Source organism: Pipistrellus kuhlii, unplaced genomic scaffold, assembly GCF_014108245.1.
Source record: "Pipistrellus kuhlii isolate mPipKuh1 unplaced genomic scaffold, mPipKuh1.p scaffold_m20_p_96, whole genome shotgun sequence".
Taxonomy (NCBI): domain Eukaryota; kingdom Metazoa; phylum Chordata; class Mammalia; order Chiroptera; family Vespertilionidae; genus Pipistrellus; species Pipistrellus kuhlii.
In genome coordinates, this window is record NW_023425602.1 from 441,593 (window position 1) to 667,746 (window position 226,154).

Genomic DNA, 226,154 nt, shown 5'->3' on the forward strand with positions numbered 1-226,154 from the left:
AGCTCCTGTTTCTTCCTGGCTTCTGGGGGTGCCAGAAAGCCTTTGTATTCTAGACTTGCAGGTGCATCATTTAATCCCTGCCTCCATCTTCACACAGACTTCTAGTTGTCATTCCTGACTGGTTCTCCTTTATGGTTTCCATGCCCTTTTTATGCAGTTGAAGTTCTAAGTTCATTGAGCATCCTTATAACCAATGTTTTAAACTCTGCATCTGGTAAATTGGTTGTCCCCATTTTGTTTAGCTCTTTTTCTGGAGTTTCAGGGAATTACAAGGGCAGGACTAATCATGTTAGCCAGGTTGATGGAGCTCACCTAACAGGTCTGTGGGAGGAGGACTCAAAAAAGGAACAATGGCCAAAACCGATTTGGCTCAGTGGATAGAGCGTTGGCCTGAGGACTGAGGGCTCCCAGGTTTGATTCCGGTCAAGGGCATGTACCTTGGTTGCGGGCATGTCCCCAGTTGGGGGTGCACAAGAGGCAGCTGGTCGATGATTCTCTCTCATCCACATTTCTAACTCTATCCCTCTCTCTTCCTCTCTGTAAAAAAATCAATAACATATATTAGAAAGAAAGAAAGAAGAAAGAAAGAAAGGAAGGAAGGAAGGAAGGAAGGAAGGAAGGAAGGAAGGAAGGAAGGAAGGAAGGAAAGGAGGGAGGGAGGGAGGGAGGGAGGGAGGGAGGGAGGGAGGGAGGGAGGGGGAGGGGAAGGGGAAGGGGAAGGGGAAGAGGGAGGGAGGGAGGGAGGGAGGGAGAGAGAGAAAGAAAGAAAGAAAGAAAAGGAACAATGGCCTCTTCTAGCACCTGTGTCTGGAAAGAAGCTGCCCCTTCAGCTCTCGCCCTGATGCCAAACACTTCAGTTCCTCCCCCTCTGTCCCTGATTGAACCGCATCCAGCAAGGCGAACCTGAGGAGGGGAGGAGTGGTGAAGGATTAAAACAGACAAGAGAATATAGTTTGGGTCAGGTGATCACTGCGCCTGGATGAGGACAAAGCCTGTAAGCAGAAGCTTTATTTTATAGTCAGATCATACAAAGCAAAACAAAGGAGTGGTCAAGATATTTCCAATGTTCTTGCAAGTTTCAAATCTGCTTCTTTCCTGTTGCAATTCTCTGAACTCTATCAAGCTTTGTTTTGGTAGCACTTGCTGTACCTCCTGCAGCCAACATCCCTCAGCTTCCTCAGACTACAAGGTTGGACTATAAGGTCAAGCTTACATACAACCATAGCCTTTGGCTATAATTGTGCTGGGAGGGCTTTGCCCTCCAAGTGGGACTTGTAAGTGGCTTTGCCACAGAGGACCTTGCCCTCTCATCAGTCTGAGACTTGATCTGTCCAAACGCTGTAGCCGCTCTCCACACCTGATGACTTTCAAGCTGCTGCCCCAGTGCTGGAACTCAGAGCTAGTGAGTCTGAATAAATCTGTGCATGGGCCCTTTAAGAGGAACACCTGGGACTCCAGCATTCCATCTCATTCATCCATAACCCCTGCTGGTTTTTACAGCCAGAAGTTCCTCCTGGCATTGGAACCCTGTGTTGAGGAGCCTGTTGTGAGGCTGAGACCCCTCAGGGGGGACCTCCACAGCCAAGCTATCCCTCCCTGTTTTTATCTGCCACGTGGTGTGTCACCATCCTGTCTGCATCTCTACCTCACCTCCAGTCTTTTTATATAAATATAATATATTTTATTGATTTTTTACAGAGAGGAAGGGAGAGGGATAGAGAGCTAGAAACATCGATGAGAGAGAAACATTGAACAGCTGCCTCCTGCACACCCCCTACCAGGGATGTGCCCACAACCAATGTATATGCCCTCTACTGGAATCGAACCTGGGACCCCTCAGTCCGCAGACCGGTGCTCTATCCACTGAACCAAACCAGTTTCTATCACCTCCAATCTTGATGTGGCTTCTTCTTTATATCCTTAGTTATAGGACTTTTGTTCAGCCAGAATTCCATTGGTTCTGAATATTGGTTCTTCTATAGTTTTGTTGTAATTTTTATGTTATTGTGGAAGGATGTGAGTACTGCATTTACTCTTGCCACCATTTTCATCATTGGTATTTTTATAGGAATTGCATTGAATTTGTAGATTGCTTTGGGTAGTATGGAAACTTTAACTGTATTAATTCTTCCCACCCATGAGTACAGTATATCCTTCCATTTTTTTGTATCTTCTTACATTTCTTTCTTTGATGTCTTACAATTTTCATAGTACAGGTCTTTTATCTCCTTGATTAAATAAATTCCTATATATTTTATTTGATACATTGTAAATGGGATTGCTTTCTGAGTTTTCCTTTCTTACAGTTTATTATCAGAATACAAAATACATTTGATTCCTGAATATTAATTTTGCTTTCTGCTACCTTTCTCAATTTGCTTCCTGCTACCTTTCTACCTTTTTAGTTCTAATAGCTTTTGGTGGAATCTTTAGGGTTTTCTCTCCATAATATATATTATTATATATTACTATGTCATCTGCAAATATTTACAATTTTGTTTCTCCCTTTCAAATTTGGATGATTTTTTTCTTGTCTGATTGCTATGTCTATGTTGGATATGAGGAGTCAAAGTAGACATCCTTGTCTACTGATCTTAAGGAAAACGCTTTTAGTTTTTCCCTATTTTGTATGATGTTAACTGTGAGTTTGTCATATAAGGCCTTTATTATGGTAAGGTATACTCCCTGTATTCCCACTTTGCTGAGAGTTTTATCATAAATAAATGCTGGATTTTATCAAATCTGTTCTTTTATCAATAAACTAGGCGAGCAATATTGGGAAGGGGGAAAAAGAAGCTGTGAGGGATGATAGTGGTTTGGACCAGGATGTCAGCAGTGAAATGAAGGGAAATGTTCAGATTTAATTATAGTTTGAAATTGGGACCCATAAATTTCCCAAGACTAGCAGTGGGATATGGGAGGGGTGGGGGGAGGATAAACAATTCCACAACTAAAGTTTAAATTTCTTGATATGTACTGTAATATAGTCAAAATAGAATATTGGTCTGTACTTTAAAAATATCCTTTGAAAGAGATACTTTCTGAATTCCTGTTTGATCAGAATGGAGACACCATGAAGTGTATCTCTCATCCTGATGTATGAGAAGATGTGCATTAATTTCCTAAATAACAAAATACCACAAAATGGGTGGCTCAAAACAACAGACATGGCCGTCCCGGTGTGGCTCAGCCTATGAGCCAGGGGGTCACAGTTAAATGCTCAGTCAGGGCACATATGTTCTTGCAATCCAGCCGGTGTTTCAGGCTCAATTCCCCTTCCTCTCTGAAATAAACAAAAATACATATTTTAAAAAACCAGAAATGTAAGGGTGGGGGATTCAATTGGGGAAAAAGGAGACATATGTAAAACTTTAGACAATTAAAAAAAACACCAGAAATGTATTCTCCCTCAGTTCTTGAGGCAGAAATCAAGCCATCAGCAGAGCTTCTTCTCTGAAAGCTGTAGGGGAGGACAGGTCCTTGCCTCTTGCCAGCGTCTGGGGGCTACCACCAATACTTGGCAATCCTTAGTTTGTCAACACAGCATTTCAGTGTCTGCCATTATCATCAGGTGGCATTTTCCCTGTGTGTGTCTGTCTCTGTCCAAATTGTATTTTAAGGACAACAGTCTGGCATATGACCCATCCTGATCCAATATGACCTCAACTTGATTACAACTGCAAAAACACTATTTCCAAATAAGATAAATTCACCGTTTCTGGAAAAAACTTTTGGACAAAAGTTTTGCCCTAGCTGGTTTGGCTCAATGAATAGAATGTCAGCCTACAGACTGAAGGGTCCCAGGTTCGATTCCAGCCAAGGGCACATGCCTGGGCTGCAGGCTCGATCCCCAGGAGGGGGTGTGCAGGAGGCAGCCAGTCAATGATTCTCTCTCATCATCGATGTTTCTCTCTCTCTCTCCCTCTCCCTTTCTCTCTGAAATTAATAAAATATATTTAAACAAAAGTTTTGAGGGTTGGGTTTTGAATGTAATCCTGTCATTCCGAGGGCTGATGCAGAGTATACTGTGAAGCTGTTTAGAATGGAGAGACATCCTGTCATGTCTCTAACTCTCTCTGATCCTTTCTGTAGTGTTAGTGCTATATGGGTTCTTAGCATATATTCTTTCTTTATAGCGATAAAGAAAAGTTAAATGATCTACCAAGCTCACTGCAAAGCTAGGACTAGAGCCCAAGCTTGCTTATTCTAAGGAATATTTTTTTAAATATATTTTATTGATTTTTTACAGAGAGGAAGGGAGAGGGATAGAGAGCTAGAAACATAGATGAAAGAGAAACATCGACCAGCTGCCTCCTGCAACGGCCCACTGGGGATGTGCCCACAACCGAGGTACATGCCCTTGACCAGAATCGAACCTGGGACCTTTCAGTCTGCAGGCCGACGCTCTATCAACTGAGCAAACCAGTTTCGGCTCTAAGGAATATATTCTTTTCTTTTTTTTTAATCAATCTTTATTGTCCATATTTAAGGAATATATTCTTTAAATATACTTTTATTTATTTCAGAGAGGAACAGAGAGAAAGATAGTAACATCAATGATGAGACAATCGTTGATCGACTGCCTCCTGCAAGCCCCCTACTGGGGATTGAGCCCACAACCTGGGCATGTGCCCTGACCAGGAATCAAACTGCAACCTCCTGCTTCAGATGTCAGCACTGCACCATTGAGCCACACCGACTGGACACTAAGGAATATTTTTTTTATAATTAAAAAAACTTTATTTAAACACATTTCTAAATCAGTTACAGATAAAATAATAAATGTATATAAAATCATAAAATACTATAAATATGAAATAATAAAAAATTATATTCATAGTAGCTGCTGTGGGTGCCCCAACCATATTTCTTTTTTTTTAATTATTATTTTAATCTTTATTGCTCAGATTATTACAATTGTTTCTCCTCCCCCTCTCCCCCCATAGTTCCCTTCCACCAGGTTCCCGCCCCACCCTCTGCCCTTACCGCCCCCACCCCCGCCATTGTCCTCATCCATAGGTTATACGATTTTAATCCAGTCTCTTTCTGCACCCCCACACCACTTTCCCCCTGATAATTATCAATCCACTCCCTTTTTTTGCCCCTGATTCTATTATATTCACCAGTTTATTCTGGTCTTCAGATTTTTTTTGGTTGTTTTTTTTTTTTGCCAATGCAAAAACTAAACCACATACATGTTATTTTCAAAACTTGAATGTCAAGAGCAAAACTCTGGCTATTAAATAATAACAATGTCAATGCAAAACAACAAAATGAGAAATCAGAATTATGGACATATTAATATTTTTAGCTACTAAATGAGTCTCTTTTGTTGCTGGTGTAGATTAACTCAGAGTCCTTGGACTTGCTGCACAAGACTTTGCAGAACTGGAAGCTAAAAGATGCTAGCTTGAGCAGGAACATGATTAAAGAAGTAGCTTCCACTTCAGTCTTTAATTTCTTCAGATGACTCCATGCTGGCACCTCAGTCCCTTGCGTAGCCTTCAGTTTTCTTCTCCCACTTTGCTGTTGTCTGGGCAACTCTCAGTCCCTTTGGGTAAAGGGACACAGAAGCTTCTCTGAGTCCTTTGTGATGACGGACCTAACACTCTGGCACTCGAATTGGCTGCATTGCTCCTTCTTTCCTTTCATTTTGAACCCAGGGTTCAACCCCACAACACTCCGAGCCTGGCTGCTCCGGGTCTGGCTACTGCTGTTCTGGGCCTGGCTGCTGCTGCTCTGGGCCTAGCTGCTCAGGGCCTGGCTTCTCGGGGCCTGGCTGCTGCTGCTCCGGGCCTGGCTGCTCTGGGCCTGGCTGCTCCGGGCCTGGTTACTCCAAGCCTAGATGCTGCTCCGGGCCTGGCTGCTGCTGCTCTGGGCCTAGCTGCTCAGGGCCTGGCTTCTCGGGGCCTGGCTGCTGCTGCTCCAGGCCTGGCTACTGCTGTTCTGGGCCTGGCTGCTCAGGGCCTGGCTGCTCTGGGCCTGGTTACTCCAAGCCTAGATGCTGCTCCGGGCCTGGATGCTGCTGCTCAGGGCCTGGCTACTCCGGGCCTAGATGCTGCTCCGGGCCTGGATGCTGCTGCTCGGGGCCTGGCTGCTCCGGGCCTGGCTACTCTGGGTCTGGCTGCTGCTGCTCTGGGCCTGGCTGCTCCAGGCCTGGCTGCTCTGGGCCTGGCTGCTGCTGCTCCGGGCCTGGCTGCTCCGGGCCTGGCTGCTGCTGCTCCGGGTCTGGCTGCTCCGGGCCTGGCTGCTGCTGCTCCGGGCCCACCACTCCTCCACTTCTCCAGCTGGTCACACTCCAAGAGCCCCATCAGTCCCTCACTGCTCTCATTATCATGTTAATTGTTGACTATTAACTATCCAGTACCTCCTTCCCATGGTCTTGGACATATCAGTTTCAACTTTTAAATTGTTGTGGGAGCGGCAGACCAGACGCTCACCTACGCCGCCATCTTGGTTTCTCCTCCAATCGGTACTCTCGTTTGTGATCTATTTCCTTTGTCTCGGCATTTTCGCAGCTTCCCTGAGTTGGTAGCCTTCAAAATCTCTGTGTTCTCAACACTAAGGAATATTTTCATGGTCACAGTGGCTAAAAAGAAGGTGAGATCCTCCCGGCTAATTCCAAACTAATAAATAAAGCAACCTTGTTTTATAGATTTCTTCACATTAACCAGGATACTTTACCTATGTTCTACTGAGTGACCCTGCTCCCAGGAAGGTGGGGACCAGGCAGATGAGTCTCAGGCTTCAGTTTATATCACAAATGAATAAACTGAATTTGAGGATACTGTTCTGGCTTACTAGAAAATTAAAGATTAATCATCTGTTTGTTGCTAGAGCTGCCATAACACAATGCCATGTGTTAATGCGGGCAGCTTAAACAACACAGAGCTATTGTGTCACAGTTCTGGAGGCTAGAAGTTCATACTCGGCGGGCCATGAGTGAAGGGTCTGTCCCTGGTCACTGTCCTTGGCTCGTAGGAGACCCTGTTATCCCTGTATCTCACATCATCTTCTGTATGTATGTGGTGCAAATTTCCCCTTTTTATCAGCACCAGGGCCCACCCTAACGAGCTCATTTTAACATGCTTTCCTTTGTAAAGATCCCATCTCCAAAAGAGTTCACATTCTGAGGGTGAGGGCTTCAAGGTGGATTTGGGGTGGGGCAGTTCCCTCTTTATGGGGCATTTGTGGAGTGCTAGCCTGTGGTCTACCACAGACGAATATACGCCATAGCTTTACCCAGGGTTGTAAACAACTCTCCGTCATTCATAACAGGATAATCAATGTGCATTCGCTTACTGGATGGCCATTTTCCTAATACAGAGTCTTTAAACACCATAACCAGTCCTCCCACTGCTGCCATCGGGCACCAGTAATTCATCGTGGCTGGTCTGTTATAGGTACACATTTAATTTTGGATTCTTGAAGATGTGATTGAACTTTCCAGAGCCTTATGACTCTCAGATACCTGATGCCCTGCAGCCAGTGACCCCAGCAAGCTTCAGGCACAGGTCTTTGTAAAGACTGGCATTTTATTTCTTCAGTTTTGCCAATTTTATTGAACCAATAAAAGTCCTACTAGTAACAATGAAATAATTTTTTGCAAGTAAAATGTTTAACAAAACTGTTGTTCTGTACCTATAAATAGATTTTCAAAATGTTATAAAACATGCAGTTATGAATTGTTAACATGTTAATACACAGTTCCTTTATTTAAAACTAGAGGCCTTGCCAAAACCAGTTTGGCTCAGTGAATAGATAGAGTGTCGGTCTGCAGACTGAGAGGTCCCAGGTTTGATTCTAGTCAAGGGCATGTACCTTGGTTGCGGGCATATCCCCAGTAGGGGTGTGCAGGAGGCAGCTGTTGGATGTTTCTCTCTCATCAATGTTTCTACCTCGTTGTTGTTTTTTTGTTTGTTTGTTTTTTAATTGAGTTTTTTACAGAGCGGAAGAGAGGGATAGAGAGTTAGAAACATTGATGAGAGAGAGAATCATTGGTCAGCTGCCTCCGGCACACCCTCTACTGGGGATTTGCCCACAACCAAGGTACATGCCCTTGACCGGAATCGAGCCCAGGACCCTTCAGACCACAGGCCGACGCTCTATCCACTGAACCAAACCAGTTTCGGCTCTACTTCTTTATCTCTCTCCCTTCCTCTCTGTAAAAAAATCAATAAAATATATTTTAATAATAATAATAAAACTTATTTTAATAATAATAATAATAAATAAATAAAACTAGAGGCCTGATGCATGACATTCGTGCACTGGGGGTAGGGGATCCCTCAGTCTGGGACCCCTTGGCACTGCTCCAGAGGTGGGAGAGGCCCCTGCCACTGCTGCCGCACTCTCCAGCTGTGAGCCTCCTGTGGGAGTGCACTGCATTGAGCGCCTGCCCCCTGGTGGTCAGTGCACAATAGCAACCGTTGTTCTGCCGTTGGGTCTATTTGCCTTTTATTATATAGGATGTGTTTGTCTTGACTCACTAATAATACCTTCTGCATCTGTTCAAATAACATTACCTACCCCTCCAGGAAAAAAGGCACTAAAGCACTAGAATATTACAAATACATTGATCCATCTCAGCTTTAGTCAGAGTTATAAAATCAGCAGCGTAAGAAAAATAAAGTCTAGTTTCACATACAAAAAGCTTGCATGGGTTCTATAATCTCCTTTACTATTGACTCATATGGAGAGGGCTCATATGGGTCACTACCTCAGACTGCAGCTACAGAGGGTCTCATTTGCCAAAACACATTGAAAGTGGCTGTTGCTGAAACCAGTTTGGCTCAGCAGATACAGTGTCAGTCTGCGGACTGAAAGGTTCCAGATTCGATTCCGGTCATAGGCATGTACATTTGGTTGCAGGCATATCCCCTGCAAGGGTGTGCAGGAGGCAGCAGGTCGATGTTTTTAGCCCTCTATCCCTCTCCCTTCCTCTCTATAAAAAATCAATAAAATATTTTTTTAAGTGGCTGTTTATCAAGTTTGCTATTTTTGAAGTTGAAACTATAAAAGTGCCATTGACAGTGCAAATTGTGTAAATCCTAAACTGCATCAATGATCTATTTGATAAAAGCTTATTCTAATGGAAACCTTATCCTATATAATAAAACCCTAATATGCAAATTGACTGAACAGCAGAACAACCAGTTGGTATGATATGCACTGACCACCAGGGAGATAACGCTCAATGCAAGAGCTGCCCCCAGTCGGGACCAGCGAACGGGCAGTGCCAGGCTGACAGTCAAGGTGGGTGCCAGTTGGGTGGGGGGAGGCCAATTGCCCTGCCCACTGGTCGCCCCACAGATCGGCCCTGATCGCTGGCCAGGCCTAGGGACCCCACCCTATGCATTGGGAACTGTCCCTTAGATTTAAAAATTAGACCCGGCAAGGCTACTCCAACAGTGGAAAAAACAGGATGATGTGGCGATGGCTGCATGGATTCAGTTTGCGCATTTTGTGGTCAGCCTGATTCTGACACTACAACTGCATGACAAAGCCAATCACTTCACTTCTCTCTGCTTCAGTGTTTCCACCCAAAAGATAGGGAAACTGTACTACTGCCTCAGAAGGATCATGTTATGTACTTTTTATAACCAGGGCAAAAAATGTAACTGCCTACACAACAGCAAGATGCCGTTCACATGCAGGAAAAGCATGGTTACTGGTGCATGCAGCGTCCCGGATTGCAAGAGGGTGCAGGCCGAGCTGAGGGACCCCCACACACACACATGTGCACAAATTTGGGCACCGGGCCTCTAGTTTAGTGAGAGTGATATATATATATATATTTCAGCCTTAAGATCATCCACTTCACATTAGTCCAAAGGCATGTGCTTCATAAAAAACAACAACACATTACAGTAACAAAGCACAGGACTACAAAGGCAAAACATCAGCTTCTGATTGCATTGGATAAAAACAACCAAGGAACACAAAAGATATCCTCTATTAATACTGTGAATTAAAGAACTGTAAGAGACATTTCACAGCATGCTACATATATTGCTTATCACTTAGGGATAAATGAAGTCTAAATTTGAAAGTCAAGAAGTTGGCAATCTGATTTCATGTGCAATTCAGCTACAAAGTTAATATATACATTTCATCACGTAGCTACCCTGCAAAATCAGGATTAAAAAAAGATTTCAAGTTCAAATCCTGTTTCATAAGCTAAAGGATACATCCAGTTCTTCCGTGACCAGAAAAGGTGTTTCCAGGTTGGAAGGAGCTAATCCAATAGCAAGGACATGTTCCACGCCGACCTGACGGGTCCTGTGGACCTTGCTCAGACTGTGCCTGTGAAGCCACTCTGCTAGTAGCACAAAGACGCCAGACCGGCTGTGGCTTGCTTTTTCTGACTATCCTATACTAGGTTGGAAAGAGGAAATGTGAAGAGAAAGAGGAAGGGGAAAATTTATTTTCTTTTATGGAAGATATGTGAATGCAAAGGAAATATCTGCATTAGGTAGAGTTCTCATAACTTTCCTTCAGGCACAAGGGTACCATTTACCTCTTACATTTTGTTTTATTTATTTTTTAAAAATATATTTTTTATTCATTTCAGGGAGGAAGGAAGAAACGTCAATGATGAGAGAATCATGGATCGGCTGCATCCTGCACTCCCCTTACTGGGGATTGAACCCACAACCTGGGCATGTGCCAGAATCAAACCCAGGGCCCTTCAGTCCCCAGGCTCATGCTCTATCCACCAAGCCAAACCAGACAGGGCACATTTTGTTTTAGAGAAGCAGTAAACTTCAGACAGGAGAAAACAGCCTCCAGGAAAGCACTTGCTACCCAGTCTATGTATTTCCTTTAGCCTACATTTTCATCCTTCTTTGTAAGATTTAGAAGCCAGTTGCAAATTTGTGGAGACTGGTTAAGAAAGAGGTGCATGGTCCGTTTCATTCGGTGTCATGATGCATGCATCTAGCTAACCAGGGCACATTTGCTTCTAAGAGGTTAAATGGAGGGGTGGAAGAAAAGAGAAGTTTAATCTGACACATTAAACTTCTGTTTGACACTGTCCTATGAGCTATAAAATGGGATGTTTGTTCTAAAGACTTTTTTATAGTATGCATTTCATTATTCCAGAAATTTCCACAAGCACTGCAGAGAAGCAGATATTCTTCCTCCCCCCACCCCCCCTTCTACCCCCTTTCTCAATTCTGTACTTCATGGTGGTGCAGCCATGATGAATGTAAAGCTAGGACAAATACTTCTTGACATGTGATTGAATAAAAAGCATTCCTTCAGTCTCCATTATTGTCTCGTTCCTTAGTGAGGCATTGCTCCATTCCTGGGCCCGTAGAGGCATTTATTAGACTCTGCTGTCAGGTTGGGTTGCTCATGAATGGGAGTGGAAAATATCCAGGTGCCACCACTGATCATAACAATCGATCCTTCAGACAGGTGGTTCAAACAGGATGTCCTCGGTCAGACAGCCATCCATAGACAAACCCGCCCTAAGTGAGAACCTGACAGATCTCCGCGCGACCCCGAGCACACGGGCAGGAAAGGAGGAGCTGCTGTGCCTCATGCTCCTCACAGACACTGGGTGGGCCGGAGCACAGCCAGAAAACACGACCAAGCCCTGCATTCCCTTTCCGTCCCTGGGATGTTTTCCCCAAAAGAACAGGGTAGGCCTGGGGTCAGAAGCTTAGTCTTCATCAAACTCTCACACAGCTACTTTGTGGTATTTTAAACATTATAATCAAGTGGGCATCTGTGATCCAAATATGATAACCATCTTTTATCATATAATGAAGGCCCGGTGCATGAAATTCATGGGGGGGGGGCCCTCAACCCAGCCTGCACCCTCTCCAATCTGGGACCCCTCAAGGGATGTCTGCCTGCCTGCTTGGGATTGGGCCTAAACGGACAGTTGGACATCCCTCTCACAATCCAGGGCTGCTGGCTCCCAACTGCTCGCCTGCCTGCCTTCCTAATTGCCCCTAACCGCTTCTGCCTGCCAGCCTGATCACCCCCAACCACTCCCCTGCCAACCTGATTGATGCCTAACTGCTCTCCTACCAGCCTGTTTGCCCCTAAGAGCCCTGCCCTGCAGGCCTGGTCACCTCTAACTGCCCTCCCCTGCAGCCTGGTCACCCCTAACTGCCTTCACTAGCAGTCTTGATTGCCCCCAACTGCCCTCCTTTGCAAGCCTGGTCCCTCCCAAGTGCCCTCCCCTGCTGGCCTGATCACCCACAACTGCCCTCCTTTTCAGACCTGGGCCCTCCCAATTGCCCTCCCCTGCTGGCCATCTTGTCCACATGTGGGCAGCCATCTTGTGTGTTGGAGTGAAGGTCAATTTGCATATTATTATTTTATTAGATAGGATAGACATCTGGTGTATGGGTGGGGGCTGGCTGATTTGCCCTGAGGGATGTCCCAGATCAGGATGAGGGTTCCCTTGGGGCATGGGGCGGCCTGGGTGAGGGACCTGTGGTGTTTTGCAGGCCAGCCATGCTCCTTGGCTACCCAAGTAGAGGCCCTGATAAATGGGATTTATTTATCTTCTATAATTGAAACATTTTAGCCTTCAGCAGAGGCCAGGGCAGGTCAGGGTAGCTGGAAGGCTTGGCTTCCTCCATTGCCAGGAAACCCAAGCTTCCTGCTCGCTCTGTGGCTGCAGCCATTTTGTTGGGATCTATCTTCTATATTTTTTTAAAATATATTTTATTGATTTTTTTTACAGAGAGGAAGAGAGAGGGATAGAGAGTTAGAAACATCGATGAGAGAGAAACATTGATCAGCTGCCTCCTGCACACCCCTTACTGAGAATGTGCCCACAACCAAGGTACATGCCCTGGACCAGAAACAAACCTGGGACCTTTCAGTCCACAGACCGACCCTCATCTCCGTGCACAAATTTCATGCACTGGGCCTCTAGTACGTCTAATAGAAAAATCCTATCTAATAAAATAGTGATATGCAAATTGACCAGACCTCTGCTACACCCAAAGCCATGCCCACCAGCCAGTCAATAGCAAGTATGCAAATTAACCCCAACCAAGATGTCTGGCTGCAGCCACGGAGAGAGCAGGAGGCTTGGGTTTCCCTGGCAATGGAGGAAGCCAAGCTTCCTACATACCCTGGCCTGCCTTGGCCTCTGCTCAAGGCTACAAAGTTTCAATTATAGAAGGCAGGCAGGCGAGCAGTTGGGAGCCAGCAGCCCTGGATTGTGAGAGGGATGTCCAACTGTCCGTTTAGGCCCAATCCCAAGCAGGCAGGCAGACATCCCTTGAGGGGTCCCAGATTGGAGAGGGTGCAGGCTGGGTTGAGGGACCCCCCCCCCATGAATTTCATGCACCGGGCCTTCATTATATGATAAAAGATGGTTATCATATTTGGATCACAGATGCCCACTTGATTATAATGTTTAAAATACCACAAAGTAGCTGTGTGAGAGTTTGATGAAGACTAAGCTTCTGACCCCAGGCCTACCCTGTTCTTTTGGGGAAAACATCCCAGGGACGGAAAGAAAATGCAGGGCTTGGTCGTGTTTTCTGGCTGCGCTCCGGCGCTTCCCAACTGAGGAGGCAGAAAAGTGCAGACACTGCCAATAGCAGCTCGGGCAGCGCAGGGTCACTGCGGGCTGACTGCCCTGAGACTGGGACATAAATGCAGCACTCGCCCGGCTGGTGCTCAGGGTTTAAGCATCGGCCCTGGGGCGGAAGGGTCCTGGTTTGATTCCGGTCAATGGCATTATCTTGGTTGCAGGATGGATCCCCATCCTACTTGGGGACCAGGTGCGAGGCGACCAATCGATGTGTCTCTACATTGATGTTTCTCTCCCTCCCTCTTTTCCTCCCTCCCGCTCTCACTAAACATCAATGGAGAAGTCTTCTGGCGTCTCAGCTGGATACCTGGGGTTTGCAGCAAGGTCCACACCCTGGGGCTGGAGCGGCAGTCCCTGCTGGGCCCTGGGCAGCTCCCACACAGTACTTACCTTCCTCCCCCGGCAGGGGGCAGGGGTGGGGGCTGAGGGCCATGGCAGGCTGGTCCTGCCTCCTGGTCGAGGGACAATTAACATGTTAGAGGGGACAATTAGCATATTACTCTTTTATTATCTAGAAAGGATACAGAAATTAAACTATTTCTACCATGCATAATTTTAGCATTTAACAAGGTTTTATTTATTTATTTATTTATTTATTTATTTATATATTTTTATATATTTTATTGATTTTTTCACAGAGAGGAAGAGAGAGGGATAGAGAGCCAGAAACATCGATGAGAGAGAAAATTGATCAGCCCCCTCCAGAACATCCCCCACCAAGGTTCATGCCCTTGACTGGAATCGAGCCCAGGACCTTTCAGTCCGCAGGCCGACGCTCTATTCACTGAGCCAAACCAGTTTTGGCAACAGGGTTTTAAAGTGATTGAATTGCCATTCTAACTTGGATCTGTATTAGGTAGTAAGTACTGGTATTAGTCCGAGTATTGGAAGGTGAAGTTAAAGTTCCCCAGGGTCCAGACAGATCCATAACCCTTCAGTGGAATAGGGCGCTTCTGGCACTAAACAAGCAGTGTTTCAGGTCATTTGTTTCATTTGGTGGTACCTAGGCCTTGAAACATCTATATATATAAAAGCCCAAGTGACCATTGCAACCAAAACAACCAAATGGACGACTGCACAGGCTGCTTGGGGCGACCAGGCTGGCAGGGGGGTAGTGAGGGACCAAATGACTGAACAGAGGGCTGCATGGGGCAACCAGGCTTGCAGGGGGAGCTTTTGGGGTGACCAGGCCATGGGGGGGTAGTTAGGGGTGATCAGGCAGGCAGGTGAGCAGTTAGGAGCCAGTGGTCCCAGATTGTGAGAGATATCCAACTGCAGGATTGGGCCTAAACCAGCAGTTGGATATCTCTGAGGGGTCCTGGATTGAAGAGGGTGCAGGCTGGGTTGAGGGCGCCCCCCCTCCTCATCTCCGCCCGGTTTGTTTCTGGTCCAGGGCATGTACCTTGGTTGTGGGCACATTCTCAGTAAGGGGTGTGCAGGAGGCAGCTGATCAATGTTTCTCTCTCATCGATGTTTCTACCTCTCTATCCCTCTCTCTTCCTCTCTGTAAAAAAATCAATGAAATATATTTTAAAAAATTATAGAAGATAAATCCCAACAAAATGGCTGCAGCCACAGAGCGAGCAGGAAGCTTGGGTTTCCTGGCAATGGAGGAAGCCAAGCCTTCCAGCTACCCTGACCTGCCCTGGCCTCTGCTGAAGGCTAAAATGTTTCAATTATAGAAGATAAATAAATCCCATTTATCAGGGCCTCTACTTGGGTAGCCAAGGAGCATGGCTGGCCTGCAAAACACCACAGGTCTCTCACCCAGGCCGCCCCATGCCCCAAGGGAACCCTCATCCTGATCTGGGACATCCCTCAGGGCAAATCAGCCAGCCCCCACCCATACACCAGATGTCTATCCTATCTAATAAAATAATAATATGCAAATTGACCTTCACTCCAACACACAAGATGGCTGCCCACATGTGGACAAGATGGCCAGCAGGGGAGGGCAATTGGGAGGGCCCAGGTCTGAAAAGGAGGGCAGTTGCGGGTGATCAGGCCAGCAGGAGAGGGCACTTGGGAGGGACCAGGCTTGCAAGGGAGGGCAGTTGGGGGCAATCAAGATTGCTGGTGAAGGCAGTTAGGGGTGACCAGGCTGCAGGGGAGGGCAGTTAGGGGTGACCAGGCCTGCAGGGGAGGGCTCTTAGGGGCAAACAGGCTGGTAGGGGAGCAGTTAGGCATCAATCAGGTTGGCAGGGGAGTGGTTGGGGGGTGATCAGGCTGGCAGGCAGAAGCGGTTAGGGGCAATCAGGAAGGCATGGCTTTGGGTGTAGCAGAGGTATGGTCAATTTGCATATTACTATTTTATTAGATAGGATTTTTCTATTAGACGTACTATAGGCCCAGTGCATGAAATTTGTGCACGGAGATGGGGAGCGGGGGCGCCCTTAACCCAGCCTGCACCCTCTTCAATCCAGGACCCCTCAGAGATATCCAACTGCTGGTTTAGGCCCAATCCTGCAGTTGGATATCTCTCACAATCTGGGACCACTGGCTCCTAACTGCTCACCTGCCTGCCTGATCACCCCTAACTGCCCCCCCCATGGCCTGGTCACCCCCAAAAGCTCCCCCTGCAAGCCTGGTTGCCCCATGCAGCCCTCTGTTCAGTCATTTGGTCCCTCACTACCCCCCTGCCAGCCTGGTCGCCCCAAGCAGCCTGTGCAGTCGTCCATTTGGTTGTTTTGGTTGCAATGGTCACTTGGGCTTTTATATATATAGATGTTTCAAGGCCTAGGTACCACCAAATGAAACAAATGACCTGAAACACTGCTTGTTTAGTGCCAGAAGCGCCCTATTCCACTGAAGGGTTATGGATCTGTCTGGACCCTGGGGAACTTTAACTTCACCTTCCAATACTCGGACTAATACCAGTACTTACTACCTAATACAGATCCAAGTTAGAATGGCAATTCAATCACTTTAAAACCCTGTTGCCAAAACTGGTTTGGCTCAGTGAATAGAGCGTCGGCCTGCGGACTGAAAGGTCCTGGGCTCGATTCCAGTCAAGGGCATGAACCTTGGTGGGGGATGTTCTGGAGGGGGCTGATCAATTTTCTCTCTCATCGATGTTTCTGGCTCTCTATCCCTCTCTCTTCCTCTCTGTGAAAAAATCAATAAAATATATAAAAATAAATAAATAAATAAATAAATAAATAAAACCTTGTTAAATGCTAAAATTATGCATGGTAGAAATAGTTTAATTTCTGTATCCTTTCTAGATAATAAAAGAGTAATATGCTAATTGTCCCCTCTAACATGCTAATTGTCCCTCGACCAGGAGGCAGGACCAGCCTGCCATGGCCCCCAACCCCCACCCCTGCCCCCTGCCGGGGGAGGAAGGTAAGTACTGTGTGGGAGCTGCCCAGGGCCCAGCAGGGACTGCCGCTCCAGCCCCAGGGTGTGGACCTTGCTGCAAACCCCAGGTATCCAGCTGAGACGCCAGAAGACTTCTCCATTGATGTTTAGTGAGAGCGGGAGGGAGGAAAAGAGGGAGGGAGAGAAACATCAATGTAGAGACACATCGATTGGTCGCCTCCCACCTGGTCCCCAAGTAGGATGGGGATCCATCCTGCAACCAAGGTAATGCCATTGACCGGAATCAAACCAGGACCCTTCCGCCCCAGGGCCGGCGCTTAAACCCTGAGCACCAGCGGGGCGAGTGCTGCATTTATGTCCCAGTCTCAGGGCAGTCAGCCCGCAGTGACCCTGCGCTGCCCCAGCTGCTGTTGGCAGTGTCTGCACTTTTCTGCCTCCTCAGTTGGGAAGCGCCGTTCACTGGGACTCACTCCAAACCTGAGTCTAGAGGCGGGCGAGTAGCCAGGCCCCTGTGGTCAGAGCTCAGCACCCTGACTCCTCCGGGGGTGGCTCCTGAAGGCGGTGGCAGTGCCGCCGCAGACCGAGGAGCCCGGGGACAACGGGAAGCGGTGTGACGGCCCCACAGAGCAAGGACGAACCGCACGTGGACTCCCCGCAGCCCGCCGCCGTGGGACGCAGCCGGCGCAGGGCGCCCGGGGCACGGTGGCCTTGTGCTCCAGGGATGGGGAGTCAGAAAAGCAGGTTCTGGCTTCTGTTGGAGGAAGGGGGAGGGCTAGCCACATGGGAACCCCAGCGAGGAAGGCTGATGCAGACCCCAGGCAGCCACAAGGCCGCATATGTGCTGTCCAGCGGTTGTTGACGTGACGTCCCAGACCACCAGGGTCTGCCAAATCGTATGTCCAAATTTATACTAAGACTTATTTTATTTACGTTTGCCATTTACCCTGTGTTGTCGTGCCCCATGGTGGATAACTGGTACCTTAGGATGGATCCAGACAGTGGCAGCGATCTGACGCCTCACTGCCACACACCAGGCAGGGCAGGCATGGGTAAGCAAGTTCCACGTAAGAATCCAGTTCCTCTAAAAAGCAGTAAAATTCTGCCGAAACAGGTTTGGCTCAGCGGATAGGGCGCTGGCCTGCAGACTGAAAAGTCCTGGGTTCGATTCCGATCAAGGGCATCTACCTTGGTTGCGGGCACATCCCCAGTGGGGGGTGTGCAGGAGGCAGCTGATTGATGTTTCTAACTTTCTATCCCTCTCCCCTCCTCTCTGTAAAAAATCAATAAAATATATATATTTTTTCAATCTTCAGGTGAGGATTAACAAACGAACAAACAAAAAGTCAGGCACCAAGCGTCAGTTCAGGAGTTTTGAGACAGCACAATGCAAGTATTCTGCATTATTGAAAAGAACCCCAAATTAAGATTTTCTACTTTATTTTCTTTCTTTTTTTCTACTATATTTCCAAGAGTACTACCTAGCCACGTTCGCTGAGTGATATTTATCAAAAATGCTGTAACGGAACTATAAAATCGGCAGTGGGTGTTCTGTTGAAACGTGAGTTGCTGGAATGCAGTCCTGCATGCACCATGTCACGCACACAGAGCGCAGCTGCCTGCCGCTGAGCACAGAGCTGTTTGCGGCGAAGACGGCAGCTGGCAGCCGCCTCCGTGGGTTCGCACGCGGAATTTTCTTAGCAAATCCTGGCGTGGAAAACAACACGTGATAAAAATACATACAATTAGAGAATCCAAGATGGCTGCTCAGGTAGACACCTAGCCGCAGCCGCACATAACAATTTCAATAAAATACAACTAAAATATAAAATGGAGCCGAGACTGGTTTGGCTCAATGGATAGAGCGTCGGCTTGGGGACTGAAGGGTCCCGGGTTCGATTCCGGTCAAGGGCATGTACCTTGGTTGCGGGCATATCACCAGTAGGGGGTGTGCAAGAGGCAGCTGATCAATGACTCTCATCGATGTTTCTAACTCTCTATCTCTCTCCCTTCCTCTCTGTACAAAATCAATAAAATATATTTTAAAAAAATAATAAAAAATAAAATAAAATAAAATATAAAATGGACATTACCCAGAACTACAGGAAAGTCGACTGACTGGAAATTCTACAATGAGAAGCAAGGAGAAAACCAGAAGGAAGCGCGGAGGAGCTGTAAAAGCCCAAGGTACGGAGACAGGAGGCGGGCGGAGAGGACTGAGCCAGAGAGGAGGGAGGCCGAGTGCCTGGCGGGCGTTTCCTAGCAGGAAGGAGATAAAACTCCGACTGTGCTGGGCCCCACTTCCGACTGCTCTGAACCCGAGTTTTAGGCCAGACCCCTAGGACCCAGGCTCATCCATAGGGAGCTGGGCTGCGAGGTGGAACCCCGGGGAGCGGCGAAAGGAGGTCCCGGCGGCGCGCACACTGTGCGCAGAGAAGGGACGGTCAGCTGTGCTGCGGGATTGCCCTGACGGGAAGGAGACAGGGGCTCCACACTGCTCTGAACGCCACCTCCAACTCCACTTCCAACTGAACTGAACCCCAATACCGGGCTCATTGGGGGAGAGCATAGACTGTTTGGCAGCAGGCGAAAATCGAGGGCACCTTTCTCTCAGAGGCGCTTTGCAGCGAGCACTGAAGGACCCTGGGGATTACTGAGACCGCATAGGGCAGGGCTGACGGAAGCCAAGGCTGTAGGCTCCACCCTGAAACCCCACCCCATCTGTAGCTGCGAAATGCGACAACGAAACAGATCACAACCGAAAGAAATGGAGGACAAAAAGCGACTGGATATACAGTTCAAATCTATGCTTATAAAGTTTTTCAAGAATTTCCTAGAAAAGATAGATAAGACCTATGAGGATATGAAAAGAGATCAACTAGAATTAATAAGGAATCAACAAGAAATGATAAGGGATCAACAAGAAATGATAAGGGATCAACAAGAAATAAAGAATACATTGTCTGAAATAAAAAATATTATACAGAGTCCTAAAAACAGAATGGAAGATTGCAAGAATCAAGTCAAAGAGTTGGAACATATAGAGCCAGATGACACTCCTCCACAGAAGCTAGAAGGCAAGAGAATCCAGAAAGATGAAGATAATGTAAGAAACCTCTGGGACAACTTCAAGCGAACCAACATCAGAATTATGGGGGTCCCAGAAGATGAGAGAGAGCAAGATATCGAAAACATACTGAAAGAAATAGTGACAAACTTCCCCCACCTGGTGAAAGAATTAGACTTACAAGTCCAGGAAGCACACAGAACTCCAAACAAAAGGAATCCAAAGAGGACCACACCAAGACAAATCATAATTAAAATTCCAAGAGCAAAAGACAAAGAGAGAATATTAAAAGCAGCAAGAGCAAAGAAGGTAGTTACCTATACGATTGTCAGCTGATTTCTCAACAGAAACCATGCAGGCCAGACGGGAATGGCAAGAAATATTCAAGGTGATGAATAGTAAGAACCTACAGCCAAAGACAATCTACCCAGCAAAGCTATCACTCAGAATCGAAGGTCAGATAAAGAGCTTCACTAATAAACAAAAGCTAAAGGAGTTCATCAACACCAAACCAGAATTATATGAATTGCTGAAGGGGGTTCTTTCAGAAGAGAAAGTAAATAAAGATAAAAATTATGAACAACAAATACGTAACTATCAACAAGTGAATCTAAAAACCAAGGAAATTAAAAAAAAAATCTGATGAACAATATTAACTGTTGAATATAATAGAATCAGAGGTATGGAAGGGGAGTGAACTGACGATTCTCGGGGAAAAGGGGAGAGGGGGATGTGGGAAGAGACTGAACATAAACTGTGCACCTATGGATGAGGACAATGGGGGGTGGGGAAAGGGCAGAGGGTGGGGTGGGAACCTGGTGGAGGAGAGCAATGGTGGGGGGGGGGAGGAACATTTGTAATAATATGAATAAAAATTTATTTAAAAAAAATACATGCAATTAGTTTCTGTTTCTCGAAGGTAATGAGGTTCGATATTTGCCAAACTTTTACTTTTCAATAAATACAGGAGCTGACGCGCCTGGGCCGCCGCCGCAGAGAGCGCTGGGCCGCGGTGGTGAGCGGCAGCCTGTGGGGCATCACCTCGCCGCGCCCGTGGGAGGCAGCTCAGGCCGCGCGGCCCGCCCTGTGGCCGCAGCGCTCGGAGGCACGTGCGTCTGCGAAGCGAAGGCCCAATGGGGATGGGGCGGCGTCAGGTGCAGCCAGGCAGCCCGGCCCCGATGGGGATGGGGCGGCGTCAGGTGCAGCCAGGCAGCCTCGGCCGGGGCGGTGGAGGGCGCGCACTGTGCAGGGCGCACCCACCCGCCCCGAAGCCCGCATCCCGCCCGAAGCCCGCATCCCGCCCGAAGCCCGCATCCCGCCCGAAGCCCGCATCCCGCCCGAAGCCCGCATCCCGCCCGAAGCCCGCATCCCGCCCGAAGCCCGCAGTGTGCAGCTCCTGCCGGAGAAGCTGGGCGTGAGCCGCGGGCGCGGGAACACCGTCCTCAGCCGCAGCCCGAACCGCCATCCCGCAGAGCCGGGAGGTCCCGCAGCATCTCTGCTGCCGGAACCCCGAGCGGCTGTTCCGAACCCACCAGGACACCAAGGTGGACCTCCATCCCTCCTCCAAACCACACGCCGCGGTGAGGGGCCGGCCGGGGCCGCGGGGGACGTGGGCGGCGTGCGGGACGCACGGGGCGGGAGCGCGGTGCCGGCGCCGCGAGGCCGCCTCACGTCTCCTGGCAGATCCATGAACCTCACGTACCTGCGGGCCGGGAGGTGGGTATGAGGTGTAGCTCCTGGGAAGGGGAATGTGTGTGTGTGTGTGTGTAGGGGGGTGGGGGTGGGGAGAGAAACACCTACGTGCCGAACCTCCTGGCCCTGCAGAACCACACCTTCACCGCCTTCAGGGGTCCTCAGACTTTTTAAAGTGGGGGCCAGATCACGGTCCCTCAGAGAGCTGGAGGGCCGGACTATATGAACCACTAATTCCTACTGCCACACCTCGGCTGCGCTCACTGCCCAAAAAACCTGGCGGGCCGATCAGACTCCTCTGCGGGCCGCAGTTTGAAGACGCCTGTGTCCGCTGTATCTTCCACCAGCTCCTCCTCGGACCCTTTGCAGACGTGCTGGTGTGCAGCACGGAGCGAGTGTGCCGAGGCGGCCCCTCCAGCGCAGTGTCCCTGCGCTCACCCCGTGGCGGCTTCGGGGATTGCGTGTTTACTTATTGAGCAGGCCTGCCCTGGGCCTGTGCCCCTGTCTTCGCACTGCCTCTGGGGTGTGGGGTTCCAGCACTCCTCTGTGCCCTGCTGTGTGGGATACCCCTCCTTCCCCGCCTTCTCCCTGAGCATCCATTCCCCAGAGGTCCTTAGGGAAAGAGAAGGAAGGTAAGAATCCCCAGGAACCTCTTTGGCTGAGGGATCATGCTGTTCCTTACTGAGTTTTTCTGGTTGGTACCCAGGTTTCTGGAAATGGCAAGTAATCAATCACGGTGGTTTGGGCAAGTGGTTCATCAGCTTCCATCACTGTAAAATCCACCTGCATCCATTAAATGATTATTAACACCTTAAAAATAAATAAATACAGGAGAGAAGTGCTTGATGAAAACAAAACCTTGAGTTAAAAAGCATTTCTCTCACCTTGGCCAGTGGCTCAGTGGGTTGAGCAGCGTCCTGTGCATAGGAAGGTCCAGGGTCTTGTTTCTAGTCAGGACACACACCCAGGTTTCAGGTTCAATCCCTAGTCAGAGTGCATATGGAGACAACTTTTTTTTTAATTTATTAAATATTTGCCTTCTTGCAAAGCCACGAAAAGAACCAGAAGCATAATGCATATTTGTGGGACAAAGACTCCAGAAAGATATAAAAGAGAAGCCCCCACATGTTACTTTACTCAGATTTGGGAAGTTATTCCACTGAGTCCGCTGGCATATTAAACAATAGAACTCCTTTTCTATAAAAGCATTGCTTGGTTTTTCTTTAGTCTTCTCCAACAGTTTATTCCAAAATGTTGCCCGGTAACATTTTCTCCATGTTAAGTGCCATAGATATATGACCGCCCACCTCGCGCTCTCCTGCTTCACAAAGCACAGGAGAGAGCACCTAACTGCAAGGCTGTGCAGGTGAGACCCCAGGAGATGTCCTGTGGCTTGCAGTTTAGCGAGCTCCTCCAAGTCCCATCCCAGAGCCAGTGTGCAGAGCCATTACAGTGCCAGTTGTCCCGGCCAGCACCCTAAAGCATCAGGTCCCAAGTCAAGGATTAAGTTGCTAACACTTGCTGGGCAGGAAGCAGCCAGTGTTGATGTTTCTTTCTCATTGATGTTTCTATCTCCCTTACATCTCTCCCTCCCTCTCTCTTCCTCTAAAACCAATTAAAAAAATAGATAGATAAGCCCTTCCCACCCTGAACTGGTAATCCAATTCCAGCCAGCAGCTATCTTTAAACAATGTGTTCATTTACATTTGAATGGCTTTGCCTTTTGATAGCCTAAGGGCAAGTGTACATGTAAACAAGTTTGCTTCTCAGTCCCAAGGCAGAAAAAACAAGGTTTAAAATTATTAGATATTAAAATTTATTCTTAAAAATATAAAAGTTTATTAATAAAAAAAAACAAGGAAATAAAAAAAAGATAGATAGATAGATAGATAGATAGATAGAATTAGGTTGCTAAAGGAGAAATCCATGAGGCCAGAATGGTGAGGAATGAGAGAAACCAAGATGGTGGCAACAACTGAACTGCTGCCTCGCACAACCACTTCAAAACTACAACTAAAAGACAAAACAGACATCATCCAGAACCAGGTTGGCTGAGTGGAAATTCAACAACTAGACAGGAAGAGAAAAGCACACTGAGACTCAGAGGAGCTGCAGAAGTAAAGGCAGAGGTACGGATGCGTGCACCCGAGAGGTCTGGCAACGAAGTATGCAGCTGTCTTTTTCAAGTAGGAGAGAGACACAAGCTACTGACTGCTCTGAACTCCAGTTCCAGGTGAGACTCTGGAGACCCAGACTCATAAGGGGAGAAGCAGGTGGAAACCGAGGAAGTCAGAGGTGCTTGCAGCAATTACCACAGGACACTGAGACCCAGGGGCCTCTTAAGGCAGGGCTGACAGGAAGAGATTGCTGTTTGCTCCTCCCTGAGACCCCACCCCAGCCAATCTGTACACAAAGGCTTTTGCATATGAATGACTTTGTCCTTTGAAATCTAAACTTACCTAACAAAGCTGCAGCTGAGTCAGAGAGACCCAGAACATCCAAAAGAAGGCTCAAGGCCCCACAGCAGCTTGCATTGCTTCACAGCTAGGCCTCATCTGGGCACCTCCAAACCCCAAACAAAGAAGAGGAATCTGCACATCTCTCTGTAGCTGGGAGGCATCAGGCAGAGGTAAATTAGGACCTCCTTGGAGATCCAAGAGCCAGTGTACCCAGGGGTCAGAGTGGGACCATCCAGATCAGAACTCTTCAGATCCATAAGGTACACACTCAGGGGGCAGACTCAGTGAGCACCAAAGCCCCACTGAGGCAAGTCTTGCCTCATAAGGGTGTCTCCAGCACAGAAGTTCTCTCATCGTAGATACAGCTGATCCTCACAACCAATTGGCCTGGAGGTCAATTCCTCCCAGTGATACCAACAACAATGAAGGCTTAACTACAAGACTGTGCACACAGTCCACAAAGAGGAACACCAAGAGTGTCCACCTCAGGTAACTGGGGAGGCTGAGCCACTGGCCCTATAGGACACCTAGCACACAAAGCCACTCTATCAACTTAGGGAAGCAGCCAAAATGCAGAGACAAAGAAACAGGTCACAAATGAAAGAATGGAGTAAAGCAAACAACTGGATATAGAGTTCAAAACCATGGTTACAGGTTTTTCAAGAATTTTCTAGAAAAAAGCTGGTAAATGTAGTGAGTCTCTTGAGGATATAAAAAAGACCAACTAGAAATTAAGCGTACACTGACTGAAATAAAAAATAATATATTGAGATCCAACAGCAGACTAGAGGATCACAAGAATTAAGTCAAAGATTTGAAATACAAAAAGCAAAAGATAGTGTAAGGAGGCTCTGGGACAACTTCAAGTGTACCAACATCTGAATTATGGGGGTGTCAGAAGAAGAGAGAGCAACATACTGAAAACCTATTTGAAGAAATAATGACAGAAAACTTCCCCCATCTGATGAAGGAAATAGATTTACAAGTCCAGGAAGTGCAGAGTACCCTGAACAAAAGGAATTCAAAGAGGATCACATCAAGACACGTCATAATTAAAATGCCAAGGGCAAAAGACAGAGAGAGAATATTAAAAGCAGCAAGAAAAAAACAGTTAGTTACCTACAAGGGAGCACCCACACCAATGTCAGCAGATTTCTCATCAGAAACTATGCAGGTCAGACGGGAGTGACAAGAGATATTCAGTGATGAATAATAGCAAGAACCTACAACCAAGATTACTCTACCCAGGATTAAAGAGCTTCACAGATAAGAAAAAGCTAAAGGAGTTCATCACTGCCAAACAAGTATTATATGAAATGCTGAAAGGTATTTTTTAAGAAGAGGAGGAAGAATAAAAAAGTAAAGATAAAAATTATGAACAACAAATACATATCTAAAAATCAAGTGAATAAAAAATCTGATGAACAGAATAATCTGGTGAATATAATAGAATCTGGGGCACAGAAAGGGAGTGGACTGACTATCCTTGGGGGAAAAGGGTGTGGGAGGTGCGGGAAGAGCCTGGACAAAAATCAGACACCTATGAATAAGGACAGTGAGGGGCGTGATGGCAGAGGGGAGCTAAAAGAAGAACAACTGTAATAATCTGAACAATAAAGATTTATCTAAAAAACAAAAACAAAATGGTGAGGGATTATGAATTTTTTAAAATATATTTTATTGATTTTTTACAGAGAGAAAAGGAGAAGGATAGAGAGTTAAAAACATCTATGAGAGAGAGACATCAATCAGCTTCCTTCTGCACACCCCCCACTGGGGATGTGCCCGCAACCAAGGTACATGCCCTTGACTGGAATCAAACCTGGGACCCTTCAGTCCACAGACTGATGCTCTATCCACTGAGCCAAACCAGTTTCAGATTATGAATTTATTTGATCATCCGCACACCAGGTGACTGAGCCTGGATGTCTTCAACCCCCAGTGAGGGTAGTGGGCAGTTTTAAAGGACTCTGGGCGGGCTTGTTCTGGTGGAGAACTCTCTTTGCAGGTCTGGATTCTGGGTGGTCTGGATGGGAGGGAAAGTGGTTTTAGCAAGTTGATTGTTGTCTAGGCAAGTGGAATGTCCACTGTGAAGTGGGAGGGCTCATTGATTCAATTCTTTGATCAGACCTAAAATTCCAACCTTTTTGTTTTATGAATAGGGGCCAAGGTCGTATCTTCTGTAATTACTTCCTGCTGAGGGGGGATGTTGAGATCACAGAGGAATGGACTTTGATAGTAGCAGGCTGGACCAGGGTTGCAGCAGCATGATTTCTCCAAGAGACTGGTTGGTGAAGACTTGAAAGCAGTCCTGTTGAGTGACTTGGGAGGTAAAAATCTGGCTCTAAGGCTGCCACAGCATCACTTGTCTGGTTTGCTGCTTTTCTAGGCCTGGAGCTGAAGTACGCCTGAGGCCTCGATGTCATCTTGAGTGGGAAAGGTTTGGGTCTCAGTTGCCTGACTAGTGATGTGAAAGGGGAGGAGAGGTTACCCTGGGGCTGAGGTTCTTGTTTTCCCAGTTTTGCTCCACTGTGTTGAGCGCCCCCTGCTGGTTCTGAGAAGGTGTCCACAAAGGTTAAGAGACATTTGGTCCTTCTAATAGGGGGCATGTGAGCACAGTCAGTCTGCTGGTCCAGGGTTGGCCCCTTGCCTGAAGAGTGAGGAAAGAAGAGGTCTACCCTGTGCTTGGGGAGATGCTGAGTACCAAGTGGAACAGGTTTGGGGGACATCTCGCAGTAGGGAGGCTAGGCCAGGACATGTGATGGGTTAGGAGTTGTAGAAGCGGTCTGTACCCTCTCCGTAGCGAATGGTGAATAGCCCGTAAGGTATTGTGAGCCTGTCCCTGGGGAAGTATATATTTCCCCTGAAATGTTAACCATGGACCTTCCTGAGTGGCCCCACTAATTAATAGGACTGAATTCCTCTGGAGTGTATTAGGGTGTTATATGGGTTAGCTGAGAGCTGGGAGATGGGGCTGCCTCTGAGCTGCTGCCTTGGCCTCCTGGTCTGCTTTGTTATCTCCCTGTGTTAACTCATGTCTGACTCAGTGTCCTTTGCAGTGAATGACCTCTAAGAAGACTAGAAAAGAGGAGAGAGGTTCCTAAATGCCACCAGGAAGACCTCTGAGGCTCTCAATGATAGTGTCAAGGACTAGGAATGAGCAGTGGAAATAGAGAAAGTCTAGGCTTCAACTTAAGGACGAAAGCAACAGCAGAGCTGGGGTGGGGCTGCTGTAGCTCACTAGGAGAGAAGGGGTCCCTTCAGATGTCAGGGTGATCAGGCCCTGACTCACTGACAACACCAACCTTCTACCCACTCACAACAACCACTTCCGCCAAAAAGTAAACAGCCAGCAGTTCTTAGATTGACATTTATGAACACACTTTAACCATGCTCCTACTTTCAAGAAAATATATCTTCAACCAAGTACAAGAGACCTTCTGTAATAAAATAGACGAGCAGGCAAATTAAAACTTGTCTAGCAATCAATATTTCAGTATTTTATGGTATTGTGAAATATTTCAATGTTTACCATTTAACCAAGCAATGCTCCAAAGCCTTTAAGTTACTAAAGATTTTGGGAAGTTATGCAGACATATGAGGCTGGAGAAAAGTCAGGGAGGAAGGAGAAGGCCCAGCAGCCTGTTCCCAGGCCTCTAGCTGCTTGGATTCAAATCTGCCAGGTTTTCCCTCAGAGATAACATGCTGGGGTTTGGGTGATAATGAGTTCAGCTTCTGATAGTAGCAGGACTGGTAAGTAAGTTTTCAGTTTTGCATAAAGAAAAGTGTTCTTTGGGAAGGGGGTGAGAAAGTGCTGAGGTGAGAGCTGGTTTCAGAGCACGAAAGGGGTGAGAATGTGTCCTTAGGATCCTAAGGCTCTGTGAGGGGTCCCTTCACCTCATCATAGAGGGGCTTTGTGAGGAGACTAAAGTTGGAAACTCAGCCGAAACCACTTTAGCTCAATGGATAGAGCATCGGCTTGGGGATTGAAGGGACCCGGGTTCGATTCCAGTCAAGGGCATATACCTTGGTTGCAGGCATATCCCCAGTAAGGGGGTGTGCAAGAGGCAGCTGATCGATGATTCTCTCTCATCGATGTTTCTAACTCTCTCTCTCCCTTCCTCTCTGTACAAAATCAATAAAATATATTTAAAAATAAATAAATAAATAAATAAATAAATAATAAAGTTGGAAACTCAGAGGCGCGAGTATCCAGTGAGTCTGAAAAAGGATGAGGACAGTGGGGGTGAGGGGGTAAGGGAAGAGGGAGCTATGGGGGGAATAAAGAGGAACAATTGTAATAATCTGAACAATAAAGATTTATTTTTTTAAAAATATATAAGGATTCTGGTATGTGACTTTCTTCCCAAAATGAATAAAGTAATTCTCTATGTTAGCATAGGTGTCCCAGCTCCTACTCAGCAAACGTCACGGTCAGTTCTGCAGGCTCCTCCACTGCCAGCCTCAGAGCAGGTGGAGCGGTGAGAAGCATGTCTAGGGTCCCGTCCATTCCTCCTCTGGTTGGCCCATCGTCCTTGCTCTGCTCACGTCTGTCTAACTGCCTGCCACATCCTCTCAGGGTCTGGCTCTGAATCCTTCAGAGAAAAGGGACAGGTTCTCTCCTGTAAGTGCTTCCTGCTGAGGAGCCAAGAGATCCTCGCTCTCCGTCAGGGGGTCAGTGAGGCCTGGGCACAGAAAGAGGTGGCAGTGGAGCCGAAACCGGTTTGGCTCAGTGGATAGAGTGTCGGCCTGAGAACTAAAGGGTCTCAGGTTGGATTCCGGTCAGGGGCATGTGCCTTGGTTGCGGGCACATCCCCAGTGGGGGGGTGTAAGAGGCAGCTGATCGATGATTCTCTCCCATTGATATTTCTAACTCTCTATCCCTCTCTCTTCCACTCTGTAAAAAATCAATAAAATATATTTTTTAAAAGAAAAGAAAAGACAGAGGTGGCAATGGTACCTCGAGATGATATTCCCTGGGTCTGAGTAGGGTTTGTAACCTGGTGGAGACAAACTGTGGAGTAAAAGCTAGAGACAGTCTGATATCCACAACCATACACTCTAGAATCTACTGAAACACAATTTCCCCGAAAATCACCTTCATTTTGTTAAAAAGCCAAAGTAATACCAACTTTTTTTTTTTTTTAGAAAATCAATTCTTTTTTCTTTTTAAAAAAATATATTTTATTGATTTTGTACAGAGTGGAAGGGAGAGAGATAGAGAGTTAGAAACATCAATGAGAGAGAGAGTCATCGATCAGCTGTCTCTTGCACACCCCCTACTGGGGATATGCCCGCAACCAAGGTACATGCCCCTGACCAGAATCAAACCCAGGACCCTTCAGTCCCCAAGCCGACGCTCTATCCATTGAGCCAAACTGGTCGTGGCAAGTAATACCAATTTATTTGCTGTATTAAGTATAGTTACAATATGGCCTGATGGTTCGTATGAACACAAGAATAGCAACTCTCGCGGAGACCGGTTTGGCTCAATGGATAGAGTGTCGGCTTGGGGACTGGAGGGACCCGGGTTCGATTCCTGTCAAGGGCATATCCCCAGTAGGGGGTGTGCAAGAGGTAGCTGATCGATGACTCTCTCTCATCGATGTTTCTAGCTCTCTATCTCTCTCCCTTCCTCTCTGTACAAAATCAATAAAATATATTTAAAAAAGAAAAAAAGAATAGCAACTCTCTATATAAAAGGTTATTATGCAAAGAATTTTCCTGGGAGACTGGGAGTTCCCTCACTCGCCATGATGTGTGCTGACCACCAGGTGAGGGCATGGAACATGGTGGGTGACTAGTGGCAGTGGTGGGGTGCTGAGAGAGCAAGGGAAGGAGGAGGCAGGGAAGCGGGGGTGGGGGTGGAACCATGTGGTGGCTGTGCATGGGTGGGCAATGAGGGGAAAAGGAGGTGTGGAATCTGATCTGCCCAGATCGCTGGCCAGGCCTAGGGATGAATTTCTTGCACTGGGCCTTCCCTTGGATCCCTCAGAAGATGTAATGCAGGGAGAGGCTATGGGGCCAAGCCTCAGACTGACCTCTGGCAGAGTCACAAACAAGTACCAGCTTGGAGGGCAGAGCCCTCTTAGCACAATTAAACTTGACCTTATAGTCCTCCCTTGTTCCTTCCTAGGTAGCCAATAGTCTGTGGGAGGTGCAGCAATTGCTTCCAAAACTAGGTGAAACTTGCAAGAACATTGTAACCATGTTAACCACTTCCCTTGTTTTGCTTTGTGTGCTCTGACTATACTAGTAAAATAAAGCTTCAGCTTGCAGGCTGGGTCTCTCTGTGTCCTCATCCAGGCACAGGAGATCCACCTAGTCCCAGCTATATACTCTCTTGTCTGTCTTCTTTGATCCTTCACTGCCTCTCTTCAGATTCAATGTAACATTTTTCCAGATGCATTATGAAAAAAACAGTGACTGTCTTTAAATGACAAGATATTTTAAATGACATAACTATGGATTTGATTATAATGCAAATGACATGGAATCTTGTCCTTTCTGCAAAACACAATAATCCAAAATAACAATTAGAGTTATATTTTTAAATATATTTTATTGATTTTTCTTACAGAGAGGAAGGGAGAGAGATAGAGAGCTAGAAACGTCGATGAGAGAGAAACATCGACCAGCTGCCTCTTACACACCCCCTACCGGGGTTGTACCCGCAACCAATGTACATGCCCTTGACCGGAATCGAACCTGGGACCTTTCAGTCCGCAGACTGAACCAAATCGGTTTCGGCAACAATTAGAGTTATAAATGAAAGCATAATATAGTTATTTATTTATTTTTATTTAGTTTTTAACATGCTTTTATTGATTTTATGGAGAGAGAGAGAGAGAGAGAGAGAGAGAGAGAGAGAGAGAGAGAGAGAAACACCAATGATGAGAATCACCGATTGGCTGCCTTCTGCATGTCCCCAAATAGAGATTGAGCCTGAAACCTGGGCATGTGCCCTTGACAAGAATCAAACCTGGGATCCTTCAGTCCACAGGCTGATGCTCTATCCACTGAGCCAAATTGGCCAGAGCAGTCATTTCTTTGTTTGACAAGGCTTCCCCTGCACTTGAAGCAGAGACTTTTCCTCACGAGAGAAAACAGATCCTTGAGGCACCCAGGCCTGTGGGGTGGCCTGACGCCAATTCTAGCCAAGAAGAAGTTTCTTAGAGTTCAAACACTGGGAAGGCTGTCAAACTTATTTCACCAAAATATCATACTAGTATATCATTATTATGCATTAAAAGTGAAAAAGAGTATCAAAAATAAACATAGGCTTTCAACCTTCAACTCCCATGGCTAAGAAGATGGCTTTTATTTTTAATAATCAAACTCCTGACTAATATGACATATAACCATTTTATTTTATTTTTCATATAACCGTTTTAACAACTTATAGAACTTATGTTTCTTGGGCAAAAACAGTAAAGACCTTTCCCCTTTTAACAGACTAGAAAAAAAACAAACAAAATGAGGTTTATTCTCTAACTTCATTTGTCCTTGGGTGTGGTCAGCAAATGGCACTAGTTGGATTTCTGCTGTCTCCTGAGTAAGTTGATATAAGCTATTTACCCTCTGGTTAGGGAGGCAAAATGCAAATCATTTACTCTTAAGTGTCCTTGGTTTAGGGAAGATAGGGTTAACTAGGAGGCTCCAAATTGCCCTTTAACCATCTCAGTTTCCCTATTCTACTTGGGTTTCCCCGGCAATGGAGGAAGCCAAGCTTTCCACCGCCCTGTCTTGACTTGGCCTCCCATGAAGGCTACAAAGTTTCAATTGTAGAAGATAAATATATCCCAGATACCAGGGCCTCTGCTTGGGTTCTGGGAGTGTAGCCAGCCTGCAAACCACGACAGGCCCTTCACCTAGGCCGCCCCATGCCCCAAGGGAACCCCTCCCTGATCCGGGACACCCTGCAGGTAAAACCAGCCTACCCATGCACGAGGCCTCAATCCTATATAATAAAAGGGTAATATGCAAATTGACCATCACTCCAACACACAAGGTGGCTGTCCCATGTGGACACAAAATGGCTGCCACAAGATGGCCAGCAGGGGATGGCAGTTAGGAAGGACCAGGCCTGCAAGGGAGGGCAGTTGGGGCTGATCAAGCCTGCAGGGGAGATTAGTTCAGGCTGACAAAGGAGAGATGTTGGGGGCGACCAGATCTGCAGGGAAGGGCAGTTGGGAGGAACCCAGGCCTGCAGGGGAGAGCAGTTGGGGGTACCAGGCCTGCAGGAGAGGAGAGTTAGGGGTACCAGGCTTTCAGGGGAGGGCAGTTAGAGGTGACTGGCAGGGGAGGGAAGTTAGGGGCAATCAGGCTGGCAGGCAGAAGAGCAGTTGGGAGCCAGTAGTTCTGGATTGTGAGAGGGATGTGCAACTGCCCATTTAGGCCCAATACTATTGGTATCAGGCCTAAATGGGCAGTGGGACATCCCTCGAGGGGTCCCAGATCGGAGGCTGGGCTGAGGGACACTCTCCCCCCCGCCCCACCCATGCACGAATTTCATGCACTGGGCCAAACCCTAATATGCAAATAGACTGAACAGCAGAACAACTGAACCGGTCACTATGACGAGCACTGACCACCAGGGGCATTTGTGGAACATGGCAGGCATCGGCTGTGGTGGGATGGTGGAGCAGGAAGCAGAGGTGCCAGACCAAGGAGGGCACCACTTGCTGTCACCGGACGAGCCTATGGTGTTACTGAAAGTTTTTTATCCTGCACACTGCGGTCTCTCTGGGTGCTCACATCTGCTGCCAGCACCAGAGCCACCATTCAACCCACTCACTGCTGGCACCCAGTGCTGATCCCGATCGCTCAGCACTGATGCGGGTGGGGGCGGCTGCTGCTGGCCCCAATCACCCTTGAGCGCTTAACCTCCCCCTGCTCCAGAGGAGCTCTCAGGGTGGCAGCTGCTGCTTGCACCCACTGATGGTGCCATCTCTGCTGGCACCCACTGATGGTTCCGCCCCAATCGCTCCATGCCATCAGTGGATGCAAGCTGGGCTGGTACCATCAGCATGTGGAAGCAGCAGCAGCAGGAGCAGGGCTGCCTGCAGACAGGGGACCAGGAGCTGCAGTGGGATGGACTGGGCAGGGCATGGATGATGGCCAAAACCCACCCCCGTGCCTACCACAGCCTCTCAGCACACAGCTCCTTTCAAGTTCTACAAATTCGTGCAGTGGGCCCCTAGTAAAATAATAAAAATAAAATTTCTTCTAATTGTTATTAGTGTATGGAAATGTGATGGACTTCTGTATATTAATTTTGTATCCTGATACTTTAGGGAACTTTCAATTACTTTTTTGGTGGATTCTTTAGGGTTTTCTATATATAACTATAGGCCCAATGCATGGGTATATGCACCATTGGGGCCCCCTCATCCTGGCCTGCAGGGATAGGCCGAAACCAGCTCTTTGATATCCCCCAAAGGGCCCTGGATTGTGAGAGGTCACAGGCCAGGGAGAGACCCCACTGGTGCACAAGTGGGGCACAGGAGGGCTCCAGGGCGTTTCTGGCCCATCTTGCCCAGTCCAGATCAGACAGACCACAGCAGCAAACTAACCTACTGGTCAGAGTGTCTGCCTCCTGGTGGTCAGGGTGCATCACAGCAACAGGTTGAAAGGTCAAACGGTCGGACACTTAGCATATTAGTTTTTATTATATAGGACTAGAGGCCCGGTGCATCAAGATTCATGCACTGGAGGGGGGGTCCTTCAGCCCGCCTGCCTCCTCTCAGTCCAGGAGCCCTCGGGGGCAGGTGACACCCCCATCACACCTCTGCTGGCCCTGGTTACCTGAGCCTTGGATGGCTCTGGGCGGCTGGGCAACCACCATCTGAGACTTGCCTGTGCCTCATGCTGGCCCTGGGTGGCTGGGGGAGGGGGGACATACTGAGGGGACTGGGCAGCACCATCTGTGGCAGTCAATTAGTGTATTTCCTCCTTATTGGCTGTGGGTGCCGCCATATTTGTGATGGTGTGAATGTCAATTAGCATATTCTTCTTTATTAGATAGGATACCATGTCATTTGCAAATAGTGAGTTTTACTTCTTCCTTTCCTATTTGGATGCCTTTCTTTCTTTTTCTTGACTGATTGCTGGGGCTAGAACTTGTAGCACTGTATTGAATAACAATGGTGAGAGTGGGCATCCTCATCTTGTTCCTAATCCTAGAGGAAAAGTTTTAAGCTTTCCACCATTAAGTTTGATGTTAGCTGTGGATGTATCTTATAAAGCCTTTATCAAATTATAAGCTCTGGCCGAAACCGGTTTGGCTCAGTGGATAGAGCACCGGCCTGCAGACTGAAGGGTCCCGGGTTCGATTCCGGTCAAGGGCATGTACCTTAGTTGTGGGCACATCCCCAGTAGGGGGTGTGCAAGAGGCAGCTGATTGATGTCTCTCTCTCACAGATGTTTCTCTTTTCCTCTGTAAAAAATCAATAAAATATTTTTAAAAAGTTGTAAGCTCTTTCTCAACCCATTTTGAGGTGTGGTGAGTTTATTTTTCCCCCCATCATAAATGAATATTGAATTTTGTCAAGTGCTTTTATGCCTCTATTGAGATAATTATGTTTTATCCTTGGTTCGGTTGATGGGATAATCACATTGGTTTGTTAATGCTGAACCACCATTGCATCCCTGGTATAAATTCCATTTGATCGTGGTGTAAGATCCTTTTGATGTGCTATCAAATTTAGTTTGCTAGTATTTTGTTGAGAATTTTGGTATCTATGTTCAGCAGAAATATTGGCCTGCAACTCTCTTTTATTGCAATGTCTTTGTCCGGTTTTGGGATCAGAGTAATGTTGGCCATATAGAAGGAGTTTGGAAGCATACCTTCCTCGATTTTTTGGAATAAAAATTGTTCAAGGATAAGTACTGATTTATCTTTAGTACTAATTTTTTTAATGTTTGGTAGAATTTATCTGTGAAGCAGATAAATTTATCTGGTCCTGGGCTTTTGTTTGTTGGAAGTTTGTTAAAACACTCAAAAGTTCATATATAAAAAATTAATTCCTCAATTCCATATGGGTTCTCCATTTTTCTTTTATTGCAAACATAGCCAAACTGGAAAGCTAACATTTCCTCCTCTATCTCCACTCCTTTTACCCATATTTCTCAGTCCCCCAGCATTTAGGGTTTCTGATCGATTTGTCCAATTCAACTGCTCCCACCAGATCACGAGGGCTCACTGTTGCCAAATCCATGGACAAGCACGCCGCTGCTCCTCAGCAGGCCTCTTTCCTGCTCCCTGCTCCCCCTGCACTAGGTTTGTCCCGTCTGCCGGCTCCTTCCTTGTCCTTCCTGTGTTCTCCGCTTTCTTCCTCGGCTCGTCTCATGTTACACACTCGTGACGTTCCTCTACAGCTACCTGTGCGTTAATGACCCACACCTGTCCTCAGTCCCCAACCTCTACTTGCACAGGCCACCTCAGGAGATGGCCCACCGTCCACCCTGTGGCATAGTTGGAAAAATGGGGTGCACACTTGACTTGCTCCTCTCCCTCAACCACAGCAATGTTCAATGTCCTGGCCAGTTTTCTCAGTAGTTAGAGCATCAGCCCTCAGACCAAAGGGTGGAAGGTTCGATTCCCAGTCAAGGGCATGTACATTGGTTGCGGGTGCATCCCCAGCAGGGGGTGTGCAGGAGGCAGCTGGTTGTTTTTCTCTCATGGATGTTTCTAGCTTTCTCTCCCCCCCCTTCCTCTATGTAAAAAATCAATGAAATATAATTTTTTAAAATTATTGCATTACATTATCATTACTAGTGTCTGGCTATTCCAATCCGTGAGGTATATGCCTTATTTAAGTTTTTTACCCCAGAACTTGACATTTCTGCCATATATTGTTTTCAGCCTTTTTTTTTTTTTTTTTTTTTTTTTCCAGAGAGGGATGGAGAGGGAGAGATAGAAACATCAGTGATGATAATCATTGGTCACCTGCCTCTTGCATGCCCCCAACTGGGGATCAAGCCTGCAACCCGGACACGTGCTCTGACTGGGAATCAAACCTGGGACTCTCAGTACTATGTTCTATCCAATGAGCCAAACCAGCTAGGGCTCAACCAGTTTTGTTGTTTGTATCAATGATGTTAAATGAGGAACTACCCTGGACCACACGTCCACTTTGTCCCAGCAGCAGGGCTAGAGCTGCGTCTGGAGAGAAGTTTGGAAGGAACTCGCTCCAAGTCCAAATGGAATCCCAGCATAAACCAGACGGCCTGGCCTCCCTCCGAAAGTGGTCAGAGGCTGTGGAAGCACCTCCCGGTCAAGTCGCCCCGTGGGGTGACCCAGGCAGAGTGGGTCCGGGGCAGGCTCTGGGCGCTCAGAGGAGCGCAAGGCCCCCACGCCCTTGTCCCTTGCAGTGCGTTTCCACTTGAACCTCAGACGCTGCTATAGGTGCGACTTACACACACACACACACACACACACACACACACACACCCAGGGGCGGCGCCGTGGCGGCTCTCTTCCCAGGTCTGAGCAGGACGAACCACGCAGCCAGGCCCGCAGGGGGGTCAGTGCCCGCTTCCAGGTTTCACCCTAAATACCCCTCCTCAGCTCCCCTTCAGCGCCAGCCTGAGCTCCGTCCCGCCCGGCTCTCGGGGTCTGCTGTGCGGCCGCTGGACACCTCCCCGCGTTCCGAGGAGCTCCAGCCGCAGAGACCGGGGGAAGCGGAGCTGGGCCCGCTGTCCCGTCCACGGCCCCGCTCTGAGGGTGAGGAGCCCACATGGAAGCCACAGAGGTTTCCTCTCAACCTGGATCCTCCTCTGCCAGCATGTGGGCAGCCTCCAAGCCCGATCACACGCTCGGCTCTTCAGCACCAACTCCAGGCTTATGCGGGATGGGACCAATGAAGGGCGGAGCTTGAAGGGCTGTGTGGCCCCAACACCTCAGCCTCTTTTGCTCCACTGCTGCCCAGTGACCCAGACCCTGAATGGGGTGCCAGAATGGAACAGGGAACCTGGCACTGCCCTTACCCACACCCCTCCCTAGTGGCTGGCCTGGCAAACAGCCCTTTTGCTACAACCCAACTGAGACAACACTAGGTCACCAATAAAACAAGCCATTCGCCCTTTTCCAGAGTGAAACCCAGAAGTCCGGCTGTCTGCTTGACAAGGGAGACGCAGAGCGAAGCCGTCGGCCCGGACTCAGGAGAGCGGCCGCTGCTGGAGCACAGGCCGTCAGACACACACCCCAACCAGGGAGCTGGGACTCAGGAGGCCCGTCTGGGGCCTGGCTCTCTGAGCCCCATTCATCCTTAGTGCCTACGGGCTCCTGAAAAATGAAACTTAAACACTGTACTCAGAGGTGGGTCTGCTCAAATCACAAATGTGCACGCTATTTGTTTTCCAGTAATTAAGACTCTACTTGGACACATTTAATCAACATTTTCACAAGCATTTAGTCTTAACTAAGTATTTTCATCAACAGGAAGTTCTAGAATTGAACCCCAAGAATTTGGAGAACACTACACACCCTTCTTAATCCAGAAACGTGGACGCCTGAGCGTGGTCTTGCCCCGGCCAGGCTGCAAATCCCAGGCAGGCCAGCCTGTGCGTGACACCTGGTGCTGAGGCCAGCCGGACACACCCGCGCTCCGGTGGACACGTCTTCCTGCTTCTCTCCCAGAAGCTCCGGGTAGAGCTCAGGTCTGGCAGCAGGGCGCTCAGGCTGCGGCTCACCCCCGAGGGGGTGACACGCTCCGGGGGCCTGCGCTCCCCGGGGCCATGCATTCCTGAGGTGCTGGCAGTGGCCTCAGACGCCCTGACCCCTACGAGAACTTTACCTTCGTGGAGAGAAGCCTCCCCCCGCTGTCCTGAGGCCGTCTGGGGAAAGGGCTACAAAGCAGACAATCTTTATTCACAGCTGGGGTGGCAGAGGGGACACCCCGGGTCAGTCCAAAAGCAGACACTGAGAGGGAGACGCACGCCTGGCTCAGCACTCGTCCTCCCCCAGCATGGTGTAAGGGTTTCGAGAGGCCAGGCTGGACACTGGAGCTGAGGTTGGGGTGTCCTCATCCCCTTCCCCCTCCTCATCCGCATCCCGGTCCTCCTCTCCCTCCTCCTCACAGGAGCTGCTCAGCTCTTCCTCCTCCTCCTCTTCCTCCTCGTCACCTGCTGGCCCCACCCTACCCTGCAAAGCCACCAGCTCCGCGGTCTCTGGATGGGACTCCCAGGTGCCTGCGGACCAGACAAGAAAGAACAGGGGAGTTTTCAACAAGGGCTAACGCCAGAGGATGGGGGGAAGAGGCAGAGACCAACAACATTGTAGCTGCTGGCGGCATGCCTCCATCCATCCCACCTCCCACTGCTGGGCACTGCACAGCTCTGCGCGTTAGTTAATTCCCGTTTTGGGCACCACTGTGCGGGGGGCAACTGGCGCCCTGGTTTTGCAGATGGGAGAATGGCCTCAGAGACAGTAACGCAGAGTTGGCTGCCAGGTGCAGACCCAGGTTTGCCTGGTGTGTGCCACCAGCCCCCGGTGCCTACACTAGCGGGCAGGGCACCAGCAGCGACCTTTCTGCTCCAGGTAGCCAGGCGGGTGGAAGCACAGGCTGAGGCGGCCGTCCAGCGCCAGCCTCAGGAGACTGTTGGCCGCTCTGTACACATCGTTCCGCGCCGCCTTTGCCGTCTTGTAACCGCGTTTCTCTGCCCAGGCTGAAGGGAGAAGAGTGGTGGGAGGGAAGCTCATGAACCCAGCTGCCTAACCCATCTTTCCAGTTTTCCCCAGAACATGCCACGGCAGAGACCGAGCTGCCCCTGTGACACCGATCTGGGTGGCCAGTAGCTGGGTGGGTGGCAGAACCCCTGAGGAGTGGGGACAGGGCAGGGCAGAAGGCCGGGGAGCCAGGCCCTGGCACCCACCTTCACAGATGTCCCAGGCACACCAGGGGTGCTCGGCCGCGGGGTCCTCGGCCTCCGGGTGGCGCAGGTGGAGCAGGGCCTGCACAGGGACCCGGGCGGCCAGGTAGCCCACGGCGGTGTACGGCTCCTGGATCTGGGCGATGGGGTAGATCCCTGCCAGAACCTGTGGGAGCAGGAGCCTCAGCACCGGCCTGGACCTCCGCCCCCCGCGCCCCTCTGCCCACGTACCTGCAGCTGCCTGGGCAGAAGGGAGGGGAAGATGAGGCCGGGGCAGTCACAGAGCTTCACGGAGGGAGTCAGAAAGTAGGTCTGAAAGTACCGCGTGTGGCCCGGGGTTCTGGAGACACTCACGACCTTCCGCCCCACCAGCCCATTGATCAGGGAGGACTTTCCCACGTTGGGGAAACCTAGGAAAGCAAGGCAAGGTCGCACCGGCAGCTCCTCCTCTGGCTTCGTGACCGCCAGGCCACCCGCACCTCAGGGTGGTCAGGGCTGCAGTGAGCGAGCAGGAGGGCGCCGGGTGCCGCGGCCCATCGGCTCCCCGGCCACCTCAGTGCCTGCGCAGCCCTGCTCGGCTCGCTGGTCAGTGCCATGTCCCTTCCGGAGGCCGTTCCTACACCCCCTCAGCCTCCAGCCCCGTGGACAGCCTGGAGCCGGTCACTGTAAGCTCCCAGCGGCCAGCCCCCGCTCCAGCCTGACCCCATCTTTCCAGATCACCCATCCTGGCTCCTCCATCTCATTCTCACCCGACTCGAGCGCGGGAAACGTTCCACTGCACTCAGGTCCTCGTGTCCTCTTGCCCAACTCCGACTCGGTGATCCCACTCACCGCCTGTCCCTGTCCAGACCCTGATCCCTGGTCCCGCTCTCCCTCCACCTCACTCACGGGCAAAACCCAGTCCCGTCAAACGCACTGTCCACTCAGCACTGCCACCGCCGCCGCCGGCGCCGCCAGTGGGCGCTCCTTTCCGAGGGAGGGAGGCACACACCGCCCCCGGCCAGCACCACAGCCGTTTCTCTGCCCTTTACGGTGAGACGCCTTCACAGACTGGTCTCCTCTGGTCACGTCCTCATGACTGTAAACTGTACCACACGCTCGTCTGTCTCTCTGTCTGTCTGTCTGTCTCTGCCCCCCACCCCTGAGCCCCAAGGCCCTTCATTTGCTTCTGTAACTTGTTTCCTGAGCCCATTTCTTCTACGGCTCCTCCTTCTATCTCTGTCTTTCTCAGTGAACTTCCTCTTATACTTTAAAAACAACTATAACAGCCAAGCTGGTTTGGTTCAGTGGATAGAGTGCTGGCCTGTGGACTGAGGGTCCTGGGTTCGATTTTGGTCAAGGGCACATGCCCGGGTTGTAGGCTTGATCCCCACTAGGGGGTGTGTAGGGAGAGGCCGATCAATGATTCTGTCTCATTATTGATGTTCCCCTCTCTCTCTCTCTCTCTCTCTCTCTCTCTCTCTCCCCCTCTCTTTGAAATCAATAAAAAAATATTTTTAAAAAAGAGAAAAGCTGTAACATACACAAAAATGTGTAAAATATAAATGTGCCAGATGAACCCACCACCCTTTGGGCCCAGTGTATGGCGCTCCCTGGATCCCAGCCCCTCCTGACCGCAGCCTGTGCCCTGCGTGAGCCAGACCTGTATGTAAGGGACTCCCTGCCCGCCTTCCTGTCAGTGCCACACCGTGTGCCCCTGAACCATGCAGTTCAGTAAAATATGAATGGCACAAATAGACGCCTGAACAGAGACTGCCTGGGCCCTGGCTCACAGCAGGCTGCGCCAGGCCGCTCACCACCGCTCACGCGCCAGGCCACTGAGCAGCCTCTGCTCTCCGCTCACTTCACTCAGCACCATGTGGCACAGGGAGCCCTCCTTTCCTCTCCAGCACACGGCTCATCGGACAGGCCCCTCCACATCCGTCTGCTCCCACAGCTCGAAGCACAGGCGTACCCACCGTGGCTCCCAAACTTAAATCTCTCCCAAATGCTAACCTCGTCCTCTTCCCTACACTCCATGCTCACGCACCCACTGCCCATTCAGTATCTCCGCTAGGGATACATTTTTAATCTCAAAATCAGTGTCTGAATCGCCTCTGCAGCCCCTCCAGTCTGCTCCTCTCCCACCTGCCCGTCTCAGTATTTGGTACTCGGTACTCTCGGCACTACCGGTGGCTCAGGACAGCACCTGGAGCCCAGGACGCCACCTCGCGGTGCTCTGGGCCTGCTGGTCTGCCCGCACGTTGACACAGGCAGCTCCTGCGCACAGCATTCTGGGAATAACCCCAGTGCCTTCTCTTAGCCAGTCCTTCCTGGCTTCACGGCTCAGCCCCTGGCTGGCCCCAAGTCAGCAAGCTCATTCCCACCGCAGGGCCCGGCCTGGAAGGCCCCTCCCACTCCACAGCCGCTCCATCACCCTGGGCTCTCCTGGGACCACCTCTTTCAGCCGCACTCTCTCCCTTTCATTGTCCCTAAATGACACCGCTCAGGCGACTGCTCCGTGAAGGCAGGGCCTTTCTGCCATTTCCACGCAGCACCCCGGCACCAGCCCTTGGCACCTCCTGCTCAGGAGCGGACGAATGAACAGAGCTGACGAGAACCCAAACTCAGGGCTGCTTGTGTCCCAGCAGCTGCTCGCCCTGCTACCCCTCCAATACAGGCAAGTCTGTGCCCAGGCCCAAGAGAGGGCACAGGGCCGGTGGGGGAGTGCCAGGGCAGCGCCTGGAAAGGAGCCATCTGTTGGAGGCGGCAGGCCGTCAGCAGTGGGGAAGCTTCCCCTGCACAAACCGAAGACTAACAGGAAGGTGGGGGCACTGCATGGACCCAACCACTGGGCAACGTGACTTGTAGGCCAGGTTCTTTTGGTCCTAATAACACAACTCTGCCAAAGTCACTTCCCCCTCTCCCAGCAGAATTAAAGGCCTGGGCCTGCTCAGACACTGCTGTCCGCACAGGAGCGGACACACCTCTGCACTCCAGGGAATCTCCCTGGAAACAGACTCGCGGCTGAAGATGCAGGAAGGAACCGACATTTGCTAAGCTCCTACTAGGGACTAGTTAACCACAACTGAACCAGGCCACACGTAAGTCACTCAGAACAGTGCATGGTGGCAGTAAGACCGGACACATGCCACATTTTAACAATTCTCTTATCACCACCATCTGCTCGGCTCTCTCTGGACTTCTCCCGCACCCCTCACATCGGTTCTGACTTGGCTACCACTGTCATCGTCTGAAAAGCCAAAGCTCCTCAGCCGCGGGGCGAGGGAATACTCGCTGGAGACCCGTGCCCGCCACCGCCACTGCCGCCGCCAGTCCTCACCCACGCAGCCGATGGTCACCACCCCGTCCTTGTAGCGCTCCTGGGTGGGGCCGGCTGGCTCCATCGCCGAGTCAGTCTGCTGCTCCACCAGGACCGCGGGCCCGTCGTCCTCTTCCTCCTCCTCCCCCGAGGCACTGCCCCAGGCGGCCCCCGCCACGTCGCGGGCAATCTTCTCCCTCCAGCTGCTCAAGTCCACTGCTCAGGAAGAAGACGAAGAGGCTCTCCCTAGAGCTGCCATCCACGATGGCACGGCGAGGCGCAGCCGGGTAACATGCCCTCGAGCTGGACAGTGACAGGCTGCACAGCCCGGCCCTCCCTGACCTCCCCCGGAGGCACGGGCTCCTGCCTACCGCTGCCTCTCTGGCCCTCCCCGCCCCCGTCCACATACAGGGCTGGCTTCAGGAAAGGTGAGCCGAGGGTCTCCACAAACCTTTCCCCGCAGTGATGGCTTCACAGGCTCTCAGCAGCTGCTCCGGCCCCAGGGCCCGCGCCCATCCTCTCCCCCGCCTCCGACTCTTCTTCAGCACTGAGATCGAGGCAGAGAAGGGTTGGCACATGCCACCTCTGCCACCATCCTCAGTCCCCTTGTCAACAGGCTTCCCTGCTCTCCTCCGTCCCCTGCCACCCACCTTCCCCGCTGCCTCCTCACTGCCACTCACCGCCACTGGGATCCTGCGGGACGCGAGGGTCCCGAGGGAAGGAGGTGAAGAGGACAATGTGGAGCTGGGGGAAGTGCTGGTGGAAATAATGCTTCCAGGCCACCACCAGCGCCGGCGGGGCCAGGTCCACCTTGTTCAGCACCAGCACCAGGGCCAGCCCGAGCTCTCCGGTCACATACTCACACAGTGCCGGCGGGAAATTCACCACCTGGAGGGGGGGGGGGGTCGGCAATGAGAGGTCAGCCCAAAGCTCTCTGCCTCCAGCAGACACAGCTTGAGGCAAGACCCTGGTGGTAGCAGATTCTGGGACAAAGGGTAAATCAGCCAAACCGAACTATGAAGACAAAACAGGGGAAGTGCTAGCCCTGACCGGTTTGGCTCAGTGGATAGAGCGTCGGCCTACGGACTGAAGGGTCTCAGGTTGGATTCCAAGGGCATGTACCTTGGTTGTGGGCACATCCCCAGTATGGGGTGTGCAGGAGGCAGCTGATTGGTGTTTCTCTCTCATCGATGTTTCTAACTCTCTATCCCTCTCCCTTCCTCTCTGTAAAAAATCAATAAAATATTTAAACACACACAAAATCAAAACGAAACAGAACAAAACACAGGGGAAGTGCTGCCTGTGCACCTACCTGTGTGGGAGTGCGTGTACAGGCCACTACAGACCTCCACCCTAAGTTCCCTCCCGCCTCCCTCTCCACTGCAGGGCCAGTGAGGTGGCAGCACAGGCGTCCAGCAGAGCGAGGGCCTTAGCCACCACCCAGCATTCCAGGTGAGTCCTGCGCTCACTGAGGGGCAGGCCCGGAGCCCCCCAGCTGCCTCATGGCACTGGGGTCTCCACACTGGCTTAGCTGCTGGGCTGGGAAACGGGGCATACAGGTTTTCATCAAAGATGACGGAGAGGAGAGTCAGCTGGCCAGGGAGGAGGGACAGGCTGTGGCCTGGTGAATAAGGAACTGAGTCCCTGACACGAGGCAGGAGACTGCAAAGGAAGGGCACCGGTCTCCAGTGCTGCTCTGCCGGCCCCCGAGCTCCTCCCCCTTCACGCTTGCCCAGCTCATGCAGGACTCACTGGGTGCCGGACGTCCGTGATGAGCAGGACGATGTCAGACATCTCTAACACTCGCCACAGCTGCCTCCACGTCTGAAAAGGAAAGTCAGCGGGAAAGAATCTGAGCCGAGAGTCCCTCTCCTGCCTGACCCCTAACCAATCCACGCTTCGTCGCTGCGCCCCGCTCCTGTCACACCTCCAGATTGTGCTCAAAGTAGCTGAGCTTCTCGGAGGTGTAAGCCCCATGAATCTTCCCAAGATACTCCTGGAAGCTCCGTTCCTCCTGGCTCATTAGCTGCTCCTTGGACATCTCATAGCGCCAAGGGGGGCGCCGCGGGAAGTCCAGTACTGCAAAATCAAGAAAAATCCAAGCAAGTGTGAGGAGTTCCAGGTGTGTCCCAGACCCCCTTCCTCAGTCAGCTCCAGCTTCCGCTCCCCAGCCCAGGCCTGCCCACAGCAGCCTGCAGGGCTCCCCGCACCGGAACCAGGCTGGTAGACCTCCTGGATGTCCAGCTCCAGCATCTCAGCGCTGACGGGCTGGAGCACTTGCTCCCGGGCTGCTCTCTTTCTCTTCTCCACCTCCTCCCGGCTGTCCCGTTCAAAATGCAGTCGGTATCTATGACAGAAACCATGGCAGCTATTCCAACCCTCCACTCCAGTGCAGACGACTTCGCTAAGCTCTCCCAAGGCTGTCTGCCTCCTCCCAGAGTGGGCCTTCCCCAGGTCCCTCTTTCCCGCAACAGCCTCACCCTCTAAGCGCGCCTGACTCCCCAGCCCCACCACCTCGTTTCAAGCCTCCACGCAGCCAGCTCGCCCAGCGGTAAGGCCCACGCTCACCGGTTTGGGTCAAAGCCTCGCGTGCCCAGCCCCTGGGGAGGCTGCTGGTTGAGCCTCCGGATCTGATGGGTCACAGACTCGCCGTCCGAAGTGTCGGTCTGCTCCTCCCGCCGCTCGCGGCTGCCGCTGCGGCTGTTGGAACTGGACCGAAGCCCATCTTGAAGCCCTGCGGGAGGAGCTGGTGACGCGGGGGCCAAACGGTGCCCTCCCTGGTCGTGCCGGCTCCCATCACCCCCCTCTCGTCTTTGGCGGCCCGATCCCCCAGCCACCCAGCTCAGGACCCTCCGGAGGAGCAGGGGAGGCCCTCCTCCAGGGTCGCCGAGGCCGGCGCCCGTCCTCCGCCCACGCTCCCTCCTTCCCCGCCCTCCTCAGGGAGGGAGCTGGGCGAAGGCGCCCGCTCCGCAGCCTCCCGCGCGGCGTGCGCCCACCACGCTCCCGCGCCCCGCGGTGCGGCCGGCAGCCGTCCTTGCAGAGCGCCCGCCCCGCCTCCGCTCCGCGCTGACCTCGCTTCCGCTCCCGCTTGTCCTGCAGCTGCTTCTTCTTCTGCTTCACGCTGAAGGGCTTCTTCCTCGGCATGGCCGGCCGCCCTCCGCCCAGCTCCCGCCGCCTCAACCGACGCCCGTCCCGGGGCGGCCAGGCCGCGGCCCGGGGCCCGGGGGCGGGGCCGGGTGACGTCGGCGGGCCCGCAGCCGGGCTGGCGGGGGCGAGGCGCGGAGGCCGGGGTCCCCGCACGTGGGCGGCCGCGCGCCGGGTTGCGGCGGCGGCGGGCAGGCGGCGCGCGTGGGAGGCTCGCTCCCCGCGCACGGCGCTTCCCCTCGCGCGCGGAGGGGACGCGCTCCGCACCAGCCGCGCCGGGGAGGCCGGGCGCACTGGGGGCGGCGGGAGCCCAGCGGCCCGGTCCGGTGGAGGGTGAGGAGCGGCCGGCCCACGGGCCTCAGCGCGGCGCGGAGGGAAACCCGGTGACCAGCTAGGGAGGGAGGTCAGAGGTCACGCGCTGGTGCCTCGGGCGTTACCATAGTAACCGGGGCCGGATGTGGCGAGCTTCGGGTGCGACAGCCCCGGCCGGCGCCGAAGCCCGCGCCGCGGAGGAGCGGTGCGCGTCCCGGGGGCGGCGGCCGGCCTTCCGGGCGGCGGCGCGGGGAGGGTGACGTGAGACACCGCACAAAGCCTCCCGCAGCTCCCGGAAACTCAACGGGCGGCTCTGCCCCGCCGCCGCCGCCCCGGAAGCGGAAGCAGAAGCACGCGCTCCCGGCCCGCCGCCGCCACGGTGCCGAAACGGAAGAGGCAGCAGCCGCCGCCCCAGGTGCCCGAGCGCCAGGAGGCCGGGGCCGGCGGCGCCGGGCGGCCTGCGGGTGAGGAGCGGAGCGGGCCGGCGGCGCGGGGCCGCGGGCGCAGGGAGGGCGCGGGCCGGCGCAGGCCGCGGGCGGAGCCTGAGGAGAGCTCTGCCCGGACCTCGGCCTCCGCCCTCCCCCGGCGGGAGCGGCCAGCGCCGCGGCGCGAGGGGCCCGGAGGGGCGGGCTGCCTGGACCCGGGGTGTGGGGGAGCCGCCCGGGCGGCAGCCGGAGGGGGGCGAGGTTAGCTCTGGGCGTGTTGTCCCCTTGAACCAGTCTCCCCTTCTTGTGAATCCTGGAAACTTTCGCAGAGGAAAGAGCAAATAGATGGGTGAAAACTCGTAACTCTGCTACAATTACCTGGTTTTACCGATTGGATTAAAAAAAGAGTAATAGCCGAAACCGGTTTGGCTCAGCGGTAGAGCGTCGGTCTGCGGACTGAAAGGTCCCAGGTTCGATTCCGGTCAAGGACATGTATCTTGGTTGTGGGCACATCCCTGGTAGGGGGTGTGCAGGAGGCAGTTGGTCGACGTTTCTCTCATCGACGTTTCTAGCTCTCTATCCCTCTTCCTTCCTCTCTGTAAAAAATCAATAAAATATAGTTTTTAAAAAAATGAGTAATACAACCAAAACATAAGAACAGGATTATCAGTCCCTTAGTTCATTGTAATGACCATATTTTTGTGTCTACTCTTAGGACCGCCCAGCCTTCTGGGCCCTCCCCCCATGGCCAATGGAAAGCCTGGTGACCCCAAGTCAGGTGAGGAAGGGGCCCCAATCCTTTGATTGGGTTCTGGAGAAGGGAACAAGGGAGGGACTAAAACCCAGGAAGGTTTTTAAATCAAAAGATCGGGATTTGGTACCTAAGTGAAGAGATTTTGTGTATTCACGGATAGGAAAACTCAAATATTATAGATTCCATGCATTCCTAGTTATAATAGCTTTTTTAAAAAAAAAAAAAGAATCTGCATTATTGTATGGAAATGCAAAGGATCAAGGTAGAGATTGCAAAGCCAATCGTGAAGCGGGAGGTCTCACATTGCACAGCAAGGCTTGCTCTGCAGCTCGTTGTGCTGTAGTGTTGGTGCAAGAACAGGCGTGTAAGTCAGCAGAACAGCATTGGGTCCCCTATCGGCCCACGCATATTTGGACACTTCCTTTATGATGAAGATGAACTGAAATAGGGGTCTTTTAAGCAAATGATGCTGGATTAATTGGATATTCTTGGGGAAGATTAAATTTGACCTGTTCATATCACATACAAAGCATCAATTCCAAGTGGAATCTCGATCTAAGTGTAAAAGGTAAATAATCCTAGAAAATAAATCTATCTCATGGTCTTAGAGTAGATAAGCATGTTTACACAGAAAACTCACTTTAACCATAAGGAGAGCTCTGTAAACTACCTCATTAGCAAATATAAACTTTTGTTAATGAAAAGACACCATTAAGAAATTAGAATAGGCCCTCCCCGGCTTGGCTCAGTGGATGGAGCATCAGCCTGCGGAGTGAAGGGTCCCAGGTTCGATTCTGGACAAGGGCATATGCCTAGGTTGCTGGCTTGATCCCCGGTAGAGGGTGTGCAGGAGGCAGCCGATCAGTTATTCTCATCATTGATGTTTCTCTCTCTCTCCTCCCTTCCTCTCTGAAGTCAATAAAGAACTACTGAATGCTCAAAGGGAAGCGTCATCTGATAACGAGGAGCAACAATCAATCAACCAATCCCAACTGCTGACATCAAGAACATCCTGGTCAAATGGAAAGCAGTTCAGGAGTTTACCAATGCCCACTATCCGGATTCAGCTGAAGCAAACAGGATCAACGATCTTTACTCCGATACTCTTGTCCGTTATTTCCGGCAGATGTTGGAGAAAAGAGAAAAACAAACGACTTTGGACAGGTTTTTCATGAAACCATCGGCCAAAAAGCAGAAGATGAAGATGTGCAAGATTCGGTAGACTCTACTTAGTCTGTCTTAAAATTAAAAAAATGTGTGTTTTTTTAAAAAAAAAAATTATGTTTTTAGATGTATCTAAATAAAAATAACAAAAAATTTATCTTTTTTTATGTCATCTTAGCATATTTTATGCTACAGAACGAATTATTTTTTTTAACATGTATTGTTATGGGAAAACGCGTTTCACATAACGAACTTTTCGCATAACAAACTTGCTCCTGGAACGAATTAAGTTCGTTGTGTGAGGCACCACTGTATATTTAAAACTTAGAACAGAAGATGCTTACAATAAATGTAACCAGTAAAGAGCTCATATCCAGAATATAGAAAGAACTCTTCGGGACAGCCTGTTAGAAAAGTGGGCAAAGACTGAATAGACACCTCATTAAAACCAAAATCTAATTGGCCAAGAATATGTGCACAATACCATCATTAGTTGACAAGTAAATGCAAGATAAAAACATGCCACTTTGAAATTGAAATGTTAGAGCGCTGTTCGTGGGATTGTAAAATGGTGTAGCCACTATGGAAAACAGTATGGAGATTGCTCAAAAAACTAAAAATATGCCCACTGGCGTGGCTCGATGGTTGAGCCTTGACCTGTGAACGAGGAGGTATGATTCCATTCCTGGTCAGGTACATGCCTGCGTTGCAGCTTGATCCCCCAGTTGTGGGAGGTGCAGAAGGCAGCCAATCGATGATTCTTTCATCATTGATGTTTCTATCTCTCCCTTCATCTCTGAATTTGATAAATATTTTTAAAACAAATTTAAAAATAGAGCTACCAATGATCCAGCAATTCTACTTCTGGAAAGCAGGATCCTGAAGAGAGATTTGCACACCCATGTTCATAGCAGCACCATCCACAACAGCCAAGAGATGGAAGCAACCCAAATGTCTTCTGACAGCTGACTAATAAATATGGTGTACTCACAGTGGAATGTTACTCAGCCCCCAAAAGTGAAAATCCTGTAAGAGGCGAGCGGGGATGAATCTTGAGACCATTATGCTAAATGTAATAAGCCACTCACAAAAATACAAATACTATATTATTGCTCTGACATAAGGTTATCTGAAGCAGTTAAGTTTATAGACTCAAAGTAGAAAGGTGGTTGCCAGTTTAGTAGCTGTAGAGTTTCAGTTTTGCAAGGTGAAAAAAAGTTGTGGAGATCTGTTTCACAATCGTCAATTTATATAACACTACTGAGATGTACTGTACATTTAAAACCAGCTAAAATGGCAGGTTTTATGTTAGATGTTTTACCATGAAAAACTTGTCACCTCAGCAAATGCAAAAATGAAAAAGACTGATAATACCTGGTGTTGTCAAGAACTGCTGATGAGGGTTGAACTGGTACAGCCACTTTGGAGAAAGTTTGGCATTATTAAGCTTGAGCATACATATCTTCTAGGACCCAGTAATACCTCCGCTAGGCATATACTCAAAGAAATGCATACATGTTAAAGATGTGTAAGAATGCACATAGAGCAATTTTAGTTCTAGTCCAAATTGGAACCCACCCCCCTGTCCACCATCAATAGAATGGACGAAAGAGGTGTGTGTGCATGCAGTGGGACACTGCAGAAACCAGCCAACTGCTCAGGCAGCCTGGACGACTCTCAGACGTGATGTTGAGCACAGGGGCCAGACACAAGATGACAAAACTATGCTATGGTGCTAGAAGTCAGGAGTCCCTTGGGGGGGAGGTGGAATAGTGGGGTAGAAGTCACGGAGGGAGGGGTGACTTCTGGAATGTTAGGGTCCTATGCTTCACCTGGGTTGTGGAAACACAAAAGTGTTTGGTCTTTGGTGGTAATTGAGTCGTGCGCTTGGAATTGGTGAGGAGAGTGTGTGTGTGTAATGGACTTTAAAGATCAGGCTTTCTGCGGATTGAGTTGGCCACTGATCACCTGTCCGTGGTTCTCTCTCTGTCCAGCTCTGCGCAGAGGTCCCCCGGGACCAAGGGGACTGATGATTCCGCCGCTGCTGAGCCTCCCGCCTCCTCCCCGAGGCAGAGGCCCAGTGTGGGGAGGCTTAGGCCCCAGGTCTCGCCCATATGGTCGAGGTTGGGGGGTCAGTGCTGAGCCTCCTTTTCCTGAGCCAGACCAAGGTAGTCTCCCCAGGGAAGGCTTTCACAAACAACAGAGACATCCTAGAAGGCTCAAAAGCTGGTCGCTTGTCAAGAATACCTGCCCCCTCGAGGATGAGCCCCAGGTTATGGAAGGTGAGGTCACTTGCTTATGCCTATATACATTGAATCCCCATCACTCTCAGGGTGACCAGGACTCTCCCCGTGTCCTTTTGAAGCGGGAGTAGCTCTTCAAGTTTTCCTCCCAGGAGAAAGACGACCCTTCCAGCGGCCGGGAAAGGGCGGGGAGCGAAGTCTGACCGCCCTCCGCTTCCCGTCACAGGTGTTTGCTTCCTCACTCACATTTCACATTGCCGTTTTCACTTGTTCACAGACAAATCTGACCGCCCAGTCTGCCGACACTTTGCCAAAAAAGGCCACTGTCGATATGAGGACCTCTGTGCCTTCTACCACCCAGGCGTCAACGGACCTCCTCTGTGAGACTGCCTTCCCTGCGCACTAGAGGGAGCCCGTCACCTCGCAGCCATGCATCTCCCACCCATCTCTCACCTCCCCGATCGATCGATCGATCGGGGTCAGAGTTGTGTTTCATCACTGGGGTACGAGGGCACTCTTTCTGCCTATCCGGCCTCCGGAACCTCGCCCTCAGGCCCCCATCTAGGCTCCTCGGCTGCCTCCTGGGTCCTCTCACCTCGCCACTGACTGCCGAGCAGGAGACAGACTAAGGGCCGCCTCTCATGTGTCTGTCCACCAGCCGCATTGCTGCCCTCCAGTCCTGAGCTGGGAGCAGTGTCCTCCCACTCCTGCTGCTTGTTTCCAGTCCCCCTGTGCGAGCCCTGCCCCAGCGCCGGGCTGTCTGGCCTGGGGTCCAGCTTGGATGATGCCGGGCCCTTCCCGAAAGGCCGCTCTCCTGCTCTGGGATCCCGTGTCGCCGCCGAGGGCGGGACTGGAGAGCACTGTGCGGGGTGAACGCACACCGGAGCCTGTCTCGATGTCCGTGGCTCTCTGTGGCTTCTCCGCACTATGGTGTTTCTGCCCAAATGAGTGAGGCTGGGGTGCCTCTGGGCTCTCCCCACCCCAACGAGGGAGCACTAGGACCTTCCTGCAAGGCTGCCACCCTGGCCCCCCATTCTCTGGTGCCACTTTTTTGGGTTTGACATGGGCCCATGAGGTGTGCTCTAAGCCTCTGGTGGGCCTACCCCATTTCGTCCACAGCCGTGTTCTTAGCCTAGTCCCGGGGAGGCCCCAGGCCTTCCGTGTGAATTCTGTGAATCTCCACAGAACGTCTTGCCGCCCGCTCCCACCTCCGTTGCTGCTGGTGGTTGTTTTCTGTGAAAACGGCAATGAGCAGACACAGTCTGGAACTGGCCCTGAGGACATGGTCAGGAGTTGTGTGGACAAGAGGGAGGGTGAAAGCCGTTGGAGAACTGAAAGTGAATTTTGTTTCTTTTTAATGTTTTTTATATTAATAATAAATGCAGTGGGAACAAGCCCCTTTAACCCTGTGCTGTGGCATCCCGAGGTGCAGAGAGTGTTCTTGAGACCTGCGTCCGCTTGGTTCACCTGCAGTGGGTGGCTCCTTCCAGGCCGGAGGGGCCCTCAGACAGACCAGCCACATTAGTCCAAGGGGAAGGTTTTGTGGGAGAAAGGCAAAGCCAGGTGGCGGATAATTTTAGCCGTTTGCTCTACCTGCAGGTTGGGTGTTTGCAAGTGATAGTGACAGTAGCTTCCAGTGTCCAGAGTGCCTCTGGGCCAGGCAGTGAGCAGAAACCAATGAATTGGAAACCCACGGGGAGAGACATGTCCAAAAAGTCACAACGACGTGTAAGTTAGACCTGCTGATAGTGCTGTAAAGCAAGACATGCCCGGCTAGTGTGACTCAGTGGTTGAGTATCGACATATGAACTAGGAGGTCACCCATGGTTCGATTCCTGGTCAGGGTGCATGCCCTGGTTGAGAGTTCAGTCCCCAGTGTGGGGCATGCAGGAGGCAGCTGGCCAGTTATTCTCATCATTGGTGTCTATCTCTCCCATTCCTTTCCTACCTGAAATTAATAAAATATTTGCCGAAACTGGTTTGGCTCAGTGGATAGAGCGTTAGCCTGCGGGCTGAAAAGTCCCAGGTTCGATTCCAGTCAGGGCATGTACCTTGGTTGTGGGCACATCCCCAGTAGGGGGTGTGCAGGAGGCGGCTGGTTGATGTTTCTCTCTCATCGATGTTTCGAACTCTCTATCCCTCTCTTTCTCTCTGTAAAAAATCAATAAAATATATATTTTTTAAGAACATTTTGCAGGGGAAAAGACATGAAGAAAGGGGGAGTATGTGATAACTAGGGCCAGCTTGGAAGGACAGTCAGGTGAGGTGGGAGAGCAGTCCAGGCGAAGTTTCAAGAAAAGACAGAAGCTTTAGGAGACTTTCAGGCAGGTCAGAATCACAGATTAAACTGGTGTTTGAAAAAGATCAACTTGGGCCAAAATCGGTTTGGCTCAGTGGATAGAGCGTCAACCTGTGGACTGAAGGGTCCCAGATTCGATTCTGGTCAAGGGCATGTACCTTGGTTGCAGGCACATCCCCAGTAGGGGGTATGCAAGAGGCAGCTGATGGATGATTCTCTCTCATCGATATTTCTAACTCTCTGTCCCTCTCTCCTCCTCTCTGTAAAAAATCAATAAAATATATTAAAAAAAAAAAAAAAAAAAAGATCGACTTGGTGTGCGGACCTGTCCATGCTGGAGGCTGAGGTGATAGCTGTTCAGTCACCCGGTAGGTCGCAGTGGCAGCATGGGCTGGGAGTGGAGTGGAGTGGAGTGGAGAAGAGGACTCGGAACAAGGTCATGATACCAGTTTTGAGGTTTCTCAGGGTAGCTGTGTTTGCATGACTAAGTGCCATGTTAAAAGAAAGATATTGAAAGCGGCAGGATGCCACTCACTCTTGAAATGGTTGTGTTTGAACTGCCTTTTTAAAGGGGAGATCTCAAATAGATGGTTGAATATCCAGTCTGGTATTCAGATTAAAATGAGGCATAAACCTTTTATCTGCGTATAGGTGGTGACTGAAGCCCTGAGCACAGCTAACACTATTCACTCTGTAAACATTAAGCACCTATTATGGCTCAGTATATCAGCTTCAAGTTCATTTGTAACAGAAACCAAATTAGAGTAGACAGTCCATAGCATGTGTGGCAGTCATGCCACCACAAGTTCCCTGAGAGTTACTCCCCCAGATCTCAGCTCCACAATCGGGTCAGTCCAAAGTGGAGCCCCATAGTGCTCATGCCTGCTGCAGGCCTCAGGCTGCAGGCAGGGCTGCGCACACCAGCTGTCAGGGATTTCCAACAACTGACAGCACATGCCACTGGTTGTGAGTCCGGGGCCAGTACCTGCTCCAGAAAGCCGTGTGCTGAGCGGAACATTGGGTTTGAGCAGGTGACCGCGGGGCAGGATCCTCCCTGCTCCGTCTCCGCTTGTGGTGGAAAATGGAGTAAAACCCTGCAGCTTCCAATCATTGGCAGTGCCCTTCCAGCAAAGACCACCAGGGACGTCCTGTCAAAGGAGGTTATTCATTACAGAGGGTTAGGAATGACAGGACTGGGGCGGGTTAGGGGAAGGGGAAGCTTCCGGGAAGCCGGGGTTTGTGGATTGGGAGCTGCGGGGAAGTAAGGGCAATTCTATGATTGCACATCTTAATCTCCTCTTGGAAGGAAGGAGGAATGAAACGTGAATAAAGCTGTTACGGTAAAAGAGTAAAATTTAAAAATGGCCGTCACTCGCTGTAGCCGAGAGGGGGCTGTTGAGTATGGTTTGGTGGTCACGGCTCACGCTGTGACAAGGTTTTTGTCCATGCTTAAGCAGCTCACCAGCGTTGGTCGTCACCACTGTGGCAGAATGACCTTGTCTGCCCTTGGTGCTCTGTGAGGTTTCCCCAGGCCAGCAATGAGCACCAGGCTATTTTCCAGCTGCCAGGGCCTGTTTTTCTCAAAAGTAAACATTGATTAATGACATAAAGGATACAAATGGGGGATTAGAGGATAATGAGACATGGTTGACAGACCTGTCTGAAGGATTTGTGGCTGGAGTCACCTGGGAGGAGAATGTCAGGTGGAAAGAAGAGGGCCCAGAATTCAGCTTGCGGAAAGCTGACTAATGGCCAAGGCCGAGCCAGACAGGAGGGACGGGGGAGAGGCATCTGCTAGGCACGGCTGAGTTCTTATGTATGGTCTTACTTAAGCCTCACCCGTGCAGGGAATCCTTGAGTGCCTTCTCTGAGCCAGCCCCATTTTTGGAGCTGGGGGTATACCAGTGAAAAAGACAAAACCCTGGCCCACACGGCACTCAGTTATTGAGGATGACCAATAGTAAGACATGGAATATCATCTCAAGTATTATAATAAGTGCTCTGAAGAAGAGTGAAGGCAGAGTTTGGAGGTAATGTGTGAAGAGAGGAATAAAGCCCGAAAATAAATGAAGCAACCACACGAATATTGGGGGGAAATGAATTCCCAGCAGAGGAAGCACACAGGCAAAGGCCCTGAGGTGGAAATGAGTCTCTGGTGGAAGACCAACGAGGCCAGCCTGGGGGATGAGACCAGGAACCCCGGCTGGCCAGGCCATACAGAGCATTTGGGTTTTCTTCTGAGTGAGTGAGCAAACGGTGTACATTTTAAAACTTCTACTGACCCTGGCTGGGTGGCTTAGTGGCTAGGAGCTTCGTCCAGTACACAGGAAGGTCATAAGGGGCTCAAATACTGGTCGGGGCACATACCCAGGTTGTGGGTTCAGGCCCCAGTCAGTATGTGTACGGGAGGCAACTGATCCATGTTTCTTTCACATAGATATTTCTCTCCCTCTCCCTCTAAAGTCAATTAAAACAGAAATAGTAAAACTTACACTGTCTGAAGGACAGACTCAAGGAGAATAAGAGCAGGGAGAGGAGTTAGGAGGCCACTCCTGTAGGCACGGGAAAGAGGTGGCTTGCTCAGGAGTAGAGGTGGAGAGAAGTAGAAAGATTTAGGATGTGCTTTAAAATCTCAATTGATGACAGCTCATCTTTCCAAATGCTCAATTTAGAATCCTCAGAGTCATCTTTAATTTGTAATATCTGACAGCCAACTCATTAATCAAACCCACTGGCTCTTTTTTTTTTTTTTCAAATACTAGTGGCCCTGAGCATGAAATTAGTGCACATTAAATTTAGAGGAAATAGCTGAGACCGGTTTGGCTCAATGGATAGAGCATCGGCTTGGGGACTGAAAGGTCCCGGGTTCGATTTCGGTCAAGGGCATGTTCCTTGGTTGCGGGCATATCCCCAGTAGGGGGTGTGCAAGAGGCGGCTGATCGATGACACTCTCTCATCGATGTTTCTAGCTCGCTCTCTCTCCCTTCCTCTCTGTACAAAATCAATAAAATATATTAAAAATAAATAAGTAAATAAAATTAGAGGAAATAGGAGAAAAACCAAGATGGCGGCATAGGGCAGACACCCGAGTGCAGCCTACCACAACAAGTTTGAGTTTGGAACTGAAAAATGGGAAACATCACCCTGAGGCGTCAGATAGCTGGTTGATGGGAGGCTGTACATCTAGGAAGGAGAGAGAAGGCGCGCTGAACCTCAGGAACTGTGAAAGTACGGAGAACTGCGTGCGCGAAAAGGCAGAAAAGGCAGCCACAGAGTTCGCTGTCAGCTTGCTCCCTGCGCGGAGAGGGCGGACAGCTAATGCACGGCTGGCTTTCTTGTTCAGGAGGAAAACAGAACCACCCTATGCGCTGATAGACAGCCCCAGACAGGGAGAGGCCAGACTGTCAGGCAGTGGGCCAGGATCTCTTGGAGGTGTGTGAAGCCAGCGGCCATTGATGCGGGACTCAGAAACCAGACCCTCATAGGGAGGGGCTGAATAAAGCTTGTCTGCACCACCCGAGACTCCGCCCCATCCAAGCAGAGCACAGAGGCCCTTCCAGTGGCCAGCTTCCTCGTTCGCTGCCAATAGGACTCTCCTAGGGAGGGGCAGACAGGAATCTAAAGCTTGTCTGCGCCTATACCAAAGAGGTGCAGCCGACTGTGCGGGATTCAACAAAGCTTGTCTGTGGCACACCGAGACTCCACCCCATTCAAGCGGAATACAGAAACCCTCCTAGCTGAGATACTTCTGATCCTCATAGCCAATTGGCTTGGAGATCAACGCTTCCCAGTGATACCAACAACGCAAGGCTTAACAACAAGTCTTGTGGGCTACCCCACAAAGGGCTACACCAAGACTATCTACCTCAGGTAACTGGGAGGCTGACTCACTGAACCATATAGGACACCTTAGCACACAAAGCCACCCTACCAACTCAGGGAAGCTGTGAAAATGTCGAGACAAGGAAATAGATCACAAACAAAAGAAATGGAGGAAAAGCAGAGACTAGATATAAAGTTCAAAACCACGTTTATAAGGTTTTTCAAGAATTTCCTAGAAAAGGTCGATAAGACCTATGAGGAGATGAAAAGGGATCAACAAGAACTAATAAGGGATCAACAAGAAATAAAGAATACATTGTCTGAAATAAAAAATATTATACAGAGTCCTTAAAACAGAATGGAAGATCGCAAGAATCAAGTAAAAAATTTGGAACATAAAGCCAAGACTGGTTTGGCTCGGTGGATAGAGTGTCATCCTGCGGACTGAAGGGTCCCAGGTTCAATTCCGGTCAAGGGCATGTACCTTGGTTGTAGGCACATCCCCAGTGGTGCAAGAGGCAGCTGATCGATGATTATCTCTCATCGATGTTTCTGGCTCTCTATTTCTCTCTCTTCCTCTCTGTAAAAAATCAATAAAATATATTAAATAAAAAAAAAAAGATTTGGAACATAAAGAGCTAGAAGACATTTCTCCACAGAAGCAAGAAGATAAGAGAATCCAGAAAGTTGAAGATAATGTAAGAAACCTCTGGGACAACTTCAAGTGAACCAACATCAGAATTATGGGGATCCCAGAAGATGAGAGAGCAAGATATCGAAAATATACTGAAAGAAATACTGACAGAAAACTTCCCCCACCTGGTGAAAGAATTAGACTTAAAAGTCCAGGAAGCGCACAGAACTCCAAACAAAAGGAATCCAAAGAGGTCCACACCAAGACAAATCATAATTAAAATTCCAAGAGCAAAAGACAGAGAATATTAAAAGCAGCAGGAACAAAGCAGGTAGTTACCTATAAAGGAGCACCCATACGATTGTCAGCTGATTTCTCAACAGAAACCGTACAGGCCAGATGGGAATGGCAAGAAATATTCAAGGTGATGAATAGCAAGAACCTACAGCCAAAAATACTCTACCCAGCAAAGATATCACTCAGAATTGAAGGCCAGATAAAGAGTTTCACTAATAAAAAAAGGCTAAAGGAGTTCATCACCGCCAAACCAGAATTATATGACTTGCTGAAGGGGGTTCTTTCGGAAGAGAAAGTAAATAAAGATAAAAACTATGAACAACAAATACGTAACTATCAACATTTGAATCTAAAAATCAAGGGAATTAAAAAAAAATCTGATGAACAATATTAACTGGTGAATATAACAGAATCAGAGGTATGGAAGGGGAGTGAACTGATGATTCTCAGGGAAAAGGGGAGAGGGGGGTGTGGGAAGAGACTGAACATAAACTGTGCACCTATGGATGAGGACAATGGGAGGTGAGGAAAGGGCAGAGGGTGGGATGGGATCCTGGTGGAGGGGAGCAATGGAGGGGAGGGGAAATGAGGAACATTTGTAATAATATGAACAATAAAGATTTATTTTAAAAAATTAGAAGAAATATATTAATATTGCTATTTGCCCTTTCTCTGTAATAGAAGTGTCAATGATGAAAGAAAATTAGTAAAATTATATGAAAACCTTCCTCCATCAGAGCCCGGGGTGAAGAGCGCAGCCTGAGGTCCCCCAGCCTGGCACTGGGGTGGGGAGCACACCATGAGGTCCCCCGTCAAACCCCACTGGGTGGGGGGCTTGGCCTGAGGTTCCCTAGCCTGGTGCCAGGGTAGGGGGTGGGGCCTGAGGTCCCCAGTCAAGCCCTGCTCAGGTCTCCCACCATACCTGGCTCCATGCAGTCTGAGGTCCCTGCTAATCGCTCATTATGGGAACCCCACCTCCACTGTAGGTGCAGTCATTTTGTAATGGTGTGATGGTTAATTTGCATAATACCTCTTTATTATTATATAAAGTATATCCAGAAATCAGCCCTGCCCTCACCTCCACTATTATGTTCCTGGTCCGAGTGATTCTAACTCCTGCAGGTTAATTCCAGCATGTCATAAATGCAAGAAATTGCATCAAAAGGTTGATGGAGCCAAAACTGGTTTGGCTCAGTGGTAGAGCGTCGATCTGTGGACTGAAAGGTCCCAGGTTTGATTCCGATCAAGGGCATGTACATTGGTTGCGGGCACATCCCCAGTAGGGGGTGTGCAAGAGGAAGCTGGTCGATGTTTCTCATCGACGTTTCTAGCTCTCTGTCTCTCTCCCTTCCTCTCTGTAAAAAATCAATAAAATATATATATATATATATTTAAAAAAAAAAGTGCACTTAAAAAAAAAAAAAAAGGGTTGATGGAACCTGGAGGCTTAATCAGGGATGAAGATAAATATTATTGCCTGCTGTAATGGCCGAAGGCATTGCCCCAAACCTGAATTTACATAAATGATTGCCTGTTGCCAGAAAGTTGAGGGTATTTCTATTTACATGTTATTGCCTCCTGCTGGCCAAACAGCAGAACAGCCAAAAGCAGTTCCCCCAAATCTGACAATGCCTACTGTATATCAAACCTTACCTTTTGATATGTATATCTGCTTTGCTTAAGGGCAATTTGTGCTAATAAAAGGTCTAGGGTCCGGAGACTCAGAGAACTTGGTTACTGAAGCTAAGCCCTCCTCGGGCTCCCCCATAGATTACAAACTTATGTTATATTTCTAGTCTCTCTATCATAGCACCTTTAGTGCCTTATCTGAGCCGGACCCCGTTTTAACAATACACACAGCGCCTTCTCTAGATTCCTGAACCCTTCCATATGCTGGATATCATCCCAGCTTACCGAACAGGTCTCCCTGTTCCTGCCATTCTGCCTACCCCATACCCTCAGTCTATTCTAAGCACAACACCCAGTCATCCTTTTATTTTGTTTTGTTTTTTTATTCTTACTGGAAGATATTTTTCTATTGATTTTTAGAGAGAGAGGAACAGAGAGGGAAAAGCACAGAAAAACATCCATGTGAGAGAAACACATCGGTGGATTGCCTCCTGCATGCACCCTGACCAGGGCCTGGGCCAGGGAGGACCCTGCAACCAAGGTACATGTCCTTGACCGGAATTGACCCGGGATTCTTTGGTCCGCAGACTGATGCTGTCCACTGAGCCCAACTGGCCAGGGCCAAAGTCATCCTTTTAAAATGTAGGCCAGGTCAGGTGACTTCTCAGCTCAAAACCTTGTAATGACTTCCATTTTAGTCAAGAGTAGAAGCCAGTTCCTTAAGATGACCTGAAAGCCCCTTCCCAATGCAGACCCCCTGTGCTTCCCTGCTCACCTCTCCAGCCCTGGCTGCCTCCTGCAGCGCTGGCCTTGCTCTGTACTCCTCAGGGAGGCCCAACCTGTCCCTTGTGCCGGGAGAGTTCTGGAACTCCTTGAGGCCAAAACCACCCCTTCTGCAGGGCTTCACCTTACTTCCTCTCCCCAAGGCCGTGAACAGTCTCTTTAGAACTGTGACCTGCTCTCCTGATAATTTTTACCTTAGTCTCTATTTTCTTTTTTCCGTAGCATTATCTGCTCTGCTACCAATATAAGCAGAGATCCTTGCTTTACTTGGTTATGTCCCAAGATACTAAGTACAAGGGTACCTTGCACATCCTACTCAATAAATACTTTAAAAAAATAAAATAAAACTAGGTCTCGCTAAAACCGGCTTGGCTCAGTGATAGAGCATCAACCTGGGGACTGAAGGGTCCTGGGTTTGATTCTGGTCAAGGGCATGTACCTTGGTTGCTCCAGTGGGGAGTGTGCAAGAAGCAGCTGATGTTTCTCTCTCATCAATGCTTCTGACTCTCTGTCCCTCTCTCTTCCTCTCTGAAAAATCAATAAAAATCTATTTTAAAAACAATAATAATAAAATAAAACTAGGTCTGGTGCACAAAATTCTTACACTGGCGGTGGGGTCCCTCAGCTCGGCCTGTAACCTCTGACAGTCTGGGGCCACCACACTCGCCAGGCTTCTGGCTGAGTGGTGCTCCCCCTGTGGGAGTGGGCTGACCACCAGGGAGCAGCTCCTGCATTGACTGTCTGCCCCCTAATGGTCAATGTGTGTCATAGTGACTGGTCATTCCACCGTTGGGTCGATTTGCCTGTTAGGCTTTTATAAGATGAGTGAATAAGTAAGTAAACAAATGAGTGAAACAAGACTTGCTGAGGAGGAGGACGGATGGAGAGAAGCTCTCAGTTTTAGCCCAAGAATAAAAAGATTTCAATTTTAGCTATTATTTTTATTTGATAATTTAAACTTATTTTAAACTAGAGGCCTGGTGCATGAAACTCGTGTACGGAATGGGGGGTGTTTCTCAGCCCAGCTTGCACCCTCTCCAATCTGGGAACTCTTGAGGGATGTCTGACTGCCTGCATAGGCCCTGTGGGATCAGGCCTAAATGGCAGTCAGACATTTCTCACAACCAGGACTGCTGGCTCCTGACTGCTCGCCTGCCTACCTTTCTGATTGCCCCTAATCATTTCTGCCTGCCAGCCTGATCACCCCCTAACCACTCCCCTGCCAACCTGACTGATGCCTAACTGCTCCCCTGCCAGCCTGTTTGCCCCTAACTTCCGTCCCCTGCAGCCTGGTCACCCCTAACTGCTCTCCTCTGCAGGCCTGGTCCCCCCCAACTGCTCTCCACTGCAGACTTGGGTCCTCCCCAACTGCCCTTCCCTGCAGGCCTGGTCACCCCCAACTTCCCTCCTCTGCTGGCATGGTCCCTCCCAACTGCCGTCCCCTACTGGCCATCTTATGGTGGCCACCTTGTGTCCACCTGGGGGCAGGATCTTTGACCACATGGGGGCGGCCATCTTATGTGTTGGAGTGATGGTCAATCTGCATATTACTCTTTTATTAAATAGAATAGAGGCCTGGTGCATGGGTGGGGCTGGCTGGTTTGCCCTGAAGGGTGTCCCGGATCAGGGTGGGGGGTTCTTTTGGGGTATGAAGTGGCCTGGGCATGGGGTCTGTGGTAGTTTGCAGGCTGGCCACACCCCCTGGTGACCCAAGTGGAGGCTCTGGCATCTGTGGTTTATTTATCTCCTACAATTGAAACTTTGTAGCTTGGAGCAGAGCCAAGCCTTCTCCTTGCTCTGTGGCCACAGCCATTTCTGTTAGGGTTTATGTATCTTCTTTTTTTTTTTTTTTTTTTTTTTTTTTTTTTTTTAATATATTTTATTGATTTTGCATAGAGAGGAAGGGAGAGAGACAGAGAGTTAGAAACATCGATGAGAGAGAGTCATCGATCAGCTGCCTCTTGCACACCCCCCACTGGGGATATGCCCGCAACCAAGGTACATGCCCTTGACCGGAATCGAACCCGGGCCCTTCAGTCCCCAAGCCGACGCTCTATCCATTGAGCCAAACCGGTCTCGGCCGGGTTTATGTATCTTCTATAATTGAAACTTTGTAGCCTTGCGTGGAGACCTGGGCCGGCCAGGGCAGGCGGAAAGCTTGGCTTCCTCCATTGCCTGGGAAACTCAAGCCTCCCTCCTGCTCTCTGTGGCTGTAGCCATCTTGATTGGGGTTAATTTGCATACATGCTCTGATTGGCTGGTGGGCGTGGCATGCGGGTGCAGCAGTGATGGTTAATTTGCATATTACTCTTTTATTAGGTAGGATTATTGTTGACATACAATAACATTAGTTTCAGACATAGTGATTAGACATTTATATACCTCAAATTACCACCACAAGTCTAGTACACACCTGACACCACAGAGTTATCATATTGACTATGTTCCTCATGTTACACTTTATATTTTATTGCATTTAACAAAATATATATTTGTATTGATTTCAGAGAGGAAGAGAGAGATAGAAACATCAATGATGAGAGAGAATTGTAGATCAGCTGTCTCTTCCATGCCCCCTCACAGGGATCTAGCCCGCAACCTGGGCATATATATTTTTTAATTATTATTTTTTTTAAAAAATTTATTTTTTATTTTTTTTTAATAAATATTTATTGTTCAGATTATTATAGGTGTTCCTCTCCCCCTACCCCTTAGCTCCCCTCCATCTGATTCCCAACCCCAACCCACGCCCTTACCCCTGTCACTGTCTTCATCCATAGGTGTAAGATTTTTGTCCAATCTTTTCCCACACCCTTCAGACCCCTTCTCCCCTGTGAATTGTTAGTCCAATCCCTTTCTATGTCCCTGATTCTATTATATTCACCAGTCCGTTTTGTTCTTCAGATTTTTTTTATTCTCTTGATTTTTATTTTATTTTTTAAATTTTTTAAATATATATTTTATTGATTTTTTACAGAGAGGAAGAGAGAGGGATAGAGAGTTAGAAACATTGATGAGAGGGAATCATCAATCAGCTGCCTCCTGCACACCCCCTACTGGGGATGTGCCTGCAACCAAGTTACATGCCCTTGACTGGAATCGAACCTGGGACCCTTCAGTCCGCAGGTTGACGCTTTATCCACTGAGCCAAATTGGTTTTGGCTATTCTCTTGATTTTTATTTTATTTTATTTTATTTTATTTTATTTTATTTATTTTTTTAATATATTTTATTGATTTTGTACAGAGAGAAAGGGAGAGAGATAGAGAGTTAGAAACATCGATGAGAGAGAGTCATCGATTAGCCGCCTCTTGCACACCCCCTACTGGGGATATGCCCACAACCAAGGTACATGCCCTTGACCAGAATCGAACCCGGGACCCTTCAGTCCCCAAGCCGATGCTCTATCCATTGAGCCAAACCAGTCTCGGCTATTCTCTTGATTTTTAGATTCACTTGTTGGTAGGTATGTATTTGATGCCTTTTTGTTGTTCGTATTTTTCTACCTTTACCTTTTTCTTCTTCCTCTTCTTAAAGAGTACCTTTCAACATTTCATGTAATCCTGGTTTGGTGTTAATGAACTCCTTTAACTTTTTCTTATCTGTGAAGCTCTTTATCTGACCTTCAATTCTGAATGATAGCTTTGCTGGGTAATCTTGGTTGTAGGTTCTTGTTGTTCATCATTTTGAATATTTCTTGCCACTCCCTTCTGGCCTGCATAGTTTCTGTTGAGAAATCAGCTGACAGTCTTATGGGTACTCACTTATAGGTAACTAGTTGTTTTTCTCTTGCTGCTTGTAAGATTTTCTCTTTGTCTTTTGCTCTTGGCATTTTAATTATGATGTGTCTTGGTGTGTTCCTCTTTGAATTTCTCCTATTTGGGGTTCTGTGCGCTTCCTGAACTTGTAGGTCTTTTTCTTTCACCAGGTAGGGAAAGTTTTCTGTCATTATTTCTTCCATTAATCCTTCAATATTTTGCTCTCTCTCTTCTTCTGGCACCCCAAAAATCCAGATGTTGGTATACTTTAAGCCGTCCCAGATGCTCCTTACCCTATCCTCACACTTTTGGATTCTTCTTTCTTTTTGCCTCTCTGGTTGAGTGATTTTTGCTTTCTTATATTCCAGATCTTTGGTTTGATTCTTGGGGCATGTTGATCTATAGTTGAGTTTCTGTATATTCTTTATTTCAGACTTTGTATGCTTAAGTTATGGCTGGTCCTTATCCATTTTTTTTTAGTATTCTCATTAAGGTCCTTAAATGTCGCACCAAACTTCTTGGAGGTCTCCTCAAGTTTCTCAAAGGTTTTTAGAAGATTCTTGAGTAACCTTATAAATGTGATTCTGAACTTTGTGTCATCCAGTAGTTTACTTTCCTCCATCTCTCCCAATCGTGACATGCTTCTGTGTCTCCTTATTTTGGCTGCCTCCCTGTGTTGATGGAGTGGCTTTGTGTGGTCGGTGACCTATAGGGGTCAGTAGCTCAGCTTCCCCAATCACCTGAGGTGGTCGCTTTTGCTATATCCCTTTGTGGGCTTAGTGCACAGTCTTGGTGTAGTTAAGCCTTGATTGCTGTTGGTACACTGGGAGGAATTGACCTCCAGGCCAATTGTCTGTGAGGACCTGCTGTGAATATAAAGGAAGAACAGCAGTGGAGACACACCTTGTTTCAGTGGGGCTTTGGTAAGACAGTCTCCCGAATGTGTCACTTATGGGTGTGAGGGATTGAAACTGAGCACTAGAACTCTGGTTTCTGGGTCTCAATGAGGTGCAGTTCAGCTACTGTCTGAGGCCAGTACTGTTGCAGAAGCTACAGCTTGAACCAGGGTCCTGTCCTCCGTGGATCTGTTTGCCCCAGGTTGCAATTTTGCTAAACTGCAACAGAGAGGGCCATTCATATGCAAAGTCTTCTGCTTGGAGCTTGGATGTGCTGTGAGGGGCGGAATCTCAGGGCATCACTAGGCTGGGGCGTGGCCAACAGCAATGGCTTCCGTCTGCTGCCTCTTCGGTAGTGTCCCTGTGTCTCCCCACAACTCGCACCACAGCAAAGCAAACAAACTCAGCTCTGCAAGCCAGCCAGCCTCACTTTCTGACCGATGGCAGACAGTCTAGCCCAGGCGTCCTCAAACTTTTTAAAGTGGGGGCCAGATCACGGTCCCTCAGAGAGCTGGAGGGCCGGACTATATGAACTACTAATTCCTACTGTAACACCTCGGCTGCGCTCACTGCCCAAAAAACCTGGCGGGCCAGATCAGACTCCTCTGCGGGCTGCATGTGGCCCGCGGGCCGTAGTTTGAAGACGCCTGATAGCCTCTCCCCAGAAACTGGATTTCAGAGAGATTGGATGCTTGTCTCTCTTCCGGTTTGAAGAAAGCACTGCCCTCTGCCAGCCTTTGTAGCGTCCCCGCCCCCCACCTCAGTTTTTCAGCGCTTGTGCCCTAGATTCTCCTCTTTCTCTTTCAATTTCTCTTTCTCTTTCTCTTTCTCTTTCAGTCTAGAATCTTAGGGGTGTCGAACTCAATCAGAGAAGGGGCCAAAATCTAAAATCCAGCCTAAATCGCGGGCCGAATGGTTTACTGAACAGTCATAAACTGTCATTGTGATGGAAACGCAGCGGAGTGCAGTGATGACAGCGTGGTGCGGGCCACATTGCAAGGCCTGGCGGGATGGATTTGGCCCGTGGGCCTTGTGTTTGACACATGTGGTCTAGATGTAGGGCTTCCTCTCAGCCAGCTTTGGTTTGGTTTTTGGGAGATAGACGTTTGTTTTACAGGGTGTTTTGTTTTGTTTTGTTTTTAACTTGTTGTGCCGGCAGCTGTTTAGGAGTGTTTATGTACACCGCCATCTTCATTCCTCTGTTCCGGGCATGTATTCTTGACTGGAATCGAACCTGGGACCCTTCAGTCTGCAGGCCGACGCTCTATCCACTGAGCCAAAACAGTGAGGGCAATTTTTGTACATATTAATTTGATATATTTGTTGTGTTGTGCAGCACAGCCAAGGGTTTGGCGATCCTGAGGGAGTGCCGGTGAAGGATGAAGAAAAGACAAAGAGAGTAAGTTGGGTCTAGGTGGAACTTTGTGCCTGGCTGAGACCACAGAACAGATCCAGACTGCAAACTGAGCCTTTATTTTTTAGTCAGAGGTAAACAAGGTAATTTATAATTGTCTTGTGAGTTTCATTTGTTAGCACTTGCTGCAACCTCCCACAGCCCATTCATTGGTTACCCAGGAAGGTTCTAGGGTAATCACAAGATCAAGCTTAATTATGCTAAGAGGGCTGTGCCCTGAAGCCGGGACTTGTTTCTGGCTTTGCCAGCAGGTAAGTCTAAGGCTTAACACTATAACCACTCCCAACATCTCACCCTTCTTTTCATTTTAAGCTACTAATAATGGAAGTAAAAAACATCAAGAACAAAGTTCTGACTATTAAAACATTAATAAAACAATGCCAATGTGACACTACAATAATAGAGAAATCAAACCACAGTAACGTTTTCCTACTAAATCAAAGTTTCTTTTGCTGATTTACTCAAGAGTCCTCAGACTTGGCTGCACAAGAGTTTGCAGAAGACATGGCCCGAAACATGATTGAGGGCACAGCTTCCACTTCTTGCTTTTCTGCCATCTGCTGGGCTTCAGTTGTTAACTTCTTCAGCTGACCCCATGTTGGCACCTAGGTCTTTTGTATAGGTGCCTTTTGTAAAGGTCATCTTCCTTTTCTGCTTTGCTGTCATCAGGGCAACTCTCAGTTTTTTTAACGATAGGATAAGGAGCTTCTCTGGTCCATTGTGGTAAGGTACATAATGCTCTGGCACCCAAAATGGCTGCAATGCCTTCTGGAAAGATACAAACACAACCTCTTTCCCACATCATTACTGGGTCTGGTCTAAACCATTGTCCAGTTTGTGCATCCTTCCATCAGGTTAACTCCTCAGAGGTTACTGTACCGGAGGCCCAGTGCCTTTCGGCTGCTGTGTGACCCTCTGCCACACAATTCAAAAAATTTAAAGCATCAAGAACATGACTGAGTTTGTTTTGAGGTGACACATAACATCTGTCTCCCCCTTTCTGTTTTAGTAGCTGCATTTTAAGATTACGATTGACTCTTTCCACTACTGCTTGACCTTGAGGATTGTAAGGAATACCAGTTTTATGAAAAATTTGATATTGCTGACAAAAATGTTGAAAAGCAGAACTAGTGTATGCTGGTCCATTGTCTGTCTTTAGCTCTAAGGGAGGACCTAGTACTACAAAGGCAGCTAGGAAATGATTAATTACATGCTTGGCACTCTCTCCCATTTGGGGAGTGGCAAAGATAAAGCGGGAGCAGGTATCTACATTAACATGTACCCATCTATGCTTACCAAATTCCGATTTGTGGGTGACATCCATTTGCCAGATTTGATTAGGTTTAAGACCCCTAGGATTAACCCCCAACAATTGCACAGGGCAATTAATTACACATTGAGGGCACTGCTTAACAATTTGACGAGCTTGCTCCTTAGAAATATGGAATTGTTTGTATCAGGCACCAGCATTTTGATGATGCAAAGCATGGGAGGATTGGGCAAGAGAAAATGGGGTAGGTTCTTGCATTATAGCAAGGAGGCGATCAATAGCATCATTGCCTATAGCTAATAGACCAGGGAGACCTGAATGAGATCGGATATGACCAATAAAGCAGGGAAATTAGCCCTAATTAGCAGGATGTTTCTCTCATCGATGTTTCTAGCTCTCTATCCCTTTCCCTTCCTCTCTGTAAAAAAAAACAATAAAATATAGTTTAAAAAATAAAGCAGGGAAATTGTCATTCTCTAATTACTTCTTGATGGTTGAAAAATAAATGAAAGAGTTCCTCTGAATTAGTGTGCCCTATAGTAGCCGTTTCAATTAGTTTGGCCATATTTGCCACATAGGCACTATCACTATATAGGTTAATGGGCTGCATAGCAAAGTCTGTCAATGCATAGATAAGAGCTTGTATTTCTACCCGTTGTGCTGAAATATAAGGGGTCTGAAGGACATTTGCACCTCTGTTGCAGTAGAACTAGCCTTTCCAGAACTGGATTCATCTGTAAAAATGGTTAGTGCCGCCAAAACCAGTTTGGCTCAGCAGATAGAGCGTCGGTCTGTGGACTGAAAGGTCCCAGGTTCGATTCCGGTCAAGGCATGTACCTTGGCTGCAGCCACATCCCCAGTAGGAGGTGTGCAGGAGGCAGCTGATCAATGTTTCTCTCTCATCGATGTTTTTAACTCTCTATCCCTCTTCCTTCCTCTCTGTAAAAATCAATAAAATATATATATTTTTAAATGTAATGCCTGAGGTATAAGTTGTGACTTCACTATCTTTGAGAAGGTAAAGGTAGTGACTGAGATAAATTGTAAATCCTTATTTGCTGGGTGATGGTTACCAACCAGTTCGGAGAAATTAGCAAGTGCAACTTGCCAACTTGTTGATTGTTGCCAGAGCCAGTCTTGCTGAAAAGCAGTAAATGGCACCACAAGGTCAGGGCCTTGCCCACTAATTGGCCTGTTCCAAAGGCGGGCTCGAGCTATTAGCTGGGAAACAGAATCATAAAAAGGAGTTAATACCTTAGTTGGAGAATGAGCCAAACATAGCCAACAACTCCAGGAGCTGGCCAAATGACCCCAGTGGGTGTATGTGAAGTAAGGAAAATTAAAATCTGTAAGGGAAGGGAGTAATCAATTCTAGTAAGCTGTGCTGAACTTAAAGCATCCTCAACTTAAAGCTTCCTCTGTCAAGCAGCGTGGGGATGACGGAGCTGAATCTCCCCTTAGTTTATTAAATAAAGGGCTTAAGTCAGCAGTGGTTAATTTTTTTTAATATATATATTTTATTGATTTTTTACAGAGAGGAAGAGAGAGGGATAGAGAGTTAGAAACATCGATGAGAGAGAATCATCGATCAACTGCCTCTTGCGCCCGCGCGCACACACACACACACCCCGGGAATGTGCCCGCAACCAAGGCACATGCCCCTGACCGAAATCGAACCTGGGACCCTTCAGTCCGCAGGCCAACGCTCTATCCACTGAGCCAAACCGGTTTCAGCAACAGTGGTTAATTTTAAAGCAGGTTGAACCCAGTTAATATCTCCTAATAATTTTTGGAAGTCATTTAATGTAAGTAAAGGGTCAGTTCGAATTTGAATTTTCTCAGGTTTTATTGTTTTCCCCCCAATAATGCTGCCAAGATAAGAACCTTTTTGGGTTCTTTGCATAATCCAGCACAATGCAGGGAATCCTGTAAAATCTAATAGATATTATTTGGATGTGTTTCACTTTCATGAGCTAAGAGAATGTCATCCATATAATGAATAATATAAGCCTCGGGATATTTTTTCCTTTTAGGATGTATGGCTGCAGCCACAAAATCCTTACATAAAGTAGGACTATTGGCCATTCCCTGTGGCAAGCAATACGTTAGCATATCTCCACCCCATCATCCTAAACCCAACAGCGCTGTTCCCTTGCTTCCTCCAATCCTCACTCATATTTGGGAGGAAGTGCATCATCCAGAGAGTTTTCTCCCACAGGAGCTGTAGCCCCAGGGACTGGAGGGGGCAGCGGAGGTGCCGATGGTGGAGTTGGAAGTCTCTGGCAGCCTTCCCCCATCTGTCTCGATTCCCCTGACACATTCACCCACTCCCCTTCTAGAGTGGGCTCTAGGTAGTCCCAAATCAGGGACCAGAGACTGAAAGTAGAGGCAGGCATTTCCTCCGGACCTTCAGCTATATAATGATCGCAAAGTTGTTTCCTACCTTCTCCCATGCCTCTATATTTACCTTTTCTTCCTCAGAAAATCATGGGCAGGTTTTACTCACAAAATCCAAAAAATTGAAAAGCTGTTCATACCACACAGTACAGCCCCTTGCTTGGAGCATAGCCTTAAGCATAGATACGCATACATTCTTTCCCTGTGATCCTGAATTTCCCATGCTTTACACGAAGCCACTACACCCCTACCTTACTGTGTGGGCAGCCTTAGGGCCTCCTTTCACCTGACAATTGCAGTTCCCTCACACTCAGGTCTGCATTGAGTCCACTTGGGTGGAACTCAGCCCCACATTGGGCACCATTTGTGCTGTGCCAGCACAGCCAAGGGTTTGGTGAGCCTGAGGGAGGTCCGGTGAAGGATGAAGAAAAGACAAAGAGAATAAGCTGGGTCTAGGTGGATCTTCTGTGCCTGGCTGAGGCCTCAGAACAGATCCAGACTGCAAGCTGATGCTTATTTTATAACCATAGGTAAACAAAGTAATTTACAATGTTGTTGTAAGTTTCACTCCTTTTGGCAGCACTTACTGCCCCTCCCACAGCCCATTAGCTACCCAGGAAAGAGCTAGGCAGAAGTCACAGATCAAGCTTAATTATGCTGAGGGGTGTGCCCTCTAAGCTGGGACCTGTCTGTGGTTTTGCCAGCATGACACTTCGAGGCTTAACCCTATAATTGCTTCCTATAGTTTATCAGATCTCAGGATGTCCAATAAGCAATTGGATCCCTGAGTCTGAAGCTTAAGGCAGAAGTTGAGAGCAACAGGAGACATGTGGGGATCTTCATCACTTATGGATGACATTTAAAATTATTAAACAGCCTGGCTGGTGTTGGTCAGTAGTTGAGCATGGACAGGAGGTCATGGTTGGATTCCCTGTCAGGGCAGGAGCTGGGGTTGCAGGCTGAATGCCCCGTAGGGGACATGCAGGAGGCAGCCATCAATGTTTGTTTCATTGATGTTTCTATTTCTCCCTCTTCCCCCCCCCTCGCTGAAATAAATAAAAAGAAATAAAAATTTAAGAATATAAAAAAATAAAGACATGAGGTAATAGATTCACATAAAGAAGAGTGTCCAGCCGAAACTGGTTTGGCTCAGCGGTAGAGCCTCGGTCTGTGGACTGAAAGGTCCCAGGTTCGATTCCGGTCAAGGGCATGTACATTGGTTGTAGGCACATCCCCGGTAGAGGGTGTGCAAGAGGCAGCAGGTCGATGTTTCTCTCTCATCGACATTCTAGCTCTCTATCTCTCTCCCTTCCTCTCTGTAAAAAATCAATAAAATATGTTTTTAAAAAGTGTCCAATAATGGGCCCCAAAATATTTCAACATCTAGACTTCAGGAGGAGGCACCAGGAAGAGGGGAAAGGGGCAGACATGGAGATGGAAAGAAAACCCGGAGAGCAGTGTCCCAAAAGAAAGCAAAGGCAAGAGGGGGTGACCATTTGTATCACAGGCTGCTAGGAGAGAGAAGGGAAAGGACTGAGTACTGACCCTAATCTGTTGACCCTTAGCAAGGGCGACTTCAGGCCACGGTGGGGACAAAGGCATGACCTAGTGGCTTAAGGAGAGAATGGGAGCAGACAGGGCTGACAGGCACGTGCTGCCACACCTGCTAAGTGGTAGTGTTAGAAGTGAACCCAAAGCTTGGTTGTGGGTGTATATAGGCCAGAACGTACCAACGTGTACGTTTTGCAGTCTGCCTGCCAATTCATTGTATGTGCATGCTATTGTATACTACAGCTAGGAAAGCTTTTCCCAAAACGCTCCACAGCACCATGGGAGGTCTGGAGTGGACACCTCAACACCAGACCGACAAGTCCTCTGGAGGCACTGCGACTTTCGGTCCCTCACGCGGACGTAGGGGGCTGGTCGGAAGTAGCAACCACTTAAAAAGAGAAGCTGCGTCCAGGCCTTCCTACTCGTCAGGAATTAGTGATGCGACGTCAGGGATCCCCAGCATGGCTGCCCAGACCTTCAAAAACGCTCTTCTGAGGTCGGGAGCCCGCAGACGCCCGCCCAGCACGCCCCTCCGCCGCGGACACGCCCCTCCGCCGCGGACACGCCCCCTCCGCCGCGGACACGCCCCCTCCGCCGCGGACACGCCCCCAAAGATGACGCTAAGTCGCGTTACGTTGACCGCCCGGGGGCGGGGACAGTGTGGAGGTGCGGCCCAGTTCCGAGACCCACGCTACCGGAAGCGGAAATAGCACCCGGCGCCGCCAGAGTAACCGTGCCTGCCGCCGCGATGCCGAAAGGTCCCAAGCAGCAGCCGCCGGAGCCCGAGTGGGTCGGGGACGGAGAGAGCACGAGCGCCGCAGGTGAGGCTCGTGGCCGGGGCGCCGAGGGGAGAGGGAGGGTCGGCTTTAGAGGGTCGCGGCCGCGCCGGCCCCGCGGGCTCCTGCGCATGCGTGCACGGGCGGAGCCTTCGCCGGCCGCGGCGGGCCGGGTGGAGGCGAAGGGAAAGGTGACACGTGTGGCGCACGAGCTTCAGAGCGCCGGGGAGAGAGGGGAGGCGCCGGGGAGAGACGGGAGGCGCCTGGGAGAGACGGGAGGCGCCTGGAGCCGGGAGAGAGGGGAGGCAGCAAGAGCGCGCACCCCCTGCTCTTCGCCCCCAGAAAGAAGCCCGCCCGGCCTCCCGGCGGCACGCAGACGCCGCCCTCGGAGCCAGGACCCCACCTCCTCCTCCAGCGGGTGGCTCCTTCTTGGCTCTTTCTTCTTTAAAAAAGGAAGGCCCTAGGACCTGGTGCTGGCCCAGGGTCTCCGGAAGAGGGCGGGCTGTAAAACGAGGCCGAACTCCACGTGACACACCTCAAGTTAAACCCAGCCTCTGACGTCAGCCAGCATTGCTCTACAAAGCCTCGTCTGGCCGGTTGGCTTTTTAAGATCACACTTTTTAAAAGCTCTCCCGTGCTTGAAAGCTGCCCTGAGGAGGCGGGTGTCAGCTGGCAGGTCCCGGGGCTGCCTGCCCGGCTCTCAGTCCTGGTGAACAGCAGCCAGGGTGCCCAGTTCACTTTGAGTTTCAGGTAAACGATGTCATTTTTAGTAGACGTATATCCACGAAATGGAGAGGTTTTTGGAATTCTGATCTGGGGCCCAAATCCCCAGAGGTTCTGATTTCATGGGTGTGGGTGTGGCCCAGGCTTCTGGAAGGTGCAAAATTCCCCCAGTGACTGTGAATTGCCTGGGTGGCCTGTGTGGGTTTTGGTTTTGGTTTTTGCTAAACCCAGGTAGGGACCAGCAGCACCCAGAGCAGCGGTCGCCAACCTTTCCGACCTCGCGGACCACCGGTTGGCGACCACTGCCCTAGGGGGGCTTCCGCATGACACTGGCCTGTCCTTGCCTCAGCTCAAAGCCAGACGGAGCTCGCCGAGCCGGCACATGAGTTTTAGCCACAGAAGCTAATGGGAAGGTATAAGAAATAAAGTTCTAGTAAAAAAAAATAAGAATTTTGGCACGGCCAGAGTTCGACAAGACGTTTTCTTTTAAACGTGTTAGATTCTCGCTGAATTGTAAGAGGGGCATTTCTTTTTTTTCTTTTTCTTTTTTTTAAATATAATTGATTCTGTACAGAGAGGAAGGGAGAGAGATAGAGAGCTAGAAACATCGATGAGAGAAAGAGTCATGAGAGAGAGAGTCATCGACCAGCTGCCTCTTGCACACCCCCTACTGGGGATGTGCCCGCAACCAAGGTACATGCCCTTGACCGGAATCGAACCCGCGACCTTTCAGTCCCCAAGCCGACGCTCTATCCATTGAGCCAAACCGGTCTCGGCAAGAGGGGCATTTCTTTAGCGTGACCTGACTTCTGACCTATTAAGAACACAGCTCGAGAGCCTTCCCAAGCCCTTGGACCTGACAGGGTGGTTCTCAGCCCGGGAGATTTAAAAAATTCTCTTGACGGGCTGACAGCACCCTCCCCCCTTTCCACGTTGGGGTTTAACTGCCTCGGGGTGGCCAGGCTTCCAGACGCCGGAGGTGCGCCCAGGTTTGCTAATGTGCAGCCGGGGCTGGGCCTGGCAGCCAGGCAGGAAGTGGCCGTCGGGCTTGCTAACCCAGGTGCTGGGTACCAGGGCGGGCTGCTGGGCGGCTGGTGGGTTTTCCCTAGGGGATGGCCTCCCCGCCGCCCTGAGCAAGTCCCGCCCTCCCCGGACCCTGGCACCTCTGGGTCCTGCCCTCCTGCTCTGTGTGCATGAGCGGGCGGGAGCAGGCGGCCAGCACCGTGGCTGCTCCCAGGAAAAATAGACTACCTCCTAGAAAGTTGTTTCTGAAAGCGTAAACCCTGGTGGAGCTTGATGGCCATGACTTTGTTGCTCTGACCTTGTGCTTCTCTTCCCATTGGGACTGTAACCGGGGGATGCCTGCCCCAAGCCCCCCAGGAGGGGTGGCTGGGAGTGACACCCGGTCCCCCTGCAGGACCTGAGTGCTCTTGTCCCAGGAGCCCGAGCCCGGGACCCGCTGTTCGTGCTGCCCAGGCTGCCTTCTTCCGCGTGGTTTGGGGTCATCGTCCTTGTGCCTTTTTCTTCCCTGTCACCCTGTGCGGGGCTCCCCACTGCCCCCTTTTCTACGCCCTCCCGTCCCCGGCCTTCCCGAGCTGTAAACGTGTACGTGGTGCTGCACACGTGTCCGCGTACCTCGCCACGTCCGGCCCGCTTTCCTGGGTCCCAGCACACACTTTTCCACTTCGGTCTTAAGCTTGGGGGTCCCTCGTCTAGCCTGCAGCAGAAAGGGTGGCTTTGTGGAACCTCTCCGGTGTCGGTGTCAATCGGGCCCATTCGAGAGGCCCCCCCCCCCCCCCCCCCCCGCCCTGGTGTCCAGAACGGCTGCGGACAGGTGGGCAGAGGAAGAGGCTTCTCGCTGCCCCGCCTGCAGGTAACAACTGCCAAGCTCTCCCTCATCTGCTGCCGGTGCTCAGCCCCGGGTGCCACTGGTGCCATTAAATCCCCCACTGCTGTGGGGACCGAGGCCACACCGGGCGTGGCTGCAGAGGCCCTCGCAGCCTGCTGGCTCCCTTCATCCCAGCTCTCACCAGCTCTCAGCGGGGTCTCCTGGGGGAGGGGCTGGGGAAGGGGTCCCACTGGAATAAGCTGCACATGTGGCCTCAGGTCCAAGGGGTGGTGGACGGCTTCGACTCGGGTCCCACCTGAGTCTTTTTTTTTTTCTTTCTTTTCTTTTTAAAAAAAATATATTTTATTGATATTTTACAGAGAGGAGGAAGGGAGAGGGATAGAGAGCTAGAAACGGCGATGAGAGAGAAACATCGACCAGCTGCCTCCTGCACACCCCCTACTGGGGATGTGCCCGCAACCAACGTACATGCCCTTGACCAGAATCGAACCCGGGACCTTTCAGTCCGCAGACCAACGCTCCGCCACTGAGCCAGACCAGTTTCGGCCCACCTGAGTCTTTAGCCCCCAGGAGCCTCCATCTGGAAGCCGGCTTAGCTCTCAGCCCTCAGGCTCAGGGGAGATCTCCGCCTCCAGGCCCCAGGGGAGGAGAGTGGGTGAGGCCCCAAGGCTGTGAGCCGAAAAGAAACAGGCTCTCAGAGGCAGGCCCCTCAGGAACTCGTGTACAGACCGAGGTATAAATAAACAGTTTGCTTTTCTTGCAAAAAAAAAAAAAATTACATATATATATATATATATATATATGTAATTTTTTTTTTTGCAAGAAAATATATATATATGTATTTTATTGATTTTTTACAGAGAGGAAGGGAGAGGGATAGAAAGTCAGAAACATCAATGAGAAACATCGATCAGCCACCTCCTGCACACCCCCCACCGGGGACGTGTTCGCAACCAAGGCACATGCCCTTGACCGTAATAGAACCTGGGACCCTTCAGTTCGCAGGTCGAAGCTCCATCCACTGAGCCAAACTGGTTTAGGGCCTGACCAATGTGTTTCAGTGATTAGAGCATCAGCCTGTCAATAGAAAGGTTGTGGGTTCGATTCCCAACCAGATTGGGACACCTGTGGGAGGCAACCAGTCAATGTCTGCTTCTCTCTCCCCCTCCCTACCTCCTTTCCACTTTTAAAAAATCAATGGGAAAATATTCTTGGATGAGGATTAACAACAACAAAAAAGACAAGCTAGTGAGGCCTGGGGGCAGGGTGGGAGGGAGGGAAAGGATGGAGATATCTAATGCTACCAATGATAAAAATATTAATAATTTTTAAAAAAGAAAGAAGCCTTGCTTTGAAGGGGCACCAGTCCAGTGGAGGGGACAGAGTGGTCATCAGACAGTGGTTGGCAGTGTTTTATGAGGAGCTTGGGAACGCTGCAGAGCTGGGGAGGGGAGAAGAGGCAGCTACTCAGACAGGCATGGGAGTGTCAGCAAACGCCCCAGGATGTGTGAGCTAAGTTCCATTCTTTTTAAAAAAATATATTCTATTGGTTGTTGACAGAGAGGAAGGGAGAGGGATAGAGTTAGAAACATTGATGAGAGAAACATCAATCAGCTGCCTCTTGCACACCCTCTAATGGGGAGGTGCCTGCAACCAAGGAATATGCCCTTGACCGGAATCGAACCGGGGACCTTTCAGTCCGCAGGCGACGCTCTATCCACTGAGCCAAACTGGTTTCAGCTGGGTTCCATTATTAGAGGATCAGTCCAAGTTTGTCAGGGGAAGAGTATTCCAAGCAAAGGAAGCTGTGTGTGCCAAGTTGGAAAGATGTGGATACAGATAACGAAAGGCTTTGTACACTGTTATGAGGAGTTTAATCCTAAAGCATTAAGACCTATTGAGGTGCATAAGGGAAGATACAGTTAGTTCACCCCGACAACACTGAGCAGTGGCGAACAGCTTGAACAGGTAGCGAGCAGAGGCAGGGAGACATGCAGCGTCTCGCCATGACCCAGATGAGGCAGCAAGCGGGGGGGGCCCTGTTCCCAGGCCTTTGCTGCCACTCCCACTGCCTGCGTGTGAAGACTCACCAGCGATCACGGAAACGGCGTTGGCCAGAACTGGATTCTGGTGACGGAAGAGAGAGGAATTAGGGCTGACACTAGCTTAAGGAACTCAGCGTGTAATACAGTATTAATTAAAAGTAGTATGTGTTGCCGAAACCGTTTGGCTCAGTGGTAGAGCGTCGGTCTGCAGACTGGAAGGTCCCAGGTTCGATGATTCTCTCTCATGGATGTTTCTAACTCTCTCTCCCTCTCTCTTCCTCTCTGTAAAAAAACAATAAAATATATATATATTTTTTAAAAAGTAGTATGTGCTATAGGGTGGGGAGTGGTATGAGGTAAGTTTTTAATCCTGAATTGGAACTTTCTGTGGAATTTCTAAGAGGAAATGGCAGGGGAGAGCCTGTTTAATGGCTGTAGAGAGAGAGATCTATACTAAAAGGGAAGTTGCGACCTGGCAGGTTTGGCTCAGTGGATAGAGCGTCGGCCTTCGGACTCAAGGGTCCCGTCAAAGACATGTCCCTTGGTTGCGGGCACATGCCCAGTAGCGGGTGTGCAGGAGGCAGCCGATAGATGTTTGTTTCTCATCGATGTTTCTAACTCTATCCCTCTCCCTCCCTCTCTGTAGAAAATCAATAACATCTTTTAAAAATAAATAAAAGGGAAGATACAGTTGAGTGTGGGTGAAGTGTTGGGTATGGATGCAGATTGAAGTAAAAGGGGGCAGGAGATGAAGATCCAAAATAGTCTCAACAGTGAAGGGAAATAGAGAGAGGAGGTGGGGAGAGAACTGAGAGGCAAACCAGGAGCAAGAAGGGTTCCTGTCGTTAAATGAGGAGGGGAGAGAAGTAAAAGGTACGTAGCATGGAATGCTGCAGAGAAGTCGAGCAAATACAGACTATAATAAAAATGTACTTTTTAGGCTGAACAGTTAAGGAGACAGCAGCAACTTTGTCAAAAGTATCATTAGGAGGTAATTTCCAAAGCAGATTGTAGGATGTTTGAAAAGGAGTAGGAGACAAGGAGATGGTATGGACTGTGCTTTTCAGAAGACAGGATAGAAAACAGTGACTGAAGGAGAATTGTAAGGTTAAGTAAAGCTTTATTGGTGAAGCTAGGAGCAGTTTGAGTGATGTGTAAGGGGGAGGAGATAACAGCTTTAGCCACCCTCAGCCTTATCTTGTTCCTTGGTGTGTTTGCTTTCTCACCATTGATCCTGTGCAAGGCTTTCCTCCCTGTAGCCGGGAGGGTCAGAGTGGTGTTTACAAGAGATTTAAAAGGAGAGATGGGACTGTTGGGTTTGTCCTTGGGGAGAAAATAGCATCTGGGCTTTGTCATTCCTAGATACTAGCAGGATGAGCTGATCATGTCTTTCCTTCTTGTGTACCTCAATGGATCCTACATAATATCTTTATAGGATTAGATTCCTTGGAATCCTATGTAATAAAAGCCTAATATGCCAAGTGTCCAGTCGTCTGTTCAACCAATCAAAGTGTAACATGCTAATGATATGTTAAGGCTACTCAACCGCTTGCCATGATGTGCACTGACCGCCAGGGGGCAGATGCTCCAATTGGTAGGATAGCTTGCTGCTGGGGTCTGGCCCATTGGGACTGAGCGAGACGGGCCGGACACGCCCTGGAGTCCTCCTGAGGCCTCCCCAGCTGGACAACCTCCCATTTCCCTCCCCAGCTTTGATTGTGCACCAGTGGCCTGGCCTGCGCCCTCTTGAAATCCTGGGCCCCTCAGGGGATGTCAGAGAGCCAGTTTCGGTAGGAGAGCTGGTTTTGGCCTGATCTCTCAGGCCAGGTTGAGGGACCTCACGAATTCGTGTACCGGGCCTCTAGTAGCATACAAAGCCTTTCGTTATTTCTCCTGCACATCTTTGCCACTCTATCACACTAGTCACCCAGTGCAGAGACCAAATTGTGAAACGTGTTCTGGATGGAGGGCTTCAGCATGCCTGGGGCTAAATCGAGGAGCCAGGAGAAGCCACTGTCTAGGCTGGGGAAACAGCTATAGCAGAGAGGGTGGGATGGGGCCCTTTTAGTCGGAAGGGATTGTCCTCATCAGTCATCAGTTTTGGGCGTAGTAGATGCACATTAAAATTTCCCTAGTAGATAGAGAGAAAAAAGACAAAATAAAATTTCCTAGATAAATGATAGCTGTGGGTTACATGGAATTCTGGTCTGAGCAGTACTTACTGTGATAGCAGAAAGCCATTAGCTTTTTTGTTTGTTGTTGGTGGCTTTTATTTTTTAAAGCTAAGTGATTACAGGAGTGCTTTTGGATTGGATGGCATGGTTTGGAGGGAATGTGATGGCAGACAGACCTAGATGTGAAGAGAAGTCTCAAAGCTGCTGGTTGCCTTCCAGTCTGATGGTAGACGTAGTTCACTGCCTTCAGGGGAACTGGATAGACCGAGTGGAAGACTGGAATTCGTTCAGTCAGAAAACTCCTACCGATTTCCCTTCCGTGCCCGGAGCGCTGCGGGCGGCTGCGATGGCAGCCTGTGCCCCGGTAACCGGTGTGACGTGGGCTGAGCGCTGAGCGAGCAGAGACGTGGGGCGTAGACCCGGTGTCGGTGTCCTCCAGACCCTCTGTGGCTGTGGTTTCACAGACACCGTGTCCCAGCAGAATGCATAGCTCTTGGCTCTGCCTCGGGCTGCAGGACCTCAAGTTAATGAGTGGTGCTGGTCGCCCAGTTTCGCTAGCTACGAATACTGGAGTCATTCAAACTGCTCTGTCTCCATTCCCATCTCAACCTTCACTCTCAGAATTCTGCTTTCTCCCTCCCGACTGCCGCCTAGACCAGCCACCTCTGTCTGTCGTGTGCGACAGTGCACATGTGTAAAGAATGACAATTGAAGGAGAAAAAACAGTAAAAACGGGTCAGGGCCATTTGAGGTCTTTGCAGGGGAGATCAGGCTGCTTCGAATTTGCAGGGGAACATTCACAATGTCTGCTTCGCCTTCTAGACAGAGTGGTGAAGAAAGGGAAGAAGGACAAGAAGAACAAGAAGACGGTGAGGAAATGAGGGTTGAGGATGAACTTGATCCAGGGTTTCTATGTGAAGGAATTGGAAGGTCTGGGGAGGAAGCTTGTCAAGAGGAAGCAGGCGTGGACGGGAGGGAGGGCTCGGCCATCAGCCCGGCTGACCTGTGCCTGAACTCTTGCCAGTTCTTTGAAGAGCTGGCGGTAGAAGATAAACAGGCTGGGGAAGAAGAGAAAGCGCGCAAGGAGAAGGAGCAGCAGCAGCAGCAGCAGCAGGTACAAGTGTTGATCCTGCCAGGCCTTGCCACCACGTGGGTGCAGCTGAGAGGAGCGCTCTGAGGCAGAGGGGCAAGGGGGACCTGCGCCTCCGACTCAGTCTCTGCTTTCAGCAGCAGAGAAAGAAACGAGACACCCGGAAAGGCCGGAGGAAGAAGGATGTGGATGATGATGGCGAGGAGCAGGAACTCCTGGAGCGCCTGCAGAAGCTCTCGGTGCCCGCCAGTGACGACGAGGGAGACGGTAATGGTGGGGGAGGGGCCTACAGCCCGGAGCCAGGGGGAGGGGCGCCTCATTCCTCCATCCAGGAGTCGTCATTCTCTTCCTGCCTCATCTTATTGCTCTGTCATTTCAGTTCCTGCCCTGAAATCCCGAGGAGGGAAGAAAGCCAAGGTAAGCCATCTCAGTAAAAGGCCTCCTGTGTGCAATCCTGATCATCCAGTGACTTCTGCCCTTTCATTCCCCAGGGAGGCAACGCGTTTGCAGCCCTGATTCAGGATCAGAGTGATGAGGAGGAGGAGGAAGAAAAGCAGCCTCCTAAGCCTGCCAAGCCGGAGAAGAACCGCATCAATAAGGTGACAGCGATGGCCTGTGAGGGGCGCCCACCAGGAGCGCCTCTGGCCGTGGTGTGCCAATCGCTGGTGCGAGTTCCTGCTCCGGGTGGGCTCCTCTAGTCTGTCTTGCTGTAACTATCGAGATCAGCTTTTTAGAATACTTTCTGTAGCTTGGAAATCTAGTGGTTCTATTGCTTTCAAAGTCAAGATCTAAAACAAAGGCCATCAAGTCTTTGCTCTTCCACTTGGAGTGTCCCGTGTGCATGCCTTTCAGAGGGCCTGACCCCTCGGCCCCCGGCCGCCTGTGCAGCCTTTGCTCTTTGTCCTCCGTCTTCCCCGACGCCTCCCCCAGCCCCTCCGCCCCTCCCGGCTTTGCCCTCTCGAGGATCCTCCAGCGCTGCGGCCATGTAGCTCACGCTCTCGCTTCCTCTTTGCTCTCTAGTCTCTCGGAGGAGGCGAGGGTGGTCCTGGTCTCACTTTCTCCCTAGTCCCACTCAGCGCAGTGAACTCCTCATCCTAGACCCGGAGGAAGACTTGTTAACAAATTAGCGTGTGTGTCTGTCTCATGTCCTCCCCAGGCTGTATCTGAGGAACAGCCAGGACTCAAGGGCACCAGGGGGCAGGAAGAGGAGTCAGCAGGGAAAGCCAAGGTGAGCGAGGGAGGCGCAGGGGAGGGGCTGGTCTCAGAGCGTGAGCATTTCCTCAGCCTGCTCTCTCCGTTACCCTCAGAGTAAGTTTTCCGCTCTGGACAACGAAGGAGAAGAGGACGGAGAAGATCGAACAAAAGAGGAGCCGTCCAAGCAAGGGAAGGTGACGTCCAAGAGGGCAGAGCAGGTGTGTGTCGGTGTGGAGGCTCGGGGTCTGCGCCCCACGGAGTGGGCAGACTTCTCTGTAAGGGAGTGGGCTTTGTAGGCCACCTGCCTCTCTGATGTATATTCTTCTTCCTTTTTTACTTTACTTTTTAAATTTTTGTTTCTTCTTTTAGAATAGAGAAAAGGGTCATAACACACTGTGGCAGGTACCAGCTCCCTAATGAGTGTGAGGAAAGGTGGCAGGCAACCCGCTCCATCTGGGTAGGAGCTGGCAGCCTCGGTTTCTGATCTGGGCACCCCAGGGGCACCTGCTGCCTCCCACTGAGCCAAGACCAGCAGGTTTTCCGAGAACTCGAGCACACCAGGACACAGCTGTCAGGATGGGACTCTGGCCTCGGTTCCTCCTTTTTTTTAAAAAACAACTCTTTGAACATGTAAAAACCATTCTTTTTTTAAAAAAATACGTTTTTACTGATTTTCAGAGTGACAGGAAGAGAGAGAGAAACATTGACCAGTCCCCTGCACAGTTGCCACCAGGATCGAGCCCTCAAGCTGGGCATGTGCCTGACTGGGAATCGAACCAGTGACCTGGTTCGTAGGTTGATGCTCAACCAGTGAGCCACACCACTCTGGCCAAACCATTCTTAACTCGGGGCCATAGAAAAACAGGCCATGGGTTGCAGCCCCTGATCCAGAGAGGAGAGACCTGGCATTGGACTCGGGCAGTCTGTGTGGCCTGGAGTATGTCTTCCTCCTCCTCGTTCTGTTACCTCGTCCGCGGGGCCCTCTGCAGTCCGTGTGCCCAGTGCTGCCCGTCCTGGCGTGCTGCACCCGCAGCACCTTGGCAGGGCTTCCAGACCCTTCTCTGCAGGTCCCGGTGTGCACTGCAGTGACACCTGGTGCATGGCGCTGGCAGCTCTGGGTGCAGGAGCGTCCCCCTCAGGGTGGCAGACGGACGAGGGAGATGTGGTGGGTGCAGAGGAGGAGCTGGCGGGGATGGCGCAGGGGCCTGGTCTCACACTCCCTGGTTCTCACAGGGCTCAGAGGAGGAAGGGGAGGAGGACGAAGGGGAGCTGAAGGCCGATGATCCCTATGCCCACCTTAGCAAAAAAGAGAAGAAAAAGCTGAAGAAGCAGGTAAGTGCTTGGATTCCGAGTGGGTAAAGGAGGAAAATTGGATGTTTTTAAGCTCAGCCAGAGGACCTGTGAGCGTGGGGACAGGAAGGGGAGCTTGGCGTGCCGCCTCAGGCGGAACAAGCAGATGAGCGCGGTGCCACGGTGGGGCCGCCGTGACCAGCTGGCGGGGCCATGGCGGGGCCGCCGTGACCAGCTGGCGGGGCCGCCGTGACCAGCTGGCGGGGCCGCGGTGACCAGCTGGCGGGGCCGCGGTGACCAGCTGGCGGGGCCGCGGTGACCAGCTGGCGGAGCCGTGGTGACCAGCTGGCGGGGCCGCGGTGACCAGCTGGCGGAGCCGTGGTGACCAGCTGGCGGGGCCGCGGTGACCAGCTGGCGGGGCCGCCGTGACCAGCTGGCGGGGCCATGGCGGGGCCGCCGTGACCAGCTGGCGGGGCCATGGCGGGGCCGCCGTGACCAGCTGGCGGGGCCATGGCGGGGCCGCCGTGGCCAGCTGGCGGGGCCATGGCGGGGCCGCCGTGACCAGCGGGCGGGGCCATGGCGGGGCCGCCGTGACCAGCTGGCGGGGCCATGGCGGGGCCGCCGTGACCAGCTGGCGGGGGTCTCCTCCTCAGCTGGAGTACGAGCGCCAGGTGGCCTCGCTGAAGGCAGCCCACGCCGCGGAGAACGACTTCTCCGTGTCCCAGGCGGAGGTGTCCTCCCGCCAGGCCATGCTGGAGAACGCGTCCGACATCAAGGTGAGCGCCTCCCTGTGGGCAGGCGGCCCGAGTCCTCCATCTTGAGCAAGAAGCTAGAAAAACCAGTAGCAGCAGAGTAGCCTGGGAGGGAAGCGGGAGGGGCAGGCTGGGGAGGGCCTGGAGGAGGAGGGGCTGTGCTGGAGGGGGGTCCCCTGCAGGGGAGGCTGTGCCGCTCGTCCCCCCATCCCTTCCCTCCCATCGCTCCCCTGGTGGCCGCAGCTGGAGAAGTTCAGCATCTCCGCCCACGGCAAGGAGCTGTTCGTGAACGCGGACCTGTACGTCGTGGCCGGCCGCCGCTACGGGCTGGTGGGGCCCAACGGGTGAGGCAGGGGCTGGGGCCGGGCGAGGCCGGAGGAAGAGAGGACTTCCTCGGTGCGGCCGGTCCTGATACTCTCGTTCCCAGCAAGGGCAAGACCACCCTCCTCAAGCACATCGCGAACCGGGCCCTGAGCATCCCCCCCAACATCGACGTGCTGCTGTGTGAGCAGGGTGAGGCTGGCCGGGCGCCGGCCGCTGACGGGCTGCAAGGGATGCTCAGCGGGCGGAGTGCGGGGCGCGGCGTCGCTTTCGGAACGGGCTGGGCAGGGGCAGGCCAACCAGCCATGGTACTGAAGGGCCGGGTGGCTGACTGCCCTCCCGCCCCCAGAGGTGGCAGCGGACGACACGCCGGCGGTACAGGCTGTTCTTCGCGCCGACACCAAGCGATTGAAGCTGCTGGAGGAGGAGCGGCGGCTGCAGGGGCAGCTGGAGCAGGGCGACGACACGGCGGCCGAGCGGCTGGAGAAGGTAGAGGACTCGCAGGCTCACCGCTGAGCCTCGGTTCCCGTGACCGCGGCCTGTGACCTCCTCTTCCTCTCCCAGGTGTACGAGGAGCTGCGGGCTACCGGCGCGGCAGCCGCAGAGGCCAAAGCCCGGCGGATCCTGGCCGGACTGGGCTTCGACCCTGAGATGCAGAACCGGCCCACACAGAAGTTCTCGGGAGGCTGGCGCATGCGTGTCTCCCTGGCCAGGTGGGGCTGCCCCCGCCCGCCCGCCCCAAACCGCCAGCCCTCTCCCTTCTCCACCCTGCCGAGGCGCTCCCGCCCTGGGTGTTGTCGGCCCAGGCTCCTCCCTTCTCTCCGGGCTGTGGCTGATGCCCTCTGCACAGGAGCTCCGCTGAGGAGAGCCTGGGAGGATGTTCCGGTCTCGGGCTCCGCCTCCTGGGGCTGCTTGGTCCTGTGGACAAGGGCTCCCGCTGACCCTGCCCTGACTGCCCCTCCCTCCCCAGGGCACTGTTCATGGAGCCCACGCTGCTGCTGCTGGACGAGCCCACCAACCACCTGGACCTCAATGCCGTCATCTGGCTCAACAAGTGCGTCCCTCGCCCTGGCCTTCGGCCTGCCTCGGCACTGCCGTGCACCGCTGCCTCCAGCGCCCCCACCTGTCTGCTGCCCAGTGAGCCCTAAGGTGACCATTGTGACCTTTCCACACTCTGCTCTAAAACCCAGCTACCTGCAGGGCTGGCGGAAGACGCTGCTCATCGTCTCCCACGACCAGGGCTTCCTGGATGACGTCTGCACCGACATCATCCACCTCGACGCCCAGCGGCTCCACTACTACAGGGGCAACTACAGTGAGTGGGCCCGTCCTCACGCCCCACCCCACCCGCCCTCAGTCCTGACCGCCCTCCACCGCTGGGAGAGGGCACTCACTGATGTGCATCCTCTTCCGTCCAGTGACCTTCAAGAAGATGTACCAGCAGAAGCAGAAGGAGCTGCTGAAGCAGTATGAGAAGCAGGAGAAGAAGCTGAAGGAGCTGAAGGCGGGCGGCAAGTCCACCAAGCAGGCGGTGAGGCGGGGTCTGCTGAGCTGGGCTCTTCAGGAGAGGAGGCAGAGCCGCTCGACACCAGCCTGCCTTTCGGGGGCCACTGTGCAGTGAGTGTTCCACCCTCCCCCTTTCTCCGCAGGAAAAGCAAACGAAGGAAGCCTTGACTCGGAAGCAGCAGAAATGCCGACGGAAAAACCAGGACGAGGAGTCGCAGGAGGCCCCTGAGCTCCTGAAGCGCCCCAAGGAGTACACTGTGCGCTTCACGTTCCCGAACCCCCCGCCGCTCAGCCCTCCTGTGCTGGGCCTGCACGGTGAGCCCAGGCCCGCAGTGGGGCGGGACGGCGCTGGAGGGGAGCGGGGAGAGATGGAGCCGCCTCCTCTCCTGCCTCAGGTGTGACGTTTGGCTACGAGGGGCAGAAACCACTCTTCAAGAACCTGGATTTTGGCATTGACATGGACTCAAGAAGTGAGTTGGTGTTGGGTGGCCAGAGGAGGCAGGTGGGGCCGCAGGGAGGGTGTGGGGCCTCTCTGACCACCTGCCTTGCTCCCGGCAGTCTGCATCGTGGGCCCTAACGGTGTGGGGAAGAGCACCCTGCTCCTGCTGCTGACGGGCAAGCTGACGCCGGTGGGTCCTGTGGCACCGCAGGGGGCGGTGGGAGCACTGAGGGCAGCGGCTCCCAAGGCTGGCCTGGGGCCTGTGCGGCAGAGGGACACAGCTGCAGGGGGCTCCTGTCCCTGAGGGCTGCAGGGGGCAGGCTAGGTCCGTTCCGGGCGGAGAGCCAGGAGGGTGGGGGCTCACAGGAAACACGTGACGTGCAGAATGGTGTGGATGGCACGAGTCAGAGTCTAGAGAAGAATTTTGGTAGACAGCTTTCTCCTTTTTACCTTTGCAAATGTGCACCACCTTCATGCTTCGTTCTTGTTTTTTTTAATGATAAGGTTTTCTAGGGAGGCGCTGTTGACATCAGATGTCATGTTTTAAAGAAACATATTGACTTTTTACAGAGAGGAAGGAAGGATAGAGCTAGAAACGTCATAAGAGAGAAACATCGACCAGCTGCCTCCTGCACACTCCCTACCGGGTTCCTTGACCGGAATTGAACCTGGGACCGTTGAGTCTGCAGGCTGACGGTCTGTCCACTGAGCTAAACTGGTTTCAGCTGTTTTTGTTTTTTTTTAACATAAGTGAACTATCACATGAATTGTTTTAAGCCAGCTCATTTATTTATTTATTTATATTTTAAAGAACAGCTTATTGCCTAGCTGGTTTGGCTCAATGGATAGAGGATTGGCCTGCAGAGTCAGGGGTCCCAGCTTTCCTTCCAGGCAAGGGCATGTGCCCAGGCTGCAGGCTCAATCCCTAGTAGGGGACATACAGGTGGCAGCTGATCAGTGATTCTCTTTCATCATTGATGTTTGTTTTTTTTTAAATATATTTATAATCTTTTATTATCTGTTTCTATAAAAGCCTAAGCAATTTTACCTGATGGGTCAACTAGTTACTGTGACATACACTGGCCACCAGGGGGCAGACTCTCAATGAGGAGCTGCCCCCTGGTGGTCAGTGTGCTGCTCCTATGGCCCCTCTCCCCAGCCCACCGTTCTCATGTAGCCCCATTCCCTGGGCTCCAATTGGGGGGAGGGGAGACAGCTCAGGTCAACCTCTCGCAATCCCCCCAGGCAGCTGGCCTCCCAATAGGCATTGAGAGCTGACCAGGCCAAGGGACCCCCACCCATGCATGAATTTGTGCGCTGGGCCTCTAGTTTTTAATATATTTGTATTGATTTCGAGAGGAAGGAAGAGGGAGGGAGAGATAGAAATGTCATTGATGACAAAGAATCACTGTTTGGCTGCCTCCTGCACAGGTCCTACTGGGGGGTCAAGCCTGCAACCCAGGCATGCGCCCTTGACCGGAATCAAACCTGGTACCATAGGCTGACACACTGTCCACTGAGCCAAATGAGCTAGGGCTCATCATTGATGTTTCTACCGCTCTGCTCCTCACTTCCTCTCTGAAATCAACAGGAATGTACATAAACTTTTAAAATGCTAGCTCATTGGTTTTAGAGAGAGGAGGAGAGAGAAAAGAGACATCGATGTGAGAGCACACGTAGGGGCTGCCTTCTGCATGTCCCCCACTCCCCATCAGGCCTTCAGCCCGGCACACATGTGCCCGGGAGTCAGCCGGGCCACCTCCGGGCGGAGCCACCCCCGCGCCGGCCGGACGCTACACACCGAGAGCGCCTCCTGGCTCGTAGTGGCCGGCGCCCGCCGCGCCTGGGCCAGAGGGCAGGCCCTCCTCAGCGTCCCGGCCGCAGCACGGTTTGAGCTCAGGCAGGCTGTTCAGCTCCCGCTGAGGGCCGGTGCTGTGCCTCTGAGAAGTTTTCCCCAGCGCATTGCCCTTGGGACCTGGCAGGGTGCTGCCCTGTGGAACTTCAGATGGGTGATGGCATGTCCTTCCTCCAGGAGAGTGTTGGAAGGGCCCTCTCCCCTCGGGTCTCCCCTTCCCCCTCTGACCTGTCCTTCCCCCCCTCTGACTGTCCTTCCCCCTCTCTGACTGTGCTTCCCCCTCTGACTGTCCTTCCCCCTCTCTGACTGTCCTTCCCCCCCTCTGACTGTGCTTCCCCCTCTGACCTGTCCTTCCCCCTCTGACTGTCCTTCCCCCCCTCTGACTGTCCTTCCCCCTCTCTGACTCTGCTTCCCCCTCTCTGACTGTCCTTCCCCCTCTGACCTGTCCTTCCCCCTCTGACTGTCCTTCCCCCTCTGACCTGTCCTTCCCCCCCTCTGACTGTCCTTCCCCCTCTGACCTGTCCTTCCCCCTCTGACTGTCCTTCCCCCTCTCTGACTGTGCTTCCCCCTCTCTGACTGTCCTTCCCCCTCTCTGACTGTCCTTCCCCCTCTCTGACTGTCCTTCCCTCTCTCTGACCTGTCCTTCCCCCTCTCTGACTGTCCTTCCCCATCTCTGACTGTCCTTCCCCCTCTGACCTGTCCTTCCCCCTCTCTGACTGTCCTTCCCCCTCTGACTGTCCTTCCCCCTCTGACCTGTCCTTCCCCCTCTCTGACCTGTCCTTCCCCCTCTGACTGTCCTTCCCCCTCTGACTGTCCTTCCCCCTCTGACCTGTCCTTCCCCCTCTGACTGTCCTTCCCCCTCTGACCTGTCCTTCCCCCTCTCTGACTGTCCTTCCCCCTCTGACCTGTCCTTCCCCCTCTAACTGTCCTTCCCTCTCTCTGACCTGTCCTTCCCCCTCTCTGACCTGTCCTTCCCACCCTCTAACTGTCCTTCCCCCTCTGACTGTCCTTCCCTCTCTGACCTGTCCTTCCCCCTCTCTGACCTGTCCTTCCCCCTCTGACTGTCCTTCCCCCTCTGACCTGTCCTTCCCTCTCTCTGACTGTCCTTCCCCCTCTGACTGTCCTTCCCCCTCTGACCTGTCCTTCCCCCTCTCTGACTGTCCTTCCCCCTCTGACTGTCCTTCCCTCTCTGACCTGTCCTTCCCTCTCTGACCTGTCCTTCCCCCTCTCTGACCTGTCCTTCCCCCTCTGACTGTCCTTCCCCCTCTGACCTGTCCTTCCCCCTCTCTGACTGTCCTTCCCCCTCTGACTGTCCTTCCCTCTCTAACCTGTCCTTCCCCCTCTCTGACTGTCCTTCCCCCTCTCTGACTGTCCTTCCCCCTCTGACCTGTCCTTCCCCCTCTCTGACTGTCCTTCCCCCTCTGACCTGTCCTTCCCCCTCTGACTGTCCTTCCCCCTCTGACCTGTCCTTCCCCCTCTCTGACCTGTCCTTCCCCCTCTGACTGTCCTTCCCCCTCTGACCTGTCCTTCCCCCTCTCTGACTGTCCTTCCCTCTCTCTGACTGTCCTTCCCCCTCTGACTGTCCTTCCCCCTCTGACTGTCCTTCCCCCTCTGACCTGGGGCCCTGAGAAGGGGCTCTGGCGCCCCCCTGGGAGGGAAGAGGACTTGGCTGTTGCTGGCCCCGGGCCTGAGTGCGGTGCCGGCGTCACCCGGGGAGGACAGCCTGGCCCCCGGCCCCGGCCCCGGCTTGTATTTGTCTGCCCTTCAGAGGGTCAGGCTGTGGGCCTGTCACGCTCTCTCCTCCCATCTCACCCCTTGCTCTTTCCTTGCAGACTCGGGGGGAAATGAGAAAGAACCACCGGCTGGTAAGTTGTCTTGGGGAATTGGGGAATGAGAGTCCGATAGAGGAAGCAGGACCTTCCCTGACCCCTTCCCTCTCCTTGGGGGCAGAAAATTGGCTTCTTCAACCAGCAGTATGCAGAGCAGCTGCACATGGAGGAGACGCCCACGGAGTACCTGCAGCAGGCCTTCAACCTGCCCTACCAGGATGCCCGCAAGTGCCTGGGCCGCTTCGGCCTGGAGAGCCATGCGCACACCATCCAGATCTGCAAACTCTCCGGTATGCCGAGCGGCCGGGGCCTCCTCGGCACCGGCCCGGCTGTCGATGAGGCGGGGAGGGGCCGGGGCCGGGGCCGGGGCCGGGGCCCACGTCCGCTCGGCCTGCGGGAGGGGAGGCGCTCAGAGGCGTGATGGTGTCCTTTCTCTGCTGTAGGCGGGCAGAAGGCCCGAGTGGTGTTTGCAGAGCTGGCCTGTCGGGAGCCTGACGTCCTCATCTTGGTGAGTGAGCGGGATGTGGGGGGCACGCTGTGGGGGGGACACCGCCGCTCATGTGGGAACGCCTCCACAGGACGAGCCCACCAACAACCTGGACATCGAGTCCATCGACGCTCTGGGGGAGGCCATCAACGAGTACAAGGGAGGTGAGTCCCGCGCCCCTTCCCGGCGGCTCCCCGGCGGCTCCCCCGCCCGCCCCGCCCCGCCCCTGACTGCCGCTCCTCCCTCCAGCGGTGATTGTCGTCAGCCACGACGCCCGGCTCATCACCGAGACGGGCTGCCAGCTGTGGGTGGTGGAGGAGCAGAGTGTCGGCCAGATCGACGGTGACTTCGAGGACTACAAGCGGGAGGTGCTGGAGGCCCTGGGGGAAGTCATGGTCAACCGCCCCCGAGAGTGACCTCCTTCCCCCAGTGGGCTCCGCGGGCCACGGCCGCCGTCCGGAAAGACTGGTCCGCGCGCTTTCGGTCGACCGAGGGCCTGTGCCCACACCTGCGCCCGCAGAGGGCCGTGACCCTGTTACCGTGGTCGTCCGGCCAGACTGCTGTGCCCGAGGCCCCACCTTCCTCGCCGGCCTCTGCCCACCTGGGGGGCCCGGGCCTGGGCTGAGCGGCGGCTTTTCCGTGGATCCACGCTGTGGCCACTCTGCGGGGAGGGGGTGTCCCTGTGCCCGGAGGAATAAAGGAGGCGCTGCGACTATGCGCCTTGCTTTGCTGTTTGTTTCCTCGCTTCCCACCAGGGCGAAGGCTCCTGCAGCCTCACTGCCCCGGGTGGTGCTGCCCCGGGGGGTGCTGCCCCGGGGGGTGCTGCCCCGGTGGTGCTGCCCCGGGGGGTGCTGCCCTGGGGGGTGCTGCCCGGGGGGTGCTGCCCCCGGTGGTGCTGCCCCGGGGGGTGCTGCCCCGGGTGGTGCTGCCCCGGGGGGTGCTGCCCTGGGGGGTGCTGCCCGGGGGGTGCTGCCCCCGGTGGTGCTGCCCCGGGGGGTGCTGCCCCCGGTGGTGCTGCCCCCGGTGGAGCTGCCCCAGGTGGTGCTGCCCCCGGTGGTGCTGCCCCGGTGGTGCTGCCCCCGGGGGTGCTGGCTGGTGAGGAGCTCCCTCCTCCCCCCCAGACGCTCAGACCTCGCTGCCCAAGGCCCCGAGAGGGAGCGTGCAGGCCTGCCGCTGGGAAGGGAGACGGGAGGAAGCGAGCACACGAGATGGCTGGGTGCTGGCAGGTGGCTCTTGGTTCGGCGGCTGCTCGCTCCTAGAAGGAAAGGCTGTCCGGAGCATGGTTATTGGCAGGGTCCCTTGGAGTGACCTTGAAGAAGAAGAAGGGTTTGCATAAGGAGGGAACAGCCCTTTTTGGAACCTAGGGCCAAGGCATAGCTCAGGCTTGGAAGGAAGAAAACCAAAGCAGAGTTAATGAGAGAAAGGGGCTAGAGTGGCTTCTCCTGTTAGAGTGGAGAGGTAGGCGGGGGAGTAAAATGCAAATGCAGTGGTGGGTGTGGTCTTAGGTGCTGAGAGAATCCCTGATGGGCCACCTACCAAACGGCCCCCGGGGGGGGGGGGGGGGGTCAGGCCTGCAACCTAGGTATGTGCCCTGACTGGGAACTAAACTGTGACTGGTCCAACCGCTGAGCCACATCCACCAGGTCATTTGAAGTGTTTGATCACCGATTTCAGATGTTCCAAAATAACTAATGGACAAGAGCATAAATTTTATTTCTCTCATCATAGAGTATCTAAAATATATAAAAGGCTAAGTGTCCATCTGTCCATGGACAATAGCTATGAGCCAGACCTGCTAGGGCTGCAGTGGAGTGCTGTCTTGTGTACTGAGGTTGAGAGTTTGATTCCTGGTCAAGGCACATACTGAGCTGTAGGCTCAATCTCCAGTCAGGAGCATGTGGGGGCAGCCGGTCAGTATTTCTCACATGGAAGTCGGTCTCCCTCTCCCGTCCTCTGGGTGTGTGTGTGGGAGGGGCGGGGGGGGCAATGGGGCGGTAAGGACACACGTAATACCTTAAGAAAAAAATTCCAAGAGAATTAAAAAAGGATGACGGCCTGGCTGGTGTGGCTCTGTAGGTAGAACTGAAGGGCCACGGGTTCCTTTTCCAGTTGAGAGCTCGTCCCTGGGCTGCAGGTTCAGTTCCCAGCCTGGCCGGGGGATGTGCAGGAGGGAACCAGCTGGTGTGCCTCTCGCAGCAATGTCGTCCCCCCATTCACACGAAAAGTCAGGAAAAAGTGCTCCTTAGGTGACAACAGGCGGGGAGTGGGGAGGGATGAGGGCATGCACAGCGGGTAGGGGAGGCTGGGGGAAGGTCTGGGGGGAGAGAGATACATGTAATACTTTAAACAATAAAAGATAAAAAATATGATGGAAGGGTAAATCCTAGGTTGGAGTGACAGCCAGGATAGGACTGTTTTAGGAACACACGAGGCATTTTAGGGGTCTTGTCAGTGCTGCCAGGGAACAGGAGAGCCCGTGGCCGGGAAGAGTCAAAGGGGGCAGGAGTGGGGGCTGCGCTGTGGCCAGGGCCGGAGCTCAGCTGCCCCAGGGCAGAGGCTCCTGTCTCAGCAGCGGCAGCTGCAGTCCGTCCGCTGTGCCACTGGGAAGGGGGCGGCTGAGCACCCCCTGGAGGCAAGGGGAGGGACCTGGCGTGGCATGAGGAGGCACCGCAGAGGAAGGGAGGTGGAAGCCGAGGCTGGAGCAGGCGAAGCAGCGAACCAGAGGAGTGGGGAGAAGAGCCTGCCCTCAGGGATGCACCAGGGTGGGTGGCATGGACCTGTAGGATGTTCCCAACCAGTGTCACCTGATGCATAAGTAACAAATGAGAACTAGCTGGAGCCGTGGCTGGTGTGGCTCAGGTGGGTGGGGTCAGCCTGTGCAGCAGGAGGTTGCCAGTTCATGTGCCCCGACTGCGCTTGAAACCTGGTGGGGGAATGCAGGACTCTCTCATAGTTGATGCTTCTTATTTTTCATTTTTGATGCTTTTTATAAATGTTTTTAATTGATTTTACAGGAAGGAAGAGAAAGACATAGTGTTAGAAATATCCTTTAGAGAGAGAAATTCAATATGCTATCTCCTGCATGCTACAACCAAGGTACATGCTCTTGACCAGAATCGAACCCAGGATGCTTCAGTCTGTGGGTTGATGCTCTAGCCACTGAGCCAAACCGGTTAGGGCCATTGTTGATGTTTCTCTCTCTCCCTCTCCCTTCTTCTCTGAAATCAATATATACATATGAAAGCAGGAAAGAACTTGATATAGTCAGAAGACATGGCTTGAGCTTAGAGTGTGAGTTAGGCCAGGACACATGCTCAGAGTCTTAGGAACCTTGCCAGTGAGTGGGAATGTGGTCCTAGAAGCAATGGAAGCCGCTGGTAGTCCTTGGACAGGGTGCCAGTTGATCTGGTTTCATCTGTACAGAACTGCTCTGGCCGCTGTGGGGAACTGTGTGTGTGTGTGTCGGGGGGGCCCAGGTGGGGGAGGAGAGGCCAGAAGCGACACACTGCCTTGGAAGGAGATATTCTTCCTCTAAGAAAATGTAGGCTCGGATATTTTCAGGGGAAGAGAATGGGAAACAGGGCTCGCCTTGTGAGTTTTGGTGTCAGAGAATCAAGAAGAGTTAGGGAGTGCCCTACCCAGTCTGTCTCAGTGGGTATAACATCAACCTGTGGGCCTAAGCGTCCAGTCAATGGCACATATCTCAGTTGAAGGTAGGAGGCAACCATTCCATGTTTCTCTCACACTGATATTTCTCTCACTCTAAATATCAGTGGAAAAATATTCTCGGATAAGGACTAAAAAAAAGGGGTAGACACATCTGATCCTCACAGCCAACTGGCCCGGAGGTCAATTCCTCTCAGTGATACCAACAACAATCAAGACTTAACTACAACAAGACTGTACACAGTCCACAAAGGGGGCACCAAGAGTGTCCACCTCAGGTAACTGGGAGGCTGACCCACTGAACCATATAGGACACCTTAGGACACAAAGCCAACTCGGAAGCTGCAAAAATGCCGAGATAAGGAAACAGATCACAAACGGAAGAACTGGAGGACAAAAAGCGACTGGATATAGAGTTCAAAACCACGCTTATAAGGTTTTTCAAGAATTTCCCAGAAAAGGCCGATAAATGAGACCTATGAAGATATGATAAGGGGTCAACTAGAAATAAAGAATACATTGTCTGAAATAAAATATACTATACAGAGTCCTAAAAACAGAATGGAAGATTGCAAGAATCAGGTCAAAGATTTGGAACATAAAGAGCCAGAAGACACTCCTCCGCAGAAGCAAGAAGACAAGAGAATCCAGAAAGTTGAAGATAATGTAAGAAACCTCTGGGACAACTTCAAACAAACCAACATCAGAATTATGGGGTTCCAGAAGAAGAGAGAGCAAGATACCGAAAACATACTGGAAGAAATAGTGACAGAAAACTTCCCCCACCTGGTGAAAGAATTAGACTTACAAGTCCAGAAAGCGCACAGAACTCCAAACAAAAGGAATCCAAAGAGGACCACACCAAGACACATCATAATTAAAATTCCAAGAGCAAAGGACAAAGAATATTAAAAGCAGCAAGAGCAAAGCAGGTAGTTTCCTATAAAGGAGCACCCATACGACTGTCAACTGATTTCTCACCAGAAATCATGCAGGCCAGATGGGAATAGCAAATATTCAAGGTGATGAATAGCAAAAATCTACAGCCAAAAATAATCTACCCAGCAAAGCTATCACTCAGAATCGAAGGCCAGATAAAGAGCTTCACAAATAAAAAGCTAAAGGAATTCATCACTGCCAAACCAGAATTATATGAATTGCTGAAGGGGTTCTCTAGGAAGAGGAAGAAAATAAAGATAAAAATTATGAACAACAAATACGTAACTATCAACAAGTGAATCTAAAAACCAGGGGAATTTTAAAAATGTGATGAACAATATTAACTATTGAATATAATAGAATCAGAGGTATGGAAGGGGAGTGAACTGATGATTCTTGGGGAAAGGGGGAGATGGGGGTGTGGGAAGAGACTGAACATAAACTTTGCACCTATGGATGAGGACAATGGGGGGTGGGGAAAGGGCAGAGGGTGGGGTGGGAACCTGGTGGAGGGGAGCAATGGAGGGGGAAAAAACGAACATTTGTAATAATATGAACAATAAAGATTTATAAAAATAAAAGCAGCATGTATACAACATGCATATAAGTACAACCAATGGACATAAAACTCTGGGGAGGGAGGGGATATGTGGGAGGGAGGGAGGAGGGCAAAAAAAATCATTAAAATATGTAAAAAAAATTAAAAATAAATAAAACAATAAAAAAAAATAAAAGCAGCAAGAGAAAAACAGTTACCTACAAGGGAGCACTCTTACGATTGTCAGCTGATGTCTCAACAAAAACTATGCAGGCCAGACGGGAGTGGCAAGAAATGTAATGCTGATAACTCAGAATTGGAGATGGAAGGGTTGAGAGACATCAGAAGTTGAATAGAACTTGAGGGGTGGGAAGCAGAAAGGAACAGAAAAACCTAAAGGGGAGAGAAGTGCCTGCAGGGCTTGATGGGTCCATGGGTTTGGTGAAATGGATGAGACATTCAGCCTCTCCCTGCCCCCATTATTTTTCAGTATTTTTAGAAAGTGTGAAAGGGGCCGAAACCGGTTTGGCTCGGTAGAGCGTCCGTCTGCGGACTGAAAGGTCCCAGGTTCGATTCCAGTCGGGCATGTACGTTGGTGGCCGCCACATCCGCAGTAGCTGGCGTGCAAGAGGCAGCTGGTGGTTGTTTCTCATCGACGTTTCTAGCTCTCTCTCTCCCTACCGCTCTGTAAAAAATCAATAAAATATATTTTTTTTAAAAGTGTGAAAGGGAAGTGGGGGGTGGAGAGATAAACATTGATGTGAAAGAGACACATCCACCGGTTATTTCCCACACACACCCTGACCAGGCCCGGGGATCGAACCTGCAACCCTTAACTGGAAATCAAGTCCACAACCCTGCGTTCGCATGGGCTAACACTGGCCAGGGCAGGAAAAATTTTTGTGGAGAATTTGAAAGGAAAATGACGGACTCATCTTTAAATAACAACGGAAAAACTTGAAGCTCTCTTTAAAGGCCTATTGCAGTATACACAAGGAGGTGAGAGACAGGCACTTGGAGCCAGAAGGAAAGAAAATCAAGTTAAAGTGTGCCCCGTAGATTGACATGCTCTTTGCTTTTTCTCTTGAACGTGTTCACCTTTAGATTAAGTCCTCCTCGCAGGTCCTCCCCTGAGTGCACAGAGCAGCAGTAGGCTGCCTGCCTGAGCGTCACTCCTGAGACTGGGCAAGGGAGGGAAAAGGCCCCGCTGGCCTCGCAGGATGTGAATGAGGCCTGTGACAGTGGCCGATCTTGAAAATAACAGCCAAGAACTTTGTAGGGCAGGGACTTCCTTTTCCAGATGAGCAACACCAGGAGCTCAGGAACACAGAACGTCGGGATCTACCCTAGATCTGGAGTCTAAAGATTTGCTGTCCCCTCCACTTTTATTTTTCATGTCTTTAAAATTTTATTTTAGAGAGGGAGAGAAACATCAGTTCGCTGCCCCCATGCATCCTGGGATTGAACCCACAACCTAGGTATATGCCCTGACTGGGAATCCATGGGATGACACTCAGCTAAGCCAGGGCTCCAATCTCTCTCTCTCTCTCTCTCTCTCTCTCTCATATATATATATATATGTGTGTGTGTGTGTGTGTGTGTGTGTGTGTATTAATTGATTTTTTACAAAGAGGAAGAGAGAGGGATAGAGTTAGAAACATCGATGAGAATCATTGATCAGCTGCCCCTTGCAAACTCCCCCCCCCCCCCCCCCCCACTGGAGATGTGCCCACAAGCAAGGTACATGCCTTTGTCTGGAATTGAACCTGGGACCTTTCAGTCCGCAGGCCGATGCTCTATCCACTGAGCCAAACCGGTTTTGGCTCCAATCTCTTATCAGGCCCTTCAGACATTCTGGTGAACTAACACTAAAAGGTTGAAATCCACTCTCTTCTCTCCCAATGTAATATTCCCCTAATTTCTAGTTCCAATAGCATATTTAGCCCAGCCAGCATGGTAAAGTGGGTTAAGGAGTTCATAGGTTATGGTTCACTTCCCGTTGGTCAGGGCACGGGCCTGGCTGTGGGCTCGTTCCCCAGTAGGGGGAGAATGTAAGCGGCAGCCAATCAAGGACTCTCATCGATGTTTCTCTCTCTGAAATCAATAAAAATATATTTTAAAAAAATGGCAGATTTAAGTAACTTCCTACTCCCAAGTTAATTCTATCCCTCTAAGTTCTGGTCTCCCAAACCTCCTGTGTTCCCAGGAATCTTATTCCATCACCTAGGCCAGTGGTCGGCAAACCGTGGCTCGAGAGCCACATGCGGCTCTTTAGACCCTTGAGTGTGGCTCTTCCACAAAATATTGCACACGGATAGTGAGATTGAAACTTCGTGGCCCATGCGCAGAAGTCGGTTTTCGGCCTGAGTGAGTCTATTATTTTAAAAAAATTATTTATTTTTAAAATATATATATTTTTTATTGCTTTTTTACAGAGAGGGAGAGCTAGAAACGATGAGAAACATCGACCAGCTGCCTCTTGCACACCCCCTACTGGGGATGTGCCCGCAACCAAGGTACATGCCCTTAGACCGGAATCGAACCTGGGACCTTTCAGTCCGCAGGCCAAGGCTCTATCCACTGAGCCACACCGGTTTCAGCTGGGTGAGTCTATTTTGAAGAAGTGGTTCTAATGCCCAGCCACACTCAAGAGGCCAAAGAGCCGTGGTTTGCTGACCTAAGCCTTGATTTCACACCTCCCCTCAATGAGTGAGCTGGGTCTGAGATCTCCCTCCCTCACAGCAGGCCATTTTCTCCAGCTCCGCACTCTTTCCTTTCTCCCCTGTTCTCAAAACACCGCTCATGGATTTCTCCTGCAGCCACTCCTGCTCCTCCTCCCGTCCCCTGCACTCCCTCCGAGCACCCCACCGCTGGCAGCACCAGGCTGTCTGGCTGCGCTGCCTTCTCCAGGATGCTGGTCCTGGGCTCTGCTATGCAGGGCGCGTCACATCAGCACCCTCACTGCATCAGCTGTGACTTGGAGAACTTGCTAGCTCCTCAGGTCTGAAAACAAGACTCCTACAAGCTGGTAATGGCTGGGTTTTTGTTTTGTTTTTAAAAATAAAAATATATTTTGATTTTTTTTACAGAGAGGGAGGGGGATAGTTAGAAACATCATGAAACATCAGCTCCCTCCTGCACACCCCCCACTGGGAATGTGCCTGCAACCAAGGTACATGGTCTTGACTGGAATCGAACCCAGGACCTTTCAGTCCGCAGGCCGACACTCTTATCCACTGAGCCAAACTGGTTTCGGCTGGGTTTTGTTTTTAAGGAGTCCAAACACACCAGGGGTTAAATAAGCTGCTTCTCTCTCCACTGTTTATTATTAATGTACAAAATATACAAAACCAAAAAAAAAATACTCATCCTCAAATCCATCGTGGTTCTAACCCAAGACCTTGCACAAAACCCAATCAATCCACTGTTTTCATAGAAAACAACTGATATGGGACGGTGAAAGAGGGCTGCATAAGGGCCAGAGCTGTCGAATGCGCCCAGGACGCGCCCGATGGGGACTCGGGTGGCCTCGCTCCAAAGTTCCAGGTGGGGGCAGGAAGCGTGCCAACTCCCAGGCGGTGCATGTAGTGTGCCCGTCAGGCTGGCGTGCTGGCTTCATTCAGTTCATGCACAGCTCGTCTCCCCGAAGTGTCTGCTTCCAGCATGAGCTGTGTGCAGGGCAGACCGCCACCGCGTTCCCAAAAGGCTGCTCGTCTGCCCTTGGAGAGAAGGGCTCAGCGTGTGTCCAGCGCAGTGCAGGGAGCCCTCAGTGTAGTGGGGTGTCCAGTATCCCTACCCAGCCCCACCCCGAGGAACGGCGGTCTGGGCTCGGACGGTTGGGAGGGCGGCTGATCCCACACGAGCTCCGTGCCGGGAGCCTGGCACAGGCGGTGCCCTCAGCGTCGGCGGTCACACCGGGAAGGAGCTCGCGTTCCAGGGCAGTCTCCTCCGAAAGCGAAGCCGGCCGAGCCGCCTCGCCCGCCAGGGGAGCTGGACGTGGGGCGCCCGTGATCAGAAGCCCCAGGACAGAGGGTGGGGCGGCGGCGGCGGCTCCTCCTCAGCTGGGGAAGGGACAAACGGGCCTCACAGAAGCCATAACAGGGTGGGGGCAGGCAGGGTCCTCAGGGCAGGGGGGGCCCATTGACCCCCGGGTGGTAGAAGGCACAGCTGTCCTCATAGCGGCAGTTGCCCTTCATCATAAAGTGTCGGCAGACGGGGCGGTTGGACATGTCTGGAAGAGAGGGTGGATGGTTAGGGAGGAGATGCTGGGTCACCCCCCCTCCAGGGCCTTTCAGAGAGCCTGGGGGAGGGCAGGGCGGGGACAGCACAATCAGCAGCGCAGGGGCAGGGACTCACCTCCCCCGTGGCTGTGGCCTCCATCGTGCCCTCGGTGGCCCCCGCCTCCGTGGCCAGGGCCATTGTGGCCCCGGTGCTCATGAGGAGGTGGTCCTCGATGGTCATGGCCGCGGTGACCGGGGACATCATGAGGCCGGTGGCCATGGGGTCCGCCATGTCCAGGACCTTCATGGGGGCGATGTCCACCATTTCCACCCATGCTCCCACCAGGACCTTCATGAGGACGATGGCCAGTGCCACTGCCCATGCCCCCGCCAGGGCCTTCGTGGGGACGGTGTCCTCCACCCATGCCCCCACCGGGGCCCCCTCGTCCGTTTGGGGGTCCTCCAGAGCGACCTCCTCTGGCCCCTCGAAATGGAGGAGGAGGGGGAGGAGGTTCATTGCCCCCTCGACCACCACGGCCTCTGTGGTATGGCCCAGGCCCAGGCCCAGGCCCAGGCCCAGGCCCAGGCCCGCCCCGCATCGGGCCACCCCGCATGGGGTCAGCAGGGCCATCCCAGAAGGGATCACCACCCCGGGGAGGGGGGGGTGGGCCTAGGAGACGTGGACCCACTGGCCCCCCAGGGCCTCCAGGGCCTCCATGGGGACCTGTTAGGAAAAAAAGGGAGACCAAGTTACACTCAAGAGACTGCTCCCTCTCACCCTAAACCACCTCCCCCTCCTGGTCAGTCCCACACTATCACAGACCACAGGTGAGCAGGTAAGCCCATTACTCCAGCACCCCAGGCCCCGCCTACCTGGCATAGGTCCCCCGGGGCCAGGGGGGAAGTGCTGCATTCCCTTGGGGACCCCAGGGCCTCCTTGTGGGAAACCATTGGCCATCGGGCTGGGGCCTAAGAGGCCATGTGGTGCTGTTAATGAAGAAAGAGTCAAACAGTCAGAAGAGTGATATCCTTCTCCCTTAGGCGGGGCCCACGAACCCTTGAAGACCAAGCTGGCAGAGTCCAATCTCCATCCCACCCCCAGGTCTGGCCACTGCCCGGCAATCCCCCTGCATCCCCAGCCCTGGCTGCCATGACCTTACCCAGCATCTGCTTGATCTTGTCTGAGTAGTCTGGTTGCTTCAGCAGCTCCTCTGAGGGGTGACTATTTGGGCTACCCTAGAGAGCAACAGTCCTCATCAGCAGAGAAAGGGTGAGCCCCGAGGAGGGATGCAGGAAGAGGAGGCCTGGGGTAAGGGGAGGGGCAGAACCGAGGACAAGGCTCATACCATGATAGAGGTGAGGATCTCCTGGACATTGATGCCTCCTCCTCCGGGACCCTGGGGGCTCTTCCCAGCACCCATGCTTCCCATGAGATTGGCCAGAACAGGAGGCAACTTGGAGCCACCTGCCCCATCAGGTGAGCCACCGGCCTCCCCAGGCTCCAGGATCTCGACATATGGAGTCTCATCCATAGAACATTCCTGAAAGAACAGAGCAGTGAGGACAACCACAGAATGAAGGAGTCACGCACGAGAGCTGCACTAGCATCCGTCACAGCCCCGCCAGCCACTTCACACTCACCTCGTCCAAGGGGATGAGCTTCGGGGGCACAGGCTCGTAGGGCTCAGGGTCTGGCTCGTGAGGGCTAGCACAGGAGCGGGGGGCACAAAACAAGAACGGTGGTCAAATACTGACCCAGGCCCTCTCCATGATCAACCCGGCCGGCGGCCCATTCTGCTCACCTTTCCTTGTTCAGGAAGAGCTCCTGAAGGATTCCCTTCTCCCGCTCGGCCTGGATGTACCGCTCCTGGCTGTTGCTTCCAGGGGTGACGAGCGGTGAGGGCAGAACCAGGGGCCGAGGGCACACCCACGGCACCTTCTCCTCCATGTTGTCATGGCTCAGACGCCGGGCCGTCTCAAATGCATGTCTGTCTGACAGTATCTCTCGCTTAGCAGCCTCGCCAAAGTCCTTGATCTTATTCACATTTACTGTTGGCAAGAAGAAAGAAAAGTAAGCACCACCAGCGGTTTTAAACGCTCCGTACCCGCCTATCAGATAGAAACCTGGACTTCTAACCTCGTTCAGTTTCATCCAGTTCAAAATAGAAGTATTCTCTCAGCTTGCCCTCCTCAGGCCACGTCACCGTCTTCCTCTTCCTGCCTTTCCGCGTCAGCTGGCCGGCATCGCCAGGACTCTCCACTGGTTTTGTATCCAGAGCGCCTGGCTCCAAAGAGGCTGTACACAGGAGAGGTTTCAGACACAGGCCCTTCCCCTGGGGACCCCCCGCCCGGCCGCCTCTGCGCTGACCTGCATCCAGGAGCTCTGGGACCTCCACAGGGGGCACGGGGGTCCCCGGACGGTCTGTGTCCATCGCCTCAGGAGGTGCAGGCTCTGGGGAAGAAGGTCTGGCGGTGCCTGGCTCTGTGCTTGTTTTCCCTTCAAATGGGCTTGGCTATTGTGAAAGGAGAAGAAGTTAATGAGCTGACAGAAAAACCAAGGTCAAGGCAAGGCAGTTAGTGCAGAGTCCGGGGCAGGATCCCTCAACAGTTTATATAAACGAGGCTCCATGTCAAACACTGGCCACTGTCACAGTCGGCATCGGAGACAAACTCCTCTTGCCCTCCTCAACGCTGAGCTGCTGGGCCCTTCTTCTTCTTCTTCTTTTTTTATTTTTATGTTTTGATTGATTTTAGAGAGAAACATCAATCAGCTTCCTGCACACCCACCCTCACAGGGCCCACACCAAGGGCATGTTCCTGATCAGGAATCGAACCAGCCACCACTGGGTGTATGGGACTATGAACTGAGCCACACTGGCCAGGACTCTGGGCCCTTCCTTTGACTTTACCTTCACACCCCGCCACACCTACCACCCAAGGCCCATACCTTGGCAGCTGTAGGTGACAGCACCTTCTTCTTCTTCTTAATTTTGATGCCTGGGACAGGGGCTGAGTTGAGCGCATCCAGGAAGCCAAGGCCCTCCATAGCTATAAAAGGAAGCACCCTCCTTCATAATCCTATTTTCTTTTTAACATATTTGTTTATTTTTTAAATAGATTTTTAACGGAGAGGAAGAGAGAGGGATAGAGAGCTAGAAACCGATGAGAGAGATATATTGACCAGCTGCCTCTTGTACACCTACTGGGGTTGTGCCTGCAACCAAGGTACATGCCCTTGACCAGACTTGAACCCGGGACCTTTCAGTCCACAGGCCGAACCGGTTTCAGTTATAATCCTTATTTCTATAGAACCAGTCTTGGCAGAAAAATGGCTCAGTGCAGACCCTGCCTCAACCTGGGACACAGTAAGCTCAAGGTGGCCAGGGAGCATATGGACAGTAAATACCTGACATTATTCTCTATTTTAAAAAAATATATATCTTTATTACTCATTTCAGAGAGGAAAGAGAGATGGAAACATCAATGATGAGAGAGAATCACTGATCAACTGCCTCCTGCACGCCCCTCACTGGGAATTGAACCACGACTTCCTGCTTCATAGGTTGATGCTCAACCATTGAGCCACACCAGCTGGGCTGTTATCTTCCTATAGAGGCCCGAGGCGGGTAGGGGTGTCCCTCAGCCCAGCCTGCATCCCCTCAAATCTTGGACCTCTGAGGGATGTCAGACTGCCCATTTAGGCCCAATCCCACCTGGCTCCCAACCACTCTTCTGCCTGCCTGCCTGATTGCCCCTAACAAATCCCCTGCCAGCCTGATCAACGCCTAACTGCTCCCCTGCTAGCCAGATTGCCCCCAACTGCCCTCCCCTGCAGGCCTGGTCTCCCCTTCAACTGCCCTCCCCTGCTGCCATCTTGTGTCCACATGTGGGCAGTCATCTTTGAACACATGGGGAGCAGCCATCTTGTTGTGCCAGTTGATGGTCAATTTGCATATTACCTCTTTCTTATATAGGATTAAAGGCAGGCAAGCCATGGTTTTCGATATGAACTTGAGTTCCGGCACCTGACAAAGCCAGCCATAGGACATGACAGATCACCCTGCAAGCTGGGAGTGTCCCTAACCAGTCAGTGAAGAGTCCACCTCCACCTCATCTCAGGTCACTCCTAAGTAACACTATGAAACAAGCTTCAGAGGTGAAAAAACTAAAGGACACCAAGAAGTCAAAGGAAAATGGAGGAGAACATTAAAGAGAAGGACCCCTCCCCCGCCCCCATACATCCCCTGAAGAGTTTGCTCCCCAATTCAATCCAGCCTGACTCACGCTGTGGTGGGATGATCTTCACTTTGATCTCTTTGGTGGCATTGGGTGTGGTGTTGAGTGGCTTGTACTTCTTCTCTGCATGGGGCGCAGGGTCTGCTGGGGCAGCTGCGGAGCTGTTGGGAGAAGAGCTGTCAAAAACACGGCCCTGCTTTCTCGTGGCCTCAGACCCAGCCCCCTCAGAAGTTCAGCACAGAGTCCCTACCTCTGACGCTTGAGGGGAATAGGCTTAAGGTTGTATTTGTCAGAAACCATCACTGCACTGGCGTTCTTCTTCACAGGCACCAAAGACGGAGTCTCCAGCTCTAATCCTGGGGAAGAGACAGGAGGTGGGGTTGAATTCGCACCCTCCTTCTTGACTTTTTTTGTTGTTAAAGATTTTTAATTGATTTTTAGAGAGAGAGTAAGGGAGAGGAAAAGAGAGAAACATCAATGTGAGAGCAAAACATTGATGTTGTTCCCTCCTGGGGATCCAGCCCACAACCTGGGCATGTGCCCGGACAGGAATGAAGCCAGTGACCTTTTGGTGCACAGGACAATATCCAACCGAGCACGCTGGCCAGGGCGCCTTCCTGACCTTTCCTCTCGGTTATTTGGCCTTGAGTAATCCTGCGCTTCCCCCGCTAGTCTTTTTGCATATCACAGTCCAGCAATTCCACCACAGGCCCTGGGCGCGCACATGCCCACAGCCTCCCCGGCCTGCCAGCAGCCTCACCAGTGGAGCGGAACTTGGCGTGACTGGGTGCTGTGGTTCGCAGAGACTTAGGCTTCTCCTTCTTCTTCTCGGGGGCTTCCTCAGCCCGGGGCTCAGCCTTCACCTCGGTTAAAGGTCGGTCAGGGGGGGTGGCCCGGCCCTTTCCCTCTTCTTTTCGCTTTTTCTTATCTTTCTCTGTGGTGGAAATACAAAGTAGAAAAAGATTTTATTGAGATAAAGAGAAAGACTGCCCGTAGCCTTGAAGCAGGCTGAAGGCACTGGGAGATAAATCAGTACGGGGACAAAGGACCTGGGAGCTCACCAGCAGGCTGGGCACTGCTCTGGGAGCGGATGACAGCCATCCAGTCGCTGACAAGGACGGAGGCCAACTTCCGGAGCTCTGAGGGGACAAAAAGAGGAAAAGCATAAATAACATAAATAACAGAAAATAGAGATGTTTGAACATTTATTACAGAACACATTATAAAAACTGCTTCACTGATTCATATATACAGGGTGGGTTTATAGTTGTGAGTCCATGAAACAGTTTCCTCTTTATTTTTATTTTATTTTTTAAAAATAACATTTTATTGATTGTTTACAGAGAGGAAGGGAGAAGGATAGAGAGTTAGAAACATCGATGAGCCGGGACCGGTTTAGCTCAATGGATAGAGCGTCGGCTTGGGGACTGAAGGGACCCGGGTTCGATTCTGGTCGGGGGCATATGCCTTGGTTGCGGGCATGTCCCCAGTAGGGGGTGTGCAAGAGGCAACTGATCGATGATTCTCTCTCATCGATGTTTCTGACTCTCTATCTCTCTCCCTTCCTCTCTGTACAAAATCAATAAAATATATTAAAAAAAAAAAGAAAAAAAGAAACATCGATGAGAAAGAATCATCGATCAGCTGCCTCTGCACAGCCTCCACTGGGGATGTGCCCGCAACCAAGGTACATGCCCTTGATCGGAATTGAAACTGGGACCTTTCAGTCTGCAGGCCGATGCTCTATCCACTGAGCCAAACCGGTTTCAGCACATCGTTACTTTTAAAAATATATTTTTATTGATTACAGAGAGGAAGGGAGACAAGGGAAATACTGATGTGAGATTATAACATCGACTCATACCACATAAAAGCATAGAGATTAGTCACAAAATTAGAAAGGCAGAATGAACCAAATATCTATGCTCTCCCCTTTCTGTTAAAAGAGAAACTAGCCCTAGCAGTTTGGCACAGTGGATAAAGAGTTGGCCTTGTACTGAAGGGTTGCAGGTTCGATTCCAGTCAAGGGCACATACCTCAGTTGCAGGCTCAATCCCCAGCCCTGGTCAGAGAGTTTGTAGGAGGCAACCAATTGATGTCTCTCTCTCACATCGATATTTCTCTGTCCTCCCTCCCTTCTACTTTCTAAAAAAAGTTCAATGGAAAAAATATCCTCAAGTGAAGATTAAAAAAATACCAGAAACTAAAATCATGAGAAAGATAGCAGAGTTCAAGATCTGAAGGACTACTAGCTTCTAAAATGAACAGCATTATTCTGTGTTGTCCTAAAGGCAAACGATACAAAGAAAGCTAACTTAGATTCATTTTACAAAAGACTTTCTAGGCAATCTTTTTAGAAAATCAATTAAGTATGTCAAGGATAAAAAAAGAGCTGAAAAACAGACCAATTTAGAGTTGTGGTTTATTTAAAGAAAAAAGAGGTCAGAGAATTTAAAAAAATAAAATTCGTTTGTTGCTCTTTCTTTTTGTAGTCAGCAAATAACATCTCTTATCTATGGCATCTCTCTTCCTGACATTTCCACTTTCAGACTCATATAATGAGCTTGTCATATTAAAATTAAAACTTAACTTTTCAAAATAGTCACAAACTGGAAATTTCTGTACCTAAGGAAAGATGAATCCCAATGTATCTATCCCCAATGTCATAAAACCTTTCAGAGCAATTGATAGTATGGTCCAGTGAGATTCCAAAGAAAGTATAATAATTAAATCTATATTCAAAGAAGGCAGAAAAATTGAGCCAGCCAGAAAACAGGAACAACATATCTGATAAAGAAGGAACAACAGATGTGCAATGACTTAAGGGCTTTCTGGGATATATATTATACTATAAATTACTATTACTACAGATTAGAGGCCTGGTGCGTGACATTCATGCACTCGAGGGGGAGTGAGGGGGCGGACTCAGCCTGGCCTGCACCCTCTCGCTGTCCGGGATCCCTAGGGGATGTCTGATTGCCGGCTTAGGTCCTGGACCAGCAGTTGGACATCCTTAGCACTACCATGGAGGCGGGAGAGGCTCCCACCCAGCTCAGGGCTTCTGGCTGAGCACTGGCCATCAGGGGGCCACTCCTGCATTGAGCGTCTGCTCCCAGGTGGCCAGCGTGCATCACATCAACTGGTTGTTCTGCCGTTCGGTCAATTTGCATATTAGCCTTTTATTATATAGGATACTCTGAGATGTCACAAAGATACTGAAGTGCTTTGTATCTAAAAGGACCTAAAAACTGGGAATTGAAAGGTAGAGGCCCTGGCCAGCCTGGGTCAGTTGGTTGAGCATAGAAAAGTCACCAGCTCGATTACGGGTCAGAGCACATGCCTGTGCTATGGGCTAGATCCCCAGTAGGGGGTGTGCAATAGGCAACTGATCAATGTTTATCACTCTCTCCTTTCTTCTCTCTCTCTAGTTAATAAAAACTTATTTTTAAAAGAAGAGAGCCCAGCCGGCATGGCTCCATGGTTGACCATTGACCTATGAACCAGGAAGTCATGGTTCAATTTCGGTCAGGGCAATATCTACCCAGCCCCGGCCCTACCCCCAGCCTTCAACACACTATTGTCTGTATCCCTGACCTGCCCTAACTGTTCATATCCTCCTATATAATAAAAGGCTAATGCACAATTTGCCCCCTCAACCGAGAGTTTGACCAGAGAGCACAATCAGCCAACTGTCCTGCAGTCCCACTCCCTGGCCAGCCCTGGCCCCGCCCCTGATTACCCCCAAGGCTGAACTATCTGGCCTGGGTGCACCAAGAATTCTTAAGAATCAGCTTCTAGCCGAAACCGGTTTGGCTCAGTGGATAGAGCGTTGGTCTGTGGACTGAAAGGTCCCGGATTCGATTCTGGTCAAGGGCATGTACATTGGTTGCGGGCACATCCCCGGTAGGGGGTGTGCAGGAGGCAGCTGGTCGATGTTTCTCTCTCATTGACGTTTCTAGCTCTCTATCCCTCTCCCTTCCTCTGTGGAAAATCAATAAAATATATTTAAAAAAAGAAAAGAAAAAAGAATCAGCTTCCAGCCCTGGCTCAATTGGTTAGAGCATCATCCTGGTACACCAAGGTTGCTGGTTCTATCCCTAGTCAGGACACAATGAATGCATAAATAAGTGAAACAGCACAATATCTTTCTGTCTTTAAAATAAATAAATAAATAAATAAATAAATAAATAAATAGAAAGAATCAGCTCTGGTTAAAGCATGGTACCTTATCTTATCCTCAATAATAGAGAAATGAACAAATCCCATTCGAAATTGAGATCAGGAGACAGGGGACAGGTTAGAGGAACTGAATTTTCAAAAGACAGAGGAAAGCAACGGGAAGTACGAAGAGTAAGGAAGGAAGGGTGTTAAGTATAAGTAGTGGAGGAAGGCCCAGAGAGGAAGAACTGGCTCCTACCTTCATCCTCACTTGACTTGCTCAGTTGCTTCACCAGTTTGGCTGTGTTGTTCTGTGGGAGACGGGGAACAGCAGAAAGATAAATGCCAGGACAGAAAGGCCACTCAGCTCACAAGCCCCCAAACTCACTCCCCATCTCCTTACAGCCCCTTAACAGTGACTATGTGGAGACAGTCTAATGTAAAATCCTTTGTGGAAAAGAAAAAAAAATCTTGTGGGGCCCTAGCTGGTTTGGCTCAGGAGACAGAGCAGTCAGCCTGCGGAACAAAAGGGTCCCAGGTATATTCCGGTCAAGGGCATGTATCTTGGTTGCAGGCTCTACCCTGGCCCGGGCCTAGGTCAGGTGCATGCAGAAGGCAACCAATCCATGTGTTTCTCTCACACTGATATTTCTCTGTATTCCATTGTCTCTAAAAATCAATAGAAAAATATCCTTGGGCGAGGATTAACAAAAAAACACACAAAACCCCCAAACCACAAAAACTTTGTGGACAAGTTTATTTTAAAAAAAATATATTTTATTGATTGTTTTACAGAGAGGAAGAGAAAGGGATAGACAGTTAAAAACATCGATGAGAGAGAATCATCGATCAACTGCCTCTTGCACACCCCCTACTGGGGATATGCCCGCAACCAAGGTATAATACATGCCCTTGACCGGAATCGAACCTGGGACCTTTCAGTCCGCAGGCCAACGCTCTATCCACTGAGCCAAACCGGTCTCGGCTGTGGGCATAGTTTAATCCTTAAAATAATCCAATTAGGTAGATACAATTATTCCCATTTTATAGATGAAAAAGACTGAGGCTCAGAAATATGCAGTGCCCTACCAAAACCGATTTGGCTCAGTGGACAGTGTCGGTTTGCAGACTAAAAAGTCCCAGGCTCGATTCTGGTCAGGGGCATGTACATTGTTTGAAGCACATCCCCAGTAGGTCAATGTTTCTCTCTCATCGACGTTTCTAGCTCTCTATCCCTCTCTGTGGAAAATCAATGAAAAAAATTTTTTTTTAAATTAAGAAAAAAAAAAAAGGAAATATGAAGTGTCCCAAGGACACCTATTGAAGGAGATAAATTTGAACCAAGTCTACCAATTCCTATTTTTCCTACCATTTCCCCTCACAGGCCCAAGGATCACAGTCTCCTCAGAGTCAGTGTAAGTTTCTCAGGTCAGGCTCAACCAAAGAAGCGGCACTGAGGTAGGAAAGACGGAAGGTACCTGCTTGAGATGGTCCACGGTGAGTGGCAGGTGCTGTAAGGTCAACAGAATTTGCTGCAACAGGGGAATGTTGTTGGTTGTCTTTGAATATGTCAGCCAATTGTTAAGGAGCTTGTAGCCACCAACATCAATAAACCTGCAGGCAGGTGGGAGGAGAAGCTGATGCCCTTCCTGGACTTCGGAAGGACCACATCCCACACTCCTTGTTCCCCACCAACAACCCAGGACCCCCATTGCAGTCACCCAGATCCCCACTTACTTGACCAATACTTCTGATGACTGGGTCTGCAGGAGAATGTTCAAGTAAGTGCACCGACTCACCATCTTCCGTGCCTCCTTCATCAGGCTGTAGGAGAGGGACAGGTTAGGAATCGAGCAGCCACAGAGCGCCTCTTCTTCCCTCAGCAGAGCCTCTAGCCCAAGAGCACCTGCACAGCCCTGGTCACTTGGGACTTTGCTAGGGGGAAGGTCACATGGCCTCTAGGTGGATGGGATGGATCCACAGTGAAATGAAGATCCACGGGAGGATGGAAGAGAACTTGATCTTGGCGGGTGGGGGCGCGGAGATGACCATTGCTGCTCCCCTAACACACAGGCTACATCAGATTCTGCTCACAGGTAAAGCGTCCCAACCGCCAACACCCAGCCTTTACTCCAGGATGGGCTTAGCCATTTGCCCCCCCTGGGAAACTTAGGATCCCTGAAGGAAATGACAGTTTGGGGATGTGAAACATGACCAACCCAAAACAGCACCACGACTCCCTTGTGACTGTGGATATCCAAATATCTAACTCCATTATAGTCAGGAACCAAGGGATCACCTTTCCCTAGCACTTATTCTAAAATTACTGGGTTTCAATCCCACTTTCCCTTTCCTCTCCAGAACACCTAGCCTGTCTGCCCTATTATAACACACAATATCCTCCACCCGCAGCACATGGAAATAGGACTCACCTGAAGATCTTGGAAATCCCGTCCGCACTCTTGACTTCCCCATCTCGGTTAAGGAAGCTGTCCAGGCCCTTGAGAAGCTCTTTGGGGTCTATGGGACCTGAACCCATGGTCCAAGTTCCTAAGATGAGAGGACAAAACAAACCAACAGAATAAGCAGGGGGCAAGGACACTGCCAGTGTACCCTCTAAAAATCCCATTTATACATTTGACAAAACAAATTATTCAATTTATGTTCAACTACACTCATTCTTTTCAAGAAAAGAAAACTCAAGAGAGACCATTGGCAGCACTGAGCACACAGCCTGGCAAGTTAAGCATGGCTACATGACTAAAGGGAAGACAATTTAGCGGCAGGAGTGGGCAGCACAGCCCTCTCGCCTCCAGGTACAGCCTTCCTAGGACAGCTGAACTCCATTAGATAGCACAGAGCTAACGTTCACACTCCTCTAACAAAATGCTGAATTCTCAGAGGTATTTTTTACTTATTAAGTCCTGGCTCTCTTTCTTTGCTGGTAAATCTGGTTTGAAAACAAACAAAACTGTGACTTGGTAATAACTGGGCCAATCTTGGGTGTTGGGCTAAATGTCTGCTAAGAGTAGCTGATTCTTTATCTTAGTCCAAAAGTGGCAGAATATGTGCTGCTTGCACCAGTCAGCAATCTTAGGTAAAATGATAGGTGACAGAGAACAAAACTTGAAAACAGGATCTTCCCCCAGGGGACATGTGGGGAGCTCCCAGAAATGGAGACAAATGGATGCAAAAGAAATCAAGCAGGTCCTCCTAAGTCTTAAGTAGAATGTCACTTGTTAACAAACACTGCACAGGTTTTTATTGGTTCAGAGAGCAAGGTTTGTGGTTTCAATGGCGAAGATGCAAATCTGACCCCCTATTTCTAACCACCTTAAAATCTTATCATTATTCAAGATCTCTAAGAAAGGCCTGAAATTAGAAACCATGGAGCCAAAAAGAATAAAGGTAGAAGCTGGGAAACGCCATTACATTTTAAGTAGCTAGTTTAGACCAGTTTAGAAGAGGAATTAAACTGCTGATGTGGGACAGAGAATTGTGAAGCAATTTCTAGGCTAAAAACCAAGTTCCAGAGAGGAAGTTGAGAATCAATATGGTTCTGATTGGTATTTTTATCCACAAAGCCTCGAAACACCTCTAAGAACAGAAAAAAGGAAAGCCATCTCAGTAATAATTGCATCTGGGAAATGAACACGGGGGCAGGAAGATGGCAAGGAGAAACCCACCTCATGCAGTGCTTCTAGAACAGTTAACAGGCAAGGTCCCTGCAGAAGTGTGGGGAAATCAAGGTTTACAAAGCTAACTATATTTTGTGCAGAAAGAGAAATTTTCTTATAATGTAATTCGCAGACTTATTAGTTGGCAGACAAAAAAACAAACACAACAATCTTAACCTTTAAGTCCTTCCAACAAAAAGGCCACTAAATTTTGAAATGCATAGGCCCTAACAACCTAGGTAAGAAAAGGCAGAAGCAGGGAGGAGACTGGTTCTTGAGGTCACAAACTGTGAGCTGCAGAGGAGGGAGGTAAATGCTGTGGGAGCAAATTTGGGCTAATTGTGCTGTGACTGCCACCTGCCTCCACAGGCCAGTGGTACCTGAAGTCAGAGGAAAACATCACTGAAGTAGCTAACCAGGCCAAACCGCTGAGCCATGTGATTCTTAGAGACAAACAGGGATAGAGGGATTTTTCCACGTAGTAACATACGTAAGATACTTGCCCTATAAAGATATATAGATACAATAAAGGGAAATATAAAACAGATTTCCCATCTATTGGAGACTGAAAAGACAATGAACAAACCTAAATAACATATTATCAACAACCAAGATAAATACAATTTTGACAAAAAACATTCAATTAAACTAACATCACTTCAAACCAGTCCTTCCTGAATACAGCTGATCCCACTTATTTGAGTCAAACCCAGAGGTGAATATTATCTCACCATGATCCAATTCATTCATAATAGAACTCCCTTGCCCTAGCTGGTCTGGCTCAGTGGATAGAGCGTGGGCCTGTGAAGTGAAAGGTCCCAGGTTCAATTCCGGTCAAGGGCACATGCCTTGGTTGTGGGCTCAATCCCCAGTGGGCATTTGCAGGAGGCAGCCCATCAATGATTCTCTCTCATCATAGATGTCTCTCTCTTTCCCTTCTCTGAAATCAACAAAAATATATTTTAAAAAAAATAGAACTCCCTTTTACATATTCAATTATCAGTTAAGCCAATTGACCTGTTACTCTACTTCCTTCAGGAACTATAAACAAATTATCCTGAGCTAAAATGATCTTTCACATGAGAGAGCTGGAGACAAAAGAGATCAATTAGTACAGCGCTAAATTCTACCTATGCCTTCTGTTGGAATGGGATCCAGTAATTTTCCCATTCCCATTCATAAAAAGCAAGAATAGTCAAGAGAAGCTAGGAGGCAAAGAGGAGGAAATGTTAAAATATTCACTTTTCCATTATTATCCTCTTTTGTATTTGGAAATACAATAAATTAAATCTTGTATCACAAGCACCCATGTTATGATTAAAAGGTGAGTTTTCTCATTAACTTTCCTACAGGAAGATCAGCTTTCACTCGCTTAATATTTAGGATCCTAAGTGTCTGGCAACCCAATTTCCCTCTTTTGAAGTCAGTAAAATTTGAGATAAGTCCAAGGTATTCAAGTGGAAAGGAATAAAGAGCCTACATTCTTGGCACAGGCCTCCAGCAGAAAAGGCAATTAGCTGATCAGGGGAGAAGCGGTGACCAAGTGCCATACATTACCTAGTCACATGGAGACTGCACTGGAAGCTTGATTTCTGGAACCAGAAATAATCCAGCACCGGGTCTACTTTAATTTCCTTGAAGGCAGTACAAAAAAGTGGTGGGGGCACTAGCCAATCTCCACCAGGTCCTCTGTGGGGCTTTCCTCATGGAGGAACTGCAGGCTGAGACCGCCACACTGATACAGGCACTGGCGAGATTTCTAGTGTCTTACCAGAGATACAGTTTGAAAGTAGGGACACCAACTCCTGCCTCCAAAATGAAATATACTTGCGGGTTATTTTATTACATAGGGTGGAAAGTATTTAACTTGGCTGAAGTTATGCCATTCCTATCACCAAAACAGAACTTGATTGGCTCAGGACAAAAATTCTATACAACTCCTTTTAAAAATAATGACAATACTCTTTCTAGCAAAGAAAGGCCTTTACCTTAACTTAAAGGCTTGAGCATTTCTGGAAATGAAAATAATTTGTACTTAATCCTTTACATTCCCTTTCCTTTCTTCGGTGTTTGAGGCCTTGCAGCATGACTCAACAGTGGCATGAATTAGGTCTGGCGATTCCGATGTTGTTTCTTTCTTCTAAGTAGTAAGCCTCAGTCCCTCCCTCATTTTGAAAACCTGGCACATGAGCTCACCAGAAGCTTATTCATAAAAGCACCACCCCTACCCCATCCCCATCCCCACAGGAAAGGATTCCAGAATAGAACTCTGGCCACAATCTACAAGGATCAGGTGCTCTGGAAAAATTTGGCTCTAGAGGACTTTGCTTCCCATCTCCCGTGTTAGTAAGATTTTATTAATCTCCTGCTCACTAGAGATCAGGAGCCCCAGAGGGCAAATGTTCAGCTCCCAAGGAAAGTATGCTGCAGAGGCATAAGGCAAACTGCTTAAAAGATTAAAAACTTAAAAAAAAAAAACCAAAAAAAACTTGTGGTCAAGACATGTCCCTCCCATCCAATCCATAATAATTTGAGAATTCACACTAGTAGAAAATTAGCCCTGAGGTTTCACCCAAGTCACCATGGCAGTTGTACAAAATGACTTTCCAGTTCTGCCTAGAACCATGATTCAATGTAGGACTTTAAAAAAGTACAAGTATATGGAGAGACTGATAAAGATTTGACTTTGAAAAAGTAGAAGGGACAGGACATCAATTACCAACCTCAGAGAGGGCCTGGTCTTTCAATATGCACCAACTGCTATAGCACTGCATGAGTTGAAAATGAAGACAGTATCCTCCCATTGTTAAGGAATTTTACAAAGTAGGGAAAGAAACTCAAAAAAGGTGGCTCTTGGGATAAAAGAAACGAGGCTGTGAAAATGTAATACCAGAAAGGTTTTGCTTACCAGAAACCGAGGCTTGAATCCCCCTGCCTTGAGTTTACAACTGCCGCCTCCTTTCCTAAGATTCACTTCTCATCCCAGTACCATGTACAGGAGCTAAGCAACAGGGAACCTGATACAGCACTGAACAGTTTAGCCCCAAACGGAGTGGGAAGAGAAGAAATTCCTAAAATACCCTTCTCCCCCCATTCTCATTATACAAAGCAACATAACACAGGAGGCCCAAGGACAGGTTCCTGAGCAGAAATGACATTTGTCTCGTTACTTTCACAAGCCCTTGTCTGCCTCCAGTATGCAACCCCCCCCCCCCCCCCCGAAGTTCACACTCCCTCAAAGGCTCTGTCTTATAATTTTCCCACCCCTGGCAACTTAGGTGAGGAATACTTCCAAGCAGTAGTGATGAGTAAAAGGTGAAAAGGATCAGGCTGTCATTGTTAAAAAACTAGAGCTGCCCAAGGAAATGAACAGCTTGAAGACGTAATTTGTTTTTCCTTTTCAAATAACGGCTTTAAAATATTCTAAAGATCTTTTCTTGGCTACCTGCACTGGGAGGCCAGAAGGCATGAGCTCAGGGGTGGGGTTTCCAGAGGGAGGAGAGGAAGCAAGATTACATCACCTTTCAAGGAAGCTCCTCCCCCAGACCAAGTTTCTAGGGCGGCCCTAGGCTCTGGATTGCAAACCGGGAGAAAAACAAAGAGGGAGGGACGCCATCTTGTAATGGAGAAAATTTAAAAGGCCACTCCTGCTCTGCCGGTAGTTACATTAAAAAACGCTTTCTGGGGAGGGGTGGGGGGTGAAAAAAAAATAAATCTATCCCAGTCCCCCATCCTGAAGTCTTGGACCTATTTTGAGTAAGAGCGTTGTGAAAGTAAAAGCAATTAAAATATTAACAATTTATGCGGGGAAGAATTGAATTTGCAATTGAGGTTTAACCTACCATCGACCACCCCCATCCTCCAAACAAAAGGAAGCGGAGGGACTTGGACCCCCCCAACCCCCTTAATAGGGTTGAGGTAGGACCAAAATGGGAGACAACCTGCAACACTGCTTGGAAGACAAAAGGACAAGGAAAGTCGCCATATTGAAGCAGGGAAGGAAAAAAAATCCTTTAACGACACAAATCTAGAAAGCTAGCATTTAAGCGCACTAAATGGCTTTAAAAATTAATACTCCTGAATTCCACATTTCCCAACCTTTCCACCCTCTATACCCACCAATAGTATCAAGTTAAAATGTTAATCTTTTGCTTTTAAATAACTTATGCAATCTCCAACAATTACAAGACATTTACTTTTAACTATCTTGTATGTACTGGCACTAAGATTATATTTTGTCCTGAATTAAGTGTCTTGCAATCTTTATTTCTAGATTGCCACCTATTTTAACCACAAATACACCCCAAGCATATTACATTAAATTGAGAGGATTTAGCAATCTTAAGTCATAGCCAGCTAGTATTTCTGTGCCCATCTCCTTACCCTGCAATCTTTATGTACAGATTGCTTATTAATCTGGCAAATTGAAAGGCGCCCTGCTCGTCTCACACACAAAGAAGTGGGCCTCCGGAGCCACAAGACCCACCATCTTTTGTATGTGAGCTCATTAACCCTTTTGAAGACTGCTGCTCAAGCGAGGAAGGTAACCGTCCTCCTTATAAAAAGCAAACTTAGCGCTTTGGCAGTCTGGCAATTGGCTGGATTACCAAGGGTTAACCATCAAATCCTCCCTTGCTGGCCTCCCTTCGCGCTCCTGGCCTGCGGCGGGGCAGGGCAGAGGCAGGTGGCGGAGAGAACTACTCAGAACCAAAGGCCCTTTCATTGGAGATGAAGGGACCGGCTCGGTCCTTCCTCCAGTTCGCTACTTTGTTCTATGGTCTCATTTCTTCCTCTCATTATTTTTGGTTTCACCAAGGGAAACGTTGATTTCTCGTTGCAAGGCTCGTTTTTCAAAAGTCGACACTTACTATCCAATTTTTTTGCGACGTCAGCACCTCGGGCTCAGGGGGGAAGGGGGTTAAAATTTTGGAGAAAAAAAATAAAACCACCAACCAGAACCCAAAACTCTATTTGGGGGGGCTCATTGGATCAAAAAGTCTCTTAAAAAAAACAAGGGCCAACTCAGCAGTCATCCCCCCCCCACCCAACTCCATTTAGGGAGGGGGGGTCGTAAAAAAAAGTTCTGAGTTGATTAAAAAAATAGATAAGCGCTGGACAAGTGGACTTGGGTGGGTTTGGAAGGGAGGGTGGTTGATTATTTTTGAAGTTATGTGGTGACGGTCCTTCGGCCACAGATTTCAAGTCCCAGGCAGCGTGGGCTGGCGGGGCGGGCAAAGATGGTGGGAAAGGGCAGAAGACACAAGTGGTTGGGCTGGTGGCTGCTGTTTCCCTTTCCCCCCGCTCAGGATCCTTTCAAGGGCTTAGATGTTGATGCGGCTCGTTTCTGTTTTCCTGGTGGCCGGCCTGTCTTTCTCCGAGAAAATTCAAACCTGGGATAGAAAGAACACAAGGGGAGGAAGATGTCATCAGTTCGGGCTGCTTTTTAAACACACCCCAGGCGACCGCTTTTGCCGTCTCAAACACCTCCACGTCCAGTCCGGAAGCTTATAGAAGCCGTGACTCTCAAATAAATCCATGCCAAGTCCGCTTCCCAGGCCAACGCTCTAGTAAAATCTTAACCCCCAACCGACAAAACATAAGAACTTACCTCTAAACGAACCCCAGAATGGCGGCTGTCCGCGCGGGCGGAGCCTTTTATACTCGGACACCACCCAATGCGCCCAAATGTGTTAGTGCGTTTCCCTTGTCGCGAGACATTGTGCGCGAGGCGTAAATTCATTGGTTGACCCGAAAGACAACGCGCTAGCTGATTGGCTATCCTTCCTTCACCTTCGCTCATCCACTACCCGCTTCCGGTCGCTCTGGGCACATTTTCCGCCTCCTTGCTGAGGAGGCGGGACGCGCGTGCGCATGACCGGAGAGACTAGCACCTCCCATTCCTTCGCCTTCATCACTTCCGCCCCCGAAAACATTTCTCATCCTGGATTGGCCGAACGGGGCCGGCGCATGCGTACTGTGGGAACCTCGGCCAAAATCGCTTTCAAAATTGTTTAAAAGGTAAACTATAAGGATACGATTTAAGAATTATAGTGACTGGTTCTTCGAAAACTCAGTTTTGAGGCCGAATTCCACTGTGACGCAGTTGAAATTAGCTTCTCCATGACCCGCCCCTTTCTCGCTTCCGTCCTGACGCAAGTGCGTGGCCGCGGACGCACCGCGCTGGTCTTTGCCCCGTCCTAGGCGGTTTCCGGGAGCATGCGCAGTTGCCTTGCCGGCCATTCCTGCTTTGGGCGTGCGTCAAGATGGCGGCCCCCGTGGTGAATAAACTGCTGAGGCGCCTTCCTAATCTTTCGTCCTTCAGGAGTGCCTACGGAGTTCAGGTAACTCCTTGGAGCAGATTTTGTACAACTTGTAGGCCGTCGCTCCGCTTCTGGGAATCCGGGAGCGGAGACTTCCCCTAGTGCTTATACCTTCGCTGTCTAGGCAACACTTTGCTTCCACCACCCTCCCCAGCCCTTCCTTAAATCTCCGTGCATTAAAAAAAAAAAGTTTTATCGATCTTTTACAGAGAGGAAGGGAAAGGACAGAGAGTCAGAAACATCGGTGAGAGAGGAACATCCATCAGCTGCCTCCTGCACATCCCCAGTCCACAACCAAGGTCCATGCCCTTGACCGGAATCGAACCTGGGACCCTTAAGTCCGGAGGCCTCGCTCTAGCCACTGAGCCAAACCGGTTTCTGCTCTCCGTGCATTTTTAAAAAATGCTCACCGGAGGATAAGTTTATTTATTTATTTTTTTTGGAGGAAAGGAGAGAGAAAAACATCCATCAGTTGCCTCCCGTGCGCACCCCGCACCAGGGATCGAATTGCCAACCTAGGTATGTGCCCTGACAGGGAATCCAAAGTGTATGTTGTATGGAGGACGCTCCAATCCATTGAGCCATCCCGGCCAGGGCTCCGTGCAGTTTTTAATCTCCAGCCAGGGCAAAAAGCCAGGTTTAGATCCCATCATCTTCCCAAATTGGCATCTTGGCTAAGTAACTAGGTGAGGAATGGCCCCTCCAGACCCTGTCTTGGGCAACCAGCCCAAATCTACAGATGGTGTCTGAATCTGTGACACCCTGGAGTGTCCTTGGGTTCCCGGCACGCACCTCTATCAGCCATGCTGTCTCTCAGTGAAGCCAGGACACATTATCTCCACCTGGTGACCGGCGTCTCGGCCCTCCATCTCACTAAATCCGATTATCAGAGTATATGAGAAAGTTTAACTCAGTCCTTTGGATTGAGGTTTCCCTCCAACCTCATGTACTCACCATTCTGGTGGTTCTTGGTGGGGCAGGGCACGGATTTGGTGGGGCCTGGAGATATTGGAAGGCTTGCCCAGCTGCCACTCCCTAAGGGGACTGCAGAGTGGTGACAGGGGTCACAACGGAGCTAATGACAGGCCTGGTAGCTTTAAAGCTGGCGTTAGGACTCGTTTGTTCTTCCCTATGGAATGATGACCTTCAGCTTTTATAAAGCTGGGGTACGCAGTGATCCTTGAGCGGACTGAGCTGGAGGTGCCCCTGTGCTGCACATCCCTTCCGCGCCATCTCACTGCCAAGGAGCTTACGCCCCACTTTTCCTTCCTTCGCCTTCTCCACCCAATGGACTCAATTCATCCCAAAAAACAGGAATACCTTATATGTGCCTGGTTTTTAAGTTGCCCTCTCTACCCCAATAAGATGGCCTCTCGGTCTCATGTACTAGTTATCCTCTGATATAAGCATCTTTCAGGACCCAGGTGGAGATTGGGAGAGTGATTGTTGATAATGTCAGTTTAACCCCAACAAATATGCTATCTTCCACGTGTGTGCGTGTGTGTGTATCATATAATGCTATATCCCATTAACACAATGGATGTGTGTTCCCCTTCTCCCTGAAGTATTGGGAGCAAAACAGTAGAATTTTTTTTTTTAATATTTTTTATTGGTTTTTTACAGAGAGGAAGGGAGAAAAATAGAGACTTAGAAATATCAATGAGAGAGAAACATCGATCAGCTGCCTCCAGCACCCCCCCCACTACGGATGTGCCCACAACCAAGGTACATGCCCTTCACCGGAATCAAACCTGGGACCTTTCAGTCCGCAGGCCGATGCTCCATCCACCGAGCCAAACCAGTTAGGGCTGGATTTCTTATTTGCGTTCACTTTTTATTATCACCCTTTTATAGGTTCCCTTCCAAACTCTTAGCACTGAAGCCCCCCTTGAGGAAGATTCTTTGCCCATTTCCCCTTATGAGAATGAACCCTGGAAATACCTGGACTCAGAAGGTAACTCTAAGGGGGGAGAGGGTTCTGTAGAGTGTGAAGTAAATGGACAGAGACAGCCCCTTCACCCTAGCATTTGTGGTCTCTCAATTCAGAATACCAGACCCGCTATGGTTCTCGCCCTGTCTGGGCTGACTACCGCCGCAACCACAAAGGCGGAGTGCCCCCACAGAAGACTCGGAAGACCTGCATTGTGAGTGTCTGAGAGTGGCACACGGAGGGGATGTGCAGTGGGGTGGGACCACAGTGACAGCGGCAGTGCATGCATTCTGGCAGGGCTTTCCTCTCTCTGCAGCGCAAAGATAAAGTCGCTGGGAATCCCTGCCCCATCTGCCGGGATCACAAGTTGCACGTCGACTTTAGGGTAAGGAGTTCTTGTTTCCCGGAGAGGGTCTGGAGCCTGTGTGTTGCTGAGGAGATTGCCTGGCACTCCTGCACCCCATTTTGCACTGCTTCCTGGAACTATAAAAACATCCTCCCTCTAGTCATTTGCCCTCCACTGTGGAATGTACTAAACCTTGTCCCTATGGAATTGACAGTTGGAATCGGCAGGCAAGAAAAGGGCTTGTTCCTAATGGGAATACAACGTCCAAAGATTAGTTTTATCCGTCGTGATTATTAGCAAGGAGATCGGACTGGTTTTTCCTGAGGTTTTATTCCTTGTCATGTTGCTGTTTGGTGGCAGGCTGAGGCTTGCAACTGGAGAGCAGGTACACACAGCTCTCTGAGGAGGACAGGACTGGCTCCTGACGGAATTAAACGTACAAACCTACCATGGGAGCATGCTCTCCTGCGCGCAGTGACGTGGCAGACCAGGAGCTGGGGCTGGTTGCTGTGGGAGCTGCATGGCCTCTGTCAGCGGGGGAGGGCGTGTGCCATTCTCAGCCCCTTTCTGACGCAGGGTGTAGAGGAGTCCAATAGGGAACTTCTCAATTTCCACTGTGTACAACCTAGAATAATAAAAGCCGTAACATGCCAACTAGACGGACGGTCTGCCAGACGAAGCCGGGCTGTGCGGGAAGCCCCGGTCTGGTGCCAGAGGGAGCCGGCGCTGGCACAGGGGGAAGGCAGGCCCGCTCCTGCACGGATTTTATCATCCGGCTTCTAGTTGGTTAATAAAAGGGTATTGTCACTAATTTTATACAGTTAGTAATCACATCACAAGGGAGAGAGGAAAATTACAGATTAATGGTGTGGATGACTCTGCCTTCCATTCCAGTTCCACAAACGGACCTGTGTACTCCTCGGGCCTCGTTTCCTTTGGTTAACTTGCTAGCTGAGAGTCATTCTATATCGTCAACTTTAAGATTGATTGGAGTCATCCATACATGCACAATACAACACAGACTATTTTTCCGGGTGATTTCAGAGAATACCGCTGTCCCCGGTTTTTGCATGAGGGCTGGTTTTAGAGCCTAAGCCCTGGAGAGGAGCATTCTGTCTAAGTCTCAGTGACAGTGTGGGGGTGCATGTGAAGTGGGTGAAAGACCAGGAAAGGGGAGCTGTTTGCTGGAGTTTTCATGACTGTGTCCAGTCAAGTGATGGGACTAAAACTGGGACGTGGAGGAGGTCAGCAGCGAGAGGCTCCGAGGGATTCAGTCATGTGTGGTGTGCAGGGATTGTGCACTGCTAGTCTCTCAGGGTTCTCCTGCGCTCCCCCACTCCCTTCTCCACCCTTTCTCACAGAACGTGAAGCTCTTGCAGCAGTTTGTCTGTGCTCACACGGGCATCATCTTCCATGCGCCATACACAGGTGAGCCGCTCATCCTTGTCTCCACCCTAATAGCTCTTCCGGAGTACTTCATTCGGCCCACAGCAGGTATGATGGCTCCTGCCATGGCATAAAAGGTGCAATCGGATCTTTTGGAAATCGTGGCTTACTGGGGATACTCACATGCTAAAAACATGTGGACAAAAGATGCAGGCTAGTGTCATTGTAAGCAAAACTAAAGATAGATCTTGAAACATAAATGGAGGTGATTTTCTTTAGGACTCAGCTTTTTTTTTTTTTTTTTTTTTTTTTCCCTTTTAAGAGAGAGAGAGGAAGGAAGAGGAGGGTATAGAGAACTGTTCACAAGAGAGTGAAACAATCAGCTGCCTCCCACACGCTCCATCCTGGGGATTGAGCCCAGAACCTGTGCATATGCCTTGACCAGGAATCAAACCAGCACCAGCCGCAATGGCAAGGGCAGGGCTCTTCACTTCTACAGAAAGCTCAGTGGATGGAGCGTCGGCCTATGGACTGAAGGGTCCCAGGTTTGATTCTGGTCAAGGACACATGCCTAGGTTGCGGGCTTAATTCCCAAATAGGGGGCGTGCAGGAGGCAGCTGATCCATGACACTCATCATTGATGTTTCTGTCTCTCCTCCCTTTCTCTCTGAAGCTTTCTTATAAATTTACTATTGACAATTCAATTCGATTTCCCAAATTTGGAGTTGCAAATTTAACAATTCAAGATTACATCTAGCCCTAACCGATTTGGCTTAGTGGCTAGAGGTCGTCCTTTCGACTGAAGGGTTCCTGATTTGATTCCCGTCAAGGGCACATCTCCAGTAGGGAGTGTACAGGAGGCAGCTTATAGATGTTTCTCTCATTGATGTTTGTAGCTCTCTATCCATCTCTCTTCCTCTCTGTAAAAAAACAATTTAAAAAAAAATTTTTTTTTTTTTTTTAAAGATTACATCTATTAACGAACTTCAACCATGGCTAATGCTGACTTACTGCAGCGTACATTGGTTTTCAGTGTTTATAACTGCTTGCAAGCTACAGTGGCAAAACTGAGTAGTTGAGACAAAGACTCTAGGACCTACAACGCCTAAAACATATACATTTTGCCAGGCCTGCTAACAAGATAAATTCGCAAAATATTAATCTCAATTTATCATTTTGGAGATGGCAGCATGAGTGGTGGAATTCGGTTTGTCGGGGAGTTTTAAAAAGTAGTTTGAAGCTCCTGTCAAACTGTAAGACTGAAGACTCTTTTGCTACTCTCTCAGATCGCCTTCCCTGAACCTGAAATCCTTCCTTCTTTCACTGAACTCTCCCAGTTAAGCACACTTGCCTTTAAACATATATATATATATATATATATATATATATATATATATATATATATATACTTATTTTATTGATTTTTTTACAGAGAGGGAGAGAGAGAAACATCGATGAGAGAGAGTCATCGATCAGCTGCCTCTTGCTCGCCCCCTACTGGGGATGTGGCCACAACCAATCTATAAGCCTTTGACCGGAATCAAACCTGAGACCTTTCAGTCCGCAAGCCGATGCTCTATCCACTGAGCCAAACCAGTTAGGGTCACACTTGCCTTTTGAATTATGTTCTGTTCCCTGTTTTCAGCCTTTGCCGTTAAATGGCTTCTCTAGTAGCTGGCACTTCTTTCCTGAGTGCTGACCCCAGCTCTCAGCGGGAGGGAGGGTTTCTCCCCATCAGGCATGAAGGGCCGGGAGAAGGGTAGCCAGCCCTCACCTTTGGAAGTGCTCCCCGTGCCTGGCAGGCTGAGCAGTCACCTTTCTGTTCTCAGGAGTCTGCATGAAGCAGCACAAGAAGCTGACTCAGGCCATCCAGAAAGCCAGGGACCATGGTGAGTGGAGGAGGGCCCAGAGATGTTAGACACCAAGAAGGTGGCTGAGGGCTAGAGAATAGACACAAATGCTCCCGCCTATCTGAGAAGTTAGCACCCATCATGTGCTTCCAATCTCTGTCACTCCCTGTCCCTTAGGCCCTCTCCTGAGTCTGTTACCTTGTCATCGTCCCCTGTTCCTCCTTTGTCCTTTTTCTTCCCTCTTTTTAAGTCCCAGTGCCATAAGAGGGTCTTTGTATAAATTTCTAGCCCTGGCTCCATAATTCTTTCCTATAACGTAGAGAAAGGGACCCCTCCATGATGGCAGATGCAGCATCATAGCCTGGTGCGGGGCTGCACAGCTTGTGGGCAAGAGCTCAGCCTGGTTCCCACTTTCCCTCTCCGCCACTCGGCCTTGGGCAGTGTACCCAGTGGCTGTGACTGCGTCCTTCTTTCCTTTATAGATTATTTCCCTTCCTGGCTCTCTTAGCCTGGACAACCCCCCCCCCCCCCCCTGCTCCCTTCCCTCACTGCCTCTCTTTTTTAAATCCCCTAGGTCTCCTTAGTTACCACATCCCCCAGGTTGAACCTCGGGACCTTGACTTCAGTAACTCACACGGAGCTGTGAATGCGACTCCCCCGGCTCCCACTCTGGTTTCAGGGGACCCCTGGTACCCCTGGTACAGCTGGAAGCAGCCGCCGGAGAGAGAGCTGTCCCGCCTTCGTCGACTGTACCACGGCCATCTCCTAGAAGAGAGTGGCCCCCCACCGGAGTCCATGCCGGAGGCGGCGCTCGCCGCAGGAGCCGACACCTCCTCTGAGCCGCTGTAGCGCTGTGGACTGGAGGGGCGCAGGGCTCGGGGGATGATGCCTGGGAGTTAGGTGACGGTGCACCTTGAAGCACCGGGTCGGTTGTGTGGCCACGGCCGGCCCAGCCTCAGTGAGAGGAAGTGATTGAGGCTGGGGGAGCGGCAGGATGCCCGCGGGAAACCCTGCTCCCCACGCCTGCAGCCGGCCGGCTCAGCCTGTGCGCCGCCGGCGTGGCTTTCCACAATAAAGCGCTGTGTGCGGATGGTCTGCGGATGGTGCTGCTGTGGGGGGGCGGCCCGCCCCGCCAGGCCCTCGGAGGGCCACAGCCCTGGGGTGGGCGCTGGGGCCCCTCTGCCCGGACCAGTTGGTGGGCCCCCAGGCCTGAGGCTGGGCGGGGCCGGGCTGGCGGAGCGCCCTGAGGGAGACGCACCGCACTGCCGGGCCCTGTGCAGGGGGCTGCGGGCCGGGCGGCGTGGCGGGGAGGCGGAGGGCTGGCTTGGGGGTTGGGCCCCGCCCGGCAGGAGGAAGTAGAGCCCCAGGGGCGGGGCGGGCGGAAGTGACGCCGGGAGGGCGGGGTTGGCCGTGCACAATGGGCCATGGAGTTCCCGTTTGATGTGGACGCGCTGCTTCCAGAGCGGATCACGGTGCTGGACCAGCACCTGCGGCCCCCGGCCCGCCGACCCGGAACCACTACGCCAGCCCGGTGACATCTCAAACCCACCCGAGGCCCTGTCCCCGCTCCCCTGGAAACCCGCCCAGGCACCACGCCCCCTTCTCACTGACAACGGCCCTCCTTTTGACGTCCTGGCTCGACCTGTTGGTGACTTTTCACCCCCACTTAGTGGGCTTGATCTGACTTGGCTGTATGACAGGCCACCCCTCGGCCAAATGTGTGGTCCCAGCCGAAGGACGTGGCTGACCGGCCTCCCTGCTCCCCGCGGTGACCTCAGGGCGGGGGGCGTGGCCGAAGTTGAGGTCCCAGAGGGTGGGATGGAAGGCAGCCAGGCCCGGGCATGGCCTAGGTGCTGAGCCTGGGTGGCAGAGCCCCCGGTCAGTGACTCCCTGTCCTCTGCCCACAGCGTGGATGTGCAGCAGCAGCTTATGACCATTGTAGATGAACTGGGCAAGGCTTCCGCCAAGGTACTGGGGACACCTGGGACAGCAGCTAGGGAGCCTGGGTCCCTTTGGAAGGGACTTGCAAAATGTCTGTCGTCTCCCTGGCAGGCCCAGCACCTTCCTGTACCCATCACCAGCGCCTCGAGGATGCAGAGTAACCGCCACGTTATGTATGTGCTCAAAGACAGCTCGGCGCGACCGTGAGTCCCCAGCGTCTCCATGGCCAGCCCAGCCCCAGCCCCAGCCCCTTGCCTTTGCTCTCAGAGCAGCCCCTGTGTGCTCACTATCCCCTTCCCACAGGGCTGGAAAAGGAGCTATCATTGGCTTCCTCAAAGTTGGATACAAGAAACTTTTTGTGCTGGTGAGTGCTGGTGGAGGCTGCGAGTCCGGAGGCCTGGATTCCTGAGAACAACAGTTCCCAAGCTTGGGAGGTCCTAACCAGGTATTTGTTGTTTACTCAGGATGATCGCGAGGCTCACAATGAGGTGGAACCACTTTGCATCCTGGACTTTTACATCCATGAGACACTTCAGCGCCACGGCCACGGGCGAGAACTCTTTCAGTATATGTTGCAGGTATCACTTCTCTCCTCCCCGTCTGTCCAAAGGGAGAAAAAGGCCCTTTGTGTGAGCCCTGCTGGCGCCTCTGCCTCCCCTTCCCCAGTGGCCCCGTGGCCTCCTATTCCCCCCCCAGGCTCCCGCGTCCCCTCGGCATGTTCTCCCCACACCTCTCCTGTTCCCTGCAGAAGGAGCGAGTCGAACCACACCAACTAGCCATTGACCGGCCCTCACAGAAGCTGCTGAAGTTCCTAAACAAACACTACAATCTGGAGACCACAGTGCCACAGGTCAGAGGGTTCAGAGGGTGCATCCTGAGCGTTCACATCGAATTTGTTATTTGGGGGCGAGGAACTGGCACCTTCCCGGCACATTCCCCTCATAAAGGATTCATTTTATACAACTAAGTGTTGCTGGTTGTTTTTTACCATGTCTCATTTTGCAGTCATTTTACTCTCATCTATTTTGATTCTTCATCATTGCTGTTTTGTATACCTAATAATATGTTTGTGCCCCCCAAATAGCCAGCTCATTTTCACCTCCTTGTTTTTGCAAAGGCCATTACTTATTAAATCAGCATTTATTAAGGGCTGATGATAATGTACAGTTTCTGTCTTCGGGAGCTCGGTTTAACTAAAGCTTTAGATCTCTGTATATTATTTTGCCTTTCCGAAGGTGGTTGGTTTATAAATAAATGCAATATAATGTTGGTAATACTATCCATTCACTTAACAAATATTTATTGAGCATTTGACACTAGGAATATTTTACTCAACAAAACAGATAAAAGTTTCTGCCCTTATGGAGCTCATATTTTATTGTATTATTATTTTTCATATGATTTTATTTTTTTCTTAAGAACAGGAATTTATTCCATACCATTGAGACTCCAAAAGTCATTATTGGCTTTTACCTGAGTGGGTTTCATTTTTTTTTTTCTTTAAACTTTTTTTTTAAATTTAATCTTTATTGTTTAAAGTATTACATATTCCCCCTCCTCTCATTGACCACTCCCACCCAGGCCTTCACCACCCTATTGTCTGTGTCCTTGGGCTACCCATCTGTGCACCAACTAAGGTCTTTGGTTGATTAGTTCCCACCCACCCACCCTTCCCCACCTTCCGTCTGAGATTCTGCACTCTGTTCCAGGCTTCCATGTCTCTGGATCCACTTTGTTCGTTATTTTATTTTGTTAGATTCCACCATATGAGTGAGATCATGTGATACTTGTCTTTCTTTGAGTGACTTCTTTCACTTAGCATGAGACTCTCCAGGCCCCTCCATGCTGTCTCACAGGGTAAGAGACCCTTCTTTGTCACAGCTGCAGAGTGTTCCTGGTGTAAATGTCCCACAGCTTTCTATCCACTCCACTGATGGGCACGTGGGCTGTTCCCAGATCTTAGCTATTGTGAATTGTGCTATGAACACAGGGTGCATACATTCTTTCAGATTGGTGCTTTTGGTTTCTTAGGACATATTCCTAGAAGTGGAATCACTGGGTCAAACGGCAGTTCCATATTTATATTTAATTTTTAAAAATATATTTCTTGCCGAAACCGGTTTGGCTCAGTGAATAGAGCGTCAGCCTGCGGACCGAAAGGTCCCAGGTTCAATTCCGGTCAAGGGCATGTACCTTAGTTGCGGGCACATCCCCAGTAGGGGGTGTGCAAGAGGCAGCTGATGGATGATTTTCTCTCATCGATGTTTCTAACTATCCCTCTCTCTTCCTCTCTGTAAAAAATAAATAAAATATATATTTTTAAAATAAGTAAAAAAAAATTTTCCCCTATTTTTTTTTAATTAATTATCTGTGTACATATTTTAACATTGCCCCCCCCCCCATACATACCCTCCCTTCCCCCCCAGAGTTTTGTGTCCATTGGTTGTACTTATATGCATGTATACAAGTCCTTCGGTTGATCTCTTATCTCCCCCAGATCTCCCTACCCTCCCTGCTGTAATTTTACAGTCTGCTTGTTGCTTTACTGTCTTTATATCTATCTTTTGGTTTGTCAGTTTATAATGTTTTTTAATATCCATAAATGAGTGAGGCCATGTGGTGTTTCTCTTTCATTGACTGGCTTATTTCACTCAGCATGATGTTCTCTAGTTCTATCCAGGTTGCTGCAAATGATGAGAATTCCTTCTTTTTATGGCAGCATATATTCCATTGTGTAGATGTACCACAGTTTTTTGATCCAATCATCTGCTGACGGGCACCTAGGCTGTTTCCAGATTCTAGCTATTGTAGATTGTGCTGCTATGAACATAGGGATGCACATATCCTTTCTGATTGGTGTTTCTATTAACAGTTTCTTGGGATATATTCCTAGAAGTGGGATAACTGGGTCAAATGGGAGTTCCATTTTCAGTTTTTTGAGGAAACTCCACACTGTTCTCCACAGTGGTTGCACCAGCCTGCATTCCCACCAGCAGTGCATGAGGGTTCCTTTTTCTCCACAACCTCGCCAACACTTGTCGTTTGTTGATTTGTTGATGTTGGCCATTCTGACAGGTGTGAGATGGTACCGCATTGTTGTTTTGATTTGCATCTCTTGGATAATTAGTGACTTTGAGCATGTTTTCATGTGCCTTTTGGCTTTCCTTCTGTCTTCTTTTGAAAATATTCTATTTAGGTCCATTGCCCATTTTTTAATTGGATCATTCACCTTCCTTTTATTTAGTTGTATAAGCTGTTTGTAGATGTTGGAGATTAAATTTTTATCAGTGGTAACATTTGCAAATATGTTCTCCCACACAGTGGGCTTTCTTGTTGTTTTGTTGATGGTTTCTTTTGCTGTAAAAAAGCTTTTTATTTTGATGTAGTCCCACTTGTTTATTTTCTCTTTAGCTTCCATTACCCTAGGGGCACTATCAGTGAAGAAGTTCTTTTGGCATATGTCTGAGATTTTGCTGCCTGTGGATGCTTCTAGTATTTTTATGGTTTCCCGTTTGATGTTTAAGTCCTGTATCCATTTTGAGTTTATTTTTGTGTATGGTGTAAGTTGGTGATCTATCGGGTCTAGTAATAATTAATGTCGTTTTTAAACATTCGTTTAAAATCTTGCTTGGCGTTGACTTGTATTGACATAACCTTCAAACACGTGGTATCTACAGAACCTGTGAAGTGCAATTAACAAGTTTTGCTTGAAAAAGTTTGTATTTGGTTTGGTTTTTGTTGCAAAACTAGGGCTAAGAAGATGGCGGATGAAGAGCATATTCGGCATTGCATGCTTTACGAGTTCCAATTAGGAAGAAAAGCAAGTGAGGCTGCAAAAAACATCTGTAGTGCTCTTGGTCAAGATGCAGTTAGCGCCAGAAAATGCCAGCGTTGGTTTGAGAAATTTCGCGAGGGAAATTTTTCGTTAGATGACAAGAGTGGTCGAGGCCGTGTGTCCAATTTTGATTAAGAAGCTCTTCAAGCTCTTTTGGTGCAAAATCCTCAAATTACCCAACAAGAGCTTGTGACAACTTTAAATTGTTCACAAAAAACAATTTCCAATCAATTGTGTGCACTTAGCAAAGTCCAAAAGTTTGAAAAATGGGTTCCTCATGAGTTGACCGACAACAACCGTAATCAAAGAGTCACAATTTGCAGTTTGCTCCTCTCTCGTCAAAACCGTTTGCCGTTTTTAGAGCAAATTGTTACCAAAGATGAAAAATGGGTGCTGTATGTTAATTTGAAAAGGCGGCCTCAATGGTTGGACAAAAATGAGGCTCCGCAGCCCACGCCAAAACCTGACTTGCATGCGAAAAAAATGATGTTGTGTGTTTGGTGGAATTTTAAAGGAATTCTTCATTATGAACTTTTACCATCTAACCAAACCATTACAAGTGCAGTGTATAGTGCCCAATTGGAAAGGTTAGCCCAAGCTTTAAGAGAAAAAGAACCCGCGCTGATTAATCGGAAGGGCATAATTCTTCACCACGATAATGCACAACCGCATACTGCAAGAATCACTGCTGAAAAACTGCGCCAGTTGGATTGGGAAGTTCTCCCTCAACCTGCATATTCTCCTGATATTGCCCCTTCCGATTACCATTTGTTTCGTTCTTTGCAAAACTTTCTTCTTGGAAAAAAATTTAATAATGAAGAATGCCTCAAAAATGCATTGACCGAATTTTTTGCATCAAAATCACAAGAATTTTACAACAGAGGGATTAAAATGCTTCCTGAGCGTTGGGCACAAGTAGTAGAAAACAACGGCAACTATATTGTTGATTAAATTTTGTTGTATTGTTTAAATTCGATTTTAAAAAGTATTAGAAAACGACATTAATTATTACTAGACCTAATAGTTTCATTCTTTTGCCTGTATCTGTCCAATTTTCCCAACACCATTTATTGAAGAGACTGTCTTGACTCCATTGTATATTTGTGCTTCCTTTGTCAAATATTAATTGAGCATAGTGATTTGGGTTGATATCTGGGTTCTCAATTCGATTCCATTGATCTATATGTCTGTTTTTGTGCCAGTACCAGGCTGTTTTGAGAACAGTGGCTTTGTAATACAGTTTGAAGTCTGGTATTGAGATCCCTCCTACTTTACTCTTCTTTCTCAGGATTGCTGTGGCTATTCGGGGTCTTTTATTGTTCCAAATGAACTTTTGGAGAGTTCTTTCTAGGTCAGTGAAATATGCCGTTGGTATTTTAATGGGGAGTGCATTGAACCTATAGATTGCTTTAGGAAGTATGGACATTTTGATGATGTTGATTCTACCAATCCATGAACATGGTATGTTCTTCCATCTGTTTACATCTTCCTCTATCTCTTTTTTCAGTGTCATGTAGTTTTCCGCGTATAGGTCTTTTACCTCCTTAGTTTATTCCTAGGTATCTAAATTTTTTTGGTGCGATGGTAAATGGAATTGCTTTTTTAGTCTCTGTTTCTATAAATTCGCTGTTGGTGTATAGAAATGCCATAGATTTCTTGGCGTTAATTTTGTATCCTGCTACATTGCCAAATTCATTTAGTAAGCCAATTAGTTTTTTAATGGAGTCTTTTGGGGTTTTTATATACAATATCATGTCGTCTGCAAATAAGGATAACTTTACTTCTTCTTTTCCAATTTGGATGCCTTTTATTTCCTCCTCTTGTCTAATTGCAATGGCTAGTACTTCCAGTACTATGTCAAAGAGGAGTGGCAATAGTGGGCATCCCTGTCTTGTTCCTGTTCTTAGAGGGAATGGTTTTAGTTTTTGCCCATTGAGTATGATGTTGGCTGTGGGTTTATCATATATAGCTTTTATTATGTTGAGGTATGATCCTTGTACTCCCACCTTGTTGAGAGTTTTTATCAGGAAAGGGTGTTGGATTTTATCAAATGCTTTTTCTGCATCAATTGATATGACTATATGATTTTTATCTTTCAACTTGTTTATGTGATGTATCACGTTTATTGATTTGCGGATATTGTATCAACCTTGCATTCCTGGAATAAATCCTACTTGGTCATGGTGTATGATCTTTGTGATGCTCTGCTGGAGCCGATTTGCTAGAATTTTGTTGAGGATTTTGGCATCTATGTTCATGAGGGATATTAGCCTGAGTTCTCTTTCATTGAGTTGTCTTTATCTGGTTTTGGTATTAGAGTGATGCTGGCTTCATAGAAGAAGTTTGGAAGTGTTCCTTCCTCTTGAATTTTTTGGAATAGTCTGAGGAGGATAAGTTTTAGTTCTTCCTTGAATGTTTGGTAAAACTCTCCTGTGAAGCCATCTGGCCCTGGGCTTTTGTTTGCTGGAAGCTTTTTGATGACTGTTTCAATTTCATCCCAAGTCACTGCTCTATTGAGATTTTTAGATTCTTCCTGATTGAGTTTTGGAAGTTTGTATTTTTCTAGGAATATGTCCATTTCCTCCAGGTTGTTCAGTTTGTTGGAATAGAGTTGTTCTTAGTATTTTGTAACAATCCTTTGTATTTCGGCGGGGTCTGTTGTTATTTCACCTCTTTCGTTTCTGATTTTGTTTATTTGGGTTCTCTTTTTTTCTTGTTTAGTCTGGCAAGAGGTTCATCTATCTTGTTTATTCTTTCAAAGAACCAACTCTTGGTTTTGTTGATCTTATGTATTGTTTCTTTGGTCTCTATGTTGTTTATCTCCGCTCTGATTTTTGTTATTTCCTTCCTTCTGCTTACACTGGGCTTTTCTTGTTGCTCTTTTTCTAACTCTTTGAGTTGTAGAGTTAGATCATTTGTTATCATTTTTTCTAGTTTTTTGCAATAGGCTTTTAAGGATATGAACTTCCCTCTCAAAACTGCTTTTACTGTGTCCCATAGATTTTGGATAGTTGTGTTTTCATTGTCATTTGTTTCCAGGATGTTTTTAATTTCTTCCTTGATTTCTTTGGTAACCCAGTCCTTGTTTAATAGCATGCTGTTCAGTCTCCATGTGTTTGATTTCTTTGGATTTTTTTTATTGTAGTTAATTTCCAGTTTTATGCCACTATGATCTGAGAAGATGCTTGATATGATTTCTATCTTCTTGAATTTGAAGAGACTTTGCCTATGTCCCAAAATGTGGTCTATCTTTGAGAATGTCCCATGTGCGCTTGAGAAGAATGTATATTCTGTGGCTTTGGGGTGGAATGTTCTGAAGATGTCGATTAATTCCATCTGGTCTAGCAAGTCATTTAGGATTGATATTTCTTTGCTGATTTTTTATTTAGATGATTTGTCAAAGGGGTATTAAGTGGGGTATTAAAATCTCCTACTATGATTGTATTGCTATTAATCTCTCCCTTAATGTCCTCCAGCAGTTTTTTTATATATTGGGGTGCTCCCGTATTGGGTGCATATATATTTACCAGGGTTATTTCTTCTTGTTGGATTGCTCCCTTTAGTATTATGAAGTGGCCTTCATTATCTCTTGTTATGTCCTTCACTCTGAGATCTAATTTGTCAGATATAAGTATTGCTACCCCAGCTTTTTTTTCATTTCCATTCGCCTGGATAATCTTTTTCCATCCCTTCACCCTCAGTCTGTGTGCATCTTTTTTTCTGAGGTGGGTTTCTTGTAGACAACAGATATATGGGTCTTGTTTTCTTATCCAATCTGACACCCTACGTCTTTTGATTGGAGCATTTAGTCCATTTACATTTAAAGTTATTATTGATGGATACTTATTTGACGCCATTTAATTTTTAAAAATATATTTCTTGCCGAAACCAGTTTGGCTCAGTGGATAGAGTGTCGGCCTGTGGTCCGAAAGGTCCCAGGTTCAATTCCGGTCAAGGGCATGTACCTTAGTTGCGGGCACATCCCCAGTAGGGGGTGTGCAAGAGGCAGCTGATGGATGATTTTCTCTCATCGATGTTTCTAACTCTCTATCCCTCTCTCTTCCTCTCTGTAAAAAATCAATAAAATATATTTTAAAAAAATAAGTAAAAGATATTTTAAAAAAAATTCTTATTCCCGCCGAAACTGGTTTGGCTCAGTGGATAGAGCGTCGGCCTGCAGACCTAAGAGTCCCGGGTTCGATTCCGGTCAAGATCATGTACCTTGGTTGCGGGCACATCCCTAGTGGGGGGTGTGCAAGAGGCAGCTGGTCGATGATTCTCTCTCATCGATGTTTCTGGCTCTATGCCTCTCTTTACCTCTCTGTAAAAAAATCAATAAAATATATTAAAAAAATGTTTATTCCTAAATATCTTAATATTGTTGTTGCAATGGTAAATGGACTGTTTGTGTAGTTTCTCTTTCTTGGAATTCACTATCGGTGCATAAAAAAGCCATTGATTTTTGGGTGCTGATTTTGTATTCTGCTACATTGCCAAATTCATTGATTAAATCTAGTAGTTTTTTTATGGAGTCTTTAGGCTTTTTTATGCGCAGTATCATGTCAGCTGTAAATAATGAGAGTTTTACTTCCTCCTTTCCAATTTGGATGCCTTTTATTTCTTTTCTGATCTCCGTGGCTAGCACTTCAGTATTATGTTGAATAAGAGCAGTGAAAGTGGGCATCCCTGCCTTGTTCCTGTTCTTAGGAAAAATGGTTTTAGTTTTTGCGCATTGAATATGATGTTGGCTGTAGGTTTGTCATACATGGCCTTTATCATGTTGAGATGTGCTCTTTCTATTCCCACGTTGCTGAGAGTTTTTATAAAAAATGGGTGTTGGGATTTTGTCAAAAGCTTTTTTCTCCTTTTTTTATTTTATTGTGGCATGCATTTAATTAACTTATAAAATGTTAAAGAGAAATATGTCACATGAGTAACTTTTATAAAGTTTTATTATGGTATAGCTTGTGAAAATAAAAATAAATTACAAAAGGAAAAAAAGTAATCATTTCTGGAAAATATACCAAGTTGTAAAAATCTGTATCAAAAGCATAAATTTAAGTTCCAATCAATTTCCCAATAACTTAGATCCTGTCACTAGTTCTTGTTTGTTTTTAAATATTTGTATTGATTTTTTTGAGAGAGAGGAAGGGAGACGGAGAAAGAGAAACATGATGCCCCAGGGCAGAACATCAATCAGCTGCCTCATGCATGCCCCTTACTGGGGATAAGCCATAACCAAGGTAGATGCCCTTGACTGGAATTGGACCCAGGATCCTCCAGTCCATGACCAATACTGTATCCACTGAGCCAAGCCAGTTCGGTTGACATCTACTTCTTAAGTCATTTAAAACACTGAGAAGGCAATATATTAAACTTTTCATTATCATTAAATATTCAGAATAAACTTTGATTAAATAAGTTTGCATTTAACAGTTAAATATTTATGGGCTAAATAAGTTTTACTTTATTAATTATGCAAATAATAGGAATATTTAAGAGTGTTGGTGGGTTTCCCAGTAAATGTGAAAGATGAATGAACAGGAACTTAAGCAGAGTATAATTAGTTGTGGAGAATCTTTCCCCCACACAAAGTATCGCTGCACATTAATGAGTTCATCCAGCGACTGGCATATGGGCTACCGCTGGCCAACAGCCCAGAGGATGGTAACTTCCTGCCACACCAGCAAAGACCCTCCGGACACAAGCGCTCCCGCCCAGCTGAGATCCACTCTGGGAAATAAGGTGAACAGACATGAAGGCGCTGGGCCAGCCTGGCCCATGCCCAGGTGTCCACGCTGAGTGCCGCAGCACTTGTAGAAGCTGTCATTGGCTGAAGCGGCATGGAATGGGCACAGAATGTTCACATTTGGGACGTGGCTCTGCAGTCGAGAACACATTCTCCCAGCAGCTGCTCCACCAAGCACATCATCCACTTCCTTCACCTTTCGATTTGTTATCTTATAAGTGATGTCATGCACGTAGGGGCAGCACTGGCCGACTTCCATGATGAGCCCATTCTCCCAGCCCATAGCGCTGGACAGCGCCCCCTCAGGCTCCTGCTGGTTCCTCAGCTCCAGTGGCCACCTCTCCAATGCGTATTCTGCAACTATTGATCATGTGATTTTTATCTTTCAATTTGTTTCTGTCATGTTATCACTTTCGTTTGTTTATTTATTTTGTATTTATTTTTTTAAATCTTTATTGGTCAGATTATTACAGTTGTTCCTCATTCTCCCCCCCATAGCTCCCTTCCACCTGGGTCCCACCCAACCTCATGCCCTTACCCACCCCCCACGTCCTCATTCATAGGTGTATGATTTTTGTCAGGTCTCTTTCCTTACCCCTCACACCGACTTCCCCCCTGAGAATTGTCTATGCCTCTGATTCTATTATTCTGTTCATCAGATTTTTTTATTCACTTGATTTTTAGATTCACTTGTTGATAGATATGTATTTGTTGTCACTTTGTTGCTCATAATTTTTATCTTTACCATTTTATTCTTCTTCCTCTTCTTAGAGAATAGCCTTCAGCATTTCATATAATACTGGTTTGGTGGTGATGAACTCCTTTAGCTTTTATTTATCTGTGAAGCTCTTTATCTAACCTTCAATTCTAAATGATAGCTAATCTTGGTTGTAGGTTCTTGCTAATCATTACTTAGAATATTTCTTGCCACTCCCATCTGGCCTGCATGGTTTCCATTCAGAAATCAGCTTACAGTCATATGGGTACTCCCTTGTAGATAACTGTTTTTCTCTTGCTGCTTTTAATATTCTCTTTGTCTTTTCCCCTTGGCATTTTAATTATGATGTGTCTTTGGATTAATCTTATTTGGAGTTCTTTGTGCTTCTTGGACTTGTAAGTCTATTTCTTTCACCAGGTGGGGGAAGTTTTCAGTCATTATTTCTCTCTCTTTTCTGGCACCCCCATAATTCAGATGTTGGTATACTTGAGGTTGTCCCAGAGGCTCCTTACACTATCTTCATATTCTTGGATTCTTTCTCTTTTTTCTTTTCGGTTGGGTGGTGGTGTTTGTTTGTTTGTTTGTTTTGTTTTTCTTCTTGTATTTCATATCTTTGACTTGATTCTTTTTTAAAAAATATATTTCATTAATTTTTTTATAGAAAGGAAAGGAGAAAGGATAGAGAGTTAGAAACATTGATGAGAGAGAAACATTGGTCAGCTGCCTCCTACACACTCCATACTGGGTATGTGCCCGCAACCAAGGTACATGCCCTTGACTGGAATCGAACCTGGGACCCTTCAGTCCGTAGGCTGATGCTCTATTCACTGAGCCAAACTGGTCACGACCCACAGGTTGAGAACCACTATCATCGGAAAACACAGATATTTGAAGTAGCAACGAAAATAATTTTATGGTTGGGGGTCACCACAACATGAGGAACTATATTAAAGCGTTGTGGCATTAGAAAGGTTGAGAATCACTGCTCTAGTCTGCTGTTGGATCTCTGTATATTATTTTTTATTTCAGTCAATATATGCTTAATTTCTAGTTGGTCCTTTTTTATATCCTTAAGGGTCTCACTAAATTTATCAGCCTTTTCTAGAAAATTCTTGAAAAACTTTATAACCGTGACTCTATATCCAGTCATTTGCTCTCCTCCATTTATTTCATTTGTAACCTGTTTCATTATCTCCACATTTTGGCTGCTTCCCTGAGTTGATAGAGTGGCTTTGTGTGCCAGGTGCCTTTAGGGTCTAGTGGCTCAGCCTTCCCAGTTACCTGAGGTGGACACTCTTGGTGCATCCTTTTGTGGGCTGTATGCACAGTATTGTAGTTAAGCCTTGATGTTGTTGGTATCACTGGGAGCAATTGACCTCTAGGCCAATTGGCTGTGAGAATCAGCTGTGTCTGTGCTGGAGACACCCTTATGAAGGCAAGACTTGCCTCAGTGGGCCTTTGGTGCTCACTGTGTCTGCCCCCTGAGTGTGTCCCTTAGGGATCTAAGGAGTTGTAATTTGGATGGTCCCACTCTGACCCCTGGGTACACTGTTGGATCTCCAAAGAGATGCTAACTTAGCCTCTGCCTAAGGCCACCCAGCTGAAATTACAGAGAGATGTACAGATTCCTCTTCTTTGTTTGGGTTTGAAGATGCCCAGATGAGACCCAGCTGTGAAGCAATGCAAGCTGCTGTGGGGCCTTGAGCCTTTTTTTGGATGTTCTGGGTCTCTCTAACTCAGGTGCAGTTTGATAGGTAAGTTTAGATTTCAAAGGTCCAGGCCATTAATACACAAAAGCCTCTGTGCAAAGCTTGGATGGGGTGGAGTCTCAGGGTGGAGCAAACAGCAATGGCTTCCTGTCAGCCCTGCCCCAAGAGGCCCCCGATCTCAATGTCCCTCGGTAATCGCTGCAAGCACCTCTGAAAGCCAACCTTGAGTTCCACCCACTGCCAAACAGTCCAGTTTCTCCCTGTATGAGTCTGGGTTCCCAGAGTCTCGCCCGGAACTGGAGTTCAGAGCAGTCGGCATCTTGTGTCTTTCTGTGGATTAAAAAGCCAGCCGTGTATTCAGCCCTTTCCATGCGTGTGCCTCTGTACCGCTGCCTTTACTTTCGCAGCTCCTCTGAGTCTCAGTGTGCTTTTCTCTTTCCTTCTAGTAGAATTTCCACTTAGCTAGCCCTCCTGTGGTTCTAGATGATGTTCGTTTTGTCTTTTAGCTGTAGTTTTGAAGTTTTGCAAGGCAGCAATTTCAGGTGTTTACCTATGCCGCAATCTTGGTTTCTCCGTTGAAGGTTTCTTTTGCTGTGCAGAACACTTTTATTTTTATGTAGTCCCAATGTGTTTATTTTCTCCTTAGTCTCTCTTGCCCTAGGATCTGTGTCTGTATAGATATTGCTACGACATGTCGGCAATTTTGTTGCCTATGGAGTCTTGTAGGATCTTTATGGTTTCCCATCTTACATTCAAGTCCTTTAGCCATTTTGAGTTTGTTTTTATGTATGGTATAAGTTGGTGGTCTAGTTTTATTTTTTTTGCATGTATCTGTCCAATTTCCCCACCATTTATTTTATTTTTTATTTTTAAAAAATATATTTTATTGATTTTTTTTTTTTTTTTACAGAGAGGAAGGGAGATAGAGAGCTAGAAACATCAATGAGAGAGAAACATCGGCCAGCTGCCTCTTGCACACCCCCTACTGGGGATGTGCCCGCAACCAATGTACATGCCCTTGACCGGAATCGAACCTGGGACCCTTCAGTCCGCAGACCGACGCTCTACCGCTGAGCCAAACCGGTTTTGGCTCCCCACCATTTATTAAAGAGACTATTGTGACTCCATTGTATGCTCTTGCCTCCTTTGTCAAATATTGAGCATAATGGCTTGGGTCAATTTCTGGGTCCTCTATTCTGTTCCATTGGTCTAAATGCCTGTTCTTGTGTCAGTACCAGGCAGTTTTAAAAAACGTGGCTTTGTAGTATAGCTTGATATCTGGTCTTGTGATCCCTTCAACATTGTTCTTCTTTCTCAGGATTCCTGTGGCTATTCGGGGTCTCCCTCTCTCTTTTTAAAAAAAATATATCTTTTATTGATTTCAGAGAGGAAGGGGGAGGGAGAGATAGAAACATCAATGATGAGAGAAAATCATTGATTGGGTGCCTCCTGCATGTCCCCTACTGGGGATCAAGCCCACAACACAGGCATGTGCCCTTGATCAGAATTGAACCTGGGACCCTTCAGTTCGCAGGCTGACACTACCCACTGAGCCAAGCCAGCCAGGGTCAGGGTCTCTATTCCAGATGTATTTTTCGAGTTTGTTTTAGATCTTTGAAATATGCCATTGGTATTTTAATAGATATTGCAGCGAATATATAGATTACTTTAGGTAGTATGGACATTTTAATGATGTTGATTCTATTGATCCATGAATATGGTATGTTCTTCCATCTGTTTACTTCTTCCTCTATCTCTGTTTTCAATGTCCTGTAGTTTTCCATGGATAGGTCTTTTACCTCCTTAGTTAAGTTTATTCCTAGATATCTTAATTTTTTCGGTGCAATGGTAAATGGGATTGTTTTTTGTTTTGTTTTTATTTCTCTTTCTTTGAGTTCATTATTGGTGTATAAAAAGGCCATAGATTTCTGGTTGTTAATTTTTTATCCTGCTACGTTGCCAAATTCATTTATTAGTTTTTTTTATGGTGTCTTTGGGGTTTTCTTTAGATAGTATCATGTCATCTGCTAATAAGAAGTTTTGCTTCTTTCCAATTTGAATGTTTTTTATTTCTTCTTGTCTGATCACTATGGCTACTACTTCTAGCCATAGTATGCAGAGCAGGAGTGGTGAAAGTGGGCATCCTTGTCTTTTTTTCTTTTCTTAGGGGAAATGGGTTTAGTTTTTGCCTATTGAGTATGATGTTGGCTGTAGGTTTGTCATATAGGGCTTTTATTATGTTGAGGTCTGATCCCTCTATTTCCACTTTGCTGAGTTTTTATCAAGAAAGGGTGTTGGATTTTATCAAATGCTTTTTCTGCATCAATTTTGATTATGTGAATTTTGTGTCTCATTTTGTGTGAATATCACATTTATTGATTTGTGAATATGGTACAATCCTTGCATCCCCGAAATAAATGCCACTTGGTCATGATGTATGATCTTTCTAATATATTGCTGAATCTGATTTGTTAGAATTTTGTTGAGGATTTTAGCATCTATGTTCATGAGGGATATTGGCCTGTAATTCTCTTTCATTGTGGTGTCTTTATCTGGTTTTGGGATTAGGGTAATGCTGGCTTCATAGAAAGCTTAGAAGTGTGCCTTCCTCTTGGATTTTTTAGAATAATCTGAGGAAGATAGGTTTTTGTTCTTCTTTGAATGTTTTATAAAACACCCATCTGAAGTCGTCCGGACCAGGATTTTTGTTTTCTGGAAGATTTTTTTTTTTTTTAATCTGTTTCAATTTCTGCAGTAATCAGCCTATTCATATTTTTTTATTCTTCTTGGTTAAGTTTTGGGAGCTTATATTTTTCTAACAATATGTCCATTTTATCTCGGTTTTCCATTTTGTTGGAATAGAGTTGTTGACAGTATATATACTTATTTTTTATAATTGTATTTCTGTGGAATGGTTGTTACTTGACCTCTTTCATTTCTGATTTTCCTTATTTGGGTCCCCTCTCTCTTTGCTTCTTGGTGAGCCTGGCTACCAGCTCTTGGTTTTGTTGAACTTTTGTATTACTTTTTGTCTCTATGTCACTTATTTATACTCTGATCTTTATTATTTCCTTCCTTCTGCTTATGCTGGGCTTTTCTTGTTGCTCTCTTTCTAACCCTTTGAGGTGAAGGATTAGATAACTTATTACCATTGTTGCTTGTTTTTTGAGGTACCGTAAGCCTGTAGAGCTATGAACTTCCCTCTCAAGACTGCTTTCTCTGTGTCCCATAGATTTCGGATTGTTGTGTTTTCATTGTCATTTCTTGCCATGATGCTTTTTATTTCTTCTTTGATTTCTCTGGTAACCCAGTCATTGTTTAGTAGCATGCTATTTAGCCTTCAGGTGTTTTATTTATTTTTTTTGTAGTTGATTTCTAGTTTTATGCCATTGTGATGAGAAGATGCTTGGTATGTTTTCTATCTTCTTGTATTTGAAGAGACCCTGCCTGTGTCCCAATGGTCTATCTTTGAAAATGACCCATGTACACTTGAGAAGAATATATATTCTGTGGCTTTGGGGTGAAATGTTCTGAAGATGTCTATTAATTCCATCTGGTGTCAGTCTTTTGGGTTTCATTTTGTTTGCGACTCTGTGGGCTTCTTGCACTTGTGTGAGTTTTTTTTCCTTATATCAGGGAAGTTTTCTGTCATTATTTCTTCAATCAGGTTTTTATTTTTTTATTTAAAAAAAATATATATATTTTATTGATTTTGTACAGAGAGGAAGGGAGAGAGATAGCCAGAAACGTCAATGAGAGAGAAACATCAACCAGCTGCCTCCTGCACACCCCCCATTGGGGACGTGCCCGCAACCAGGGCACATGTCCTTGACTGGAATTGAACCCGGGACCCTTCAGTCCCCAAGCCGACGCTCTATCCCTTGAGCCAAACTGATCCTGGCTTCAATCAGGTTTTTTATTCCTTGCTCACTTTCCTCCTTCTGGCAAACCTATTGTGTGGATGTTGTTTCATTTCGTGGTGTCTCAAAGTTCCCTTAGCCTCTCCTCCTGTGTTTTAATTTTTTTTTTTTTCCTAGAAGCTGCTCTGCTTGGGTATTTTTTCCTACCTTGTCTTCTAGCTCACTGATGCTATCCTCTGCTTCTTCTAGTCTACTGTTGATGCTTTCTATTGAGTTCTTTATTGAAGTGATGTCATTTTTCATTTCTTCATTATTTCCTCTTCGTTCTTACACATATTGTTGAATTTGTCTTCCAACCTTCTCAGTGACCTTATGACCATTTCTTTCAATTCTTTCTCTGACATATTGCTTGCCTCCATTTTGTTTACTTCTTTTTCTGTTGATGCCTCCTTTTCTTTCAAATGTGGACTGTTTGTCTCCCCATGATCTCTCCTCTCCAGGTGTCTGGTTGTGTAGCTCTCTCTCTCTCTCCTGCATTGACTTAAAGGCACAAAATACAACACAGAAGGCACCGAACACAAATGTATTCACAACACTAATAACCCCAAATATAGATGCCATCAGAAAAGAGAATTAGGGGATTAAGAAAAAAAAAGAGTGCAAAAATGATATTGAGAAAAGGAAAAAGAAAAGAAAAGAGAATAACAAAGGGGGAAAAGCCTATTTATATGGGGAGAAAACTTCAATAGAACAACTAATCCCAAAATATGCAAACAGCTAACACCCAGATATGAATGCAGACTACAAACAACAACTAATAACAATTGAGGAGAGAAAAAACAGAAGCAAAGAGAAACAATCACAGAAACAAACCAAAAAACCTAATCTAATTAATAATCACAACTATAGGATGGAGAGAAAGAAGGGCAAAACAAAATAAAACAAAAACATAAAAAAACAACAAAATAAAAACAATCCAACAAAAAGGGGGAAGAGAGAAAAAATTTGGATAGTGAACAAAGAAAAGAGAGAGGTGTGTATGGACTTAGAGCAGGGGGTCGGAAATTAGATATATAAGTAGAATGAATTTTTAACGGGGTAAAAAGAAGGCATAGGGAAAATCTAAAGCAGGAATAGTCTAAGAGAAACAGGAGAACGAAAGGGGAAAAGTGAGGAAGAGTACTTTTGATGAATGTTATTTGTGCTTTTTATGTCATATTTAAGAAATTGTCCAATCCAAGGTGATAATTTTCCTCAGTGTTTCTTTGTAAGGTTTTCATAGTTTTCTCTCTTAGATCCATGTTTATTTGTGTGTCTGTGTGTTTGGCTATGGTGTGAAATAGAGGTCCAAATTCACTAACTTGCATGCGGAGTTTCAGTTGTCTAAATGCCATTTGTTGGAGAGACTGCTCTTCCCCCGTGGAATGGCGCCTGGCACCTTTGTAGAAAGTCGGCTGACCACAAACACATGCTCGTATTCTGGGACTCTGTCACTGTCTGTTCTTCGGCTTCCACCGCATCGCTTCGATGACCGTGACTTTGTGGCACTGAAACCAGGAAGTGTGATTCCTCTAACTTCGCTCTCCTTTCTCAAGATGTTTCTGGCTCTTTGCGGTCTTGTGCCTTCCTTGCCAATGTGGGTTCACTTGACGCAGGCTTTTCCTCTCCCCCCCGGCTTTCTAGCGTTTGAGAGGCTGAACGGACGACCCCATTTTGCCTGTTTTGTCTTATAGGTGAACAACTTCGTGATCTTTGAAGGCTTCTTTGCCCACCAGCATCGTAAGTGTTCTCCCCTTGTGTGTGTGGGTCCAATAGTTGGCGAGGGAAAGAAAAGAGGTGGATTCCTGGTCCCCCTGGTCCCCTCACTGAGGGGCACCTCCACTTCCTTTCTCACAGGGCCCCCTGCTCCCTCTCTGAGGGCAATTCGACACTCGCGCGCTGCGGGGGACCCTGCGCCGGCCGGTAACTGCACTGCCAGGCGGGCTGTGGCTGGGAGAGCGGGGGTCTGTGGGAGCGGTGACAGGCTGAGCAGCCCGCCTCCAGCCATCTCACCTGCCTCTCCCATCGCGGCGTGTGGGGTGTGTAGCTAGGCTAGCTCTTGGAGCCTGTTGGACCGTTAATGCCCATGAACTTCTGGTTGCTTCAGGTCCTCAAAAGTAGGCGAGTCCGTTCCTTTGTAAATCCCGCACTCCTTCCGTTGGTGAGGGACAGGCATGTGCAGCTAGCCCCCCCATGTGCAGTTAGAGAATGTTGGCACAAATGGTACAAAGTGCAAACATTAGTTTTAGAAGATAACACTCAGAATTTATAACATTCCAACCAAATAATGAAATGGATCTGGAGACACCAGACCTCGGAGGTACTGAAATGCTGCCCCTTTGCCCAGGCCCTCCTCACGCTCCCTGTCAGCCCCACTCCACCCTGCTGCCTGGTGCTGGCTGAGTGAGCACACCGCAAAGAGGGGCCCTCCCGGGCGGGCGGCTGTGACCAGCACCGCCTCGTCCTTGGCCAGGGAGGGCGGTAACTATCCCTCAGAGGACAGGCTGGCACAGTTCTCGGCGTCAGCCAGTGTCTGGCCTCAGGAGGGACTCCTGTCCATGCCTGGCTGCGGGCGCCAAGGCTTCCCGCGCCCGCCCTGCTGGGCATGGCTGCCAGGGGGGAGCCCCTGAGCCCACAGCAGCAGGAGAAAGCCCAAGGACATTTGCCCGGAAGCTGCTCCTGGTCTCCTGCGGGAGACCCTCCTGAGGGAGAGGGCGGAGGCAGAGCCTCCCAGCATGCCAGCCTCCCCTCGGCCGGCCAGGTGCTCTCTTCAGCCTTCTTCCCAATAAGACTTAGCCTGCGGGGGAGGCCCTGCTGCCTCTCCTGAGCAATCCCTGCTCGCCTAGTAGAGGGCCCGGTCCTCGCTGGCCCGACTGGGACCACCTCTTTGCCCAGAACCCCAGGGCTGACAGCACCCAGGGCAGTAAGAGCTCACCTCCCTGGCTGCCCTCCTGTGCCCCCTCCCTCACGCTGCGTTCCCTCCCCTCCCGGCTTCCTCCTGTGGGGGCGCCGTGGTGTCCCGGAGCAGTGGTGTCCCGGAGCAGAGGTCTGGGTCGCGGGTCGTGGCCGGGGGAAGGTACCAAGTGTGTCTCTTGGTGTTCCCCGTACCTGTGTCTTCTCACCGCCAGCTCCAGCGAGGAAGCTGCCTCCCAAGAGAACAGAGGGAGACATTAAGCCATACTCCTCGAGCGACCGAGAATGTAAGGGCAGGGTGTGCGGGGGTGGTGCCCACCGCAGGGAGGGAGGACCCGTTCTCGTGCGGGCTCTGACCTCCCCTCCCCTCCCCATCTCTCTGTGCTCCTCCCAGTCCTGAAGGTCGCTGTGGAGCCTCCTTGGCCCCTGAACAGAGCCCCTCGCCGGGCCACTCCTCCAGCCCACCCGCCGCGCTCCAGCAGCCTGGGCAACTCGCCGGAGCGAGGGCCCCTCCGCCCCTTCGTGCCAGAGCAGGAGCTGCTGCGCTCCCTGCGCCTCTGCCCCCCTCACCCTACCGCCCGGCTCCTGCTGGCCACCGACCCCGCGGCCAGCCCGGCCCAGCGCCGGCGCACCAGGTACGGCGGTGCGCGGTGCGCGGTGGAGGGGAGGCGCGAGCTGTGCGTGGGCTGGGGTGAGGGAGCAGAGCGGAGCAGGCCTGCAGGGGGGAAGGAGCCAGCTCCGTGGGCTGAGCTGGGGGGAGGGTGTAGTCCCTGCGGGAAGGAGAGTGCCTGCCTGACACAGGCAGGAGCCATCCCACGGCCGAGTGGGCATCTCGTTTCTCTCCCAGCTTCCTCTTCACCTGACTTCCGTTTTTTCTCTTCCCCCTTCCCCTCTCCCTACCTCCTGCCCTCCCACCCTCCCACAGCTCCCTTCCCCGCTCTGAGGACAGTCGCTACTGACAGTTAACCCTCTGCCCCCTGGGAGCCTCGATGGCCGAGACCCGTCCCCCAGAAACCCACCCCTTCCCTTCCAGTGTGTCCCCCAGGGCCCGTGGAGCCCGACAGCCCAGACTCCCTCTTCTCTCTGGGACAGTGGCCACGACCTTGTAGCTCTCCTTGCCCTAGAAGCACCCCCAGCCCCAGCGCTGCCTCTGCGCAGCCCCTCCTGCGGTCCACAGCACCCTGGCCGCTGTCCGACTCCAGACCACCATGGCGGCCCCAGGCCTCCGCAGCAACTGGTCCCTGGAATCAGTGTCTCCCACTCTAGTGCCCCTGAAGGCCCCTGTACTGCTGTGTGCCGCCCTCACTGCCCTCAGCGCCACAGCAGCCTGTGAGGTTGCCTCGGAGCAGTCCAGGCGGATAGGACAGGGACTTACAGCTCCTTCAGGGACCCCACCATGGCTGAGCTCTTCATTGCCTGTGTGTCAGGGAGCCCTGAGCTGAAGTCTGCTTTGGGCTAGACTCGCACTTCTGAAGACAGCACTACCCCAGGCCATTCTGAGGGACTTCGTTTCTCCGCAGCAGATCTCAGCGAGAACCTGGGTCCGAGAGGGGTCATCTTAGCCGGTTTCACTCGAGAAGCCTGAGTCTCCAGGGCCTGTTAGCTCCCGGATCCGTCCTCCCCCAGTAGCTAGACACTGACATATTCCTTGTTGTGAGATTGTTGGACTTCCTCTCTTCTTTCCTCCATAGCAAGAGCCGTTTTCCCTGCTGCACACCCAGGCGTCAAACCTCCTTCCTCTGAATGTGCGGTCCATTAGGTGCCCCCACTGTGTTCCCCCAAATCCGCGGGAGCAGGATCTCCCTTTCTCCCTCCTCATTCCTCCTTTTCTTCTTCCTCTCAGTGTTGTTTGAATAAAGTGTGAATTCCTTTGTGTTTTTTAAATGGACATTTTCAATGAAAAAAAGCACACCCCAAAAAGCAACTTAAGGTCTCGACCTCCTGATTTTCCTGGGACCTGGCACCTCTGTCCTGCTGGTCTCCCTCGCTGCTGAGGTCTACCTTCCCCATTGCACTGCTGGGTCTCCTGCCCAGATCCTGGCTCCCCTCCTGCAGCTGCTGGGTCCCTCTGCGGAGGCTTCTGTTACTTCCCCATTCCCCCCAAGCCCGGGCTCTCCTGCCTGACCCGACCCTCTGACCCAGGCAGCCCTTGCAGAGATGTCGAGGTTTACCATTGTTCCTGGGACCTACTTGTTGCATCCCTGTAATGGTCTCCTGGGTTCCTCTTTCCATTCTGGTTCCTTCTCCCCCACCAAACCCTGGCACCTCTCCCGATAGTCCCTTACCTCTGTTAGGGCCCAACAGTCTGTCACTCTCTTCAAAGGCTTGCTCCCTTTCTTCCTGAATCAGCTTTGCCACTCCCTTAATTAAGGCAACCGTTTTCCAAACCAAACATCTGGGCACCTGGTCCAACAGATTGGCTTACCTGTGTGTAAGTCTGTTTCTTGAGATGATTTGCATCACTTTATTAACACCTTACTCCAACTAGAAATAGTAAAGCAATGAATCAAGGTTGCTCCAGAAAGTCTTTGGGTATAAAATGAGCTCCCTCCCCCTTTCGGGGCTGCTTAAAGTGAACGTCCCTTCACTCGTTCACTCATTCAACAGGCCTCTGGGCAGTGCCAAACCACTCCTCTTGACCTAGAAGTCTAACTGCCCCCTCTGTACGCCATGCTATTCTGTTTACTCCTCTCCTGGTTCTTTCACACCCCCTTCCCCTCTCTCCCCCTCCAGCAGCCCCTTCCCCATCACCTCCCATTTCTCCCACAGGGGGGCTCCCCCAGGGCTGGGAGCCCAGAGCCGCTGCTACAGCCGCTATGGCGGGCTGAATTCCTCATCCCCCAACGCAGGTAAGTATTCTTCCCTCCTTGCCCTCAAATCAAGCAGGTCATGCTCCCTGCCCGCTCCAGCCTTCCCATGCACATGCCTGGTATTTCCACAGACAGCCAAGAATGGAAGCAGGGGGAACAGGAAACAGAGACTAGGTGAGGCCTGATCCCCTTCTCTCCTGGTCTCCCGCACCTCTGCCTCTGCCTCTTTTCCGAATGTCTCTCTCAGCTCCTGAAATCTTATCCTTCCAACTGCCCCCCCCCAAAAAAAAAAAAAAAAATCCTTCTACCGAACATCCTACAAGCCTGTTTCCCTATAAATTCAACCCTGGCACTTCCTCGGGCACTTTTTGGACATAGCACCAGTGCTTCCATCACTGTCCTCCTCTACCTAAGAGCCAGGAAGACCCTGAGTGTGATCTTAATGCCCCCCGGGGCCTCTAACCGCCTCTCACCTCCCCCACCCCAGGGCCGCCGCCGAGGAGACCTTGTCACAGGATGGGTGTGGGGAGGCCCCCACGCACACGGCGCCTCCACAGGCCCCGGCCCCCCCAGCCCAGCACTGCACCGTGCCGGCGGACGTGTTCAACGCCAGGGTCATCCGGAACTTGCAGGAACGCCGCAGCACCAGGCCCTGGTGATGCAGCGCCGCGCGCAGTCGCCGCCTCCCGCCGAGCAGCACGGCCGCCTGCCGGGGGCGTCCTTCACTCGTTCACTCATTCAACAGGCCTGTGGGCCGCCGAAGCACTCCTCCGGCCAGAGCAATAAAGCCTCGCTCTCAGGGCGCTGCCGGGGAGCTTGACTCGCTACTTCCCTCAGCCTCTGCGCCCGGCGTCTTGCGCTAGCGCCCGGGGTGGCGCGAAGCGCGCGGCCGCGGGCTTTCTGCGCAGGCGCGCTAAGGCGGGCTCGGCCGCTGGCGCAGGCGCAGGCGCACTAACAGCAGACCGCCGCCTCGCCCGGCCCGCCGCAGTGCGCAGGCGCGCACCGTCTCCGTTTCCCTCCTCGCAGCCCGGGCCCCCTCCTCTCCCCTTCAAGGAGCCGGCTGCGGGGCGCGCTCACCCCGCCAGGAGGGGCAGCCGCACTCGGAGGCGCGCTCCCCGCTCCCGGAACACCATGTACCAACCCAGCAGGGGGGCGGCCCGGCGCCTGGGCCCGTGCCTCCGCGCCTACCAGGCTGGGCCCCAGGTGAGGAGGGGGCGCCCGGCAGGGAGGCGGGGCGGGGGACCCTCCAGCCGCGCGAGGGCGGGGCGCGCGGTCTGCGCAGGCGCAGGGACGCCCACCGCACTCCCCGTGCCGGCCGTGCCGGAGGCCGGAGTGGCGGGCGCGGGAGGGGCGCTGCCGGCCCTGGTCGTTGCTCCGGGTCTTGTGGGGGGGGGGACGCCCACGTCTCCGCCGCGGTCTGTGCCTGGAGGTGATCTGAAGGGCGGGGGGCGGATAGGTTCGCACGCACCGCACCCGGCGCGGCGCCGCCCGGAGACCTTGCATCCGGATAGCGGTCCCGGCAGGAAGGCGGCCTCGGACCCCTGGGCGGCTCGGGCCCTGCGCCCAGGTGGGCAGGATGGCCACGCCCCCGGAGTGATGGAGTGACGCGGGGACTTGGTCAGCCAGACTTGGGGTGACCTCCCTCCTCCGCATCAGTTTCAAGGTCATTAAGCAGGAGTGAAGTGCAGCCTTTGCTAGGCTCCTGGGCCGTGTCGTCAGCGGGGCCCGAAGTGATAGCGTACCTTGAGCCGCTTTAGAAGTCCAGGGCTGTCCAGCGTGATGGTAGAGCCCTTGCCGTAAGCGGTGGCTTCCTCCGCCGCCGCCATAAGAGGGTTCGCAGGGAACGGGAGTGCGGAAGGCTTGGCGCTCACACGGCTCCGGTTCCGGCTCCGGTTCCGGCTCCGGTTCCGTTGGATCTCCGCCTCCGCCTCACCTCGTGCAGCCTGCGGGCCACGCCTCCCCGCGGCGCAATGGCACGCGGTTCCTCCTGTCCGCTCCTCACACGCCGAGTGATTCTCGCTCCTGGAGCGCTGGAACTGCCCCCCAAAGTATTGGAATCTTAAATGAAAAGGCATTCGCTAACCGTTTGGGGGAGGTGCTTGTCTTTTCGTAGGAAACTTTCCTTTTGAAGAGGGAGGTGAATCCAGCCCCTTTTCCTTGAGCAATTCCCGGCCCGAGGAGGGGTGGACGTGAAGCGTTAATGCGAGTTTGGGCGAAGGCCATCAGGCAGCGGGGTTATCGTTTTTCCTTTCGTTCTTCCTCCTTAGGACCAGCTTTCTCCACGGGCTCTGCCATTCCCACCCCTGTGGCCCCACTCCACGACTTCCACTTCTCCCTCTTCTCTGCTGTGGTCTCCCGCACTCTCATGGCCGCCTGCTGGGCTGCTTCCCCGAGCTCCCCCGCTACCTCTCCCTCAGGTCCACGCCCTCAGCTCACCCTGGGCCAGTCTCCCTCCAGGAAAGGGGGAGGAGGGGCCAGGCCCTGAGTTGCATAGTGGCTGTCTGGATGGGCTTCGGAGCCTACTTGAGGGACCTTCGTGCCCCTACCTTGGGGCTGTGCTGTCTTTCCAAGCCCCTGTGACTGCCCGCCCTTCCCCTGCCACTCCATCAGGAGACCCCAGTATGGAGGAGCACCTGGCTGTCATGTATGAGAGACTGAGGCAAGAGGTAAGTCAATTCAGAAGTGACCTTCATCCACCTGGTGGGACTGCAGGTAACCTTGGAGTTAGAGGGTTAGTCAACTGGATTCTTTCTTGGAACCACAGGCGAGCATAGAAACATTTCCAAACATTTCCCAGAGAGAGGAGTCCTCATGTGGGTTAAGGGCGTTATACATGGCTTGAAAATGACCTCCCATGCAGAGGGAAGGAGGCACTAAGAATAGAAAGCTGAGAAATGGGATCATCTTTCCTTTCCCACTGGGTGATGCCTTCCTCTTGCACCTAGCTTCCCACTCTCTTCCTTCACTCCCATGACTACACCCTCTACTCCTCCGACGTGGAGTTCATCAACGAGATCCTGCACATACGCACCAAGTGAGTCCCGGGCAGGCTGTGGGCAGGGGGAGGGAGGAGCCCCTGCTGTGTGCTTTCTAGGGAAGGTGCTAGGCCGCTTCCCATTTCTTATGTGGCTCTGTCTTCTGGCTCTGCGTGAGCTTTCTTTCCCATCCCTTCTTCTCAGGGGCCTGACGTGGTATATCCTGTCGCTGACCCTCTGCCGCTTCCTGGCCTGGAACTATTTTGCACAAGTTCAGTTGGAGGTGCTGCAGTTGACCCGCCACCCTGAGAACTGGACCCTGCAAGCCCGCTGGCGGCTGGTGGGGCTACCCATCCACATGCTCTTTCTGCGTTTCTACAAGCGCGACAAGGAAGAGCTCTACCGGTAAGGGGCTGAGGAAGACCCCCCCCAGCGTCCCCACACGTTCCGTTCGGGACTGTTAGTCTCCTCGATAACTAACCTTCATCTACCCGTCTTCACTGAGGATCCTTGAGGGCAGGGGTCTTGGTTTAGTCTCCTTTTTTGGAACAAAAATGGGACTTTGAGTACATGAGAGGACCTCTGAACTCTGCTTGTTTGTGCCTATCACCTGGCACATAGGTAGGAATTCAAATATTTACTGAACAAATGAAAATTTCTGCCTCACACCCTTAGGTAAAGTACTTGGTAAATTTCTGGCAAAGTAGGCTCCCAAGAAATTGTTAGGCTCACCCCGAATCAGCAGTTCGTGGACTGCGGCACAGTGGAATCATCTTGGTGCCAGCCGTTCTGTTTTATTGTGACGGGGTGCAACCTGGCCATCAGGATGCTTCAGTCCCCAGGTGATCTGACACTAGAACGTAGCAGTTAAAGAACTAGGCGTTTAAGCAAATGCTTGAGTTAATCTTTGGGATCAGTCACCTTCCCTTCAGCTTCTCTTCCTTCACCAGGACCTACGATGCCTATTCCACTTTCTACCTGAATTCCAGCGGCCTCATTTATCGCCACCGCCTAGACAAAGTGAGTCCCAGGGGGGACGGGGAGGGGGGACGGGGGAGGGGCAGCACCCTGCTAATGCAGTCACTTCCTCCGGGCAGTTGATGCCCTCACACTCACCCCCAATGCCTGTGAAGAAGCTGCTTGTGGGAGCCCTGGTGATGCTGGGGCTGTCAGAGCCAGAAGCCAACTTACACCTGTGACCCAAGGCCTCATCCAGGAACGGGTGGGGCAGCACTGAAAACTGCTGCATACGAGAGGTGGGCTGGCCAGTTTCTTCCTGCTCCTCCCTCCCTCCTCGCCATCTCCTGCTGTGGAAAGCTGCTGTGTAATTTAACTTGTAAATAATAAAGTCTAAAGTGAAAGTATGAGATCACTTTCTCTAGCTTACAAAAGTTCCCACAAGCTTTATTCCAAAATTACCTTTATTAATGGACGTTAAATAACATGGAGCTGGTGTTGTGTTCTGTTTAGCTTTTCTTTACCCTAGCTCTTCACGGGTCTTGCCTGTTTTTTTGGGCATTTTCTTAGCATGGGGATCTTCTAGCTCCTTGGCTTTATAATAGTGAGGTGCCACCTCCAGAAGCCAACTGCTCTCAATTTCCAATACCTAGAAGGGGAGAGAAACCAGGAGTGATCCTGTCTTTCCAACCTAGATTCTTGTGTGAGAGCTCAAAGAGGCCTGTTTGGCTCAGTAGATAGAGCCTCGGGCTAGACTGAAGGGTCCCGGGTTCAATTCCGGTCAAGGGTACTTGCCTGGGTTGCAGGCTTGCTCCCCTGTAGGGGGCGTGCAGGAGGCAGCTGTACAGTGATTCTCAAGGTTTCTCTCCCTCCCTTCCTCTCTGAAATCAATAAAAATATATTTATAAAGGTTCAGAGCTCTGCACCATCTGCCCCAGAGGCTGGCATGCCCCCACGTGTTCCTCAGGTTCCCGAGAGGCTCCCCCTCAGGCCCGCATGAAAACTGTAAAGCACACTCGGGCAGAGGCCACATCTGCTTTGTTCACCATCACCCCCAGCTCCGAGTCCGAGGCGACAGCCTTTCAAATGCTCATGGTGGATGGTCAGATCTGACACCCAGTCAGCTGTTAGGAAGGGTGTCTTTGGAGCGTATCCTTCCTTAAACCAGTCTGTTTGCTGTCCCTCTGCCAGGCCAGCGACTTGAACCTGGTTGAGCTGGCCAGAGCACCCCTCGTCTCTGCTGCGGCCCCCGGCCAGGGCAGGGTGGAACCCTCACCTGCCGCATGAACTCCTTGGTGGTCAAAACAAGTTCGTGGTAGAGCAGCCAGCGAGGCTGTTCCTCAAAGAGGGAGGAGTTGGGGTGAATGAACACGGTCTGCTGCTGCTTCACCGTGCGGTAGCCGCTGCGCGTCAGCCGTGCCGTGTGGTAGAAGTAGCCGGCGGTGACGGCCTAGGGAGCAGGCAGGAGAGCCTCGATGGGAGGGCAGGCCAGGCGGCAGGGCCCTCAGCCCTCGCCACCTTTTCGGTCTTAGTTCAGGCTCCTGGAGAACCAGGAAGGGGAGGTGTGTGAAGAGCCCCGGGGAGCGGGCCTGCCCCAGCGCAGGCGGGAGGGCTGCCCGCCCGGGGGCTGCGGGAGGGGCGCTGACCTTGCGGACACGGATATAGTCCCCCTGGCAGGAGCTGAGGCCAACTTCCACCCGCTCCAGGAGCCCCTCCAGCTGCTCCCGCACGTCGCGGGCTCGGCGCATCGATCTGAACTGGACAAAGTTCTCGTAACACCATTGGGAAGAGTAACCACTCTCGGCCCACTGTGAGGAGGGCAGAGGGGTGAGTGTATTGGACCAGGGTCCCCTGCGGCCCCCGCCTTCGCACTCTCCCGAGCCCAGCGACCTGTGTGTACACGTTGAGCAGGACCAGGTGGTCGCCCCCAGGCAGGAAGAAGTTGACTCGGGCGTTGTCCGCATGGACCACTTTGTCCTTGGGCCGGTAGAAGATGGAGTTGTTGACGGACAGCATGGCGGCCACTGTCAGGATCTCCTCTGAGCAGCTGTACCTGGGCAGGAAGGGAAAAAGCTTGAGCGCTCAAAGCGAGACGGAGGGACAGACACCTGGGGGGAGAGACCACGGTGTGGCTGTCCTCACAGGGGGACCGCCCGGCAGGACAGGGCGGGGCACTTAGAGTAGCTAGATTTGGGGGCGGTGCCAGCAGCTCAGGGCTGTGCTGACAAGGACAGATGGACACTGCAGAGGAAAGGACGGGCCGCTGAGGAGCCAGAGGCAAGGGGGGCAGTGTGCATCGGGGAAAGACTGCTTCCTTTAAGCTCATGTGATGACCTCTGACCCCAGCCACGGCATTTAAAGGTGGTCCCTCCACAGCCACAGCTAAATGCTCCAGTCTGAGCCTTAGGATGAGCCGGTCCCCAAACCGGCCCTCACTCAGCACTCCTCAGAGATGAAAAGCCTTCCACTTCCCTCATGCCCCCAATTTCCTGTGTGTTTGCCCATCTTACCCATTTCACGTCACTGTCAAGGACAGTGTCTGCTGGCCCTTGTGGGCCTCAAAGGGGGCAGTAAGCGTTCTCTAGCAACTTGTTATTTGTTAAAGAAGTTGGCAGAGAGAAAAGGAACAAAGATGGCCCCAGAGACTGCAGGAGGCCTGGCTGGATGGGGGGACTCACTTCTCAGAAGCCAGGATCATTTTAGAGAGCATGGGGTCCACGGGCAGCTCTGCCATCTTCCTACCAGACTAAGGGGAGGAGAGAGAGGGTTGAGCTGGTTCTCGGCAGGTGTCGGTCCTCCCGCCCAGCCCGCAGCCTCTACCTCACCGTGGTGAGCTCCCCAAGGTGGTTGAGGGCTCCCAGAGCATACAGCTGCTCCAACGCCAGCAGCAGGGTCTCATACGGGGGAGGGTCCAGGAAGTCAAAGTGCATGAGGTCGTGGATCCCTGCAGAGAAGCGCGGGTAGAATGGAGCCCCTTTCCTAGGACCAGTGGCTCCAGCCCGGCCTCCGGGGGCCCAGACAACCCCAATCACCTAAGCTCTTGAGCAGCAACACCACGTTGCCCAGGCTGGTCCTCTGGATCTCGGGCACCGTGGTCTCCTCCAGCTCATGCTGATAGGCCCAGGCGGTGTACAGGCGGAAGCACTTCCCGGCCGCCACCCGGCCAGCCCGACCCGCTCGCTGATTGGCTGAGGCCTGGAAAGGAAGGAAAGACAGGCCAGCTGACAACTGGGTGGGGGTGAGAAAGGCAGTGTTTATGCAAGAACTCTAGGAGGCTGTGGTTCCGGCCTCTAGAAGGGGCCTGCCTGTGGTCCATCCTGCCTCCCGCCCCCCGTGGAGAGGCACGGAAGCAGGGCTGACCTTGCTGCAGGGAGTGACCGTGAGCGACTCCATGCCTGTGCGAGGGTTGTAGCTCTTCTGCTTACAGAACCCTGGGTCCAGCACGTAAATGATGCCCTCGATGGTGAGGGAAGTCTCGGCGATGTTGGTTGCCACAACCACCTGAGTGAGAGGCTGTCAGTCACTCAGAGACCCCAACCCCTCAGCGATGTAGGAAGAGGAGTCCTGGGAGATTTGGAGCAGACAGCAGGGGCAGATAAGGGCAGGAGATGAGGAAATTCGTGTCTAGTCCCAGGAGGACAGGCTGGGAGGAGGGTGAGGGGCAGTGGGGTTCAGCCAGGGCATGACGTGGGAAGGAAATAGAGAAGAGGTTGAGGTTTCAGAGATGGGAGGTATGTGGCATCCGAATGGTCCTTTTAAAACACACCTCTCCTCACCTCCCTCCCTGCCGCTTCCCATCCTGCTGGAGTGATAGCCACGCCCACGCGGTGTGAGCCCTCCTGACCTGTCTGTCTGCCTGGTTCCCTCCTCATCCAGTTCAAGCCTCTGTCTCGCTTCCACTTGACTGGGGAGGGAGGGCCTCACCCACACTCCCAGGAAAGTCCCACCAGGCCTCACGCCTCCTCCCGGCACCGTCTGCCTGACCCCCCTGGAGGCCAGGAACTGCCTCCACCTAGCCCCTCCCCGGAGAAGAGCCTGTAAGAACCCGTTCGATATTTGATCAAAGTCGCACTTTGCTCAAAATCCTGCGATTGCCATTCAGTCTGAAGTCCAAACTTGGGCACCTGCCACCCGAGGCCCTCCCTAACCTGGTCCAGATGTGGTTTTGCCTTGTCTCCCACTGCTTCTCACGAACCTGCCACTGAGCCGTGCACTCTGACCTCAGTCACACCATAAGCCTTCCTCTGACATCCCTGCCACTTTCTTTTCTTTTTTTAAATATATTTTATTGATTTTTTACAGAGAGGAAGAGAGAGGGATAGAGAGTTAGAAACACCGATCAGCTGCCTCCTGCATACCCCCTTCTGGGGATGTGCCCGCAACCAAGGTACATGCCCTTGACCGAAATCAAACCTGGGACCTTTCATTTTTTTTTTTTTTTTTTAATATATTTTATTGATATTTCACAGAGAGGAGGAAGGGAGAGAGATAGAGAGCTAGAAACGTCGATGAGAGAGAAACATCGACCAGCTGCCTCTTGCACACCCCCTACCGGGGATGTGCCCGCAACCAATGTACATGCCCTTGACCGGAATCGAACCTGGGACCTTTCAGTCCTCAGGCTAATGCTCTACCACTGAGCCAAACTGGCTTCGGCGAACCTGGGACCTTTCAGTCCGCAGGCCAACGCTCTATCCACTGAGCCAAACCGGTTCCGGACCCTGAAACTTTGTTATGGGTGCAGATAAACCCCCTCCCGCACCCCGGGTCTCACCACTCCTCACGTGCTCACCGCCTGCTCCTGCTAACAAAAGGCCTGCATCTGTGCGTCCTCTCCAGAGCAGGCACAGACGCGCCCGCGCCAGCCCACCCCAGCACCAGGGCGGCGCTCGCTCACCTTGCGTGCCCCCGGGGGCGTGGGCTGGAAGATGCGAGCCTGCATGTCGGAGGGCAGGTTGGCGTAGATGGGCAGCACCAGCAGCTCCCGGATCTTGGAGCCCAGGCGGCGGCAGCGGTCCTGGAGCATCTCGCAGGCGGCCTCGATCTCCTCCTGGGTTTGGGGAGAGCAGCAGGGCCCGGTCACAGAGGCCGCCCTGACCCTCCGGCCTGCCTCCCCTGGAGCCCCCGCACCTGTCCCGTCAGGAACACCAGCACGTCCCCGGGAGGCTGGGTCACGTGGATCTGCAGCACAGACACCACACAGGCTTCCAGGTAGTCGGCCTCTGGAGCCTGGCGAGGAGAGGGCACAGGGAGGCATGTGCTCAGGCAGCCCGTCCTCCCCGCCCGCTCCGACCCAGGCCCTCTGTGGACAGCTCCCCGCCGCAGGCCTCACCCGCAGGCCCATCCGTGGGGAGCACCTTGGTATAGAAGATGTCCACCGGAAACCTGCGCCCGGGGATCCGGAAGACGGGGGCGTCGTCAAAGAAGGCGGAGAAGCGGGCAGTGTCCAGCGTGGCTGAAGCCACCAGCACCTTGAGCTCCGGTCGGAAGCGAGCCACATCTTTGATCAACCCAAAGAGGATGTCTGTGTGCAAGGTCCGCTCATGAGCCTCGTCCACCATCACCACGCTGCGGGGACAGGGCGCAGTGAGCGACCGGAGCGGCCGTCGGCCTGCTCTCCCGTGGGAGGGACTGGGTCTACCTGTAACTCGCAAGGTCAGGCTCCGAGAGGAACTCGCGGAGCAGCATCCCGTCGGTCATGTAGCGGAGGACGGTCCGCTCCGACGTGCAGTCCTCAAAGCGGATGCTGTAGCCAACCTGCCGGGGCCACCAGCGCGGAGTGGGCTGGAGTGCTCTGAAGGGCGTGTCGGGCCCGTGTGGGGCGAACCCCAATCCCTCCAGAGCTCACCTCATTCCCCAGCTTCACGCCCATCTCCCGGGCAACTCGGGCGGCCACGCTCATGGCGGCCACTCTCCTGGGCTGGGTGCAGGCGATCCTCAGACCCTTCTTTGTATAACCCTGAGTGACAGAGAAGGGTGAGGTCCTGTCCTGGCCAGCAGCTCACCTGGTTGGAGTATTGCTCTGATACACCAAAGTCAGGGTACATACAGAACCACCAATGAATGAATCAATAAGTGAAGCAACAAGTCAATGTTTCTTTCTCCTCCTCTCTCTCAGCAATAAATAAACAAAAAAGGAGGAAGAAGAGGCATTCCCTTTGTTAAATATGGCACTGTTACCTAAGACAATTCAGAGAAAACAGTCATAAATGCGGTGGGGAGGGAGGAAGGTGGGGAGGAGGGAGCAGACAGACAGAAGCTAAAGCCCAGACAAGAAGGACAAACAAATGGAATGGCAAACCCAGGCCCTCCAGGGTCCTCAGCCAGCCCTGGCAATCCCAGCCCTTTGCGGATCAAGTTCTGAGTTCAGTGGACTGAGTGTCGACCCATGCACCAAGACGTCACCAGCTCGATTCCTGGGTTGCGGGCTTGATCCCCAGTAGAAGGTGTGCAGAAGGCAACTGATCAATGTTTCTATCACTCTCTCCCTCCCTCTAAAAAACTCATTAAAATCATTAAGAAGTAGTCCTGGGCTCAGTGAGATTTGCGCTGGGAAAGGACAGAGCAGGGGGCAGACTCTGGAGGGGGCGAGTAGGCAGGGAGCAGGGACGCGTCTCTCTGCCCGTGGAGGAGCAGAGGCCTCCTGGACTGGAGTGAGGGCCCTCACGCCCACCGCACCGCACACGCTCCCAGCCAGGCACGTGGCAGGGAGTGCGAGCGGAGACAGACCTCCCCTCTGAGTGACGTGGGGAGTGAGCAGCTACGAAAAGGTCAGGTAAAGGGCTGTGACTGGCCCGGGCTCAGCGGGCCGGCCCCTGGCGTGGGGATGCCGTACCTCCTCGAAGAGATACTGCGGGATCTGGGTGGTCTTCCCCGAGCCCGTCTCGCCCTCGATGATGAGGACCTGGTGAGTGGCGATGGCGGCCAGGAGCTCCTCACGGAAGGGGAACACAGGGAGGCTGCGGCGCACGGCCTGGATGCACTCCTGCTGCTGGGCCTGGGTCGGAGGGGGCGGAGCAGCCGGCTCCTGGGGAGGAGAGAGGGCGTGAGCGCCCAGCCGCTCCCCATGCTCCCCCCGGGCCCAGGGCTCTCCTCACCTCATCGCCTTGCAGCTGAGTGGCCCGGACAAACTCGATGGTCTCCTCTTCCTCCAGCACCAGCTGGTACTTGGGCTCCTGGGAGGCAGCATCTCGGGCGCCAAATTTCAGGGCGGCGGCCCCCAGCCGGGCCTCCTCCCAGCGCCGCTGCTCCTCCCCGGGGGCACCCGATTCCTCCTCCACCAGATCCACAGCTCTCGATGGCTGCAGGCGGGCACAGCGGGCGGTGAGCAGGCGGGCACAGTGGGCGGCGAACAGGCCTGTCCTCCCCCAGCTCCCTGCTCCGGTCCCCACCGGGCCTGCTGGGAAGGGAGACGCTGAGGCAGCGCCCCGCCCTGCCTCCGCCTCACCTGTCCGCGGGTCTCCTCGGGCATGTGGTAGCGATTGGTGGCCTCCAGCTTCTCCTGCTCGCCGGCCGCCCGGTACTCCCGGGCCAGGTCCCGCACTCGCCGCTTGTACTTGAGCTCCCGCTGCTCGTGCTGGCTCAGCTCCACGTCCCCAAAGAGGAACTCCTCGTCCGCCAGCTCGGCCTCCAGGTCCTCCAGCTTCTCTCGCTCCCGCTTGGCCAGGTACTCGCGGCGGGACTTCTTCCGCAGCTCGGGCACCTGGGCCAGCAGCACAGGGCGGTCAAGGCTCCTTCTGCGCACGGCAGCCCGCCCCCTTGCTACCACACACAGGACGAGAGCGCCTGAAGGTGAGCTCCCTTCGTGAGCACTGCGAGCGCAGCGCCCCGGCAGCCATGGCCACTACGAAGGCATCGCGGTTATGAGAACGAATGCTAGTCTGCTCCCCTGGTTCCGATCCGAGCCGTGAAGAGGGGAGCAGAGGGCCGACACCAGCTCTGGGAAGCAGCTCCACCTGACAGCGGAGACAGGCCCCCTGCGTGCCACAGGGCCGGCCCGGCTGGTGCCCCGGGGGCGGAAACACAGCAGGCGGAGGCCGCACCAGGGCGCCCTGGGGACAATCCTGCACACCTGTCACCGGGCTTCTACATTTTCCTCAGACACACGCTTTCAGGACACACTGAAGGAGACAGAAGGCTGGCCACCTCCTTCAGCCTTCCTGCGGCCCAGACCACCTCCTCCGCGCAGTGGCAGCCTGGGGGCTCTGATTCTATTTATATATGTGTGTGTGTATATATATTTTTTAATATAAATATATTTTATTGATTTTACATGGAGAGGAATTGAGAGGGATAGAGTTAGAAACGTCGATGAGAGAAATATCGACCAGCTGCCTCTTGTATACCCCCTACTGGGGATATGCCCACAACCAAGGTACATGCCCTTGACTGGGATCGAACCTGGGACCCTCAAGTCCGCATGCAGACGCTCTATCCACTAAGCCAAACTGGTTAGGGCATCCAATTCTATTTAATTGCTTGGCTTTCCTTATTTGTTCTGTGAATACTTCAAAGGGAGTTTATGCTGATGACTTAATCCTGATGGAGGCAGATGTATGGTTGAGTGTGGACCTAAGAACCAGGATGTAACAGTTCAATTCTGGTCAGGGCACATGCCCATGTTGTGTGCTCTATTCTGTGTGGGGTATGCAGGAGGCAGCCCATCAATGATTCTCTCTCACCATTGATGTTTCTATCTCTCTCTCCCTCTCCTGTCCTCTCTGAATTCAATAAACACATATATAGAGAGAAGAAACTCATGAGTACAGTGTAACACACATTCATACACACAAAGGACAGAAAAACAGTCACCAGAGAGTTTAGGCCATCACACCTAACTTCCTAGTTTGAACATTAGTAGTTAAAAGGAAACACTCTAAAAAGGAACTGCAGCTCACGTCTAGTTGTTGAGAAAAAGCTCTTCTTTATATAAAAAGGACTCCAAGATCAAGAAACCAAGATGGCGGCATAGGGCAGACACCCGAATGCAGCCTACCACAACAAATTTGAATTTAGAACTGAAAAACAGGGGAAACATCACCCTGAAGCACCGGACGGCTGGCTGAGAGGACGCTGTACCATCTGGGAAGGAGAGAGAAGGCACGCTGACCCTCAGGAACTGTGAAGGTGCGGATAACTGTGCGCGCGAAAAGGCGGCCGCAGTTTACTGCCAGCTTGCTTGCGGAGCACCGAGAGGGCGGGCCGAGTTCGCTGCCGGCTCACTCCCTGCGCACAGAGAGGGCGACAGCTAAGGCGTGGCTGGCTTTCTTGTTCGGGAGGAAAACAGAACCACCCTATTGCGCTGATAGACGGCCCCATACAGGGAGAGGCCAGACTGTCAGGCAGTGGGCGGGGATCTCTCGGAGGTGTGTGAAGCCAGCGGCCATTACTGCGGGACTCAGAAACCAGGCCCTCGTAAGGAGGGGCTGAATAAAGCTTGTCTGCACCATTGGAGATTCCGTCCCACCCAAGCGGAGCACAGAAGTCCTTCCAGTGGCTAGCTGGCGAATGGGACTCTCCTAGGGAGTGACAGACAGGAATCTAAGCTTGTCTGCACCTATACCAAAGAGGTGCACGTCTGCAACCAATTGTGTGGGATTCAACAAAGCTTGTCTGTGCAACCCCAAGACTCCGCCCCATTCAAGCAGAATACAGAAACCCTCCTAGCTGAGATACTTCTGATCCTCATAGCCAATTGGCATGGAGATCAACGCTTCCCAGTGATACCAACAACAAGCAAGGCTTAACAACAAGATTGTACACACAGCCCACAAAGGGCTACACCAAGACTGTCCACCTCAGGTAACTGGGAGGCTGACTCACTGAACCATATAGGACACCGTAGCACACAAAGCCGCCCTACCAACTCAGGGAAGCTGTGAAAATGCCAATGCCAATACAAGGAAACAGATCACAAACAAAAGAAATGGAGGACAAGAAGCGACTGGATATAGAGTTCAAAACCACGCTTATAAAGTTTTTCAAGAATTTCCCAGAAAAGGTCGATAAGACCTATTAGGATATGAAAAGGGATCAACAAGAACTAATAAGGGATCAACAAGAAATAAAGAATACATTGTCTGAAATAAAAAAAATATTATATAGAGTCCTAAAAACAGAATGGAAGATTGCAAGAATCAAGTCAAAGATTTGGAACATAAAGAGCCAGAAGACACTCCTCCGCAGAAGCAAGAAGACAAGAGAATCCAGAAAGTTGAAGATAATGTAAGAAACCTCTGGGACTTCAAGTGAACCAACATCAGAATTATGGGGGTCCCAGAAGAAGAGAGAGAACAAGATATAGAAAACATACTGAAAGAAATTGTGACAGAAAACTTCCCCCACCTGGTGAAAGAATTAAACTTAAAAGTCCAGGAAGAGCACAGAACTCCAAACAAAAGGAATCCAAAGAGGACTACACCAAGACTCATCATAATTAAAATTCCAAGAGCAAAAGACAAAGAGAGAATATTAAAAGCAGCAAGAGAAAAGCAGGTAGTTACCTATAAAAGAGCACACATACTATTGTCAGCTGATTTCTCAACAGAAACCATGCAGGCCAGATGGGAATGGCAAGAAATATTCAAGGTGATGAATAGCAAGAGCCTACAGCCAAAGATAATCTATCCAGCAAAGCTATCACTCAGAATCGAAGGCCAGATAAAGAGCTTCACTAATTAAAAAAAAAGCTAAAGGAGTTCATCACCACCAAACAGAATTATATGAATTGCTGAAGGGGGTTCTTTCAGAAGAGAAAGTAAATAAAGATAAAAACTATGGAACAACAAATACGTAACTATCAACAAGTGAATCTAAAAACCAAGGGAATTAAAAAACCTGATGAACAATATTAACTGTTGAATATAATAGAATCAGAGGTATGGAAGGGGAGTGAACTGATGATTCTCGGGGAAAAGGGGAGTGGGGGGTGCGGGAAGAGACTAGACATAAACTGTGCACCTATGGATGAGGACAATGGGGGGTGGGGAAAGTGCAGACGGTGGGATGGGAACCTGGTGGAGGGGAGCAATGGAGGGGAGGGGGAAAATGAGGAACATTTGTAATAATATGAACAATAAAGATTTATTTTTAAAAAATAATAAAATTTAAAAATTAAAAAGTGTGTGTGTGTGTGGGGGGAGATCCCAAGATCAGCATTGCAAACCCCATGAAATCACTGATTCCGGAAAGGCTCAGAATGGGCTGGGCCGTGAGAGGAACACTGCTGAGAAAGGATGGCACCGCGAGCAGGGTGAGGCTGGCAAGGGCAGGGCCGCAGGTGCTGCTGCCACTGCTCACCTCCAAGTCTGGGCACACTTTACACCAAACTTCCACTTACAGAAGGCGCAGGGCACACAGAGCTGAACTCCACAGAGGAGGAGATGACCCAGATCACAGCACATGGCACAAGGGGAGACAGAGGAAACGAACCAACCCTCAGAGGCCTAACCACCACATGCCACCATGCCCTCACTGGGTTCCGGTTTAGAAACAGCGGCGGTTCAAGCCGTTTCAGCTCTGGTGGGGTAGCTGTTAGTCAGAGCGACATCCGGACACACCGGGGTGGGTTCGATCCCCAGTCAAGGCACACGCGTGAGAGGACAACAGGTCAGAGCTCTCTGAAACCAGCACATACAAATCAGACACTTTTATAAAGACATTTGGGGTAAGCAGGGGACTCTGCAGAGGTTCTTGGATGACAATGAGAAGCGCTGTTCACCTTCTCGGGGGCAACGGCACCCACTCCAGGGAGAACACCTGAATTCCTAAGAGGCACATGACGATGGGAAAAAGTGCTGATGTCTTAAACGCTTTTATTGTTTAAAAATATATGTTCTGATTTTGTGAGAGAGGGGGATAGAAGAGGAACAGAAAAATAGAAACATCGAGGAGAGAGAATCATCAATCGGCTGCCTCCTACATGCCCCCAACAGGGGACTGAGCCCGCAACCTAAGCATGTGCCCTGACAGGGAATTGAACCCATGACCTCTTGGTTCCTGGCTTGACACTCAACCTTTGAGATACACTGGCCAGTAAATGATTTTAAATGATTCAAAAAGAAAAAAAGGCCACGTTTACACAGACATTGCAATTTTTGAACCCAAATAATCTGTATGACTGTCCATTATACTATTCATTCAACTTTCCTATTTGTTCAAAAGTTTTCACAATTGAAAAAACAAAACACTAAACACTAAACAAATTCAGGCAAATAAAAACACTGAGAGACGCCTGAGTCCTTAGTGAGGAGACACGACAGGGACGGCCAGGAGAGGCCTGAGGCTGCCAGGCTCTTCGACACCCAGTCACTTTGGGGAAATCTAAGTGTAGCTTCACTTGGGAAGACCAGGCCTTTAGAAAAACTGTCTCCCCTAGAACAAGTCCAGCTCATCAACCAACCAACCAACCAACCAACCACCAACACTCTGCCCCAGGCAGGGAGCAGACCAACAGGAGAGCAGCGGGAGGCCCAGCCTCGGGGGAGGAAGTGCTAGACATGGTGTGCTCAATGGTCAGCACATCTCTGGGCGGGATGGCGGGCCTGCCCCTACCTTCCAGCTGCCTCTTGATTCCGTGGGAAGCCACATGTTTCTCATTAACATGGTGTGATCTGGTCCAAAGGAGGCAGGGAGGGTTTCTGGGCAGCTTCCTTCCCTCTACAACTAAGCCCACCCTCAGCAGGCATTCCCACTGCCCTGCCTCTGTGGCTTCCTGGGCACTGGACTCACCATGGCCTTCCGGTCTTCCTCAGCCATCTTGAGGCGCTTCTGAGCCTCTTCATAAGCCTAGGAGAAACCAGAGTGAAGGGTGTGAGGCTCAAAGTCCCCATAGCCACGGCGCGGCCACGGCCACGGCCACGGCCACGGCCATTCCTCCCTCGGAATCACAAGGACAAGCTCCAGCACAGGGAAATGTCCTGCTCACTGAGGAATCGACCACCAGTGTCAGCCAGACAGACCAGGAGGTTCCTCCAGAGGGAGCACCCCACTACAGGCCCCTCTTGTCTTCCCAGCGATCCCTACCTCGCCACCCTCGGTCTGCCCCCCGCACCTTCTTGTCGGACCGCTCCAGGACGTTACGGGTCCGGTCCTTGTCCCGCTGCCGCACCCGCTCAGCAAAGGCATCCCTCTCCTCCAGGTCCTGGAGGCGCTCCCGCTCCGTCCGCTCCCACTCATCCTCCGACTCCGGCTTCTCTGGCTGCTGTCTCTCTGCCTGCTGTCGGCTCCGCCTGCAGCCGGGCCCAGAGGTTACAGAGGGCACTATCCTCCCTGCCCATCCTCTCCCATCCTCCTTCTGACTCACCCTGTCTTCTTCCCTTTCTCAGAATCCTCTTCCTCCCCCTCTTCCTCCTCCTCCTGGCGCTTCTTCCGGAGGTGTTTCCGCCGCTTCCGCTTCTTCTGGAGCCCGGCCCCAGCCGCACCCACACTCTCCGCACCGCTGCCCTCACTGTCTTCCAGCAGCTGGTAGGATCGGTTCTTCTCCAGCAGGGCGCGGGCCTCCCGCTCGGCGGCCCGGCCCGGCTTTTCCACCGCCGCCTCCCGGGGGACCTGTCGCAGAAGAGCCGAGGGTGAGCAGCCCTGGTCCTGCCGTAGGAAAGGCCTTCCTCCACTCGCGTTCATCAGCCTCAGCTGCTCCTCTCCTTCAGCAGCCCGTGTGCAACGAGCATTTACTGAAGCTGTTCCGGGCACGGGGATAGGAGTAAACGAGGGAGAAAACCACCTGTGCCAGTTCTCAATCGCTCAGCCTGTGATGCCTGAGGACCGACCGGACAAGACCTGCCATGCAGAGCCTGAGACAGGCTGGCCCTCAGCTCCAGGCGCACTGGTGAGCGGCCTGACGCCTGTCACTCTCCAGCCTCACCTCTCGCCGAGCACCAGTGGGACAGCCACAGGCCCCTGGCCCTGTCCGCACACGCTGACCCTTGCAGTCTCACTGTGCGCTTTCCGAGCCCTGTTCTGTGAGGTGCTTCACTAGGAGGTAGGAGTGCCTTTTATTTTATTGATCTTTTTTGTTAATCCGCACCCAAAGATTTTTTTTTCCATTTAGAGAGTGCAAGGGAGGGAGAGGGGGACAGAGAAAAACTTTGATTTGAGAGAGAAATATTGATTGGTTGCCTCCTGCACGGGGCTCCAACCTGGGATGGAACCTGCAATCCAGATTCACCCCCTTGACTGGGAATTGAATCCGAGACCCTCTGGTGCAGAGGCCAAACCTCTATCTACTGAGCCACCAGCCAGGGCTTTTGTTTTATTTTTTTATTGATTGATTAGACTCTAACACCGATTTGTTGTTCCACTTATTTATGCATCATTGGTTGGCTCTTGTACGTGCCCTGACTGGAGATGGAACCAACAAGCTTGGTGTATGGGGACGGTGCTCCAGCCAGCCGGCCAGGGCTAGCAGGGCTCGCCTTTCATACCTTTACTCCTTCCCCCTTCTCTACCCGACAACTGCAGGGACTCTGGCCCCGCTTCGCCTGGCCACTGCTCCACAGCACTGCCCGCACCTGTCTCCGCGGCCTCGGGGACACTTGTTAGATGTGTCAGAAATGCGGAAATGGAGACCCCAACCCAGACCTCCGGAATCGGAATCTACATTTTAACTGGGGCTGGATGGATGCATGCAAGTTCACGTTCGAGAAGCACTGCCATGCAAGACTTAACCCACACACTTGACCTTCCTGATCTTCACGGAGCAGGACGTGCAGTACCCAGCACAGCCCGGGCGGCCGCGGACAGACCAGCGACTGCGAACTGAGCTCGTTAATTCGCGGCCACACCGCCAGTTAGCCGGCCCCGCCCGCCGCGCGGCCACACCTTGCTCCAGAGCCTCAGCGCGAAGTCCCGCGCAGGCCCGCCGAGGTCCAGCGTGTCGGTGTCTCGCAGGCGCTGCAGGAACTCCTCGGCCGAGCCGCAGCGCCGCGCGGTGCCGATCAGGAACTGCGCCACGTGCCGCTCGCTCAGCCCCAGCACCGCGTGCAGCTCGTCCTGCACCCAGCGCTCCAGCGCCGCCGGCGTCGCCATGGCGACCGCTCCCGGCCGCGCGGCGCCGGGCGGTCGGAGGCCTGGGGCCGGGCCGGGCCCAGGAGCCGCGCGGCGCCGGGCGGTCGGAGGCCTGGAGGCCGGAGGGGGCCAGCGGCCGCGCAGGGACCGCCAGAGGCCCCGAGGCTTCGGTTTCCAACAGCCCAGAGCCGCCTTCCCGGACCGTGGAGCTTCCGGCAGTGCTTTTCCGGTCTGAGCGCGACGGTGGCCGATAGAGTCCAAGTCTCGCGGAACGTACGGTAGTTCGCGTGAATCCTCCTTTCCCGCCCCACAGAGTCTCTGTCGCCCCCAGATGGTCAGCCCGCGGATGCTCCACTCACCCGTTCATTCAACAAACGCGGACGCCTAAGGTGCTGGACACAATTTTAGTCGCTGGGGATACAGCAAAGAACTAGTCAGGCCAAAATACCTTACCGAATTTACATTTGCGAGGAAGATAAAATACATAATAAATAAAGCCTGTAAGTTCTGTGGAGCCCCTCCCTCCCCCAAAGAAAATGCAAGGTGTATTTGGGATTCCATTTCAAATCAGCCCATACTGATTAGAAGTGAGCTTGCTCGTACCCCTGTCTGCAGCAGCAGTGAGGCCTGAGCGGGACCTCCGGGCCAGAAGGAAGCTGGGCCCAGGGGGAACGGTGCTTTGCTTTTCTTGCCGCTGTCTCTGGGAGCACTTTTAAAAGCCTCCGAACTAGTCTGGCTGAGTGTCAGCCTGTGAACCAGGAGGTCAGGATTCGATTCCCAGTTGTGGGCTTGACCTCCAGTAGTGGGGCCTGCAGGAGGCAGTCAACCAATGATTCCTCTCATCATCGATTTTTCCCCCTCTCTCTTCCTCTCTGAAGTCAGTAAAAATAAAAGACCTCCGAATAAGGCATGGCCGAGCTGTGCTCTGCATGTGTGCTAGCAGCTTGAGAAGTGCACTGGCGGCTGCATATTTACCAGTGAGCAGACCTGGTTAGTTGACTCTGCTGTCTGACCTCTGTTTGACACTGCTTCATACTTTGATTAATTGGACTTATCAGACACTACTGTTGAGAAATGAAACATTGTTATTCCAATTAATAGCCACTGGTAATTCCATATCATTGACTACTTGGATGCATTGTTTTTGGTTGCATTATTTTTTATTTCTGAGGTGGACTGTGGGCACCCTGGCATCTCTCGGCCTCCTGCTTCTACTTTCTTTCTTTTTTAATATTTGTTTTTTACAGAGAGAAAGGGGATGTGCCGGAAACCAAGGCACATGTCCCTGACGGGAATCGAACCTGGGACCTTTTAGTCCGCAGGCCGACGCTCTGTCTACTGAGCCACACCGATTTCAGCATGCCTCTACTTTCTTGGGTTAAAACAGATTAGGATCTTTACCTAATGAGCTAGTAACTTAAGGATTCTGTTACCCTCCGTACCCACAGCCTCTCTGAACTGGCTAATTCTTTTGACACTTTGTCCCACTGCTGGTAAATTAAAGGCTGGTGGAGTGTTTAGATCAATTTGTCTAATAAATCCTATTTTTAGGGGAGTCCCTCTGACTGGACTGAGAGAAGCACCCTCTATGGACAGAACCATACCTACTAAGCATGTCTTTCTGACCCGAGAACTAAAGCACTGACCCTGTAAGTGAAGTGTAACCGCCCACATTTGTGGAAGATAGAGTTCTTTGAAATGGGAAAGCCTCCCAGTACATACTTGGGCGGCAAAGCCATAAAATAGCAATGGATTTTTTTAAAATCCTCACCTGTGGACATGTTATTGATTTTAGAGAGGAAAGAAGGGGGAGAAAGAGAAAAACCGATGTGAGAAACACCTACCAGTTGCCTCCCAGACATACCGACGGGGGATCTAACCAGAGCCCCCAGGTGCTCGGGATGGAGCGCCAACGAGCCACCGGCCAGGGTGGCCGGACACCGCTGGCCCTGAGCCTGCAGGACGAGGAAGGCCTCAGGGTTGGCAGGGGCACACGGCCCGCCCTCGAGTTGCCGTTGGCCTCTGGATGCTGGACCCTCCAGTACCTTAGCTCTTCTCATCTTCTGATTTGTTTACGGAATCCTTCCTTCTAGAAATAACTTTTTGTCTGTGAGGTGCCAGGCGTGGGGTTGAACCTAACAGGGTAGTCTGCCCTCATTGCACTGGCCGCGTCTGGCAGACACTTCAACTGACCTTCCTCAGACCAGCCTGAGAAGCCCCTGGGGCTCCCCAGCCGCCCACAGCCACAGCACCCCACTTCCTGTCCTTGGCCCGTGGGAAGATGGCAGAGGCTTGGAAGAGCCAGAACCACCACATACACTTTTTTTTCCTAAAGAAGGAGAAGCAACAAGAGAGTTGGAAAGAACTCCACTTTATTATGAAAAATTGTTTTTGTCTTTTTAAAAACAAACAGGCAGTTGGTAAGGAAGGAGTAGCGGGGGAGAATTGAGGTGCTTCCTTAGTCACACCAAACCCTTGCAATTCAATTCACTTGTGCGCCATGAGGAGGACAGAATTAAATAACCAGATGGGGCACTGAGCTAAGGTTCCCAGCTTCCCTCTGGGAAACGAAGGCCGAGTAATACTGAGCAAACGTGGAGGAAGCCACACCCCGGGTCATTCCCAACGAGGTGACTTCGGGGCCACGGAAGAGGGCCACAGGACGTGGGAAATGGGTGTGGCTTGTAAACCTGGGACCTTGTGGGAGGGGAACTGGGGGATTTGTAAACCAGGTTATGGTCAAGAGAGGAGGCAAGAGCCCAGCTAGTGTGGCTCAGTGGTTGAGCATCAACCTATGAACCAGGAGGTCATGGTTCGATTCCCAGTCAGGGCACAGGCCCTGGTTGCAGGCTTGATCCCCAGTGGGGGCATGCAGGAGGCAACCAATTGATGGTTCTCTCTCATCCTTGATGTTTCTATCTCTCTCCCTCTGAAATCAATAAAAAAATATTTTTAAAAAGAGAGAGGAAGCAGGAGCTGCAAACGAAGAGCAGTGCCTAAGGAACAGGATAAAGGAGCCTGTAAGGACTGGGCCGTAGGGCGGAGTACGGTGCCCACGGAGCTGGAGGGCTCTCCTCCCCACCATCCTGTGAGCTCCGCCTGGGCACTGGGGTCACCGAGGGAGTATGCCCACATGTGACACTCACTGGGGACTTTGGGTGAGTGGCATTCGGGCTCTGTCCTCAGAAACAGGGTGAGGAGAGCTGGCTGGAGGACGTTGGCTGTCCTTCCCTGCCAGGCTCATTTTCAGGGGCATCTGTTCTGAATCGTCTGGGGTCCAGGATCTTCAGTTCTGGGAAGGAGGAAGGTGTGTCCCTGTGCTGGAAGAGGGCCACCGCCGGCAGGACTCGTCTGTGGGAGAGGAGGCGATAACCTGAATGAGTGCCAGCCTCCGCCTCGGGCCTCCCCCATCTCCCCCGCCTGCGGGGCCAACGGCACCAGGCAGTGTCTGATATTGTCCACATTTTGAGTGCTTCTTACTACCAGGAAACTTCATAAAAATTACTTAACCCTCTCAGCAACTCCAGGAGACAGTCATTTTTAACACCATCTTAATAATAAATTGAGCTCTGGCCAGTGTGCTCAGTGGAGGGGTCCTCAAACTTTTTAAAGTGGGGGCCAGATCACGGTCCCTCAGAGAGCTGGAGGGCCGGACTATATGAACTACTAATTCCTACTGTAACACCTCGGCTGCGCTCACTGCCCAAAAAACCTGGCGGGCCGGATCAGACTCCTCTGCGGGCCGCATGTGGCCCGCGGGCCGTAGTTTGAAGACGCCTGCTAGAGTGTCGGCCTACAAATTGAACGGTCTTGGGTTCAATTCTGGTTAAGGATATGTACCTGTGTTGCAGGCTCAATCCCTGATTGTAGTCAGGGCACGTGTTGGAAGCAACCAATCAATGTGTCTCTCTCACATCACTCTCTCATTCTCTTTCCCTTCCACTCTCTCTAAAATAAAATACTAAAAAATTGTCCTTGCTGGTTTGGCTCAGTGGATAAACAGTCGGCCTATGGACTGAAGGGTCCTGGGTTTGATTCTGTTCAAGGGCACATGCCTGGGTTGAGGGTTCGATCAATGACTGTCATTGATGTTTGTATGTCTCTCTCCCTTTCCCTTCCTCTCTGAAATAAAAAAAAAAAAAAAATTAAAAATTAAAATAATAAATTGAGGCCAATCAGCCATTATTTCCCTGAGGCCACAACCATAAGAGAATATAAAATTCAAACTCAGGCCTGACTGCCCACCCGGTGCTGTCACCCACACCGGGGCTCAGGAAACCTGGTTCTGAGCTGCTGACCAACCCGGGCCCACCCCGCAGCCCCTCTTCCTCCGGGACCGCAGTGCCCGCTCTGGACGCCAGGCGGCGCCGCACTCACCCACTAGCAGCGCCTTGGAGCGCAGCCCGCCCGGGGGCTCCGCCTGCAGCTCCTCCTCCTCGTCATCGTCGTCGTCGGGCTGGGGCGCGGGGGCGCTGGGAGCGCTGGGGGCCTCGGGCTCGGGGCCCAGCTCCCGCAGCACCGAGCTCTCGGAGGGGTACTGGTACGTGGTCTCCAGGGCCGTCTCGCTGAAGGAGATCTTGAGCTGAGGGGGGAGGGGGAGGAGGCGAAGGATGCAGGTCAGCGCCGGGCAAGGTGGGCGAGGGGCTGGACTGGGCGCCCGCCGCCTTTGCCCTCCCCCCGCATCTGGGACGTTTTCCTCCGTCAGTTTCAAAACCAGGAGACTGAGTGCGGCAGGGCAGAGGGGAGGGCCCAGGTCCCCGCTCTGCAGCGGCGGGCAGAGGGTAAGTACACGGTAACACGTGGAAGGAAGTCCTCTGTCAGACTTGAGCGGCTGGGGGGGGGGCGGGTCCGGGGAACAAACCAGGCAGACTCCGCAGCACAGGGGAAGACAAGACCGAGTCCCCAAAGGTGCAGCCGGAAGGGGACCCCAGAGGAAAGTCCAGGCAAACCAGGGGGGTGGAGAGCACCAGGCCAGCGGACCGGACAGAACCCAGTCGGAGACGCAGGGAGACTCCAGAATAGCCCAGCTGTTCCCCCAGCCTCTCCCCCCGCAGCCCGGCCCCTCAGAAGCTCAGGGGAGAGGGGCAGCGAGGGATTCACTCGGAGCGGAAAACCAGGATCCCTGCGAACTGCTTCGAAAGGGCCACACCTGTCAGGCCTTCCAGCCCCCGTGGTGAGACACGGCCGTCCCCCCATCCCCGCCTCTGCAGATGGCTGCAAGCAGAGGAGCCTGGAGGTGCTGGACAGGAAGTTGCTAACAGCCTGAAACTCAGGGACAGTCACTCTTGCAGTGGCTCCCCATCTCACTGGGGACAAAAGCCAGAGCCTGACCAAAGTCTAGCAGTGTTCCCCAAACTTCTGACATTCGGGCACCCCTTCTATAATTTTCATAACGCTGAGTACCCCTCGTACTCATGAGAACGTAGAATTAGGCGAGGTAAGCACGGTGCAGTGCATATCCCCACCAAACTCCGGTGCAACGCGTACCCCACCAGACTCTTCCTGACCCCTGGGGGGACGAGGACCACACTTTGGGAAGCACTGGAGGATGCTGCCCAGGCCACGCCCTCACCTCTTGGGCATCCTCCCTCCCGCACACAGGCCTTGGCACTGGCTGTCTCCCCCACCCCTGCCTGGAACACCCCTCCCCAAACATACCCAGTGCTCCCCTGCCCCCAACCACCACGACAGTCACGCCCAGCCCCATCCAGCCCCGCTCCTCCTGGCCCTGTAGCTTCCACCACCTGGTTTTGTCAACAGGAGAACGGGAGGTGCTTTGCTGGGAAAAGCTCTGAGGGGCCACGCAGACCCGAGGAGGTCCCGGCAGAGGACCAAGGCCGGGGGAGCCCAGCCTGTGGAATGGCTGACAGAATTGGTGACAGCAACCAGACCCCTTCCATCCAGACTTCTTAAAGGGGCATCTCTGCTCTGTTGCTGACAGATGTACCCACACTGGGGAACCCATTTCTCTTTTTTCATTTCCCCTTTCGGGAAAACAAGCTCTGCCGTTTATTAAGCAGCTGAGAAGGACCCGTTCCCTTTGCTTTCAGTCCATGTCGGACTCTCCCCACACGCTGCTTCCCTCCCCCAACCCCAGCATCTGACTGACTTCCCAGGAATGCACAGCCTGCGGGAGGGGGCGCGGGGTGACTCACTGGCTCACCAGCTATATAAGGTCCCGAGGGGCTGGAGGGAGGGGCTCTGGGCCCGGGGGCAAGAATAGGCTGATGGAATTAGCCCACAGATGTTACCTGGGGGGGGGCAGGCAGAGGCGGTGCTCCATCCCTGAGCTAGGGGCAGAGCTGGATCAGGGCACCGAGCCCCCAGCAGCCTGACAGAGCGAAGGGCATGTGGGCCCAGAGCCTGCTCCGCCCCACCCCCAGCAGCTCTGCTTCCTCCTCTCACCACATCCTGAGCGTGCTGGCAGGCAGGTCCGGTCCCCACTCGCCCACCGCCTTCCGGCCCCCACCCCAGGCTTCCTGTTTGGGCGATCTGCTTCCGGCTCCCCAGATCCCTGACCCAGGTATGGTCACCACCACAGGTCCTGCCCTGCACCCGATGGCCCTGGACTTTGGGTTCAAACTTCACGATCCCTCTGCTCTTTCCACCCCAAAGCAAAGCCAGCTAACTCCGCAGGAAGTGACTTTTCTGAACACTGGCCTTGCCTTCCTGACCCCTCGCTGCAGGCTCAGGCTCGGGTGGGCGCTTAGGCTCCTTGCGATGGTGACGGGGGACAGAGCACCCCAAGCTGCATCTGGCCTGTGGTCCCTGAGGACGGCCCATGTGGGATGAGGACTAGACGCCAGGAAGGGCTTCCGTCTCGGGAACATGTATGAGCTGGAAGGGACTGCGGAAGGGGTTGGACCAGGGCCAGGCCAGGGGAGCCCTCAGCCTGCTTCTCCCACTTTCCTGCACCCCCGATTCCAGTCTAACCTCTGACCCTCCGCTGGCCTTGGCCCCACCCCTGTCCTCAACTCCCGTGGGACTCCCTGCTCTCAGCACTGCCTCCAAGTTCACTTCTCTTTTTCCACCCCAAGGGGAGGGAGAGGCCAGGGAGAGGGGAACCCCAGTGTGAGCCATTCCTGAGAGGGGGGCAAGGCCGGGAGGAAGGTGAAGGCAGGGAGGCTGAGAGGTCTTTGGCAGAGGAGAGAGGGAGGGAGGGGCGGGCTGTGGCCCAGCTGGGTGCAGCCTGAGGTCACCCACTCTGAAGGCCTCAGTGTGCGTCTCCCAGGGGCAGACTCCTGTGCCAGCCCCACTGCCCCCAGCCCAGGCCGCGCCCTCCAGCGCGCTCTCTTCCTTGGGACTCTCCGGCCTCCCTCCCCTCCTTCATTTCTCCCTAGAACCCCAAAGCCACCCCCCCGCCCCACTTCTCCCCGGCGAGGGCTCCTCATCCTGTGACCCTGCTTGACACAATCAAGGTTGCTGGCCTGTCTCCCACCAGAGGGGCTGGCTGGCTCAGACTCAGAGGAAAGGAAAGAAAGAAACGGGGGCCTCAGAGCCCGAGGGAGCAGCCGGGGCACACCTTGAGACGCCCCAGGGACAGCGTGGCCGTGGGCAGACACCCAGGGCGGCCGGACCAGGGCTGTGTGCGGAGGGGCGGAGGCTGCCACCGCAAAGGCCCAGGAGGCAGGGGCCCGAGACAGCCAGAGCGGGGCGGCGTGGAAGCCTGCGTGCTGCTCCCTACCTGTTTGTGGTGCCTTTCCGGGGACCCCTTCACCAGGCAGCTGCGGCTGAGGCGGAGGTAGCCCCCCAGGACCGCGATCTCCTCGGCGGTGGGGTACCGCTTCTTCCCGGCCGCCGGGGCCGCGTCGGCGGGGGCGGGAGCGGCCGGGGCCGCGTGCGGCGCAGACCGCCTGGGGTTGACGGTGAAGGTGTGTCCGCTGCGGCGGGGCGCCCCCAGCCCCGGCCCTGCCTTCACCCCATAGAACAGCCGGCTCATGAGGGAGTCCCCGGGGGGCTGGGGGGCCGGCGGCGGGGGAGACAGAGGCGCGGGCGCGGGCCGGGGCCGCGGCACCTCGGCTTCCTCTTCCTGCTGCCCCGCGTCCCGGGGCGGGAGGGGGCAGGGCCCGGCGCAGCGGCTCCGCAGCGGCCCCGGAGCCCCCGCCTCCTCCGCAGCCTCCACCCCGGGAGGCCCGGGGAGCTGGCCGGCGGGCTCCGCAGGGGCTGGCTTCCGAGGGGCGGGCTCCGCGTCCCTGGCTGTCCGTTCTCGAGCCCTCCCAGAGTGCAGGGTCCATTTCCACCCTTCGGCCGGCCCGGGGTCCCCCTCCGCAGCCTCGGCGGGGCTGGGGCTCCGCTCGGCGGGCTGCCCGCCGTCAGGGCCGCCCGCAGCCTCGCGCGTCAGGGCCCCGGGCGGCCCTGGGGGCTCCTGCGGGGCCGGCCGGGGAGCCCGCGCGTCCTCGGGGCGCCCCCTGTCCGCGGAGCTGCCCGTCCCTCCTCCGGGGCTCAGGCTCCGCTCCGACGGCTCCAGCGGCCTCGCACTCAGCTCCAGGGCCTCCGCGCAGCCAGGCCTCCATGGCGGGGCCGCAGCCTCGCTCCCGCTCCCGGGGCTTTGTTCTCGAGGCTCCGCCGGGTCCGCTTCGCCCGGGCTCGGCCGCCAGCGCCGCGCCTCCGGCAGCCCCGAGGCCCGGTCCCCAGCCTCGCCCTGGCGCGGCCGGCCCGGGTGCCCCGCAGGCTTGGGGCTTGGCTCTCGGGCTCCCCCTGTCCCCGGCCTCCCGTCGCCGGCTTCCCGGGGGCTGAGCCGCTCTTCCCCGGACGCCCTCTCCCCGGGGCCGAGCTCCTGCATCTCCCCAGGGCTGGGCCTCCACTCCCGGGCCTCCGAAGGCCCCAGCCTCCTTTCCGCCGGCAGCTCGTCACTCCGCCGCTGCTGCTGCTGCTGCTGGCGCTCCTGCCGGATGAATCGGTTCTGGTGCACCGGGCCGATGGCCTCCCGCAGGACCGCAGACTGGTCTGGGTCTGGAGGCCCGGCCTCTGGAGGCCCGGACGCAGCGCTGGGCTCCCCGGGGCACAGACCCAGCTTGGCCCGGCGGCGCTCCAGGAGCCCCCGCTTCCAAGCTGGCATCTGGGACAGGCGCTCCCGCTCCGCCTTCTCGCGGCCCCGCGCGGCCGCCTCCTCCTGCCGGCGCCGGGCCAGCAGCTGGAGCTTCCAGTCCGGGATGGTGGCCATGGCCCGAGGTGCAGGTGAGGGGCACTGGAGGCAGAGGCAGGGAGAGGCTGCTGAGGCGGGTGAGCCTGGACGGCGGGCGGGAGAGCCGGCACTGAGGCAGGGGACGGAGACCAGGAGGTGAAGGAAAGGCCAGCAGATGCGAGGGACGCGGCAGCGGAGGGGAGATTCAGATTTGGCAGCTCAGGGTTCAGGGTGCCAGCGACGTGAGGAGAGAAGTTGGTGCGAGGTGGGAGGGGAGAGGCTGGAGGCGGGGGCGGGGAGGGCGGAGGTCAGGGGGCGAGGGGCGGAGAGCGGGGAGGGCCAGGGCCAGGGGGCCCGGGGGCCCGGGCGACCAGCGGGCACAGCCGGGCGCCGCCGCGGCCCGAGGTCCAGGCTCCCCGTGCAGCTGTGCTGGGCGCCTCCCGCCGCCTCCGCCCCGGAGCCCGGGACTTCCCACCGCGGGGACTTCCCACCCGGCGCCCGCCCCCGTCCCCCCCCCTCCCCGCGGTGCCCGGACCCGGGAGCGCGGACCGGCTCCGCCTCTGCCCCGACCGGGCATCGCACCGGCAGACGCCGCCCGCCCGCGGAGGCCCCTCGCTGCACTCACGCTGCGCCCGGAGGGGAGGGTCGGCGGCCCGGTCCGGAGGAGAGGGGAGGCGCGGAGGCCGGAGGGACGCAGAGCGAACGGCCAGCGACCACTCGTCAGAGGACAATGGGGAGAGGATGGGGGCGCGGGGCGGGGCCGAGGAGGGGCGGGACCTGCTCCCGCCAACCCCGGGGAGCGGTCTCCGCCGCCGCCGCCGCCGCCGCCCCGGCCCTCCGTCCGGCCCCCCAGCCGCTCCCGCGGTCCGGAGCCAGCGCCGTGACTCAGGCCCCTCGGGGGACGGGGAGGAAGCGGCCCGCCTCCCGCCTCCCCCTCCCGCCCCGCCTTTGTCCTGCTCCGAGCACCGGGCCGGGGTCGGGGCGGCGGGAGGCGCAGCTCTGGGCTCGCCCCTCGTGGCCAGGGCGGCCAGGGCCCGGGAGGGGAGGAGGGCCGGGTCCTCCGGAAGGCGGGGCGGGTCCGAGGGCGCCGCCGCCGCCCAGCGGTGCCGGGGCGAGGCGCGGTTTGGGCCGCGGCTCCCACAAACAGCGCGCCAAGTGCAGAGAAAGGGCTGCGATTTATTTTCCCGCCACGCGTGCTCCTCGGAGGGCGGGCTTAGTCACCGAATGAAGGCACAGTCCGCCCGGCTCAGCTGCAGGACGGAACCAGGGCCTCGAGGTGCGGTCGTGCGAGGCGGAGGGGGCGCAAGGGGACGAAGGGGACCCCGAGATGCAGGGCGAGTGCCCGGGAGTAGCCAGGCGGGACCCTCTCCCTGAGGAGGCTGGGGAGGAGGGTCACGCCCACAGCTGTGAGACCTGCAAGCCCCCCCCTTCCTGGCTGGCGAGGAGCGGGCCTGGAGTGCTGACACTCGGGACTGAGGGCGTGGGATGGACTGGGGATTGAGGGCGTGGAGTGCATGGGAGGGCGCCTCTGGTCTGAGCGAGTCCAGGAGTTTGAATCCCAAGGGCAGAGGCGAGCAGGGCTGACACCAGGCTCCTCCTCACTCGGGCCCGCCCTCCTGGGGCCGGGAGAGCAGGTGCAGTTTTCTTTGCAGCTGGGCCCGGAGGTAGCAGAGGTCTTGCTGGTCAAGTCCATGGGCCAGGCCCAGGTACAGAGTGAGGAGGAGGGCGAGGAGGAGCCGGTCGGTGCCCAGGGTGGGCACCACCCACAGCACCGTCAGCAGCTCCACGCACACGGGGTGGCGCAGGTGGGAGAAGAGCCTCAGAGCGCGGGGGGACTTCAGGGCGAGGGGCTCGCCCAGCCCTCGCACGTGGTAGTACACCTAGGAGAGGAGCCGTCAGCCAGGCTCTCACCCGCCCCCCTCCCCCCTGCAGGTGCCCCACCACGATGGCTCCCCTTCCAGGTCTTGGGCCCTGACCCTCACCTCCCTGCCGGGACCCTCCCACGGGCCCAGGTTTCTGGCCTGAGGCGAGCCGGGGAGTCTGGCACACAGGCGAGGCGGGTGAAGGCGGCGGAGGGGGCCGCCGTGGAGGGGGAGCCTGGGCCGGCCAGGATGGAGAGCCCGGGCGGCAGGGACGGAGCGCACCTGCTTGAGGCCCATGAGCTCCGCGTAGTCGAAGACGAGGAGGATGCTGAAGATGAGCAGCCAGGACACCGCGTGCAGCACGAAGCACAGCAGGGGCACCCAGGTCGCCCAGGGCTCGGCCTGAGCGGCCCACAGCACAGGGCCTCTGGGGACGGGCTCCCAGCATCGCATCACCAGCTGGGGAGGACGAGGGGCTGGGAGACCTGGACAGGCTGTCCCACCCGGGGCCTGCAGCTCGCTCCCCATCTTTACCAAGAGCATCACCAACACTCAGCTCGAGGAGGTGCTGGGTGGGTTCCAAGGATATAAGGATGACCCAATCTTCCAGAGGTCTTACATGAGGTGAGCCTATGCCAGCACCCCGAGAAGACAAGCGAGTACTAACTAGGAAGCCTGGCTCGAGACGGTCTGGCTCAATGGATAGAGCCTTGGCCTGCAGACCAAAGGGTCCCGGGTTCAGTTCCCGTCGAGGGCAAGTACCTCAGTTCCAGGCTCCTCCCCTGGTACAGGCCCTGGTCGGGGCAAGTGCAGGAGGCAACCAATGGATGTTTCTCTCACATCGATATTTCTCTCTTCCACTTATCTGAAAATCAGTGGAAAAATATACTCCGGTGAGGATTAAAAAGAAAACCTTTAGCCGAAACCGGTTTTGCTCAGTGGATAGAGCGTCAGCCTGCTGACAGAGAGTCCGGTCAAGGGCATGTACCTTGGTTGCCAGCACGTACCCAGTAGGGGGTGTGCAGGAAGCAGCTGATCGATGTTTCTCTCTCGATGTTTCTAGTTCTCTTCCTCTCTGTAAAAAAATCAATAAAATATATATATTTTTAAAAAGAATAAAAAGATGCCAAAACCGGTTTGGCTCAGTAGATAGAGCATCGGCCTGCGGACTGAAGGGTCCCGGGTTCAATTCCAGTCAAGGGCATGTACCTTGGTTGCGGGCACATTCCCAGTAGGGAGTGTGCAGGAGGCAGCTGATGGGTGTTTCTCTATCATCGATGTTTCTAACTTTCTTTCCCTCTCCCTCTCTGTAAAAAAAAATAAAAATCAATAAAATGTATTTTTAAAAATAAATAAATAAATAAGAATAAAAAGAAAACTTCCGAAACTGGTTTGGCTCAGTGAATAGAGCGTCAGCTTGCGGACTGAAAGGTCCCAGGTTCGATTCCGGTCAGGGGCATGTACGTTGGTTGCGGGCACGGCCCCAGTAGGGGGCGTGCAAGAGGCAGCTGATGGATGACTCTCATCGATGTTTCTAACTCTATCCCTCTCCCTTGCTCTCTGTAAGAAGTCAATAAAAATATATTTTAAAAAAAGAAAAGAAAACCTATAATAAAAGTGTAATATGCTAATTTGACCGGACATCCTTTTGGACGAAGCTGCGGGAGACGGGGAGGGAGGCGCGGGCCTTTGGTAAATAAAAGACTGACCCTGGAGCCTGCTCCTGTAGGTGGGGAGAGCGCGAGGGCAGCCTGACATTGTGGGGGGCAGTGCGCATGGCACTGGTGCTTGGGGGAGGACACGGTGCACCTTCTTGTTTATCCTCACGAGCACATTTTTAGAGAGTGGAACGGAGGGCGAGACAGAGAGAAACAACGATAGAGAAACATCAATTGGTTGCCTCCCAGACTCTGTATCGAGGTACATGCCCTTGACCCTCCAGTCCTCGGGCAGACGTTCTACCCCCTGAGCCAAACGGGCTGGGCAGTGCACCCTTCCGGATGTAAAGTAAGGTGTGTGCTGTGGGAACAGCTGAGATCAGAGTCCTGAGCACCCTGCGTTCTCTAACCCACACTTCCCTGCCCACCCCCAATCCAGGGCCTCCTTCCCAGACTCTCCCTTAGGGACTCAGCTTCCAGCCGCATACCTGCAAGGCCAGCGCAGTGCAGGCCACGTACAGAGACCTCTGCAGAACCCCAAAGTGCCGAGACAGCCACACCTTCACCGGCTCAGTCGCCATGAGGCTGTGCTGCCCCACAAACAGCAGCAGGAGCCCCAGATCCCACGCCAGGGGAGCCAGGACGCCGCGGTCCTGAAAGGCGGCCAGCCAGCCCCGGGGCGCCTCTGGGGGACGGGGGGGGGGGGGGGGGGGGGGTAGAGCAGGAACACGGTGCGGACACCCAGGCCGGCCCCCCGCCCCCCGCCCCGCCCAGGCAGGCCCCGCCCCGCCCCTCCGCCCCGCCTCTCCGGGTCCCAGGCCGGGTGTCCGCACCGTCTGTACCAGCCCAGAGCCTCACTGCTGCATCTGCAGCCCCGCCTCGTTCCCCCTCGCCGTCCTCCCCTTCCCGCCTGCTTCCGAGCCCGGAGGTTCCCGGGGGCAGGCGCCGGGCGCGCGGGGGGCCCCGGCCCGCCCCTCGCCGCCCAGAGGCCCCTAAGCCGCCCCGCGCCCGCCGCCCGAACCGCGGTCGGACTGCTAACGGAGCGCGGGCTGCAGCCCCGCCCCGGGCCGCCGCCAGGCCCCGCCCGCTCCCGCCTCCCGCCCACCTCCCGGCGCAGGGCCGCCCCCGCTCACCGGCACCCGCGGGCTCCGGCGCCCGGCCGAGCAGAGGCCGGAGGGAGGCGAAGCGCACGAACTCCACGCCGGTGCCGAAGGCCAGCAGGAAGGACGCGAGCGCGGCCGGGACCAGCAGCAGCGCGGGGGCCATGGCGGAGCGCGGGCAGCGCGGGCTGGGGTTCCCGCGCCGCAGGCCCCGCCCCTCCGGGCCCGCCCAGGCAGGCCCCGCCCCTCCGGGCCCGCCCAGGCAGGCCCCGCCCCGCCCCCCCGGGCCCGCCCAGGCAGGCTCCGCCCCGCCCCTCCGGGCCCGCCCAGGCCGGCCCCCCGTCCCCCGCCCCGCCCAGGCAGGCCCCGCCCCGCCCCTCCGGCCCCGCCCCTCCGGGCCCGCCCAGGCAGGCCCCGCCCCGTCCCCGCCCCGCCCCTCCGGGCCCGCCCAGGCAGGCCCCGCCCCGCCCCTCCGGGCCCGCCCAGGCCGGCCCCCCGTCCCCCGCCCCGCCCAGGCAGGCCCCGCCCCGCCCCTCCGCCCCGCCCCTCCGGGCCCGCCCCTCCGGGCCCGCCCAGGCCGGCCCCCCCGTCCCCCGCCCCGCCCAGGCAGGCCCCGCCCCGCCCCTCCGCCCCGCCCCTCCGGCCCCGCCCCTCCGGGTCCGCCCAGGCCGGCCCCCCCGCCCTCCGCCGCGCCCCTCCGGCCCCGCCCGCCCCGAGCGGCTCCCCTCCCCTCGCCACGCCCGGAGCCACCGCCCAGTCCCGCCGGGAAGCGGGGGTTCCCGGGGGGAGAGGGGGCGGCCCCGCGGCCCCTCGGGGCTCGGTTCCGCGTGGCTGTCCCCCGGTGAGGCCGGCCTCTGCCCGGTGCTGGCGGAGCGGCCGCCCAGCCGGTCCGCCGCCCCGCGAACCCCGCAGGCCCAGGAGGCGGAGCGGGCGCGCCGGTGTCCCAGGCTGAGGCCGGGGCTTCTGGCGGGACAGACACGTGCGCGTGTTGGGGTGGAAAGCTTACCCACCGCAGCTGTAAACGGCGGCCTGCTGACTTTATCCGAGCTTCATGCGCTGGAACTGGCCTCTGCAACCCACTCATTGAACACCACTTACTAATCGGAAACCTCCAGGATCTTTTGTGTTAATCCATTCCCTTACAGACCTGTTTATAAGGCAGGCTACAATGTGAAAGCAAAATTTTCTCTGCCAGAGTTAAAAATCCGGTTTGGCGCAGTGGATAGAGCTTTGGCCTGTAAACTGAAGGGAGGGAATATATATATATATATCTCCTATCTAATAAACGGGGGATATGCTAATTGACTATCACTCCGTCACAAAGATGGCTGCACACACAACTGAGGACAAGTTCCCATAAGGAGCCTTAATGAGCAATCATCAGGGACCTCCCTCCCCCGCCCCCATGGGCTTGACAGGGAACCTTCCCTCCCGCCCCCCCCCCCCATGGGCTTGACACCCTCCCCCGGCCCCCATGGGCTTGACAGGGAACCTCAGGCTGCGCCCCTGCCCTAGCACCAGGCCAGGGAACCTCAGATCGCACCCCACCCCAGCACCAGGCCAGGGTACCTGAGGCTGAGCCCCCTGCCTGGCTGGGCTTGATGGGACCTCAGGTGGTGCCCCCCACCCAGCAGAGCTTCACAGGGGACCTCAAGGTGCACCCCCAGTCCTGGGTTGGGGGGACTCAGGCCGTGCCCCCACTCCAGCACTATAGGGGACCTCAGAATATACGTTTGACAGGGGACCTCAGGCCTCGCCCCCTGTTCTGGCACCAGGCCAGGGGGCCTGAGGCCACGCCCTGCACCCAGTGGGGCTTGATGGGGGACCTCAAGGTGCACTTCCCAACCTGGTCCTGGGCTAGAAGACCTCAGGCCTCGCCCCCCGCCCTAGCACCAGGCCAGGGGACCTGAGGCTGCACCCCCTGCCAGTGGGGCTTGTTGGGGGACCTGAGGCAGTGACAGGGTTAGACAAGGGTGGGAGTAGCCAGATCTAGCCCAATGGGGGCAGGGGCCAGCTGGGTCTGGGCCTCACGCGATTTTGAGGTGCATGTGGGTGGGCAGGGACTTGACTCTGGATCTTGTGATTTGCCCCAGACTCTGAAGGAGGAAGGTTTTCATATACATTTTACTAATTTTCTTTCCTCTCTGACACTGCTACTATAGAGAAAGGGCAAAAAGCAATATTAAATTATTTCCTCTAATTGCCTTTTTCTGTGCATGAATTTTGTGCATCAGGCCACTAGTGTGTGTGTGTGTGTGTGTGTGTGTGTGTGTGTGTAAATCCTCACCAAAAGATATTTTTACACTGATTTTTTAGAGAGAGGGAAAGACAGAAACACATCCATTGGTTTTCTCCTGCACTAACCCTGATCAGGCCCCGGGCTGAGGAGGAGCCTGCAACCGATATGTCCATATGTCATGCCCTTGACTGGAATTGAATCTGGGACCCTTTGGTCACAGGCAGACACTCTACTGAGCCAAACCAGCTAGGGGTAAAAATATATATTTTTTAAAAGATTAAAAAAAAAAAAAAAAGAAGAAGAACCTACTGCCGAAGCTGGTGTGGCTCAGTGGATAGAGCGTCGGTCTGTGGACTGAAAGGTCCCAGATTTGATTCCGGTCAAGGGCGTGCACCTTGGTTGCGGGCACATCCCCAGTGGGGGGTGTGCAGGAGGCGGCTGGTCGATGTTTCTCTCTCATCGATGTTTCTAGCTCTCTGTCCTCCCTTCCTCTCTGAGGAAAATCAATAAAATATATTAATAAATAAATAAATAAATAAATAAGAACCTACCCACAGCCTCTGCCTTTGTGAGCAGCACCATGGTGGTGGGCAAGAGCAAGTGCTCACAGAAGGTGGCACAAAGGAACCAAGAAGAAAGTGTGTGATCCGTTCTCTAAGAAAAAGCGGCCTGCGCGAGAGTGCCAGCTCTGTGCACGGTAAGGAAGATTGGGAAAACGCTAGTCACAAGGACTCAGGAACCGAAGTCCCATCTGAGGGCCTCAGGGGTCATGTCTTTCGAGTGAGCTTTGCTGGCCTGCAGAACGATGAAACTGCAGCTAGAAACCCAAATTACCAATTGTTCAGGGCCTGAGCTGCCTAACTCCCATGGCATGGATCTTACCCGTGTCAGACAAAGTGTGCTCCATGGTAAAAACGTGGCCAACCATGATTGAAGCTCATGTTGATGTCAAGACTGCCAATGTTATTTGCCTCATCTGTTTTGTGTTGGTTTTAATTTTAAAAAATTAAAAACAATCAGATCCAGAAGACCTCTTACCTCATAATCAGGTCTGTCAAATCCAGAAGATGATGGAAATCATGACCTAAGGGTGCAAATGACTTGAAAGATGTCAATAAGCTGATTCCAGGTAGCATTGGAAAAGACACGGAAAAGATTTGCCAATCTATTTGCCCACTCCGCGATTACTTTGTTAGAAAAGTCAAATGAGCATGGAGGTCACGGTTCGATTCTTGGTCAGGGCACATGCCCAGGTTGTGGGCTTGATTCCCAGTAGGGGATGTGCAGAAAGCAGCCAATCAATAGTTCTCTCTTTCTCCCTTTCTCTCTTGGAAATCAATTAAGACATATTTAAAAAAGAAAAAGAAAACGAAAGAAAGAAAAGTCAAATGCTGAAGGAGCCCAAGTTTGAACGGGGGAAACTCACAGAGCTTCACAGTGAAGGGCGCAGCTCTGGAAAGCCGAGTGGGAATGAGACAGCACTCAAGTGAATGGGCAGATGGACATGAGCCCAGGCCAACACTCTGCTTACTCAGACTTCAGAGTGACAAATAACAAATCTTATCCTATCGAATAAAAGAGTAATATGCAAATTGACCATCACTCCAACACAAATTGACCATCACTCCATGTGGACAAAAGATGGCCACCACAAGATGGCCAGTAGGGGAGGACAATTGGGAGGGCAGTTGGGGACGAACAAGCCTTCAGGGGAGGGCAGTTAGGGATGATCAGGATGACAGAGGAGGGAAGTTGGGGGCAACCGGGCCTGCAGGGAAGGGAAGTTGAGGGGGGACCAGGCCTGCAGGGAAGAGCAGTTGAGGGGGGACCAGGCCTGCATGGGAGGGCAGTTAGGGGCAAACAGTCTGGCAGGGGAACAGTTAGGCATCAATCAGGTTGTCAGGTGAGTGGTTAGGGGGTGATCAGGCTGGCAGGCTGAAGTGGTTAGGGGCAATCAGGAAAGCAGGCAGGCAAGCAATTGGGAGCCACCAGTCCTGGATTATGAGCGGTATGTCTGACTGATCCCTACCAGGATCGGGCCTATTTGGGCAGGCAGACATCCCTTGAGGGGGTCCCAGATTGGATAGGGTACAGACTGGGCTGAGGGACAACCCCCCATGCATGAATTTTGTGCACCAGACCTCTAGTTTGTGATAAAAACAAAACAAAAAGAACCTACTCACAGCAGCTACCAACATGCATACGAGAGCTCCCCTTTGTACATTTGGTATTAACAGGCTCTCTAGTTTTAGACAGTCCAATGACTGTCAGATCCCTCTGTGTTTTCTTATTGTAAACGTTAATTATAGAAAAGTCTTAAATTTACAGAGAAATTGAGAAGATAGTACAGAATTCCCTTACATCCTTCACTACTTCATTATTAATATATTAATTATATCCTACAATAATGAACTAATATTGATACCTTATTGTTAACCGAGAGTCCAAATTCATTCAGTTCATTGAGATGTTTTTAGTATTTTATATATATATATATATATATATATATATAATTTGTGTAATTGGTACAAAATATTATATTAGTTTCAGGTGTTCAAACTATATATATATATATATATATATATATATATATATATATATATATATTTATATACCTTAAATATATATTTATATACCTTACATTGGGATCACCCTATTAATCCTAGTTGTCATCTGTGGCCATGCAAACCTATCACAATCTTATCTATATATATATAATCTATACTAATAAAAGGATAATGTGCTAATTAGACAGGGACACCTTCCAGGACACCTTTTGAACGACCTTCCAGGAAAAAGCCATGGTAACAGGATTGAGGCACAGGTGGTTAGGGGCAATCAGGCCAGCGGCGGGGGCAGGGGGGCACAGTTGGGGATGAGAAGGCGGTGGGGGGGCACAGTTGGAGGGGAGCATGTTGGCAGGCAGAATGATTAGGGGCGATCAGGCAGGCAGCCAGGTGAGCAGTTAGGAGCCAGTTGTCCCAGATTGTGAGAGGGATATCTGACTGCCGGTTTAGGCCCAAACCCCAGGAAGGTGCAGGCTGGGCTGAATTTTGTGCACCAGGCCACTAGTGTGTATGTGTGTGTGTGTGTGTGTGTGTGTGTGTGTGTGTGTGTATATATATATATATATATATATATATATATATATATATATAGAAGCCTAATATGCAAATTGCCCCCTTGGGAGTTCGACCAGGAGACTGGGAGTTCGATCACTTGCTATGATGTGCACTGACCACCAGGGGCAGTGCGGAATGAAGGAAGTCCCTGGCCGGCAGCCAGAAGGCCCCAGTTGGCCCTAATCGCCCACCAGGCCTAGGGACCCTAACGGTGCTTGAATTTCACACACCGGGCCTTTAGTCTATATATACATATAAAAGCCTAAGCAGCCGAAACCGGTTTGGCTCAATGGATAGAGCGTCAGCTTGGGGACTGAAGGGTCCCGGGTTTGATTCCAGTCGGGGGCATGTACCTTGGTTGCGGGCACATCCCCAATAGGGGTGTGCAGGAGGCAGCTGATCGATGACTCTCTCTCATCGATGTTTTTAACTCTCTATCCCTCTCTCTTCCTCTCTGTAAAAGAATCAATAAAATATATAAAAAATAAAAAATAAATAAATAAATAAATAAAATAAAATAAAAGCCTAAGCAATCATTTGACCATTTAGTCACTATGACACGCACTGACCATCAGGGGGCAGATGCTCAAAGCAGAAGCTTCCCCATGGTGGTCAGTGCGCTCCCACAGCTGACTGATGGGCACCAGATGCAAGGCTGGCGAGTGCAGCTGCTGCAGCTTGAGCCTCTCCCCTGAAACCCCCCCTGTATGCCCCTCCCCCATCTGGACCTGGACCCGGACCCAGACCGGGACTGGCATTGGGAGAGACACAGCGAGTTCGAGGCTGCTTCTCAGTCATGGGAGCGCCAATATCGCACTAGGACAAGCGCGCAGAGCCTGCAGGGGACCGGCAGCGAGCCTACGGAGTGGCAGCAGGCCCAGCGGGGCTGGATGAGCAGGAGCGCCTCGCCAGGCTTGGGCTCCTCTGGGCCGCCTGCTGCTTCGCGCACCACTACTCTCAGGGGATGTTGGGCTGCCAGTTTCAGCCATCTCCGCAGGCCACGCTGAGGGACCCCACCGGTGCATGAATCCATGCACCAAGGCCTGCTTTCCAAGCCCCAGACCCATAATGAGATAAGGCAGAGACTCAAAGCCTTCAGAGATCTGCCTTACTGTTATCCACCTGGATTGGCCTTAGGCCAGTGGTTGCCAATGAGTGGTCCATGAGGTCTGAAAGGTTGGCGACTACTGGCTTAGGCTATGGGCCACGAGATGTGTCAAGAGTTCTTTCAACAGTGTGTGGCAACTGCATTTCCCCCAGGCCAAAAATACCTGATCGCCAATGTCAGAGACATTTCTTCTCTGCAGCACAAGGGAATGACTCAGCACAGAAAACCAAGCTTCAATCCCAGAGCACCCAGCCCTGAACTGTCCTCACATAGCTCTAGCTTGGCCCTGGGAGCAGGTCAGTGTAGCTTCCATTTTTAATTTCAACACCTGTCTTTTGTTGACTTTTCCCCCCATTTAAAAAAAAATAAATGTTATTGTTCATATTATTACAAATGTTCCTTTCCACCCCCCTCCATTGCTCCCCTGCACCAGGTTCCCATCCCACCCTCTGCCCTTTCCCCATCCCCCATTGTCCTCATCCATAGGTGCACAGTTTATGTTCAGTCTCTTCCCGCACCCCCCACTCACCTTTTCCCCGAGAATCTTCAGTTCACTCCCCTTCCATACCTCTGATTCTATTATATTCAACAGTTAATATTGTTCATCGGGTTTTTTTAATTCCCTTGGTTTTTAGATTCACTTGTTAATAGTTACGAATTTGTTGTTCATAATTTTTATCTTTATTTTCTTCCTCTTCCTAAAGAACCCCTTTCAGCAATTCATATAATTCTGGTTTGGCGGTGATAACTCCTTTAGCTTTTTTTTATTTGTGAAGCTCTTTATCTGGCCTTCGATTCTGAGTGATATCTTTGCTGGGTAGAGTATTTTTGGCTGTAGGTTCTTGCTAGTCATCACCTTGAATATTTCTTGCCATTCCCGTCTGGCCTGCATGGTTTCTGTTGAGAAATCAGCTGACAATTGTAGGGGTGCTCCTTTATATTATAGGTAACTCCCTGCTTTTCTCTTGCTGCTTTTAATATTCTCCTTGTCTTTTGCTCTTGGAATTTTAATTATGATATGTCTTAGTGTGGTCCTCTTTGGGTTCCTTTTGTTTGGGATTCTCTGTGCTTCCTGGACTTGTAAGTCTAATTCTTTCACCAGGTGGGGGAAGTTTTCTGTCACAATTTCTTTCAGTATGTTTTCGATATCTTGCTCTCTGTCATCTTCTGGGACCCCCATAATTCTGATGTTGGTTCGCTTGAAGTTGTCCCAGAGGTTTCTTACACTATCTTTAACTTTCTGGATTCTCTTGTCTTCTTGCTTCTGCAGAGGAGTGTCCTCTGACTCTTTGTGTTCCAAATCTTTGACTTGATTCCTGCAATCTTCCATTCTGTTTTTAGGACTCTGTATATTTTTTATTTCAGAAAATGTATTCTTTATTTCTAGTTGATCCCTTTTCATATCCTCATAGGTCTCATTTATTTTATCGGCCTTTTCTAGGAAATTCTTGAAAAACCTTATAAGCGTGGTTTTGAACTGTATATCCAGTCGCTTTTTGTCCTCCATTTCTTTCGTTTGTGATCTGTTTCCTTGTCTAGGCATTTTCACTGCTTCCCTGAGTTGGTAGGGTGGCTTTGTGTGCTAAGGTGTCCTATATGGTTCAGTGAATCAGCCTCCCAGTTATCTGAGGTGGACAGTCTTGGTGCACCCCTTTGTGGACTATGTGTACAGCCTATTGTAGTTAAGTTTTGGTTGTTGTTGGTATCACTGGGAGGAACTAACCTCCAGGCCAATTGGCTGTGAGGTTCAGCTGTGTCTATGCCGGGAGATAGCCTTATTCAACTAGACTTGGAAAATTGAAAAATCTTCTGTGCTCAGCTTGGATGGGGTGGAGTTTCAGGGTGGAGCTTACAGCCTTGGTGGAGTTTCAGGGTCGAGCTTACAGCCTTGGCTTCCGTCAGCCCCGCCCTATGAGGTTCCTGAGTTTCAGTGTTCCTCAGTGTCCTTCGGTACTCACTGCAAGCACCTCTGAGAGAAAGGTGCCCTCGAGTTTCACCTGCTACCAGACAGTCTAGTCTCTCCCCCAACGAGCCTGCAACTGGGTTCAGTGCAGTTGGAAGTAAGGTTAAGAGCAGTCTGGAGCTTATGTCTCCTTCCCGCTAGGGCAATCCAGTGGCACAGTCAACAGTCTGTCCTCTGCGCGCAATTTGTGTGCCTCCAGGGCTCTGCCTTTCACCGCTCCCCTGAGTTTCCGCCTTACAGCCCAGATTCCCTCTGTATGAGCCTGGGTCCTCAGGGTCTGGCCTAGAACTAGGGTTCAGTGCAGTCGGAACTGGGGCTCAGCACAGTCTGTAGCTTTTGTCTCCTTCCTGCTAGGGAACGCCAGCCAGGCACTCAGCTGCCCCTCCTCTGTGGCTCTGTCCTCTCTGTGTGTGTGCGCGTGCAACGTGTCTCTGTACCTTGGGCCTTTACAGCTCCTCCGCGCTTCCTTCTGGTTTTCTCTTTCCTTCTAGTTGTAGAATTTCCAGTCAGTCAACTTTCCTGTAGTTCTGGATAATGTCCATTTTTTTATTTTTATTTTTATTTTTTAAAGTATATATTTTATCATTTTTCCACAGAGAGGAAGGGAGAAGAACAGAGAGCTAGAAACATCAATCAGATGCCTCTTGCACACCCCCCACTGGGGACGTGCCCGCAACCAAGGTACATGCCCTTGACCGGAATCGAACCCAGGACCTTTCAGTCCGCAGGCCGACACTCTATCCACTGAGCTAAACCGGTTTTGGCTGGATAATTTCCATTTTATATTTTAGTTGTATTTTTTGAAATTGTTGTGTGAGGCTGCAGTTAGGTGTTTACCTATGCCGCCATCTTGGTTTCTCCCTAAGCTCCCTTTGGTTGACTTTTTTTTATAATAACCATTCTCATTAGTGTAAGATGGTATCTCATGATTTTGATTTGCATTTCCCTGACTATTAGTGGGTGTTGAACATATTTCCTTTTTAAATATTTTTTTAAAATATATTTTATTGATTTTGTACAGAGAGGAAGGGAGAGAGATAGAGAGTTAGAAACATCGATGAGAGTCATCAATCAGCTGCCTCTTGCACACCTCCTACTGGGGATGTGCTCGCAACCAAGGTACATGCCCTTGACCGGAATCGAACCTGGGTCCCTTCATTCCCCAAACCGATGCTCTATCCATTGAGCCAAACCGGTTCCGGCTTAAATTTTTTTAAAAAAATTGATTTGAGCTCTGGCCAGTTTGGCTCAGTGGATAGAGTGTCAGCCTGTGGACTGAAGAGTCCTGGGTTTGATTCTGGTCAAGGGCACGTACCTTGGTTGCAGGCTCTGAGCCTTGGTCAGGGGTATGTGGGAGGCAACCAATCCATGTGTGTCTGTCACATCAGTGTTTCTTTTTCTCTCTCTTTTCCACTCTCCTTAAAAATCAATGGAAAAAATATTCTCAGGTGAGGATTAAAAATAAATTTGATGGGGGGAGGGAAGAGAGAGAGAGAGAGAGAGAGAGAGGAAGAAACATTAATTGGTTGCCTTCCATACACACCCCAGCTGGGGATCAAACCTGCAACCTATATAGGTGCCCTGACTGGGAATTGATCCCACTACACCTTGGTGCACAGATGGTGCTCCAAGCAACTGACACACATCAGGGCTGAACATCTCTTGTTTGTTGTTGTTAATTTTTTATTTATTTATTTTATTTTTTTCCATTGATTTGAGAGAAAGAGTGGATGGGAGGGGGAGAGACAGAGAGACAGAAATATCAATGTGCGAGACGATTGGTTGCCTTCCATACACCAGGACCAGGGCCAGGACCAAGTTTGCAACCAAGGCATGTGCCCTTAACTAGAATCAAACCCAGGACAACAGCTCGTTGACCAATGCTCCATCCACTGAGCCGAACCGGCTAGGGCTGAACATCTTTCTGTGTGACTATTGGCCATCTGTATATCTCCTTTAGAGAAATGTCTCTTCATGTCCTCTGCCCATTTTTTGGTCATATTTTTTCTTACACCTTATTCAAAAATAGACTCCAAATGGACTGAACATTTAAATGTAAGACATGAGCTGAGACGGGTTTGGCTCAATGGATAGAGCGTCGGCTTGGGGACTGAAGGGACCTGGGTTCGGTTCCGGTCAAGGGCATGTACCTTGGTTGTGGGCATATCCCCAGTAGGGGGTGTGCAAGAAGCAGCTGATTGATGACTCTCTCTCATCGATGTTTCTAACTCTCTATCTCTCTCCCTTCCTCTCTGTACAAAATCAATAAAATATATTTTTTAAAAAATAAAAATAAATGTAAGGCATGAAACCATAAAACTCCTGGAAGAAAACAGGTAATAACTATTTGACATCAGTCTTAGTAATATCTTTTTGATATGTCCTCTTTTTAAAAATATATTTTATTGGTTTTTTACAGAGAGGAAGGGAGAGAGATAGAGAGTTAGAAAAATCGATGAGAGAGAAACATTGACCAATGTGCCTGCAACCAAGGTACATGCCCTTGACCAGAATCGAACCTGGGACCTTTCAGTCTGCAGGCCGACGCTCTATCAACTGAGCCAAACCGGTTTTGGCTGATATGTCCTCTTGAGTAAAAGGAAAAAAAAAAAAAAAAAAAGAGAATTCATCAAACTGAAAGTGAAGGAAACAATGAAATGAAAAGACAATCTACTAAATGGGAGAATATATTCTTAAATGATATAGCCAATAAGAGTTTGATCTCCGCCGGGACTGGTTTGGCTCAGTGGATAGAATGTCGGCTTGGGGACTGAAAGGTCCCAGGTTCGATTCCGGTCAAGGGCATGTACCTTGGTTGCGGGCACATCCCCAGGAGGGTGTGTGCAAGAGGCAGCTGGTCGTTGTTTCTCTCTCATCGACATTTCTAACTCTGTCCCTCTCAATTCCTCTCTATGCAAAATCAATAAAATATATTAAAAAAATAAAGAGTTTGATCTCCAAAATCTATCAGAAATTCATTCAAAGCCTGGCCAGCTTGGCTCAGTAGTTTAGCACCAACCTATGAACCAGGAGGTCGAGGTTTGATTCCAGGTCAGGGCACAGGCCCGGGCTGCAGGCTCGATCCCCAGTGTGGGGCACAGGAGGCAGCCAATCAATGATTTTCTCTCATCATTGATGTTTCTAACTCTCTCCCCCTCTCTCTTTATCTCTGAAATAAATTAAAAAACATATTTTTTAAAAAAGAAATTCATTCAGCTCAATAATAAAAACTTTTCCTTAGTTTTAATTGTCTTTTTCTGTTCTTGAACAGCACATTCCATTTACTTACCATGTTTCCTTTGGCTCTTCTTGGTTGTAACATAACTTCCGATATTCATCAGTTTTTTCTTGTTCTTGACAGTTTTGAGGAGCTAAAATTAGGTATTTGGAAAATGCCCCTCTATAGAAATATTATGATGTTTTATCATGATAATACTCATTGCCAAACTCTCCTATGTTTTTAAAAAATCTATATATTTTATTGACTTAATAATTTCAGCATCATACTGAATCCTGAAGTCAGATAGTGTTAGTTCATAACATTTTTCTTCTCTTTTAGTATCGTAATGGCTCTTGTGGGTCTTTTATCTTCTCATTCAAACTTTAGAATCAGTTTGTGTATTTTACAAAATATGGTTGGAATTTTTATTGTGGTCATGTTGATAAAGTTGAGAAGAATTGATATCTTAACATATTGATTCTTCCAACTTGTGAACGTGGAGCAGCCCTCTACTTATTTAGATATTGTTGTTTTATCAGGAATTTGTAGTTTTCTATATAAGAACCTAGGACATATTTTGTTAGATTTATACCTAAGTATTCCATTTTTTTTATGCATTTGTAACTAATATTGTGTTTTTTCATTTCAAATTCTAATTTCTCTTTGCTGGTATTAGGAGGGCAATTAAATTTGTATATTAATCTTATGTGACCTTGCTATAATTACCTTTTGGTTCTGTAGAAAATCATGTAATCTTTAACAAAAAACAGTTTTCTTCTTTCAAATCTATATATATGTTCTTTCTTTTAAAACTTTTTTTTTTTTTTTTTTTAGTTAATCCTCACTCAAGGATATTTTCCCATTGATATTTAGATAGAGTGGAAGAAAGGGGGAGCGACAGAGAGAGAAACATATGAGAGAGACACATTGACTGATTTCCTCCCACACACCAGAATTTAACCAGGACCCTTCAATCAGTGGGTTGACACTCTATCCACTGAGCCAAACAGGCGAGGGCTATATTTTCCTAATTTACCAGCTACGACTTTTGTATAATGTTAAATAACAGTGGAGAGAGATATATCCTTACTTTACTCTTGATATTATGGGGAAAGCATCTAGTATCTCTACATTAGGTATGTTAGCTGTAAGGATTTTTTAAAAGTATATATTTTTTATAGATTGCAGAGAGGAAGAGGGAGTGATAGAAACATCAATGATGAGAAAGAATCATTGATTGACTGCTTCCTGGATGCCTTACACTGGGGATTGAGCCTGCAACCTGGGATATTCTGACTGGGATATGAACCATGCTTTCCTGGTTCATAGATAAATGCTCAACCACTGAACCATCTGGTGAGGCTATCAGGTGTTTTTTTTTAAAAAAATACATATCTTTATCAAATTAAGTTCCCCTCTATATAGTATAGGCTTCCTAATAGTATTATCTCACTAATGTCCATTTTATGTTTACCGTGAAGGTATTTTTTTGCAGTTTACTTTCTATTAAGTATATTACCCTGTAAGCCATTTTTTCTGCTCAGGGATGCTATAACAAAGTACAGTATGCTGGGTGACTTAAGCAATACATTTATTTCTCACAATTCTGAGTCCAAGATCTAGCTGGGCTCAGATGTTGACTCTCTTTGCTTATTTATAGATCATTACCTCTGAAATGCTATCACTGGCTAACCATTCTGGAAATGGATTTCAAGAAAAATCCTACAGATAGGAAACCAATATGGCAGCCTAGGTTAAGCGCCTAAACTGCTGCCTCGCACAACAATCTCAAAACAACAACTAACAGACAGAACGAACATCATCTAAAACCACAGGAAAGCTGGCGGAGTGTGAAATCTACAACTAGAAAGGAGAGAGCCTCATGGATCAGGGGAGCTGAATAGCGCTGAGGTAGGGAGACATTCGCAGAGAAAAAGGGCAGCCGAGTGCCTGGCTGGCGGGAGGGGAAAGGAAGCCCCTGACTGCACTGAAGCCCAGCCCCGGCCGAAACCCCGTGGGCCCAGGCTCATACCGGTGGAGTCTGGACAGTAGAGAAAGGCACCCGGAGGCTCAGAGACTGGGAGACCGGGGGAGCGGGAGCCACAGTGGGCAGAGGGGTCTGACCACGGAAGTTGCCATAGGGGAAGGAGTCGGAAGCTCCTCACTGCACTGAGACTGAAACCCAGTTCAGGGTGAGCCCCTAGGGCACCCACGCTCTTACAGGGGGAATCTGGACTGTCAGGCGGAAACTCAGGGGATCCGTGAAAGGCAGAGGTCTGAGGCACATGCACAAGGGCAGGGCTGATGGGAAGCCACGACTGTTAGCTCAGCCCTGAGACTCCACCCCATCCAAGCTGAGCACAGAGGCTTCTGCAAGTCTGATCCTATAAGACTGTCTCCAATACAGAAGGTACCTCAGAGTAGACATAGCTGACACTCACATCTAATTGGCCTGGAGGTCAATTCTTCCCAGGGATACCAACAACAATCAAGTCTTAACTACAACAAGGCTGTTCACGCAGTCCACAAAGGGGAGCACCAAGAGTGTCTACCTCAGGTAACGGGGGAGGCTGACCCACTGGGCCATATAGGACACCTAGCACACAAAGCCACCCTACCAACTCAGGGAAGCAGCGAAAATGAGGAGACAAGGAAACAGATCACAAATGAAAGAAATGGAGGAGAACAAAGGACTGGACATAGAGTTCAAAACTATGGTTATAAGGTTTTTCAAGAATTTCCTAGAAAAAGCTGATAAATTAATGAGACCCTTGAGGATATGAAAAAGGACCAACTAGAAATCATACACTGACTGAAGTAAAAAATATTATACAGAGACCCAAGAGCAGACTAGAGGAACGCAAGAATCTAGTCAAAGATTTGGAATACAAAGGGGCAAAGGAAACTCCTCTGGAGAAGCAAGAAGAGAAGAGAATCCAGAAAGTTGAAGATAGTGTAAGGAGCCTTTGGGACAACTTCAAGTGTACCAACATCAGAATTATGGGGGTGCCAGAAGAAGAGAGAGAGCAAGATACTGAAAACCTATTTGAAGAAATAATGACAGAAAACTTCCCCCACTTGGTGAAAGAAATAGACTTACAAGTCCAGGAAGCTCACAGGCTTTTGCAATTTTGTAAGTCTGATCCTATAAGACTTACAAATACAGAAGGTATCACAGAACCCCAAACTAAAAGAATCCAAAGAGGACCATACCAAGACACATCATAATTAAAATGCCAAGGGCAAAAGACAGAGAGAATCTTACAAGCAGCAAGAGAAAAAACAATTAGTTACCTATAAGGGATCACCCATACAATTATCAGCTGATTTTTCAACAGAAACTATGCAGGCCAGACAGGAGTGGCAAGAAATATTCAAAGTGATGAATAGCAAGAATCTACAACCAAGATTACTTTACCAAGAAAAGTAATCATTCAGAATTGAAGGTCAGATAAAGAGCTTCACACATAAGAAAAAGCTGAAGGAGTTCATTGCTGCCAAACCAGTATTATATGAAATGCTGAAAGGTATTATTTAAGAAGAGGAAGAAGAAAAAAGTAAAGATAAAAATTATGATCAACAAATATATATATATATAAAGTGAATCTAAAAATCAATAAATAAAAAATCTGATGAACAGAATAAACTGGTGAATATAATAGAATCAGGGACAAAGAAAGGGAGTGGATTGATAATTATCAGGGGGAAAGGGATGTAAGGGTGCAGAAAGAGACTGGACTAAAATTGTACACCTATGGATAAGGACATTGGGGGGGGGGGAGATAAGGGCAGAGGGTGGCATGGGAATCTGCTGGCAGGAGCAATGGGGGGGGAAAAGGAGAAACAATTGTAATAATCTGAACAATAAAGATTTATTAAATTAAAAAATAAAATACATCTTAAAAAAAACAACAAGCAATCCAACTGAGAAAATAGAAGCATTAATAATAATAATAATAATAATAATAATAATAATAAAAATAAAAGAACTCTCAGCAAACAAAAGCCCAGGTCCAGATGGCTTCACAGGGGAATTTTATCAAACATTCAAATAAGAACTAACACTTGTGGAGAGAAACCAAGATGGTGGCATAGGTAAACACCTGACCTGATGCCTTGCACAATTTCAAAAATACAACTAAAAGACAAACGAACATCATCCAGAATCACAGGAAGGCTGGCTGAGTGGAAATTCTACAACTAGACAGGAAGAAAAAAGCACACTGAGACTCAGAGAAGCTGTGGAAGTAAAGGCAGAAGTACGGAGGCACATGCTCAGAGAGGGCTGGCAACTGAGGACCCAGCTATGTTTTTCAGCAGGGAGGGAGATAAAAACTCCCGACTGCACTGAACTTCAGTTCCGGGTGAGACTTTGTGGACATGGACTCATACGTGGAGAGTTTGGACTGTCTGGCAACAGGCGAAACTTGAGGGCAGCTTTCTCTCAGTGCTTGAAGCAATTACCGAGGGACATGAGACACAGGGACCTCTTAGGGGAGGGCATTGCTGTTTTCTCTGCCCTGAGACTCCGCCCCATCCAAGGGGAGCACAGAGGCTTTTTTTTTTGAGCACAGAGACTTTTGCTTATGAATGGCCTGGTTCTTTGAAATCTAAACTTACCTATCAAATGCAGCTGAGTCAGAGAGACCTAGAACATCCAATAGAAGGCCCAAGGCCCCACAGCAGCTTGCATTGCTTCACAGCTGGGCCTCATCTGGGCACCTCCAAACCCCAAACAAAGAAGAGGAATCTGCACATCTCTCGGTAGCTCATGCTGGGAGGCATCAGGCAGAGGGTAAATTAGCACTTCCTTGGAGATCGAACAGCCAGTGTACCCAGGGGACAGAGTAGGACCACCCAGATTACAACTCCTCAAATCCATAAGGGACACACTCAGGGGGCAGACACAGTGAGCACCAAAGCCCCACTGAAGCAAGTCTTGCCTCATAAGCGTGTCTCCAGCATGAAGTTCTCACATCTTAGACACAGCTTATCCTCACTGCCAATTAGCCTGGAGGTCAATTCCTCCCAGTGATACCAACAACATCAAGACTTAACTACAATAAGACTGTGCACACAGCCCACAAAGGGTTGCACCAAGAGTGTCCATCTCAGGTAACTGTGGAGGCTTAGCCACTGGGCCCTATAGGATACCCCACACAAAAAGCCACTCTATTAACTCAGAAAAACAGCCAAAATGTGGAGACAAAGAAATAGGTCACAAATGAAAGAAATGGAAGAAAGCAAACAACTGGAAATAGAGTTCAAAAGCACAGTTATAAGGTTTTCCAAGTATTTTCTAGAAAAGGCTGATAAATTTAGTGAGACCCTTGAGGATATGAAAAAAGACCAACTAGAAATTAAACATACACTGACTGAAATAAAAAATAATATACAGAGATCCAATAGCAGACTAAAGGATCGCAAGAATCAAGCCAAAGATTTTAAATACAAAGAAGTAAAAGAACACCCAACCAGAAAGCAAAAAGAAAAAAAGAATTAAAAAATATGAAGATAGTGTATGGAGGCTCTGGGACAACTTCAAGAGTACCAACATCAGAATTATGGGGGTGCCTGAAGAAGAGAGAGAGTAAGATACTGAAAACCTATTTGAAGAAATAATGACAGAAAACTCCCCCCACTTGGTAAAAGAAATAGATTTACAAATCCAGGAAGCACAGAGAACCCCAAACAAAAGGAATCCAAAAAGGACCACACCAAGACACATCATAATTAAAATGACAAGAGCAAAAGACAAAGAGAGAATATTAAAAGCAGCAAGAGAAAAACAGTTAATTACCTACAAGGGAGCACCCATATGATTGTCAGCTGATTTCTCAACAGAAATTATGCAGGCCAGAAGGGAGTGGCAAGAAATATTGAAAATGGTGAGTAACAAGGGCCTACAACCAAGATTAGTCTACCCAGCAAAGCTATCATTCAAGAATTGAAGGCCAGATAAAGAGCTTCACAGATAAGAAAAAGCTAGAGGAGTTCATCACCGCCAAACCAGTATTATATGAAATGCTGAAAGGTATTCTTTAAGAAGAGGAAGAGCTGAAACTGGTTTGGCTCAGTGGATAGAGCATCAGCCTATGGACTGAAAGGTCCCGGGTTCAATTCCAGTCAAGGGTATGTACCTTGGTTGTGGACACATCCCCAATAGGGGTGTGCAGGAGGCAGCTGATCGATGTTTCTCTCTCATTGATGTTTCTAATTCTCTATCCCTCTCTCTTCCTCTCTGTAAAAAATCAATAAAAACATATTTAAAAAAAAGAAGAGGAAGAAGAAGAAAAAGGTACAGATAAAAATTATGATCAACAAATACATATCTATTAACAAGTGAATCTAAAAATCAATCAATAAAAAATCTGATGAACAGAATAAACTGGTGAATATAATACAATCCGGGGCATAGAAAGGGAATGGACTGATTAATTCTTGGGGGAAAAGGGGTCGGAGGTGCAGGAAGAGACTGGACAAAAATCATACACCTATGGATGAGGACAGTGGGGGGGAGGGGAGTAAGGGCAGAGGGTTGGGTGGGAGCTGGGTAGATGGGAGCTATGGGGAGGAAAAAGGAACAATTGTAATAATCTGAACAATAAAGATTTATTGAAATGGAAAAAAAAGAACTAACACTTGTCCTAACTGGTTTGGCTCAGTGGATAGAGCATTGGCCTGTGGACTGAGGGGTCCCAGGTTCGATTCCGGTGAAGGGCATGTACCTTGGTTGTGGGCACATCCCCGGTGGGATGGGGGCAGCTGGTCAATGTTTCTCTCTCATCAATGTTTCTATCTCTCTATCCCTCTCCTTTCCTCTCTGTAAAAAATCAATAAAATATATTTAAAAAAATATATATATATTATTGATTTTTTACAGAGAGAAAGGGAGAGGGACAGAGAGTTAGAAACATCGATGAGAGAAAACATCGATCAGCTGCCTCCTGCACACCTCCCACCGGGGATGTGCCCACAACCAAGGTACATGCCCTTCACCGGAATCGAACCTGAGACCCCTCAGTCCACAGACCGACGCTCTACCCACTGAGCCAAACCAGTCATGGCAATAAAATATACATTAAAAAAAAATAACATTTTTTTTTTTTTTAAAAAGAACTAACTCCTGTCCTCCTCAAACTATTTCAAAAACATCCAAGAGGGAGGAACACTTCCAAGCTCTTTTTATGAGGCCAGCATTAGCCTAATTTACCAGGTAAAGATATTACAAAGAAAGAGAATAAAAGGCCCTGATGAACATAGATGCTAAAATTATCAACAAAATCTTAGCAAATCATATCCAGCAATATATTAAAAAGATCATATAGCATGAACAAGTGAGACTTATTCCAGGGATGCAAGGCTGGTACAATATTCATAAATCAATAAACATGATACATCACATAAACAAATTGAGACAAAATTACATGGTCATATCAATAGACACAGAAAAAGCATTCAGCCGGGACTGGTTTGGCTCAGTGGATAGAGCGTCGGCCTGTGGACTGAAAGGTCCCGGGTTCGATTCCGGGCAAGGGCATGAACCTGGTTGAGGGCACATCCCCAGTGGGGGGTGTGCAGGAGGCAGCTGATCAATGATTCTCTCTCATCGATGTTTCTAACTCTCTATCCCTCTCTCTTCTGCTCTGTGAATAAATCAATAAAATATAAAAGAAAAAGAAAAAAAAAAAGAAAAAGCATTCAAAAAAATCCAATACCCATTTTTTAAAAAACTCTCTACTTTGCTTTTTTTAAAAATATCTTTTATTTATTTTTTATTTTTATTATTTATTTATTTATTTATTTTAAATATATTTTATTGATTTCTTTACAGAGAGGAAGGGAGAGAGATAGAGAGCTAGAAAAGTCGATGAGAGAGAAACATCGACCAGCTGCCTCTTGCACACCCCCTACTGGGGATGTGCCCGCAACCAATGTGCATGCCCCTGACCGGAATCGAACCTGGGACCTTTCAGTCTGCAGACCAACGCTCTACCACTGAGCCAAACTGGTTTCGGCTCCATTTTTTTTTTCTTTTTTAAAAAATTAATTTTTATCGATTTCAGAGAATATGGGAGAAGGAGGAAGTGACAGAAACATCAATGATGAGAGGGAATCATTGATTGGCTGCCTCCTTTACTCCCCTACTGGGGATTGATCCCCAAACTTGGGCATGTGCCCTTAACTGGAATCGAACCCTGACCTTCTGGTTCATAGGTTGATGCTTAACCACTGAGACACACCGGTCGGGGTTATCTTTTATATTTTTAGAGTTGTGAAGGTGGTGTTCTCTGGCTGGGATGGTACTGGTTAAGGTCTAGGGAGTCAAATAACTTTATATTTATTTAAAATTTACATCTCTGTGTCTCAGAGTATATTTAATATACATATATATATATATATATATATATATATATTATTTTTTTAAATATATATTTTTATTGATTTTTTACAGAGAGGAAGAGAGAGAGATAGAGAGCTAGAAACGTCGATGACAGAGAAACATCAACCAGCTGCCTCCTGCACACCCCTCATCGGGGATGTTCCGGCAACCAAGGTACATGCTCCCGACCAGAATCGAACCTGGGACCTTTCAGTCCGCAGACCAACGCTCTACCGCTGAGCCAAACCAGTTTCGGTTATAAATATATTTTTTTTACTGAGAGGAAGGGAGAGGGAGAGAGAGTCAGAAACATCGATGAGAGAGAAACATCCATCAGCTGCCTCTTGCACACCCCCTACTGGGGATGTGCCCGCAACCAAGGTACATGCCTTGACTGAAATCGAATCTGGGACCTTTCAGTTCACAGGCCGACACTCTATCCACTGAGTCAAACTGGTTTCGGCTGTGTCTCAGAATATTTAAAACTTGAGGCCCGAGGCATGAAATTCGTGCATGTGGGGGGGGATGTCCCTCAGTCTGACCTTCACCCTCTCATAATCCGGGACCCCTCGTGGATCAGGCCTAAACTGGCAGTCAGACATCCCTCTTATAATCCGGGACCTCTTGCTCTTAATTGCCCACCTCCTTATTGCCTGCCTGCTTGCTCCTAACTGTACACCTGCTCACTCCTTACTGCCCATTGGCTTGCTCCTTACCACTGGATTGCTGTTCTTTACTGCTTGGCTTGCCATTCCTTAGCGCTGTCGTGGAGGTGGGAGAAGCTCTGCCACCGCCACTGTGCTCACCAGCCATGAGCCTGGCTTCTGGCTGAGCCGTGCTCCCCCTGTGGGAGCGCACTGACCAGCAGGGAGCAGCTCCTGCATTGAGTGTCTGCCCCTGGTGGTCAGTGTGCATCATTACCACCGGTCATTCTAGTCGTTTTGCCTTAACGACCGCTGGGCTTTTATATATACAGGTGGTCACAAGTTGACTATAGATGTGGCCCCCTTATTTTGCTGCTCTGGCCCTTCTGCAGCCCACTGCACACCGAACCTGTCTTTCCAGCTCCCTGCTGGACAGTGCACACCTTTACAGTCAAATGGTCACCAACCTTTTGGACCTTACGACCACCAGCTGTCCGCAGACCACTGGTTGGCGACCGCTGATCTAGAAGACTCCTCCCAAGACACTCTTGTGGTGACTGGGCTTTCTCCCCACAACAGCCCGTGGTTCCTTCCTGGGAGGGCTAGGATGCTCCTCCTCTCTCCTCACCCCGTGTGGCCTGGCTCTTCCCAAACCTGCCGTGAGCTGGCAGGAGCATAGATGGGCGTGTATTGAGAGGTGACAGGCTGTGGACACTGGTCCTGACACAACCTCACCTGGCAGTGTCCAGGGACAGGGGCCGGGGAGGGAAGGGAACCTGTGTGAGTCAGACCTTGACTCAGTCCTCTGAGACGACTCCACAGCCACACGGTCAGAAGCCTCGTCAGCGTCGTGCAGGAAAGGAAGCGGAGGTGGGCTGAGTCACCCTAAGCCCCGCACCGCAGGAGCCCTCAGGAGGCAGCTCTGTCTTGGTTGCAGCTGGAGCCCCAGTCTCTACATCGAAACACTCGGCATCAGGAGGGTACATGGAAGTTTCCCTGGGTGGGAATGTCCTCCCAGGAGCAGAGCCCTGTCCATGTAGGTCCTCCTGGGGTCAGCTTAGCCTTATGGACACCGGAGCAAACATCACCCAACCTCCCATTTGTCAGACTCCACTCCATCTCAAGGCAGAATTGGACCACAACCAAACCGTCCCCGAGTCCTAGCTGATGGCCTGTGCACATCCTGCTGCATGGCCAGTGTCTCCCCACGCCCCCAGGCATCCTGAGCTCTGCCCTCGACAGCTCCACTTCTCACGGCAGCCTCTCCCTGCTCCGGACATCTCTCATAGCAAATGTTGACTCAGTTGTCCAGCATGTCCTGCTGCCTCTAGGGCTTCTAGGCAACAGATGGCAGAAGGGCTCCCGTGTGGTGGCAGCGGGGTGAGAGTGGCCTCAGGGAGCACAAAGGGGACTCAGGGAGATGGGACCTGGGAGGCTCTCCTGCACTGGCAGGCTCTGTGCAGAGGCCCTGACGGCGGAGTGAGTGATGCCGGCTTCCCTCCTTTTAGGACTTCCTTCCAGCCAGGCACTGGTGGAGTCTCATTTCATCCTCCCAATGGCCCAATTACAATAATTACTAGTTACCCTCTGTTACTGAGGAGGAAACCACTCTCATCCAGCCCAGGGGCCGGCAGGTCACCGCTGACTTTAAGAAACTCTACACAAAGGCGCTGTTTCAGAGGTGTTTGGAGGTGTCCTCTGAAACGCTTCTGACCCTCGGCGAGTTCTGGGAGGAACATTTTCACATCCTCGCTTGCTTGAGGCTCGTAGACGAAGCATGGGGGGCAGTGCGTTCCGGGACCCTGCGGGCGGCCTGGAAGAAGCTGTGGCCCAAGTCTGTCGCCCACAGAGCCTGTGAGGACGAGCCCGGGTCTGTGGTGGAGGACATTGTGTCTCTGGGCAGGTCCATGGGCTTGGAGGTGGATGGTGATGGTGTGGAGGAGTTGGTGGAGGACCACGGCACTGAGCTGACCACCAAGGAGCTCCAAGACCTTCAGAGGGAGGAGCAACAGCCGGCAGCTGAGGAGCGCTCTTCAGAGGGGAGGGAGGCTATTCCCACTTCACCGATCCAGGGGATGCTTGGGAAATGGGGAGAGATGCAGCGTCTCATTGGGAAATATCACCCTGACAAAGAGGTAGCAAACCGAGCAATAAATTTGTTCAATGACAGTGCCGTGTGGCACTTCCGGCAAGTGTTAAACCGCAGGCAAAAGCAACCTCTGGGTAGGTTCTTAGTGAGACAGGCCCAGCGAGCCTGAGGCACGTTCTAGTGGAGCAAAGAGACGAAAGAGGAAGAACCCCAGAATAGCCACCTGACGTTTTTATGGACGGAGCTCCCCTTCCAAACAAGAACACCATCCTCCACATGCAGTCCTCGGTCGCTCTCAGCGTTAAGTTCTAGTGTCTGTAAATTTCCATTTTTTACTGTACATTCACTTTTGTTTTTATATAAATTTAAATATATTTTTATTGATTTCAGAGGGAGAGGAAGAAATAGAAATATGAGGCAGAATCCTTGATTGGTTGCTTCTTGCACGGCCTCTACTGGGGATTTGAGCCTGCAACCAGGGCATGTGCCCTTGACAAGAATCGAACCCAGAACCCTTCAGCCTGCAGGCCGACGATCCATCCATTGAGCCAAACTGGCTAGGGCCCTTTTTAAAAAATATATTTTATTGATTTTTTTAAAGAGGGAGAAGGATAGAGTTAGAAACATCGATGAGAAACATCAACCAACTGCTTCCTGCACCCTCCTCCCGCCCCCCCACCGGGGATGTGCCCGCAACCAAGGTACATGCCCTTGACCTGAATCGAACCTGGGACCTTTCAGTCCTCAGGCTGACGCTCTATCCATGGGGCCAAACCAGTTTCGGCTGGGCACTGCATTCTTCTTTGTGATTTCTCTAATCTCTGCCTAGGTCTTTGTAATTGTCACTTTGACCAATAGACACATTACACAATGTGCTACAAGTTGTAGGATTCACTGAAGTTTAAGATCCTCTAAATTTTATTTTATTTTTTTTAATATTTTTATTTTTTTTATTTTTTAAAAATCAATCTTTATTGTTCATATTATTACAAAGGTTCCTCATTTCTTCCCCCCTCCACCAGGTTCCCACCCCAACCTCTGCCCCTCCCCCACCCCCCATTGTCCTCATCCATAGGTGCACAGTTTATGTTCAGTCTCTTCCTCCTTCCCTTTCCCCAATAGTAAATCCCTTTTCAGATAGTAAATCAGTTACTTAGCATTTTGTCATATCAATAATACCTCCACATGCCCAATGATACACTTCACACAAAAGACATTTCCAAATAGGTCAAGCAACCTCATCCAGGCCCCACCCAAGGCACTCACAGATCAACACCCCAGCGCTATACTAACTCAACACATCCAGATCTAAGCCTTCATCACTTGATTCAGCAGACCCTCAAGTTCCCACAAAAGTTTCCAGCCATGTCTGAGAGGCAGCCATGGGGCAGGGGCAGGCGAGGAGCAAGCTGTTCCAGGCCTGGCTGCTCCGGGCCTGGCCTCTGTTGCTCTGGTCCGTTCCACAACCAGCTGCTCCGGGTCTGGTCACTGCTGCTCCCGACCTAGTTGCTCTGGACTTGGCTGCTGCTGCTCCGGGCCTGGCCGCACAGGACCCGGCCGCTCCGGGCCTGGCTGCTCACAGCCTGGCAGCCGCTGCTCTGGGCCTGGCCGCTCCCAGCCTGGCAGCCGCTGCTCCAGGCCTGGCCGCACCTGACCCGGCTGCTCTGGGCCTGGCCGCTCCGAGCCTGGCCGCTCCAGGCCTGGATGCTCCGGGCTTGGCTACTGCTGTTCTGGCCCTGGCTGCTCCCAACCCGGCCACTCCGGGTCTGGGTGTTCCTGGACTGGCCACCCTGGGCTTGGCCGCCTCCGCCTCAGGCCTGGCTGCCATTGCCCCAGGTCTGGCTGCTCCAGTGCTGGCTGTTGATGCTCTGGTTCTGGCTGCTGCTGCTCTGGGGCCTGGCCGTTGCTGCTCCAGGCCCGGCTGCCACTGCCTTGTGCCTGGCCACTCTAGGCCTGGCCGCCGCTGTTCCAACATTCTGTTTTTTTTTTTTTTTTTGTTTAAAAAAAAACAAACACGCATTTATGTTGCAATGTTGGCTGGTGAGTTGAGTTCTGACTTAGTCTTTGATTTTTCAAGATCTTCTTTGTATTCTTTCTTAAGTAATTTTACTATCTTTTGCTCTCACTTGATTTCTTCACATTGAGAACTTCTTTGGTTTCTTACTCCTTGTCCTGGGAGCTCAGCAGGTTGGCCTGTGGCACCCCTTTGTTCTCCGCGGGCTCCTGCGTTGCTTCAGCCTGTTGCCGGGGTCGGCGCTGCCCAGGAAGCAGCCCGCAGCCTTGGCTCCGTTGCCCGCACTCAGCGGTCGAAGGCTCAGGGGCACGCCCCCCCTGGGGGCCCTGTCTCCCAGCTCCTTGCTGGTGCCCGGCTGGCCGGTGTCAGGCAGGGGCTCCTGTTCCTTGTCGCGTTCCTCCAGTCTGGAGCTTTTTTTTCTCCTTCCTGCTAGGGGAGTCTAGGATTAGGGTCAACAGACTGTCCTCTGTGCGCAGTGTGCGCGACTCTGGGGGCTCCGCTTTTCGTCGCTCCCCTGGGATTCCGCCTCACAGCCCCGTCTCCCCCTGCCTGAGCCTGGGTCCCCAGGGTCTGGCCTAGGACTGGGGTTAAGAGCAGTTGAAACTGGGGCCCAACACGGCCGGGGCTCCTGTTTCCTTCCCTCCAGGGCAATCCCGCATCAGAGTCAACATTCCTTCCCTTGAGCGCAATGTGTGCAATGCCGGGGGCTCGGCCTTTTGCCGTTCTCCCAGGACTCCACCTCACAGCCCCGTCTCCCTCTGCTTAAGCCTGGGTCCCCAGGGATTGGCCTAGAACTGGGGTTCAGAGCAGTCCGGACTGAGGCTCAGCGCCGCCGGAGGCTTTGTTTCTTCCGGCTAGGGTAATCCAGCATCAGAGTCAACATTCAGTCCTCTGTGCGCAATGTGCGCGCGACTCCGGGGGCCCTGCTTTTCGCTGCTCCCCTGGGATTCCGCCTCACAGTCCTGCCTGAGCCTGGGTCCCCCGGGTCTGGCCCATAACTTGGGCTCAGCGCTGCCGGTTCGGGGGTTCAGCCCAGGCCAGGGGTTTTATTTCCTTCCTGCTAGGGAACGCCAGGCAGGCCCCCAGCCCTCTCCTCCTCTCCGGCTGCGACCTCTCCGCGCGCGTGCGTGCGGGCGCGCAGCATGTCTCCGTACCTTAGGCTTTTTTTCAGCTCCTCTGATTTTCCTTCTGGTTTTCTCTTTCCTTCTTGTTGTAGAATTTTCAGTCAGTCGACTACCTGTAGCTCTGGGCGATGTCCACTCTACATTTTAGTTGTATTCCATTGAAATTGTTGTGTGCTGCTGCTGCGGTTAGGTGTCTACCCGAGCAGCCATCTTGGATCAACAAAATCCAAGATAGTCTAAATTTTAAACGGAGGCACTTAATGAAGTGGGAATGCTAAGTGGGGCGACAGAGAGGACTCCCCTGCACCCGAGAACAGTTTCACAGAGGCTTTGAGCTGTGCAATGGGACTAACATTTATTTGGATCCTCCATGTACCACTCCGACTACAGCCGTGCTCAATATATCACAGTAAGAGATCGGGTCTGTGTAAAAGCCAGCACAGTGTTCAGCAAAGCTTATGCTATTTCTACTATACCAAAGTTTTCCAAACTTAAGTAAACTTACTTGCAGAAAATTGCACAAAACTAATCAATTTTTTTACTGACGTGAAATTCACACAAAATTAACCATTTTAGAGAACAAGCCAACAGCATTTAGTACATTCACAACATGCACCCCAACTAATTCCCAAGCATGCTCACCACGCCGCGTAAGCCTGGTGGCCACGAGCAGTCACTCTCCATCTCCCCGCCTTCAGTCCCTGCAACCACCAATCTACTCTTTTTTAAAAAACACATTATTTTTATTGATTTCAGAGAGGGAGAGATAGAAACATCAATGAAGAGAATTATTGGTCAGCTGCCTACTGAACACCCCACACCGGGAATTGAGCCTGCAACCTGGGCATGTGCCCTGACCAGGAATTGAACTTGTTCATAGGCTGATGCTCAACCACTAAGCCACACTGGCCAGATACCACCAATCTACTATTTATCTCCATAGATCTATCTATTCTGGGTATTTTCTTTCTTTCTTTTCTTTTCTTTTTTTTTTTTTTTTAATATATTTTATTGATTTTGTACAGAGAGGAAGGGAGAGATAGAAACATCAATGAGAGAAAGTCATCCATCAGTTGCCTCTTGCACACCCCCTACTGGGGATATGCCCGCAACCAAGGTACATGCCCTTGACAGGAATCGAACCCAGGACCCTTCAGTCTCCAAGCCAATGCTCTATCCATTGATCCAAACCGGTCCCGGCTATTCTGGGTATTTTCTAAGTGGAATCAGACAATGTAACCTTTTGTCGGGCTTCTTTTGCATAGCATGCTTTGAAGATTCATCCTCAAAGTACTATGGTATAAATCAGTATTTCATTCATTTATTTATTTAATATATTTAATTGGTTTTACACAGAGAGGAATTGAATTAGAAACATCAATGAGAAACATTGACCAGCTGCCTCCCGCACACCCTCCACTGGGGATGTGCCCGAAATCAAGGTATGTGCCCTTGACCGGAATCGAACCCGGGACCTTTTAGTCCGCAGGCCGATGCTCTATCCACTGAGCCAAACTGGTTTCGGCAGTATTTCATTTTTTTCATAGCTGAATAATAATCCATTGTATGGGTATGCCACAATTTGAAACATGTTTTTATTTTTTGGCTCTTATGAAAAGAGTTTATATGAACATTTGTGTACAAGTATTTGTGAACATCTATTTTAATTCAGGTATATACCTACAAGTGAGATTGCCGGGTCATTTGGCAATTATATGTTTAACTTTTTGAGAAACCATCAAACTGTTTACCACAATGGCTGAACCATTCTATTTTCCTGCCAGCAATGTATAAAGGTTCCAATTTCTCCATATCCTTGTACTCAACTTTTTAAACTTAAATTTAAGGACTGCCATATTAAAAAAATAACAACTGCCCTACCCTGGCCAGATGGCTCAGTTGGTTGGAGTGCTGTCTTATACACCAAAAGGTTGTGGGTTCACACCCCCCCTACCCCCAGGTTGGGATGTACAGATCAATGTTTCTCTCTCACATTGATGTTTTTTCTCTCTCTCAAACCAACAGAAACACACATCCTTGGGTGAGGATAAGAAACAAAAACAAAAAACTGCACTACACCATAAGGCACAGAGTGATTATTTATTTATCATAAAGTTTAAGCCTAAGCTCTAATTTGATAAATACTGGAAAAGCAGGCCTGAAAAAGTGCAGAGACTTGCTCAAAGTCCAAGCTAAAGGATCTTCTAACAAGACAGGGCCAGGAGAGAGGTAAGTATTTTCGTAGCCATTCCATAACTCCAACTCACTCCAAGCTTACTTACTCCAAGCATCCCTTCAAGTTTCTGGCACTGACATTATTTCCACTATGCTTTGGAGGATAAGGAAGAATTCCAATAACAAAGAAAAAGTGAGCTGGCTTCCAAATGGGAGGCAGGACACTGCACAGCAAGTGCATCAGACCACTTAAAGATGAGCGACACTTAGGTTATCTGAGCAACTTTAAACGGCCATTTAAGAAAATCTGTGGCTCCCAATCTCCCTATCTTTGTTTTCCCATAAACCTTTCAACCCCACCCTTGTTTCCAGACAAATCAGATCAGTACACCCCAATCCTTCCTAAGCCCTAAGTTCTTTCTCCCAATATTTTCTGTTTATTGGTCTGGGAAGAAAGAGGGTACTGGGTGGGATTTTCAGGGGCAGGACATTTCCTAAGTGGAGAGAACAAAGGCCTCTGGGTTGGCTTCCTGTTTCAGCACTCCTGTCAGCAGGAACTCAGGTGAGACGATGGGCAGCCCAACCCGAAATGGTATGGTGCATCGCGGGGCGTCCTGGGAGCATGTGATCACGACTCTGCGAGGCTGGGAGGACAGAGAGCAGAGGCAGAGAGTCAGGGACAAGAGCCCTGAAGTAGGGCTAGGACCACTCAGCAGTCCAGGCATCACCAAGACAGGCGCTCGGGACACGATGCCACATGAAGTATACTACGTTGTCTGAGACGTGCTCTTGCCAGAAATGTGGCAGCTGAATTTATTCAAGCTTTTAAAACGAATTATAGCTTACATGAGCTATAGAAGATAGAGACTAAGGTGAGTGGTACAACCAGGCAGCAAACAGAAGAATCCAGCCTGAGGAACCTTCTAAAGGACAACTGACCTACTTCCTGCAGGAAGTCAATGGCATAAAAGGCAGAGCGTCGGCCGGAGGACCAAAGAGTCTCAGGTTTGATTCCCAGTCAAGGGCACGTACATTGGTTGTGGTTCAATCCCTGGCCCTGGTTGGGGTTCATTCAGGAGGCAACCGATTGATGTGTCATCAATGTTTCTCTCTCTCTCTCTCCCCACCTCCCTCCTTCCACTCAATGGAAAAATAGCCTCCAGTGAGGAATAAAAAAAAAAAAAAAAAAAAAAAGGCTGGGCTGATGTGGCTCAGTGGTTGATCATTGACCTGAGCGTTGACCTATTCAATTCCTGGTCAGGGCACATGCTGGCTCAATCCCCAGTGTGGGGCGTGCAGGAGGCAGCCAATTGATGATTCGCTCTAAAAAAAATAAGCTATTGCACTACTCCAGGAAATTATAAAAAATTAAAAAAGAAAAATCAATAAAAAGATAATTTAAAAAATAAAGTGCAAATTAAAACAAATTCCAGCCGAAACCGGTTTGGCTCAGTGGATAGAGTGTCAGCCTGTGGACTGAAGGGTCCCAGGTTCGATTCCGGTCAAGGGCATGTACCTTGGTTGCGGGCACATCCCCAGTAGAGGGTGTGCAAGAGGCAGCTGATTGATGATTCTCTCTCATTGATGTTTCTAACTCTCTATCCCTCTCTCTTCCTATCTGTAAAAAATCAATAAATTAAAAAAAAAAAACCCAAAAAACAAATTCCAGTTGGTATCAGCAGAGCTCCTCTGCCATTCCTATATACTGCCTTCTTTAAAAAAAAAAAAAAAGTATTATTGATTTCAGAGAGGAAGGGAGAGGGAAAAATAGAAACATCAATGATGAGAATCATCGATTGGCTGCCTCCTGTATGCGCCATACTGGGGACTGAGCCTGCAACCCAGGAAATATGCCCTGACCGGGAATTGAACCGTGACCTCCTGGTTTATAGGTCAATGCTCAACCACTGAGCCACACTGGCTGGGCTCCTTTCTGTACCATAGGTCTTCCCCCAACCCTCTCACTACAGTGCTCCAATCTGCAACTGCTCAGACCCCCATACCTTGTAGGACCTGGGCATGCTGGGTAGGACAGTGCCTCCACAGCAGCGGATGATCTCTCCCATCTGAGGTGGTGGTGGCTGGACTCCGGGGGTCACATGAATCTCATAGCCCTAGAAGGAAGGACATGGTGGAGACGGTGGAGAGCTGCGCTGAGGCCATGCACTGCGGGAAACTTCTGGAGGGAGGGCTAGAGCATGCAGAGGAAGAGTCCCTCACCTCTAGCAGCCTTCGCGCACGAGCCTGGCTCAGGGAATCACGGAGGCTGAAGCCAAAGTTCCTTTCCTGCTCAGGATCAGTCACCACATATTCATCCGGGGACAAGAAGCAACCGGCCTTGCGGGACTAAGGGTGGCACAGTCAGAATCAAAGCCCAGGCCTGTCGTCACCAGCTCTGCTGCCTAGCAGTTACAGGGGCTCACAAAGCGTTTCTGAAGAGGCTTCCACTCATTCACCCTGGTCTTCCTGCACCCCTCTTCCTCCCGCCACTTTCTCTATTGGTCTGCCCCCATCTCTGGCCTCTCTCTCACCTGGTACAGCCAGTCCAGGGAGAGGATAGGGATCCCCCGCCCTAGGGCACACAGGAACTTGACTGTCCGGCAGATTCGATCAGTCACCAGGTGGGATGCCTCTGCCACTGAGCTGGCCAGACTCCCTCCGAGGGTCAGCACTGCCTGCTCTCCACGGGCATCCACCACTCCTGTGAAGAGCACCTGTGAAGGGCATGGGCCTAATTGGCCACACAAGCCTTGCACCAGAGCCTGTCTCCCAAGGCCCGTCTCCTCCCGCCCCCACATCTGCTCCCTTGAAGCCCCAGTCCTCTTCTCGCCTACTTTAGGGGCTGCAGACTCATGGTCAGGTTTGGCCCGTCGGAGGCTGCGGACTGGCATTCCTTTGGGCTCTTCCTCAGCCTGGTCTTTCTTTCTCTTGCCTGGTCCTGGCATTACCACATCCTGGGAATGAGAAGGATCCTGGTGGGAACTTATGAGCCCCTAGCCCGTTCCCAGCTCGCGGCCCCAGCCTTCTCCTCACCTCTTCCTGAGCTGGCTTCTCTTCCTCTTTTTCCTTGAGGAACACTGTTTTCTGAGGGGCTTCTCTTCGCAGCCGTTTTGGAAGTGGGGGTGAATCCACGGTATCTAAAGGCCTCTTGTGGTTTTGAAAGGCCTTACGCTGGGACTCTGGGCTGAACTCATATCCACCTGTTGCCTCTACCTTTTGAACCTGGAGAGCATGAGTGGGTGCCCCAGGAAGCTGGGCAAGGGCAGGCTCAGGAATGGTCTTAAGGGACTTGGTTGCTCTCATCACTCCTCGCCTTTGGCTCCGTGAGGACCAGGCATTAGGTTCAAGGGGTGCAGAGCAGGGTTCACAGACAATGGGAGCTGCGAGGGGCTGCCTCGCAACCCTTGGCCTCCTGCTACAATTGGGTTGAGGGATGGCCTCTGGGGGAATAGGCTGGTCTGTGGGGAAAGGAGACTGGAATTCAGGAGCGGTAGGAACTGGCACAGTACTTCTTGTAGACCTCAGTGTCCTGCTTTGACCACCCTGAGCTATGGCCTTGGGGGTGACAGGCTGGTCCATAGGGGCTGGAGGTTCAAGGCCAGGGGCTGTGGGGACAGTCAGTTCAGGGGTCTTGACAGAGGCCCTGTGTGTCCTGCCCCGAGTGGCCCGAGGTGTGGGTGCAGGGGTGACGGGCTGCTCTGCAGGGGCCGGAGGTTCAAGGTCAGGGGCTGTGGGGACAGTCGGTTCAGGGGTCTTGACAGAGGCCCTCTGTGTCCTTCCCCGAGTGGCCCGAGGTGTGGGTGCAGGGGTGACAGGCTGGTCCGTAGGGGCTGGAGGTTCAAGGTCAGGGGCTGTGGCGATAGTCGGTTCAGGGGTCTTGACAGAGGCCCTCTGTGTCCTGCCCCGAGTGGCCCGAGGTGTGGGTGCAGGGGTGACGGGCTGCTCTGCAGGGGCCGGAGGTTCAAGGCCAGGGGCCGTGGGGACAGTCGGTTCAGGGGTCTTGACAGAGGCCCTCTGTGTCCTGCCCCGAGTGGCCCGAGGTGTGGGTGCAGGGGTGACAGGCTGGTCTGCAGGGGCCGGAGGTTCAAGGTCAGGGGCCGTGGGGACAGTCGGTTCAGGGGTCTTGACAGAGGCCCTCTGTGTCCTGCCCCGAGTGGCCCGAGGTGTGGGTGCAGGGGTGACGGGCTGCTCTCTGGAGGTGAGAGGGTAGACCTCAGGGGCTATAGAAGAAGCTGGAGAGGGTGTCATCCTGGAACAACCCTGGGACCTGCATTTGACTTTTGCATGAAGAGGGTCCAGCTTTGAGGACAAGGGATTCTCCAGAGCTTCCTGACTCCCATTTTGCCTGGAGCTGGGAATGGGGGACTCTAAAGAAGGTGGAGATGGAGCAAAGAGGGGCTGAGAAGCAAGATGTTTTTGGCTCTGAGGGATGAGGGGGTTTTGGACTGGGGCAGAGGCTTCAGGGACTGCTGGAGGCAGACCAACATCTAGGGATCCTGGATCACCCTGGGGAGAAATAGAGCAAGTGAGGGAGGGAGAGGCAGAAGGAGGAAAGACAGGACTGGACACTGTTCTCGATACTTGTTACAGTGGAAGTATGCTCACTACATTTCTCTTTCTGTCTCTGACTATCTCCCATTAAACTGGGACTTCTCCCCCAGACCTCTCCCCACAAGGCCAGGACAGTGTTATCAATATATGGATGGTGGGTGGGTGGGAAAAGAGGGAAGGGACATGAAGAAAGGAATGTTCTTTCCGAGTCAGGTAGAGGGAAACAGCTGGGAACAGAGAGATGGAAAACAATGTGTGCCAACATTAAGGGCCAGAAGCCAACTGAAGGGTGGTGGGAATGATCATGGAGAAGACGGGGAAGAGCAGGTGAAGCAAGGCCGGGAAGGCGCAGTGAGCGGAGGTAGAAAAAGCAGCACTCACCCTAGAAGCCTTCTCAGCAGGTGACATCTTGCAATTCAGGAGGCCTAGACAGAAAGTACAGACAATGTGGCTGAGTCCACGCAGGCAGTTACTTAGGGGTTATCATGAGGCTTTGTTAACACCTGGGTCTTACACCCTCAGCCTTCACTTACCTCTCTGCCTCCTGGGACTTACCATCCTCCACCTGACTGGCTCCTAGACGCTATCAGGGCTAATGCTAGCCCACAAGGTCCCCTGCCCCTTCTTCAGGGTCCAGTGTTGAACTGGAGGCCTGCCCTTTCTGGTCCTGGCTCCCTTTGTGCACCTCCTTCCAGTATTACTTTGGGTATGTTGACTTCTAACCTACCTGGCTCACAATCTCTCCCTGGTGCTGGTTTCTCAGCTTCCTTCTCAAATACTTCTCTTGTAAGAGCCTGCTTTCCCAGCTTGTGTAGATCCTTGGGTGTCTCCATTTCTATCTTCAAGCTCTCCCTATCCCTTTCCATACTTGCCCTTCCCACAGTTTTAGGGGACTCCTGTCTCTGAATGCCTAGCTACCACCTTTTGTTCCCTGTCCTTCATCACCCTGGTTAATTCTTCTTCTTTTCATCCTTCTGGTGGCAGTTTAGTTTCCCTCTCTAATGGTCCTCTCTCCGGGGTCACCCTCCCTGCTGCTTCTCTTGGTGTATCCATGCCTTTCTCCGCAGTCTGCATCCCTCCACCTTGGATCCCCAATGGCTCTGCGCGAACTGGACTTTCCAGATGCTGGTCTTGAGATGTTGGCCTGGGTGAAAAGGGGCAAGATCCATGGGTCTCAAGGTGGGAAGCGATGGGCTGGGTCTCAGAGGCCTCAGATTCTCTTAGACAGAATGGCTGTGTAGCCAAGACTTCCCAAGGCTCATCCAGGGCACCTGGAAGTAGTCAGAGGGAGTCAGAGTCAGATTCAATCTATATGGGCTATTTTAAAAAAGCTACGAGTAAGGAGGATAGTTGTAATCTTTAATGCTTGTTTCAAAAAGTGAGACCATAACTTCATGTACAAGCTCTCACAGCAGCCTCTTAAAAACTATGCTACAGAACGCTTTAGTTTTCTAGTTTGGTCTTTTGCTAAGATCAAGTGTAAAAGTTATGCTAGCCAAGTTGCTCTATAGGTCTAACTGAATAGGACCCTTTTTCCCTAATAAGATGGAGAAACATCAACAACATAGTGAAATATGAAAGAAACATGTACAGGGAGAAAACAGGAGGCAAAGTTAGGGGCAGAGGAAGTGAGTTTCTTATGCCTGAGGCCTGGAAGCTGCAATGGGAAGGGCCAGGCTCTTGGGGTGGAGTACACAGGAAGGCCTGGGTGGGCTCATCCCCCATGCTCGGGACTACTGCACAGGAAAAGGTGTCCTAAGCACAGATCCTCCGCATATCCCCAGGCCATTCTCAGTCTCCTGCCTGGCCTGTGCCGGCCGCACACCCTAACGGACCACCAGTGTAATCTCCCTGCTCCTGATGTACAGCCCCCCATGACACAAATGCCCTCACCTTCCAGGCTCTGACTCTCCTTCTCCACAAAGCACTGGGTTGCTTGTTGGTCTAGATCTTCAGAATCTGGTGGTGGAGAAATACAGAATAAAAAATTCTATCTGACCCATGATGTCTTACTTTTTCTCTACAATTCTCTCCCCAACCCAAATCCCTACGCAACAGACTGAATGTCTATGTCCCACCCCACTTTTTTTTTCTTTCTTTTTTTGTTAATCCTCATCCAAGGATATTTTTCTATTAATTTTTATTTATTTATTTTTTAAAATATATTTTATTGATTTTTTACAGAGAGGAAGGGAGAGACATAGAAAGTCAGAAACATCGATGACAGAGAAACACCAATCAGCTGCCTCCTGCACACTCCCCACCGGGGATGTGCCCGCAACCAAGGTACATGCCTTGACCTGAATCGAACCCGGGACCTTTGAGTCCGCAGGCCGATGCTCTATCCACTGAGCCAAACCGGTTTCAGCTCTCCATTGATTTTTAGAGAGAGTGGAAGGGAGAGGGAGAGACAGAAACATCAAAGTAAGAGAGACACATTGATTGGTTGCCTCCCACATAAGCTCTAACCAGGGCAGGAGATTTAGCCTGCAACTTAAGTACATGCCCTTGATTGGAATCAAATCAAGGACCCTTCAATCCACAGGCTGACACTCTAGCTACTGAGCCAAACTGGCTATGATCCATATTCTTCAACTAACACACACACAACACCAAAACTTTCATTAGTACTTATTTTCTGCTGAATTTACTCTCGGGTCTTATATTTTTGTTTCTTCACTTTCTTCTGGGACATCTTTTTCTTCTGTGCAATCTCCTTTTCAGGTTTAGGAACAATCTGGTCCTTTTCAGTACAGTCACCTCCAGGTGGCAGGGAGAGCTCATGTGGGGGGTAATCTAACATGAGCTCTGCAAATTCTATGCCACATCTTGGGGACTTTATTCACTTGGATGTGCTTAGTGACCAGAGACTCTACATCTAAACCCTTAAGCTAAGCTCTCTGCATTTTAAGCATGGGTAACAAAAGTTCAGCGCTCTTTTTGGCCACTGACTCTGTGTCCAGCACCACTGTTTGGCCTGGGCATACCTACCAGCCCAGGTAGGTATTGTAACAATGGAATGACACCTATTGCTTCTGCGAAGTGATATCCTCAGATACTTGGTGACTTTTTAGACACGTATACCCTGATGGCCTGGGCAGTTTCACAAGTGTTCTTAAAGTAAACACGAGATTTAAACCTCTTGATTTACATGATTTTGTGGGTTTTTTTGAACAGTGAGCCATTTTCAGAGGTCACATTTGGCCACTTTTGGGAAGAGTCCACCCCACATTCTTATTTCTAATGTGGGTGGAGCCTGCTTTCCCAGCTTGGGGGGAGGTAGAGAAAGCAGCTCTCACCCTAGTAGAGTTTGTCTCAATATCCCCATGAGATAGTACTAGAAGGCAGGGGCCTTGGGAAGTGACTAGGTCCTCAGAGTGGAGCCCCCATGAATGAGATTAGTGCCCTTAGAAGAGACCCCAAAGGGCACCCTGGTGCTCTTCTGCCAGTTAAGGACATGGTGAAAAGTGGGCCACCTATGAACAAGGAAGCAAGCCCGCAGCACACACTAAATCTGCTGGTGCCTTTAGAACTGTGAGGCATGTTACAAGCCATCCACTCTCGCATTTTGTTACAGCAGCTTGAACGGATTAAATCTCCCTGTAAGTTTTCTTTCTCTCAAAGATCAAGCCCGGAGAGCAGGCCAGCACTTACCATCATGGCTGTGTCCAGAGTTCTTGGTCATGTCCACATGTGGTTCTCCCCCACTTTCTCTGGGGGTCGGGGCTTCCTTTCTCTGTGCCTGGGTAGGTTCCCCTGCAGTACCTGTGTCTACCAAGAGATCTGTTAGGTTCTCCCTTGAGACAAGGAGATGGTCCTGCCCCACTTGTGCCAAACGTGACCCACCCTGGGCTGCTGCCTCAAAAGCTCTCTCCTGCTAAAGGATAGGAACCACCCACTCTGTCCCAGCATCCTCTTTTTCCTTACACCTGCCACTCCGGAGGCTGCTCAGGACGCACCCTCCTCAGCATCTGTTCCACAGCACCCACCTGGAGGAGGCGGGGCTTCCTCTAGGCGCACGGCAGGCAGCTTTGCTGGGCCCCCTTCTGCTTCCACATTTGTTGGATTTGTGCATGCCAGAGGCACCTCATCCTCTTCCACTTGTGTGCGGATGCCTACTGTGGCAGAGGCCTGACTTCTCTCCAGGAGGACTCCAGATGAGCTCTTATCTTCTTCCACTTCTCTGTCACCGTCCCCAAAAGGAGATTGGTTCTTTTCTGTCTGAGCTTTGTCTGTGTGACTCTTGGGGACATATTCTCTCTTTTCCACTGGGAACCCCTCCACCTCTATGTCTGTGCCACTGTCTCTCCCAGCAGAGGTTTGGCTCTGGTCAAGAAAAGCCGGAGGTTGGGCTCTGTCCTCTTCCACATTTTTATCTCTGTTCCAGCCAGTGGCTCGGCTCTCCACCAGAGATGCCAAAGTGAGTGCTGCTGACACTCCTTCCTCGTCATCTACGTTGCTGTGGCTCACCATGGAGGTTTGGCTTTGCTCCAGAGGGACTGTGGGTGGGGCCTCAGCCTCCTCCACATCTGTCTCATTGCCAGCCGGACTCTCATGAAGATGTGCCAGGTCAGGCCCCCCAGAATTCTCTGCATTAACTCCGTGGAAGATCTGCCTTCTTTTTAGGGGCACCACAGCTGGGGTTGTGGGAATCCCCTCTTCTTCCACGTCAGTATCACTGTCTATGAAGCCAGAAGGCTGGGCCCTTTCCAGATGACCCTCAGCTGGCTTTCCTGGAGGCCTGATCTCATCATCCACATCTGTCTCACTGTCCTCCCCAACAGGCTGGCCCCTCTCCAGAATCACCCCATTGCTTGCATCTCTCTTGACTCTGATGTCACTATTGCTCTCCTGTCCCAAAGACTGATTCTTTTCAACCTGGATTTCTGTTCTGACTGCCTTAGGCTGTTCTGTCTCTGCAGTAGCATCTCTTGTGGCAGCTGAGGAGGCCCACCCTGTTGCTGGTTGCTGCCTTTCTTCCTCATCTGTGTCGCTGTCAAAGTTGAAGGCATAAGGTGGTCCAGGGCCATCTGGGGCAGAAGGTCCCTCTTCATCACTATACAGGGAAGAGAAGAGTTTATAGAATCATTTCCTAGGAAGGGATACCTGATTCAACTATGAGCTCCTGGAGAGCAGAAACAAGGTAGTATTTGTTTTTCTATCTCCAGCAATTAGTTCTCCACTTGGAACATCAAAGGTTCTCAGTGTAAACTCAGTTAATGAAAGAGTATGTGTAGCTCCCCAACCCTCATTTCCATGATGATTCTCTCTTACAGATGGATCCTTCAGTCCCAGGTTCCTTCTCTTTCTGAAGACTCAGGTGTCTGGCCCTCAACACTCACCTCTCTGGAACGACTGTTGCCAAAAGGGAGGACATGGTCCTTGGTTCATTCACCACATACCTTTCAGAAAGAGGATCTGCCAAGAGCAGAAAGAAGGTGACAGTTTCACATTTACCATCCCAGTCTCCTTGCCCACCCTCCCAACACATACACTTACCTACTTCCTCTTCTGAGTCCTCAGCCAATAGGACCCCCCAGGGTTGAGTTCCTCTCTGTACCCTGGGTGTCTCCTCTACAGTTAGGGGGCCCCGGGAGAAAAAGGGCAGAGAGACATCCAGGCGATGGTACTGGCAGGGCAAGTCAGCAAAGACAACCAACTCCTGGTCCCTCAGACGATGATTCACCCCAGGGCTCAGGAACTTAGGAGGCCTCAGGATTTGCGTACCATTGAGACTCCCACAATCCCAGAGGACAGGTGCCTTGTCCCAGGCCAAGATTTCAATCACTGCGTGTTGCTTGGAGATGGATGGAAAGGGCAGGGCCACAGAGCAATCAGGCATTCGGCCTATCACATTTTTCCCGAGGTAGAGTGGGAAATCTAAGAATGAGAGGGGTAGGTAGATTCCAAGGCCACATTCCTGGCCTGCTATTGGAAAAATTTCTGGTTAAGTACCCGACTACTCATTCGAGGTCACCACATACAACAGAAAAATAAAAGGCCCTAGGACATCTAAGTATTGAAGATTATATGCAATACATTATTCATAGTCAACACTCCACCCATCCATACTGGATTTGTGATAAAATACACATAAAATATAGCATGGTAAGCATTTTTAAGTGTACAGTAAAATCATCCTGAGACCAGAGCTCTTGCCAGAAACAAATCAATCAGCCCCCTCTTCTCCATTCCCAGTAAAACAGTTTTCAGATCTCCTTGAAAACAAGTTTTGCCCTGGCTGGTGTATCTCAGTGGTTAGGAGTGCTGGCCTATGCACAAAAGGTTGTGGGTTTGGTTCCATGAAGGGCATGTACCAGGGTTGCAGGTTTGATGTCAGGGCACAGGTCAGAGGCAACCAACTGATGTCTCTCTCTCATATCAATGTGTCTCTCTCACATGAATGTTGCTCTTTCCTTCTCTCCTCCCCTCCTTCTCTCTCTAAAAATCAATGGAACCTGGCTGGTATTGCTCAGTGGTTGAGCATCAACCTACGAACCAGGAGGTCATGGTTCCATTCCCAGTGGAGAACATGCCTGGGTTTCGGGCTTGATCCCAGGTAAGGGGCATGCAGGAGGCAGCTGTTTGATGATCCTCTCTTGTCATTGATATTTCTCTCTCTCCCTCTGCCTCCCTCTAAAGTCAATAAAAACATTTTTTTTAATTATATATTTTATTGATTCTTTACAGAGAGGGAGAGGGATAGAGAGTTAGAAACATCGATCAGCTGCCTCCTGCACTGGGGATGTGCCTACAACCAAGGTACATGCCCTTGACCGGAATCGAACCTGGGACCTTTCAGTCCGCAGGCCGACGCTCTATCCACTGAGCCAAACCGGTTTCGGCAATAAAAACATTTTAAAAAAATTATTAAAAGATAAATGGAGAAAATATTTTCAAGTGAAGATGAACAAAATATGTACATAAGTTTCTTACAATCCTCTAACTACCTCCCCACAAAAATAAGAGGCCTACAATAGTACTCCAGCATCAATATCTCCTGACCTTTTTCTGGTCCGTGGGCACTACTGAAGATATGCAGTCGCCCTAGGGGCTCCAAATTACACCTCAAGGAGTCACTGGGTCTCTCTGTCTCCTCTTCTTCTTCAACCTCCCAGTTAACAGCCTGAGTGTCCTCCATGACCTGGGAAGGAAACACATTATCATCTCTATCATTGGTTCACAAGTCTCAGAGAGGAGACTCACAACTAGGGAGTAAACCTGGGTATTTATTCAGTTTGATGGTTCTCTATGTCAAGCATTCTGTTGTTATCCTTCTAAAGCATTGAAAAAAATATTTTTGACCAGGACACGGAATAAAAAAAAAAAATCATAAGGCCCCAAGTAAATGTTCCTCAACTTATAATGTAGTTACATTCTGACAAATCTATCATAAATGGAAAATATCATGAGAATGCATTTAATATACCATAGCACAGCCTACCTTAAATGTGCTAGGAACACTTACATTAGCCTACAGTTGAGCAAAATTATCTAACACAAAGCCTATTTTATAAGACGGTTGAGTAGCTAATGTAATATATTATGTATAGCATTTATGTAATATTGTAAAGTCAAAAAATCAATGCTGAGAGGATATGTGTATATACAAATACACACATTTATATAGACAAGTGTTTTGTTTGTTTTCAAATATATTTTATTGATTTTTTACAGAGAGGGAGAGAGATAGAGAGCTAGAAACGTCGATGAGAGAGAAACACCGACCAGCTGCCTCTTGCACACCCCCTACTGGGGATGTGCCCACAACCAGCGTACATGCCCCTGACCGAAATCGAACCTGGAACCTTTCACTCCGCAGACTGACGCCCTACCACTGAGCCAAACCGGTTTCGGCTATATAGACAAGTGTTTTGAGAAACAATGATCAGCTTTGCTATATGTAATAGTTTTCATTTCTTTTTTTTTTTTTTTTAATGCTGATTTGCAATCCACTAAATTGACTTCAATATCCACTATTGGGTTGCAACTCAGTTTGAAAACCACCATTTTCAGGGAGTTAACTTTTGCCAAGCATCAACTACATGTTGGGCATTGTTATGTGTCAGGCATAGTAACCATGTGATGTGAGGCAGGCCTTCAGGAAACCAAGGCTAAAAATACTGAATCATTTGCTCAGGATAACACAGCAGGTGGTGTGAAGGGCAGGACTACGAATGCGTCTGGCTGCAATGCCCGTGCTTTTTACACTCTAGCAGATTACCTCAGGTGACTAGCCTGTACAAACTCATTTAATTGTCTAAAGAATCCTGTGACGTTTATTATTATTGTTACTTTAAAAAATATATTTTATTGATTTTTTTACAGAGAGGAAGAGAGAGGGATAGAGAGTTAGAAACATCCATGAGAGAGAATCATCGATCAGCTGCCTCTTGCACACCCCCCACTAGGATGTGCCCACAATCAAGGTACATGCCCCTGACCGGAATCAAACCCCGGACCTTTCAGTCCGCAGGCTGACGCTCTTCCACTGAGCCAAACCGGTTTTGGCGACGTTTATTATGGCCTATTTGATAAAGAAATGCAACGCAGCCCTGGTGGGGTGGTGGCTCAGTTGGTTGGAGCATCATCCTGATATGCCAAGGTTTTGAGTTCAATCCCTCGCCAGGCCACAAACAAGAATCAACCAATGAATGCATAAGTAAATGGAACAAGCTGATGTTTCTCTCTCAAATCAATTTTAAAAAATACAATGAGAAGATAGAGCCCTGGCTAATTTGTTCAGTGGTTAGAGCACATGTGTCAAACACAAAGCCCGCGGGCCAAATCCGTCCCGCCAGGCCTTGCAATGTGGCCCGCACCGCGCTGTCATCACTGCACTCCGCTGCGTTTCCATCACAATGACAGTTTGACTGTTCAGTAAACCATTCGGCCAGCGATTTAGGCTGGATTTTAGATTTTGGCCCCTTCTCTGATTGAGTTCGACACCCCTAGGTTAGAGCATTGGCCCACAGACCAAAGGTACTCTGGTTTGATACTGGCCCAAATTGTGTGTGTGTGTGTATGTGGAGAGACACAGCGGGGCAACCAGTCCATGTCTCTCTCTCACCCTCCTCCCTCCTTCCACCCTGCCTATAAAAGGAAAAAAGCTGGAACACAGATGGGTAAGGAACTTGCCTAAGATCATCCAGATAATCTCTCCTCGGTTTAATATTCTTTCATGGTTTTCCATGTCCACAGGATAAAAACTCAAACTCCTTGGCGAGAGCCAACATGATCTAAACCCGCTCCTGCGGCGCCCCATCCCCGTGCGGCTCCCCGTCCCTGCGCGGTCCCACCGTCCTCTGCTCGCCTCCGGGGCCGGCGCCTACCCCTCCCTTCCGTCCGGCGCCGCCTTCCCAGCTGCCCTCCGGCCGGCGCTCCGCCCTCCTCACCACATTGTGGCCACTGCCGCCTGCACCCCCGAGGATGGCGCCAGCAGTGTCTCTCCCCCGAGGGTCCGTCATCTTCGCCCGCCGGGACTCGCGCGCACCCGGTGCCGCCCCACGTGCCAGGCACTCAGAGCCAAAGAGCAGCTAGCCCTGCCTCCTGGAGGCGCCTGGCCGGCTCCGCCGACGCAGGAACCAGAGGGAGGAGATGGGACCTCAGAGCAGGACGAGAAAGATGCCCCCTAGGGAGAAGCAGCGGGACCAGGCTCCCACCTCAGGCCGCCCTCCGGCCCGTCTCCCGGCGCCCGCACCCCAGCTCGGGGCGGGGCGTCGGGCAAGGATGAGTATTGTAACCCCACAAGCGGCTCCGAAGTATCCTCCGCCCAGTCGCACCACAGCACGCCCCCCCGCCCCCGGAGAAACAAGATGGCACCTGGCAGGGGCGGGCTCGGCCCCCAGAACTCACCCGCGGTGAGACCCGCGCGCGCCACCAGTAACGGCCGCGACGCCTCGGCGCGAGCGCTCCCGCCGAGCCGATCCGGCCCGCTGATTGGTTCCAGCCGCTGTCTTTCACAGCCCGCTGCGAGCCGATTGACGCAGCCCAGGTGGAGGCCCCGCCCCTCCCCGCTGAGAGAGGCGAGGCCGCCGCGCGCCCGCAATAGCGCGCCTCGATTGGGCACGTCCAGGACCCAGCCCCGGCCGCGTCACCGCCCGCCGCCCATTCCCGCGCAGACACCCAAACTACGATCACAGAGTCTCGCTGCGGGAGGCGCCTAGAGGGGCTCCTGGTGCGGCCAGAGCGTCCTTCCAAGGTCCTCCCAGACCTGGTGGTGCTGACTCATGGAAATGGAAATGAGTTGCTGTCGTGGCCGGAGGCTGCAGTTTGGAGAACAGCCCGCAGGCGTGGCGCTTGAGGACGTCTCACTGCAATGGAAGTTTATTTCCTTTTGATTTGTTTGTGTAGAAGTCAGGTCTTTTCCTCTCTGAGAATATAGCCCTGGTGGATATTTTGAGATCGTTTACCTAAAGCAAAGTTCCCTAGGCCCACAGAGGGAATCCTTTTTGCTAACCGTCTCAAGGCTGACCGAGGTACTTCAAGGAGTGAAGAAAGGATAAAATAATTTATTTCATTATTCATACTAAGACAAGCAAGAAGACAAGCAGTTTGACATGTGTATAATGTAGAAAGTCCTTTTTCATTAGCCATCTCACTTAATTCTGATCACAACTAACAGAAGTAGATTTTACAGAGGGAATTGAATTCTGCTAAATTAAATGACTTGGCTAGGTTTCTACCGCTCATGTAAGGTGGAGTAATTAAAACAAGTCCTTTGATTCTAAATTCTAAGCTGTTCACTGCCACAAAAGAACTACTTTCATTGTGGTTATGCCCCAAAACATTCTATTTTAAATGGGTAGAGGGGTCTTCTTACACAATTGGATGTTCTTTTATTTATGACTGAGATGTGTATTGACTTCAAGAACTAACAACGATAACCTTGATATCACGTCCTCTATTATAGTGCTTACTACACTCTATTCTTTGTCCATTTTTCACCCAATTGCAAGGTCCTGGAGGCTAATTCATAACCATTTTTGTATCCCTCACTCCTGGCTTGGGGACACTCAGAATCTACCAAGTGAGTGAATCCGGGAGGAAAAGCACTTAGATTTGAGCCCATCCAATTTCCTCCCATGAATACCCTCATTCCATTTTGAAATGTGTATCCTGAGGCTCTTGAAAGCCAGCCACCTAGTGACTAAGGTCCAAGTCAGTGAAACCAGACTCCAAAGTGTCGAAAGGCAGGATAATTATTTTATCCTTTCTTCACTCCTTGAAATTCTAGCAGTCATCTCACCCCATAGTTCTATGTTTGACATAACCACAGTCTTCAACGCTGCTCTAAGGCCCAGATGTCCTACAAGATCGGATATTTCTTTGAACATACCTCCAGACAATTTCATCTCTATCCTGTAAGCCCTTGCTGCAATTTTGTTTCTCTTTCTAAATGTTATCGTTAGAAAACGCTGAAGGAAATAGTAGGAAAGCAGCCCCCTCCCGCTGGAGGCATCTGGGGGAGCAGCGCGTAGTGTTCGTGTCCGTGGTCACGAAGGGCCGGTTGTTAGAGCGCAGAGCGGAGGGCCGTGCTCCGCAGTTTTCGCTGAGCTAAGCAGGGTCCCGCCTCCCCCAGAGCTGCGGCAGCCCGGAGCGTTCAGGGCGTGGCCGCCCACCTTCCAACGCCAGCACATAAGGGTCCTAACTCCGGCAGTTCCGAAAACGACTCTCTTTTTGCATTAAAAAAAAAACTCAGACCTAGAGGAAAGTCATCTTGGCAAGATCATTTTCATAAAACTCCCCAAATCCAAAACACCCCAAACCGGTATCCACCCATCCACCCCTTCTCTTTGCAGTGCGGACAACAATGGAGGACTACAACTCCCAGAGAGGACCGCGCTCGTTCGCCCGGGCACTGACCAATGGACGTCGGCTGCCTGGCGGCGTCGACTAATCAGGGCCGGCCTCGCGGCGGCTTTGTCTCGACGAGCGGGCGGCGGCTCCGCCCCGCCGCGCACGCGCGCCCCGCCCGCCCCCTCGCCCGCGCCCTGCGCTCGCTCTCCTGCCTCTCGCAGCCTGCCAGCCGCGGCGTGCGGACCTCGCTGCTCCAGCCTCCCGCCACGTCCCATTCCATCAGCCTTGAGCAGCAGCGGAGAAAGAAAGATTAGACATTTTCTTGCCCCATACACACTTTGGAAACGGGCAAAAATTTTAAATTTGAACCATGAGGGAAATCGTGCACATCCAGGCGGGTCAGTGCGGAAACCAGATCGGTGCCAAGGTAAGGATTTTAAAACCTCTTTTAACTCTTATTTCTTTTTGAGAATTAAAGAATCCAGATAAGCTATGAAGAACCGTTGTGGGCTGTTTGCAGTTTCCAGCCTTAGCCAACCTTGGCCAAAAGGAAGTTTTATATATATAGTGCACATTTGCAGTAGAATTTGCTTTTGGAAAATGAGGATTTTTTTTCTTTTTGGCAGAATCATTTTGGGGAAGCTATCAAAAGCACTCTTGAGGTTTGGGGGACTGGAAGACCGAGGTTCTGTAAGGTTTTACCTAAAGGGAATCTAACGGTCCGGGGGTCGAGGAGGGAAGGAGATGCGGAAACTGCCGAGACAAAGCGAGGCGCGGTTCCTCCATGTGCATCCCCCTTGGCGGGGTTTCGGAGGCCAAGCCGCGGGGAAAGGGGTGAGGCTGGGGGACAACTGCAGACCCCGGTTCCCAAGCTGGGGACCCGTTACCTCCATGAAGCCAGGGGTCTCGGCGCGCCCCTTTGATTGTCGAGGGGCGGGCCCGTGGATGGAAAGCTAATATGAGCTGGATTCATTTTGCTTACTTTATTTCCCTCCGCTTAGAGACCCCTTTAGGGCTTGATAAGGAGAAAAGGAGGGCTTCCTTTTCTTTAAAGGGTCCCCTCAGGACCAAATTGTGGGAGAAAGGAAGACAATCCTCATTTAAAGCAAGAGGAAGTTCGCCAAAGGAACAATTCCGAGGCTAAGGGGGCATTTCTTTTCTTTCGCGCGCCGCTACTGTGTAGCGGGGGAGAAAGTGCGGCCGCTATCGGCGCTACTTTGTAGCAAAAGGGCTGGGCTCAGGGGCGGGCACTGCCCCGCGGGCCGCCAGGGGGCGCGCTAGCTCAGGGCAGGCCCCGCCCCTCGCGCGCCGAATTCCCGCCTCGGCCCCGCCTTGCGTGACGCCTCCCTTTGTCAGCAGCTTGGCGAGCGCTACAGCCGCGTGGAGAGCTGGGGGTCGGCCCCTGCGGCAGCTGGTTTCTCTGGCCCTTTGTGCGCGGCTTGCAGCCCTGCGGGGGGCCGAGGGGGAGCTTACCTAGTTAGGTTAGCCACCTCATCTGTGTGCCATCGCCGGCCCTCCCAGCTGACAGCATTTCACATCCCAAGGTAGCTTTCCCGTGGGTGGAGTGTCAGAGGGAGGGGCGCGCAGGCAGGTGGCGGGGATGCCTGCAGTGTGTTTGGAATTAAAGTGGTGGGAGCAGGGGCAAAATTTAGGGTTCACCGTTCTTTCCTGACAGTTCTGGGAGGTGATCAGTGATGAACATGGCATCGACCCCACCGGCACCTACCACGGGGACAGCGACCTGCAGCTGGACCGCATCTCCGTGTATTACAATGAAGCCACAGGTGAGGGGGGAGCGGAAGATCAGCCCATCTCCTACTCCTGGGGTCTTTCCTTTTCTACAGAACCCCCTAACTCCTTTGGATGGATCTATCCTTTCCCACTGAACCTTCCTATGTTTAATTTGTCACCGTGGGGGTCAAAGGCTAGCTCAGCTGTCACCTAGTAGTAGCAGCCCCTGGAATCGCACGTTTGGGTCCTTGACTGTCATCCCACTTTATTTGCCTTCTGCCAATGCTCACTCCTCTCCCTTTCTTCCCTGTAGGTGGGAAATACGTCCCTCGTGCTATCTTGGTGGATCTAGAACCAGGTACCATGGACTCTGTTCGCTCTGGTCCTTTCGGCCAGATCTTCAGACCAGACAACTTCGTTTTTGGTGAGTTATGTAGATACCATCACATCCCGTTTATTTGGGTACAAGAGAGCAGTTAGAGTTAGGAATGATTATTGTGCATGGAGCTTTTACAGGGCCGTGTTCTGAAATCTAACAGAGGAGGGCGGTGGCTGCCTTACTTGGTAAACTATTGGGGACACATCTCACAGGTGAGGGAGGAAAAAATAGACCCAGAGGCATTATCCCAAAAGATGCGAGGTGAGGATGCGGTGTCTGTGTGTGTAGTGCTCTTCGCTGTTCAGACTTGCCTCCTGACCCCATTCCAGGTCAGTCTGGGGCCGGGAACAACTGGGCCAAGGGCCACTATACGGAGGGCGCTGAGCTGGTGGACTCCGTCCTGGACGTGGTGCGGAAGGAGGCTGAGAGCTGCGACTGCCTGCAGGGCTTCCAGCTGACCCACTCGCTGGGCGGGGGCACTGGGTCCGGGATGGGCACCCTCCTTATTAGCAAGATCCGGGAGGAGTACCCCGACCGCATCATGAACACCTTCAGCGTGGTGCCCTCGCCCAAGGTGTCGGACACGGTGGTGGAGCCCTACAACGCCACCCTCTCGGTCCACCAGCTGGTGGAGAACACCGATGAGACCTACTGCATCGACAACGAGGCCCTCTACGACATCTGCTTCCGT

At 50.9% G+C, this 226,154-nt stretch overlaps 12 protein-coding genes, 1 long non-coding RNA gene and 1 pseudogene across 52 annotated transcripts in view; 6 read left to right on the top strand and 8 right to left on the bottom strand.

The window, feature by feature from the left end:
* Window positions 1-37,958: 37,958 nt before the first annotated feature.
* GNL1 (G protein nucleolar 1 (putative)) lies at window positions 37,959-45,949 on the bottom strand. The gene is made up of 12 exons (XM_036428952.2): window positions 45,353-45,949; window positions 44,850-45,015; window positions 44,492-44,628; window positions 44,209-44,360; window positions 44,034-44,105; window positions 42,962-43,169; window positions 42,733-42,828; window positions 42,303-42,497; window positions 39,212-39,390; window positions 38,984-39,146; window positions 38,636-38,776; window positions 37,959-38,299 (listed from the first exon to the last, which is right to left on the bottom strand). The coding sequence occupies exons 1-12, from the start codon at window positions 45,423-45,425 to the stop codon at window positions 38,055-38,057; spliced, it is 1,827 nt and encodes a 608-aa protein (XP_036284845.1). The 5' UTR covers window positions 45,426-45,949; the 3' UTR covers window positions 37,959-38,054.
* Window positions 45,424-51,717, top strand: PRR3 (proline rich 3). The gene is made up of 5 exons (XM_045578347.1): window positions 45,424-45,517; window positions 46,004-46,201; window positions 46,878-46,940; window positions 50,075-50,362; window positions 50,601-51,717. Exons 1-5 carry the CDS (start codon window positions 45,424-45,426, stop codon window positions 50,705-50,707), a joined length of 750 nt encoding a protein of 249 aa, XP_045434303.1. The 3' UTR covers window positions 50,708-51,717.
* A 20,019-nt stretch (window positions 51,718-71,736) lies between these two features.
* On the top strand, window positions 71,737-90,120 carry ABCF1 (ATP binding cassette subfamily F member 1). 11 transcript variants are annotated; one of them, XM_036428946.2, is made up of 26 exons: window positions 71,737-71,894; window positions 79,463-79,509; window positions 79,665-79,760; window positions 79,874-79,997; window positions 80,110-80,147; window positions 80,222-80,329; window positions 80,887-80,958; window positions 81,032-81,142; window positions 81,294-81,326; window positions 82,158-82,256; window positions 82,868-82,990; window positions 83,210-83,310; window positions 83,394-83,479; window positions 83,637-83,776; window positions 83,852-84,000; window positions 84,258-84,341; window positions 84,478-84,602; window positions 84,706-84,818; window positions 84,937-85,108; window positions 85,189-85,263; window positions 85,352-85,422; window positions 88,920-88,952; window positions 89,038-89,206; window positions 89,360-89,424; window positions 89,495-89,567; window positions 89,653-90,120. In XM_036428946.2, the coding sequence occupies exons 1-26, from the start codon at window positions 71,822-71,824 to the stop codon at window positions 89,817-89,819; spliced, it is 2,547 nt and encodes an 848-aa protein (XP_036284839.1). In that variant the 5' UTR covers window positions 71,737-71,821; the 3' UTR covers window positions 89,820-90,120. The 11 variants fall into 11 exon arrangements, with proteins under 11 accessions (XP_036284839.1, XP_036284836.1, XP_045434273.1 ...); XM_036428943.2 differs by having other exon boundaries at window positions 79,665-79,754; window positions 79,865-79,997; XM_045578317.1 differs by having other exon boundaries at window positions 79,665-79,754; window positions 79,865-79,997; window positions 81,038-81,142.
* LOC118714082 lies at window positions 81,397-81,519 on the bottom strand (annotated as a pseudogene).
* A 7,720-nt stretch (window positions 90,121-97,840) lies between the features above and the next one.
* On the bottom strand, window positions 97,841-116,590 carry PPP1R10 (protein phosphatase 1 regulatory subunit 10). Of its 8 annotated transcripts, XM_036428936.2 has the most exons (20): window positions 116,446-116,590; window positions 115,706-116,227; window positions 109,593-109,710; window positions 108,898-108,984; window positions 108,639-108,774; window positions 107,420-107,471; window positions 104,064-104,141; window positions 103,763-103,939; window positions 103,253-103,409; window positions 103,051-103,163; window positions 101,714-101,814; window positions 101,135-101,279; window positions 100,904-101,062; window positions 100,569-100,815; window positions 100,408-100,471; window positions 100,113-100,307; window positions 99,927-100,002; window positions 99,640-99,753; window positions 98,903-99,490; window positions 97,841-98,777 (listed from the first exon to the last, which is right to left on the bottom strand). In XM_036428936.2, exons 3-20 carry the CDS (start codon window positions 109,697-109,699, stop codon window positions 98,668-98,670), a joined length of 2,706 nt encoding a protein of 901 aa, XP_036284829.1. In that variant the 5' UTR covers window positions 109,700-109,710; window positions 115,706-116,227; window positions 116,446-116,590; the 3' UTR covers window positions 97,841-98,667. The 8 variants fall into 8 exon arrangements, with proteins under 8 accessions (XP_036284829.1, XP_045434270.1, XP_036284832.1 ...); XM_045578314.1 differs by lacking the exons at window positions 115,706-116,227; window positions 116,446-116,590 and adding an exon at window positions 113,746-113,899; XM_036428939.2 differs by lacking the exons at window positions 115,706-116,227; window positions 116,446-116,590 and having other exon boundaries at window positions 103,253-103,358; window positions 103,763-103,936.
* Window positions 116,591-117,047: 457 nt separating this feature from the next.
* MRPS18B (mitochondrial ribosomal protein S18B) lies at window positions 117,048-123,759 on the top strand. Of its 3 annotated transcripts, none has more exons than XM_045578342.1 (7): window positions 117,048-117,178; window positions 119,012-119,111; window positions 119,204-119,301; window positions 119,404-119,472; window positions 120,795-120,861; window positions 122,649-122,708; window positions 123,244-123,759. In XM_045578342.1, exons 1-7 carry the CDS (start codon window positions 117,101-117,103, stop codon window positions 123,516-123,518), a joined length of 747 nt encoding a protein of 248 aa, XP_045434298.1. In that variant the 5' UTR covers window positions 117,048-117,100; the 3' UTR covers window positions 123,519-123,759. The 3 variants fall into 3 exon arrangements, with proteins under 3 accessions (XP_045434298.1, XP_036284872.1, XP_045434299.1); XM_036428979.2 differs by having other exon boundaries at window positions 123,349-123,759; XM_045578343.1 differs by lacking the exon at window positions 122,649-122,708.
* Window positions 117,098-138,431, bottom strand: LOC123651949. Its single transcript, XR_006740964.1, has 3 exons — window positions 138,421-138,431; window positions 138,167-138,169; window positions 117,098-117,206 (listed from the first exon to the last, which is right to left on the bottom strand). It is a non-coding gene; the product is annotated as an uncharacterized LOC123651949 (long non-coding RNA).
* ATAT1 (alpha tubulin acetyltransferase 1) lies at window positions 124,001-147,377 on the top strand. Of its 13 annotated transcripts, none has more exons than XM_036428967.2 (13): window positions 124,004-124,200; window positions 124,577-124,637; window positions 124,722-124,813; window positions 124,914-124,974; window positions 125,075-125,188; window positions 125,359-125,460; window positions 142,215-142,260; window positions 142,378-142,443; window positions 143,649-143,720; window positions 143,828-144,068; window positions 146,170-146,286; window positions 146,379-146,417; window positions 146,731-147,026. In XM_036428967.2, the coding sequence occupies exons 1-13, from the start codon at window positions 124,094-124,096 to the stop codon at window positions 146,900-146,902; spliced, it is 1,290 nt and encodes a 429-aa protein (XP_036284860.1). In that variant the 5' UTR covers window positions 124,004-124,093; the 3' UTR covers window positions 146,903-147,026. The 13 variants fall into 13 exon arrangements, with proteins under 13 accessions (XP_045434277.1, XP_045434278.1, XP_045434279.1 ...); XM_036428968.2 differs by having other exon boundaries at window positions 146,203-146,286; XM_045578326.1 differs by having other exon boundaries at window positions 124,003-124,200; window positions 142,215-142,443; window positions 146,203-146,286.
* CUNH6orf136 (chromosome unknown C6orf136 homolog) lies at window positions 147,224-150,585 on the top strand. Of its 4 annotated transcripts, none has more exons than XM_045578338.1 (6): window positions 147,224-147,446; window positions 148,511-148,909; window positions 149,189-149,277; window positions 149,423-149,623; window positions 150,151-150,238; window positions 150,299-150,585. In XM_045578338.1, the coding sequence occupies exons 1-6, from the start codon at window positions 147,375-147,377 to the stop codon at window positions 150,317-150,319; spliced, it is 870 nt and encodes a 289-aa protein (XP_045434294.1). In that variant the 5' UTR covers window positions 147,224-147,374; the 3' UTR covers window positions 150,320-150,585. The 4 variants fall into 4 exon arrangements, with proteins under 4 accessions (XP_045434294.1, XP_045434293.1, XP_036284868.1 ...); XM_045578337.1 differs by having other exon boundaries at window positions 150,316-150,585; XM_036428975.2 differs by having other exon boundaries at window positions 150,169-150,238.
* Window positions 150,586-150,621: 36 nt separating this feature from the next.
* DHX16 (DEAH-box helicase 16) lies at window positions 150,622-165,411 on the bottom strand. 4 transcript variants are annotated; one of them, XM_036428930.2, is made up of 20 exons: window positions 164,993-165,409; window positions 163,479-163,723; window positions 163,227-163,404; window positions 162,905-162,961; window positions 157,623-157,877; window positions 157,273-157,476; window positions 157,011-157,202; window positions 156,024-156,134; window positions 155,817-155,932; window positions 155,533-155,743; window positions 155,306-155,404; window positions 155,073-155,225; window positions 153,536-153,676; window positions 153,208-153,403; window positions 153,001-153,119; window positions 152,854-152,921; window positions 152,066-152,228; window positions 151,822-151,983; window positions 151,452-151,625; window positions 150,622-150,824 (listed from the first exon to the last, which is right to left on the bottom strand). In XM_036428930.2, the coding sequence occupies exons 1-20, from the start codon at window positions 165,197-165,199 to the stop codon at window positions 150,696-150,698; spliced, it is 3,180 nt and encodes a 1,059-aa protein (XP_036284823.1). In that variant the 5' UTR covers window positions 165,200-165,409; the 3' UTR covers window positions 150,622-150,695. The 4 variants fall into 4 exon arrangements, with proteins under 4 accessions (XP_036284823.1, XP_036284825.1, XP_036284827.1 ...); XM_036428932.2 differs by having other exon boundaries at window positions 153,208-153,370; window positions 164,993-165,407; XM_036428934.2 differs by lacking the exon at window positions 150,622-150,824 and having other exon boundaries at window positions 151,452-151,594; window positions 164,993-165,410.
* A 2,122-nt stretch (window positions 165,412-167,533) lies between these two features.
* On the bottom strand, window positions 167,534-175,189 carry PPP1R18 (protein phosphatase 1 regulatory subunit 18). The gene is made up of 4 exons (XM_045578320.1): window positions 174,928-175,189; window positions 172,863-174,365; window positions 169,556-169,760; window positions 167,534-168,529 (listed from the first exon to the last, which is right to left on the bottom strand). Exons 2-4 carry the CDS (start codon window positions 174,339-174,341, stop codon window positions 168,465-168,467), a joined length of 1,749 nt encoding a protein of 582 aa, XP_045434276.1. The 5' UTR covers window positions 174,342-174,365; window positions 174,928-175,189; the 3' UTR covers window positions 167,534-168,464.
* NRM (nurim) lies at window positions 169,799-179,157 on the bottom strand. Of its 3 annotated transcripts, XM_036428977.2 has the most exons (5): window positions 178,956-179,146; window positions 178,311-178,507; window positions 176,447-176,623; window positions 175,862-176,182; window positions 169,799-169,829 (listed from the first exon to the last, which is right to left on the bottom strand). In XM_036428977.2, exons 1-4 carry the CDS (start codon window positions 179,086-179,088, stop codon window positions 175,901-175,903), a joined length of 789 nt encoding a protein of 262 aa, XP_036284870.1. In that variant the 5' UTR covers window positions 179,089-179,146; the 3' UTR covers window positions 169,799-169,829; window positions 175,862-175,900. The 3 variants fall into 3 exon arrangements, with proteins under 3 accessions (XP_036284870.1, XP_045434296.1, XP_045434297.1); XM_045578340.1 differs by lacking the exon at window positions 169,799-169,829 and having other exon boundaries at window positions 175,459-176,182; XM_045578341.1 differs by lacking the exons at window positions 169,799-169,829; window positions 175,862-176,182 and having other exon boundaries at window positions 176,480-176,658; window positions 178,956-179,157.
* A 27,752-nt stretch (window positions 179,158-206,909) lies between these two features.
* On the bottom strand, window positions 206,910-221,375 carry MDC1 (mediator of DNA damage checkpoint 1). The gene is made up of 16 exons (XM_045578349.1): window positions 220,950-221,375; window positions 218,560-218,698; window positions 217,054-217,434; window positions 216,897-216,972; window positions 215,544-216,610; window positions 215,207-215,325; window positions 213,448-213,514; window positions 213,198-213,290; window positions 212,604-212,825; window positions 211,936-211,979; window positions 210,037-211,509; window positions 209,838-209,975; window positions 209,535-209,717; window positions 209,224-209,349; window positions 209,007-209,117; window positions 206,910-207,647 (listed from the first exon to the last, which is right to left on the bottom strand). Exons 1-16 carry the CDS (start codon window positions 221,019-221,021, stop codon window positions 207,498-207,500), a joined length of 4,461 nt encoding a protein of 1,486 aa, XP_045434305.1. The 5' UTR covers window positions 221,022-221,375; the 3' UTR covers window positions 206,910-207,497.
* A 2,176-nt stretch (window positions 221,376-223,551) lies between these two features.
* TUBB (tubulin beta class I) overlaps window positions 223,552-226,154 on the top strand; it is a 3,377-nt gene continuing 774 nt past the window's right edge. The window contains exons 1-4 of the mRNA XM_036428986.2: window positions 223,552-223,780; window positions 225,029-225,137; window positions 225,398-225,508; window positions 225,793-226,154. The exon at window positions 225,793-226,154 is cut by the window's right edge and continues 774 nt beyond it. Of these exons, the coding sequence (XP_036284879.1) occupies window positions 223,724-223,780; window positions 225,029-225,137; window positions 225,398-225,508; window positions 225,793-226,154 (639 nt within the window). The 5' untranslated portion in view covers window positions 223,552-223,723. The remainder of the gene's footprint in view (window positions 223,781-225,028; window positions 225,138-225,397; window positions 225,509-225,792) is intronic.

What these genes read in the sequence shown, in the direction of transcription:
- PRR3 (XM_045578347.1), top strand. Translation starts at nt 45,424, where the DNA reads ATGGCCGGCCGCCCTCCGCCCAGCTCCCGCCGCCTCAACCGACGCCCG. An exon ending in GCCTGGTGACCCCAAGTCAG is followed by an intron (nt 46,941 to 50,074) that starts GTGAGGAAGGGG and finishes CTCTCTGTCCAG; the next exon opens with CTCTGCGCAGAGGTCCCCCG. An exon ending in TGAGCCCCAGGTTATGGAAG is followed by an intron (nt 50,363 to 50,600) that starts GTGAGGTCACTT and finishes ACTTGTTCACAG; the next exon opens with ACAAATCTGACCGCCCAGTC.
- GNL1 (XM_036428952.2), bottom strand. Translation starts at nt 45,425, where the DNA reads ATGCCGAGGAAGAAGCCCTTCAGCGTGAAGCAGAAGAAGAAGCAGCTG. An exon ending in TCACGGACGTCCGGCACCCA is followed by an intron (nt 43,170 to 44,033) that starts GTGAGTCCTGCA and finishes CCCCCCCTCCAG; the next exon opens with GTGGTGAATTTCCCGCCGGC. An exon ending in TGCCTGGGACATCTGTGAAG is followed by an intron (nt 38,777 to 38,983) that starts GTGGGTGCCAGG and finishes TTCTCCCTTCAG; the next exon opens with CCTGGGCAGAGAAACGCGGT.
- ABCF1 (XM_036428943.2), top strand. Translation starts at nt 71,822, where the DNA reads ATGCCGAAAGGTCCCAAGCAGCAGCCGCCGGAGCCCGAGTGGGTCGGG. An exon ending in GCCGTCATCTGGCTCAACAA is followed by an intron (nt 84,342 to 84,477) that starts GTGCGTCCCTCG and finishes TCTAAAACCCAG; the next exon opens with CTACCTGCAGGGCTGGCGGA. An exon ending in TGAGAAAGAACCACCGGCTG is followed by an intron (nt 88,953 to 89,037) that starts GTAAGTTGTCTT and finishes CCTTGGGGGCAG; the next exon opens with AAAATTGGCTTCTTCAACCA.
- PPP1R10 (XM_036428936.2), bottom strand. Translation starts at nt 109,699, where the DNA reads ATGGGTTCAGGTCCCATAGACCCCAAAGAGCTTCTCAAGGGCCTGGAC. An exon ending in GGGATTTCCAAGATCTTCAG is followed by an intron (nt 108,985 to 109,592) that starts GTGAGTCCTATT and finishes CCTCTCCTACAG; the next exon opens with CCTGATGAAGGAGGCACGGA. An exon ending in AGATCCTCACCTCTATCATG is followed by an intron (nt 100,003 to 100,112) that starts GTATGAGCCTTG and finishes GTTGCTCTCTAG; the next exon opens with GGTAGCCCAAATAGTCACCC.
- MRPS18B (XM_045578342.1), top strand. Translation starts at nt 117,101, where the DNA reads ATGGCGGCCCCCGTGGTGAATAAACTGCTGAGGCGCCTTCCTAATCTT. An exon ending in AGACTCGGAAGACCTGCATT is followed by an intron (nt 119,302 to 119,403) that starts GTGAGTGTCTGA and finishes CTCTCTCTGCAG; the next exon opens with CGCAAAGATAAAGTCGCTGG. An exon ending in CCAGAAAGCCAGGGACCATG is followed by an intron (nt 122,709 to 123,243) that starts GTGAGTGGAGGA and finishes TAAATCCCCTAG; the next exon opens with GTCTCCTTAGTTACCACATC.
- ATAT1 (XM_045578321.1), top strand. Translation starts at nt 124,094, where the DNA reads ATGGAGTTCCCGTTTGATGTGGACGCGCTGCTTCCAGAGCGGATCACG. An exon ending in TGGGCAAGGCTTCCGCCAAG is followed by an intron (nt 124,638 to 124,721) that starts GTACTGGGGACA and finishes TCTCCCTGGCAG; the next exon opens with GCCCAGCACCTTCCTGTACC. An exon ending in AAAGACAGCTCGGCGCGACC is followed by an intron (nt 124,814 to 124,913) that starts GTGAGTCCCCAG and finishes CCCTTCCCACAG; the next exon opens with GGCTGGAAAAGGAGCTATCA.
- CUNH6orf136 (XM_045578337.1), top strand. Translation starts at nt 147,375, where the DNA reads ATGTACCAACCCAGCAGGGGGGCGGCCCGGCGCCTGGGCCCGTGCCTC. An exon ending in ATCCTGCACATACGCACCAA is followed by an intron (nt 149,278 to 149,422) that starts GTGAGTCCCGGG and finishes CCTTCTTCTCAG; the next exon opens with GGGCCTGACGTGGTATATCC. An exon ending in GACAAGGAAGAGCTCTACCG is followed by an intron (nt 149,624 to 150,150) that starts GTAAGGGGCTGA and finishes CCTTCCCTTCAG; the next exon opens with CTTCTCTTCCTTCACCAGGA.
- DHX16 (XM_036428930.2), bottom strand. Translation starts at nt 165,199, where the DNA reads ATGGCGACGCCGGCGGCGCTGGAGCGCTGGGTGCAGGACGAGCTGCAC. An exon ending in CCGAGGAGACCCGCGGACAG is followed by an intron (nt 157,477 to 157,622) that starts GTGAGGCGGAGG and finishes GCCCGCCTGCAG; the next exon opens with CCATCGAGAGCTGTGGATCT. An exon ending in ATGATCCTGGCTTCTGAGAA is followed by an intron (nt 152,229 to 152,853) that starts GTGAGTCCCCCC and finishes CTTCCTGCCCAG; the next exon opens with GTACAGCTGCTCAGAGGAGA.
- PPP1R18 (XM_045578320.1), bottom strand. Translation starts at nt 174,341, where the DNA reads ATGGCCACCATCCCGGACTGGAAGCTCCAGCTGCTGGCCCGGCGCCGG. An exon ending in CGGAAAGGCACCACAAACAG is followed by an intron (nt 169,761 to 172,862) that starts GTAGGGAGCAGC and finishes CTCCCCCCTCAG; the next exon opens with CTCAAGATCTCCTTCAGCGA. An exon ending in CTCCAAGGCGCTGCTAGTGG is followed by an intron (nt 168,530 to 169,555) that starts GTGAGTGCGGCG and finishes CCTCTCCCACAG; the next exon opens with ACGAGTCCTGCCGGCGGTGG.
- NRM (XM_036428977.2), bottom strand. Translation starts at nt 179,088, where the DNA reads ATGGCCCCCGCGCTGCTGCTGGTCCCGGCCGCGCTCGCGTCCTTCCTG. An exon ending in GCCGGAGCCCGCGGGTGCCG is followed by an intron (nt 178,508 to 178,955) that starts GTGAGCGGGGGC and finishes CCCGTCCCCCAG; the next exon opens with AGGCGCCCCGGGGCTGGCTG. An exon ending in GCACTGCGCTGGCCTTGCAG is followed by an intron (nt 176,624 to 178,310) that starts GTATGCGGCTGG and finishes CGTCCTCCCCAG; the next exon opens with CTGGTGATGCGATGCTGGGA.
- MDC1 (XM_045578349.1), bottom strand. Translation starts at nt 221,021, where the DNA reads ATGACGGACCCTCGGGGGAGAGACACTGCTGGCGCCATCCTCGGGGGT. An exon ending in CTGCTGAGAAGGCTTCTAGG is followed by an intron (nt 211,510 to 211,935) that starts GTGAGTGCTGCT and finishes ATTTCTCCCCAG; the next exon opens with GGTGATCCAGGATCCCTAGA. An exon ending in AGAAGCCAGCTCAGGAAGAG is followed by an intron (nt 209,976 to 210,036) that starts GTGAGGAGAAGG and finishes AGTTCCCACCAG; the next exon opens with GATCCTTCTCATTCCCAGGA.